The 221,389-nt window shown below is 63.3% G+C and overlaps 24 protein-coding genes, 3 long non-coding RNA genes and 15 other non-coding genes across 57 annotated transcripts; 11 read left to right on the top strand and 31 right to left on the bottom strand.

The window, feature by feature from the left end:
• Positions 1–6,422: 6,422 nt before the first annotated feature.
• Positions 6,423–59,405, bottom strand: LOC135325314 (uncharacterized). Its single transcript, XR_010386393.1, has 24 exons — positions 59,079–59,405; positions 56,941–57,128; positions 12,987–13,158; positions 12,743–12,868; positions 12,426–12,663; positions 12,297–12,341; positions 12,064–12,183; positions 11,085–11,146; positions 10,953–11,005; positions 10,795–10,857; positions 10,652–10,707; positions 10,505–10,559; positions 10,365–10,420; positions 10,165–10,265; positions 9,219–9,284; positions 9,087–9,139; positions 8,928–8,991; positions 8,791–8,845; positions 8,658–8,698; positions 8,518–8,574; positions 7,359–8,418; positions 7,227–7,267; positions 7,099–7,143; positions 6,423–6,999 (listed from the first exon to the last, which is right to left on the bottom strand). It is a non-coding gene; the product is annotated as an uncharacterized LOC135325314 (long non-coding RNA).
• Positions 59,406–60,178: 773 nt separating this feature from the next.
• Positions 60,179–66,988, bottom strand: LOC135325315 (uncharacterized). Its single transcript, XR_010386394.1, has 3 exons — positions 64,790–66,988; positions 64,471–64,662; positions 60,179–64,055 (listed from the first exon to the last, which is right to left on the bottom strand). It is a non-coding gene; the product is annotated as an uncharacterized LOC135325315 (long non-coding RNA).
• A 1,989-nt stretch (positions 66,989–68,977) lies between these two features.
• AHNAK (AHNAK nucleoprotein) lies at positions 68,978–97,990 on the bottom strand. Of its 2 annotated transcripts, none has more exons than XM_064503182.1 (5): positions 97,781–97,990; positions 88,616–88,709; positions 88,345–88,498; positions 87,692–87,879; positions 68,978–87,189 (listed from the first exon to the last, which is right to left on the bottom strand). In XM_064503182.1, exons 3-5 carry the CDS (start codon positions 88,496–88,498, stop codon positions 69,910–69,912), a joined length of 17,622 nt encoding a protein of 5,873 aa, XP_064359252.1. In that variant the 5' UTR covers positions 88,616–88,709; positions 97,781–97,990; the 3' UTR covers positions 68,978–69,909. The 2 variants fall into 2 exon arrangements, with proteins under 2 accessions (XP_064359252.1, XP_064359253.1); XM_064503183.1 differs by lacking the exon at positions 97,781–97,990 and adding an exon at positions 97,214–97,349.
• An 8,636-nt stretch (positions 97,991–106,626) lies between these two features.
• On the bottom strand, positions 106,627–111,751 carry EEF1G (eukaryotic translation elongation factor 1 gamma). The gene is made up of 10 exons (XM_026119499.2): positions 111,592–111,751; positions 111,109–111,267; positions 110,920–110,983; positions 110,432–110,574; positions 109,275–109,418; positions 109,009–109,138; positions 108,297–108,483; positions 107,567–107,739; positions 107,353–107,477; positions 106,627–106,939 (listed from the first exon to the last, which is right to left on the bottom strand). Exons 1-10 carry the CDS (start codon positions 111,604–111,606, stop codon positions 106,781–106,783), a joined length of 1,299 nt encoding a protein of 432 aa, XP_025975284.1. The 5' UTR covers positions 111,607–111,751; the 3' UTR covers positions 106,627–106,780.
• Positions 111,752–112,009: 258 nt separating this feature from the next.
• POLR2G (RNA polymerase II subunit G) lies at positions 112,010–114,283 on the bottom strand. The gene is made up of 8 exons (XM_026119501.2): positions 114,083–114,283; positions 113,713–113,822; positions 113,477–113,636; positions 113,246–113,296; positions 113,044–113,109; positions 112,648–112,719; positions 112,376–112,409; positions 112,010–112,217 (listed from the first exon to the last, which is right to left on the bottom strand). The coding sequence occupies exons 1-8, from the start codon at positions 114,272–114,274 to the stop codon at positions 112,204–112,206; spliced, it is 699 nt and encodes a 232-aa protein (XP_025975286.2). The 5' UTR covers positions 114,275–114,283; the 3' UTR covers positions 112,010–112,203.
• A 252-nt stretch (positions 114,284–114,535) lies between these two features.
• Positions 114,536–118,756, bottom strand: INTS5 (integrator complex subunit 5). The gene is made up of 2 exons (XM_064503200.1): positions 118,594–118,756; positions 114,536–118,181 (listed from the first exon to the last, which is right to left on the bottom strand). The coding sequence occupies exons 1-2, from the start codon at positions 118,647–118,649 to the stop codon at positions 115,373–115,375; spliced, it is 2,865 nt and encodes a 954-aa protein (XP_064359270.1). The 5' UTR covers positions 118,650–118,756; the 3' UTR covers positions 114,536–115,372.
• Positions 118,757–118,987: 231 nt separating this feature from the next.
• C35H11orf98 (chromosome 35 C11orf98 homolog) lies at positions 118,988–120,664 on the bottom strand. Of its 2 annotated transcripts, none has more exons than XM_026119505.2 (4): positions 120,413–120,664; positions 119,692–119,816; positions 119,501–119,598; positions 118,988–119,338 (listed from the first exon to the last, which is right to left on the bottom strand). In XM_026119505.2, exons 1-4 carry the CDS (start codon positions 120,662–120,664, stop codon positions 119,211–119,213), a joined length of 603 nt encoding a protein of 200 aa, XP_025975290.1. In that variant the 3' UTR covers positions 118,988–119,210. The 2 variants fall into 2 exon arrangements, with proteins under 2 accessions (XP_025975290.1, XP_025975291.1); XM_026119506.2 differs by lacking the exon at positions 120,413–120,664 and adding an exon at positions 119,973–120,075.
• CSKMT (citrate synthase lysine methyltransferase) lies at positions 120,007–121,821 on the top strand. Its single transcript, XM_026119500.2, has 3 exons — positions 120,007–120,270; positions 120,635–120,764; positions 121,004–121,821. Exons 1-3 carry the CDS (start codon positions 120,007–120,009, stop codon positions 121,645–121,647), a joined length of 1,038 nt encoding a protein of 345 aa, XP_025975285.2. The 3' UTR covers positions 121,648–121,821.
• Positions 120,432–120,566, top strand: LOC112994892 (small nucleolar RNA SNORA57). The gene has a single exon (XR_003262048.1). It is a non-coding gene; the product is annotated as a small nucleolar RNA SNORA57 (small nucleolar RNA).
• A 2,225-nt stretch (positions 121,822–124,046) lies between the features above and the next one.
• Positions 124,047–126,132, bottom strand: UBXN1 (UBX domain protein 1). Of its 3 annotated transcripts, none has more exons than XM_026119493.2 (10): positions 126,032–126,132; positions 125,765–125,851; positions 125,637–125,690; positions 125,444–125,556; positions 125,297–125,375; positions 124,915–125,106; positions 124,734–124,785; positions 124,530–124,646; positions 124,274–124,454; positions 124,047–124,203 (listed from the first exon to the last, which is right to left on the bottom strand). In XM_026119493.2, exons 2-10 carry the CDS (start codon positions 125,818–125,820, stop codon positions 124,154–124,156), a joined length of 894 nt encoding a protein of 297 aa, XP_025975278.1. In that variant the 5' UTR covers positions 125,821–125,851; positions 126,032–126,132; the 3' UTR covers positions 124,047–124,153. The 3 variants fall into 3 exon arrangements, with proteins under 3 accessions (XP_025975278.1, XP_025975279.1, XP_064359330.1); XM_026119494.2 differs by having other exon boundaries at positions 124,274–124,421; XM_064503260.1 differs by lacking the exon at positions 125,637–125,690.
• Positions 126,133–126,722: 590 nt separating this feature from the next.
• On the bottom strand, positions 126,723–128,680 carry LRRN4CL (LRRN4 C-terminal like). The gene is made up of 2 exons (XM_026119497.2): positions 127,963–128,680; positions 126,723–127,868 (listed from the first exon to the last, which is right to left on the bottom strand). Exons 1-2 carry the CDS (start codon positions 128,534–128,536, stop codon positions 127,150–127,152), a joined length of 1,293 nt encoding a protein of 430 aa, XP_025975282.2. The 5' UTR covers positions 128,537–128,680; the 3' UTR covers positions 126,723–127,149.
• A 122-nt stretch (positions 128,681–128,802) lies between these two features.
• Positions 128,803–131,688, bottom strand: BSCL2 (BSCL2 lipid droplet biogenesis associated, seipin). Of its 2 annotated transcripts, XM_064503248.1 has the most exons (11): positions 131,582–131,688; positions 130,774–131,133; positions 130,619–130,700; positions 130,402–130,545; positions 130,192–130,326; positions 129,902–129,999; positions 129,651–129,792; positions 129,488–129,551; positions 129,374–129,418; positions 129,212–129,295; positions 128,803–129,095 (listed from the first exon to the last, which is right to left on the bottom strand). In XM_064503248.1, the coding sequence occupies exons 2-11, from the start codon at positions 130,980–130,982 to the stop codon at positions 128,929–128,931; spliced, it is 1,170 nt and encodes a 389-aa protein (XP_064359318.1). In that variant the 5' UTR covers positions 130,983–131,133; positions 131,582–131,688; the 3' UTR covers positions 128,803–128,928. The 2 variants fall into 2 exon arrangements, with proteins under 2 accessions (XP_064359318.1, XP_064359319.1); XM_064503249.1 differs by lacking the exon at positions 129,374–129,418.
• A 52-nt stretch (positions 131,689–131,740) lies between these two features.
• GNG3 (G protein subunit gamma 3) lies at positions 131,741–133,776 on the top strand. Of its 2 annotated transcripts, none has more exons than XM_064503270.1 (3): positions 131,741–132,174; positions 133,207–133,312; positions 133,386–133,776. In XM_064503270.1, exons 1-3 carry the CDS (start codon positions 131,933–131,935, stop codon positions 133,512–133,514), a joined length of 477 nt encoding a protein of 158 aa, XP_064359340.1. In that variant the 5' UTR covers positions 131,741–131,932; the 3' UTR covers positions 133,515–133,776. The 2 variants fall into 2 exon arrangements, with proteins under 2 accessions (XP_064359340.1, XP_064359341.1); XM_064503271.1 differs by lacking the exon at positions 131,741–132,174 and adding an exon at positions 132,521–132,560.
• LOC112994877 (adenylosuccinate synthetase isozyme 2-like) lies at positions 133,750–137,343 on the bottom strand. Its single transcript, XM_026119498.2, has 13 exons — positions 137,024–137,343; positions 136,569–136,671; positions 136,322–136,390; positions 136,025–136,075; positions 135,853–135,919; positions 135,539–135,646; positions 135,265–135,346; positions 135,056–135,182; positions 134,830–134,984; positions 134,615–134,739; positions 134,419–134,516; positions 134,107–134,256; positions 133,750–134,000 (listed from the first exon to the last, which is right to left on the bottom strand). Exons 1-13 carry the CDS (start codon positions 137,273–137,275, stop codon positions 133,948–133,950), a joined length of 1,440 nt encoding a protein of 479 aa, XP_025975283.2. The 5' UTR covers positions 137,276–137,343; the 3' UTR covers positions 133,750–133,947.
• Positions 137,344–138,026: 683 nt separating this feature from the next.
• HNRNPUL2 (heterogeneous nuclear ribonucleoprotein U like 2) lies at positions 138,027–149,707 on the bottom strand. Of its 2 annotated transcripts, none has more exons than XM_064503223.1 (14): positions 148,805–149,707; positions 146,285–146,411; positions 145,941–146,017; positions 145,416–145,555; positions 144,674–144,764; positions 144,421–144,533; positions 143,991–144,257; positions 143,650–143,772; positions 143,110–143,238; positions 142,788–142,956; positions 142,431–142,631; positions 141,516–141,592; positions 141,094–141,201; positions 138,027–140,782 (listed from the first exon to the last, which is right to left on the bottom strand). In XM_064503223.1, exons 1-14 carry the CDS (start codon positions 149,421–149,423, stop codon positions 140,714–140,716), a joined length of 2,310 nt encoding a protein of 769 aa, XP_064359293.1. In that variant the 5' UTR covers positions 149,424–149,707; the 3' UTR covers positions 138,027–140,713. The 2 variants fall into 2 exon arrangements, with proteins under 2 accessions (XP_064359293.1, XP_064359292.1); XM_064503222.1 differs by having other exon boundaries at positions 146,285–146,414; positions 148,805–149,706.
• Positions 149,708–150,362: 655 nt separating this feature from the next.
• On the top strand, positions 150,363–152,322 carry LOC135325316 (uncharacterized). Its single transcript, XR_010386395.1, has 3 exons — positions 150,363–151,642; positions 151,744–151,952; positions 152,076–152,322. It is a non-coding gene; the product is annotated as an uncharacterized LOC135325316 (long non-coding RNA).
• Positions 152,323–153,091: 769 nt separating this feature from the next.
• TTC9C (tetratricopeptide repeat domain 9C) lies at positions 153,092–154,523 on the top strand. Of its 2 annotated transcripts, XM_064503267.1 has the most exons (4): positions 153,092–153,247; positions 153,329–153,578; positions 153,642–153,824; positions 153,893–154,523. In XM_064503267.1, exons 1-4 carry the CDS (start codon positions 153,230–153,232, stop codon positions 153,985–153,987), a joined length of 546 nt encoding a protein of 181 aa, XP_064359337.1. In that variant the 5' UTR covers positions 153,092–153,229; the 3' UTR covers positions 153,988–154,523. The 2 variants fall into 2 exon arrangements, with proteins under 2 accessions (XP_064359337.1, XP_064359336.1); XM_064503266.1 differs by having other exon boundaries at positions 153,107–153,578.
• On the bottom strand, positions 154,516–157,039 carry LOC112994890 (dapper homolog 2-like). 2 transcript variants are annotated; one of them, XM_064503239.1, is made up of 4 exons: positions 156,757–157,039; positions 156,180–156,333; positions 155,942–156,106; positions 154,516–155,845 (listed from the first exon to the last, which is right to left on the bottom strand). In XM_064503239.1, the coding sequence occupies exons 2-4, from the start codon at positions 156,238–156,240 to the stop codon at positions 154,725–154,727; spliced, it is 1,347 nt and encodes a 448-aa protein (XP_064359309.1). In that variant the 5' UTR covers positions 156,241–156,333; positions 156,757–157,039; the 3' UTR covers positions 154,516–154,724. The 2 variants fall into 2 exon arrangements, with proteins under 2 accessions (XP_064359309.1, XP_064359308.1); XM_064503238.1 differs by lacking the exon at positions 156,757–157,039 and adding an exon at positions 156,415–156,605.
• LOC135325323 (U2 spliceosomal RNA) lies at positions 156,848–157,038 on the bottom strand. Its single transcript, XR_010386400.1, has one exon. It is a non-coding gene; the product is annotated as a U2 spliceosomal RNA (small nuclear RNA).
• A 1,026-nt stretch (positions 157,040–158,065) lies between the features above and the next one.
• Positions 158,066–158,256, bottom strand: LOC135325322 (U2 spliceosomal RNA). Its single transcript, XR_010386399.1, has one exon. It is a non-coding gene; the product is annotated as a U2 spliceosomal RNA (small nuclear RNA).
• A 457-nt stretch (positions 158,257–158,713) lies between these two features.
• Positions 158,714–165,455, bottom strand: LOC112996198 (alpha-actinin-3). 2 transcript variants are annotated; one of them, XM_064503202.1, is made up of 21 exons: positions 165,066–165,455; positions 163,658–163,772; positions 163,447–163,566; positions 163,262–163,348; positions 163,088–163,175; positions 162,781–162,859; positions 162,605–162,686; positions 162,401–162,486; positions 162,213–162,305; positions 161,901–162,131; positions 161,678–161,825; positions 160,953–161,103; positions 160,773–160,881; positions 160,549–160,689; positions 160,271–160,453; positions 160,066–160,200; positions 159,787–159,966; positions 159,449–159,595; positions 159,289–159,354; positions 159,046–159,204; positions 158,714–158,950 (listed from the first exon to the last, which is right to left on the bottom strand). In XM_064503202.1, the coding sequence occupies exons 1-21, from the start codon at positions 165,189–165,191 to the stop codon at positions 158,792–158,794; spliced, it is 2,685 nt and encodes an 894-aa protein (XP_064359272.1). In that variant the 5' UTR covers positions 165,192–165,455; the 3' UTR covers positions 158,714–158,791. The 2 variants fall into 2 exon arrangements, with proteins under 2 accessions (XP_064359272.1, XP_064359271.1); XM_064503201.1 differs by having other exon boundaries at positions 159,046–159,354.
• A 3,297-nt stretch (positions 165,456–168,752) lies between these two features.
• On the bottom strand, positions 168,753–170,261 carry TMEM223 (transmembrane protein 223). The gene is made up of 2 exons (XM_064503264.1): positions 169,883–170,261; positions 168,753–169,442 (listed from the first exon to the last, which is right to left on the bottom strand). Exons 1-2 carry the CDS (start codon positions 170,244–170,246, stop codon positions 169,144–169,146), a joined length of 663 nt encoding a protein of 220 aa, XP_064359334.1. The 5' UTR covers positions 170,247–170,261; the 3' UTR covers positions 168,753–169,143.
• Positions 170,262–170,320: 59 nt separating this feature from the next.
• On the bottom strand, positions 170,321–176,207 carry NXF1 (nuclear RNA export factor 1). Its single transcript, XM_064503230.1, has 21 exons — positions 176,088–176,207; positions 175,308–175,509; positions 175,093–175,222; positions 174,925–175,008; positions 174,511–174,615; positions 174,291–174,371; positions 174,139–174,208; positions 173,976–174,064; positions 173,789–173,896; positions 173,603–173,712; positions 172,201–172,237; positions 172,026–172,094; positions 171,805–171,860; positions 171,619–171,726; positions 171,482–171,540; positions 171,280–171,395; positions 171,154–171,196; positions 170,979–171,051; positions 170,716–170,898; positions 170,546–170,606; positions 170,321–170,464 (listed from the first exon to the last, which is right to left on the bottom strand). Exons 1-21 carry the CDS (start codon positions 176,116–176,118, stop codon positions 170,426–170,428), a joined length of 1,854 nt encoding a protein of 617 aa, XP_064359300.1. The 5' UTR covers positions 176,119–176,207; the 3' UTR covers positions 170,321–170,425.
• A 193-nt stretch (positions 176,208–176,400) lies between these two features.
• Positions 176,401–179,375, bottom strand: STX5 (syntaxin 5). Of its 2 annotated transcripts, none has more exons than XM_064503256.1 (11): positions 179,265–179,375; positions 178,395–178,602; positions 178,236–178,306; positions 178,094–178,149; positions 177,905–177,975; positions 177,690–177,806; positions 177,528–177,584; positions 177,380–177,461; positions 177,178–177,278; positions 176,974–177,095; positions 176,401–176,893 (listed from the first exon to the last, which is right to left on the bottom strand). In XM_064503256.1, the coding sequence occupies exons 2-11, from the start codon at positions 178,587–178,589 to the stop codon at positions 176,734–176,736; spliced, it is 1,032 nt and encodes a 343-aa protein (XP_064359326.1). In that variant the 5' UTR covers positions 178,590–178,602; positions 179,265–179,375; the 3' UTR covers positions 176,401–176,733. The 2 variants fall into 2 exon arrangements, with proteins under 2 accessions (XP_064359326.1, XP_064359327.1); XM_064503257.1 differs by having other exon boundaries at positions 179,308–179,368.
• Positions 179,376–179,493: 118 nt separating this feature from the next.
• On the bottom strand, positions 179,494–182,380 carry WDR74 (WD repeat domain 74). The gene is made up of 11 exons (XM_064503268.1): positions 182,245–182,380; positions 181,820–181,926; positions 181,622–181,743; positions 181,473–181,536; positions 181,223–181,366; positions 180,890–180,991; positions 180,686–180,786; positions 180,542–180,597; positions 180,313–180,455; positions 180,133–180,189; positions 179,494–179,720 (listed from the first exon to the last, which is right to left on the bottom strand). The coding sequence occupies exons 1-11, from the start codon at positions 182,303–182,305 to the stop codon at positions 179,562–179,564; spliced, it is 1,116 nt and encodes a 371-aa protein (XP_064359338.1). The 5' UTR covers positions 182,306–182,380; the 3' UTR covers positions 179,494–179,561.
• Positions 182,381–182,943: 563 nt separating this feature from the next.
• On the bottom strand, positions 182,944–183,011 carry LOC112996204 (small nucleolar RNA SNORD31). The gene has a single exon (XR_003262378.1). It is a non-coding gene; the product is annotated as a small nucleolar RNA SNORD31 (small nucleolar RNA).
• A 140-nt stretch (positions 183,012–183,151) lies between these two features.
• On the bottom strand, positions 183,152–183,215 carry LOC112996199 (small nucleolar RNA SNORD29). Its single transcript, XR_003262373.1, has one exon. It is a non-coding gene; the product is annotated as a small nucleolar RNA SNORD29 (small nucleolar RNA).
• Positions 183,216–183,464: 249 nt separating this feature from the next.
• Positions 183,465–183,535, bottom strand: LOC112996203 (small nucleolar RNA SNORD30). Its single transcript, XR_003262377.1, has one exon. It is a non-coding gene; the product is annotated as a small nucleolar RNA SNORD30 (small nucleolar RNA).
• Positions 183,536–183,744: 209 nt separating this feature from the next.
• LOC112996200 (small nucleolar RNA SNORD22) lies at positions 183,745–183,869 on the bottom strand. The gene has a single exon (XR_003262374.1). It is a non-coding gene; the product is annotated as a small nucleolar RNA SNORD22 (small nucleolar RNA).
• A 661-nt stretch (positions 183,870–184,530) lies between these two features.
• LOC112996201 (small nucleolar RNA SNORD27) lies at positions 184,531–184,600 on the bottom strand. Its single transcript, XR_003262375.1, has one exon. It is a non-coding gene; the product is annotated as a small nucleolar RNA SNORD27 (small nucleolar RNA).
• Positions 184,601–185,096: 496 nt separating this feature from the next.
• Positions 185,097–185,171, bottom strand: LOC112996202 (small nucleolar RNA SNORD26). Its single transcript, XR_003262376.1, has one exon. It is a non-coding gene; the product is annotated as a small nucleolar RNA SNORD26 (small nucleolar RNA).
• Positions 185,172–186,677: 1,506 nt separating this feature from the next.
• On the top strand, positions 186,678–186,868 carry LOC135325321 (U2 spliceosomal RNA). The gene has a single exon (XR_010386398.1). It is a non-coding gene; the product is annotated as a U2 spliceosomal RNA (small nuclear RNA).
• A 1,027-nt stretch (positions 186,869–187,895) lies between these two features.
• LOC135325326 (U2 spliceosomal RNA) lies at positions 187,896–188,086 on the top strand. The gene has a single exon (XR_010386403.1). It is a non-coding gene; the product is annotated as a U2 spliceosomal RNA (small nuclear RNA).
• Positions 188,087–189,113: 1,027 nt separating this feature from the next.
• LOC112992215 (U2 spliceosomal RNA) lies at positions 189,114–189,304 on the top strand. Its single transcript, XR_003261473.2, has one exon. It is a non-coding gene; the product is annotated as a U2 spliceosomal RNA (small nuclear RNA).
• A 346-nt stretch (positions 189,305–189,650) lies between these two features.
• TMEM179B (transmembrane protein 179B) lies at positions 189,651–191,093 on the bottom strand. The gene is made up of 5 exons (XM_064503265.1): positions 190,968–191,093; positions 190,411–190,598; positions 190,195–190,329; positions 190,038–190,113; positions 189,651–189,955 (listed from the first exon to the last, which is right to left on the bottom strand). The coding sequence occupies exons 1-5, from the start codon at positions 191,061–191,063 to the stop codon at positions 189,797–189,799; spliced, it is 654 nt and encodes a 217-aa protein (XP_064359335.1). The 5' UTR covers positions 191,064–191,093; the 3' UTR covers positions 189,651–189,796.
• A 209-nt stretch (positions 191,094–191,302) lies between these two features.
• TAF6L (TATA-box binding protein associated factor 6 like) lies at positions 191,303–194,566 on the bottom strand. 2 transcript variants are annotated; one of them, XM_064503237.1, is made up of 10 exons: positions 194,419–194,566; positions 194,230–194,316; positions 193,405–193,504; positions 193,271–193,321; positions 193,091–193,185; positions 192,904–192,978; positions 192,602–192,822; positions 192,385–192,517; positions 192,181–192,309; positions 191,303–192,096 (listed from the first exon to the last, which is right to left on the bottom strand). In XM_064503237.1, exons 1-10 carry the CDS (start codon positions 194,563–194,565, stop codon positions 191,374–191,376), a joined length of 1,761 nt encoding a protein of 586 aa, XP_064359307.1. In that variant the 5' UTR covers position 194,566; the 3' UTR covers positions 191,303–191,373. The 2 variants fall into 2 exon arrangements, with proteins under 2 accessions (XP_064359307.1, XP_064359305.1); XM_064503235.1 differs by having other exon boundaries at positions 193,405–193,555; positions 194,419–194,565.
• A 732-nt stretch (positions 194,567–195,298) lies between these two features.
• Positions 195,299–195,489, top strand: LOC135325325 (U2 spliceosomal RNA). Its single transcript, XR_010386402.1, has one exon. It is a non-coding gene; the product is annotated as a U2 spliceosomal RNA (small nuclear RNA).
• Positions 195,490–196,516: 1,027 nt separating this feature from the next.
• Positions 196,517–196,707, top strand: LOC135325324 (U2 spliceosomal RNA). Its single transcript, XR_010386401.1, has one exon. It is a non-coding gene; the product is annotated as a U2 spliceosomal RNA (small nuclear RNA).
• A 1,027-nt stretch (positions 196,708–197,734) lies between these two features.
• Positions 197,735–197,925, top strand: LOC135325320 (U2 spliceosomal RNA). The gene has a single exon (XR_010386397.1). It is a non-coding gene; the product is annotated as a U2 spliceosomal RNA (small nuclear RNA).
• Positions 197,926–198,102: 177 nt separating this feature from the next.
• Positions 198,103–202,833, bottom strand: TUT1 (terminal uridylyl transferase 1, U6 snRNA-specific). Its single transcript, XM_064503196.1, has 9 exons — positions 202,281–202,833; positions 201,824–202,014; positions 201,532–201,735; positions 200,947–201,061; positions 200,478–200,811; positions 200,282–200,391; positions 200,023–200,145; positions 199,844–199,936; positions 198,103–199,771 (listed from the first exon to the last, which is right to left on the bottom strand). The coding sequence occupies exons 1-9, from the start codon at positions 202,684–202,686 to the stop codon at positions 198,219–198,221; spliced, it is 3,129 nt and encodes a 1,042-aa protein (XP_064359266.1). The 5' UTR covers positions 202,687–202,833; the 3' UTR covers positions 198,103–198,218.
• A 46-nt stretch (positions 202,834–202,879) lies between these two features.
• Positions 202,880–209,708, bottom strand: MTA2 (metastasis associated 1 family member 2). The gene is made up of 18 exons (XM_064503226.1): positions 209,539–209,708; positions 208,459–208,526; positions 208,289–208,382; positions 208,094–208,211; positions 207,947–208,010; positions 207,737–207,854; positions 207,556–207,658; positions 207,378–207,477; positions 207,114–207,302; positions 206,957–207,031; positions 206,412–206,470; positions 206,225–206,322; positions 205,592–205,731; positions 205,280–205,508; positions 205,110–205,199; positions 204,501–204,646; positions 203,545–203,693; positions 202,880–203,280 (listed from the first exon to the last, which is right to left on the bottom strand). Exons 1-18 carry the CDS (start codon positions 209,564–209,566, stop codon positions 203,112–203,114), a joined length of 2,037 nt encoding a protein of 678 aa, XP_064359296.1. The 5' UTR covers positions 209,567–209,708; the 3' UTR covers positions 202,880–203,111.
• A 352-nt stretch (positions 209,709–210,060) lies between these two features.
• EML3 (EMAP like 3) lies at positions 210,061–219,874 on the bottom strand. 4 transcript variants are annotated; one of them, XM_064503203.1, is made up of 23 exons: positions 219,725–219,874; positions 218,928–219,077; positions 218,720–218,810; positions 218,409–218,636; positions 217,773–217,886; positions 217,612–217,676; positions 217,416–217,539; positions 216,300–216,449; positions 216,148–216,217; positions 215,199–215,309; positions 215,023–215,118; positions 214,801–214,935; positions 214,499–214,619; positions 213,935–214,086; positions 213,636–213,761; positions 213,409–213,540; positions 213,234–213,301; positions 213,080–213,168; positions 212,880–212,977; positions 212,342–212,429; positions 211,390–211,488; positions 211,035–211,165; positions 210,061–210,364 (listed from the first exon to the last, which is right to left on the bottom strand). In XM_064503203.1, exons 1-23 carry the CDS (start codon positions 219,759–219,761, stop codon positions 210,155–210,157), a joined length of 2,685 nt encoding a protein of 894 aa, XP_064359273.1. In that variant the 5' UTR covers positions 219,762–219,874; the 3' UTR covers positions 210,061–210,154. The 4 variants fall into 4 exon arrangements, with proteins under 4 accessions (XP_064359273.1, XP_064359274.1, XP_064359275.1 ...); XM_064503204.1 differs by having other exon boundaries at positions 218,931–219,077; XM_064503205.1 differs by lacking the exon at positions 218,409–218,636.
• Positions 219,875–221,389: the final 1,515 nt, after the last annotated feature.

The following is a 221,389-nucleotide window of genomic DNA, read 5'->3' as shown; positions in this document are numbered from 1 at the left end:
CCTAACCCTAACCCTAACCCTAACCCTAACCCTAACCCTAACCCTAACCCTAACCCTAACCCTAACCCTAACCCTAACCCTAACCCTAACCCTAACCCTAACCCTAACCCTAACCCTAACCCTAACCCTAACCCTAACCCTAACCCTAACCCTAACCCTAACCCTAACCCTAACCCTAACCCTAACCCTAACCCTAACCCTAACCCTAACCCTAACCCTAACCCTAACCCTAACCCTAACCCTAACCCTAACCCTAACCCTAACCCTAACCCTAACCCTAACCCTAACCCTAACCCTAACCCTAACCCTAACCCTAACCCTAACCCTAACCCTAACCCTAACCCTAACCCTAACCCTAACCCTAACCCTAACCCTAACCCTAACCCTAACCCTAACCCTAACCCTAACCCTAACCCTAACCCTAACCCTAACCCTAACCCTAACCCTAACCCTAACCCTAACCCTAACCCTAACCCTAACCCTAACCCTAACCCTAACCCTAACCCTAACCCTAACCCTAACCCTAACCCTAACCCTAACCCTAACCCTAACCCTAACCCTAACCCTAACCCTAACCCTAACCCTAACCCTAACCCTAACCCTAACCCTAACCCTAACCCTAACCCTAACCCTAACCCTAACCCTAACCCTAACCCTAACCCTAACCCTAACCCTAACCCTAACCCTAACCCTAACCCTAACCCTAACCCTAACCCTAACCCTAACCCTAACCCTAACCCTAACCCTAACCCTAACCCTAACCCTAACCCTAACCCTAACCCTAACCCTAACCCTAACCCTAACCCTAACCCTAACCCTAACCCTAACCCTAACCCTAACCCTAACCCTAACCCTAACCCTAACCCTAACCCTAACCCTAACCCTAACCCTAACCCTAACCCTAACCCTAACCCTAACCCTAACCCTAACCCTAACCCTAACCCTAACCCGAACCCGAACCCTAACCCTAACCCTAACCCCGAACCCTAACCCCGAACCCTAACCCCTAACCCCTAACCTGAACCCTAACCCCAACCCGAACCCGAACCCGAACCCGAACCCGAACCCGAACCCTAACCCGAACCCTAACCCGAACCCTAACCCGAACCCTAACCCGAACCCTAACCCGAACCCTAACCCCGAACCCTAACCCCTAACCCCTAACCTGAACCCTAACCCCAACCCGAACCCGAACCCGAACCCGAACCCGAACCCGAACCCTAAACTGTAACCCTAACCCGAACCTGAACCCTTAACCCTAACCCTTAACCCTTAACCCTAGCCCTAAGTCCTAAGCCCTAAGCCCAGCCCTCAGCCCAACCCCTAAGCCCAACCCCAAGCCTACCCCCCTAGGCCTCCCTACCCCTAGCCCCCCCCAGCCCTGCCAACCCCCCCAGGCCCCCCCCAACCCCCCCAGCCGCCCCCTACCCCCCTCAGCCCCCCCACCCCCCCCCACCCCTGGCTCCGCCCTACCCCTAGTGGCCTGTAGGCCGTAACCCTAAGTCCTAGGTGCTCATGTGTAACCCTAACAGTGTTACTGTGACTGACCACCAGGGGGCAGTCAAAGTCTAATAATAAGGGGTGTGGAATAACCCTATTGCTAACAGCAGGGGGGGCTCCCTAATGGTAATTGTATTTGGTGTCAGATTGGTAACCCTAGTGTATGGGTGAGCTATTGCCCTAGTGTGTGACTCTTGGGGGGGGCGGTGTGGGACCAGGTGGGTGTGTATGCTTTTGGGTGGGTAGCTGACAAGTGTGTGTGGCTCTGGTAAGTGCTTATATGTGGTGAATTCTTTTTGCTGTGACTGTTGTTAGCATGTGCTCCACCCTGTGTTTGTGTGTGGTGTATGTCATGGTGTATGGAGGGTACCTACATTGTGTATATACTATGTATACTATTTGTGTATGTGATGTTTTTGTGCATGTATATATGCACAGACTGTGTAGTATATGTGTATAGTGTGTATGTACAGTGTGTGCATGTGGTATGTATAGTGTATATAGTATATATAAAAAGAAAGAAAAAATAATAAGTATAGAAAGGCTTAATTTGCATATTTAATGAATTCAGTAGCAGGGGTAGGATACTGGCTGGGAGCAAATAATTTTTTTTTTAAATGGTGAAATTGTTATTATTTGCTCCCAGCCAGTATGCTAGAAAAAAGAGGAGGAAGAGAGGAGAGGAGGAAGAGAGGAGAGGAGGAAGAGAGGAGAGGAGGAAGAGAGGAGAGGAGGAAGAGAGGAGAGGAGGAAGAGAGGAGAGGAGGAAGAGAGGAGAGGAGGAAGAGAGGAGAGGAGGAAGAGAGGAGAGGAGGAAGAGGAAACAGAAGACAGAGACAAAGACAAAGACAAAGAGAGACAAAGAGAAAGACAAAGAGAGACAAGACCAAGACCAAGAGAGACAAGACCAAGACCAAGAGAGACAAGACCAAGACCAAGACCAAGAGAGACAAGACCAAGACCAAGACCAAGAGAGACAAGACAAAGAGAAAGAGAGACAAAGACAAGGAGAGACAAAGACAAGGAGAGACAAAGACAAGGAGAGACAAAGACAAGGAGAGACAAGACCAAGACCAAGACAAAGAGAGAGAGACAAAGACAAAGAGAGACAAAGACAAAGACAAAGAGAGACAAAGACAAAGACAAAGACAAAGAGAGACAAAGACAAAGACAAAGAGAGACAAAGACAAAGACAAAGAGAGACAAAGACAAAGACAAAGAGAGACAAAGACAAAGACAAAGAGAGACAAGACAAAGACAAAGAGAGACAAGACAAAGACAAAGAGAGACAAGACAAAGACAAAGAGAGACAAGACAAAGACAAAGAGAGACAAGACAAAGACAAAGAGAGACAAGACAAACAACAAAAGACAAACACAGGACAAAGACAGAACAACAGAGGACAAAGACAACAAACAAAGACAAAGACAACAGAGGACAAACACAGAACAACAGAGACAACAAACAGAAAAAAGACAACAGAGAAGACAACCAGAGAGAACAAAGACAACCACAGAGAAGACAGAAAGCACAGAAAACAACAGAGAAAACAGAGAACAGAGCAAAAAGCACACACAGGAGAGCTGAGAGAGCAGAACAGAGAAAAGAGCAGAACACAGAGAACAGAACAAAGCAAAAAGCACAGCAAAGAGCACAGCAAAACAGAAAATACAGAGCAAAGCAGAACACAGCAGAACACAGAGAGCAAAGCAGAAAACACAAAGCTGAGGGCAGAGCACAGAATACAAAGAAAAGCACAGAGAGCAGAGCACCACAGTGCAGGCAGACTGAAAGAGTAAATAGTAAAGACAGAGAAAGGTAGAGAGAAACCTGGACAAAGTGAACATAGACAATCAGGGAAAAGGAGAAGAAAAAGGCATAAGAGACAGACAAAGAAAAAAAGAATAGGAAACAGAACAGAGGACCAAAAAATTAAAATAAGAACAAGACAAAAACTTCTGCCTTCTTCTTATTTTAAAAGGCCAAAAGAGCAAGAGCAAAGAGGAAAAGGGTAAGAGCAAATGTGTGGCGCATGCAGTTCAAATAAGACAACAGAAACAAACAGCAAAACCATCTTTATTTGAAAGGAGACACACACACCACCATCTTTATTGTTTTATTGCACAAAAAAAAAAACATCATCACAACATACAAAACATAACAAGCCCACACTCTACAAGAGCTGCACACACTCTTCAGCATTCACCTCTACATTCTCACCGCTACTACTCTCATCAGTCAGCAAGCGCCTCCAGTCTTTTGGACGGCTCCCAGTAACAACGTTACTGGACGCCTCCAAAAACTGCCCTGCCTACAAAACCCCCGGTCCCCAGCCACAGCTCCGCACCAACATTGGCGATGATCATCGCCTCACAGAGCGGCCGGGACCGGGGGAAAAAAAACCCAGCCGGGGGAAAAAAAAAAAATCCCCCAGCTGGGGTTTTTTTTAAATATTTTAAAATAAATTCTAACTACAACCTGGAAAAAGAAAAACACATGCATACAAAGTTAGACACACTCACCACCAAGCCCACCCAACAACCACACAGCTGCCCACTCACTCCCACCACAATCATTCTACCTCCCTACAGTAACAGGCAAGCGCCTCCAGTCTTTTGGACAGCTCCCAGTAACAGCGTTACTGGACACCTCCAAAAACTGCCCTGCCTACAAAACCCCCAGTCCCCAGCCACAGCTCCGCACCAACATTGGCGATGATCATCGCCTCGCAGAGCGGCCGGGACCGGGGGAAAAAAAACCCAGCCGGGGGAAAAAAAAAAAATCCCCCAGCTGGGGTTTTTTTTTTAAATTATTTTAAAATAAATTCTAACTACAACCTGGAAAAACAAAAACACATGCATACAAGATTAGAAACACTCACCACCAAGCCCACCCAACTGCCCACACACTCCCACCACAGACAGTCATCACAGCTACTAACAAAACCACATGCTTCCATCCTTATTTAAAGATAACACTATCCTGGCATGAATAGAACCCCCCCCCCCGCCCCCAAAATGGCCATCCCAATAAAAAAAATTAAAGAAAAAAACCTACTTTTATCTCTTACTGACACAACCCCCCCCCCAAAAAAAAAAAAAAGAAAAAACAAAATAAGTGTTTCATAGATACATTATTCTGCTCTGGCAACTACCATTACTACACCCACAGGCAAGGCAGCTCCAAACACACACACAGACACGTACACACAGACACGTACACACAGACACGTACACACAGACACGTACACACACCCTCCATGCAAAAAACAATGCCAGCACAGAAGATGCTGCCAGCCAGAAAGCCCTACAATGCCACGACCGTGCGGCTCTGGTGCTCTCCACGAGACCAGAAAAGAGTCAGATGCCACCATCTGTGATGGAAAGGGGCCGGCAAAGCGAGGAACGGCCATGCGGAAGAGGCCAGCAAGAAAGACCCGAGGCTCTGATGACACAGGGAAGAAAACCCTGAAAGGGCACCAGGAGGATGCAAAACAAGAGAGGCCTCAGAAAACACACAACCAACAAGACCTGAATGATGGCTGCCAAGATGATTGGCCAGAAACAATGCAGAATCACAGTGACAGACTGCTGCTTTCAGCTGCCTGCACAGAACAAGATGATCATTGGAGCAACACAGATGAGTCGGTCAAGACCAGACAAAAGACAGCAGATGCCTGTTGCACTAGCACTACAAAGCATATGCTGTGCTCCTTGAGCACAAAGAGCAAGGGCAACATCAAGACCTGAGCAAAAGACAGCACAGCTACAACACACACCACATACACTACACAACAACACAGACACAGGCTAGAGCTGCCCTGCCTGACACCCACCCTCACTTTCTGCCATGCACACCCCACTGCCTCTGCCTCACACACACACACACACACACACACACACACACACACACACACACACACACCCCGCAACACCCTTTGCCCATGCACTTCGCTTTTGCAGTGCTCTGCATCACTGTTGCTCCTCAAGAGGCATCCTCAACAGCAGACACATCCTCTGCAGCAGCCACACCCTCTGATCTTCTTTTGCTCACCACATTTGCCTTCATCATCTGCCAAACCAGAGCACAAGCAGTCACCCCCTTGCCAGTCAGCTCCATCCCCATCTCCAAGGGCACCCTCCACCAAAGCGCCATCGGCGCTCCACTCACCTGCACCGCAACAACTCCAAACGCCAACATCCTGCCTGGGGGGAAGCCCGTGGCGCCTGGAAAAAAACAAAATAACAAAGTGACTCTTCTGCCAGGCAGCGCTCACCAGCCCTACAACATCCAGCTCCAATCCGCTCACCTGAAAGTCTCAGCCATGCCTGGGAAAGGCCCACAGCAGACCTGAAAAAACAGAGAAAAAGGCATCACTGAGAGGCAGCCCAACACCACCCACACCACAATAAAATCAGACCCAACAGGCTGCCCCACTCACCTGCTCAGGCTCTTCTCAGCACTCAGCTGCTTCTCTCCACAACTTCCCGCAAAACCTGCAAGCACAGAGAGAAGTCACACACTCAGGCGATGCCCGCAACACCACCACTCCAGTCCATCACGGACACACTCCACACACCACCATGGCTAACACCCACAGGCAAGGCAGCTCCAGCCCCAAAAACACACAGACAAACAAACAGCAGACACAAACACAGAGGACAGCCCTACACAAAAAAAACCCTATTCCCACACATAAGACTGCCGGCCAGAAAGAGCCGCACGGTCGTGGCGTCGTAGGGCCGAGGCTCTGGACGAGCCCAGAAAAGAGTCAAACGTCAATGCCCAGGATGGAAAGGGACCGGCAAAGCTCAGAAGAGTGATGCAGAGGAGGCCGGCGAGAAAGACCCGAGGCCATGATGACGCAGGGAAGGAAACCCTGAAAGGGCGCCAGCGAGACGCAAGCCAAGAGCGGCCCCGGAAGAGGTGTGGCCAATGAGGCCTCAACGGTGGCCACGACTATGACGGACCGCAAACGGCCACGATGCACAGTCAGAGTCACAGACCACCCCTTTCAGCTGCCTATGCAGAACAAGACGTAGTCCATTGGAGCAATGCTGATGAGTCTGGCCAGGCAAAAGACAATGGATGCCTGCCACACTACTGCTGCAGAGCATAGGCTGTGCTCCTTGAGCACAAAGAGCAAGAGCAACATCAAGACCTGAGCAAAAGATAGCACAGCTACAACACACACCACATAGACTACACAACAACACAGACACAGGCTGGAGCTGCCCTGCCTGACATCCACCCTCGCTTTCTGCCATGCACACCCCACTGCCTCTGCCTCACACACACCACTCATCCAGAACAACCCTCCACTCTACACTGAACATCACCACGCACACACACATACACAGAAACTGAGGATGCCCCAACACCCTTTGCCCCTCAACTTAACTGTGGCAGTGCTGTAGGTCACCGGTCCTCAAGAGCCATCCTCAGCAGCAGCCACATCCACACTGATCTTCCTTTGCTCACCACATTTGCCTTCATCACCTGCAAAACCAGAGCACAAGCAGTCACTCTCTTGCCAGTCAGCTCCATCCCCATCTGCAAGGGCACCCTCCACCAAAGCGCCATCGGCACTCCACTCACCTGCACCACAACAACTCCAATGCCTGGGGAGGAAGCCCGTGGCACCTGGAAGAAAACAAAATAACAAAGTGACTCTTCTGCCAGGCAGCACTCACCAGCCCTACAACATCCAGCTCCAATCCACTCACCTGAAAGTCTCAGCCACGCCTGGGAAAGGCCCACAGCAGACCTGAAAAAACAGAGCAAAAGGCATCACCAACAGGCAGCCCAACACCACCCACACCACAATAAAATCAGACCCAACAAGCTCCCCCACTCACCTGCTCAGGCTCTTCTCAGCACTCAGCTGCTTCTCTCCACAACTTCCCGCAAAACCTGCAAGCACAGAGAGAAATCACACACTCAGACAATGCCTGCAACACCACCACTCCAGTCCATCACGGACACACTCCACACACCACCATGGCTAACACCCACAGGCAAGGCAGCTCCAGCCCCAAAAACACACAGACAAACAAACAGCAGACACAAACACAGAGGACAGCCCTACACAAAAAAAACCTATTCCCACACATAAGACACTACTGGCCAGGAAGAGCCACACAGTGGTGGCATCGTAGGGCCTAGGCTCTGGACGAGCCCAGAAAAGAGTCAAACATCAATGCCCAGGATGGAAAGGGACCGGCAAAGCCCGGAAGACTGACGCAGAGGAGGCCGGCGAGAAAGACCCGAGGCCATGATGACGCAGGGAAGGAAACCCTGAAAGGGCGCCAGCGAGACGCAAAACAAGAGCGGCCCCGGAAGAGGTGCGGCCGATGAGGCCTCGACGGTGGCCGCGACTATGACTACACTGCAAACGGCCACAATGCAGAGTCACAGTGACAGACTGCCCCTTTCAGCTGCCTGTGCAGAACAAGATGTAGTCCATTGGAGCAATGCTGATGAGTCTGGCCAGGCAAAAGACAATGGATGCCTGCCACGCTACCGCTGCAGAGCATAGGCTGTGCTCTTTGAGCACAAAGAGCAAGAGCAACATCAAGACCTGAGCAAAAGATAGCACAGCTACAACACACACCACATAAACTACACAACAACACAGACACAGGCTGGAGCTGCCCTGCCTGACACCCACCCTCGCTTTCTGCCATGCACACCCCACTGCCTCTGCCTCACACACACCACTCATCCAGAACAACCCTCCACTCTACACTGAACATCAGCACGCACACACACACACACAGAAACTGAGGATGCCCCAACACCCTTTGCCCCTCAACTTAACTTTGGCAGTGCTGTAGGTCACCGATCCTCAAGAGCCATCCTCTGCAGCAGCCGCATCCACACTGATCTTCCTTTGCTCACCACATTTGCCTTCATCACCTGCCAAACCAGAGCGCAAGCAGTCACTCCCTTGCCAGTCAGCTCCATCCCCATCTGTAAGAGCACCCTCCACCAAAGCGCCATCGGCCCTCCACTCACCTGCACCGCAACAACTCCAAACGCCAACATCCTGCCTGGGGAGGAAGCCCGTGGCGCCTGGAAAAAAACAAAATAACAAAGTGACTCTTCTGCCAGGCAGCGCTCACCAGCCCTACAACATCCAGCTCCAATCCGCTCACCTGAAAGTCTCAGCCACGCCTGGGAAAGGCCCACAGCAGACCTGAAAAAACAGAGCAAAAGGCATCACCAACAGGCAGCCCAACACCACCCACCCCACAATAAAAATCACACCCAACAAGCTCCCCCACTCACCTGCTCAGGCTCTTCTCAGCACTCAGCTGCTTCTCTCCACAACTTCCCGCAAAACCTGCAAGCACACAGAGAAATCACACACTCAGGCGATGCCCGCAACACCACAGCCCATCCACATCAGGCATTCGCTCCCACACCTTTTCCTGCTCCGCTCTCCCATCCCAACTGCTATGGCTCCCCACACCGAGGTCCACCATACACCTGTAAAACAGGAACGGCGCTGGGCGACGGGGACGGCGCCGACGAGGTGATGGCCCTACGCCGCGCTCTACGTCCTCACCTGGACTGATGCTCACCTCACCCTGCTCCTCCTGGATGTGAGCGACCTGTTCCCCACAAGGCTCCACGCCTACAAACACAAAGCAAAAATTAACCGGGCAACCCACTGACCGCAACACTCTCCTTCCAACACCAAATCTCTAGCTCACCTTCTTGGGGCATGCCCCTTTCTTCCTTCCAGCTCCCTTGGGCCCACTCGGAACACTGCTCAGCATCTGCAAAAAACAACAAAACAAAACAACATAAAGTGGAGCACACAGACATTGACAAATCACCATTGCACTCCATCACTGACACACTCCGCACACCACCATTCCTAACACCCACAAGCACGGCAGCTCCAAACACACACACACAGACAAAAAAAAAAAAAAAAAACCCATTAGACACAAACATGAAGGAAAGCCCTATGCAAAAAGAACTATTCCAATGCATTCCAGCCCTGCGGCTCTGATGCTCTGGACGAGCCCAGAAAAGACTAAGATGTCAACGCCTGGGATGGAAAGCGGCCGGCAAAGCGAGGAATGGCGATGCGGAAGAGGCCGGCGAGGAAGACCCGAGGCCGTGATGACGCAGGGAAGAAAACCCTGAAAGGGCACCGGTAAGACGCAAAACAAGAGCGGCCTCGGAACGAGAGCGGCCGACGAGGCCTCGACGGTGGCCGCAAAGATCGATGGGCACGATGCAAAGCCGGAGGCACGGACCGCCCCCTTCGGCTGCCTGCATGGGACGAGACACCATCCGTGGGTGCGATGCTGATGAGTCAAGCCAGCAAAAGATGACAGAGGCCTACAACGCTAGCACTCCACAGCGTAGGCCATGCTCCTTGAGCACAAACAGCAAGGGCGACATCAAGACCTGAGCAAAAGATAGCACAGCTACAACACACACACCACATAGACTACACAACAACACAGACACAGGCTGGAGCTGCCCCGCCTACCGCACCCTCCCTTTCTGCCATGCGCACCTCACCACCTCTGCCTCACACATATCCCACTCATCCAGAACAACCCTCCGCTCTACACTGAACATCAGCGTGCACACACACACAGAGTTAAGACACCCCTGATACCCTTTGCCCCTCAACTTAACTGTTCAAATGCTGGGCATCACCATCGGTCCTCAAGAGCCATCCTCAATGGCAGCCGCATCCGTGCTAATCTCCCTTCAGTCAGCGCAGTTGCCTTTATCACCTGCCAAACCAGACCACAAGCAGTGACCCCCTTGCCAGTCAGCTCCAGCCACATCTGCGAGAGCACCCTCCTCCAAACCACCATTGTCATCGCACTCACCTGTACCGTGCCAAAGCCACGCTCCAGCATTGTGGCTGTGAGGCTGCCCGTGGCATCTGGAAAAAGCAAAACAACAAAACTACTCTTCTGCTAGGCACTGCGGACTAGCCCTACAACTACTGCCACACCATTATACGCACCCATTCTACTTCACCTCAAATCCTCAGCCACGCCTGGGAAAGGCCCGCACCGTACCTGAAAAAGCAGAGCAAAACACATCACCGAGAGGCAGCCCAGCAGCACCCTACCGCACAATAAAACTCAGGCAGACAAGCTTCCCTTCTCACCTGCTCGGGCTCCTCGTTGCCGCTCAGCTTCTCCTCTCCAAAACTTCCTGCAATGCCTGCAAAACCAGCGAGAAGATTACACCTTGAGGTCATGCCAAAAACCACACCCCATGCACAACATTACCTCGCTACAATACCTTTACCTGCTCCGCTCTCCCGTCCCGACTGCCGGGCTACGGCTCCCCACGCCGAGGTCCGCCACACACCTGTAAAACAGGAACGGCGCTGGGCGACGGGGACGGCGCCGACGAGGTGACGGCCCTACGCCGCGCTCTACGTCCTCACCCGGACTGATGCTCACCTCACCCTGCTCCTCCTGGATGCGAGCGACCTGCTCCCCGCAAGGCTCCACGCCTACAAGCACAAAGCAAAAATTAACCGCGCAACCAACTGACCGCAACACTCTCCTTCCAACACCAAATCTCTAGCTCACCTTCTTGGGGCATGCCCCTTCCTTCCAGCTCCCTTGGGCCCACTCGGAACACTGCTCTGCATCTGCAAAAAGCAACATAAACTGGAGCACACAGACACTGACCGATCACCATTCCAGGCCATCGCTGCCACGCTCCATACGCTACCATTGCTAATAACCACAGGCAAAGCAGCTCCAGCCCCACACACACAGACAAGCATGAGACACAAAACAAACACACATAGGTACAAGCATCAGACACAAACATGCAGGAAAGCCGTACGCAAAAAGAACTATTCCCACACATAAGATGCTACCAGCCAGAAAGCCCTACAATGCCATGACCGTGCAGCTCTGCTGCTCCGGATGAGCCCAGAAAAGAGTCAAACGCCACTGCCTGGGATGGAAAGCGGCCCGCAAAGCCGGGACGACCGATGCCGAAGCACCCGGCCGGGAAGACCTGAGGCTGCGGTGATACAGGGAAGAACCCTGAAAGCATGCCAAGAACATGAAAAAGAAGAGCAGAACCAGAAGAGGGGCAGGCAAAAAGGCCTCGACAATGGCCCCGAAGATGAGCGGCCGCAAATGGCCATGATGCAAAGCCGGAGCGACGGACCGCCCCTTTCGGCTGCCCGCACGGGACGAGACGCGATCCGCTGGAGCGATGCCGATGACTGAGGCCGGGCAAAAGACGGCAGATGCCTGCCGCGATGGCGCTGTGGAGCGCGGGCTGTGCTCCTTGAGCACAAAGAGCAAGAGCAACATCAAGACCTGAGCAAAAGATAGCACAGCTACAACACACACCACATAGACTACACAACAACACAGACACAGGCTGGAGCTGCCCTACCTACCACACCCTCACTTTCTGCCATGCACACCCCACCACCTCTGCCTCACACACCACTCATCCAGAGCAGCCCTCCCTACTACACTGAATATCAGCACACAGGCACGCATGCACAGAATGAAGACAACCCCAACACCCTTTGCCCCTCACCTTAGCTTTTCCAGGGCTGGGGGCGGGGGGGGGGGGCGGTCAGGTCACTTTTGATCCTTAAGAGGCATCACTCAATGGCAGCCACATCCTCTCTAATCTTCCTTCGCTCATCTTCATCACCTGCCAAACCACAGTGCAAGCAGTCACCCGCCCCGTGCCGGGCACCTCCATGCTCATCTGCAAGAGCGCGCCTCTCCAAACCGCCGTTGTCGCTCCATTCACCCGCACCGTACCAAAGCGATACTCCCACATCCTGACTGAAAGTAATCCCATAGCACCTGCAAAAAACAAAACAACAAAATTACTCTTCTGCTAGGCACTGCGGACTAGCCGTAAAACAACTGACACACCATTATACTCACCCATTCTACCTCATCTCAAATCCTCAGGCATGCCTGGAAAAGGCCCGCACAGTGCCTGAGAAAGCAAAGCGGACGGCCCTAGAAGCCACAGCAGGAGTCGGAAGCAGAGCCACAAAAGAGCAGATGGCAGTGGGTTCGCAGGCACAGACGTAAAAAAAGAGCTGCCGGGCGACACTGCAAATTGGTTCCTGCTGGTCCTGAGAAGTCCAGCAGCTTTTTTCCTCTCTCAGCACTGAGGCTTGCGCAAGAAAAGAGGTGAATTTGTTAGCTTGGGGGAGGTTGCTTTTTGACCCCTTCAGACACATGGACTTACTCACGGTTGCACTGGGTTTCCAAAGACGTGACTTCCTTTCTCATCATACTGCACTTCCAGGCAGGGAGAATGCTCGCTTCTCTCTTCACACTCTTCACATAAAGTCTAGACTCTTCTGTAACTCTGCATACTACAAAAAAAACTTACTCACTTCCTCTTGGAACAGGGCTGACAATATTTCTGAGGAGCAGTAGAACATCCGGCAAGCAAGCCGGAAACCAGAGTAGCTGATGAGAATGACATCTCACATGCATCCACATTACTGGACATAAGGCACACAAGCACCACGTAGAGTGGAAACGTGGATGGAAATGTTTTCCCGAGACCCCTGTTCTGTCCTTTTCTCTACAGTCCAGGTGAGGGACAAACAATTCTTCGAGCGTCACCATCTTCAAAGAGCCGAGCGACGAAGCTGGGTCCCTTCCGCAATAAATGCCAGAAAACAATACTCACTGTTAACAGAAGATACGATTGCAGACTCGGAAGCCCTCTTCCACTCCTGAACTCCCCGTGCCGAGATACTGACGCAAAACTGAAACTGCCTGCTTTAAGCAATTTTCTGGCAGGCTTATGACTCCACCTTCAGCCATCCCGTTGCTCTAACCTTAAGGAAGGGCCTTTGCATCTCCAAATGCAGCAATAACTCTTCCTGGATAGCTTTGCTTCTGCAAATGCTGCTATTCACCGAGACAAGTCCACAGCACTAACCCCAAAGGACAGCAAACGCAGAATGAACTCCCTGCCACCAGGCCCTCGCTTTATGTACCCCTAGCCCCGCCCACTGCCCTACCCACAAGCCCCGGGAAGGGGAGGGGCAAAGCACTGCCAGCCATAAAGACAGAGGGCGGGGCAGGAGCAAGGCTTTTGCTTCCACTCCGTAGCTAGGCTGCAGAGCACAGAAAGGCTAAACAGACCTCTTGGATAAAATGGACCATCTTCTTTGTTACTAAGACTTCGTATACTGTATCCATAATATCAGGAGGTCTGTTATTAAATTCTTTTACCCTAACTAGCACTAGCCTTTACACTGAAAACTAGAAATCAGTTCTGCTTAGGCTTAGAAAGAAAACTACAAGATTCCACATAACCTATAAAGGGAACACTACACCACACTGCTCTAATTGGTTCACACCTGCATTTAGTACAGCTGTTGTAGGAAGACAGCATTTCCTCTAGGGCAAACCAAGATATCCAAATAACCCCCCGGAACAAGGCTGCTTCTGTAATGTGAGTACTTCCAAACAGGGGTATTTCCTGTATAGTACATAGAGCGCTTAGAAAAAGGGGCCAGTGGGCGGAATGGAGAGTTCCCCGGGGGAATACTACCTCTGTATGCCTAAGTGGAGGACTCGCACAAAGAGGGAAGAGGGATGCTAAGAGGGCTGGAGAACCCACGCAGGGCTCTGGGGCGCAACAAAGGTTTCCAGAAGCAGTTATGAATGGATGACAGGGGTCGTACAAGGACTAAAGGGCCAAAACAGAGCTCAGGCACAAAAGGAAGGCTGACAGAGTAGTCCAGAATAAAATAAAGGGGTTCCTCAGGGCTCTACAGGACCAACAGAGGTCTATGCAGCACAACAAAGCTCTAAAGAGGAATCCAGAGCAGATTAGATGTCTCTTATGCAGACTAGAGAGCAACTAAAAGAAGCCAGAAGAGAATAAGTAAAGCCTCCAAAGGGGTTCAGAAGAAAACACGGGTACTCAGGCAGCTGAATGATGAAAAGAGCACTCTAGGGCATAAGAGAGGGCTCAGGAAGAGTTCTGAGACCACTGAAGAACTCCTAAAGGACCTAGAGAGCCAAAAGACAGCGCTAGGGAACAAGGAAGGCCAAAAGAGTAGTCCAGAGGGCACTACAGACGTACTAAGGGGCCCATATGGCCAAGGAATGACTCTAGAGAACAAGGAAGAAAGCTGGAGGGCTTCTGAGGAGACTAGAGAGTTCCAAAGGGGGCTGTGCAGCCACAGGACACCTCTGGTGCACAACAAGCACCCCACCCCAGGAGTGGTTCTGAGCAGACCAGAGGACTTCTAAGGGGACTAAATGGCAAAAAAAACAAAACTGGCTAACATGACTGACCTCAGGAGGTGCTCTGAGGGGACAGGAAGGCTCTTCTGGGATGCATATGACCAAAAGAGGGCTCTGGGGCACAACAAAGACCTCCAGAGGGGTTCTGAGTGCACTACAGGGGTCCTAAGGAAACTCGAGATCCAAAACAAAGCTTTGGAGCATGACAAAGGCCTTCACAAGCCAGCTGAGGGGACTAGAGGGGTGCTGAGGGGTCTGGAGGGCCAAGAAAGCTCTGCAGGGGGAAAATAAAAGGTCAAAAGATGAGGCCAAAGCAGAATAGAAGGCTGATAAGTGTGCTAGAGGGCAAAAAGATGGCTCCATAGCATAAAGAAAGGCTCCACGGAAATTCTGAGGGATCTACCAGGGTCCTAAAGCGCTCTAGAAATCCCAAACACAACTCTCAGGCAAAAAGAAGGCTGATAGAAGAGTCCACACTGCACTAGAGGAGTGCTAAGGTGTCTATATGCTCAAGAAATGCCTCTGGGGAAAAAGGGAGAAATCTGGAAGGGTTCTGAGGAGACAAGAGGGTGTCTAAGGGGCTTGGGGGACCAGAAGAGAGCTAGGGAGCACCATTCGGCGGGAAACAATGGTCCAGAGCGCGCTAGAGGGATGCTAAGATGTCTCCATGGTCAAGAAATGCCTCTGGGGAAGAACGGAGAAATCTGGAGGGGTTGTGAGGAGACTAGAGGGTGTCTGAGGGGTCTGGGGGGCCCCATTCTGTGCAAAAGAGGGCTCCAGAGCACACTAGAGGGGTGCTAAGGCGTCTACACTGTCAAGAAATGCCTCTGGGGAAAAAGCAAGAAATCTGGAAGGGTTGTGAGGAGACTAGAGGGTGTCTAAGGGGTCTGGGGGGCCAGAAGAGAGCTGGGGGGCCCCATTCTGTGGAAAAGAGCAATTCAGAGAGCACTAGAGGGGTGCTAAGGCATCTAAATGGTCCAGAAATGCCCCTGGAGAATAAGGGAGAAATCTGGACGAGTTCGGAGAAGACTACAGGGTGTCTAAGAGTCTGGGGGGCCAGAAGAGAGCTGGAGGGCCCCATTCTGTGCAAAAGAGGGCTCCAGAGCGCACTACAGAGATGTTAAGGAGTCTACATGGTCCAGAAATGCCTCTGGGGAAACACAAATCTGGAGGGGTTGCAAGGAGACTAGAGAGTGTCTAAGGGGTCTGGGGGACCAGACGAGAGCTGCGGGGGCCCCATTCTGTACACAGGACGGGTCCAGAGTGCACTACAGGGGTGCTAAGGCATCTACACTGTCAAGAAATGCCTCTGGGGAAGAAGGGAGAAATCTGGAGGGGTTGCGAGGAGACTACAGGGTGTCTAAGGGGTCTGGGGGGCCAGAAGAGAGCTGGGGGGCCCCATTCTGTGGAAAAGCAGGGTCCAGAGCGCACTAGAGGGGTGCTAAGGCATCTACATGGTCCAGAAATGCCTCTGGGGAAGAAGGGAGAAATCTGGAGGGGTTGCGAGGAGACTACAGGGTGTCTAACAGTCTGGGGGGCCAAAAGAGAGCTGGGGGGCCCCATTCTGTGCAAAAGAGGGCTCCAGAGCACACTACAGAGATGTTAAGGAGTCTACATGCTCCAGAAATGTCCCTGGAGAAGAAGGGAGAAATCTAGAGGGGTTGTGAGGAGACTAGAGGGTGTCTAAGGGGTCTGGGGGTCGGAAAGGGAGCTGGGGAGCCCCATTCTGTGCAAAAGAGGGGTCCAGAGCACACTAGAGGGGTTGCTAAGGCATCTACATGGTCCAGAAATGCCTCAGGGGAAGAAGGGAGAAATCTGGAGGGGTTGCGAGGAGACTAGAGGGTGTCTAAGGGGTCGGGGGGGGCAGCACAGAGCTGGGGGGCCCAAATCTGAACAAAGGAGTGGTCCAGAGTGCAGTAGAGGGGTGCTAAGGCATCTACATGGTCCAGAAATGCCTCTGGGGAAGAAGGGAGAAATCTGGAGGGGTTGCGAGGACACTAGAGGGTGTCTAAGGCGTCTGGGGGGCCAGAAGAGAGCTGGGGGGCCCCATTCTGTGCAAAAGAGGGGTCCAGAGCGCACTAGAGGGGTGCTAAGGCATCTACATGGTCCAAAAATGCCCCTGGGGAAGAAGGGAGAAATCTGGAGGAGTTAGGAGAAGACTAGAGGGTGTCTAAGGGGTCTGGGGGGCCAGAAGAGAGCTGGGGGGCCCCATTCTGTGCAAAAGAGGGCTCCAGAGCACACTACAGAGATGTTAAGGAGTCTACATGGTCCAGAAATGCCCCTGGAGAAGAAGGGAGAAATCTAGAGGGGTTGCGAGGAGCCTAGAAGGAGTCTAAGGGGTCTGGGGGCCCACAAGAGAGCTGGGGGGCCCAATTCTGTGGAAAAGAGGGCTCCAGAGCACACTAGAGGGGTGCTAAGGGGTCTACACAGTCCGGAAATGCCTCTGGGGAAGAAGGGAGCAATCTGCAGGGGTTGCGAGGAGACTAGAAGGAGTCTAAGGGCTCTGGGGGGCCCAATTCTGTGGAGAAGAGGGCTCCAGAGTGCACTAGAGGGGTGTTAAGGGGTCTACATGGTCAAGAAATGCCTCTGGGGAAGAAGGGAGAAATCTGGAAGGGTTGTGAGGAGACTAGCGGGTGTCTGAGGGGTCTGGGGGGGCAGCAGAGAGCTGGGGGGCCCAAATCTACACAAAGGAGTGGTCCAGAGTGCAGTAGAGGGGTGCTAAGGCATCTACATGGTCCAGAAATGCCTCTGGGGAAGAAGGCAATAATCTGGAGGAGTTAGGAAAAGACTAGAGAGTGTCTAAGGGGTCTGGTGGGCCAGAAGAGAGCTAGGGGTGCCCAATTCTGTGGAAAAGAGGGGTCCAGAGCACACTAGAGGGATGCTAAGGCATCTACACTGTCAAGAAATTCCTCTGGGGAAGAAGGGAGAAATCTGGAGGGGTTGTGAGGAAACTGGAGGGTGTCTAAGGGGTCTGGGGGGCCAGCAGAGAGCTGGGGGGCCCCGTTCTGTGGAAAAGAGGGGTCCAGAGCGCACTAGAGGGATGCTAAGGCATCTACATGGTCCAGAAATGCCTCTGGGGAAGAAGGGAGAAATCTGGAGGGGTTGCAAGGAGACTAGAGGGTGTCTAAGGGGTCTGGGGGGCCAGCAGACAGATCGGGGGCCCCATTCTGTACAGAGGAGAGGTCCAGAGTGCACTAGTGGGGTGCTAAGGCGTCTACATGGTCCAGAAATGCCTCTGGGGAAGCAGGAAGAAATCTGGAGGGGATCTGAGGAGACAAAAGGGTGTTTAAGAGTCTGGGGGGCCAGAAGAGAGCTGAGGGGCCCTATTCTGTGGAAAAGAGGGGTCCAGAGCGCACTAGGGGAGCGCTAAGGTGTCTACATGGTCCAGAAATGCCCCTGGGGAAGAAGGGAGAAATCTGGATGAGTTAGGAGAAGACTAGAGGGTGTCTAAGGGGTCTGGGGGGCCCGAAGAGAGCTGGGGGGCCCAATTCTGTGCAAAAGAGGGGTCCAGAGTGCACTAGACGGGTTCTAGGGTGTCTACACATTCAAAAAATGCTTGTGGGGAGGAAGGGAGAAATCTGGAGGGGTTGTGAGGAGACTAGAAGGTGTCTAAGGAGTCTGGGGGCCTTAACAGAGCTGGGGGGCCCCATTCCGTGGAAAAGAGTGGTCCAGAGCGCACTAGAGGGGTGCTAGGGCATCTACACTGTCAAGAAATGCCTCTGGGGAAGAAGGGAGAAATCTGGAGGGGTTGCGAGGAGACTAGAGGGTGTCTAAGGGGTCTGGGGGGCCAGAAGAGAGCTGGGGGGCCCCATTCTGTGCAAAAGAGGGGGCCAGAGCACACTAGAGGCGTGCCAACGCATCTACATGGTCCAGAAATGCCCCTGGAGAAGAAGGGAGAAATCTGGAGGGGTTGCAAGAAGACTAGAGGGTGTCTACGGGGGCTGGGGGGCCAGAAGAGAGCTGGGGGGCCCAGATCTGCACAAAGGAGTGGTCCAGAGTGCTGTAGAGGGGTGCTAAGGCGTCTACATGGTCAAGAAATGCCTCTGGGGAAACAGGGAGAAATCTGGAGGGGTTGCAAGGAGACTAGAGGGTGTCTGAGGGGTCTGGGGGGCCAGGAGAGAGCTGCGGGGGCCCAATTCTGTACACAGGAGGGGTCCAGAGCGTACCAGAGGGGTGCTAAGGCATCTACATGGTCCAGAAATGCCCCTGGAGAAGAAGGGAGAGATCTGGAGGGGTTGCAAGGAGACTAGAGGGTGTCTAAGGGGTCTGGGGGTCCCGAAGAGAGCTGGGGGACCAATTCTGTACACAGGAGGGCTCCAGAGTGCACTACAGGGGTGCTAAGGCATCTACACTGTCAAGAAATGCCTCTGGGGAAGCAGGAAGAAATCTGGAGGGCTTCCAAGGAGACTAGAGGGTGTCTGAGGGGTCTGGGGGGGCAGAAGAGAGCTGGGGGGCCCCATTCTGTGGAAAAGAGGGCTCCAGAGTGCAGTAGAGGGGTGCTAAGGCATCTACATGGTCCAGAAATGCCTCTGGGGAAGAAGGCAATAATCTGGAGGAGTTAGGAAAAGACTAGAGAGTGTCTAAGGGGTCTGGGGGGCCAGAAGAGAGCTGGGGGGCCCCATTCTGTGCAAAAGAGGGCTCCAGAGCGCACTAGAGGGGTGCTAAGGCATCTACATGGTCCAGAAATGCCTCTGAGGAAGAAGGGAGAAATCTGGAGGAGTTGCGAGGAGACTAGAGGGTGTCTAAGGGGTCTGGGGGCCTTAACAGAGCTGGGGGAGGCCCAATTCTGTACAAAGGAGGGCTCCACAGTGCAGTAGAGGGGTGCTAGTGCATCTACAGGGTCCAGAAATGCCCCTGGAGAAGAAGCGAGAAATCTGGAGGGGTTATGAGGAGACGAGAGGGTGTCTGAGGGGTCTGGGGGGCCAAAAGAGAGCTGGGGAGCCAATTCTGTGGAAAAGAGGGCTCCAGAGTGCACTAGAGGGGTGCTAAGGTGTCTACACTGTCAAGAAATGCCTCTGGGGAAGAAGGGAGAAATCTGGAGGGGTTCCAAAGAGACTAGAGAGTGTCTAAGGGGCCTGGGGGGCCAGAAGAGAGCTGGGGGGCCCCATTCTGTGGAAAGGAGTGTTCCAGATTGCAGTAGAGGGTTCCTCAGGCATCTACATGGTCCAGAAATGCCTCTGGGGAAGAAGGGAGCAATCTGGAGGGGTTGCGAGGAGACTAGAAGGAGTCTAAGGGGTCTGGGGGGCCCGAAGAGAGCTGGGGGGCCCCATTCTGTGCAAAAGAGGGCTCCAGAGTGCACTAGAGGGGTGTTAAGGGGTCTACATGGTCAAGAAATGCCTCTGGGGAAGAAGGGAGCAATCTGGAAGGGTTGTGAGGAGACTAGAGGATGTCTAAGGGGTCTGGGGGGCCCGCAGAGAGCTGGGGGAGGCCCAAATCTGCACAAAGGAGTGGTCTAGAGTGCACTAGAGGGGTTCTAGGGCGTCTACAGGGTCCAGAAATGCCCCTGGGGAAGAAGGGAGAAATCTGGAGGGGTTGCAAGGAGACGAGAGAGTGTCTATGGGGTGTGGGGGTCCCAAAGTTCTGTACAAAGGAGTGGTCCAGAGTGCAGCAGAGGGGTGCTAAGGCATCTACACTGTCAAAAAATGCCTCTGGGGAAGCAGGAACAAATCTGGAGGGCTTCCAAGGAGACTAGAGGGTGTCTACAGGGTCTGGGGGGCCTGAAGACAGCTGGGGGTGCCCATTCTGTGGAAAAGAGGGATCCAGAGCACACTAGAGGGATGCTAAGGCATCTACACTGTCAAGAAATGCCTCTGGGGAAGAAGGGAGAAATCTGGAGGGGTTGCGAGGAGACTAGAGGGTGTCTGAGGGGTCTGGGGGGCCAGAAGAGAGCTGGGGGGCCCCATTCTGTGCATTAAACGGTTCCAGAGCGCACTAGAGGGGTGCTAAGGCATCTACACTGTCAAGAAATGCCTCTGGGGAAGAAGGGAGAAATCTGGAGGGGTTGCGAGGAGACTAGAGGGTGTCTAAGGGGTCTGGGGGGCCAGCAGACAGATCGGGGGCCCCATTCTGTACAGAGGAGAGATCCAGAGTGCACTAGTGGGGTGCTAAGGCATCAACATGGTCCAGAAATGCCTCTGGGGAAGCAGGAAGAAATCTGGAGGGGATCTGAGGAGACAAAAGGGTGTTTAAGAGTCTGGGGGGCCAGAAGAGAGCTGGGGGGCCCTATTCTGTGGAAAAGAGGGGTCCAGAGCACACTAGGGGAGCGCTAAGGTGTCTACATGGTCCAGAAATGCCCCTGGGGAAGAAGGGAGAAATCTGGATGAGTTAGGAGAAGACTAGAGGGTGTCTAAGGGGCCTGGGGGGGCCGAAGAGAGCTGGGGGGCCCAATTCTGTGGAGAAGAGGGCTCCAGAGTGCACTAGACGGGTTCTAGGGTGTCTACACATTCAAAAAATGCTTGTGGGGAGGAAGGGAGAAATCTGGAGGGGTTGCGAGGAGACTAGAAGGTGTCTAAGGAGTCTGGGGGCCTTAACAGAGCTGGGGGGCCCCATTCCGTGGAAAAGAGTGGTCCAGAGCGCACTAGAGGGGTGCTAGGGCATCTACACTGTCAAGAAATGCCTCTGGGGAAGAAGGGAGCAATCTGGAGGGGTTGCGAGGAGACTAGAGGGTGTCTAAGGGGTCTGGGGGACCAGAAGAGAGCTGGAGGGCCCCATTCTGTGCAAAAGAGGGGTCCAGAGCGCACTACGGAGATGTTAAGGAGTCTACATGGTCCAGAAATGCCTCTGGGGAAGGAGGAACAAATCTGGAGGGGTTGTGAGGAGACAAGAGGGTGTCTAAGGGGTCGGGGAGGCCAGAAGAGAGCTGGGGGGCCCCATTCTGTGCAAAAGAGGGGGCCAGAGCACACTAGAGGCGTGCCAACGCATCTACATGGTCCAGAAATGCCCCTGGAGAAGAAGGGAGAAATCTGGAGGGGTTGCAAGGAGACTAGAGGGTGTCTAAGGGGTCTGGGGGGCCAGCAGACAGATCGGGGGCCCCATTCTGTACAGAGGAGAGGTCCAGAGTGCACTAGTGGGGTGCTAAGGCGTCTACATGGTCCAGAAATGCCTCTGGGGAAGCAGGAAGAAATCTGGAGGGGATCTGAGGAGACAAAAGGGTGTTGAAGAGTCTGGGGGGCCAGAAGAGAGCTGGGGGGCCCTATTCTGTGGAAAAGAGGGGTCCAGAGCGCACTAGGGGAGCGCTAAGGTGTCTACATGGTCCAGAAATGCCCCTGGGGAAGAAGGGAGAAATCTGGATGAGTTAGGAGAAGACTAGAGGGTGTCTAAGGGGTCTGGGGGGCCCGAACAGAGCTGGGGGGCCCAATTCTGTGCAAAAGAGGGGTCCAGAGTGCACTAGACGGGTTCTAGGGTGTCTACACATTCAAAAAATGCTTGTGGGGAGGAAGGGAGAAATCTGGAGGGGTTGTGAGGAGACTAGAAGGTGTCTAAGGAGTCTGGGGGCCTTAACAGAGCTGGGGGGCCCCATTCCGTGGAAAAGAGTGGTCCAGAGCGCACTAGAGGGGTGCTAGGGCATCTACACTGTCAAGAAATGCCTCTGGGGAAGAAGGGAGAAATCTGGAGGGGTTGCGAGGAGACTAGAGAGTGTCTAAGGGGTCTGGGGGGCCAGAAGAGAGCTGGGGGGCCCCATTCTGTGCAAAAGAGGGGGCCAGAGCACACTAGAGGCGTGCCAACGCATCTACATGGTCCAGAAATGCCCCTGGAGAAGAAGGGAGAAATCTGGAGGGGTTGCAAGAAGACTAGAGGGTGTCTACGGGGGCTGGGGGGCCAGAAGAGAGCTGGGGGGCCCAGATCTGCACAAAGGAGTGGTCCAGAGTGCCGTAGAGGGGTGCTAAGGCGTCTACATGGTCAAGAAATGCCTCTGGGGAAACAGGGAGAAATCTGGAGGGGTTGCAAGGAGACTAGAGGGTGTCTGAGGGGTCTGGGGGGCCAGGAGAGAGCTGCGGGGGCCCAATTCTGTACACAGGAGGGGTCCAGAGCGTACCAGAGGGGTGCTAAGGCATCTACATGGTCCAGAAATGCCCCTGGAGAAGAAGGGAGAGATCTGGAGGGGTTGCAAGGAGACTAGAGGGTGTCTAAGGGGTCTGGGGGTCCCGAAGAGAGCTGGGGGCCCCATTCTGTACACAGGAGGGCTCCAGAGTGCACTACAGGGGTGCTAAGGCATCTACACTGTCAAGAAATGCCTCTGGGGAAGCAGGAACAAATCTGGAGGGGTTGCAAGGAGACTAGAGGGTGTCTGAGGGGTCTGGGGAGCCAGGAGAGAGCTGCGGGGGCCGAATTCTGTACACAGGAGTGGTCCAGAGTGCAGTAGAGGGGTGCTAAGGCATCTACATGGTCCAGAAATGCCCCTGGAGAAGAAGGGAGAAATCTGGAGGGGTTGTGAGGAGACTAGAGGGTGTCTAAGGGGTCTGGGGGGCCAGCAGAGAGCTGGGAGGCCCCATTCTGTACAGAGGAGAGGTCCAGAGTGCACTAGTGGGGTGCTAAGGCATCTACATGGTCCAGAAATGCCTCTGGGGAAGCAGGAAGAAATCTGGAGGGGATCTGAGGAGACAAAAGGGTGTTTAAGAGTCTGGGGGGCCAGAAGAGAGCTGGGGGGCCCTATTCTGTGGAAAAGAGGGGTCCAGAGCGCACTAGGGGAGCGCTAAGGTGTCTCCATGGTCCAGAAATGCCCCTGGGGAAGAAGGGAGAAATCTGGATGAGTTAGGAGAAGACTAGAGGGTGTCTAAGGGGTCTGGGGTGCCAGAAGACAGCTGGGGGGCCCCATTCTGTGGAAAAGAGGGGTCCAGAGCGCACTAGAGGGGTGCTAAGGCGTCTACATGGTCAGGAAACGCCTGTGGGGAAGCAGGAAGAAATCTGGAGGGGATCTGAGGAGACAAAAGGGTGTTTAAGGGGACTGGGGGGCCAGAAGAGAGCTGGGGGGCCCCATTCTGTGGAAAAGAGGGGTCCAGAGCACACTAGGGGGGCGCTAAGGTGTCTACATGGTCCAGAAATGCCTCTGGGGAAGAAGGGAGAAATCTGGAGGGGTTGCGAGGAGACTAGAGGGTGTCTAAGGGGTCTGGGGGCCCACAAGAGAGCTGGGGGAGGCCCAATTCTGTACAAAGGAGGGCTCCAGAGTGCAGTAGAGGGGTGCTAAGGCATCTACATGGTCCAGAAATGCCTCTGGGGAAGAAGGGAGAAATCTGGAGGGGTTGCGAGGAGACTAGAGGGTGTCTAAGGGGTCTGGGGGGCCACAAGAGAGCTGGGGGGCCCCATTCTGTGCAAAAGAGGGCTCCAGAGCGCACTACAGAGATGCTAAGGCATCTACATGGTCCAGAAATGCCTCTGGGGAAGAAGGGAGAAATCTGGAGGGGTTGCGAGGAGACTAGAAGGAGTCTAAGGGGTCTGGGGGCCCACAAGAGAGCTGGGGGAGGCCCAATTCTGTACTAAGGAGGGCTCCAGAGTGCAGTAGAGGGGTGCTAGGGCATCTACAGGGTCCAGAAATGCCCCTGGAGAAGAAGCGAGAAATCTGGAGGGGTTATGAGGAGACGAGAGGGTGTCTAAGGGGTCTGGGGGGCCAAAAGAGAGCTGGGGAGCCAATTCTGTGGAAAAGAGGGGTCCAGAGTGCACTAGAGGGGTGCTAAGGTGTCTACACCGTCAAGAAATGCCTCTGGGGAAGAAGGGAGATATCTGGAAGGGTTCCAAAGAGATTAGAGAGTGTCTAAGGGGCCTGGGGGTCCTGAAGAGAGCTGGGGGGCCCCATTCTGTGGAAAGGAGTGTTCCAGATTGCAGTAGAGGGTTCCTCAGGCATCTACATGGTCCAGAAATGCCTCTGGGGAAGAAGGGAGCAATCTGGAGGGGTTGTGAGGAGACTAGAAGGAGTCTAAGGGGTCTGGGGGGCCAGAAGAGAGCTGGGGGGCCCCATTCTGTGCAAAAGAGGGCTCCAGAGTGCACTAGAGGGGTGTTAAGGGGTCTACATGGTCCAGAAATGCCTCTGGGGAATAAGGGAGAAATCTGGAAGGGTTGTGAGGAGACTAGAGGATGTCTAAGGGGTCTGGGGGGCCAGCAGAGAGCTGGGGGGCCCAAATCTGCACAAAGGAGTGGTCTAGAGTGCACTAGAGGGGTTCTAGGGCGTCTACAGGGTCCAGAAATGCCCCTGGGGAAGAAGGGAGAAATCTGGAGGGGTTGCAAGGAGACGAGAGAGTGTCTATGGGGTGTGGGGGTCCCAAAGTTCTGTACAAAGGAGTGGTCCAGAGTGCAGCAGAGGGGTGCTAAGGCATCTACATGGTCCAGAAATGCCTCTGGGGAAGAAGGCAATAATCTGGAGGAGTTAGGAAAAGACTAGAGAGTGTCTAAGGGGTCTGGGGGGCCAGAAGAGAGCTGGGGGTGCCCAATTCTGTGGAAAAGAGGGGTCCAGAGCACACTAGAGGGGTGCTAAGGCATCTACACTGTCAAGAAATGCCTCTGGGGAAGAAGGGAGAAATCTGGAGGGGTTGCGAGGAGACTAGAGGGTGTCTAAGGGGTCTGGGGGGCCAGAAGAGAGCTGGGGGTGCCCATTCTGTGGAAAAGAGGGATCCAGAGCGCACTAGAGGGATGCTAAGGCATCTACATGGTCCAGAAATGCCTCTGGGGAAGAAGGGAGAAATCTGGAGGGGTTGCAAGGAGACTAGAGGGTGTCTAAGGGGTCTGGGGGGCCAGAAGAGAGCTGGGGGGCCCCATTCTGTGCAAAAGAGGGGTCCAGAGCGCACTAGAGGGGTGCTAAGGCATCTACATGGTCCAAAAATGCCCCTGGGGAAGAAGGGAGAAATCTGGAGGAGTTAGGAGAAGACTAGAGGGTGTCTAAGAGTCTGGGTGGCCAGAAGAGAGCTGGGGGGCCCCATTCTGTGCAAAAGAGGGCTCCAGAGCACACTACAGAGATATTAAGGAGTCTACATGGTCCAGAAATGCCCCTGGAGAAGAAGGGAGAAATCTAGAGGGGTTGTGAGGAGACTAGAAGGAGTCTAAGGGGTCTGGGGGGCCACAAGAGAGCTGGGGGGCCCCATTCTGTGGAAAAGAGGGCTCCAGAGCGCACTAGAGGGGTGCTAAGGCGTCTACACGGTCCGGAAATGCCTCTGGGGAAGAAGGGAGCAATCTGCAGGGGTTGCGAGGAGACTAGAAGGAGTCTAAGGGGTCTGGGGGGCCCGAAGAGAGCTGGGGGGCCCAATTCTGTGGAGAAGAGGGCTCCAGAGTGCACTAGAGGGGTGTTAAGGGGTCTACATGGTCCAGAAATGCCTCTGGGGAAGCAGGAAGAAATCTGGAGGGGTTGCGAGGAGACTAGCGGGTGTCTGAGGGGTCTGGGGGGGCAGCACAGAGCTGGGGGGCCCAAATCTGCACAAAGGAGTGGTCCAGAGTGCAGTAGAGGGGTGCTAGGGCGTCTACATGGTCCAGAAATGCCTCTGGGGAAAAAGGCAATAATCTGGAGGAGTTAGGAAAAGACTAGAGAGTGTCTAAGAGGTCTGGGGGGCCAGAAGAGAGCTGGGGGGCCCCATTCTGTGCAAAAGAGGGCTCCAGAGCGCACTAGAGGGGTGCTAAGGCATCTACATGGTCCAAAAATGCCTCTGGGGAAGAAGGGAGAAATCTGGAGGGGTTGCGAGGAGACTAGAGGGTGTCTAAGGGGTCTGGGGGCCTACAAGAGAGCTGGGGGAGGCCCAATTCTGTACTAAGGAGGGCTCCAGAGTGCAGTAGAGGGGTGCTAGTGCATCTACATGGTCCAGAAATGCCCCTGGAGAAGAAGTGAGAAATCTGGAGGGGTTGTGAGGAGACGAGAGTGTGTCTGAGGGGCCTGGGGGCCCAAAAGAGAGCTGGGGAGCCAATTCTGTGGAAAAGAGGTCTCCAGAGTGCACTAGAGGGGTGCTAAGGTGTCTACACTGTCAAGAAATGCCTCTGGGGAAGAAGGGAGAAATCTGGAGGGGTTCCAAAGAGACTAGAGAGTGTCTAAGGGGCCTGGGGGGCCAGAAGAGAGCTGGGGGGCCCCATTCTGTGGAAAGGAGTGTTCCAGATTGCAGTAGAGGGTTCCTCAGGCATTTGCATGGTCCAGAAATGCCTCTGGGGAAGAAGGGAGCAATCTGGAGGGGTTGCGAGGAGACTAGAGGATTTCTAAGGGGTCTGGGGGGCCAGCAGAGAGCTGGGGGGCCCAAATCTGCACAAAGGAGTGGTCTAGAGTGCACTAGAGGGGTTCTAGGGCGTCTACAGGGTCCAGAAATACCTCTGGGGAAGGAGGAACAAATCTGGAGGGGTTGCAAGGAGACGAGAGAGTGTCTACGGGATGTGGGGGTCCCAAAGTTCTGTACAAAGGAGAAGTCCAGAGTGCACTAGAGGGGTGCTAAGGCATCTACACTGTCAAAAAATGCCTCTGGGGAAGCAGGAACAAATCTGGAGGGCTTCCAAGGAGACTAGAGGGTGTCTGAGGGGTCTGGGGGGCCAGCAGAGAGCTGGGGGGCCCCGTTCTGTGGAAAACAGGGGTCCAGACCGCACTAGATGGGTGCTAAGGCATCTACACTGTCAAGAAATGCCTCTGGGGAAGAAGGGAGAAATCTGGAGGGGTTGCGAGGAGACTAGAGGGTGTCTGAGGGGTCTGGGGGCCAGCAGAGAGCTGGGAGGCCCCATTCTGTACAGAGGAGAGGTCCAGAGTGCACTACAGGGGTGCTAAGGCGTCTACATGGTCCAGAAATGCCTCTGGGGAAGCAGGAAGAAATCTGGAGGGGATCTGAGGAGACAAAAGGGTGTCTAAGGGGTCTGGGGGTCGGAAAGAGAGCTGGGGGGGCCCAATTCTGTGGAAAAGAGTGGTCCAGAGTGCACTAGAGGGGTGCTAGGGCATCTACATGGTCAAGAAATGTCTCTGGGGAAGAAGGGAGAAATCTGGAGGGGTTGCGAGGAGACTAGAGGGTGTCTAAGGAGTCTGGGGGCCTTAACAGAGCTGGGGGGCCCCATTCCATGGAAAAGAGTGGTCCAGAGTGCACTAGAGTGGTGCTAGGGTATCTACACTGTCAAGAAATGCCTCTGGGGAAGAAGGGAGAAACCTGGAGGGGTTGCGAGGAGACTAGAGGGTGTCTAAGGGGTCTGGGGGACCAGAAGAGAGCTGGAGGGCCCCATTCTGTGCAAAAGAGGGGTCCAGAGCGCACTACGGAGATGTTAAGGAGTCTACATGGTCCAGAAATGCCTCTGGGGAAGGAGGAACAAATCTGGAGGGGTTGTGAGGAGACAAGAGGGTGTCTGAGGGGTCTGGGGGGCCAGAAGAGAGCTGGGGGTGCCCATTCTGTGGAAAAGAGGGGGCCAGAGCACACAAGAGGGGTGCTAAGGCATCTAAATAGACCAGAAATGCCTCTGGGGAAGAAGGGAGAAATCTGGAGGGGTTGCGAGGAGACTAGAGGGTGTCTAAGGGGTCTGTGGGTCCCAGAGAGAGCTGGGGGGCCCAATTCTGTACAAAGGAAGGGTCTAGAGTGCACTAGAGGGGTGCTAAGGCGTCTACACGGTCAAGAAATGCCTCTGGGGAAGAAGGGAGCAATCTGCAGGGGTTGTGAGGAGACTAGAGGGTGTCTGAGGAGTCTGGGGGGCCAGCAGAGAGCTGGGGGTCCCGTTCTGTGGAAAACAGGGGTCCAGAGCGCACTAGAGGGGTGCTAAGGCATCTACACTGTCAAGAAATGCCTCTGGGGAAGAAGGGAGAAATCTGGAGGGGTTAGGAGAAGACTAGAGAGTGTCTAAGGGGTCTGGGGGGCCAGCAGAGAGCTGGGGGGCCCCATTCTGTGCAAAAGAGGGCTCCAGAGCGCACTAGAGGGGTGCTAAGGCATCTACATGGTCCAGAAATGCCTCTGAGGAAGAAGGGAGAAATCTGGAGGGGTTGCGAGGAGACTAGAGGGTGTCTAAGGGGTCTGGGGGCCCAAATCTGCACAAAGGAGTGGTCCAGAGTGCAGTAGAGGGGTGCTAAGGCATCTACATGGTCCAGAAATGCCTCTGGGGAAGAAGGCAATAATCTGGAGGAGTTAGGAAAAGACTAGAGAGTGTCTAAGGGGTCTGGGGGGCCAGCAGAGAGCTGGGGGGCCCCATTCTGTGCAAAAGAGGGCTCCAGAGCGCACTAGAGGGGTGCTAAGGCATCTACATGGTCCAGAAATGCCTCTGAGGAAGAAGGGAGAAATCTGGAGGGGTTGCGAGGAGACTAGAGGGTGTCTAAGGGGTCTGGGGGCCCACAAGAGAGCTGGGGGAGGCCCAATTCTGTACAAAGGAGGGCTCCAGAGTGCAGTAGAGGGGTGCTAGTGCATCTACATGGTCCAGAAATGCCCCTGGAGAAGAAGGAAGAAATCTGGAGGGGTTATGAGGAGACTGGAGGGTGTCTGAGGGGTCTGGGGGCCAGCAGAGAGCTGGGGGGCCCCGTTCTGTGGAAAACAGGGGTCCAGACCGCACTAGAGGGGTGCTAAGGCATCTACACGGTCCAGAAATGCCTCTGGGGAAGAAGGGAGAAATCTGGAGGGGTTGCGAGGAGACTAGAGGGTGTCTGAGGGGTCTGGGGGCCAGCAGAGAGCTGGGAGGCCCCATTCTGTACAGAGGAGAGGTCCAGAGTGCACTACAGGGGTGCTAAGGCGTCTACATGGTCCAGAAATGCCTCTGGGGAAGCAGGAAGAAATCTGGAGGGGATCTGAGGAGACAAAAGGGTGTTTAAGAGTCTGGGGGGCCAGAAGAGAGCTGGGGGGCCCTATTCTGTGGAAAAGAGGGGTCCAGAGCGCACTAGGGGGGCGCTAAGGTGTCTACATGGTCCAGAAATGCCCCTGGGGAAGAAGGGAGAAGTCTGGACAAGTTAGGAGAAGACTAGAGGGTGTCTACAGGGTCTGGGGGGCCTAAAGAGAGCTGGGGGGCCCAATTCTGTGGAGAAGAGGGGTCCAGAGCGCACTAGAGGGATGCTAAGGCATCTACACTGTCAAAAAATGCTTGTGGGGAGGAAGTGAGAAATCTGGAGGGGTTGCGAGGAGACTAGAGGGTGTCTAAGGAGTCTGGGGGCCTTAACAGAGCTGGGGGGCCCCATTCTGTGGAAAAGAGGGCTCCAGAGCGCACTAGAGGGGTTCTAGGGCGTCTACATGGTCCAGAAATGCCTCTGGGGAAGAAGGGAGCAATCTGGAGGGGTTGCGAGGAGACTAGAAGGTGTCTAAGGGGTCTGGGGGTCGGAAAGAGAGCTGGGGGGGCCCAATTCTGTGGAAAAGAGTGGTCCAGAGTGCACTAGAGGGGTGCTAGGGCATCTACATGGTCAAGAAATGTCTCTGGGGAAGAAGGGAGAAATCTGGAGGGGTTGCGAGGAGACTAGAGGGTGTCTAAGGAGTCTGGGGGCCTTAACAGAGCTGGGGGGCCCCATTCCATGGAAAAGAGTGGTCCAGAGTGCACTAGAGTGGTGCTAGGGTATCTACACTGTCAAGAAATGCCTCTGGGGAAGAAGGGAGAAACCTGGAGGGGTTGCGAGGAGACTAGAGGGTGTCTAAGGGGTCTGGGGGACCAGAAGAGAGCTGGAGGGCCCCATTCTGTGCAAAAGAGGGGTCCAGAGCGCACTACGGAGATGTTAAGGAGTCTACATGGTCCAGAAATGCCTCTGGGGAAGGAGGAACAAATCTGGAGGGGTTGTGAGGAGACAAGAGGGTGTCTGAGGGGTCTGGGGGGCCAGAAGAGAGCTGGGGGTGCCCATTCTGTGGAAAAGAGGGGGCCAGAGCACACAAGAGGGGTGCTAAGGCGTCTAAATAGACCAGAAATGCCTCTGGGGAAGAAGGGAGAAATCTGGAGGGGTTGCGAGGAGACTAGAAGGTGTCTAAGGGGTCTGGGGGTCGGAAAGAGAGCTGGGGGGCCCCATTCTGTGGAAAAGAGGGGTCCAGAGCGCACTAGAGGGATGCTAAGGCATCTACACTGTCAAGAAATGCCTCTGGGGAAGAAGGGAGAAATCTGGAGGGGTTGCGAGGAGACAAGAGGGTGTCTAAGGGGTCTGGGGGTCAGCAGACAGATCGGGGGCCCCATTCTGTACAGAGGAGAGGTCCAAGGTGCACTAGAGGGGTGCTAAGGCATCTACATGGTCCAGAAATGCCTCTGGGGAAGCAGGAAGAAATCTGGAGGGGTTGCAAGGAGACTAGAGGGTGTCTGAGGGGTCTTGGGGGCCAGAAGAGAGCTGCGGGGGCCCAATTCTGTACACAGGAGGGGTCCAGAGTGCACTACAGGGGTGCTAAGGCATCTACACTGTCAAGAAATGCCTCTGGGGAAGAAGGGAGAAATCTGGAGGGGTTGCGAGGAGAGCAGACGGTGTCTAAGGGGTCTGGGGGACCAGAAGAGAGGTGGGGGGCCCCATTCTGTGGGATAGAGGGGGCCATAGCGTAATAGAGGGGTGCTAAGGCATCTACATGGTCCAGAAATGCCAATGGAGAAGAAGGCAGAAATCTGGAGGGGTTGCGAGGAGACTAGAGGGTGTCTAAGGGGTCTGTGGGTCCCAGAGAGAGCTGGGGGGCCCCATTCTGTACAAAGGAGGGGTCTAGAGTGCACTAGAGGGGTGCTAAGGCGTCTACACGGTCAAGAAATGCCTCTGGGGAAGAAGGGAGCAATCTGCAGGGGTTGTGAGGAGACTAGAGGGTGTCTGAGGAGTCTGGGGGGCCAGCAGAGAGCTGGGGGTCCCGTTCTGTGGAAAACAGGGGTCCAGAGCGCACTAGAGGGGTGCTAAGGCATCTACACTGTCAAGAAATGCCTCTGGGGAAGAAGGGAGAAATCTGGAGGGGTTGCAAGGAGACTAGAGGGTGTCTAAGGGGTCTGGGGGACCAGAAGAGAGCTGGGGGGCCCCATTCTGTACAGAGGAGAGGTCCAGAGTGCACTAGTGGGGTGCTAAGGCGTCTACATGGTCCAGAAATGCCTCTGGGGAAGAAGGGAGAAATCTGGACGAGTTAGGAGAAGACTAGAGGGTGTCTAAGGGGTCTGGGGGGCCACAAGAGAGCTGGGGGGCCCCATTCTGTGGAAAAGAGGGCTCCAGAGTGCACTAGAGGGGTTCTAGGGCGTCCACATGGTCCCGAAATGCCTCTGGGGAAGAAGGGAGAAATCTGGAGGGGTTGCAAGGAGACTAGAAGGTGTCTAAGGGGTCTGGGGGGCCCGAAGAGAGCTGGGGGGCCCAATTCTGTGGAAAAGAGGGCTCCAGAGTGCACTAGAGGGGTGCTAAGGGGTCTACATGGTCCAGAAATGCCTCTGGGGAAGAAGGGAGAAATCTGGAGGGGTTGCGAGGAGACTGGAGGGTGTCTAAGGGGTCTGGGGGGCCAGCAGAGAGCTGGGGGGCCCCATTCTGTACAGAGGAGAGGTCCAGAGTGCACTAGTGGGGTGCTAAGGCGTCTACATGGTCCAGAAATGCCTCTGGGGAAGCAGGAAGAAATCTGGAGGGGATCTGAGGAGACAAAAGGGTGTTTAAGAGTCTGGGGGGCCAGAAGAGAGATCGGGGGCCCCGTTCTGTGGAAAAGAGGGGTCCAGAGCACACTAGGGGAGCGCTAAGGTGTCTACATGGTCCAGAAATGCCCCTGGGGAAGAAGGGAGAAATCTGGATGAGTTAGGAGAAGACTAGAGGGTGTCTAAGGGGTCTGGGGGGCCCGAAGAGAGCTGGGGGGCCCAATTCTGTGCAAAAGAGGGGTCCAGAGTGCACTAGACGGGTTCTAGGGTGTCTACACATTCAAAAAATGCTTGTGGGGAGGAAGGGAGAAATCTGGAGGGGTTGTGAGGAGACTAGAAGGTGTCTAAGGAGTCTGGGGGCCTTAACAGAGCTGGGGGGCTAAGGCATCTACATGGTCCAGAAATGCCCCTGGAGAAGAAGGGAGAGATCTGGAGGGGTTGCAAGGAGACTAGAGGGTGTCTAAGGGGTCTGGGGGTCCCGAAGAGAGCTGGAGGGCCCAATTCTGTACACAGGAGGGCTCCAGAGTGCACTACAGGGGTGCTAAGGCATCTACACTGTCAAGAAATGCCTCTGGGGAAGCAGGAACAAATCTGGAGGGCTTCCAAGGAGACTAGAGGGTGTCTGAGGGGTCTGGGGGGGCAGCACAGAGCTGGGGGGCCCAAATCTGCACCAAGGAGTGGTCCAGAGTGCAGTAGAGGGGTGCTAAGGCATCTACATGGTCCAGAAATGCCTCTGGGGAAGAAGGCAATAATCTGGAGGAGTTAGGAAAAGACTAGAGAGTGTCTAAGGGGTCTGGGGGGCCAGCAGAGAGCTGGGGGGCCCCATTCTGTGCAAAAGAGGGCTCCAGAGCGCACTAGAGGGGTGCTAAGGCATCTACATGGTCCAGAAATGCCTCTGAGGAAGAAGGGAGAAATCTGGAGGGGTTGCGAGGAGACTAGAGGGTGTCTAAGGGGTCTGGGGGCCCAAATCTGCACAAAGGAGTGGTCCAGAGTGCAGTAGAGGGGTGCTAAGGCATCTACATGGTCCAGAAATGCCTCTGGGGAAGAAGGCAATAATCTGGAGGAGTTAGGAAAAGACTAGAGAGTGTCTAAGGGGTCTGGGGGGCCAGCAGAGAGCTGGGGGGCCCCATTCTGTGCAAAAGAGGGCTCCAGAGCGCACTAGAGGGGTGCTAAGGCATCTACATGGTCCAGAAATGCCTCTGAGGAAGAAGGGAGAAATCTGGAGGGGTTGCGAGGAGACTAGAGGGTGTCTAAGGGGTCTGGGGGCCCACAAGAGAGCTGGGGGAGGCCCAATTCTGTACAAAGGAGGGCTCCAGAGTGCAGTAGAGGGGTGCTAGTGCATCTACATGGTCCAGAAATGCCCCTGGAGAAGAAGCGAGAAATCTGGAGGGGTTATGAGGAGACGAGAGGGTGTCTGAGGGGTCTGGGGGGCCAAAAGAGAGCTGGGGAGCCAATTCTGTGGAAAAGAGGGGTCCAGAGTGCACTAGAGGGGTGCTAAGGTGTCTACACTGTCAAGAAATGCCTCTGGGGAAGAAGGGAGAAATCTGGAGGGGTTCCAAAGAGACTAGAGAGTGTCTAAGGGGCCTGGGGGGCCACAAGAGAGCTGGGGGGCCCCATTCTGTGGAAAAGAGGGCTCCAGAGCGCACTAGAGGGGTGCTAAGGCGCCTACACGGTCCGGAAATGCCTCTGGGGAAGAAGGGAGCAATCTGCAGGGGTTGCGAGGAGACTAGAAGGAGTCTAAGGGGTCTGGGGGGCCCGAAGAGAGCTGGGGGGGCCCATTCTGTGCATTAAACGGTTCCAGAGCGCACTAGAGGGGTGCTAAGGCATCTACATGGTCCAGAAATGCCCCTGGGGAAGAAGGGAGAAATCTGAAGGGGTTGCAAGGAGACGAGAGAGTGTCTATGGGGTGTGGGGGTCCCAAAGTTCTGTACAAAGGAGAAGTCCAGAGTGCACTAGAGGGGTGCTAAGACATCTACACTGTCAAAAAATGCCTCTGGGGAAGCAGGAACAAATCTGGAGGGCTTCCAAGGAGACTAGAGGGTGTCTACAGGGTCTGGGGGGCCTGAAGACAGCTGGGGGTGCCCATTCTGTGGAAAAGAGGGATCCAGAGCACACTAGAGGGAGGCTAAGGCATCTACACTGTCAAGAAATGCCTCTGGGGAAGAAGGGAGAAATCTGGAGGGGTTGCGAGGAGACTAGAGGGTGTCTGAGGGGTCTGGGGGGCCAGAAGAGAGCTGGGGGCCCCATTCTGTGGAAAAGAGGGCTCCAGAGCACACTAGAGGGGTGCTAAGGCGTCTACACGGTCAAGAAATGCCTCTGGGGAAACAGGGAGAAATCTGGAGGGGTTGCGAGGAGACTAGAGGGTGTCTGAGGGGTCTGCGGGGCCAGGAGAGAGCTGCGGGGGCCCAATTCTGTACACAGGAGGGGTCCAGAGCGTACCAGAGGGGTGCTAAGGCATCTACATGTTCCAGAAATGCCCCTGGAGAAGAAGGGAGAAATCTGGAGGGGTTGTGAGGAGACTAGAAGGTGTCTAAGGGGTCTGGGGGGCCAGAAGAGAGCTGGGGGGCCCAAATCTGGACAAAGGAGTGGTCTAGAGTGCACTAGAGGGGATCTAGGGCGTCTACATGGTCCAGAAATGCCCCTGGGGAAGGAGGAACGAACCTGGAGGGGTTGCGAGGAGACTAGAGGGTGTCTAAGGGGTCTGGGGGGCCAGAAGACAGCTGGGGGTGCCCATTCTGTGGAAAAGAGGGGTCCAAAGCGCACTAGAGGGGTGCTAAGGCGTCTACATGGTCAGGAAACGCCTGTGGGGAAGCAGGAAGAAATCTGGAGGGGATCTGAGGAGACAAAAGGGTGTTTAAGGGGACTGGGGGGCCAGAAGAGAGCTGGGGGGCCCCATTCTGTGGAAAAGAGGGGTCCAGAGCACACTAGGGGGGCGCTAAGGTGTCTACATGGTCCAGAAATGCCTCTGGGGAAGAAGGGAGAAATCTGGAGGGGTTGCGAGGAGACTAGAGGCTGTCTAAGGGGTCTGGGGGTTCACAAGAGAGCTGGGGGAGGCCCAATTCTGTACAAAGGAGTGGTCCAGAGTGCAGTAGAGGGGTGCTAGTGCATCTACATGGTCCAGAAATGCCTCTGGGGAAGAAGTGAGAAATCTGGAGGGGTTGCGAGGAGACTAGAGGGTGTCTAAGGCGTCTGGGGGCCCACAAGAGAGCTGGGGGGGCCCATTCTGTGCAAAAGAGGGCTCCAGAGCGCACTAGAGGGGTGCTAAGGCATCTACATGGTCCAGAAATGCCTCTGGGGAAGAAGGGAGAAATCTGGAGGGGTTGCGAGGAGATTAGAGGGTGTCTAAGGGGTCTGGGGGCCCACAAGAGAGCTGGGGGGCCCCATTCTGTGCAAAAGAGGGCTCCAGAGCGCACTACAGAGATGTTAAGGAGTCTACATGGTCCAGAAATGCCTCTGGGGAAGAAGAGAGAAATCTGGAGGGGTTATGAGGAGACGAGAGGGTGTCTAAGGGGTCTGGGGGGCCAAAAGAGAGCTGGGGAGCCAATTCTGTGGAAAAGAGGGGTCCAGAGTGCACTAGAGGGGTGCTAAGGTGTCTACACTGTCAAGAAATGCCTCTGGGGAAGAAGGGAGATATCTGGAGGGGTTCCAAAGAGATTAGTGTCTAAGGGGCCTGGAGGTCCTGAAGAGAGCTGGTGGGCCCCATTCTGTGGAAAGGAGTGTTCCAGATTGCAACAGAGGGTTCCTCAGGCATCTACATGGTCCAGAAATGCCTCTGGGGAAGAAGGGAGCAATCTGGAGGGGTTGCGAGGAGACTAGAAGGAGTCTAAGGGGTCTGGGGGTCCAGCAGAGAGCTGGGGGGCCCCATTCTGTGCAAAAGAGGGCTCCAGAGTGCACTAGAGGGGTGTTAAGGGGTCTACATGGTCCAGAAATGCCTCTGGGGAAGAAGGGAGAAATCTGGAAGGGTTGTGAGGAGACTAGAGGATGTCTAAGGGGTCTGGGGGGCCAGCAGAGAGCTGGGGGGCCCAAATCTGCACAAAGGAGTGGTCTAGAGTGCACTAGAGGGGTTCTAGGGCGTCTACAGGGTCCAGAAATGCCCCTGGGGAAGAAGGGAGAAATCTGGAGGGGTTGCAAGGAGACGAGAGAGTGTCTATGGGGTGTGGGGGACCCAAAGTTCTGTACAAAGGAGAAGTCCAGAGTGCACTAGAGGGATGCTAAGGCATCTACACTGTCAAAAAATGCCTCTGGGGAAGCAGGAACAAATCTGGAGGGGTTGCGAGGAGACTAGAGGGTGTCTACAGCGTCTGGGGGGCCTGAAGACAGCTGGGGGTGCCCATTCTGTGGAAAAGAGGGATCCAGAGCACACTAGAGGGATGCTAAGGCATCTACACTGTCAAAAAATGCCTCTGGGGAAGAAGGGAGAAATCTGGAGGGGTTGCGAGGAGACTAGAGGGTGTCTAAGGGGTCTGGGGGGCCAGAAGAGAGCTGGGGGGCCCCATTCTGTGCAAAAGAGGGGTCCAGAGCGCACTACGGAGATGTTAAGGAGTCTACATGGTCCAGAAATGCCTCTGGGGAAGGAGGAACAAATCTGGAGGGGTTGCGAGGAGACTAGAGGGTGTCTAAAGAATCTGTGGGCCTTAACAGAGCTGGGGGGCCCCATTCCATGGAAAAGAGTGGTCCAGAGTGCACTAGAGGGGTGCTAGGGTATCTACACTGTCAAGAAATGCCTCTGGGGAAGAAGGGAGAAACCTGGAGGGGTTGCGAGGAGACTAGAGGGTGTCTAAGGGGTCTGGGGGACCAGAAGAGAGCTGGAGGGCCCCATTCTGTGCAAAAGAGGGGTCCAGAGCGCACTACGGAGATGTTAAGGAGTCTACATGGTCCAGAAATGCCTCTGGGGAAGGAGGAACAAATCTGGAGGGGTTGTGAGGAGACAAGAGGGTGTCTGAGGGGTCTGGGGGGCCAGAAGAGAGCTGGGGGTGCCCATTCTGTGGAAAAGAGGGGGCCAGAGCACACAAGAGGGGTGCTAAGGCGTCTAAATAGACCAGAAATGCCTCTGGGGAAGAGGGGAGAAATCTGGAGGGGTTGCGAGGAGACTAGAAGGTGTCTAAGGGGTCTGGGGGTCGGAAAGAGAGCTGGGGGGCCCCATTCTGTGGAAAAGAGGGGTCCAGAGCGCACTAGAGGGATGCTAAGGCATCTACACTGTCAAGAAATGCCTCTGGGGAAGAAGGGAGAAATCTGGAGGGGTTGCGAGGAGACAAGAGGGTGTCTAAGGGGTCTGGGGGTCAGCAGACAGATCGGGGGCCCCATTCTGTACAGAGGAGAGGTCCAAGGTGCACTAGAGGGGTGCTAAGGCATCTACATGGTCCAGAAATGCCTCTGGGGAAGCAGGAAGAAATCTGGAGGGGTTGCAAGGAGACTAGAGGGTGTCTGAGGGGTCTTGGGGGCCAGAAGAGAGCTGCGGGGGCCCAATTCTGTACACAGGAGGGGTCCAGAGTGCACTACAGGGGTGCTAAGGCATCTACACTGTCAAGAAATGCCTCTGGGGAAGAAGGGAGAAATCTGGAGGGGTTGCGAGGAGAGCAGACGGTGTCTAAGGTGTCTGGGGGACCAGAAGAGAGGTGGGGGGCCCCATTCTGTGGGATAGAGGGGGCCATAGCGTAATAGAGGGGTGCTAAGGCATCTACATGGTCCAGAAATGCCAATGGAGAAGAAGGCAGAAATCTGGAGGGGTTGCGAGGAGACTAGAGGGTGTCTAAGGGGTCTGTGGGTCCCAGAGAGAGCTGGGGGGCCCAATTCTGTACAAAGGAGGGGTCTAGAGTGCACTAGAGGGGTGCTAAGGCGTCTACACGGTCAAGAAATGCCTCTGGGGAAGAAGGGAGCAATCTGCAGGGGTTGTGAGGAGACTAGAGGGTGTCTGAGGAGTCTGGGGGGCCAGCAGAGAGCTGGGGGGGCCCGTTCTGTGGAAAACAGGGGTCCAGAGTGCAGTAGAGGGGTGCTAAGGCATCTACATGGTCCAGAAATGCCTCTGGGGAAGAAGGGAGAAATCTGGAGGGGTTGCGAGGAGACTAGAGGGTGTCTAAGGGGTCTGGGGGACCAGAAGAGAGCTGGGGGGCCCCATTCTGTACAGAGGAGAGGTCCAGAGTGCACTAGTGGGGTGCTAAGGCGTCTACATGGTCCAGAAATGCCTCTGGGGAAGAAGGGAGAAATCTGGACGAGTTAGGAGAAGACTAGAAGGTGTCTAAGGGGTCTGGGGGGCCCGAAGAGAGCTGGGGGGCCCAATTCTGTGGAGAAGAGGGCTCCAGAGTGCACTAGAGGGGTGCTAAGGCATCTACATGGTCCAGAAATGCCTCTGGGGAAGAAGGAAGAAATCTGGAGGGGTTGCAAGGAGACTGGAGGGTGTCTAAGGGGTCTGGGGGGCCAGCAGAGAGCTGGGGGGCCCCATTCTGTACAGAGGAGAGGTCCAGAGTGCACTAGTGGGGTGCTAAGGCGTCTACATGGTCCAGAAATGCCTCTGGGGAAGCAGGAAGAAATCTGGAGGGGATCTGAGGAGACAAAAGGGTGTTTAAGAGTCTGGGGGGCCAGAAGAGAGATCGGGGGCCCCGTTCTGTGGAAAAGAGGGGTCCAGAGCACACTAGGGGAGCGCTAAGGTGTCTACATGGTCCAGAAATGCCCCTGGGGAAGAAGGGAGAAATCTGGATGAGTTAGGAGAAGACTAGAGGGTGTCTAAGGGGTCTGGGGGGCCCGAAGAGAGCTGGGGGGCCCAATTCTGTGCAAAAGAGGGGTCCAGAGTGCACTAGACGGGTTCTAGGGTGTCTACACATTCAAAAAATGCTTGTGGGGAGGAAGGGAGAAATCTGGAGGGGTTGTGAGGAGACTAGAAGGTGTCTAAGGAGTCTGGGGGCCTTAACAGAGCTGGGGGGCTAAGGCATCTACATGGTCCAGAAATGCCCCTGGAGAAGAAGGGAGAGATCTGGAGGGGTTGCAAGGAGACTAGAGGGTGTCTAAGGGGTCTGGGGGTCCCGAAGAGAGTTGTGGGCCCAATTCTGTACACAGGAGGGCTCCAGAGTGCACTACAGGGGTGCTAAGGCATCTACACTGTCAAGAAATGCCTCTGGGGAAGCAGGAACAAATCTGGAGGGCTTCCAAGGAGACTAGAGGGTGTCTGAGGGGTCTGGGGGGGCAGCACAGAGCTGGGGGGCCCAAATCTGCACAAAGGAGTGGTCCAGAGTGCAGTAGAGGGGTGCTAAGGCATCTACATGGTCCAGAAATGCCTCTGGGGAAGAAGGCAATAATCTGGAGGAGTTAGGAAAAGACTAGAGAGTGTCTAAGGGGTCTGGGGGGCCAGCAGAGAGCTGGGGGGCCCCATTCTGTGCAAAAGAGGGCTCCAGAGCGCACTAGAGGGGTGCTAAGGCATCTACATGGTCCAGAAATGCCTCTGAGGAAGAAGGGAGAAATCTGGAGGGGTTGCGAGGAGACTAGAGGGTGTCTAAGGGGTCTGGGGGCCCAAATCTGCACAAAGGAGTGGTCCAGAGTGCAGTAGAGGGGTGCTAAGGCATCTACATGGTCCAGAAATGCCTCTGGGGAAGAAGGCAATAATCTGGAGGAGTTAGGAAAAGACTAGAGAGTGTCTAAGGGGTCTGGGGGGCCAGCAGAGAGCTGGGGGGCCCCATTCTGTGCAAAAGAGGGCTCCAGAGCGCACTAGAGGGGTGCTAAGGCATCTACATGGTCCAGAAATGCCTCTGAGGAAGAAGGGAGAAATCTGGAGGGGTTGCGAGGAGACTAGAGGGTGTCTAAGGGGTCTGGGGGCCCACAAGAGAGCTGGGGGAGGCCCAATTCTGTACAAAGGAGGGCTCCAGAGTGCAGTAGAGGGGTGCTAGTGCATCTACATGGTCCAGAAATGCCCCTGGAGAAGAAGCGAGAAATCTGGAGGGGTTATGAGGAGACTGGAGGGTGTCTGAGGGGTCTGGGGGCCAGCAGAGAGCTGGGGGGCCCCGTTCTGTGGAAAACAGGGGTCCAGACCGCACTAGAGGGGTGCTAAGGCATCTACATGGTCCAGAAATGCCTCTGGGGAAGAAGGGAGAAATCTGGAGGGGTTGCGAGGAGACTAGAGGGTGTCTGAGGGGTCTGGGGGCCAGCAGAGAGCTGGGAGGCCCCATTCTGTACAGAGGAGAGGTCCAGAGTGCACTAGTGGGGTGCTAAGGCGTCTACATGGTCCAGAAATGCCTCTGGGGAAGCAGGAAGAAATCTGGAGGGGATCTGAGGAGACAAAAGGGTGTTTAAGAGTCTGGGGGGCCAGAAGAGAGCTGGGGGGCCCTATTCTGTGGAAAAGAGGGGTCCAGAGCGCACTAGGGGGGCGCTAAGGTGTCTACATGGTCCAGAAATGCCCCTGGGGAAGAAGGGAGAAGTCTGGACAAGTTAGGAGAAGACTAGAGGGTGTCTACAGGGTCTGGGGGGCCTAAAGAGAGCTGGGGGGCCCAATTCTGTGGAGAAGAGGGGTCCAGAGCGCACTAGAGGGATGCTAAGGCATCTACACTGTCAAAAAATGCTTGTGGGGAGGAAGTGAGAAATCTGGAGGGGTTGCGAGGAGACTAGAGGGTGTCTAAGGAGTCTGGGGGCCTTAACAGAGCTGGGGGGCCCCATTCTGTGGAAAAGAGGGGTCCAGAGCGCACTAGAGGGGTTCTAGGGCGTCTACATGGTCCAGAAATGCCTCTGGGGAAGAAGGGAGCAATCTGGAGGGGTTGCGAGGAGACTAGAAGGTGTCTAAGGGGTCTGGGGGTCGGAAAGAGAGCTGGGGGGGCCCAATTCTGTGGAAAAGAGTGGTCCAGAGTGCACTAGAGGGGTGCTAGGGCATCTACATGGTCAAGAAATGTCTCTGGGGAAGAAGGGAGAAATCTGGAGGGGTTGCGAGGAGACTAGAGGGTGTCTAAGGAGTCTGGGGGCCTTAACAGAGCTGGGGGGCCCCATTCCATGGAAAAGAGTGGTCCAGAGTGCACTAGAGTGGTGCTAGGGTATCTACACTGTCAAGAAATGCCTCTGGGGAAGAAGGGAGAAACCTGGAGGGGTTGCGAGGAGACTAGAGGGTGTCTAAGGGGTCTGGGGGACCAGAAGAGAGCTGGAGGGCCCCATTCTGTGCAAAAGAGGGGTCCAGAGCGCACTACGGAGATGTTAAGGAGTCTACATGGTCCAGAAATGCCTCTGGGGAAGGAGGAACAAATCTGGAGGGGTTGTGAGGAGACAAGAGGGTGTCTGAGGGGTCTGGGGGGCCAGAAGAGAGCTGGGGGTGCCCATTCTGTGGAAAAGAGGGGGCCAGAGCACACAAGAGGGGTGCTAAGGCGTCTAAATAGACCAGAAATGCCTCTGGGGAAGAAGGGAGAAATCTGGAGGGGTTGCGAGGAGACTAGAAGGTGTCTAAGGGGTCTGGGGGTCGGAAAGAGAGCTGGGGGGCCCCATTCTGTGGAAAAGAGGGGTCCAGAGCGCACTAGAGGGATGCTAAGGCATCTACACTGTCAAGAAATGCCTCTGGGGAAGAAGGGAGAAATCTGGAGGGGTTGCGAGGAGACAAGAGGGTGTCTAAGGGGTCTGGGGGTCAGCAGACAGATCGGGGGCCCCATTCTGTACAGAGGAGAGGTCCAAGGTGCACTAGAGGGGTGCTAAGGCATCTACATGGTCCAGAAATGCCTCTGGGGAAGCAGGAAGAAATCTGGAGGGCTTGCAAGGAGACTAGAGGGTGTCTGAGGGGTCTTGGGGGCCAGAAGAGAGCTGCGGGGGCCCAATTCTGTACACAGGAGGGGTCCAGAGTGCACTACAGGGGTGCTAAGGCATCTACACTGTCAAGAAATGCCTCTGGGGAAGAAGGGAGAAATCTGGAGGGGTTGCGAGGAGAGCAGACGGTGTCTAAGGGGTCTGGGGGACCAGAAGAGAGGTGGGGGGCCCCATTCTGTGGGATAGAGGGGGCCATAGCGTAATAGAGGGGTGCTAAGGCATCTACATGGTCCAGAAATGCCAATGGAGAAGAAGGCAGAAATCTGGAGGGGTTGCGAGGAGACTAGAGGGTGTCTAAGGGGTCTGTGGGTCCCAGAGAGAGCTGGGGGGCCCAATTCTGTACAAAGGAGGGGTCTAGAGTGCACTAGAGGGGTGCTAAGGCGTCTACACGGTCAAGAAATGCCTCTGGGGAAGAAGGGAGCAATCTGCAGGGGTTGTGAGGAGACTACAGGGTGTCTGAGGAGTCTGGGGGGCCAGCAGAGAGCTGGGGGTCCCGTTCTGTGGAAAACAGGGGTCCAGAGCGCACTAGAGGGGTGCTAAGGCATCTACACTGTCAAGAAATGCCTCTGGGGAAGAAGGGAGAAATCTGGAGGGGTTGCAAGGAGACTAGAGGGTGTCTAAGGGGTCTGGGGGACCAGAAGAGAGCTGGGGGGCCCCATTCTGTACAGAGGAGAGGTCCAGAGTGCACTAGTGGGGTGCTAAGGCGTCTACATGGTCCAGAAATGCCTCTGGGGAAGAAGGGAGAAATCTGGACGAGTTAGGAGAAGACTAGAGGGTGTCTAAGGGGTCTGGGGGGCCACAAGAGAGCTGGGGGGCCCCATTCTGTGGAAAAGAGGGCTCCAGAGTGCACTAGAGGGGTTCTAGGGCGTCCACATGGTCCCGAAATGCCTCTGGGGAAGAAGGGAGAAATCTGGAGGGGTTGCAAGGAGACTAGAAGGTGTCTAAGGGGTCTGGGGGGCCCGAAGAGAGCTGGGGGGCCCAATTCTGTGGAAAAGAGGGCTCCAGAGTGCACTAGAGGGGTGCTAAGGGGTCTACATGGTCCAGAAATGCCTCTGGGGAAGAAGGGAGAAATCTGGAGGGGTTGCGAGGAGACTGGAGGGTGTCTAAGGGGTCTGGGGGGCCAGCAGAGAGCTGGGGGGCCCCATTCTGTACAGAGGAGAGGTCCAGAGTGCACTAGTGGGGTGCTAAGGCGTCTACATGGTCCAGAAATGCCTCTGGGGAAGCAGGAAGAAATCTGGAGGGGATCTGAGGAGACAAAAGGGTGTTTAAGAGTCTGGGGGGCCAGAAGAGAGATCGGGGGCCCCGTTCTGTGGAAAAGAGGGGTCCAGAGCACACTAGGGGAGCGCTAAGGTGTCTACATGGTCCAGAAATGCCCCTGGGGAAGAAGGGAGAAATCTGGATGAGTTAGGAGAAGACTAGAGGGTGTCTAAGGGGTCTGGGGGGCCCGAAGAGAGCTGGGGGGCCCAATTCTGTGCAAAAGAGGGGTCCAGAGTGCACTAGACGGGTTCTAGGGTGTCTACACATTCAAAAAATGCTTGTGGGGAGGAAGGGAGAAATCTGGAGGGGTTGTGAGGAGACTAGAAGGTGTCTAAGGAGTCTGGGGGCCTTAACAGAGCTGGGGGGCTAAGGCATCTACATGGTCCAGAAATGCCCCTGGAGAAGAAGGGAGAGATCTGGAGGGGTTGCAAGGAGACTAGAGGGTGTCTAAGGGGTCTGGGGGTCCCGAAGAGAGCTGGAGGGCCCAATTCTGTACACAGGAGGGCTCCAGAGTGCACTACAGGGGTGCTAAGGCATCTACACTGTCAAGAAATGCCTCTGGGGAAGCAGGAACAAATCTGGAGGGCTTCCAAGGAGACTAGAGGGTGTCTGAGGGGTCTGGGGGGGCAGCACAGAGCTGGGGGGCCCAAATCTGCACAAAGGAGTGGTCCAGAGTGCAGTAGAGGGGTGCTAAGGCATCTACATGGTCCAGAAATGCCTCTGGGGAAGAAGGCAATAATCTGGAGGAGTTAGGAAAAGACTAGAGAGTGTCTAAGGGGTCTGGGGGGCCAGAAGAGAGCTGGGGGGCCCCATTCTGTGCAAAAGAGGGCTCCAGAGCGCACTAGAGGGGTGCTAAGGCATCTACATGGTCCAGAAATGCCTCTGAGGAAGAAGGGAGAAATCTGGAGGGGTTGCGAGGAGACTAGAGGGTGTCTAAGGGGTCTGGGGGCCCAAATCTGCACAAAGGAGTGGTCCAGAGTGCAGTAGAGGGGTGCTAAGGCATCTACATGGTCCAGAAATGCCTCTGGGGAAGAAGGCAATAATCTGGAGGAGTTAGGAAAAGACTAGAGAGTGTCTAAGGGGTCTGGGGGGCCAGCAGAGAGCTGGGGGGCCCCATTCTGTGCAAAAGAGGGCTCCAGAGCGCACTAGAGGGGTGCTAAGGCATCTACATGGTCCAGAAATGCCTCTGAGGAAGAAGGGAGAAATCTGGAGGGGTTGCGAGGAGACTAGAGGGTGTCTAAGGGGTCTGGGGGCCCACAAGAGAGCTGGGGGAGGCCCAATTCTGTACAAAGGAGGGCTCCAGAGTGCAGTAGAGGGGTGCTAGTGCATCTACATGGTCCAGAAATGCCCCTGGAGAAGAAGCGAGAAATCTGGAGGGGTTATGAGGAGACGAGAGGGTGTCTGAGGGGTCTGGGGGGCCAAAAGAGAGCTGGGGAGCCAATTCTGTGGCAAAGAGGGGTCCAGAGTGCACTAGAGGGGTGCTAAGGTGTCTACACTGTCAAGAAATGCCTCTGGGGAAGAAGGGAGAAATCTGGAGGGGTTCCAAAGAGACTAGAGAGTGTCTAAGGGGCCTGGGGGGCCACAAGAGAGCTGGGGGGCCCCATTCTGTGGAAAAGAGGGCTCCAGAGCGCACTAGAGGGGTGCTAAGGCGCCTACACAGTCCGGAAATGCCTCTGGGGAAGAAGGGAGCAATCTGCAGGGGTTGCGAGGAGACTAGAAGGAGTCTAAGGGGTCTGGGGGGCCCGAAGAGAGCTGGGGGGGCCCATTCTGTGCATTAAATGGTTCCAGAGCGCACTAGAGGGGTGCTAAGGCATCTACATGGTCCAGAAATGCCCCTGGGGAAGAAGGGAGAAATCTGAAGGGGTTGCAAGGAGACGAGAGAGTGTCTATGGGGTGTGGGGGTCCCAAAGTTCTGTACAAAGGAGAAGTCCAGAGTGCACTAGAGGGGTGCTAAGACATCTACACTGTCAAAAAATGCCTCTGGGGAAGCAGGAACAAATCTGGAGGGCTTCCAAGGAGACTAGAGGGTGTCTGAGGGGTCTGGGGGGCCTGAAGACAGCTGGGGGTGCCCATTCTGTGGAAAAGAGGGATCCAGAGCACACTAGAGGGAGGCTAAGGCATCTACACTGTCAAGAAATGCCTCTGGGGAAGAAGGGAGAAATCTGGAGGGGTTGCGAGGAGACTAGAGGGTGTCTGAGGGGTCTGGGGGGCCAGAAGAGAGCTGGGGGCCCCATTCTGTGGAAAAGAGGGCTCCAGAGCACACTAGAGGGGTGCTAAGGCGTCTACACGGTCAAGAAATGCCTCTGGGGAAACAGGGAGAAATCTGGAGGGGTTGCGAGGAGACTAGAGGGTGTCTGAGGGGTCTGCGGGGCCAGGAGAGAGCTGCGGGGGCCCAATTCTGTACACAGGAGGGGTCCAGAGCGTACCAGAGGGGTGCTAAGGCATCTACATGTTCCAGAAATGCCCCTGGAGAAGAAGGGAGAAATCTGGAGGGGTTGCAAGGAGACGAGAGAGTGTCTATGGGGTGTGGGGGTCCCAAAGTTCTGTACAAAGGAGAAGTCCAGATTGCACTAGAGGGGTGCTAAGACATCTACACTGTCAAAAAATGCCTCTGGGGAAGCAGGAACAAATCTGGAGGGCTTCCAAGGAGACTAGAGGGTGTCTACAGGGTCTGGGGGGCCTGAAGACAGCTGGGGGTGCCCATTCTGTGGAAAAGAGGGATCCAGAGCACACTAGAGGGAGGCTAAGGCATCTACACTGTCAAGAAATGCCTCTGGGGAAGAAGGGAGAAATCTGGAGGGGTTGCGAGGAGACTAGAGGGTGTCTGAGGGGTCTGGGGGGCCAGAAGAGAGCTGGGGGCCCCATTCTGTGGAAAAGAGGGCTCCAGAGCACACTAGAGGGGTGCTAAGGCGTCTACACGGTCAAGAAATGCCTCTGGGGAAACAGGGAGAAATCTGGAGGGGTTGCGAGGAGACTAGAGGGTGTCTGAGGGGTCTGCGGGGCCAGGAGAGAGCTGCGGGGGCCCAATTCTGTACACAGGAGGGGTCCAGAGCGTACCAGAGGGGTGCTAAGGCATCTACATGTTCCAGAAATGCCCCTGGAGAAGAAGGGAGAAATCTGGAGGGGTTGTGAGGAGACTAGAAGGTGTCTAAGGGGTCTGGGGGGCCAGAAGAGAGCTGGGGGGCCCAAATCTGGACAAAGGAGTGGTCTAGAGTGCACTAGAGGGGATCTAGGGCGTCTACATGGTCCAGAAATGCCCCTGGGGAAGGAGGAACGAATCTGGAGGGGTTGCGAGGAGACTAGAGGGTGTCTAAGGGGTCTGGGGGGCCAGAAGACAGCTGGGGGTGCCCATTCTGTGGAAAAGAGGGGTCCAGAGCGCACTAGAGGGGTGCTAAGGCGTCTACATGGTCAGGAAACGCCTGTGGGGAAGCAGGAAGAAATCTGGAGGGGATCTGAGGAGACAAAAGGGTGTTTAAGGGGACTGGGGGGCCAGAAGAGAGCTGGGGGGCCCCATTCTGTGGAAAAGAGGGGTCCAGAGCACACTAGGGGGGCGCTAAGGTGTCTACATGGTCCAGAAATGCCTCTGGGGAAGAAGGGAGAAATCTGGAGGGGTTGCGAGGAGACTAGAGGGTGTCTAAGGGGTCTGGGGGCCCACAAGAGAGCTGGGGGAGGCCCAATTCTGTACAAAGGAGTGGTCCAGAGTGCAGTAGAGGGGTGCTAGTGCATCTACATGGTCCAGAAATGCCTCTGGGGAAGAAGTGAGAAATCTGGAGGGGTTGCGAGGAGACTAGAGGGTGTCTAAGGCGTCTGGGGGCCCACAAGAGAGCTGGGGGGGCCCATTCTGTGCAAAAGAGGGCTCCAGAGCGCACTAGAGGGGTGCTAAGGCATCTACATGGTCCAGAAATGCCTCTGGGGAAGAAGGGAGAAATCTGGAGGGGTTGCGAGGAGATTAGAGGGTGTCTAAGGGGTCTGGGGGCCCACAAGAGAGCTGGGGGGCCCCATTCTGTGCAAAAGAGGGCTCCAGAGCGCACTACAGAGATGTTAAGGAGTCTACATGGTCCAGAAATGCCTCTGGGGAAGAAGAGAGAAATCTGGAGGGGTTATGAGGAGACGAGAGGGTGTCTAAGGGGTCTGGGGGGCCAAAAGAGAGCTGGGGAGCCAATTCTGTGGAAAAGAGGGGTCCAGAGTGCACTAGAGGGGTGCTAAGGTGTCTACACTGTCAAGAAATGCCTCTGGGGAAGAAGGGAGATATCTGGAGGGGTTCCAAAGAGATTAGTGTCTAAGGGGCCTGGAGGTCCTGAAGAGAGCTGGTGGGCCCCATTCTGTGGAAAGGAGTGTTCCAGATTGCAACAGAGGGTTCCTCAGGCATCTACATGGTCCAGAAATGCCTCTGGGGAAGAAGGGAGCAATCTGGAGGGGTTGCGAGGAGACTAGAAGGAGTCTAAGGGGTCTGGGGGTCCAGCAGAGAGCTGGGGGGCCCCATTCTGTGCAAAAGAGGGCTCCAGAGTGCACTAGAGGGGTGTTAAGGGGTCTACATGGTCCAGAAATGCCTCTGGGGAAGAAGGGAGAAATCTGGAAGGGTTGTGAGGAGACTAGAGGATGTCTAAGGGGTCTGGGGGGCCAGCAGAGAGCTGGGGGGCCCAAATCTGCACAAAGGAGTGGTCTAGAGTGCACTAGAGGGGTTCTAGGGCGTCTACAGGGTCCAGAAATGCCCCTGGGGAAGAAGGGAGAAATCTGGAGGGGTTGCAAGGAGACGAGAGAGTGTCTATGGGGTGTGGGGGACCCAAAGTTCTGTACAAAGGAGAAGTCCAGAGTGCACTAGAGGGATGCTAAGGCATCTACACTGTCAAAAAATGCCTCTGGGGAAGCAGGAACAAATCTGGAGGGGTTGTGAGGAGACTAGAGGGTGTCTACAGCGTCTGGGGGGCCTGAAGACAGCTGGGGGTGCCCATTCTGTGGAAAAGAGGGATCCAGAGCACACTAGAGGGATGCTAAGGCATCTACACTGTCAAAAAATGCCTCTGGGGAAGAAGGGAGAAATCTGGAGGGGTTGCGAGGAGACTAGAGGGTGTCTAAGGGGTCTGGGGGGCCAGAAGAGAGCTGGGGGGCCCCATTCTGTGCAAAAGAGGGCTCCAGAGCGCACTAGAGGGGTGCTAAGGCATCTACATGGTCCAGAAATGCCTCTGGGGAAGAAGGGAGAAATCTGGAGGAGTTAGGAGAAGACTAGAGGGTGTCTAAGAGTCTGGGGGGCCAGAAGAGAGCTGGGGGGCCCCATTCTGTGCAAAAGAGGGCTCCAGAGCACACTACAGAGATGTTAAGGAGTCTACATGGTCCAGAAATGCCCCTGGAGAAGAAGGGAGAAATCTAGAGGGGTTGTGAGGAGACTAGAAGGAGTCTAAGGGGTCTGGGGGGCCAGAAGAGAGCTGGGGGGCCCCATTCTGTGGAAAAGAGGGGTCCAGAGCACACTAGGGGGGCGCTAAGGTGTCTACATGGTCCAGAAATGCCTCTGGGGAAGAAGGGAGAAATCTGGAGGGGTTGCGAGGAGACTAGAGGGTGTCTAAGGGGTCTGGGGGCCCACAAGAGAGCTGGGGGAGGCCCAATTCTGTACAAAGGAGGGCTCCAGAGTGCAGTAGAGGGGTGCTAAGGCATCTACATGGTCCAGAAATGCCTCTGGGGAAGAAGGGAGAAATCTGGAGGGGTTGTGAGGAGACTAGCGGGTGTCTGAGGGGTCTGGGGGGGCAGCACAGAGCTGAGGGGCCCAAATCTACACAAAGGAGTGGTCCAGAGTGCAGCAGAGGGGTGCTAAGGCATCTACATGGTCCAGAAATGCCTCTGGGGAAGAAGGCAATAATCTGGAGGAGTTAGGAAAAGACTAGAGAGTGTCTAAGGGGTCTGGGGGTCCAGAAGAGAGCTGGGGGTGCCCAATTCTGTGGAAAAGAGGGGTCCAGAGCACACTAGAGGGGTGCTAAGGCATCTACACTGTCAAGAAATGCCTCTGGGGAAGAAGGGAGAAATCTGGAGGGGTTGCAAGGAGACTAGAGGGTGTCTAAGGGGTCTGGGGGGCCAGCAGAGAGCTGGGGGTGCCCATTCTGTGGAAAAGAGGGCTCCAGAGTGCAGTAGAGGGGTGCTAAGGCATCTACATGGTCCAGAAATGCCTCTGGGGAAGAAGGGAGAAATCTGGAGGGGTTGCAAGGAGACTAGAGGGTGTCTAAGGGGTCTGGGGGGCCAGAAGAGAGCTGGGGGGCCCCATTCTGTGGAAAGGAGTGTTCCAGATTGCAGTAGAGGGTTCCTCAGGCATTTGCATGGTCCAGAAATGCCTCTGGGGAAGAAGGGAGAAATCTGGAGGAGTTAGGAGAAGACTAGAGGGTGTCTAAGAGTCTGGGGGGCCAGAAGAGAGCTGGGGGGCCCCATTCTGTGCAAAAGAGGGCTCCAGAGCACACTACAGAGATGTTAAGGAGTCTACATGCTCCAGAAATGCCCATGGAGAAGAAGGGAGAAATCTAGAGGGGTTGCGAGGAGACTAGAAGGAGTCTAAGGGGTCTGGGGGGCCACAAGAGAGCTGGGGGGCCCCATTCTGTGGAAAAGAGGGCTCCAGAGCGCACTAGAGGGGTGCTAAGGCGTCTACACGGTCAAGAAATGCCTCTGGGGAAGAAGGGAGCAATCTGCAGGGGTTGCGAGGAGACTAGAAGGAGTCTAAGGGGTCTGGGGGGCCCGAAGAGAGCTGGGGGGCCCAATTCTGTGGAGAAGAGGGCTCCAGAGTGCACTAGAGGGGTGTTAAGGGGTCTACATGGTCAAGAAATGCCTCTGGGGAAGAAGGGAGAAATCTGGAGGGGTTGCGAGGAGACTAGCAGGTGTCTGAGGGGTCTGGGGGGGCAGCACAGAGCTGGGGGGCCCAAATCTGCACCAAGGAGTGGTCCAGAGTGCAGTAGAGGGGTGCTAAGGCATCTACATGGTCCAGAAATGCCTCTGGGGAAGAAGGCAATAATCTGGAGGAGTTAGGAAAAGACTAGAGAGTGTCTAAGGGGTCTGGGGGTCCAGAAGAGAGCTGGGGGTGCCCAATTCTGTGCAAAAGAGGGGTCCAGAGCACACTAGAGGGATGCTAAGGCATCTACACTGTCAAAAAATGCCTCTGGGGAAGAAGAGAGAAATCTGGAGGGGTTGCGAGGAGACTAGAGGGTGTCTACAGCGTCTGGGGGGCCTGAAGACAGCTGGGGGTGCCCATTCTGTGGAAAAGCGGGGTCCAGAGCGCACTACGGAGATGTTAAGGAGTCTACACGGTCAAGAAATGCCTCTGGGGTAGAAGGGAGAAATCTGGAGGGGTTGTGAGGAGACTGGAGGGTGTCTAAGGGGTCTGGGGGGCCAGCAGAGAGCTGGGGGGCCCCGTTCTGTGGAAAAGAGGGGTCCAGAGCGCACTAGAGGGATGCTAAGGCATCTACATGGTCCAGAAATGCCTCTGGGGAAGAAGGGAGAAATCTGGAGGGGTTGCAAGGAGACTAGAGGGTGTCTAAGGGGTCTGGGGGGCCAGCAGACAGATCGGGGGCCCCATTCTGTACAGAGGAGAGGTCCAGAGTGCACTAGTGGGGTGCTAAGGCGTCTACATGGTCCAGAAATGCCTCTGGGGAGGCAGGAAGAAATCTGGAGGGGATCTGAGGAGACAAAAGGGTGTTTAAGAGTCTGGGGGGCCAGAAGAGAGCTGGGGGGCCCCATTCTGTGGAAAAGAGGGGTCCAGAGCACACTAGGGGAGCCCTAAGGTGTCTACATGGTCCAGAAATGCCTCTGGGGAAGAAGGGAGAAATCTGGAGGGGTTGCGAGGAGACTAGAGGGTGTCTAAGGGGTCTGGGGGGCCCGAAGAGAGCTGGGGGGCCCAATTCTGTGCAAAAGAGGGCTCCAAAGTGCACTAGATGGGTTCTAGGGTGTCTACACATTCAAAAAATGCTTGTGGGGAGGAAGGGAGAAATCTGGAGGGGTTGCGAGGAGACTAGAAGGTGTCTAAGGAGTCTGGGGGCCTTAACAGAGCTGGGGGAGGCCCAATTCTGTACAAAGGAGGGCTCCACAGTGCAGTAGAGGGGTGCTAGTGCATCTACATGGTCCAGAAATGCCCCTGGAGAAGAAGCGAGAAATCTGGAGGGGTTGTGAGGAGACGAGAGTGTGCCTGAGGGGCCTGGGGGCCCAAAAGAGAGCTGGGGAGCCAATTCTGTGGAAAAGAGGGCTCCAGAGTGCACTAGAGGGGTGCTAAGGTGTCTACACTGTCAAGAAATGCCTCTGGGGAAGAAGGGAGAAATCTGGAGGGGTTCCAAAGAGACTAGAGAGTGTCTAAGGGGTCTGGGGGGCCACAAGAGAGCTGGGGGGCCCCATTCTGTGGAAAGGAGTGTTCCAGATTGCAGTAGAGGGTTCCTCAGGCATTTGCCTGGTCCAGAAATGCCTCTGGGGAAGAAGGGAGCAATCTGGAGGGGTTGCGAGGAGACTAGAGGATGTCTAAGGGGTCTGGGGGGCCAGCAGAGAGCTGGGGGGCCCAAATCTGCACAAAGGAGTGGTCTAGAGTGCACTAGAGGGGTTCTAGGGCGTCTACAGGGTCCAGAAATACCTCTGGGGAAGGAGGAACAAATCTGGAGGGGTTGCAAGGAGACGAGAGAGTGTCTACGGGATGTGGGGGTCCCAAAGTTCTGTACAAAGGAGAAGTCCAGAGTGCACTAGAGGGGTGCTAAGGCGTCTACACTGTCAAAAAATGCCTCTGGGGAAGAAGGGAGAAATCTGGGGGGGTTGCGAGGAGACTAGAGGGTGTCTGAGGGGTCTGGGGGGCCACAAGAGAGCTGGGGGGCCCCATTCTGTACAGAGGAGAGGTCCAGAGTGCACTACAGGGGTGCTAAGGCGTCTACATGGTCCAGAAATGCCTCTGGGGAAGGAGGAACAAATCTGGAGGGGTTGTGAGGAGACAAGAGGGTGTCTGAGGGGTCTGGGGGGCCAGAAGAGAGCTGGGGGGCCCTATTCTGTGGAAAAGAGGGGTCCAGAGCGCACTAGGGGAGCCCTAAGGTGTCTACATGGTCCAGAAATGCCCCTGGGGAAGAAGGGAGAAGTCTGGACAAGTTAGGAGAAGACTAGAGGGTGTCTAAGGGGTCTGGGGGGCCTAAAGAGAGCTTGGGGGGCCCAATTCTGTGGAGAAGAGGGCTCCAGAGCGCACTAGAGGGGTACTAAGGCGTCTACACATTCAAAAAATGCTTGTGGGGAGGAAGGGAGAAATCTGGAGGGGTTGCGAGGAGACTAGAAGGTGTCTAAGGAGTCTGGGGGCCTTAACAGAGCTGGGGGGCCCCATTCCATGGAAAAGAGTGGTCCAGAGTGCACTAGAGGGGTGCTAGGGTATCTACACTGTCAAGAAATGCCTCTGGGGAAGAAGGGAGAAACCTGGAGGGGTTGCGAGGAGACTAGAGGGTGTCTAAGGGGTCTGGGGGACCAGAAGAGAGCTGGAGGGCCCCATTCTGTGCAAAAGAGGGGTCCAGAGCGCACTACAGAGATGTTAAGGAGTCTACATGGTCCAGAAATGCCTCTGGGGAAGGAGGAACAAATCTGGAGGGGTTGTGAGGAGACAAGAGGGTGTCTGAGGGGTCTGGGGGGCCAGAAGAGAGCTGGGGGTGCCCATTCTGTGGAAAAGAGGGGGCCAGAGCACACTAGAGGGGTGCTAAGGCGTCTACACGGTCAAGAAATGCCTCTGGGGAAGAAGGGAGAAATCTGGAGGGGTTGCGAGGAGACTAGAGGTTTTGTACGGGGTCTGGGGGGCCAGAAGAGAGCTGGGGGGCCCCATTCTGTGGAAAAGAGGGGTCCAGAGCGCACTAGAGGGATGCTAAGGCATCTACACTGTCAAGAAATGCCTCTGGGGAAGAAGGGAGAAATCTGGAGGGGTTGCGAGGAGACAAGAGGGTGTCTAAGGGGTCTGGGGGTCAGCAGACAGATCGGGGGCCCCATTCTGTACAGAGGAGAGGTCCAAGGTGCACTAGAGGGGTGCTAAGGCATCTACATGGTCCAGAAATGCCTCTGGGGAAGCAGGAAGAAATCTGGAGGGGTTGCAAGGAGACTAGAGGGTGTCTGAGGGGTCTTGGGGGCCAGAAGAGAGCTGCGGGGGCCCAATTCTGTACACAGGAGGGGTCCAGAGCGCACTAGAGGGGTGCTAAGGCATCTACACTGTCAAGAAATGCCTCTGGGGAAGAAGGGAGAAATCTGGAGGGGTTGCGAGGAGAGCAGACGGTGTCTAAGGGGTCTGGGGGACCAGAAGAGAGGTGGGGGGCCCCATTCTGTGGGATAGAGGGGGCCATAGTGTAATAGAGGGGTGCTAAGGCATCTACATGGTCCAGAAATGCCAATGGAGAAGAAGGCAGAAATCTGGAGGGGTTGCGAGGACACTAGAGGGTGTCTAAGGGGACTGTGGGTCCCAGAGAGAGCTGGGGGGCCCAATTCTGTACAAAGGAGGGGTCTAGAGTGCACTAGAGGGGTGCTAAGGCGTCTACACGGTCAAGAAATGCCTCTGGGGAAGAAGGGAGACATCTGGAGGGGTTGTGAGGAGACTAGAGGGTGTCTAAGGGGTCTGGGGGGCCTGAAGAGAGCTGGGGGGCCCCGTTCTGTGGAAAAGAGGGCTCCAGAGCGCACTAGAGGGGTGCTAAGGCATCTACATGGTCCAGAAATGCCTCTGGGGAAGAAGGGAGAAATCTGGAGGGGTTGCGAGGAGACAAGAGGGTGTCTAAGGGGTCTGGGGGTCAGCAGACAGATCGGGGGCCCCATTCTGTACAGAGGAGAGGTCCAGAGTGCACTAGTGGGGTGCTAAGGCGTCTACATGGTCCAGAAATGCCTCTGGGGAAGAAGGGAGAAATCTGGAGGGGTTGCGAGGAGACTAGAAGGTGTCCAAGGGGCCTGGGGTCCTTAACAGAGCTGGAGGGCCCCATTCTGTACAGAGGAGAGGTCCAGAGTGCACTAGAGGGGTTCCAGGGCGTCTACATGGTCCAGAAATGCCTCTGGGGAAGAAGGGAGAAATCTGGAGGGGTTGCGAGGAGACTAGAAGGTGTCTAAGGGGTCTGGGGGCCTTAACAGAGCTGGGGGGCCCCATTCTGTGGAAAAGAGGGCTCCAGAGCGCACTAGAGGGGTTCTAGGGCATCTACATGGTCCAGAAATGCCTCTGGGGAAACAGGGAGAAATCTGGAGGGGTTGCGAGGAGACTAGAGGGTGTCTAAGGGGTCTGGGGGGCCAGAAGAGAGCTGGAGGGCCCCATTCTGTGGAAAAGAGGACTCCAGAGCGCACTACAGAGATGTTAAGGAGTCTACATGGTCCAGAAATGCCTCTGGGGAAGAAGGGAGAAATCTGGACGAGTTAGGAGAAGACTAGAGGGTGTCTAAGGGGTCGGGTGTCCACAAGAGAGCTGGGGGGCCCCATTCTGTGGAGAAGAGGCGTCCCGAGTGCACTAGAGGGGTGCTAAGGTGTCTACATGGTCCAGAAATGCCTCTGGGGAAGAAGGGAGAAATCTGGAGGGGTTGCGAGGAGACTAGAAGGTGTCTAAGGGGCCTAAGGGGCCTGGGGTCCTTAACAGAGCTGGGGGGCCCCATTCTGTGGAAAAGAGTGGTCCAGAGCGCACTAGAGGGGTCCTAGGGCGTCTACATGGTCAAGAAATATCTCTGGGGAAGAAGGGAGAAATCTGGAGGGGTTGCGAGGAGACTAGAGGGTGTCTGAGGGGTCTGGGGGGCCAGAAGAGAGCTGGGGGGCCCAATTCTGTGCAAACGGATTGTCCAGAGCACAGACAAGAGGGCCACTTGGATCTCCAGAGGGCCAAAGAAGGGCTCCAGGGCATTACAAAGGCCTCCGGAGGCGTTCTCAAGGGACTAGAGGGGTCTTAAAAGGGCCCAAGGGCCAGAAGTTAGCTCCAGGACAGAAGGGATACCTGAAGGAGTAGTCCAAAGTGCAGTAGAGGAGTCCTAAGAGGTCTACATGGCCGAAAAAGTATCACCTGGGGAGCAAGGATGAGCTCAGGAGGCGGTCTGAGGGGACAAGAGAGATTCTCTAGGGTCTGGAGAGCCCAAAGAGCTCTGGGGCCCAATTTTGTCCAAAAGAGTGTTCGAGAGTGCACTGGAGGGGTGCTAACAGGTCTACAAGGCAAAAAAAGACTCTAGGGAACAAGGACAGCCTGTGGAAGGGTTCTTAGGAGGCATTTGAGGGATCCTAAGGGGTGAGGAGAGCCAGAAGACAGCTCTGGGGCACAACAAAGGCCTCCAGAGGGATTCAGAGGTGACTAGCGGGGTCCTCCTGGTTCTAGAGGGCCAAAAGAAGGCTCTGGGGCACAATTTTGGCCAAAAGAGGCACCTAGAGTAGACTGGGGGAGGGGGGGGGCTGTAAAGGGACTAGAAGGAAGGAAAAAAATGCTATAGGGAACACTGAAGGCAAAAGGAGGGCTCTTGATGGGACTAGAGGGGTCCTTGGAGAGCTAGAAGGACAACAGAAGGCTCCTGCATAATGAAGGCCAAAAGAGGGATATTGAAGGAATTAGAGAAGTCCTATGAGAGCTGGTGGACCAAAAAAGGGCTCTGGGAGCACTACAAAGGCCACAGGAGGGGTTCTGAGGGTACTAGAGGGGTCCTAAGGACTCTACATGCCCAATTGAGCCTCTGGTGCACAATGAAGTCAAACGGAGGGCTTCTGAGAGGACTCGAGCAGTCCTAAGGGGACTAGACATCAAACAGAGGCCTCTAGGTCACAATGAAGACTTTGGGATCAGTTTTAAGTTTACTAGATTGCAAAATGGAAGAGCCTCGAAAAGATTAGAGGGCACACATTGGGTTGTAGGATGGCACATCAGAAGGATGTCTCTGGTGCACACCGAAGGCTCACAGGGTGGGGAGAGGGGTCGTTAGGGAGCCCACGGGCCAAAGGAAGCATTCTGTGGGGATTAGAGGGCAAATGTGGGAGTCCTGAGGGGAACAGATAGCACACAATGGGCACTGGGGCACACCAAAATGGAAAAGGATGGGTGCTGATGGGACTAGGGTACAAACAGAGCCCTGGAGCGCAATAGAACACAGGGTTCTGGGGAGTTTAGGAAAACAAATGCAGGGGTTCTGAAGGGAGTAGAGGGTAATTGAGAGGGTGTGGGGCACACCGAAAGGAAATGGAGGGATACGGTATGCACTAAGAAGCAAACAAAGAGGACAAAGGGATGTGAGAGAAATGGAGAACTCCCAAGCAGGAGCTGTGGTGGGACTTGAGAGCATTTAGGGGGTGCTGGAGCACAAGGTACTCCCAAGGCAAACCCAGGTGTCCTGAGGGGAGTGTGTGGCAATCAGAGGGGTTCTGATGGGGCTAAAGGGCAGTGAGATGGATCCTAAGGGGCTTAGAGGGCAAACAGAGGCATCCCAAGAGGACTAGAGGGAAAAGCAAAGGCTCTGGGATGCACCAATGGCGAACAGAGAGGTTTTGAGGGGACTAGAGGGAAAAGAGAGGGGACTTAATAGGACAAGAGGACAAACATAGGAGTCTGGATGCTACCAAAGGGCCCACAAACACCAAATGTCAGAGTAATCTTGTAGGAACTAGAAAGAGACAGACTTCAGAAGGGAGAAGAGAACAAATGGAGTGCCTTGGAGCACACCTAAAGGCAAATAGATTGGTCCTGAGAGAACTAGTGAGCAAGTGGGTGAGTCCTGGGGGGACAAGGAGGAAAACTGAAGGTTCTGGGGCATTAACTCACCTGCCATAATCCTCCTGCTTGGAGCCTGCCTCTTCCCTCTGAGAAGTTGGCCTTTGCTTTCATTGCACAGGCAGCTGTGAGCTGTCGCGTAGTCTCGGCAGACAAGTTGGGGATCGCTGCCCAGGCAGTCGTGACCTGCAACACTGCATGCTCAGAACAGTTCTCAGGAAGTCATGCCTATTCATAACCTGAAGAGCAAAAAGCAAATCTCTCTTAAGGTCAGTTTTTATTTCATCATAGGAGCAATTTTTCCCCTCTCTCCTCCACTGTACTGCCTCTAACAGCACACCTTCCTCATCACCATTTTCCCCTGCTCCTTTCACTCCTCTCAGTTGCCCCTGCGTCTTAGACCTCTAAAGCAGCTGTTTCTCATCCACGTGTACTTTCATGTCCTGTCCCGATTTGCCCTCCTGTTTGTCCTACAGCAGGCAGCAGGGACACCCTGGCCTAGTTCTTAGGTGCACACGCCTTTTGATCTGGCGAGCAGCTCAGACAGAGCAGAGGGCAGCAAGAAAGGTGGATCTGAACATAGTAGACTTGGGCACCAAGCAACACAGAAGCAGCAGCAAGGCATCAAAGAGATGGCATCTTTGTAAAGAAAATGCATATAGTTCCAGATGCTTAGGGGCAACTGGGGATTCTCTGTATCTGTGGCCAGGGCTCCTGCCTGCAGGCTCTTTCCACACAGTTAAAGGTAGCTGAACGCAGTGCCCTCGGGAGGCAGTGACATGGTGTCCCTGGTGCTGCTGTGGGGTGGCTGTTCCAGGGTGTCTCAGGCTGTGTTAGGGTCCTTGGACAGAAACGGTGCTGTTCACATTTCCTTGAGGACTTTCCCTTGTGCTGCACAGCAGGACAGCTCTGCACTGCGCCCTCCCAGCACCGCCGCTCCTCAGCGGCTGCCTAACTGGCCCCAATCCTGAGCAAAGCTACGACTCCCAGGAGCCCACAGCACCCCTCCTACTCTCCCAGCCCTGCTCATTTCCAAGAGGGACAGCCCCAGCCCCTGGGGACAAGCCTGCCTGGTCACACCAGAGATGGAAAACGCTTCCTGCCCTGTACCAGGAAAAAACAGGGAAATTCCACTGTGCCCAGTGACCTACGGGGACTCTTGCACAAGCGGCACATGTCCAGTAAGGAACAGACCCAGCGGGCCACTGCTGCAGGGCTGAGAAGGCACCGGCACCTGGAACTACAGCTCCTGGCCTGCCACAGAGCAAAACACGGCTGGCTGGTGGGAACCCCGCTGGCAGAGACCTGCCCCCCCCCCCCGCCCACCTCGAGAGGCACAACATGGCTGCCCAGAAGCCCAGTGCCGGAAGACTACCACTCCCGGCATGCCGCGCAAACCAACATGGCCTCCCGGAAGCCCAGTGCCAGAAGACTACCGCTCCCGGCATGCCGCGCAAAACAACATGGCCTCCCGGAAGCCCAGTGCCAGAAGACTACCGCTCCCGGCATGCCGCGCAAACCAACATGGCCTCCCGGAAGCCCAGTGCCGGAAGACTACCGCTCCCGGCATGCCGCACAAAACAACATGGCCGCCCGGAAGCCCAGTGCCGGAAGACTACCGCTCCCGGCATGCCGCACAAAACAACATGGCCGCCCGGAAGCCCAGTGCCGGAAGACTACCGCTCCCGGCATGCTGGGGGCCGCAGCGCTCGGTGAGGTTTGACTCCGTGGAGATGCCGTTCCGTCCCGCCCCCGTTCCCCTTCCCCCCGGAAACCGCCGCAGAGCCCCGAGCGCGGCCCCGCGATCCCCAGCACCGGCCCGGGGCTCCCCCGCCACCCCCGCGACCGGCCCCGGGTCAGCTGCGACACTGCCGCTGCCCCCCCGCGACCCTCCCTGAGGCTTCCGCTGCGATCCCTCCTCCCCCCCCCGCTCCCCGACAAGCTCCCGAGCTGACACAGGAGACCCCCCCCCGCGACCGTGCAGTAAACCGCACCACAGCCCCGGCGCACCCCCTTCCTCCCCCCGCCTCCGTGGCCCCAGGGCACCCCTCTTCCCCACCACGTCCTCAGCCCCCACTGCTTTCCCTGGCCCCGGTTGCGCTGCGCTGCCCGGGACGCTCCCAGCCACCGGGACCCCCGGCACATGCGGGATCCGCAGCCTGCAGCGCGCCTCCCCCGGCCCCGCTCACCTCCTCCGCGGGGCGGCCGCCGGGCCGGTCCCAGTGGGCGGTGCTCCGCGGCAGCTCCATTGTCCAGGTCCGGCCTCAATGCAAGCTTCCCCCAAATGCGGCTGCAGCCCCAGCGCATGCCCGCCCTTGCCCTCAGCCCCACCTGGGGCTCGTCCTGCCACCCAGCTCCCCCTGGCATTCATCCCAGCCCCAGGGCCCGCAGCTGTGGGCCTGCAGGAACTGGGCAGGGGGCCTGGCCATCAGCCCCTTCAGGGACAGCTGGGGCTGCCAGGGCAGCAGAGGCACCCCCACTCTCCTGCCAGCAGCTTCCTGAAAGCTGAAGGGAGAGCCCTGGGCTGTAGAGAGAGGAAAGGGGAGTATGCAGAGGACAAGAGAACAAATCGAGAGCTCTGGGTGCAACACAAGTCAAAAAAAAAAAAAGGCAAAAAAGCAATGACAGAGCAGAGTGACTCTGGGGGCACCAAAAGGAGGGCCCTGGGGCACACCAAGAAGCACCCAGAAAACTCCAGGGCAGGAGAAAAAGCTAAACAGAGACCTCTGCGCCGTGCCGCAAAACACACAGGGGGCCCCGGGGCAGCGTGAAAGGCACGCAGAGGGCTCAGGGGCAACCCAGAATGTGAACTGAGGGGTCCTGAGGGCATCAGAGGGCAAATGCAGGGCTCTGGGACAAACCAAAATACAAATGAAGGGCCTTGGTGCACACCAGAGGGGTCATAAGGCATGTCACAGGGCTCAGTGCAGCTGACAGGATGGTGCCTGCAGGCTTCCTCCATCCCCCCAGAAATTATCTCCCAGCTCCAGGCACATAGGCCCTGGCCCCAGACACACAAGGGACACTGTGGAGTGCTGAAAGCAAATCCAGAAGCAGTCTGGGGACCTCAGGCAGCCCTGCAGGGGCTCTGGCTGCCCCCACGATGATGGGAAACACCCCCAAGAGCCCCAGGGGTCCAGGCAACGCAAGGGAAATTCCCCGCAGCTCTGGGAACAGCACCAGGCTCCCTGGGAAGCACGGGGACTCCAAAGTACAAGGGACGCAGGGACCAGCTCCCAGCCCCAGACACATCTTCAAGCAAACCGACAGCAGGAACCACAGACATGAGTGCAAAGAATAAGGCAACTATTTATTGTTTTACTGCACAGAAACAACACCTGGAAGAGAGTCTGCCATGGAGCTCAGTGTCAGCATGCTTCCCCTTACCTGTGATGCCTGAAGAGTCATCACCACACCAGTGTCCATCCGTCCGTCGGAAAGGGTCAGCTCCTGCTGCTGCCCTTGACGTGGCAGCTGTCCGAGTAGCCGACAGCCTACTCCTCTGCTTTTTCCTTCAGGGCTAGGATTCATCTCAGAGATGAGAGGAAAATGCCTGATCTCGCCTGTCTGCACTTCTGCCCTACCCCAGGCTAGAGCCCTGCAAGACACTTCCACAGCTCTCAGCTCGCCTGTCACATTGCCAGTCTCAGTGTGATCGGCCTGCGCCATATCAAATCCAGAGCTCAGGTCAGCGCACAAAGCTGAATGCTGGGTACAGGGGAACGTTACAAACCCCAAAGGAGGGTTTGCAGCCTGCTGCTTAGGCTTCAGGGCTTACAGTTTATTATCTAAGGATTTAGCCCTTCTCATTGCTCAGCAGGTCATAAGCCCTGAACGCTAAGTGACAAACTGCAAGTCTTGGAACGCCAGTGATTGCCGAGGCTTTAAAATTTATGGATGAGGTTGGATTTTAAATCCTGTGCCCTGATCGCTACATGAGCAAACTGTAAACACTGACTGATAAAGACTGAGCCCCACAAAAGAAAGGAATAAACAATAACTCCCGAGTGAGAGACCCTCAACAACAAACTAAACAATAAACCTTAAGTGAAAAATTCCAAACCCTCAGCTTTAAGCGACAAACACCAAAGCACCCATGCGCATGAAAACAGTAAAGAGAAGCCAAGGAGTTTTGCCCACAGCTTAAGTTTTCCCTTCATTTAGAAGCACAGCAGAACAGGAAGACATGCACCAGAATCACATTACAGTTGCTGTTTAGAGGCTTGGTTTTAGCCACCATTCAAATGTGAGCATGTGCAAGCGTCACTCCACGGGACTGCACTAAGCTGCACTTGCACTGAACCTACCTGAAAGCCTGCAAGCACTAATTCATCTCTGTGTCAGACAATTCATATTTTTGGTCCTCTCAGCTCCGTGGGCAAACATCCACAGCCAGCGACACCAGTAACCACTTAGGGGACAACCACCTTGCACCTTCCAGTGCTGCTCGCATATGATGCAGCAGCCCAGGACTTAGCTGTGTCCCTGCTGCAAGTCAGAGCTCACCCTCCACGGCCAGCCGCGCATCTCCGCAGAGCTCCCGGCTGCGACGAGGCTCCTTTGACTGCCCGACTGGGCTTCAGCACCTGCAGAGGCCAGAACTGAGAGGCCAGGCAACTGCACGGCCCTCCTAGAACTACTCCCTAGTCCAAGGCCCGTAATTGTTCCCACAATTATGACTGACCCTCTGTGCTGCTTCAGTCACCCTCTCTGGCTCAATTTCATCGCAAAGATGTCACAGCAGCTCTCACGGACAGGCAGGCTCGCTCAGGCACCCGGCCACCTCCAGCCTTCCGTAGATGGTCCTCCGCAGGGAAACTCTGCCTCCGACAGACATTCTGAGAAAGCACTGTCCAGCCAAGGCAGGATAAAACTAAGGCCTCCAAAAACTCCAAACTCCAGAGAGACGGAGCTGATGGGAAACTGATTCATGCTACCAGTACTGTAGATTATGGTTTTGCTGTGTACTACGACACTGTTGCTCATACACACGTAACCCCATTTCTCTGCTATAGCAGAGAAGTTACTGTTGTAGCTGGCTCCTGAAAGAAACAGTAACTTGCAAAAACAAAAATCCCAGGTAAGACAGTTGCATACTTAAGACATCAGCTGTGAAGTACCTTTACTCTCAAAGTGCAAACAATACTGGAACTCCTTGAACTCCTGGACTTCAAAGAAGGAAGCTCTGGAAGGTTTACGGCCCAGCATTAATAATACTAGAAGCAGAAATTGTTTGGAGGGACCAGAACAGCAAAGAGCAAGGAGTTCCAAGGAAAGAAACGAGCCAGAAGCTACATAAACGACTGCACTTACTAAGATAAACTCAAAGCATCCTTCATCAGGAAGCGACAGTGGAGGAGGGGGGGTGCTGACAGCACAGCATCACCCCTCAGGAAGCATTAAATCAACAACACGGGTTGAGCTGTAGACATAGGGAAGACACTACTTTGCATAAAGGCAGACCTGACAGAAAAGTGGGCTCGATGCCAGCGTCGCGATCGCGAGTCAAGCTGCACCGTGCAGCAGCCCTGACTGCGCACAGGCAGACAAGAGGCCGTAACTGCAGACCGCGCTGACGAGTAGGACAGACAACAGCAGCAGCTCCAGACCGTCCTACCACGAGCACCTGTCCAAACACCCAAGGACTCGGAGCCTCTGCTGCTCTCTGCCTCCGCAACACCTTTCCCGGGAGCCTCTTCGTTGTCGACTACACACCCCACAGCATCTCTAGCTCACTAGTGCTCCCCCGCTGCACACCCGCAGCCCCGCGCCTCCGCAGGCAGAGCCACCGCAGAGGTGTCCATGACCCGAACCAGGCCGATCGACGGCACCCTCTGGGCGCTGCCGATCACCAGCTCTGCTGAGCGCCAACCGCCTCTCGGCACCCGCCACACCAGCCAAAACACACAGCAATGACAGACCTCCAGCTGGACATGGGGACAGGGAGCAGAACAGGAGAAAAGAGGGGTAGAGAGCTTGGCAGAGGGATGGAGAAAGACAGAGAAGGATAGAGACCTGGCCCCAGGGTCAGGACGCTGGACAAAGGAATAGAAAGAGAGGGAGAGAGGGCCACACAGATGGAGGGAGGGCTGCACAGAGGACCAGGGAGCAGAAGAGAGAAAAAGAGGGAAGGGGAGGTGGGCAGAGGGACAGGAAGCAAAAGAGAAGGGGGGAGAACCAGGCAGAGGAATGGGGATGGGAAGACAGCGACAGGGAGCTGGTTGGAGCAATGGGAAGAGAATGGGAATGATGAAGAGCTGGCCAGAAAGGTAGGGAGAGAAAAAGAGGGAGGGGAATTCAGATAGAGAGATGGGATAGAACAGGGGAAAAGAGGGAGAGGGAGGCAAATAGATGGGTGAGGAGCTGAACAGAGGGATGGAAATAGAAAGAGAAGGCTGGAGGGGTGGACAGAGAGCTGGGAAGGCAAAGAGAAGTATGGAGAGGCAGACGAGCGGCAGAGGGACGAGGAGCAGCACGGAAGGACAGTGGGCAGGTAGTGGGATAGGGAGAGGAAGAGGACGATGAAGAGCTGGATAGAGCAATAGGGAGCCAGTTAGAGGGATGGAGACACTGACAGAGGGATGAAAAGAGTAAAAGCGGGATGGGGAGCCAGGCAGAGGAAGGAGTGGCTAAACGAAGGGATGGGGCACTGGATGGAGCCATGGGGAAAGAAAGGAAAGGATGGAGCGCTGGACAGAGGGACAGGGAGCGGAACCAGATGGATCCAGATCCAGACAGCCCGCAACAGCCCTCGCCACGCTCCGACCCCACTCATCTGCCGAGCACGCAGAGCTCACTGCACACCACTGTGCCCAAAGCCCGCTCGTGGGCCTGCTTGCCCGTTTCCCTGTGGCTCCAGGGCGTCTGCAAGAGCAAGGGCGTGGGCACAGGCCGGGGAGGAACCCTGCGTTCGGTCATGGTATTTTACTATTCCGTGCGCATTAGCCCCTTTCAGACGCTTAACCTCAAATGCCCTTAACAACTTCAGCACCTGTGGCACCTAGTTTTTCCACACCCTCAAATCTTCCTTGCTCTTTCCCATCTTGTTTGAAAAACCCTCCCAGACCCCTTCTGTACTTACATGCTTCCTCAAAACAGCATCACCAAAACCAACAAAAACGGGCTGAGCTGCTCCTCTTCAAGCTGCCAGCCCTCAGGACAGTATCCTGCAAATGAATCAAACCACCAAGGTCACTGGGAGACTCTCATTTTAGAGCTCTTGCCCCCCCCCCCCCCCCAAGCTTTAATGATGGCTCCCTAACCTGGGCAAACGTAGCTCCTCCCTGAAGCGCTGTAGCAGTTTTTATTCTGCAGTCCCAAGTTGCCGTTATGACATTAAGCAGCAAAGCAAAGCAAAGACAGGTGGGTTCACGGCTTACCCATCTAGCCACGAAAACTCCTATTTTAGGCCTCACTGGTTATTCCAGGTAAACAGACCAAAACAGAGCTCCAAACAGGCAGGTGAGGCTTCACACGGACCTCGTGGCCCTGCTAGCAACAGCAACGCCATAGTGACCGGGCTACCAGTCGCTATTCCCCCCCCCTCCTTTGCCGGTCCCTGAATTGCGGCTTATTACTCACAAGTCTGGTAGGGACGCGGCCAACCTTCCTACGGCCAAAGGCTCCTCATCAGGACCAGGCGGAGAACCTTCCCGCTGACATTTGGATTCTCCCGGCCACTCTTGACATGTGACAACTTACAAAGGTCTGAGGGCGGTGGTAGCCTGTAGCTCTTCACAGCAGCATACAGCTGTTCCCCGAGGTTCCGAACGCCTAGGATTAACGCAATCTATAAATACAAAAAAATACTACCGCTACAGGTGTAAAGCCAAACTAAAATTTCTTCAACCAAAAAAAAAAAAAAAACCTCTTCACGTCTGACAGAACGAGCCGTACGCACCAGCGCCTAGAGCTCAAGCGACCCCTCCCGGGCGACGCTCTTCTGGCAGGCTGCGGATCCAAACTCCTCCCGTCCTGCCTAAGAGTCTCCGCTGGGACACGACGACTTTGCCAGCCAGCGCCTGTTGATGGAGGCAGAGTAAAATCCATCGCCCTGCAAAAGTACAGAGCAAAGAAAGAAGAAAAAAAAAAAATCAAAGCTCTGCAGAAAATTGTAAGAATCCAAAGTTGTCTGTAAGCACAAAAGTGGATCTAATATGCAAACAAGCAAGGTAAATGAGAATACGCGAGCCACGAATATCGCTTCCCCCAGCCCCTGGTTTGGAAGCTACGGCGACAGTCGGGCTTGCCGTGACAGGGAAGTTAGACTAAGCAGCCAACTCACCAAGAGCCCCATATCCCAGAAGAGCTGTGAAGGACCCCATGCCCCAGACAAGAGGAGGCATCAGGCTGCTGTGCCACTGCTGGAGACATCCAGACCCCTGTGTAGCGTACGAGTGCCTGGGGAAACGTCAGAGGCGATGGAGGACCCATCGACACATGCTGCACCGGGGAAGCCCATGGCTTTGGGGCAGCTGTACAGGAGGGAGCAGAACTCAGTGAGGCTCAGTGGAGGTTTCAGTCAGTTGGTGCCCAGGTTGGCTGGTGCCCACAGTCTGTGCCTGGGGGTGGGGGAAGCCTCAGGGCACCTGGGAGTGTCTTTCTTCTATCCAACTTCTAGCTCACCTAGTGACAATTCTCAAGTAAATAACTTGGGGCTGTGCTAATTGTACCTGACTCAAATGGACCTTAATCCTGTTTGGTCCGGAGGTTTTAAACTTCCTTGTGACTTAGCAGCACTCTCGGGCACGCCTGCTGCAACAGGAGCCGTCCCCCCGCGGACGCCGTGCCCCGATCCTGCTCCGGGGCCCGCCTGCCCTCCCCCGCTCCTCCAGGCTGTGTCCGCAGGGGCGAGCGCATAGCCCGGCCCACGCTGGGGAGGAACCGGGACCCTACAGGCGACGACACATGGAAAAGGGAGAGTCAGACCCACGCTCAGGCAGACCCTGCCTCGCGCAGACCCTGCCCCGTGCTCCCGGCGCGGCGCGGTGCGGAGCTGGGCCCGAGCCCCCCGTCCCCTCGCCCCGCACCGCCGCCTCCACGCAGCGACGGCCTCAGCGGGCAGGACACAGTCCAACCCCCGCGACCACCCAACTATACGCGCTCTCCTCACCGGAGCCCCCCACATGCTCGACTCCAGGTGGTCCTCAGCCCTCACCCGCCGCTGCCCAGCGAAAACTCCGTCCCTGCTTGCCGCCATGCTGCTCCCCGCCGCCGCGCATGCGCTGGCGGCGAAAGGAGCGCAGCCGCAGCAGGGCCCTGGCACTCGAGCACCGCGCATGCGCCGACGAAGGACCCCGCGGGAGGGGCCTGGCGGGGGGAGCAGGAGGGCGGCGAGACCCGCAAGGGCGGCCTCACGCGCTCGCAGCACGGCGCTGCAGCCGGCCGGCTCCCGCGGGGGAACCGCAGCCCCGCGGGGCTCACAGCGAGTGCCCCGAGGCTGCTCTGCCCGCGCCCGGGAGCAGCGAGCAGGCGCTGGGGCTGCCCCGAGGAGAGAGCGCCGCGGAGCAGCTCCGAGACGGCACTGCCCGTCCCCGCGCCCCCAGGACGCACAGATAACGAAAAGCCCTCTGCGCGACCGTCCATGAGCACTGGGAGGGGGCGACGAGCACGGCCAATCCCCTCACCCGTTACCGAAACGCCGGAGAGCCGCACGGAAGCCAGCGAGCAGCACTGCGCATGTGCACGCCGACCGGCTGCAGTCCTGGGTTGTGATCATGCGAGGGCAGCGGGGAGCACGATGGCGGCATTGCGCATGCGTTTCCTCGGCGGGCTGCAGTACTGGCGTGCGATCAAGCGAGGGCAGCAGAGAGCAGCTTGACGCAACTACGCATGCGCGGAATGATTTCCTCCCCCCACCCCGTACGGGTTTGTAATCGTGCGCCGGCAGCACGAAGTACGCCGGCGCCACTGCGCATGCGCCTGGGCAGCACGTTGGTTGCATTAGTAATGGCTGGAGTTGTGGAACGGGGGGTGGGGGGGGGGGCGGGGGGAATGGAGTATTTGTCACCCCTCAGCTACAGCAAGGCAGTTTCATGGTGATGAAAGCAGGGGCAGCAGGTAAACGGGATTAAAGTCCAACTGGATTGGCCTCATTTTAAGCCCCCCCCCCCCCAGTGCTATTTCAGTGCCCAAATCTCTCCACAACGTTTTGGGGCAGGCCTGCCTGTAAAATTGCCAGAATCAACAACACTGCCAAAACTTGAGGTCTTACTCCCAAAAATAGCCAAGAACAAAGGGGCCACAGAGAGAGAAAGAGAACTAAAAACTCACCTAGATCGTGCAGGATTTGGTTGCAAAAGATAAAAATGGGGGGGGGGGGGAGGGGACATCAAAAAGGCCAGAGGAGAGTTTGGGAAGATGAAAAGCAAAATGGTTTGGGTGAAAAACTGAGGATTGAAAGGCAAACTTACCTGTTGGTAAGAAGGGGGCACGACCCAATCTGCAGCCAGAAAACAAAACCCCAAGTCCCATGAGATAGAGTCCGATCAGGATTGGGGCATAATCCCTCCCATGCAGCAGAAGTCTCAGCCTGGTTTGAGGGGGGGGCTTCAGAAAATTACCGTGACCCACTCCATGCAAGTTGGCTGAATTATAGCAGTCTGAGTGTTACCTGCTTCTAGCTCCCATGAGGCAGGCTGAATTACATAAAGGAAATGACAGATGGATACTTACCTTGGACCACGCAAATTGGGCTGTGAGGACATCTGGGAGAGATGTAGGGTAGGGAAGAAAAAAAATAAAAAAAAGCCATTAGCTCAATCACCCCTAATAATAAAGATGCTTAATTACACACTGTTGCATTTAAACCAGCCCCCGATGTCCTCCAGGGCACTCAGGCATCCAGGTAGCTCCTGCTCTACCCCACTGCCCACCTCAGAGGGCACCCCAAAAGCCAGATGGAGGGCTTTGGGGCCCATGAAAAGGCGCACAGAGCAGTCTGGGAGGTCATTTGTCTCTATCCCAACCATAACCCTAGATCAGGGTCATTGGCTGAGCCAGACCCTCAAAAAGGTGGTGGTGGTGGGGGGGGGACCTTCTTGCAGCCTCTCAATCCCTTTGGCAGCCCCTTTGAGGCCCACAGCAACAGGAGCACTGGGCTTCAACGCTCTCCTAATACCAACCCTAACCTTAGATCCAACAGCAAACAGGAATCTGGGAGGCACCGCAAGGCTAACAGAGGGGGTCCTGTGGGGAACAGAGGGTGACCTGCAGGTCCTAGGGCACTCCGAATGGAAAACAGAAGGCTCTAGGGAGCACCAACCAGCAAATGGAAGGGTTGTGAAGGGAACAGAGTGTAAATGGCGTATGCTAGGGCATACCAAAAGGCAAGCAGGGAGGTCTTGAGCAGATTAGAGGTCAAAAAAGGCTTCTAGGGTGCACCAAAAGACAAACAGAGGGATCTTGGAGGGACCTAAGGGCAAACAGAGGGGTCATGAGAAGAGCGGGCAAAAGGAGGACACTTGTGGTACACCAAAAGACAGTGGTCAGCCACGCCAGGCCTGGCCACGTGGCTGGCCAGGAAAAGAACATGCCATCTTCCAGGGGAGCATACTGCTGGCCACAAGTTGAGTGCCAGCACGCCACAAGGACAGGTGACAGTGGGGCTTCTGCATGCAGGATCTTTTCATGGTGTTGATTCACAGCTCAGTGATAAGCTAGGTGCTCCAGAGCTCCCAAGAATCCCAGCACAACAGGCCTGGCAGACCAGAGCAGCCGCCATGTTCTGGAAGAGGCCCCAGAGACAACGGGAGTAGCTCTGGAAACCCTACAGGTGACCCAAAGTTGAGGGAATCACCACCATGAAAAACAGAGTAGCCCCCAAAGTGATGGGAATGGAGGTACCAAGGCCAGCCCCAGAGCAGCCCTCAGGTCATTGCTCTGGCCTCAGGAAGACGCGCAGAGTACCCTGACAGCCACAGTGCCATAAGGGAAGGCCCAGCGACAGGGTGTCGGGACGCTGGGCTCCGCAACCCGGGGGGAGGCCGGTGAACGAGCATGGGCAGCTGCCACAGCCGACAGAGCGCCCCGGGGACCCTTTAGCCACCAAACTATGACCGTGAAAAAGGAAGCAAGTTGTTTTGGTGAGTCACGGTTAATAAACTTTTTATTTGCATTTTACAAGACCATTCTTCTTACATTCTCAATTAATTTGCCATTAAAGTGCTGAAAAGTTGTTTTTTTTTTTAATTTGAGATACACTTGTTAACAGAAATTATAACAAATATCAGAAGAGTGGCCATTGCAAGTTTTTATGCCACAACTGAGACGAGTTTTCTCTTATAATACAAATAATAAAACAAACGTATAGAGGCAACAAAGAACACATCAATAAAATCATGCCCAGTCATCTAGTGGCAATTTGCAATAATCTTTGAGACATACTCCCTGCACAAACTGGGTCAGCTACTTGCTCATTTAACTGTCCTTTCAATCTCACTGCACAACTCCTGAGGTTATTTGATATCATGCCCTTAAGCAACAAAACCATGGGAAATACTTGGATTATTTTTTTTCTACCCCATAATAGGAATTAAATTGACAATCTCAGTTGCAGCTATATTTTACAGTGTTTTCAATATACCCATTTTTGTGACAGAAATTTAAGCCCCACAAATAAAAGCCAAAAAGATCATTAAAATGGAAAAAAGATTTCCATGAACCAAACACTGAAAATATTCAGTAAAATGAAAAATATCAAAACAGCTTGCTAGTAAACTTAAGCTCTCAGCGTTTCATGCACAAACCAAAGTTTCAAGCACAGAGAAGCTTCCAAATGCATTAGATGGACTATGCATCCATCTCACCTCTCTTCCCAATCCCCACCGCCCTTCTGACCCCTCAATTTCTCTGTCACTCACCCATAAGCACTCCTCTGCCACACGGGCAGTGCAGGATATGATGTTTCCTGCCAGACCTTGCTCATTCTGTTGCTGAGGTTGAAAGTATCCCAAGCTACAAAATGTATATACAAACCCAGGAAGGGCCATCTATATACACAGGCACTTATGTACAGACACACTATTCTTTCTTTTTCGCAACCGTCAGCTCCACTGCAGGCATGCGAAAGCCACCCTTCGTGCCACTGTCATTGCTTGAGGAGGATGACAGGCGCGATTTTTTGGATGCTAATGAGACCCCACTACCCTGCATCTTTCCCGTCTCATCATCACTTCCCGTTACCTCGTAAGAGCCTTTAGTTTTTGACCCTATTCCCCCAAACGTTCCAAATTTCATTTTGGCCTGCTTCCCTTTGTCAGCGTCTGCGCTGACATCAAGCTCCAGGGTTCCTGTGGGTGTTGAATGGGAAGAATGGTCATCACTGAAGGACGATGACCGATGACGTGTTTTCCTACTTTTAAAGAGGGAAAATTTCCCTTTGGCCGATGAGCCCTCTCCTACATCTAGGTCACCCTCTGCAGACCCCAGGCTCACCTTGGAACTCTTCAGATCTCCTTTCGATCCTGAAATGGACCCAGAAGCCTCTGAGGAGCCTGTGGCACTGCCGCTCTTTCCCTTCTGTTTTGAAAAATTGAACTTCGGCATTTTGATTTTGGATTTCTTTAGTCTGATGTCTGGGTCTTCGAGCTCTATGGCACCAGCATGAAGGCTAGCGTTTGCCCGAGGGAACTCTACGTCAACCCCTACCTCTCTGCCCTTCACCTCAGGGTCTGAAAATACAAATTTAGGCATTCTCAGCTTGGGGAACGATACTTTTCCTAGGCTACTTTCCAGGCTACCTTGTGGGACACTCGCACTGATGCTGGGACCTCCGATTCCTACCTTTGGTCCAGTAACATGAAAAGCACCCCCACCAGCGTTCACAGTAGGTGCCGACATGTCTCCAGAAAGGGTGGCACTACCTTTGATCTTAGGCCCTTTTAAATTTACATTAAAATCAGACGTGGAAAGTTTTGGCGCAGACACATCAAAGACGGGAGCGTCAAGGTGGACGCCCACTCCAGACTTCTTAACATCGATGTCAGACACTTCCATTCCGATTTTTGGACCTTTGATTTCACTGGCAGCATCTATGTCAGCCCGTATGTTTGGTCCTTTCAACTTCAAATCAACATCATGCAAGGAAACACCAGGCGATTGCATTTGAAATTTAGGCCCTTTCAATTCCACATCAGGTCCTCCCAACCCAACATCAACCCCTGAGCCCTTAAGGCCTCCTTTAGCTTGCGGTCCTTCAAGACTGATGCCCATATCAGATCCCTCAATGCAAGGGCTGGAAATGCCAAACTGGGGGATTTTGAGGGAAGGGAGCTTAATTGTGCCACCCAGGCCTTCAAAGCCAACATCTGGTGCGTCCACAGATACTTTGGGAGATTTAATGCCAGAAGAAACATCAAGATCTCCTTTCAACTTTGGTCCTTTCAGGTTTACATCAAAGTCCGGAGCAGAAATGTCTGCCGAGGGCCCTTTGATATCAACACTTGGGATGCCGAGATCGACATTCGCACCTGGGGCTTTTATGTCTACCTCCATTTGTGGGATGGAGCATCCGACACCTCCTTTCATACTCAGATCAGGTCCCTCCACAGTGGGGGATTTAAACTTTGGCATTTTAAGCTTTCCTTCACAACCTCCAATGTCAACATCTGGTGCGTCCAGGCAGACCTTTGGCCCTTCAATGGAGCTTGAAACATCCAGATCTCCCTTTATTTTTGGTCCTTTCAGGTTTACATCAAAATCGGGTAGAGAGACTTTGGGTCCTCTTAGTTTTGTATCAACACCTCCGAGGCTCACATCAGCTGAAGGGAGGCTCACGCTTCCTTCCACTGTTGTGGCTGAGACGTCCAAGCTCGCATCAGGCCTTTCCATACTGAGACCTGGTTTCCCCATCTTGGGCAATGAGACCTTGGGCAATTTCAGCTTTCCTTCTGGACCTTCCAGTTCTACTGCAGGAACACTGACTTCACCTTTTAGTTTTGGTCCTTTCACACTTAGGTCAAGGTTTGGCACTGGGACCGAAGGAACAGAAGTGTCAATGGTAGATCCTTTTAGGTCACCCTCGATTTTTGAGTCACCTACAACCACCTGCCCACTGGGAAGTTTGAGTTTCGGTTTCTTCAGACTCATGTCAGGAGCTTCAGCATCCATATTGAGACTCAGGCCTTTAACCTCACCTTTGACAGTTGACACAGCGACTTCTGGATCAGGTACTTTAAGTTCCCCTTCTATTTTTGGGACTGCCACAGAAGCATCCCCTCTGAATCTGTGTGATTTAAGATCAAATTCAACATCTGGGAAAGAGATCTTCCCAAACATGGGTTTCTTTCCTTTGGGGGACTTCACACTAACATCACCTTTTATTGTCACATCTGGACCAGCTACATTCATATCCAGATCTGGAGATTTCAAATTTGCATCGAGCTCTCCACCGGCGACATTCACATCGAACGCACCTTTCTTTCCTTTAACTTTGGGACCACTCATATGAAGTTTAGGCATCTTGAATTTGCTCTTCTTACCTTTTCCAGAAATGCTGACATCAGGAGAGTCCACATTCAGTTCAGCCTCCGGGAAATCCACCTCTGCACCTGGAATCTTGATTTCTGCCTTTGGGCTTTTCACACCAAACCCAAACTTTGGTTTCTTAAGCTTGGGAAGTTTGACATTCGCCTCCAGGCCCTCAGCGTTCATGTCGGGACCCTCAGCATCAACTTCAGGACATTTGACTCCAAATTCCGGGACTTTCATATCGACTTCAGGACCCTTCAGATTACCCTCAGTCTTCAGGGACGTAATGTCAAAGCCTCCCTTTGTTTTATGGCCTTTCAAATTCAAGTCTATATCAGGCATTGAGATTTTAGGAACGGTTACATGCATTTCTGGCATCTTAAGTTTAGGCCCTTTCAGTTTTCCTTCAGGACCTTCGATGCTTACATCTGGGACACTGATATCTACCTCGGGACCTGAAAGGTCGACCTCTGTCTTTGGCAGGTTCACGTCCACCTCAGCGCCTTCCCCTTTAAAGCCAGGCATGCCGAACTGTGGCAGCTTCATTTTAGGTATTTTCAGTTTTCCCTCCGGACCATGAACATCAACCTCCGGGCACTCAATATCGATTTTGGGGCCCTTAACATCAATTTCAGGAGCTTTCAAATCCGTCTCGAGCTTTGGACATGGAACATCAACATTGCCTTTCAGCCTCGGTCCCTTTAGGTTCAGGTCTATGTCTGGCATAGAGATCTGGGGAGTCTTGACATGCATGTCTGGCATCTTGATTCTGGGCCCTTTCAGTTTTCCATCTGGCCCTTCAATGTTAATGTCAGGTGCCTCAACATCCAATTTTGTGCCTTTGATGTCAACTTCCGGACACTGCAAATCCCCTTCCAACTTTGTTGCAGAGATATCCATGTCTCCCTTCAGCATGGGGCCTTTCAGATTAAAGTCAACATCAGGCATGGAGATCTTGGGTGTCTTGATATGCATTTCTGGCATCTTGAATTTGGGGCCTTTCAGCTTCCCCTCTGGCCCTTCAATGTTCATAGCAGGCGCATCAATGTCTAGTTTGGGGGCTTTCACATCAATTTTGGGTGTTTTCAAATCTCCTTCAAAGGTGGGTCCAGAAACATCTACATCTCCTTTCAGTTGAGGCCCCTTCACACTGAGGTCAACATCAGGGACAGAGATCTTAGGAGACTTAATGTGCATTTCAGGCATCTTAAATTTGGGACCTTTCAATTTTCCTTCCATATTCAAATCGGGAGCCTCTATATCTATGTTAGGGCCAAAAATTTCAGCGTCTCCCTTGGGCAGGTTCACATTCACATCTGCCCCCTCTCCTTTGAAGCCAGACATTGCAAACTTGGGCATTTTGAATTTAGGCAGCTTGAATTTACCCTCTGGGCTGTCTATATCTACATCAGGGGCACCTATGTCTAACTTAGGCCCTCCAATGTCAACTTCCGGGCCTTTCAGTTCACATTCCATTTGTGACACCGACATGTCCAAGTCTCCTTTCACACTGGGGCCCTTCAGGTTCAGATCAAAGGCTGGCATGGAGATCTTGGGTGCCTTGATGTGCATGTCCGGCATCTTAAACTTGGGGCCCTTCAGCTTCCCCTCCGGCCCTTCAATGTCCAGCTCTGGACCCTCAACGTCCACCTTTGGACCAGAGACATCCAGGTCTCCTTTCGGTAGGCTCACGTCCACCTCCGGGCCTTCTCCTTTCAGCCCCGGCATCCCAAACTTGGGCATCTTGAACTTGGGCATCTTGAATTTCCCTTCTGGGCCGTGAATATCCACGTCGGGTGCCTCAATGTCCACTTTGGGGCCCTTGATGTCCACCTCAGGACCTTTCAGATTGCCCTCAAGCTTAGGGACGGACACGTCCACATCGCCCTTCAGCTTGGGGCCCTTCAGGTTAAAGTCAACATCGGGCATGGAGATCTTGGGTGCCTTGATGTGCATGTCCGGCATCTTAAACTTGGGGCCCTTCAGCTTCCCCTCCGGCCCTTCAGTGTCCAGCTCTGGACCCTCAATGTCCACCTTGGGGCCTTTGATATCAATCTCAGGGCCTTCCAGTTTTGACACAGAAACTTCTGTGTCTCCCTTCAGCTTTGGACCTCTCAGGTTCAGATCAATGTCTGGCATGGAGATCTTTGGTGTCTTGAAGTGCATTTCAGGCATCTTGAATTTGGGGCCCTTCAGTTTGCCTTCTGGGCCTTCCATGTCAACATCAGGAACATCGAGATCCAGTTTAGGGCCTTTGATGTCAACTTCTGGGCCTTTCAACTCACCCTCGATTTTTGGAACAGAAACGTCCACATCCCCCTTCACTTTGGGGCCTTTCAGGTTCAGATCAAAGTCTGGCATGGAGATTTGGGGAGCTTTAAAATGCATCTCCGGCATCTTAAATTTGGGACCCTTTAACTTTCCTTCCGGGCCCTCAATATTAACATCTGGGGCGCTGACATCCAATCCAGGGCCCTTAACATCAACTTTTGGCACTTTCACCTCACCTTCCACAGCTGGCACAGACACATCCACATCCCCCTTCACTTTCGGGCCTTTTAGGTTCATATCAAAGTCCGGCACTGAAATTTTAGGAGCTTTAAAATGCATCTCTGGCATCTTCAATTTGGGGCCTTTCCATTTTCCTTCTGGTCCTTCGATATCCACATTAGGAACATCTATGTCTACTTCAGGTCCTTTTATTTCCAGTTCAGGACCTTTCAAATCACCTTCCAGTTTTGGCACATCTGCTGCTCCTTTCAACTTTGGACCTTTCAGATTCAAATCAATGTCAGGCATGGATATTTTAGGTGCCTTGAAGTGCATCTCAGGCATCTTGAATTTAGGGCCCTTCAGTTTGCCTTCTGGCCCTTCAATGTCCAGATCTGGAGCATCAACGTCCACCTTGGGAACGGAAATATCGAGTTCCCCCTTTGGAAGATTGACATCCATCTCCGGGCCATCCCCTTTGAAGCCAGGCATTCCAAATTTGGGCATTTTGAATTTGGGCACTTTGATTTTACCCTCTGGGCCATGAATGTCCACATCTGGCACATCAATGTCAACCTTGGGGCCTCCAATATTGATGTCAGGAGCCTTAAAATCCCCTTCCACCTTTGGGGCAGAAACATCTATGTCTCCTTTCAGCTTAGGACCTTTAAGATTTAAGTCAATATCAGGCATTGAAATTTTGGGAGCCTTTATGTGCATCTCTGGCATTTTAAACTTGGGACCTTTCCATTTTCCTTCTGGCCCTTCAACATCCAGTTCAGGCGCATCGATGTCAACTTTTGGTCCTTTGATATTAATTTCTGACCCACTCAAGTCACTTTCTGGTTTGGGCACTGAAAGATCAACATCCACACCTCCTTTCAGCTTAGGGCCTTTCAAATTCAAATCAAAGTCTGGCATGGAAATATTGGGAGCATTGATATTCACTTCAGGCATTTTAAATTTGGGTCCTTTCAGTTTTCCTTCGGGGCCTTCAATGTCAAAGTCAGGGACCTGTACATCTGCTTTTGGTCCTTTTATATCTAATTCGGATCCCTTCAGCGCCCCTTCCAGACGAGAGACATCCACATTCCCCTTTGCTTTGGGGCCTTTCAGATTCAGGTCAATGTCAGGCATAGAGATCTTGGGTGCCGTTATGTGCATTTCTGGCATCTTGACTTGGGGGCCCTTGAGCTTCCCCTCTGGCCCTTCAATTTCCAATTCGGAACCTTCCACACCCAGCTTGGGACCTGAAACATCAAGGTCCCCTTTTGGAATGCTAATATCCAACTCTGGCCCCTCAGCTTTAAATCCAGACATGCCAAATTTCGGCATTTTGAATTTGGGCATTTTGAGTTTACCCTCTGGCCCGTGAATATCCATCTCAGGTGCCTCAATGTTGACTCTGGGGCCTTTGATATCAATGTCAGGTCCTTTAATTTCCCCTTCCAACTTAGGACTGGAAACATCTAAATCTCCTTTCAGTTTATGCCCTTTCAGATTTAGCTCCACATCCGGCATTGAAACTTTAGGGGAAGAAATACTCAGGAAAGGCATTTTAAACTTCGATCCTTTTGTCTTTGCCTGCACGTCCACATCCGGAGCATGAACATCAACTTTTGGACCAGATATTTCAATGTCAGGTTTTTTAAGTTTCACATCCACATCAGAGTTGGGCACTTTAGGACCAGAAAAGCCAAACTTTGGAAGTTTAAACCTGGATTTTTTAGGTTTTCCTTCTATATCAAGCTTTGGTGTCTCAACCTCAATTTCTGGCCCCTTGATGTCTAGCTTAGGACTTTTCAGTTCACCTTCTATTTTTGGAACAGAAGCATCGACATCAGCCTTTACTTTTGGGCCTTTCAAATTTAAATCAATATCTGGCATAGAGATTTTCGGAACACTGAAATGCACGTCAGGCTTCTTGTATTTAGGGCCTTTTAGGTTTCCTTCTGCAACGTCGATGTCCAGCTCAGGACCGCTAACATCCAACTTTGGACCTGAAATAGCAACCTCAGCTTCAGGTAGATTTACATCAACCTCCGGGCCTTCTCCTTTCAGCCCTGGCATCCCAAACTTGGGCATCTTGAACTTGGGCATCTTGAATTTCCCTTCTGGGCCGTGAATATCCACGTCGGGTGCCTCAATGTCCACTTTGGGGCCCTTGATGTCCACCTCGGCACCTTTCAGATCGCCTTCAAGCTTAGGGACGGACACGTCCACATCGCCCTTCAGCTTGGGGCCCTTCAGGTTAAAGTCAACATCGGGCATGGAGATCTTGGGTGCCTTGATGTGCATGTCCGGCATCTTAAACTTGGGGCCCTTCAGCTTCCCCTCCGGCCCTTCAATGTCCAGCTCTGGACCCTCAATGTCCACCTTTGGACCAGAGATATCCAGGTCTCCTTTCGGTAGGCTCACGTCCACCTCCGGGCCTTCTCCTTTCAGCCCCGGCATCCCAAACTTGGGCATCTTGAACTTGGGCATCTTGAATTTCCCTTCTGGGCCGTGAATATCCACGTCGGGTGCCTCAATGTCCACTTTGGGGCCCTTGATGTCCACCTCAGGACCTTTCAGATCGCCCTCAAGCTTAGGGACGGACACGTCCACATCGCCCTTCAGCTTGGGGCCCTTCAGGTTAAAGTCAACATCGGGCATGGAGATCTTGGGTGCCTTGATGTGCATGTCCGGCATCTTAAACTTGGGGCCCTTCAGCTTCCCCTCCGGCCCTTCAATGTCCAGCTCTGGACCCTCAATGTCCACCTTTGGACCAGAGATATCCAGGTCTCCTTTCGGTAGGCTCACGTCCACCTCCGGGCCTTCTCCTTTCAGCCCCGGCATCCCAAACTTGGGCATCTTGAACTTGGGCATCTTGAATTTCCCTTCTGGGCCGTGAATATCCACGTCGGGTGCCTCAATGTCCACTTTGGGGCCCTTGATGTCCACCTCAGGACCTTTCAGATCGCCCTCAAGCTTAGGGACAGACACGTCCACATCGCCCTTCAGCTTAGGGCCCTTCAGGTTAAAGTCAACATCGGGCATGGAGATCTTGGGTGCCTTGATGTGCATGTCCGGCATCTTAAACTTGGGGCCCTTCAGCTTCCCCTCCGGCCCTTCAATGTCCAGCTCTGGACCCTCAATGTCCACCTTTGGACCAGAGACATCCAGGTCTCCTTTCGGTAGGCTCACGTCCACCTCCGGGCCTTCTCCTTTCAGCCCCGGCATCCCAAACTTGGGCATCTTGAACTTGGGCATCTTGAATTTCCCTTCTGGGCCGTGAATATCCACGTCGGGTGCCTCAATGTCCACTTTGGGGCCCTTGATGTCCACCTCGGCACCTTTCAGATCGCCCTCAAGCTTAGGGACGGACACGTCCACATCGCCCTTCAGCTTGGGGCCCTTCAGGTTAAAGTCAACATCGGGCATGGAGATTTTGGGTGCCTTGATGTGCATGTCCGGCATCTTAAACTTGGGGCCCTTCAGCTTCCCCTCCGGCCCTTCAATGTCCAGCTCTGGACCCTCAATGTCCACCTTTGGACCAGAGATATCCAGGTCTCCTTTCGGTAGGCTCACGTCCACCTCCGGGCCTTCTCCTTTAAAGCCAGGCATCCCAAACTTGGGCATCTTGAACTTGGGCATCTTGAATTTCCCTTCTGGGCCGTGAATATCCACGTCGGGTGCCTCAATGTCCACTTTGGGGCCCTTGATGTCCATCTCGGCACCTTTCAGATCGCCCTCAAGCTTAGGGACGGACACGTCCACATCGCCCTTCAGCTTGGGGCCCTTCAGGTTAAAGTCAACATCGGGCATGGAGATCTTGGGTGCCTTGATGTGCATGTCCGGCATCTTAAACTTGGGGCCCTTCAGCTTCCCCTCCGGCCCTTCAATGTCCAGCTCTGGACCCTCAATGTCCACCTTCGGACCAGAGACATCCAGGTCTCCTTTCGGTAGGCTCACGTCCACCTCCGGGCCTTCTCCTTTAAAGCCAGGCATCCCAAACTTGGGCATCTTGAACTTGGGCATCTTGAATTTCCCTTCTGGGCCGTGAATATCCACGTCGGGTGCCTCAATGTCCACTTTGGGGCCCTTGATGTCCACCTCAGGACCTTTCAGATCGCCCTCAAGCTTAGGGACAGACACGTCCACATCGCCCTTCAGCTTGGGGCCCTTCAGATTTAGGTCGATGTCTGGCATGGAGATCTTGGGTGCCTTGATGTGCATGTCCGGCATCTTAAACTTGGGGCCCTTCAGCTTCCCCTCCGGCCCTTCAATGTCCAGCTCTGGACCCTCAATGTCCACCTTTGGACCAGAGACATCCAGGTCTCCTTTCGGTAGGCTCACGTCCACCTCCGGGCCTTCTCCTTTCAGCCCCGGCATCCCAAACTTGGGCATCTTGAACTTGGGCATCTTGAATTTCCCTTCCGGGCCGTGAATATCCACGTCGGGTGCCTCAATGTCCACTTTGGGGCCCTTGATGTCTACCTCAGGACCTTTCAGATCGCCCTCAAGCTTAGGGACAGACACGTCCACATCGCCCTTCAGCTTAGGGCCCTTCAGGTTAAAGTCAACATCGGGCATGGAGATCTTGGGTGCCTTGATGTGCATGTCCGGCATCTTAAACTTGGGGCCCTTCAGCTTCCCCTCCGGCCCTTCAATGTCCAGCTCTGGACCCTCAATGTCCACCTTTGGACCAGAGACATCCAGGTCTCCTTTCGGTAGGCTCACGTCCACCTCCGGGCCTTCTCCTTTAAAGCCAGGCATCCCAAACTTGGGCATCTTGAACTTGGGCATCTTGAATTTCCCTTCTGGGCCGTGAATATCCACGTCGGGTGCCTCAATGTCCACTTTGGGGCCCTTGATGTCCACCTCGGCACCTTTCAGATCGCCCTCAAGCTTAGGGACGGACACGTCCACATCGCCCTTCAGCTTGGGGCCCTTCATGTTAAAGTCAACATCGGGCATGGAGATCTTGGGTGCCTTGATGTGCATGTCCGGCATCTTAAACTTGGGGCCCTTCAGCTTCCCCTCCGGCCCTTCAATGTCCAGCTCTGGACCCTCAATGTCCACCTTTGGACCAGAGATATCCAGGTCTCCTTTCGGTAGGCTCACGTCCACCTCCGGGCCTTCTCCTTTAAAGCCAGGCATCCCAAACTTGGGCATCTTGAACTTGGGCATCTTGAATTTCCCTTCTGGGCCGTGAATATCCACGTCGGGTGCCTCAATGTCCACTTTGGGGCCCTTGATGTCCATCTCGGCACCTTTCAGATCGCCCTCAAGCTTAGGGACGGACACGTCCACATCGCCCTTCAGCTTGGGGCCCTTCAGGTTAAAGTCAACATCGGGCATGGAGATCTTGGGTGCCTTGATGTGCATGTCCGGCATCTTAAACTTGGGGCCCTTCAGCTTCCCCTCCGGCCCTTCAATGTCCAGCTCTGGACCCTCAATGTCCACCTTTGGACCAGAGATATCCAGGTCTCCTTTCGGTAGGCTCACGTCCACCTCCGGGCCTTCTCCTTTAAAGCCAGGCATCCCAAACTTGGGCATCTTGAACTTGGGCATCTTGAATTTCCCTTCTGGGCCGTGAATATCCACGTCGGGTGCCTCAATGTCCACTTTGGGGCCCTTGATGTCCACCTCGGCACCTTTCAGATCGCCCTCAAGCTTAGGGATGGACACGTCCACATCGCCCTTCAGCTTGGGGCCCTTCAGGTTAAAGTCAACATCGGGCATGGAGATCTTGGGTGCCTTGATGTGCATGTCCGGCATCTTAAACTTGGGGCCCTTCAGCTTCCCCTCCGGCCCTTCAATGTCCAGCTCTGGACCCTCAATGTCCACCTTTGGACCAGAGACATCCAGGTCTCCTTTCGGTAGGCTCACGTCCACCTCCGGGCCTTCTCCTTTCAGCCCCGGCATCCCAAACTTGGGCATCTTGAACTTGGGCATCTTGAATTTCCCTTCTGGGCCGTGAATATCCACATCGGGTGCCTCAATGTCCACTTTGGGGCCCTTGATGTCCACCTCGGCACCTTTCAGATCGCCCTCAAGCTTAGGGACGGACACGTCCACATCGCCCTTCAGCTTGGGGCCCTTCAGGTTAAAGTCAACATCGGGCATGGAGATCTTGGGTGCCTTGATGTGCATGTCCGGCATCTTAAACTTGGGGCCCTTCAGTTTCCCTTCAGGGCCTTCTAGCTCAGCGTCAGGAATGTCAACATTTAGTTTTGGACCTTTGATGTCAATTTCCGAGCCCTTTAAGTCCCCTTCTAATTTGGGAAGAGAAACGTCAACATCCCCCTTCATTTTGGGGCCCTTCAGATTTAGGTCAATGTCCGGCATGGAGATCTTGGGTGCCTTGATGTGCATGTCCGGCATCTTAAACTTGGGACCCTTTACCTTTCCTTCTGGACATTCCAGCTCAATATCAGGGGCCTCCACATCCAATTTTGGACCTTTTACATTTACCTCAGGCCCCTTCAGGTTGCCCTCTAACCCAGGAATGGAAACCTCCATGTCTCCCTTCACTTTTGGACCTTTCAGGTTGAGATCAAAGTCCGGCATGGAGATCTTGGGAGCCTTAAAATGCATGTCAGGCATCTTAAATTTGGGACCTCTCAGCTTCCCCTCTGGGACCTCAATATCCACATCAGGAGCTTCTATGTCCAGTTTAGGACCTCCGATATCCACTTCTGGACCTTTCAAGTCACCCTCTAGTTTGGGAGCAGAAACATCCAAATCCCCCTTCAGCTTAGGGCCTCTTAGGTTCAGATCAATGTCTGGCATGGAGATCTTTGGTGTCTTGAAGTGCATTTCAGGCATCTTGAATTTGGGGCCCTTCAGTTTGCCTTCTGGGCCTTCCATGTCAACATCAGGAACATCGAGATCCAGTTTAGGGCCTTTGATGTCGACTTCTGGGCCCTTCAACTCGCCCTCGATTTTTGGAACAGAAACGTCCACATCCCCCTTCACTTTGGGGCCTTTCAGGTTCAGATCAAAGTCTGGCATGGAGATTTTGGGGGCTTTAAAATGCATCTCTGGCATCTTAAATTTGGGACCCTTTAACTTTCCTTCTGGGCCCTCAATGTCCATGTCAGGAACTTCTATGTCCATTTTGGGCTCTTTAAGGTGCAAATCTGCCTCCTTCAAATCACCCTCTGTTTTTGGTACAGACACATCCATTTCTCCCTTTACTTTGGGACCTTTCAAATTGAGGTCTACATCAGGCATTGAAAATTTAGGTGCCTTAATATGCATTTCAGGCATTTTAATCTTGGATCTTTTCCCTTTTCCCTCAGGACCTTCGATATCAAGATCAGAAATGTCTACATCTAGTTTTGGACCTTTAATATTCAAATCGGGTCCTTTCAAATCACCTTCTAATGTTGGAACAGAAACATCAACAGCCCCCTTCACTTTGGGCCCTTTCAGGTTCAGATCAATGTCAGGCATGGAGATCTTGGGAACATTGAAATGCATTTCTGGCATCTTAAACTTGGGACCTTTCAAATTTCCTGCAGGACCCTCACCGTCTACATCAGGCAACTCAATATCCACCTTCGGACCAGAGACATCCAGGTCTCCTTTCGGTAGGCTCACGTCCACCTCCGGGCCTTCTCCTTTCAGCCCCGGCATCCCAAACTTGGGCATCTTGAACTTGGGCATCTTGAATTTCCCTTCTGGGCCGTGAATATCCACGTCGGGTGCCTCAATGTCCACTTTGGGGCCCTTGATGTCCACCTCGGGACCTTTCAGGTCACTCTCAAGCTTGGGAGTTGAGACATCCATATCCCCTTTTATTCTGGGGCCCTTCAGATTTAAGTCAACATCGGGCATGGAGATCTTGGGTGCCTTGATGTGCATGTCTGGCATCTTGAATTTGGGACCTTTCAGTTTTCCTTCAGGGCACTCCAAGTCAATATCAGGTGCCTCAACATCAAGTTTGGGCCCTTTGATATTTATTTCTGGCCCTTTCAAATTACCTTCTATCTTAGGAACTGTAATATCCATTTCTCCTTTACTTTTAGGTCCTTTTATGTTCAAATCTACATCCGGCATGGATATTTTAGGTGTTCTAATGTTCAGCTTTGGCATCCTGAACTTAGGTCCTTTCCATTTTCCTTCTGGTCCTTCAGTGTCTAGGTCTGCCTCTGGTCCGGAAATATCCATTTCGCCTTTTGGCAGATTTACATCTATGTCAGCCCCCTCAAACTTGGGGCCAGACACATTGAAATGAGGCAACTTTACTTTAGGCGTTTTTAGTTTGGCTTCTGGACATTCCAGGTCAACATCTGGAACTTCAACATCTATTTTTGGACCCTTAATAGTAACACCAGGCTCTTTGAAGTCACCTTCTATCGTCGAAGCAGAAACATCCATCTCTCCTCTCACCTTATGCCCCTTTAGGTTCAGATCGACATCAGGCATGGATATTTTAGGTGCTTTGATGTTAAGCTTAGGCATTTTAAATTTGGGGCCTTTTATTTTCGCTTCTGGGCATTCCAAGTCTACATCAGACACACCAACATCCACTTTGGGACCTTCCACATCCATTTTGGGCCCCTTGAGGTCTCCATGGGTCTTCGGACCAGAAATATCTACATCTCCTTTCAGTTTGGGGGCCTTCAAACTGAGATCTACATCTGGCATGGAGATTTTAGGTGTCTGAATATTTAGTTCAGGCATTTTAAATTTGAGACTTTTTACTTTTCCTTCTGGCCCTTCAATGTCCAAGCTTGGCACATCTACATCTACCTTGGGAGCAGAAACATCCACCTCACCCTTTGGCAGCGCCACATCAACATCAGGGCCCTCTCCCTTCAGGCCGGGCACCCCAAACTTGGGCATTTTCAGCTTAGGCATCTTCAGTTTACCTTCTGGGCCATGAATGCCCACATCTGGTGCTTCAAGGTCAACTTTGGGGCCTTTGATGTCAAGTCCAGGTGCCTTCAGCTCCCCTTCCAGTTTGGGGCCAGAAACATCTAGGTCTCCTCTCACTTTGGGGCCTTTCAGATTCAAGTCGATGTCAGGCATGGAGATTTGCGGGGCCTTGACATGCATCTCTGGCATCGTAACTTTGGGGCCTTTGAGTTTTCCTTCAGGGCCTTTGATGTCTAAGCTAGCAATGTCAGCATCTACCTTTGGACCAGAGACTTCTATACCTCCCTTAGGAAGTTTCGCTTCCACTTCTGGCCCCTCTCCTTTGAGGCCAGGCCCCCCAAACTTGGGCATTTTCAGTTTAGGCATCTTCAGTCTACCCTCTGGGCCATGAAGGTCCACGTCTGGTGCTTCAAGGTCAACTCCAGGGCCTTTGAGCTCTAATTTGGGACCCTTCAAATCAGCACCTACCGTGGGAATGGAGACATCCACGTCACCCTTCACTTTGGGGCCTTTCAAATTCAGATCAACATCTGGCACAGAGACCTTCGGTGCACCAATGTGCATCTCGGGCATTTTCAGCTTGGGGCCTTTCAGTTTTCCTTCTGGCCCTTTAATGTCCAAGCTTGGCACATCTACGCCTACACTGGGACCACAAACATCCACCTCACCCTTTGGCAGCGCCACATCAACATCAGGGCCCTCTCCCTTCAGGCCAGGCACCCCAAACTTGGGCATTTTCAGCTTAGGCATCTTCAGTTTACCTTCTGGGCCATGAATGCCCACATCTGGTGCTTCAAGGTCAACTTTGGGGCCTTTGATGTCAAGTCCAGGTGCCTTCAGCTCCCCTTCCAGTTTGGGGCCAGAAACATCTAGGTCTCCTCTCACTTTGGGGCCTTTCAGATTCAAGTCGATGTCAGGCATGGAGATTTGCGGGGCCTTGACATGCATCTCTGGCATCGTAACTTTGGGGCCTTTGAGTTTTCCTTCAGGGCCTTTGATGTCTAAGCTAGCAATGTCAGCATCTACCTTTGGACCAGAGACTTCTATACCTCCCTTAGGAAGTTTCGCTTCCACTTCTGGCCCCTCTCCTTTGAGGCCAGGCCCCCCAAACTTGGGCATTTTCAGTTTAGGCATCTTCAGTCTACCCTCTGGGCCATGAAGGTCCACGTCTGGTGCTTCAAGGTCAACTCCAGGGCCTTTGAGCTCTAATTTGGGACCCTTCAAATCAGCACCTACCGTGGGAATGGAGACATCCACGTCACCCTTCACTTTGGGGCCTTTCAAATTCAGATCAACATCTGGCACAGAGACCTTCGGTGCACCAATGTGCATCTCGGGCATTTTCAGCTTGGGGCCTTTCAGTTTTCCTTCTGGCCCTTTAATGTCCAAGCTTGGCACATCTACGCCTACACTGGGACCACAAACATCCACCTCACCCTTTGGCAGCGCCACATCAACATCAGGGCCCTCTCCCTTCAGGCCGGGCACCCCAAACTTGGGCATTTTCAGCTTAGGCATCTTCAGTTTACCTTCTGGGCCATGAATGCCCACATCTGGTGCTTCAAGGTCAACTTTGGGGCCTTTGATGTCAAGTCCAGGTGCCTTCAGCTCCCCTTCCAGTTTGGGGCCAGAAACATCTAGGTCTCCTCTCACTTTGGGGCCTTTCAGATTCAAGTCGATGTCAGGCATGGAGATTTGCGGGGCCTTGACATGCATCTCTGGCATTGTAACTTTGGGGCCTTTGATGTCTGTGTCAGGCATGTCCATTCCCAATTTCGGGCCTTTAATATCCATCCGAGGTCCTTTCAAGTTGCCACCCATCTTTGGGATAGAAAGATCCACCTCTCCCTTCATCTGAGGTCCCTTCACATTAATGTCCACATCTGGCATGGATACTTTGGAAGGCACTGAAATACCAGGCCCTTTCAAGTAACCTTCTGGACATTCAAATTCAACATCAGGAGCCTTAACATCGATCTTGGGACCTTCTGAGTCAAAGCCAAGTCCTTTGATATCCCCTTCCATTCTTGGGACTGTGACACTTGCATCTCCCTTCAGGTGAGTGCCTTTCAGATTCAGGTTTACATCAGACACAGATATTTTAGGCATTTCAGTCTTCCTGAATTTGGGAGCTTTCCATTCTCCTTTGATGGCCACATCAGGAGCGTCAACATGTACCTCGGATGCTGCCGGTCCCATCTCCCCCTTTGGAAGCACCACTTCCACAGTAGAACCTTCCCCTTTGGAGTCCAATTCAGTAAATTTTGGAAATGTCATATGGGGTATTTTTAGTTTTCCTCTGCCACCTTGGATGTCTATGTCAGGAGCTAGGAGCTCTGTGCTGGGTCCTTTGATATCCACTCCAGGGACTTCCAGTGCTGGAGAAGGGAGTTTCACAGCACCCTTCAGCCCCATATCCACCTGTGGCTTTGTGACTTTAACCCCTTCCCCTGAAGTAGATGAAACTTTGGAGCCCATGATATGGACAGATTGGGCAGGAACATCCATGTGAGGAGTTTGGACCTTTGGCATGGGAATGTCCACACCTCCATGCGTAGCTTGAGCATCGATGCCAGAATCCCCAGTGGAGAACCCAAATTTGGGCATTTTCATAGCAGGAATCTTTATTTTTCCAACATCAACATCTGGACTTTCAACCACTGGTAAAGTAACATCTGCTCCAGGGGTTTTGATATCTCCCTGAACACTAGGGCCAGAAATATCAGCTTGTGACCATTTGCCCCCTGGCAGTTCTCTTTGGATATCCATGCCAGAAACATGCATTTTACCATCCAGTCTGGGGCCCTTAGCATGAAAATCTGCATCCAGGTTTCCCATCTGTCCATTTGCATGAGTTCTGGGAAAGCTGCCCTCTGGGCCATGGAACCCAGTGCCAGAAACATTAAGTCCCGGCACCTCCATTGTAACCGATTTTCCGATTTGCCCACCCGGAACTTGGATCTCTGACAGTTTAGAGTCCATCTGAGTCCTCAGGTGAACACCTGTGACTTGCGTTCCCGAAACAGTTATCTCAGGCTTTCCAACCTCAGCCTTGCCCACGTGGGCATCCACCTTCCTGGCTGAGGATTCAGTTGTCGGTCCAGTGTATGAAATGCCAGGAGAGGCCCCCCTGATGTCCGTACTCAAGTCTGTTGTTTGGATGTTTTTCCCAGACAAATCTCCTGATGCAATTTTGATCACAGTTTTCCCAGGCTCTGTTTCAACATCAGTCTTTGTGACATGGGTGATTTCCTGTTTTGGGATCCTGATTTTAAAGTCCGGGCTGGTGACGTCAATATCTTTTGCTCCTTCATGCCTACTAACATCGACAGTGTATGCTGTTACCTTTCTGGTGACCGTAATGGTCCTGCTCTGCGTTCCGCCAGACTCTATTTCTACTGCATCATCTGACTTCAGTCGTGGTTTAATTTTCTTCGTGTAAATCCTCCTGTACTCTTCATCATCTCCACTCTGAAAATAGAGAGACTTTTTTACCTTTGCTGCATGGGAAGTTCACACCTGGAAGGAGAGAACATGTACATCCTAGCTAGGCACAGCACGTAAGCTTACTCTGGGATCATGGCATGGCAGGGGGGAGGGTGCCGACTGCATTCTCACCCTTAAAAGCTGCTGTTTTTGCCCACGGCAGACAAGCTCTAGGGCTAGGACCATGCTCTTCCCTGCTGTCACCAGCAAAGAGCCTTTTTTTTTTTTTTTCGGTTGGAGCTACAGGCTAAGGTTAGCAGAACAGCTAGTGAACTCTGCTCCTCCCCATTTTTGTAGGGCGCTCTAGATCTCTGCAGGTGGCCCATGCCATGCCGCAGTGCTCCTCTATGACAAGTAGTTTCCTGGCACCAGGATTCTTGCCATGGAGCAGTGCAGACCTGACCTCCCGGAGGGAGAGTCTGCAGGAACTCCAGGCTGCTTCCTCCACCTTGTTCCCTCCCGCTTCCCAGCGCCAGGTGACACTCACCAGAACAACTTCTGGGCTGCTGGCCGCAAACACATCGTGTGACCATGACTGTCCCGGCAGTGGAGACTTGTCCCCCTTTCGCTGCAAACGCAGACCCACGGTGTGGTGGCCCATGCTGTTGAGCAGCTGCGTGACTTCCCCAGACTGCAAGTTGTCAAAATAGATTGTAGCACTCACAATCTGATCCCCTGTAAGTGCAAACAGAGAGGCAAAAGGTGAGCAGGGTCCGTGCCCTCAGAACTGCACATGGCAGAGCACCAAGCAAAACGGGAGCACTTGTCCGAGAAAGGCAGCTGACCTGAAAGGCGATTACTTCGGAGTCTCTCTCTCTGTGCTACCCAGAGATCAAATGTACAGACCCACCATGAGGGAAAGTGGCCTGCTGGAAGGGTGGGCAAGAATTAAATTGAAAGGGGAGGCAGGGCAGGGAGCGGCCTCAGAGATGGGAGCCCCATCTCTACCACAAGCGAAGCTGGGAGCAAAGACGCCGAAGCAGCAGGGTCATTTCCCAGGAAACATGCAAGGGAAGCGACCAAGGCACCGCAAAGAGAGAAAATGGACGCAGAGCACCCAGGCTTCCCAAAAGACCCCCTCCCTTCCCTGTGACAGCCTCCCGCTTCCCCATGAACTGCCCCCACAGTACAGGCTCACACCTTCCTTCACAACTCCCATTTTGGCAGCGGGGGAGTTCTGCTGCACTTGCTTCACGAAGACTCCATCGTCAGTCTGGTCAATGGTGATCCCATGGGAGCCGCTGCCTTGCCAGTTGGGGAGCAGGATCTCCCGGGTCTCCTCTTCCTTCTCCATCTGGAAGACAAAAGACACAGGATAAAATGGAAACGGAGGAGTTTCAGGCACAGGGCACTGAGAAAGCAAGCCTCTTTTTATGGGCAGGAGACTTTAAAGCAGCTCAGTTACACTGACCTTGCTGGGACTCTGGTCCTGGCTGGAACCGCCCCAGGAATTCCTCTGCCTTCACTTGTGGACCTTTCAGCAATCGTCGTTTCACCTTCCCAGCCTGGCAGAGAAATCAGAGAGGTCCGCGTGAAACACCTGCTTTTCCTCCATTTCTTCCCTGTGCCACCTTTGATACACAGGCAGGGAAGCCCTTTAAGGGAAGGCCGGAACCCAGTGAACAAAAGCAAAAGCGTGCCCAAGCCGCTCATGCTGTGGCAATACTGCAAATCTGGCGTTTTCAGTTGCTTAGGTGGCAGGGAAAAAGCTGTCTGTGCGTGAGAGCTAAACATCACTGCAGCTGACAGCAGCCACCACGGGGACTTCAGGTCCAGGGGAGACACGCTGTCCCCAGCCACAGGCTGCTGCAGGTTTGCCTTGGACTGCAGCCTTCCCTGCAGAAAAGTTCCTATCGCTGCTAATGAGGCACTCCTAACAATAATGGTATACATTTCCATCATCATATTGAACTGCAATTAAGTTCAAACTCTGGACAGGCAGGAAAATATAAAAGCAACAGTCACCTAGCAACATTAGTTTTTCCTATTTCATTCACATCTCTTTGCCCTCTGAACCACCCCCTCTGCACCCCCATGGTAAACTTTTGCCTTCCAGAAAAAGGCTCGAGCTTGCTGTAGCGCAGCCTACATTGCGTTTTTGAGCTACGCAGCACAGAGCAGGAGCGACAGCGTCCCAGACAGCAGGATGCACCAACAGTTTTGAACCAGCATCAGAACTTCAGAACCTCATGGTTAAAGGAAAGGTGTCGGGGGGGGGGGGTGGTTACGCCCAGCCCTGGCAGAGCAGGATGTGTTCACTCCCACCTACAAAACAAAAGGAAGCTAACAGCAAGGGGACACATCAACAGAGCCAGTCTCCTTTTGTTCTGCTTCTTTCTTGCCTCAGCTGCCTTTGCAAAGTGCCAGCTCCAGCGGCCGAGATCTGGTAGCACTGCCTGGCTCCTGCCAGCAACACCCACGCAAGCTGCCCCACCTTTCCTCTTCCCCTAGCAAACAAGGCAAAGAAACTTTTCCATTTCCAGCAAACTTCAGGCATGCACAAGCCAAAAAAATATATCTCCTTCTTCAAATGCAACTGGATAGGTTACAAAGGGCACAGCCGGGACATGCCAGCTCCTTACAATGTCTGGACTCTGCAGCCAATGCTTTAACCAGGAGCACAGCATAGGGCAGGAGGATGTCATCCCAAATAGGCCACCGCTGCCTGTCCCAGCCCACCTGTCCCCTTGATTTGTCCCACTGCCCCTGCAGCAAAGCAGCGGAAACCACTAAGCCCAGTCTCGCCTATAAAACAGGGACTTTTGGACCCCCTTCTCTACAGCTTTGGGTTCAGCTCAGCTTATCTCCATCTTGAGCCTTTTCCAAAGACCAAAAAGCAGACACAAGCAGAGGGCTGGCGGGGGGGGGGCAGGGATGCAGAGCCCACAGGGGGACACGACAGTCACAGTTTGGCCCTTGACGCTCTGCGGCCTGGGAGATTAGACCAGCCGCTCCCTCCTCACTCACAATATCAACCACAAACATGAAGAGCTCAGAAACCACAGTGAGCAGAGACACCTGTAAGACAAAGAGCTGCTAAGAGGTGCTAAGTGACCAAGCCAGGTTACAGCAAAGCCATCCATGCCCAGAACCAAGCAGAGGGCGTAGCTGAAGCTTTTTGTTTTGCACTAAAGGAAAAGAAAGAACCCAAACCAAAGAGGGGTTTCCAAAGGTGCAGGACTATCTGTAGCATCCAAGATGACCTGAGCCCTGGGTACCTCATACAGCTGCAGCTGTTGGGTGCCCGGCTTGGGCCTGGCTGCAGGTAACCCTCATCATTGCCAGAAGAAAAGCAACAAGTAGGATCGGCTCCACTGGGTTCTGCAGAGCAACGTGTCAAGTTCCCTTTGTGCGTGGGAACAGTGCACACGTGTTGACACCCGCACACTCCCTGTCCAGCAGGCAGCAACATGCTAACATGCAGCTGTACCTGCGAACAGCTGCCAACCATGCAGGGCCCCTCCACGGGCGCTGCTGTCCCGCGACCCCCTCTCCCTCAAACCTCCTTGTAAGCATGACTGGCCCCTCTGGGATTTTTCTTCGATAGCAAAGCAAGAACTGGCACAGCTCAGCAGAGCTCGTCAGCATGCAACCCTTTCTGCGGGAGCCCAGCAGAGCCACACAGCAAGACCCCAGCTAGGGCCTGAGCCAGGCTGCCACAGAGGCACAGACTCCTTGCAGGCTGCACAGCCATTCAAGCATCGCCCACGGTATGCCACGTCACCTCCCCGCAAAACCCCAGGAAACCTCAGAGCAGCCTAGAGGGCATTTGCTGCCAGACATCCGCGAGACTGGGTGCAGGTATGCAGCAAGACGCTCCTCTCTGCCTCATGTGCATTGCTCCCCCTCCCCTCCCCCACCATTTGGGAGGGGAGGGAGGAGTCCCACTAATGCCCAAAACACCCCTTTCCAAAGATGGCCCGGGACACATCACAGAAGCACCGCAGAGCTCCAGCCACGCTGCTGATCAGCCAAGCCCCAGCCTTTAGGCTGCAACAGAAGCTCAGAAGAGGACTCTGCTGTTGCACAGAGCATGGGAACTATCCCCCGCCTTGGGTAAGGATTGATCTGGCAAGCCCAGTAACCACGGGGTGTCACCAGCTGAACTGTTTGGTCACTGAACGATCTGGAGAACTTAAAGTGGAGAACAAACTGGTTTGTCACTCAGGTAGCTTGGGAGAGTCCTGCAGGCTGGGTGTGGAGGTGACTCAGAGCTCGCCAGGGCTGCATGTGAACAGAGGGAGAGGCACTCCAGGTGGACCAGCACCTCTAATCAACACTCAGCTAACTAACCAGCTTGGATTCAACCACAAGACAGCAGGAGAAGGCATCCAGCAGAGACAGCCTGTGATCAAACAAGGCAAAGAAAGAAGACAGACAGGTAGCTCCTCCTGTTCGCAAGAGGGCCATTGCATAGGTGCACAAAGCTCTACCCAAACCCTCCGCTGCTCCCGCTACCCCCGTATCTGCCAAAGCATCCTTGGGGAGACCTGCCACTCATCCAGGTAAACAAGAGCAGCTTCTCCACCGCCATGCTGCAATCTGGCCAGGGACAGCCTAGAAGGCACGGCAGGGGAGCGCAACGAAGACCACAGGGAGCAGCAACGACGGATGGCGAGCTCTTTCCTCTTGGCTGCTCCCCAGAGCTCGCATGCTGCGCTTGGCAGTGGGGCCAGGAGGCCCCAGGGAAGCCAGGCTTTGTGCTGACAGCAGCACAGGGGAGGTGCCGGGAGGTGAAGGATTCCAGGGAGCACAGTGGCTGGAAAAGGGAGACCTTCGCAGACGTCCTCTGGAGCAATGTGAGCCATGCGGCCACAGACCAGCTGGTGCTATTCTCAGGTTAACCACGTGCTGCCTCTTCCCTGTATTTTTAGTTGCTGCTCCTCCGCGCCCAGGCCACATTGCATGTCATGCCAAGGGGGCAGCCGCGAACAAAGTCTCCCCCAAGGAGCTGTGCCACGACTTCCCAGAAGCATCACGTTGGGCTGGAGGTCCCCTCCCCTCCTCCAGAGGCTGGCCATAACGACGGGTCCTGAAGCCCTCACTGCACTGGAGCATGTCAGACATCTCAGCACAAGCGCCAGCCCCTTCAGCAAATCCAAAACCCATCATTGCTTCTCACACGAGGCCATGACATTTCAGGTGCCCAGGAGCCTCCCGGGCCTCCCACAGAAGGAGGTGGCCCCAAGCATGCACATCCCTGCACAGGGCAGCAACAGTTCAGCAGCTCAGGAACCAGGACCATCCGCTCCAGGCACAAACTCAGGTTTCCTTATGCTCCCCGGCTGCCTTCTCCTGTCCCACATACCAACAGTCAGCTCTTCGCACTCTGTGCCGGCACAGCACCAAGCGCTGCGATTACGGGTAGCAAAGGAGAGAGCAGCAGTTCAGACAGCAGGGAGCAAAGCTTTTTGGCAAGGTATTGATTTCTGCCCCCAACTTTAAAAGAAGCACAGGTTGGGGGGGGGGGGGGGGGGGAATCTAACGTCCGGATCCCTTCTGGCTTGTTGCCTCCTGGGAACATTCCCCAGCACCCAGATGACACTGAGGGGGAAGGCACAGGAGACGCGCGCGCGCACACACAAAGGGTGTTGTTTGCACCCTGAGGGCTGGGGCTTGGCAGGTTGAGAGGGCAGAGCCCACCTGCCCCTTCTCAGGTCACAGCCACTCCTGGATTAGCACCGCTCAGCTCCAGACCACATGCAAATCCCACCCTGGGTCACGGTGCGCCTCCTCCCCAGCTGCCAGGAAGAGGGGGGGGCCACACACCGACACAGCCGCCGTCCCAGAGAACCAAGTCGTCTTCTCCCCTAAACCCATCGCCTCCAGCTGGCATTGAGGACGCCTGGACTCCATCCACAGCACAGCGGGATGGCCTCACTGGGGCAGGCGAGTTGCTGGTGGGACTTGAGCGGTCTCTGGCTCATCCCCCTGCCCCAAGGCAGGATCAGCCCTGCCCGAATTAGCCCAGGCAGGTGTTTGCTTAACCTGTTCTTAGAACCCTCCAGGAACAGAGTCCACAAGGGGCAGAGAAAACCCAACCCCCAGGACACCCACCCGCCCCTCCAACACCCAGACCAATCTCCCAGTTCAACATGCAGCAGACGCAACCCAGGGCTGGAAGGGCATTGCCACCCTGCTCCCAAACAGCCTGCCCTCACGTCTCCTCTGTGCCAGGGCACCCTGCATCTGCTCTCCTCTAGCTCCCTGCTCAGTCTCCTCACTCCTCTCTCAAAGGGCTCACGTGTTTTTGGCAGCTCCAGCACCCAGTGTCCAAGAGCTCCATGTCACTGCTCCCCCCCCGCGAGGCCGGCACCGCCGCAGCGGTGAGACCAGGCAGGATGAGCGCAGTCACAGCAGGATTCCCTGCTGCCCCCACCACCTGCAGCGTCTCCAGGAAAGAGATCCCCAACGCACGAAGCAGCACCCAAAGCTTTTGCAATCGCTGCTGTGACACAGGCAGCTGGGAGGCTGCACCTCCCCTGTCACCCACCAGAAGCCACCCGAGGAAGCTGCCAGCCATGAAGCCAGGTGAGGACAGCAGGGAGGAGAAGGCTGGCAGAGCTCGAAGGAATCCAGATGGCCAGCGGCCTGCACACAGCAGGGAGCAGCTCTCAGCAGTAATCCCTTCAGGACGACTGGGCATCACTCATTGTTTTTATATAGACAGGGACCAACGCCTGACGCAATCCCAAACCTCCGCTCTAGCGGGGACAGGACACAAAAGGGACGATCTGCTGAGCGAAGCTGGGGCTGCGGCTCTGCATAATCTCCAAAAATCCCTGACCAGCACCCGGCTCCCCATCAGGCCGCATGTGCTGGTTCGGCAGCGAAGGAGCTGCCTGCTACAAGGGGACCCAAAGACCTTCAGCGCCCAGCAGCAGCTCCCTGCTCTACCTGACCCCGCACGTCCCCAGGGCTTGGGACGGCTGCCCTCCCTCGAAGGAGACCCCCCGCCCCCCATCCTGGGGACCGGCACCAGGACCCCAGCGAAGCACGGCGCCACAGGTCACCCCCATGAGGGCACACGTGGCTCACACCTCAGCAACATCGTCGCAGTGCGCAGCACCCAGCGTGCAGCTCCCAAGGCGCTGAGCCCCTTCAGCTGCTCGTCCCCACTGCGCTCCCCTGCCGGCTGCTGGCGCCGGCTAACGTGAAGCCCCGCGGAGCAGAAGCGGGGAACGCACCGTGCGAGGAGGAGCGAGCCCCAGGCTGCCAGCAGAGAGCAGAGTCCTGCTGCAAGGAACAGCTCTGCTCCCCACGCGCCCTGTGTCTGCCAAGGGCAGCTGGTGGCTGTCCCCAAGCAGCAGTCCAGCGCCTCGCCCCAGCCCGGCCGGCGCCTTCCTCCACACACCGTAGCCGTGCTCAGGCTGCAGGCGTCAGCCCACAGCAGCAGTGCCGCTCCCTCCGCCGCAGAGCTGCTCTGCTTCTTACCAGCTTAATTGCACATGGCAGCAAGCACAGCTAAACGACACCTGCGGCCTCTGCCAAGGAGCTCACATCCCTCTCTGCACCCCGGGAAGCTGCTGTGGCTCATCCTGCACCACCGCAGCACAGGGCAAAGAGGGGCAGGATCTCACCTCCTCAAACAGAGGGAAAGGCTAGGCGGGAGCGGGAGAAGAGTGCTTGCTCTGCCGGGGAGAGGTCAGGAAACAAACGGGTCAACGTGGCACCACAGGGAAGTCCCCGCTGTATGGCGTGGAGGGAGGCCCCCCTCCAACTCCCCAGCAGTGGCGGCTGTGGCTGTGACGCTTGTGATGGCACTTGGCAAAGTCGGACTCCCCTGCCCTTTGCCAGGAGCTCTGGAGAGCCGCGCACGCTGCGGAGCTGGGAACGACATGCCATTCTGCTTTGGTCTCGGGGCAATTTTCACTGAACAAGAAGGAGCCTGTGCTCCCCAGGGGAGGCAGCAGCCGCTCCTCCCCATTAGCAGCGGGAGCGAGCAAGGGCTTTGGAAGCAGAGGGAGAGGCTGGACATCTGCCCCTACCCGAGCCTCGGGCAAGCCCCACGTTGCCAGCAAGTTCAGAGACACTGAACATGAGAGTCACATCCACAGCCTTGAAATCCAATGACAGGCGCAGCAGAGAAGGGCTTCCTGGCTTCAGTCTCCCCAAGACCTGGCGTGCAAGGCTGGCAGGAGGGGAGCCAGCGCGGGCTCTAGGGAGCCGCTTCCTCCGCAGCCCCATCCGAGCAGCTCTCCAGGACCTCAGCCTGTCTGGAGGGAGGAGCGGTAGCGAGCAGGAGCCTGGGCACGTCGCTCCGGGGCAGGCATCCCGCCTGACTCAGGGCACATTGGTCACCTCCTGCTCACATCGGAGGAGGAAGAGCCTGGCCCCATCACAAGGCAGGGGCTGGCTCATACACAGACTGCGTGCTGATGCACCAGGGAGGGAACGTGACATTCTGCTGAGGATCCTCCCAGGAAAGCCCTCTGCCCAAGCCTGGCTTGCATGCAGCCAAAGGCAAAAAAAAACAGAGAAAAAGGGGAAGCGAGGGCAGCAAGACCATGGGGAGACTGGCAGCAGCTCGGAGAGCACGGGAGCGGCCCCAACCTGGGTGCCTACACCCCAGCTCCTACCAGTTCGACCAGCTCCCTTCCTCCAGCGAGAGTCCCTGGGGCAAACTGAGAACAACTCCTCCGCTGCAGCTCCGGCTCCTGGACCTGTTGGGCCAGCTGCAGCGGCCTGCCCGGGATGCCTGCTCAGGGGGGATGTGGGCACAGCCAGATCACGGCAGCTCGGAGTCGCCACTTCCCCCTCCGCGGCTGCCTGCCCAGATGCGAAAGGGAAGCGCGAGGGGACCTGCGGCAGCAAGGGAGTTTTCGCGCCGGCAAACACACCCGACACGCCGGGGCAGTGCCACGAACGCCTCCTGCCCCAGCAGCACACGCGCCCCTCAGCCGCACGGGGCAGCGGAACAAGAGCTGCTCCCTGGGGCAGGGGGCAACGTCGCCCTGCTTCTGGCCACCCCCTTTGGGAAGCTCCCCAGCTACCGTCCCCCCGCACGGCGCAAACCACAGCACCTCTCTCCTGAGCTGGCATTTATCACAGCACGCAGCTATTTGCCCAGCAGTGTTACCAAATCAGGGCAGGCCCAAGCAGAGATGGGGACGATAAGAGCAGAGAAGCAAGAGGAGCGCGGCGGCAGCAGCCACACCCCAGCGCGCTGGCCCAGAGCGAACATCGGCGCTGCCAGGAGACAGCACCCACTCCTGCCCCACTGCCCGGATGGGACCCCGTGCCCCTCACCACACCGCCCAGTTTGCTCGGCAGGGCCTGGGGCCCCCCCTTCCCTGGGCTGCCAGCAGAGCCTGAGGACAGTCCGTTCCCCCCCCCCCCCCCAGCATACATGGCCAGAAAGCAGCGTGCACCTGCGCAGGGCACCCCATCACCACAGCCGGGGGCGAGGCAGGGACAGAGACCATGTGCAGCCCCCCCGGGCCCAAGAACCCCGGCAGGGAAGGCCGCGAGCCATGCCCCACGACCAGGACGGGAACCGGGGTTCCTCTCGCACGAGCAGGGGAGCCGCCCCAGCCCCTGCCGAGCCCGGGAGGGCGGGGGGGGGGGGGGGGGGGCGGGTAGCGATGCAGCGGGAGGCTCCAGGCCTCGGGCACAGGCCGCTGCAGAGCAAGCGGGGGACGCTCAGCCCTGCGAGAAAAGCGGGTCGCGGTTACCCGCAACCCCCCCATCACTCGGTGGCTCCCGCAAGACTTTCTTTTCCCCGCTCCCGTCCCTGCCCGCGCCGAGCGCTGCGGCACGGGGCTCGCAGGAAGAGGCCCACGCAGAGGAGGCGCCGGCGCTCCCCAGAGCACCCCCGTCCCCCGGGGCCGGGGCGAGCGGCCCTCGGCGGACACCCCGCCCCGGAGCCCCGCAGCGCCGGTACCTACGCGGGACCCCGCTCCGGAGCAAAACTCCAGCCTGAGACAACTGCTGAAACGCAGCCAGAGCCGGCACAAGCGACCTCTCTCCTCTCCCCCTCCCTCCTTCTCCACCCACAGGCTGAACCCACCTGATGAACATTCATTAACCGAGCCGCGCCCGCCCGGCTGCTCCTGCTCGGGACCGAGCGGCCGCGGCGGCAGCGGGGCAGACGCGGGCGCGGGGCCGCCGCCCCGCTGCGGAGCGCGGCCTCGGACGGGGCGGGGGGCGCGGAGCCCGGGGCCGCCCCCCGCCGCGCCCCGCCCCGCCCCAGCGGAGCTCCCCGTGCCCGGGCGGGGCGCGGCGGCGCCAGCGGGACGGAGGCGGCGGCGGGGCGCCACGCCCTGAGCGCGCCCGGCCGGGAGAAGCGGCGCGGCCCCGGGACGGGGACCCCCCCCCCCGCCGGGCCCCCCCCGCCGCCGCCGCCGCCGCCGCACCGCCACGAGCACTTTCCACTCGCCCCATTCCAGCGGCGGCACCGTCCGCGGCGGCGGCGCCCCGCCGAGCGCCGCCCGCCCCGGGGCAGCCCGAGGCTCGCCCGGCGGCCAGGGGATCCGCTCCGGCCCCCGCTCCCGCTCCCGGTTCAGCCCCGGGTCCCACTCCCGGTCCCGCTCCCGGTCCGCCCCTCCCAGCAGCCGAGTTTCAGCGGCGGCGGTACCTGCGGGTCCGCGGCTCTCAGCTCCCCGGCGCGGCCATGCCCGGCGCGGCGCCGGTCCTGCCCGACCCGACCCGGCGGCGGATTCCTGGCGGCGGCGGGTCCCGACCGAGCCGTCCGGTGCGGCGCGGGCGGCGGAGCGCTGCGAGTGGCCGCGCCCCGCGCAGGGCTGCGCTCTTGTACCGCGGCCGCCGGGGAGCCTCGCCCCTTCCCGGGACGGGGTGGGACCAGCGGCGGGCGGTGGCCCCCGCCCCGGCGGAACCGCGGCGGGACCCCGGCGCGGCCGCGGCCGCCGACGGGGACGCCGCTCCCGCAGCGGATCCCCCCGGTCCCGCCTGGCCGCTCGCCTTGGGGCAGGACCCCACTCCCACTCCAGATCCCCCTGGAAGGGGACCCCATTCCCACACCAGATCCCCCCCGTCCTGTCCCGGGACAGGACATCACTCCCACGCCGGATCCCCCCCGCTCCCGCCCTGGGACCTTGTTCCACAGCAGATTGCCCCGGTCCTGCCCGCTCCCACAACGGGACCCCACTCCCACAGCGGATCCCCCTGGGACGGGACCTCACTCTACAGCAGATCCCCCCAGGACAGGACCCTACTCCTACACTGAATCCCCCTGCCCAGGGATGGGACCATGCTCCCACGCCAGATCCCCCCACTCCCACCCTGGGACCTCGCTCTGCAGTGGACCGACCGCCCCAGTCCTGCCCGTCCCTGTGACGGGACCCAGCTCCCACTCCAGATCCCCCTGGAGCAGGATCCCATTCCCACACCGGATCCCCCCGGTCCCAGCCCCCTGCCCAGGACGGGACCCCCATCCTGCCCCCTCCAGGCAGAGCCACTCCACCCCCCCAATGGGACCCCTGTCCTGGATGGCACCTTGGTGCTACCCCCTGCCCCAAAAGGACTCCGGACACTGGCACCTACTTTGCCTGCCCCCCACCCCCCGGATGGGGCCAGGACCCCATCGCTGCCTGGATGAGACCCCCTCCATCACCAGATGGGACTTCAAGGCCCTGCTGGAGCCCCCAACCACAACCCCCAGGGCTCTGCCACAGGGTAGAGACCCCCCCGGGCCAGGCAGGCTGTCCTGTCCCAGCCCTGGGGGGCACAGAGCGATCCCCCACACAGGGAATAGCTCGGACCAGCACCCTGGCCCAGCCGGGGCCGTGGGCCACTGGAGGTGTGGGGCAGAGCGCGGTGCAGGCCAGCGAGCGACGGGAGCCTGGTGCCCCTCCACTGGGAAGGGTGCCCAAGCCCATCCTGCAGCTGGGCCCGGCCCCGCCGGCCGGGAGCAGCGGGACTGCACGGCCACCCCGACGCTTGCCGTGGGGCAGGAGCGCTGCAGCAGGTTATAGCAGGGCATGGGCACCCGCCAGCAGGCACCGCATGCCCGGCCAGGCCCAGAGCGATGCTGTGCTGCACTGCCGGCCCCGCCACGCGCCGGGACCCTACGGAGCTTTTCTGCCCTGAAAACCTCTGTGCTCCTGGGTCAGGCCTGGCTTTTAATAGCACTTTCCCACGACTGCCTTTTTTTCTCTTTTTTTTATTTTTTTTAACACATCACTTTCTATGTTAAATCCCCAATTATGGCCTTGCCAGTGCCCAGTAAAACTCCTGGAGGGAGGAATGTGCAAGGAGAAACATCCCTGCACCACAGCTCACCCCCCCCCCCCCCCGGCCAGCCCCATCCTCACCTGCTCGCCTCCCTGCCAGCGCTGGGCAGGGCTCCGACCTCTCCTGGTGCTTCGGAGCAGGGACGTCCCCCACCGCGAACGCCGGCCCTTCCCGAGCCCCTGGCCACCACCCTGCAGGCACGGGCACAGCTGGGCGCCGGCACCCCCAGGCCGCGGGGGCCTAGCTGCCTCCTGCAGCGGGGAAGAGACCCCCCCCCCCCCGGCAGCCCCTCCGCTGCCTTCGGACAAGGCAACCTGTGCCTGCCGCCGGATACTCTCAGAGCGTCTGTTTACGAGCTGTGGCCACCACGCGCTTAGCTGTTATAAATAGCTGCCGAGGCCCACTCTGCCCGCGTTATAAATACCCGGGACCAGCAGCCTCCGTCCGCGAGCAGCAGTGCCCGGGGGCCCCGCCGGAGCGCCGGCAGCGGGTCGCTCCAGGGAGGGCTGGCAGCGCAGCACCCCGCTGCTCCCGCGGGGACGAGCCGGGGTCCCCCCACACGCCCACGTAGCGGCACGGCTGGGACTGTGCCTGGCTGCAGGCCAGACCCCTCGGCGCGGCAGCACACGGGCACGACCGTTGCGCTTTACTGCGGCCGGGGGCTGGCGGTCGCTCCAGCGAGGCAGCGTTTCCTCGCCACTGCCGGCAGTTTGCGCGAGGGCTCGGGGGCTGCTTATCTGCCTGGGTGCACGTGTCCTCCGCAGGATGCTCATGCCCCTGTCACCCCCTTTAAAGCTGCCCCCCCCCCCCCATTGCCATCCTTCCGGCATGGTCCCAAGCGTGTGGTACCCGGCTAAGAGCTTGATCCCTGCCACAGCTGTCCCCGCTCCCTGTCCCCGCAAAGGGAGCTGGGGCCTTCGCACGCCGGCGCCGGAAGAAGGGGGGGAATCCAGCAGAGCGGAGCAGCAGGGCTCTGCCTTTTTGCCATCCCTGAGCCTTCCCTTTGCCTCAGTTTACTCTGATGCAAGAGGGTTTCTTGGTTTTGTTTTTTTAATGACAATTTTAAGCCTTTCCAGCCTCTCGGAGGAGGGGGCATGTGAAGCTAATTAACGGCTGTTTGCAGAGCAGCCCCAGCTCCTCCAAAAGGAGGAGTTGCAATGTAATTACTACCTGCACCTCACCGCACTGAACTTGCTTGCAGCTGGGCACCTCTGCTCCCAGCGTGAGGGTCGGCTGCCGGCTGCTTCACCCTCACAGGGCGCTGGGAGCCCCCCGCGAAGAGGGGAGGCGTTTGCAACCAGGCAGTGCCGTCGGGAGCTCGGCCGGGCCTCAGGCAGCTCCACGGGGCCGGACCCACGTGGCGCCGGCAGCGGGCATCTCGGCTGCGGTGTGGGTGCCCGCAGCTGCCCAGCCCCCGGTGGGGAGGGGAGGGAAGGGGTTTCCCTGGCTGCGGCATCGTGTCTCCACTGCTGTCATCGGAGTTTCCTGGCAATGCCGGCTGCCCCCATTATTTGCATTTATTATGGTTTGGTCTCCATGACAACCAGGATGACAACGCCTCGCCAGCAGCCAGTGAGCCAGAGGGGAGCAGAGCGCAAGGGCCGGGCTTCCCCGGAGCCGCTGGAGACCCCGGAGCTGCGGGAGCCCCCTGCCAAGGCTGGGCATCCCCGGAGCTGCTGGAGCCCCTGGAGCCGCCGGAGCCCCGTGCCGAGGCTGCGCACCCCCGGCTGCCGGGCTTCCCTGGCTACGCAGGAGGCTGGAGACCCCACAGCACGCAGGGCTTCACGCGGCCCCGCCAGGAGCGCCCCCCTGCCCCCACCCCCCCCCAGCCCCGCCAGGCAGCGGCGGCTCGGCATGGAGCAAGTCATGGCCTGCCAGCACGCAGAGGGCAGAGACGGCCCGGCAGGTTTTCGGATCAAAGCGGGAGCGTGCCCAGGCCTCTCCCGCCCGCCGCCTCCGAAGGGTGACACGAGCGGCACCGCCGCCGCCGCGCCAGCCGCCAGCCTGGGCACCCGCCACACAGGAAGGGGCTGCGGCGGGGGCGCGAGCCCGGCCCTCCCGGGCAGTCCCATGGAGGATGTGCAAATGGCTGCAGCCAGTGGCAGCGGTGGGGATGCGGCAGCCCCGGCAGGTGCCGGGAGGGGCCCCGAGAGCCCGGTGGCACCGTGCGGGGCTGGCGAGGGGGCGGCCAGGGGCCGCGTGCGCCTGCGATCCTGGCCGAGATAGAGACAGGGAGGAGGTGGCGAGAGCCAGGCACTGCGGTCTGCATGCATGACTCACTGCTGGTTTCTTTTCTCCTCTTTAATATCTGTAATTCAGTCGCGAATTCAAGGCCTGGTTTTATATCAGGACTTTTCCGGCTGCCGCCGGCTCCCTGACCTGCGCGGCCTGGCAACGGGCGTGTGTACATGCAAACACACGCAAACAAGCCCACATGCGCACACGCATGCACACGCGTGCACGCGCCCTGCCTTCCTGCCCGGAGAGGCAGCCGGACCTTGCGCACAGCAAGGCCGCCAGGGCAGCGGGACAGGACAGTTTTTTTTTTGGGGGGGGTGGGGGGGTAGTTTCATGCGGACAAGGGCTGGGGCCGCCCCAGCCCCGCTGCCCTGGCGGCTCAAAGGGTGCATTGAGGTGGCCCTGGCAGCACAAGGGCTCTCTGTGCTCCGGCGCCCACGGGGTCCCCAGGAGCGGCGGCAGGACCCAGCCTCCCCCGGAACCTGCCGCGAGGCCCCAGCAGCCAGCTCCCCGGCGGGGAGGATGGCGGCGGAGCCAGGCAGCGCATACCTGAGGAATGGCTCATTGCGCGGACATGCTGCACGCCTCCCTGCTGCCCCGCAGCGCCCTGGGACCCCATGGGGCTGCAAAGCTGCAGCCAGCGGTGCAGCCGGACCCCCCCCCCCCCCCGCCCCGCCCGGCTGCATCGCCCCAGCAGGGATCCTCCCCGCTGGAGCAGGAAGCAAACAGGCTCTCGCGGTGGGAAGAAAACGCCCCAGCCGGACACGGTCCCGCGGGTCTGCCCAGAGCCGGCAGCGCTGCTGTTGCCTCACTGCGGCAGCAGCTGTATTTACTCCAGCTGTGGCGCTCGGAGGAGCAGGAAATGCCTCGGCCGGCTGGGTCCTCGCGGCGGGGACCAGCTCCGTCCCCCTCCCCGAGGTGGAGGGAAAACTGGCACAGGGTGGCTGCCGGCAGGGCTGGGAAAAACCCGCCGCTGGGGCACAGAGGCGGCTGGGAAGGGGTGCATCAGGGCGGGCTCCCCTGCAGCAGGATGCATGGGGAAGGGGCCGGGGGGGGGGGGCATAGGAGCCCCAGCCCCGGGTGCAGCCCCTGCCACAAGTACAGCGCTGCAGCCTGGGTGCAACCCCAGCCCTGGGTGCAGCCCCTGCCATGGGCGCAACGCTGCAGCCCGGACACAGCCGGGGCCCACGGCCATGGGGCCAGTCCTTGCCGGGGCGGGCGGGCAGCGTGCGGCTGCACAGAGGGATTTTTTGGATTCCGAGCTGGCGCCCGGCCACAGCCTTTCCCAAGTGCTGCGCCAAGCGCAGCGGCAGATCTCAGCTGCTGGCACACGGAAGGAGCAAGGCCGAGAGCCAGTCAGGAAAGCGCAACGCAGCCCGAGCCCCAGTGGAGCGCTGCGGGCCCCGCCGGGACGCTGGGACCGCCGGCTCCTTCATCTCTCGGATGCACGGTCCAGGGATGCCGTGTGGGGCTGGGCTAGGTGGCCACAGGGCCCAAACTCGGGAAAGCCCCAGGAGGGACAGGAGCGAAGCTGGAAGTGCTGCGTCCCTCTTCAGCCTCGTCCCACCTCCACGCCACGTTTTTTTCTAGGCTGCGCTCGTGATTTTGGGGTGGGAGGATGGAGCAGCAATCCTGCGAGCAGGTCCTGAGCAGGACGCGGCAGGGTGACTGCCCCCGCTCCGCGCCTTGCCGCAGGCAGCAGCCACCCTGGCATGAGTCACCCACTGGCCACGGGAAAGGGGAACCGCTCCCCAAGCGCAGGGCAGCGGCGTGCGCCAAACCAGCCCCTGCGGAGGGTCGCAAGCCCCCGGCACAGAGCCGCCCGCGAGGGCGAGCGCCGGCTGGCAGCGTTGCCCTTCCGGGGAGCTGCGATTCCCTCAGCACTGAGGCGGCTCCGCATCGCCGCCCTCCCTGGTGCGGGATTCCTCGAGAGCTGTGGGGAGCTGGGCGCCTGGGCCGGGAGCCAGCCCCGGTGCCCGGCTCGGCCCCGGACACGCCATGCAAACCAGCCCTTGGTAGCGGCTCGCGAGCCGGCCGCCAGCCCTTTGCGGCTCCGGCCGCCGGCCTTTTGCAAGCCGCGGGGCGCCGTGCTCCCCGGCGGCCGGAGCCCCCTCCCAGGGCACCTCGGCAGGGCCCGGCGGCTGGTGGCGGGCAGCTGCTCCGGTTCCTGCCTCCCTGCCGCGGGGGCTTGGGCTGGGCTGGGCTGGGCTGAGCAACCCTTCGTCGCATTCCTGCCGCCGCCAGTAAACAAACAGGAATTTGGCCGCGGCACCAGGGCTGCTCTCGCGCCTCCCTCCCACGCCGGGCTGCGCGCGGAGCCGGGAAGAGGCCGAGGCGGGGAAACACCCCGGTGCAGGGGCCGTGGGGGTGCACTGAGCTCCGGCTCTCCAGGGCAGGGGCCGCTGGGACCCTGCCAGGGACACGTCCCTGCTTGCACGGGGGCAGGAGAGCCGGGGCTGCGGGTGTTGCTGTGCTGGCAGCTCCTGGGGCAGGAGGTGGCCTTGCACTTGGCAGAGACTGGGCTGGGGGGGGGGGGGGGGCTTGTCACCAGCACGATAAACCCAGCTCCTGCACCCACGCGCCCCGGCCACTGCTGCGTTTCCCAGTCCTCTCCAGGGCCGTTTTCCTGGCACATGGGGATGTGCCCAAAGCAGGCACACACCCCCCCCCGATGGCCCCTGGGGCTCTGCAGCGCAGGAATGAAAGGCGTCCCGGCCCCTCCCCAGCGGAAAACAGCTCTGCAGGACGGCATTCCCGCTTTCCCAGGACGGCCCCGGCCTCCCCGCTGGCGCTCGTGGGAAGCGGCCCCGGGAGCCGCCAGCGGGGCAGGGGGCTCGGCGCAGCTGGGGGGGGGGGGCGCAGCCGGGGGGAGCACAGCCATGAGTCAGAGCTGGGAGCTGCCCGGCCGGCCTGGGCGCGGCCCTGTTTGAGCAAGAGTAAAACCGAATCCAGATGTGCGCTGGGGGTGGGCAAGGCGCCAGCCAGGGCTGCGCCCGCTCCCCCACCTCGGGGGCCGTCACGCGCCGCGCATGGACAGACAGACAGACGCGGCATGGGCAGGGGCGGCTGCTGCAGCCCATTGAGCCGGGGGGGGGGATCGCAGCGCCATTGCAGTGCAGGAGCTGGGCGAGGGGTGATCCCAGCACCCCCGCCCACGGAAGTGACTGTGGGACAAGCAGGAACTGCTGGGCAAAGCATGTGGCTTCGTGGTTGCTGCTGGTTTAAACTGGGGTTTGTGCAGCAAAGCCTGTGGCAGGGCGGGGGGGGTCATCATCATCAGGGACCCTGCTAGCCTCAGTGCAAACGGGGCGGGGGGGGCACGCACAGGGGACATCCCATCCCTGCAGCTCGGGGTGGGGGTCCGCAGCGGGATTGCACCACGGTTTGCACCACCGTTGCTGCGCAAGGCCGGGGGATCACGGGCTGCGCTGGTGCCTGCGGGCGCCCAGCATCGCCCCGCCGCAGCGGGATGCAGCCAGCACGTGGCGGGGGGCTGCACGTCCGGCTCCCCCAGGGGCGACCTGCAGCGCCGGGCGGCACCGCCGGAGCTGGCGCCGTCCCCATGCCCGTCCGCACCCATCACCCCCACCCCCACCCTCCCCTGCAGCTCCGTGCTGCTCTAGCCCCCAAACAGGGAGTCCCAGGGCTGCTGCCACCCCCAAGGAGCTGGGGGGGCGAGGTGCACAGGGGCAGGGGCCAGGCCAGCCGCAAGCCCCATCTCTGCACGTGGGAACAGGGGGCTGCCCCCGGCCGGGAGGGCAGTGTCCCCCAGGGCCGCCGCCGCTGCACGGCACGGAGCAGGGTCTCCCCCGCCCTGCCAACACGCTGGCACCATCCCGGCTCCGCTGCGCGGCTGCTGCCGGCCCCGGCCCCACCCGCCAGCGCAGCGGCAGGATGCAAGAGCGTGACTCACGCTTCCTCAGGGCCCCCAAAAGCGCCAGATGGAGATGATTAGCCTGGCCCTGCCTCCCCGGCCCCCCGCCAGCCAACGGCGGGGCGCAGGGACCGGCCAGCTCGGCCCCGCGTGCGCAGGGCTGCGCGGGCCCGGGGGGGAGCCCAGGCGCAGCTCTGCCACAGGAGCTGCTGCCAAGCCCCGGGGCCGCCCAGCCACGGAGCAGGAGCCCTGCGCGAGCCCCAGGCCCAGGGCTGCAGTCCCCGTGCAGTGCCCAGCCCGGCCCAGCACCCCCCAGCCTGGGCAGGGCGTTTCCCGAGGCAGAGCCGCCAGCCCAGGTTGCACAACTCCCGGGGGGGGGGGGGGCGCAGGCGCTGCCCTGAGTCACCGCTCAAGCACGGCGTGCCGGGCACCAGTCCAGCCCAGCCTGACTCACCTTGGAGGCTCCCCCAGGAAAGCCCAGCGAGACAGGTGTGAGGCCAGGGACGAGCCGGACCGGCCGTGCTGCACCCCGCAGCCCCACGCATCAAAGCCTTATCAGCACGAAGGGGCAGAGGCTAGAGCACAAACATCCTCCCCCTTTAAGTGCTGATCTGGCCCCTGTCACCATGGAGGTGGCTCTCGGAGACGCAGCCCTTCCCCACCCCAGCTCCCTCCAGGCCGGGCCTCACCCATGGGCGCTGCTAGGGAGGGAAGGGCCGAGGCAGCAGGTTTTGCTGTAGGCGGCAAGAGCTGCTCTCGCTGCAGCTGGAAGGCCAAAGTGCCATCTGTGCCGCCCTCCATGCATGAGGGACGTGGCGCGGTGCCAACGGCCGCAGTCTCAGTGGAAACGAGCACCAGGTCCCCACAGGGGTGAGCCCCACTGGGGCACGGGGCAGAGTGCTGGCACAAGCCTCGACTCCTGGAAGAAGAGTGCCAGAACCCACCCCGCCCTGCGCTCACCACCCCAGGGAGCGCGGCCCAGCCAGCACAAGCCTCCCACCCCCGGGAGGGGTCTTGGCTCAGTCGCTTCTCCGCCTGGGAAAAGATTCGGCACGAGCAGGGACGCCAGGGTCTTCCAGTGCCATCCACCCACCTGCTCACGCACAACAGAGCCTGGATACTAGCACATCTGGGGTTTTATTTTTGTTTGGGTCACAGATGTTTGTCCCAGTCCCCACCTCAAAGACCAGCTCCCAGCAGCCTGGGAGCGCTCTAGCCACCAGGCCTTACCCTCCGCGGTCAGTCCGTGCAGTGCTGCACACAGCAGCAGCCTCATTTGAAGATCTTGCCCTGGTTGAAGGATTTGCCAACATGTTTGAAATCTCCCTCCCACATGAAATACTCCTTGACCAGGATCTTGCACTCCTCACTGTCGCTGTCCAGCTTCCTCCAGGTGTAGGACTCGTAATCCACCTGCCAGTCCGGACTCAGCTGGAACAGAGGTTGCAGGAGAGGTCAGCACCACAAAAAGGCAGGCTTAAGCCACAGCCCTCCAGCCCCCTCTCTCTCCCTGGGAGGAGGGATGCGCTCCTTGCATCGCCTGGCTCCCCAGTTTCTGCCTATCCCCAGGCCCAGCTGCTCCCAGAAGCGAGAGGCAGAAACCAGATTGCAAAGACCTGATCCTTCTCTTTTTGGCAGGACAAGGAAAGACAGATCCCAAAGGCAACAGAGGGCTGAGAACAGCCCAAATACAAGCCAACCACCATCTCCCAGCACAGCCAGGGGACTCACGAACCAGCTCCAGGTCACACGTGGGACGAAGGTGACCCTCCAGGGTAAGCAGACACCTCACAGGGCTAGGACTGCTCCCCTGGCACCATGCAGGCGGAGGCTCGGATGCTCACCGGAAAGGCCAGCTCCTGGCCCCGGAAGACCCAGACACCGGAGATGCTGCTGTCGTTGTTGGTACCAAAGAGGATGACACTGGCAAAGGCGTTTTTACGCAGCTTGTCCAGACGCTGGAACATGCCTGGAAAAGAGGAGCAGTAGTCAGTCGGGATGCGTCTGGCAGTGCCCGAGGCAACGAGCCCTGGGAAAGGAGCAGTGCAGCAGTCTCACCTGTGATGAGGTTACAGCTCATGAAAGTCTGGGTCAGCTCCTCAGGGAAGCGGTACTCTGCATACCAAATCGACCAGCCCTCCTTGTCAAAGTGCTCCCAGAAGTGGGGCAGGGCCACGGTCAGCGTGTCTTCGTTAGAATATTTCCGCTTGAACTCGTCCATGACGAAGGGACTGTGGCAGAGCACAGCTCTCAGGCAGGGACTTCCCAGCCCCGAGCGCGGAGCGCCGTGCTCGCCCGCACGCCCTCTCCCGGCGCCTTGCCGCGCTCGGCGGGGTGAGAGACGCAGCCCAGGCCCGCACCCGGCGGCTGCTCTCTGGTGGCCGGAGGAGACGGGACAGCCGGGGCTGCCAGCAGCTCGGGTTTCAGGCAGGGGCTGCCAGAGCGGAGGGACTCCAGCCTTGCTGGAAGCGGAGACGGGGAGCGCCCAGCCCTGCTCCGCCTCCGCCTCCCCCTCCCCCTCGCTGTTCTGGAAAAGCAGCTTTGCCCTTTTCCATGCGGCCCGTCGCAGGGAGGGGGCTGGCTGCATCCCCACTGTCTCTGGCACAAACAAGTGCTGGTGGCGGCCAGCCCAAAGAGGCCAGCCGCAGCAGAGGGGGAAGCGGAGACGCAGGCGGCTCTATGGCCTGCGTGGTGGGGGGACGTTGGGGAGCCCCCCTGGGCTCCACCCGCGCCATGACGGAGCCTTCACTTCCCCCTGCAGCAGCAGTACCCCATGCAGGGCCCTCACCTCTTGGGCAGGTGTGCAAAAGGATCCTTGGATTTGGGCTCAGCAGCCAGGGCCTGGTCACACTCATCCAGCTCTTCCTCGGGTGCTGGCTTCTTCTCTTCCTTCTTCTCCTGCTTCTTCTCCTCCTTAGCCGGCTTTTCCTTCTTCGGAGTGTCTTTCTTGGGCTGGTTCTCAGCGAATTTCTTGGCTGCGGCCAGGACAAGGGCAGTCAGTTCCCCTCTCCCCCTGAATCTGACCCTAAGGAAGAGGGGGAGTTCCCACAGAGAACAGAACCACCAGTCCCCTACCGGTACCAGACCTCAGCCCTCCACTCCCACCAGCAAGGCCTGGGACCGTCCTGCTTCCAGGGCAGGAGCTGCTGGGCCCAAGAGATGGGACTGAAGCCAGGACTCCTCTTCAGCGCCTCAGGCAGTAGCTGCCACAACCTCTGGGATGAAGAGGCGTCCTCTCCACCCCCTCTCCAGCCCTGGCCGCTCCGACACGGAGCGCTGTCATCCCAGAGACGGACAGAGCAAACAGAGGGCACGGGCCCAGCAGGGCTGCCCTTGGTAGGGGGGCTGGGACTGCCTAGCCACCAGTGGGAAGCAGGGCCCTGCCTTCCGCATGCCACAGCCATCTCCAGGCCGTCTCCCCAGTACCCACGGATCAGGCAGGGACCCACCAGCACCAGGACACAGATCCCCACACGCGAGGCCAAGAGCCACCCCCTCACCATCAAACTGAGCCATCTTCTCGCAGAGCTTCACGTCACCCAGCACAGCTTTGAACTGCGGCTGGTTGAGGCAGGTCACGAACCAGCGGTTGACGTTCACGTAGGGTTGCCGGAAAGCCGGTTCCAGCACCTGCAGCGTGGGGAGCCGGGTTAGGACTGCGGAGGCGGAACTGACGCAGCCCCTCAGCACTGAGGGGCCTCCGACGCACAGCGCTGGCCACAGCCCGACTGAGCCCCAGCCAGGCCCCCCGCGCCAGGCTTCCCACCTGCTTGTAGAGCCACAGGAGGGTGCACACCACCGTGATGTCAGCCAGCGAGATGCGCTCTCCCACCAGAAACGTCTGGGTTTTCAGGTGGGAATCCAGGATCCCCAGGACCCGCTTCACCTCCTCCTTCGCGAACTCCGTGGCCTGGGGAGGCACAGAGACAGTCAGCCCCCGTCAGGGGCACGGGCAGACACCTGCTCCCGCTGCACGCAGAGCGGATGCGACCTGCTCCTTCCAAACCCTTCTCTCCCAGGGCGGATCAGCGCAGAGCCCCAGCGCTGGAAGAGGCATCACTGGCTGCTGCTGGGCCAGCTGTAAACAAGTCATCTTAAAGCACTGTCAGCAAGGGAACAGCTCCCCACAAACAGGGGACTCTTGCCCCTCTCCTTTTTCCAGGTCACGAATGACAAGTCTTGCAACCTTTCTGGAGATCCTGTTGTGTTTCCTGCAGGACCCGTGAAGCCCAGCTGCTGCCCCAGCATGCAGCAGCCCAGCAAAGCCAGGATGCTGCATCCGCAGACCGTGAGCCTCAGCATTTAGAGTCCCACCGGATACCACAGCTCCTCTTCCTCCCTCCCACGACGCCAGCAACTGCGTCCAGCCTTAATATACAAAGAGCCTTGGGAGTTAGTGAGGAGCCGGCAGCACCTCTTGGGTGGTCTCCTCCAAAGCTGGGCTGGAGAAGGGATCCCCTTGAGCCCAGCTCTGGTCCCTCCCCTGGGAGGAACAGGTCAAGCACACCCGCCCTGGCAGACAGTGCAGTGTGTGCTGCCCCGGGGATACGAGCGCTCCACGGACCCCTGGGTCAGCCGGAGGAACCTGACAGCCCCCCAGCCCCAACAGCCATTGCAACGGAAAAAAATGACGTTTTTTAACAAGCAGCACACGAGGGAGAGGGACAGGGGTGCAGAGACACCACACAGCCAGCTGCCACCTCTCCTCGGGCCAGATTTCCGTCAAGAGTTCCGCCCCTACCCCAGACCTGCCTCCCTGCAGACGCGGCAGGTTCAGGGAGCGACAATTCCCGAAGAAGGGAGGCTTCCGCGCCCGGCAGCAGAAGCCGCAAGCCTGCAGTCTCCTCAGTGCCCTTGGGGAAGCAGGGCTGCCTCCCGGCCTCCCAAGCGGAGGGCAGCAAAGGCTCCCCGCTGCACACCGACCTGCTTGTTGTAGTGCATGATGCCCAGCGTGGGGAACACCCAGGTGCTGGCGGGGGGAACGATGTCGCTGTCGGCGAAGTTCACCCACTGGACAATCTCGGCAGCCGTCTCCTTGGTGGCGCCTCGCAGCTCGTCGTTACTGACTGAAAACAAAAACCCGCAGCCCATCAGGGCCCAGCGTCCGCAAGGACCCCCCCACCCCCAGCACCAAGGGCAGAACTGCGCTATGCGTCCCCCCAGGGAACCTGCAGCACCACGCCCCACCAAAGAGCAGTTCCTGTTCCTGGCCTCATCAGGACACCACTTCCCCATCCAAACCAGAAGAGAGAAGACAGAAAGAACCGACCCTGGAAAGACAGCAGCTGCAGCAGGATGCGCAGAGGGGGCTTAACACCGGCAAGGAGACCGGAGGAGCCCACAAGAGGCTCCACACCCCGACCGCCCCCCGGCTGTGCCCCCAAGCCCAAGACAAAGAAGCCGGCGATTACCATAATACGCAATGGCGTTACTCTCAAACACACAGAAACCGTCATCGCCCTCAAAGGCCGGAACCTAGGGAGAGAGACCGCACCGTTGGCAGCGGAGCGGCCGAAGTGTGGGCCCCCCCGGGGCGTCCCTGGCTCCCCGCAGCCGCCCCAGGGGCACGGGGCAGGCTGACCCGTGCCACAGGCACTCACCTTCCCCACGGGGAACTTCTTCAGGAATTCGGGGGTCTTGTTGGTCTGGCCGAAGTGGAAGTGGGGTGGGCTGGAGAGGACCTTGATCTTGGCCCCGCTGTACTGGGCAGCGATGAGGGCTTTGAAGGCCCGCCAGTTCTCAGGATAGGTGTAGAGAGTCTGCGGGGGAGCGGCGGGCCGTGACGGGCCGGAGCCAGCCGCCCCCGCCCCGGCCCCACCGCCCCGGCCCGGCGCAGCACGGAGCCCCCCCGGACACCGCTGCCCGCCCGGCCCGGTCCCCCCCACCGGGACCCCCCGGCCTGCACCCGCCCCCCCAGGCCCGCTCCGGTCCCCCGGGCCGCCTCCCCGGCGCAGCCCCCGAGCCCCGCGCCCGACTCCAGCCCCGCCCGCGCCGCGCCCCCACCCGCAGCCCGTCGCGGCGGTGCCGCGGCTCCCGGGCGGCAGCGGATGGCGGCGGATACAGCACGGAGCTGCCGCGCTCACCCCGGCCACGGCCATCTTGGCGAGCGGAGAGACAGAGGGAGCTGCGCGCAGCCGTAAAGCCCCGAAGTGCTGGCAGACGAGCCAACGTACAGCACTTGAGGCACACGAGCCGTAAAGCGAAACTGAGAAACGACCGGGAAGGGACCGTGCCGTGCAACGTCACGGGGGAGGGAGGAACGTCGTCGTGGATACGCCCCGCACCTCACGCAGGCGCAGTACGCTCACAGCATTAAAACGGGCAAGGTGTCTTAAAGCGGCGACGCTTCTGGTGAGCCCCTCTCCTCGCCCCCCTTCCGTTACCGTTACCCCCCGGTGCCCCGGGCCGCTCCCTTGCCGGGGGCCTCAGCACAGGCTCCAGTGGGCCATCCCCAACCACGCGCTCCTCCAGCAGAAGCTGGCCGTTAAGACACAAGGCTGCTTATTAAAAAATAAAGAATCGTTTATTGGGAAACGGTTAAAGAGCAGAGGGAAGCCAGGCTGGTAATCGGGTGCCCTCTGCTCTGCTCCCCATGTCCGCTGGGCACCACCGCGCGTGTCCCGCCACCACGGCGCGGGAGGCAGCAGAGGCCCATCGCCTCGGGGCCCAGCCGCCACTCAGAGAACAGTCACACTTCAGCTCACAAGACCTGAAGGGAACGCAGGGAGAAGGAGGTGAAGCCTGGAGCAGCTGGCACCCTGCAGCCCAGCCCGCTCCCTCCCACGAGCCGTTCCCCAGGACCCAGACGGCTGCCCGCAGGAACCGCGCTCCCCCCGGGCGACGTGGCGCAGTGGCCGTGGGACTCACCTAGGTAATCATCCATGAGGGAGCCGATGGCAAACTGGGAGAGAAACAGACCTGTGGATGCTGCAGCAAGGAGAGGATGCTCCGCCGGCCACCCTGCGCCCCTCGGAGCCCAGCGGCACCAGCACACCGGCCAGTTTCCAGGTGGAGGAAACCAGGAGCTGTCTCGCTGCAGTCGTGGGAAGCCCCCGCACGCATGCAAAGCCAGAGGCCCCACCCGTTCCCGGCCCCCCACCGTGGCGGGGAGCCCCGCCAGTGCTGCCTGCGGCACTCACGATGTCGTTCTTATCCACCCGCGTCCCCACGATCTTCAGGCGGATCTCGTCGTCCTGCTGGATCACGATGTCCTGAGGACACGCAGGGCTGGGATCAGAGCCCATCAGGAGGGGGAGCACCCTCCGCCCCGTCCCAGCTCTCTCGCGAGCGCGGGAGGAGGCTGAGCGGAGACGAGTACCGAACACCAGTGATGGGTGCTCCCACCCCAGAGCCCAAAGGGCTTTTCAGGAGGGGGCAGAACAGACGAGGAGTTGCCCCAGGGGGCCCCAGCCCTGAGGAGCTGCTGAGAGCGGGGCAGCAGCCCTCTGTACCCCGTGACTTCCCCAGAGTCTGAGCCAGGGCTCCCCCACAACCGTGCCTGGGGCTCCGTGTCCCCACTGCAGCCAAGCACGCACCTCATCTACCGTCTTGTAGCAAGGAGGGTTGGAGTTGGGGTCGAACTCCATCTCAGAGGGGATGGACTGAGAAGAGACGAGGAGTCAGGAAGGACTCGTGAGCCCCCAGATCCGCATCGCCCCTGCTGCAGACGGGTGCTCCCATCCTCCTTCCGCTCAGACCCGGGGCAGCGAGGGGATCATGCCTCGCCCTGGCACTTACGTGGCGGGAGATGAAGCAGGACATGGGGCCGATCTCCGTGAAGAGCCCAACCTGGAGAGGGGAGACAGCTCCCTCAGCAGCAGGACAGAGGCAAGGGGAGCTGACGATGTCTCGCCTGGAGACAACGCCAAATTCAGCGGTTCCTCCCAGCCCAGCCTGGTGCTGGGGGTCTGCCCCCCTGCCCCCCCCCCCCAGGGGACTCCATCCATGCCAGGACAGAGCCTCTGTCACCTTGTTCACTTGCGTCACCACAGCGTCCACCACCTCCCCCTTGAAGGGGCGGAAGACGATGGCCTTGTACTTGACAGGGTAAAGGACGAAGCCGCGTCCTGGCTGGATGACGCCAGCGCCGATGTTGTCGATGGTGGTGACGGCAATGACGAAGCCGTACCTGCAAGGAGAGGGGCGCGCAGGGGGTCAGAGCACCCCGGGGGCAGGCGGGACCCCCACCCCCTCCCCGCACTCACTTGCCCGTGCACGTCCCCTCCACCTCAGTGAAGAGCTTCTGCTTGACGGTGTTGAGCAGGTTGGGCCCGAAGTACCGCGGGTGCAGGAGGATCTCGTGCTCCAGGGAGATCTGCGAGGGGAGGGGGACGACACGGGGACCGGGAACAGCTCCTCCCGGACCAGCGGGACCCCGAGATAACCCCCACGCCACGACCCCCCGCAAGGGACCCAGCCCCGGACGCCCCGGGGAGGCCGCCCCTCAACCGGGACCCCCGGAGCCTGCCACAACCCCCCCGAAACTGGCCGGTGTCCGTCCCCCGGTTCCCCCCCGCCCCGCTCCTGGTCCCGGTCCCGGTCCCGGTCCCGGTCCCAGCCGCCCCCGCCACCCACATGATAGAACATCCTCCCGCTCCCGCCGCCGGACCGGAACGAACGCTCGGGCCGCGAGCTCGCCCCTGATTGGCCGCCGCCCGCCGGGAACCCCGCCCCTTTACGGAGGCCGGCCCCTGCTGCTCGGGCGCATGCGCTGAAGACTGACGTTGGGGCAGGGGGCCGCGCCCCCCTCCTCTTGCGCATGCGCATATGCCACCCCGCCGGGGCATGTCCGGGAGCCCTGATGGACAGCGGGGGGCGTGCCTGCAGAGTAGGCGCGCACCGTGATTGGCCCGGCTGGGAGTGATTGACGGGAGGGGAGGCCGCGCGAGTTGATTGACGGGGGGGGCGATGATTGACAGGGCGGGGAGCGGGCCGGGGGGGGGCTAGGGTAACTACTACCGGCCGAGGCGGCGATGGGAAGGCTCACAGCAATGGACAGGTTGACGTCTGGCTTGACGGGCCACAAAATGACGCAAAACTGGGCTTTATTGGTGCAAAAACAAACTGGGCAAAGCAGTGGGACCCGGCCCATGCCGGTCGTCCCGTCCCCCCTCCCCTAGGCCCTGCAGCCCGCTGGAGCCTGCAGGAGAGCGGGGGGGGGGGGGGGGGCAGCACTGGGAATCACCAACCCCTGGGAAGCACCATGACCTCCCTGGCTCCCCTGGGAAGCACCATGACCCCCCCCCCCGGCTCCCTCCCGGCCCAGCCCCTCGGCCACCTCCCACTGCAGCGGGGCCAGGGCCCGGGGCAGCTCCGCTCCAGCTCCGCTTCCCCACGGGGCAAGTGGGGGTGGCCAGGGCCCCGCCAGCCCGGCTGCACAGACGCCACGGCTCGCCGCTCCCTTCTGCTCTTTGTTTAGAAAAGGGTTGGCGGAACCAGGCCCCCTTGGTGGCCGCATCCCTGGGACCCCCGAGCGACGCGGTCCCGGGGCAGGACCACCTCACCTCCGCCTCGGCTGCACCAGGGCCAGCGCAGAAAGGGGAGAGGTGCCGGAGAGCGTCCTTGCCCCTGGCGGCCTGGGGCCTTCCAGCCTCCAGGCAGCACCACGCCGCCTCCACGTCTGCGGCCCTCGCCAGCGACTGCTCCCGACGCAGAGGCACGGAAAAGCCCACGGCTCTCAGTAGCCCCGCGAGGGAAGCGAAGCCCTGGGTGGTGCTGCCCCACAGCAGCCCACAGGCTGGGGAGGAGCACCGGGTCCACCCGCGCTGCTGCTCCACGCAGAGTCCAACGTTCGGTCCATAGAAAAGGCCACAGAAAAGGCCAGGGGACGGGAGGGACAGGGCACGGGCAGCCGCGGGGCAGGGGCTAGGTGCGGAAGCGGCCGGCCAGCAGGCCAAGGCGGTCGATGTTCTTGTGCAGGACGCTGTGCAGCACGGCCAGGTACTTCCCCACGTCGCTGTCCCGGGAGAAGTCCCGGAAGAAGAGGCCACGGTCGGCCTGGAAGGTGAACTTCTGCGGCAGGGGGCTGTTGTCGCGCATGTAGTCCCAGACGCTGAGGAGCAGCAGGTGGACCTCGAAGGGGGCCAGCTGGTGGAAGATCTCGTGCATGTTGCCCAGCACGGGCGGCAGCAGGGAGCCCTCGGCCATGCAGGCCACCAGGGCACAGGAGGCCTGGAGGTGCCAGGGGGAGCTGGCGGTGTCGCTCTCGCGGGAGGCCTCCCAGTGAGCCATGAGGGTGGCCAGCAGCCCCCGGAGCAGCACAGAGCAGTAGCAGAGGGCTGGCCGCCCGGCCGCCACCAGCCGCAGCAGCGGGAAGAGCAGGGGGTTGTCGCGGAAGCGGCGACAGATCTGCAGGTCGCGCTCCACGGTGCTGCGGGTGTGCTCCTCGGGCGGCCAGCACAGCTCGCTGCCCGTCACGTCCGGGCACACGCTCTCCACCAGCACCACCGCCACCGCCTTGGCCGCCTCAGGGCTGACGCCCGCCGCTGGCGGGACGGGGGTCTCGGCGAGGCCGTAGCGCCCGCCTCGGCAGCACCGCAGCAGCAGGCTGAGGAAGCTCTGGGCGTTGTGCGCCAGCTCCTCCGGCGCCCGCCCACCCGCTGCCACCGGTGGCTTGAGCCCCCGCCCGATCACCCCGGCGTGGAACACCGACCACACGCTGCCCGAAAAGTTGACGGCGGCCGTGAAGCGGCGGTTGGTGTCCAGCAGGGAGACCCGGGCCCCCTCCAGCCCAGCCTCGTCCCCGCTGGAGGCCTCCCCCAGGCCTCCAAAGAGCTCAGCGTTGCCCCGGTGCAGGGCTCCCTCCACCAGCTGCTGCAGCACGGCCTTCGTGGCAGCGGGCGAGGTGCCGCTGAGGCGCGCCAGCAGCCGGCTGCTGTAGCTGAGGCTGGTGGGGCTCTGTCGGCGCAGCACGAGGAAGAACTGGTGCACGGCGGAGCGGACGATGACGAGGAGGTGAGCTGGGCGGACAGCACGGGGCATGGGGCAGACGGAGAGCAGCAGCGAGGCGGCCTCCGCCACCTCGGGGCTGCGGTGCAGCAGCAGCTGCCCCAGGTCGTGGAGGTGGTGGGAGAGGACGGCCCCCAGCTGCGTGCTCATGGAGGCTGGGCCCTCGCCCTCCCACTGCACGATGAGGGCCAGGTTGTGGAAGAGCTGCACCACGTGCTGCTCTGGCAGGCCACCGGCGTGGATCTGGCACACGCACTTCTTCACCGTGGCCGGGAGCAGGTCGGTCATGCAGGAGCTGAGGACGGCGTAGAGCTGCGTGGCCAAGCCCAGCTCCTCCTGGCTGCGGGCCAGCGTCAGGAGGTAGAAGAGGGCATCGGTGGCGCAGTTGGGCGCGCAGTAGACGGCCAGGAGGCCCAGCAGCTGGTGCTGCCACAGGAAGCGCTTGCGCTCCAGCCGCAGCGTCTCCACGCACAGCTCCCGCACGTGGCCCTTGAGCTCGTCCAGGAAGGGCACGGGGCGCGGTGGGGCGTCTCCCAGGCTGGGGGCACCCCGGTTGTACACCAGCTTCTGCAGGTTGAGCAGCAGCAGCTGGATGATACGGTCGCAGGCCTCGCGAACGCTGTCGTGCACGGCCAGCCCCGGCGTGGTGATGACGGAGGCTGGCATGGCCGTGTTCACCAGGAACTGGAGGATGCGGTAGGCCCCGGCTGAGGTCTGGCAGATGAGGTGCACCACGATGCTCACCATGTTCTCCAGGTCCTCGCGGGGCAGCGAGGCGAAGTGCTGGTGCAGCTGGTTGAGGACGCTGGGCTTGAGGGAGTCCACGAGCTCGGAGGAGATGGTGCCCAGCAGCATGGGTGACATCACGGCCAGCTGGAGCAGGAACGGCACCGTGGCCTTCTGGTGCTGGTCCCGCACGGGGCCCAGGCTCTCGTGGAACATGCGCAGCAGCTCCTGCTTGATGCTGCCCGAGTGGCGTGAGGCCAAGTGGCCCAGGATGCCCACAACGGACGCGATCTTGGGCACCCGCTTGTCGGCAGCGGTGGGGAAGAGCAGGTCCACGGGGGCTGCCCCGTGAACGCAGAAGTCCTTGAGGCCGCAGGAGAGGACACGGCTGATGATGGTGTTGGGGAAGGAGGAGCCAATGTGGGCCACCACCCAGTCAAAGTGGGGGGAGTGCTGCACTGAGGTGTCCAGCAAGGCGTCCACGCAGGCGTCGGGGCAGGTGCTGATCATGGAGGAGAGGCACTGGGTGTAGATGTCCATGAGGGTGCGCGTGGCCTTGCAGGACATCCACAGCTGCAGCAGCTCATTGAGGCTGGAGGCATGGGGCACGCCGTGGCGCCCGGCGTACTTGCTGCTCAGCTGCCCCATGAGGTCGATGGACCAGGCGGAGACGACGGGCGCCCAGGCCTTGGGGTTGGCCCGCACAAAGTCCGAGAGCACGTGCTGCACCTCCTGCACCACGTCGTCCAGGCTGGGCCCCGGGGCTCGCCCGGCGGCCACCCCCAGCCCCGCCTCGCCGTTCTCCCGCTCCAGGAGGTGGGTGCAGACGTGCTCGTCGAAGACGGCGCGGAGGTGCTCCAGCACGGCATGCCGGGCAGGCGGCAGGCTCCGCAGGAGCAGGATGGCGCAGCGGGCATGCTCCTTCAGCGTCAGCTTGGTGCCGTGCACGGGGTCCACGCCGCTCAGGAACGCCTTGATCTCCTGCGCCAGCTCCTGGGAGCTGCCGGGCAGGGAGAGGCCGTCAGGGCCCAGCCGGGGGGGCCCATAGGCCTCCAGGCTGTGATGGGGACTCGGGACAGCCCCTACCCAGGGCAGGGGGGCCCAAGGGTCCTAGGGGGCCCGGGGGCGGGGTCATGGGGGGGGGCTGCGCTGACGGAGTCCCGGAAGGGTCGTGGGAGGGTCCGACGGGAGAGACCCGGCCGGGGGGGGCTGAGGAAAGCGGGGAGGGTCCCGGGGCGGGGGCGCGAAGGGAGGGACCGTGGGGGAGTCCCGGAGGCGGCAGATCTCGGGGCCGGGGGGCCCTGGGGGAGGCGGGTTCCGGGGAGGCAGCGCAGGGGGGGTCCCGAGGAAGGCGGGTGCCGGAGGGGGGGGCGCGGGGAAGGGTCGCGTCCCGGCCCGGGGCCCCGCAGTACCTGAGCGGCGGCCGGGGCGGGCTGGTGGCGCCGGGGGGGTCGCACAGGGCGGACATGGCGGGGCGGGAACGGGCTGCGGCTGGGGGGGAAGCCGCCGCCGCCGCGCGCAGCCACTGCCTCCGCGCATGCGCGCTGGCTCCTCGCGCCGCCGCCGCGCACCTCCCCGCACGAAGGTTCCGCGGCAGCAACGTTCCGGCCCCCCCATGTCCCCGCCCCCCCCCCCCCCCCCCCCGCCGGCCGCGCACCAAGGTTCCGGGGCAGTATCGTTCTGCTCCCCCCAGGTGCCCCTCCCAAGGCCACACGCCCCCCCCTCCCAGGGATCCACCCAGCCCCGCAGCTCCTCACCCCCCAGCGGCCCCACTGCTCCCCCCAGCAGATGAGCCAGACACCAAGAGCCTCCCCCACATCTTTTATTTCACAGCCCATTCCCCGTCCCGGGGGGCTGCCAGTTGCATCAGCCCGCAGACAACCAGCAGGAGCCCGTTCGCTCTGCACCCGGCACAGTGACCCCAGCACCGGCTGGGTCGCAAACACACTGCCCTCCTTCCCCCCACCACAGCACAGCAGAGGGTGGTGGAGAAGCAGCCAGTGGCGCACGTCCAGGCGTCGGAGAGGATTCAGCTCCTCGCTTCAGAAATAGCCTCTACGTCCGTCATCTCCACGTCCTCAGAGACTCTCAATTTCCATCTCTTCCGGCCAGACCTGGCAACTTTATTCACCTCTGCCGGCTTCGGGGCAACATCAACTGAGACGGAAAAAAGGTGACAAGTTAGAGACCCCCGTCGTAGGCATACCACAGCCCCAGGTGGCCACGATCCGATCCGAGCTGGGAAGTAAACGAATCGACATGCAGCAGGAAAAAACGCAACAGAACAAAACGGTCCCGGCAGCAGAGGCAGTGGGTTACCTTGCATGGCTGCCTTCTCCTTCGCGTTGTGCTGGAGCTGCTTCAGCAGCTTCCGCCGCTTCTTCCCCGAGAGGGTGATGTTTGCCCGGGGGCTCGACCTGCCACGAGGAGAGGGGTCACCCCGCGCTGCTCCTTGCGGGGCCCGGGACACCCCATCCCACCGCCCCCGTCCCGCCACACCGTTCGCTCACAGGCGCTTCCGCAGGTGGTGGATGGTGATAAGTCCCTCGTCCACCACCGCCCCCACGATCCGCCGCCGCCTCCGCTTCTCCCTGCCCAGGACGCGGCGCCGCTTGAAGAGCTTCTTCTTCAGCTCCTGGGAGAGGACGAGACACCGTCAGCACGCGGGCAGCCCCGGCCCCACGGACACCGCCCCTCAGGCCAGCGCCGGGCCCGGGCGCGGGACGGGGCAGCCCCAGGGCCAGGAGACTCCCCCCGCCCCCCACCCCGGGCCGGGCCCCGCCCCAGTCACCGTCCGAGGCCGGTTGATCTTCCCTCCGGTCCCCATGGCGCCCCGCGCGCGCACACGTGCGCACAAAGAACCACTTCCGGCCGGGTCAACACACCCTCCACTTCCGGGCGGCAACAGCAGCACCACCCCCCGCCTCGTGGCGCACGCGGCCTTTCGAATTCCAGCCTGGAGCTGCCATTGGCTGCCGCGCGCGCGCAGCTGCCCCGGATTGGCCGCCCCTCGGCGAATCGCCACGCGCCTGCCGCCTCTCCCTATAAAAGTCGCCGCGCGGCCATCGCGCCGCCATCGCGGGCTGGAGGTGAGGGGTGCTGCATTGCCGCGCTGGGGGATGGGGGGCGGGCGGCGGCGGCGGCGGCATCTGGGCCTGTACTGGGGGAGGAGGCGGTACCGGGAGCCCGCGCAGGGGAACGGCCCGTAGCCGGGCGGGGGCTCCGCAGTACCGGACGGGATCCTGGGGCGCCTCCCGTTCTTGGCGGGCCCGGGCGGTGCGGTGCCCGGGCCCGTGATGTGCGGAGGCAGAGCAACGCCCGGCGCGAAGTCTTCGGTGCCTGCGGCCTCCCTCCGCCGGTCCTATCCTCGCGCGCTGGGACACGCGGCCGAGGCCGCCGCCGGGCCGCCCCTGTCGCCGCCGCGGTCTCACCGCTGCCTCCTTCCTTCTGCAGGAGCCGCCCGAGGACGCCGCTGCTGCCCATAAATGCGCTGCGCCCCGGCCCGGTGCCCCGGATCCTGTCGCGGGGGAGAGGGCAATGATTCCCCGGGGCGGGGCAGCCCGGCGGCTCTGCTCCGCGGCAGGTGGGTGGTCCCGGGCCTGCACGGGAGGGGGATGGGCCCTACGGCTCCTGGGCTGCCTGTGGGGCAGCTCCTTGCCCCAGAGCGGGCACCGGCCCCAGCCCCACACGGGGCATTGCCCTGCTCTGCTCCCCCTGTGGTGGGGCACCCAGTCCCTCTGCCTCGCCCTGGCCCCTTTTCAGTGCTCTACAAGACCCTGAGATGGGGCCACTGCCCTCCAGGCTCCCCTCTACTCCCCGCAGGTGACCTGCTGGGGGCCATGGAGCAGCCCAGCGCCTGGGACCGTTTCTACGCCTGCCGGGAGCGCGCCGGAGCCACCGGCCACTTCGAATGGTTCTTCGGGTACGAGGTGGTGGCAGGGCTGCTGCTGCCCCTGCTGCAGGGCCCCAGGGCCGCCCGGGTGCTGGACGTGGGCTGTGGAACCTCGGCGCTGGGCCTGGGGCTCTACCAGGACTGCCCGCACCCCGTGCATGTGTGCTGCCTGGACGCGGCACCCACGGCCCTGGCGGCCCTGCAGCGCCTGCTCCGTGCGGCACCCCTACCCCGGCACCCCGGGTCCCGCATCCACCTGTGCCTGGGAGATGCCACTGACCTGGCTGGGGGGGGCTTTGCCCCGGCCTCGCTCCGCCTGGTCCTGGACAAGGGCACCTGCGACGCGCTGCTGCGGTGCCCGGCCGGGCCCAGCCGCGCGGGGCAGCTGGTGGCTGAGTGCCTCTGGGCCCTGCAGCCCAGCGGGCAGCTCCTGCAGTTCTCAGATGAGGACCCGGATGCCAGGGTGCCCTTCCTGGAGTGGGCGGGGGCAGCTGGGGTGAGTGTGCGGGAACTGGGCATCCCTGGGGGGATCCCCTACTACATCTACACAGTGGAGAAACCGGCCAGAGACTGAGTAGGGAAAAACGCAGTGCCCTGGGCTGCAGGGGAGCAGCTGGCAGTGCTGCGAGATGCTCCAGTGTCACTCGTGGGGACAAGGACACACTCCAGGGACAGCTGCTGCTGGGGGGGTGGGGACGGGTCCCCAAGCAGCTGCAGGTCAGTAAATAAAGCTGCTGAGCACCCCCCAGCCTGGTCTGGTCGCTCTGTTCTCACCCCTGTGGGCTCCTGCTGCTTGTCTGGGGAGGGGGCGGGGGGCAGCTTGGCCTGAGCAGCCAGGAACGGGGCTGGGCTGGGCTGGATGCACACAAGACACGGACCCACGCACCCAGGCTCCCAGCGGCGAGGGGACCCTGCCTCCTCTCGCCCCCCCGGCAGCTCTCTACGGTGCGGCCGGTACTGAGGAGCCCAGCGCGCCAACTCTATGGTTAAGGACCGCGACAGAGCGGCACGCGCAGCGCGCCCTCCCTAGCAGGCGCGGTGGCCTCGCCCCTCCCTTTCCGCGGCGGGGAGCGGCGCTCTAGCCGCGCCGCGCCATGGAGACGCTGCGGCTGTGGGGCCGGGCGCTGGCGCGGGGCGCCGTGCCCGTGGGGCTCGGCCTCCTGCTCTGGCTCGCCGTGGGCGCGGGCGAGCAGCGCCGGCAGGACAAGCTCAAGGTAGGGAGCGGCCGGTACCGCGGCGGGGGGCCGGGGCTCGGCGGCTGCCCTCACCCGGCCCCGGCCCCCAGGCCCTGCCCGAAGGGAGCCCGCAGGTCCTGGCCCAGCGGCGGCTCCACAACGAGCTGGTGATGGCGGCGCTGCGGGAGGCAGCGGAGACCGACGAGAACGTGGCGCGGCGGCCGGTGCCCTGGAGGAAGTGAGGGCGGCGCCGGGCGCCCCGTGACCGGTCCGCAATAAACTCACCGGGTCCCGCGGGCACCTCCGGCCGGGTCTGCGCCCCCCCTCCCCCCGGACAGGGCGATGGGGCAAAATCAGGGGGTTTTGGGGCCGCTCCACCTCCGGGGCGGCCTCAGCGCCAGTCGCGGACCTCCCGCCGACGGCGCCGGTTGCGCACGGGCGGGTGACGGGGCGGACCGGCGCCCCTGCGCTTCCGGCACGCCACTTCCGCCGGGAGCGCCGCGATGACTCCGGGCGCCGAGGCGGGCGCGGCGCCGCCGAAGCCGCTGTTCGGCGGCTGCTGGAGCTGCCGCGTCCTCAGCGGCGTCGGGCTGCTTCTCGCCGGGCTCTGGATCTACCAGGGCCCGCGGCAGGTCATGAAGCGCGGCATCCCCCCCTCCATGGGTGCCATCGCCCAGATCACCTTCGCCCTCGGTGAGCGCCGCAGCGGGGGACCGGGACGGGGGCAGGGGGCAGTGCCATGGCACCGGGGCTCCGGGACCAGGAGGCACCGCCAGGGCAAGGGGACGGGGGGAGGGGTATTGCCATGGCACTGGGACAGGAGGGGGGACTTGCCGTGGCAACGGGGCCATGGGGGGGGGGGTCCCTCACCATGGCAACCAGACAGTAGGATGGGGGCATTGCCACGGCAGTGGGGCTGCTGGGATGGGGGAAATCACCATAGCAACAGCCCCCAGGGTGGGGGCAGCCACAGGGGGGTCTCACCTCCGCCGGGTGCCCCGGCCCCCACCCAGGCGTCGCTGGCTGGGGCGTCGTCATCCTCGTGGACCCCGTGGGCAAGCAGCAGCGCAAGCTCCCCTGAGGGCCGCCAGAGCTGGACCGACACCCCCAGAGCCGGAACGCTGCCGGAGCCACCGCTGCTGCCCCAGCGCCGCAGGCAGGCGCCAACAGCGAAGGCTCTGCACCAGGAGCCTCCACTGTGACTGTCGCCGCCCGGCTGCCTTGTCCCTGCACCCGCCACCGCTCCAGAGCGGCCAAATAAAGCGTTTCTGTATCTACCATGTCCGTGTGCTTCTATCCCACGGGACCAGCTTGGCCTGGGGGGAGAAGGGGCAGGAACCAGCTGTTTAAGCTGGAGGGTCCCGGCCAGTGAACAGGGAGGAGATGGGAGCCGCAGGAGCGTCTTGGGCACCGGATTGCTTCCCTGGACGGAACCAGCCCCCCGGCTGCTCACCGTGCTGCTGGGACAGTTAGCGCAGAACACAGCGTTCAGCCAAAACCAAACAACGGCCAGTGGGAAGAGGGCAGGAGTTCCCATGGGAACAGCCCAGCCCCGGAGCACCGGGGCAGGGGGCTCCAGCCTGATCCCTCCCAGGGCTGGGGGGGGGGGCCGCGCTCCTGCGCTGTGGGGGGAGGCAGCTCTGGGTCTCCCTGTATCCCACCCCACCCTGGTCTCCTCGTGCCGCAACCCTCGGGCTGCACGGCCAGAGCTTCCTGGCGACACTCGGGCATTAAAGAGCACCAGCAATGCTGGCCGGGGAGCCCCATGGCGCGAGGGGCCAGTGAGGGGCAGCAGCCGTGGGGAACAGGGACCGTTTATTTCCTGGCGGAGCCAGGGGAGCTGCGCGCAGCACCTTGGGGCCGCGGGACGGGCTCCGGGGCTGGTGCGGGCTCCGGTTGCTGCCTTCAGCTGTTGCACTTCTTGGCCACGATGAGCACAGCGGAAGGCACCAGACCTGCGGGGACAGAGCAGGGCTGAGCCAACGCCGGCCCCCGCAGCTCCCGCCCCGGCTCTGCGCCCCATACCGAGCTCCTGCAGGGGTTTCTCCATGTCCTCCTCGGTGAAGACGCGGCGGGGGAAGGTGGTGAGCAGGCTGAAGGGCTCCTCGCTGTCCTTGCGGTTCAGCTCCACGTAGAGCCGCACGGCTGCCAGCTGCTCCTTCGCCTTGAAGGTCTGCATCAGCGAGGTCCCGTCCAGCAGCCGCACCTGCGGCCCCGGGGCGTGAGCAGGCAGCGGCCCCCCCCAGCACCGAGAACACCCCCTGCGCGGACGCTCCCCTACCTGGATCCGGCACTGGTCATACTCCCGCTTGGTAGGGGGCTCCTGGCTGGGGGACGAGGGCACAACGGGGGCTGGCGGCGGCTCGGCAGAGCCCTGCGCACCGCTGCCTGCACCGAACTGCGGAGGGAAGAGCTGGAGCTTGGGCCGGGCGTGGGACGGGGGCGACCTTGCCCGCCGCCACCCCGGCTCCCGGCCTCCGCTCACCTTCTTGGCGCGCTCTGCCTTGTCCCGCTCGATTTTCTCGCGGACCCGCTGCCTGCAGCAGAACAGGGCCAGGATGGAGAGTGAGCTGGGGCTCGCTGCACCGCCCCGCAGCCGCCGGGAGGGGCCCAGCCGCACAGGCGCCCCCCCCCATCGTCACCCCCTCCCTCTGCCGCTCCCTTACTTGGCCAGCTTCTCCTCCATCTTCTCGCGGCGCCGCTGCTCCGCCAGCTTCTTCATCTCCTCCTCCTGCAACCGCTGCCGGATGAGGGACAGCTCCTGGCCCTGCTTCCGCCGCTGCTTCTCCCGCTCGATTGTCTCCCGCTTCTCCCGCTCCTCACGCTCCCGCTGCTTCTGGGCGATCAGCTCCATCATCCTGCAGGTGCCAGGCAGGGCTGGACACCCTGGAGGCAGCGAGCCCGGGGGGCCAGGCTGGCCCTAGCTGCCCCCCACCGCGGGTCGACCCTCCCAGGGAGGGGGGCTGTGGCATGGCTCGGGGCAGGACCCCCATCCTGCCCCGCATGGGGGGCACCCAGACAGGAGGGGGGCACTGGGGCCTCTCCGACCTCTTAGTCTGCTCCTTCCTCTCCTCCTCGGACAGCGGCTGCTTGCTGTCCTCCTCGGGCGTGCCATCTCCGCCGGTACCTGCCGGGGCCAGGCACCGTCAGCAGGTGCCGCGAGTGGACTCACCCCGCACCGCCACCGCCACCCACCTTCTCTGCCAGTGCCACCAGCGGCCGCGGGCTCCACGGCCGGGACGGAGCCCCGTGGCAGCGGCTCCTCGTAGGGCTCGTCCAGGTCGGGGTCGTTCTCATGGGCCACGAGCCTGCGGGGAGGGAGGACGGGAGGGAGCAGCGTCACGGGGGGCCGCGGGGGCCGCGGGGCCGGGGCCGCGGGGCCACGCACCAGTCCATGGCCGGCTCGATGCCCTGGTTCCCGGTGAGCGCCAAGGCCTTCTCCCTGCGAGAGCACAGCGGGCCGTGAGCGGCGCCCGCGCCACCGGGGGCACCGGGGGCACCGGGGCCGCGCCTTACGCTCGGTGCTGCGGGAAGCCCATCTCGACGAGAGTCTCCAGCGCCGTGCACTCCATGGCGGGCTCCACTCCGTCCCGCTCCGCTGCGCTGCGGGGAGGCGAGGCGAGGCGCCGCCGTTACCGGGCACCTCCGCGACCGAGCGCCGCCGCGACCGGGAACCCCCCCACCCCGCCGGGACGCCCTGGCCCGCCCCGGGATCCCGCCTCCAGGTCCTGGTCCTGGTCCCGGTCCTGGTCCCGGTCCCGGCGCCGGCCCGGCCGCGGTTACCGGCGGCCCCGCGTCCGTCTCCCTCCGCCCTGCGGCGTCCGCCCGGCGCCGGAAGCGACGGGGCTCGCGCGGACGCTCTGTTTGGATCACGTGGCCGCGCTGCCTACGGCGGCCGCCCAGGGACAGACAACAGCGGCGGCCGCTTCGCCTTAAAGGCGCCGCAGAGGTTAGGGGGCAGCCCCGCGGCCGTGGGGACCCCCGGGAGGCACCGGGGACCCTCCACACACGACCCCATTGACCCCAAACTCTCCCGATCCCTCCCCAGTCACCCCAAATACCCCCCCAGGCCCGACGGGGTGGGACATTGCAAGGGGGATGTGGAGTCTCAGGTGAAGGGCGTGTAGCTGGGGGATATGAGGAGGAGGTGTGGGGTGTCAGGGGGGATGTGGGATATCGGGGGCAGTAACAGGGGAGACGCGCGGTATATGGTGGATATGGAGTACCTGGGGAGGTATCTGGGGGGCACATGGGGTACCTGGGGGGAGATGGGAGGGAGGATGTGGGGTAACTGGGGGGGAACAGAGGGAGAATGTGGAATGTGGGGTACCTGGGGGAGATACAGGGCACCTGGAGGGGGGACACATGGGGCATCAGGCAGGATGTGGGGTATCAGGCAGACGCGGGCACTCGCCCCGCACGTGCCCAGGCCACCACGTCCCCGCGCGACCCTGCAGAGACGACGACGACGCTGCCAGTTTGCCTTCCAGTTTATTCCCAGCAGTTCATTCCCATCTCGGACAAGAAACACCAAGGGGGGGGGGTGGCCTCACACAGCCCCCCCACCGCCTGCACAGGGGCCCCGCTTCCTTCCCCCAGATACAGTGGGGCACAAGCAAATAAATAGGGATGGGGGGAGGCCCAGGCCAGCTGGGCTGGGGGCTGAGCAGGGGGGGTCCCATGGGGCGGGGGGGGAGCCACAGCAGCAGGGCTGGGAGGCCGGGGGCCAAGAGGGCAGGGGGATGCCCATGGGGTGGGTGGGGGGGCCAGGGTGTCCCTATAGGTCAGGGCAGTGGAGGGGACCGGGGGTCCCCATGTGGATTCAGCATGTCCCCATGGGGCAGCAGGACTGGAGGGGACGAGGGTGCCCATGGCCGGGGGGGGGGGGGGTCAGGCCCCTCTCACAGCTGCTGCTCCCCCCAGGGCGCACTGGGGGGGTCCTGGTCCCCAGCCCCCCCCGCGGGGGGCACAGGGAGCCCCTGCCGTCCCCACCGCCGCCGCAAGCAGTGCCAGGCCAGGGCCAGGCCCCCGGCAGCCCCCAGTGCCCCGGCCACGGCAGCGGCGGCAGGGAGGAGGTGTCGGGGGTCCGGGGGGGTGTGGACAGCACGGCAGGGCCCCCCCGGCACCCCGGGTGGGGGGGTAGGGCTGGCGCCGGCCCCGTTGTGAGCCACAACGCAGAGCACGTAGGGGGTGTCGGGGCGCAGCCCCCCCAGGGCAGCCGCCCGGAAGGAGGGTGGCAGGGCTGGGCCCGGGGCTGGCGGCTGCCCGGGGGCCCCCACCAGCACCCGGTACTCGAGCACCACCGAGGCAGGGGCGCACCAGCGGAGGCTGGCACCCGCCGCCGTCAGCACCACGGCCGCCAGCTCGGGGGGCTCGGGGGGGACCCCCGGCCCCGAGAGCCCGGGGCAGAGGCAGCTGCCGTCGCTGCTGCGCAGCTCGGCGCAGGGGGGCTGCAGGTGCCGGCAGCGCTGGTAGTCGCAGAGCAGGGGCCCGGCCGCGCTGCCCTCGGCGGCAGGGGGTGACAGTGGCGGGGACCCTCCTCGGCTGGCCGGGGTCCCCCCCGGCACCAGGAGCAGCAGGAGGCCGATGGACGACAGCGGCAGGGACGGCATGGCTGGGTCTGCGGAGAAAGAGAGTGTTGGGGGGGGGACAGACAGACACCCCCCTCCCTGCCCCGGTGCTGACGGAACCCCAGCATGCGGTCTGCTGCTCACCGCTGTCCGTCGGGGCGCGTGAACTGCGACGGTGTCCGGTTGTCAGTCTCGCTGCCGGCACAGCTCCGGGCTCTCGGCTCCCTCCTGGCGCCACTCCGGCCCCCACAGCTGCCGCTGCACACTTTATCCCCGGCTGCGCTGATCTCATCCCCAGCAGGGAGGAGCGGGGGGCCGCAGCCGGACCCGCCACAGGTGGTTGCAATAAACCATCCTCCTTATAAGGGCAATTTCCATCCCGCCTGGAAGCGTCCCGGCCCAGCCCTTGGCGGCCGAGGGGCTGACACATCTGGCGCGGCTGCCCCTGTGCGGCAGGAGCAGGGCGGGAGCCCCCCGTCTCTGCCCCATCCATCCCCCCCGACCCGGCACCCTTGAGCGGGAGGGAGAGCAGCCCCGCGGCCAGGATCACAACGGGCGCCGGCTCGGCCTCTCGCGGGGCCCCGCTCCCCAGGGCGCCACAGAGAGGTTTCCCTGAGCAGGAGCCGAGGCCAAGCGTGGGAGGATGAGCGGAAGCCGCAGAACGGTGCTGGCCGGCAGCCGCTGGCGCCGGAGCCGGGCCCAGTGGGAGCGATGGCATGCACCGCGCTCATGCGCGCCCGGGCCGCAGCAGCGTGTTGGGGTGTGGGGCCCCCGCCGCCCCCACCCTCCAGCTCCCCTTTCCCCGAGAGGGGGCTGCTGCCAACAGCCGCCTCTGCGGCCCCGTCCAGCGCCTGCCCCTGCAGTGCCCCGACCTGCTCCAGCTTCCCGGAAAGGGGAACCGTGGGGCCGGCCTCAGAGCGCAGCGGCGGGGACGGGGCCACCCCATGGAGTGGAACCCCGGCGCAGCCGCACACGGCGCCGTGCTCACCAGCAGGGTTCTTTTTATTGTACAACAAGCGGATCGGGGGGAGGAATGTAAACGTGGGGCCGGGGGGAGCGGGGGGCGCATCCCCCCGGCAGTGCAAGGCCGGTACGGGGTCCCCGAGCCTCTCAGGAGCTGGAGCACGCGTGGCGCTGCCGGGGGCCTGGGGCGGGCACAGGCACAGGTACCGTGCCGTCCTCGGTGGGGGGCGGCAGCGGGGTCCCCCCCTCCTCCACAGGGGGGAAGTTGGCTTCGGTGAGCAGGGAAGACTCGTCCACTGACTCGAACTCGGTGTCTGTGGGGAGAGAGGGGAACGCTGCGGGCAGGCGCCCCGGGACAGGCTGCACAGCCAGCGCCCTGGGCGTTGCGGGGGGCCAGGGACCCCTCCCCACCGGAGGAAGCGTCACAAACCTTCGCTGATCTCCGACTCCTTGGACGGGGCGGTGTCCGCCACGGGCCCGATAACCTCCGCGTCCTCTCCCGGCGGCGAGGCACCTGCGGGGAAAGCAGAGCTCAGGCAGCGCTCACCCCCTCGCCCTCCGGAGAAGCCGGCCCGGCCCTAGCCCACGGCACCCGAGCTCGAGGCCGTCCCCTTGGCGTCTGGCTCCTCCACAGGCCCTGCAGGCGAGACGGCAGCATCAGGGCCAGGGCGGGGGCCACGCTGGCGGCCCCAGCCCGGCCCCTCACCTCTCCCGGGCGCCATCGGCTCCTCCCGTCGCTGCCGGGGGCTGGTCCCATCCCGCGGGCTGGTCTGAGGGGCAGAGTGGGGGTGAGCAAGGGCCTGGCGGGGGGGGCCTGGCCCCCCCGTGCCCCTCGTACGCCGGCCCTGGGGAACGGGGTCTGCGCCCACCTGCACGGCGAGGGGCTCCCGGGGCCAGACGCTGCCCCAGACCCACTGCAGGTAGCTGAAGAGGACGATGACACTGAGGAAGGCGAAGTTGCTGGCTACGCCAAGCAGGGCGGAGGTGACGGGGAAGTTGTAGAGCAGGTACCTGGGTGGGAGAGCCACGGTGAGAGGCCCCGAGGGCTGGGCACCCGCCCCCGCAGGCGGGACGCGGCCCACTCGCCCCATCCTGCCCCATCCCGTCCCGCCGTGCTCACCGCAGGCCGGTGAAGTGAGCGTGGATGCGGAGCTGGGCCCCGTAGAGCTGGATCCGCTTGCTCTGGATCTCCAGCACCGCACCGACTGTCGGGGCGTACTGAGGGCGAGACCGGGTCAGCAGGGACGGCTGCCCCGTCGCCGCTCCCCCCAGCCAGGCCCCGGACAAAGCCGCCCCAGACACGGAGACCCAGCTCCGGCTGGGGACGGAGCGCGGTTACACGTAGCAGGAGGCAGCAGTCCCAGGGCCGGGGTGCCGCGTCCCTCGCCTCCCCACGAAGCCGGCTCTCACCGAGTCCTCGCGGTAGTCCGAATACAACTCCACCTCCACCGTCTGCTTCTGCTCGGCAAAGCCTGAGAGGAAGAGGCCAGCAAAGGCCAGCGTGTCGAGCGTCCGCAGCAGCCCGGAGCGATAGTGCAGCATGGCCTAGGAGCAGAGCACAGCGGGAGCAGGGTGGATGGAGCCAGGGCAGGCTCCCCCCCACGGCCCCGCAGGACTCACTGCCCGGGCAGAGGAGGCCACGGCTCGGCCCCCCTTGGTGTAGCACGTCATCACCACCATGAACATGCCCAGCTCCTGGTTCACTGGAGACTCCGGCAGCTCCAGCTCCAGGGAGATGCGGTACAGCTGCCCGTACATCATCACCTGGGGACAGCGGGCAGGGCTCAGCCTCGGCCCCGCAGCCGCCCCGGCACACCCCACAGCGGCCCACGCTCACCTTGTCCCGGTTCCCCTTCACCAGGGAGACGTTAGCGGTGGGGAAAGAGCAGAGCTCAGGCCCGGGCGAGCCGCAATCCGTCCTGGCGAGGAGAGGGGGTGAGCCCGGGGGTGCCCAGCCCGGGTGCCCGTCCCCGTCCCCGGCACTGCACTCACCGGAAGCTGTAGTGCACGGGGCTGACGAAGCTGACGGTGGGCATGTAGGAGTAGTAGAAACTGCCGTAGAGGAAGATGGAGACCCAGAGGAGCAGCAAGGCCACGCAGAGGAGGATGGCGGTCTGCAGCACCGTGCGCCGGACCCACAGCAGCAGCATGGAGCCCACCTCCTGGGCCCACTGCAGCAGGGGCCCCGGGCCGCCCGCCATGGCCCCGCGGGGCCTCGGGCCCCAGGCCGCCACACGGGAGCGGAGCGCGGCCCCGTCGGCCTCTGGCTGCCGGCTGGCCGCGGGCGATCCCCATGGGACAGGGGCCGCGGCACGGCGTCAGCGCGACGGGGGCATGGCGGGCCGCCACGCGCTGCGATGGGGGGCAGGGGTCAGAGCGGAGGCTGGGCGGGTGCCCAGGCCCTGGGTCCCACCCCACTGCAGCACGGGGCGGGGGGGGGGGACACGCACAGAGAGCAGCAGGGCTGGGGGGGCCCATAGGGAGTGAGGGAGCCGGGGGGGCCATAGGGAGAGATGCAGGGGGCATAGGGAGTGACGGGGCCGGGGGGGCGCCATAGGGAGAGATGGGGGGGCCATAGGGAGCGACGGGGCCGGGGGGGAACATAGGGAGAGACGGGGGGCCCATAGGGAGCGACGGGGCCGGGGGGGGCCATAGGGAGAGACGGGGGGGCCCATAGGGAGCGACAGGGCTGGGGGGGGCATAGGGAGTCGTGGAGCTGGGGGATCCCCATAGGGACCGATGGGGCCGGGGCCACCCCGGGGACCCGGTCCGGTCCAGCCCCCCCGGCACGGTGCTTTACCCGACAGCAGCGCTCGGACGCCGGGGTCCCGCACCCGCGCCCGGCGCCGCTCGGAAGCCTGGGCCCCGCCCGCCGCCCCGCCCCTTCCGGGCCCGGGGCCGCCCACTGCGGCCACCCGCGACGGCGGCCCCGCCCCCGCCCCGTCCCCATGGCAACGAGGAGGGGCGGGGGGCTACAAGGAGCGATGGGGCCGGGGGGGCCATAGGGAGTAATGGGGCCTGGGGGGGGCTATAGGGAGCGATGGGGCCGGAGGGGCCATAGGGAGTAATGGGGCCTGGGGGGGGCTATAGGGAGCGATGGGGCCGGAGGGGCCATGGGGAGCGATGGGGCCTGGGTGAGCCATAGGGAGCGATGGGGCCGGAGGGGCCATGGGGAGCGATGGGTCTGCCCCCCCTCCCAGTGCCCCCGCTTCCCCCCGCCCCGGTTCCCCGCTCTGTCCTGGCCCCGCCCGGGGGGGACACGTCGGGGCGGGGCCGGTTCCCCCCCCGCGCCGCGGCGGTGCCGCCCGCCGGCTCCGAGCATCCTCGGCAGCGCGACACCGGCACCGGCACCGGCACCGGCAGCGACACCGGCAGCGACACCGGCACCCCAAGGTCAGCGGGGAGCGAGGGGGCGCAGGGAAGTGCAATGCGGGGTGCAGGTGGGGGGGGGCTCCAAGGGGCAGGTTTGGGGGGGCAGGGAGATGGGCGGCTCCAGGGGGGCAGGTTTGGGGGGGCAGGTTTGGGGGTGCAGGCGGCTCTGGGGGGGCAGGTTTGGGGGGCGGGGGATGGGCGGCTCTGGGGGGCAGGTTTGGGGGGGGCAGGCACATTTGGAGGTGCAATGTGGAGCCTGGAAACGGGGGTGCAGGGGGGCAACGCAGGCAGGGTGGAGCCTGCAGGTTTGGGGTGTGCGAGGTGGGGCCTAGAAACGCGGCGCAACGCGGAGGCAGCGACCGCGGGGGCACGAGGTGGGGCTGGGAAACGCAGCGCCTGCGACGCAGGTGGGGTGCGGGGCGTGCACTGCGGAGCCCCGAGTGCGGGGGGCCGCGGATGCGGCGGGGGGGCGATGTGGGGCTGGCAAACGGGGGGCGCGTGAGGCGGGGCGGCACGGCGCAGCCCGGCAGTGCAGCGGGTGCGCGAGGTGGGGCGCGCGATGCAGGCGGGCTGGAGCCTGCAGCTTCGGGGGGTGCAGAGCCCGGAACCGCGGGGGGGGGGGCGAGGGGGGGCCTGGAAACGCGGGGTGCAGCGTGGGGCGTGCGACGCGGGCGGGGCAGAGCTGCACCCATGGGGAGGGTGAGGTGGGGCAGGCAAGGGGGGACTTGCAAGGATGGGGCGTGCGCGGCGCAGGGACCCCAAGCACAGGCTGCGAGGTGGGTTGTGCAGCGCAGAGCCTGCAGCTGTGGGTCGCACGCAGTGGGGCGCGCAGCACCAAGCTGGCACGTGCAGAGCGTGCAGCGGGGGGGACATGCAGCACTGCAGGCGTGGGCTGTGCAAGGGGGGACACACGCAGTGCAGGGCTTGCACGCCCACGGCATGTGACGGGGCGCAGCGCAGCACTCGCACAAACGTGGGGCGTGCGAGTGGGGGCCCTGCGGGGGGGCAAAGCCAGGGCCCGGCCCCAGTGCTTCCCCCCCGCCTGCCCCCCAGGGCCCCCATGAAGGGCGAGACCCCTGTGAACAGCACCATGAGCATCGGGCAGGCCCGCAAAATGGTGGAGCAGCTGAAGATCGAGGCCAGCATGTGCCGGATCAAGGTGAGCTGCGGGGGGGGGGGCGGCTTGGGGGGCGCCCCACGGCGGGGCCGGTGCTCACGGCCCCGCGCCCCAGGTCTCCAAGGCTGCCGCCGACCTGATGACGTACTGCGATGCGCACGCCTGCGAGGACCCGCTCATCACGCCCGTCCCCACCTCCGAAAACCCCTTCAGGGAGAAGAAGTTCTTCTGCGCCCTGCTCTGAGCTCCGCGGGGGCCCCCTGCACCCCACGGCGGGGGCCGGGGGCACGGCCGGGGGCTGCCCCACCTCCCGGGGGTCTTGCCCCACAGCCAGGGCCTGGCTGCCCCCATCCCCTTATCAAGCACAGGAGCAAAACAGTGGGAGATGCTGCTGGGGGCCGGCGTCAGCGCTCCTGGGGGGCGGCATGGGGCCCAGCCCCCCCCTTTGTCCCCCCCACAGCAGCAGGAGGCTCCACAGAGAAAATAAACCCTTGCTTTTATCACAAGATCTGTACAGTGAAAATGTGAGACGCAGAAATGCCCAGAGAGGAGGGTGCGGGGGGAGCAGGGGGCCCCATGGGGCGCGGGGCCGAGGCCCAGCCCTGGAGTGTGGGGCAGCCAGCAGCGGCAGGGGGGACGGGAGCGGCTCCTGGCGCCGTCCGGTCCCGTGGGACCCCTCAGAAGACCTTGATGATGGACTCGCGGAACTTGCCCACGCCGACCCACTTCACTGCGTGGGACACAGGGGTGAGAGGCGGCCAGGCTCGCCCCCAAAACCCAGCCCCAACCCCGCCCAGGGCGGCCCAGCCCCGGTGCTGCCCCTCTCCTGGACCCACCTGGCACCCCGAGGTGCTGCTCGACGAAGCGCACGTAGCCCTGGGCCTGGGGGGGCAGGTCTGCGAAGCCCCGGGCCTGCTCGGTGCTGCACTGCCAGCCGGGCAGCGTCTCGTAGCGCACCGACACGCGGTTCAGCAGCTCCTGGTTGGCTGCGGGGGGGGAGCGGGGCGGTGGGGGGCAGCCTGGGGGGCAGCCCCCCAGCCAGGCCCCCCCCCCCCACTGTGGGGAACGATCCCCGGCATCCAGAATCCCCCCCACCCCGTCCTCTCCCTGCTGCAGAGTGAAATGGGTGCCCCCTGCAGCCCCCTCACCTGGGAAGTAGGGAATGGGCTTCCCGTCCAGGCAGTACTCGACTCCGACTTTGATCTCAGGAAAGGTGTCCAGGATGTCGAGCTTGGTGAGGGCCAGGCTGCAGAGAGAGTCAGGGCGCGTCACCCGGCCGGAGCGGGCCGGGCACGCAGGGGCTGGGGGAGCAGGGAGGCCGGAGCAGGCACGGGGGGCTCTTACGCGCTGAAGCCATTGATCATGTGGGCGTATCGGACCAGCACCAGGTCCAGCCACCCGCAGCGGCGCTTCCGGCCCGTCGTCACCCCGAACTCCCGGCCCCGCGACTGGAGCAGCTCCCCAATCTCCTGCGGGGCCAGAGCCGAGCGTCACCCGCCGGCTCCCAGCGGGGCCCAGAACCCGGCGCCTCCGCCAGAGCCGCCGCCCGCCCCACTCACGTTGTCCTGCTCCGTGGGGAAGGTCCCCACGCCCACGCGGGTGGTGTAGGCCTTCACCACGCCGTAGACCTTCCCGATGTAGCGCGGCGGGACGCCCAGGCCAGTGCACACCCCTCCCACCGTGCAGTTGGAGGACGTCACAAACGGGTACGTTCCTGGGCGGACAGAGGGGACGTGGTGAGCGAGAGCAGGGCGGCACCCCAGCCCCGGGAGGCCCTGCACATACCGAAGTCGATGTCCAGCAAAGCAGCATTTGCCCCTTCCACCAGGATCTTCTTGGGGGGGCCGTGAAGCGCTTGGTGCATGAAATAAACCCCATCTTTCACCAGGGGACGGATCTTCTCAGCATAGACCTGGGATGGGGTGGGACAAGAGTCAGGCAGACACAGGGAGACCTGGGTCAAGGAGCAGAAGAGCTGTGGACCCCCAAGCCACCTTCAGCTGCTGCAGCTCAGCTTCTGTGTCGATGGTCAGGGCAGGGTATGTCGCCTTGTACTGCTGGGCCAGAGCCTCGAACCTGGAAGGGGCGTTCACGCGCAGTGAGGGCTGGAGGAAGCGCAGGCCGAACCTCACGCCCACCTTGCTCTGCAAGGGGACAGAAGGGTCCTCCCCACCCTGTTCTCCTCCCCACATAACCCCCAAATCCTCAGCACCAAAAGGGGAGCAGGGGCTGGTCTTACCCCTGGCAGGGCCCCCGATCCTCACTCACTTCTTGGAGAACTGCCCAAAGTCAGCCAGCAGGTCACAGATGCGCAGCCCCGTGCGGGAAGCCTTGGAGGCGTAGACAGGACCAATCCCCTTCTTGGTAGTGCCCAAGCTGTCAAGATATGCTAGGTTGGGGCAGCAGCATCTTTTCTCCTCCTACCACCACCAGGCCGGCCCCTGCTGCCGGGGGAAACACCGAAGAGGCGATCCCGGACACGCAGAGCCCGGACCACCCCTCTCCTGGCCGCTCCACGCACTCCCCTGAGCAGAGACACCCACCGACGCAGCACCACGTGCAGCCACAACCCCCTCGCTCACTTTTTACCATCCTGCTGCTGCCGTTGCTGCTCCTGGATCCCGTCCACGGCCTGGTGGAAGTCAAACACTGAGGGGAAGAGGAGAGAGCAGCGATTGGGGTGAGTGTGGGAGATCCCTAAACCCACCCCAGCCCTGCCAGCCCCTTCCCGCAGCCCCCAGCCCCCGCGCTCACCGATGTGGGCTCTGTCAGAGATCACGGTACGGGACTCCCAGCCCTCCAGGCCTGTGGGGAGAAAGGATGAGCGCACCACAGGGGCAGCGCATGCAGCTCCTGCACCCTCGCCCCGGGAGGGAGCGACCCACAGCGCGGCCCCCCACCTCTCTCCTGCAAGAGGAGACGCAAGAGGCTAGGCTCCCGCTGTCTCCTGGCTCGAGCCCACCACCTGCCTCTGCAGCGTCCCCCATGGCCCCCACAGGGCACAAGAGCCCCTGGCCTTGCCCCGCTGCGGAGAAGGGGCCTGTCACTCACCAGGTCCCTTCTTCAGGTTCTTCTCGGCCTCCTCAAAGAGTCCTGGTAAGTGGATGACAACTCCATTCCCTGCAGAGATGCAGGCAGCAGGTCACGGGGCAATGTGGGAGGCAGCAGGGGCCGCGGGCACGGCAGAGCCGGGGCTGGACCCCGAGGGATGTGGGGGGCCGTGGTACTGGACCCTGAGGTGCATAGGGGGCCAGACCCCGAGGGGCACGGGGGATGAGGGGCACGGGGGGCTGCTCACCGATGAAGGAGGTGGCGCGGCGGTTGAGGACGCCGCTGGGCAGCAGGTGGAAGTCATACTCGATGGCGTCCACCACCACGGTGTGCCCCGCGTTGTTCCCGCCCTGTAGGGTGGCAAGAGATGGGTAGGGGACTGGGGGGCTAGCCTGCCCCACAGCACCCTCCCCTGCCCAGCCTCACCACCACCTCCGGCCCCTGCACCCCACGCCGCAGCCCCATGGCTCCCCCGGCCGCACCCCAGACCTCGGCTCCCCGGGACGCCAAACACACCGGGCTGCCCCACAGCCCGTCCCACCAGGCGGGGAGACAGCAGGTCCTCCAGCCCCACACCCACCCCACCGGGCAGGGAGGCAGCAGGTCCTCCAGCCCCACCGGGCAGGGAGACACTAGCTCTTCCAGCCCCACACCCGCCCCACCGGGCAGGGAGGACCCACACGCGCCCGGCCCCCGCCCCACCTGGCAGCGGCACACGAGGTCGGCGTCCATGGCCAGCAGATCCACCACCTTGCCCTTGCCCTCGTCGCCCCACTGCGCGCCCAGAACCACAGTCAGGCGGTTCCCGGCCTCGGGCTCCACCGCCGCCCGCGCCCGCTTCGCCCCGGGCCTGTCCCCGTCGCGGTCCCCGTCGTGGTCCCGGTCCCCATCGCCCTCCCCGCCGCCACCGTTCCGCAGCCCCCGGCGCGGCCCCGCGCCCGCCGGCCCGGCCATGTGCGCCCGCCGCCCCGCGCGCTCGCGCCCAACATGGCGGCGCCCGCGCCGGCTTCGTCCCGCGCCCTGCCCACTACCGCCATGGCGCCCGCCCCGCGCCTGCGCGCCGCGCCAACTGCCCCAAGATGGCGCCCCCTGGGCCGCCCCCCCAAAATGGCCGCGCGCCGGGCGGCCTCCCCGCCAGCCTCCAAAATGGCGGTGCCCGGCGGGCGCTTCCCTGCCAGGAGACAAAATGGCGGCGCTGGGGGTTGGGGGGAAACAAGGGCTGAGACCCGACAGCCGCTATGTCACCTCCCGGGTCTCCACGGCCACGCTGACCCCTCCCCCATGGCACTGCCGCCATGGCAACGGCCACCACATCACCTCCCCAGGCAGGGGACCACCGCACTGGGACGAGGCCCCACAGGCACCAACATGGCAGCACCACCACCACCCCACCCATCTCACCATGGCAACAGCCCATGCCACGGGCCACCCCGGCCCCGCAGCCATCACAGGCCCTCGTGGGCATCGCCAGGCCCCGGGACCTGTCCCCACGGCCATCACCAGCCCCTGCAGCCATCATTGGCCTCCGCGACCTGTCCCTGCAGCCATCACCGGTCCCTGTGGCCATTGCCAGCCCTCGTGGCCACTGCCGGGCCCCAGGCCCCGTCCCCACAGCCATCGCTGGCCCCTGTGGCCATCGCCGGCCCCCTCGGCGCCCCCAGAGAGACACACAGAGCCAGGGAGGCAGCGCGGCAAGCGCGGGAGGTGAAGTCAAGCGAATGGTTATTTATTCTAAAAATGGAAGCTATCGCCTACATTTGCCAGAGCCCGAAGGGAAGGTACAGGTGTAAACAACCACACAGTTACATGTTCAATGGCAAAACCCTTTTACTGGCCACTGCGAAACGCTTACAGTTCGTAAAAACACGGACAGCCTCCGCGGGGCTCCCCCACGCTCGCCCTCTACAGCAACTAAGACATACAATCATGAAACACTAAACAGGTCTAGAACAGGCTGCAGTTCCTCAGTTACCATTTAATAAGTTTTTTTTTTTTAAGTTTTTTTTTTATTTAACAAAAAAAATGTGCAGAAAAAAGACACCTACCGAAGTCGCTAAGATCTCTTGGTCTGACAGACAACGCTGTGGCAGTTCTAGTTTATCCCCAGAAAAAAATTTTTTTATTTCATTTTTGTTTTATTTAAAAAGGACTATATAGCTTCAAAAGTTATTTCTGTTAACTGTGACAGCCCCCCTTCCCCTCCCTTCCCACCGCCTCCCGAAGTGGTTCCCGCGCTCGGCGCCGGCCCTCGGCTGCCCACCCACCCCGGCGCCCAGGGCCGGGGCAGCGGCAGAGGGGCCGGGGCCGCTCCCGGCCGACAGCGCGGCCCCACCGCCGGTTAAAAAACCCACCGAGCATCGGACACCCCGGCAACTGCGCAGCTCCCGCTCTGCCTCTCCCCCGCCCCGGGGGCCCCCGCAGTCCCCACCTCAAGAGTCATTTGTCACTAGTGGCCTGAAGCGTTGAAAATAGCGGTTTGCTTTGTTATAAAAACGGTCACACACTCGCACACGTCCAGATACACGCAGCGGCCGGAGGCAGGCGAGCCCCGGCATGCCCCGTGACAGTGCCCGGGTGGGAGGTGGGGGCATGGGGGCACTAGAGCCAGGGGATGATTAAAAAAAAAAAGATCCAATTTAAAAGCGAAAATTAAAAGTGTTTGAATTTCAAACAATGAATCACACGAGGAGCAGGTGGAGAAGGTGGGGTATCCGGGCCCTGAGGGAGCGGGACCGGTGCCCAGCCGAGCCCCGGGAACAACACGCTTCCGCTTCCCGCAGGCGGCCGCCGCTTCCTGGGAAACGGTCCGCGCTACGTGGGGAGCGGGAGGAAAAGCAAATCGAAGCTAAAGAGACCGACACCAAGGATCCTCGCTGGAGGAGAGGTGCCTCCCTCCTGCCCCGGTTAACCCCCTGCCCGTCACTGCCATGCTGGTGCACGTGGATGCCCTGCGAAGCGGCTGCCCTCCCGCCCGACCCACAGAGCCCCCCAACAGCTTTCTAGCACCGGAGCACCCGAAGCCGAGGGGTCAGTCTCCTTCGGCTCCCCACGTAGGCCCCCTCTGCCCCAGGATCAGTGTCAGAAACTCAACACTACACCCACCCACCCACCCACCCCCCCGCAGCAACGGGGAGGGCACAATGCACACACACACTCGCCCGCTTCAGGCCGGTTCACTACCACACTCAGTCGCCTTCCTGTGTTTCCTATATACACGCCCTAGCGGTTTATCAAAACCCCGGGGCACATGGAGAAGCATGCCCGCTTCGTACGGTATAAAATTGTCGCTATTCTCAGCACTATCTCCTCACAGGTGAAGGTTACACACTGCACGGGTCGCCTATATACACATGACGCTCTAATGAAGAAAAGATCCTGCAGAAACCCTGAGAAATGTTCCTTCTCTTCCACTAAAGAGGACAGACAACTATACAGAGATGATTCAGCACCCGGCCTAGCCAGCCAGCCTTGGAGGGACCCACTGTCTCACCAACGCGGTCAGCTTCGGCCAGGGAAGAACGAGAATTTAGGGACTGGCAAACCAAATTCCTGCGCTTCCTTCTGCCAAAAAAAGAAACAAACAACAAAAAGACGAGGTCCCAATTCCACTTACAAGCTTTCAGGGAAATTTAATAGCGAGTGGGAGGGTGAAGCAAGCTGTGCGGCTTAAACTGCAGCTTCTGGCCCAGCACATTACATCCTGCAACCTCTCCAGGACAAGCCAAACACAGGGACATCCAATCCTTGGATTCTGCTGAGGCGGAAACAATCTCTTCTCCACCCACGTCTGATCAGAGCCCCCCAAAAACACACATGCACACACACGCGCACGCCACCCCTCACCCCAAAGACAGATCGGCAAAGGATTACCTGGAAGGAAATTAGATGTTGCAAGTGAAGGATTAGAGTCAACAGTTAATATCGCCTGCCCACCCCAGCGCAGCCCACCCCCCCAGGACGCCGGCCCCTCCATCCTCGCTTGTCTGCACCTCCCCGGTTCTTACATGTTCAGTTCCCATCATTGAGCGCGTCTTGCAAACCCTGCTCCTCCCTGTCCGGCTGCCAGTCCAGCTGCTCTAGGATGTTGTTAAAGGGTACGTAGTTCTCCTGCCCAATCACAGGGTACAGGACACGCAGCGCTAAGTGCTGCTCTCTCTGCGCAAACATTTTGATTACAAATATCTAACTAGGTTTGAAATGTTTTATAGAATAAGACAATATTCTTTTCAACAAACTTTAAAAAAAAATTTACAGTTTCTTTTTTTTCCTCCCCCCTCCCCCCGCCGCTGCTCTCCCCCCAACAGCCCTGTTTCCATTGGTTGTGTTTTGGGAAGTGGCAGACACCTCCACAAGATTCAGCTGCTTGGCTGAAGGGTGCAGACGGCTGGGATTTCACCGGTACCCTTGGTATCCGTAGTAGTTCCTGTAGTATCGGTCTCTGTCTTGGTAGTAGTTCTGCCACTGGAAGGAGAGAGAAGCAGGTTATGATTAACAGGGTGCTCTGCTGGAAGGAAAAAAACAAAACGACACGCAGTCCTAGCACTGCGCACCCACCACCTCTCCCCCCAGCATCCTAGAGCCAGAAGTCCTGCCCTGGCCCTCCTACTAGCAGCTGCTAGCGCAAGGAGAAGTGCAGCAAGCAGTCAGGCTCACTGCTGACACGGGACATGGCGCAGGAACCACACAGCGCCCAGGAAGGAACAACCACGGTACAAGGCGGTGGCAAGGCATGCTGACGAACTAGGCAAGGGGCTGCACTTGAGAGCCGTTACCTCCCGGTTGTACTGCCTGTAGTAATCTCGGTATCTGTTGTACTCATAGTCGCGTCCATAGAATCTGTCGTAGTCCCCTCTGTATCGGTCGTAGAAGTTGCGGTAACCCTGCAAAGACGGGAGCGGTCACTCCGGCGCACAGAGAACATATGCCGCCTAAGAGCTGGGCCCAGGGCACGCAGAGCCGGAGGGGACATTGCACTGCGCAGTGGTTTGCTTTGAGTGACAAAGTCCCTCACGCGCTGACCTAAGAACCAGACCTGACATGAGCCAGGCATCCCGAGAGCTGGCTCTTCCCTGTAGAGCAGAGTTCATGGGCATTTAGGGACCCATATTCCCCTTCCCAGCCCCCCCTCCACTTTAGCGCGAAGTTGGCCAAGGGAACCACACGCTTGGCATAAAAAACAGGGCTTTGCACTCACTCCTCGGTTTCCAGGCTGTCCCCAGTACTGCTGCTGTCCGTAGACTCGATTGTCGTAACCTCGGCGCTGCCCACCAACTGCAAAAGAAAACAGGCCGAGTGTCAGAGCGCTGCCCAGCACAAACGCCAGCCAGTGCTGGCACAGCTTCCGAGCGGTCTGGTGACCCTGCAGTCCCCCAGAGGCAGATGCTGGCAAGCACGCAGCAAGGGCAGAGATCGGAAGAGCAGACTCTTCTGCAGCTGGACCAAGGCCGCATCCCGCCTGCAACGTGACGAAATGCAGGGAACCCCAGCATCAAGTAATTTACTTCAACGGCTCCCTAGGGAAAGGAGAGAGCAGGCCTGCAAAGGAGGAGCACAGCATGGGAGCACCAGCCGGCACAAAGGGAAGGAGCATATTAATGGAACAGCTCCATATGGGAAAGAGGTGGTGAGCACAACTGATGCTACAACTAGACACTACTTTGTGTGGGTACAGACCTAAAGGAAGTAAAAGACAGCTAAGTCGGCTTGTCAGGGAGAATTATCAATGAAGTACAAAAGAACCACGGGGTGATCCTTAAGCATGAAAGGGAAGGGACACTGGGACAGGACTTGAATCCAACCAATGCAGTGGGCAAAGCCATCTCCAAGCAGCAAGACACAGAACAGAGGCAAGCGTTTGCATCGGGTGGCAGCAGCTGAAAAGACTAACCCACACACAAGCCACGGAGGACATAAGGGCCTGAGAGAAAGGGAAAACTGGAGTGGGAGGAGGGAGAGTGCTGCCAGCTGGTGGCACTGAGCCCACACCTAGAGACTCAGTCCTCCTCCCCAGTGCCAGCAAGGAGGAAGATCCCAATATGGGACTGTGCCAAAAGCAGCCACGGTAACCCCAAACCAGGCAGCCGCCCTCCCCAGTGCCACAGAGCCTCACCATAGCCCTGACCGCGGTTGCGGTTCTGGCGGTTACGCTTGTTGCGGTTATTGCGACGGTTTGCCCGTTTCTCAGAAGGGGGGAGCAATTTTCTGGCTTCCTCCTTGTATTTGGTGACCAGAGGCTGGGCCTCCTCCTTCGTGAGCTCTCCGTAGATGACTTCGTCCAAGTAGTCGTTCTTCTCTGGCAGAGAGTAGTTAGCTGCAGCGAAATTGAAAAGAGAAAGTCCTTGATGCAACAGCTGCTTTTCTCCGTTTCCCACACAAAGCCCGTGCCCGTGCCCAACCGCCTTTGCTGCTGCTGAGCCTGAGGGCAGAGCCAGCCAGTTTCACAGGCAGGCAGTGCCTGCAAGCCCACCTTTCATTTCCAGCATCACTGACTCAGGGACATCCTCCCCTTCAGCCTCTTTCCTCAACTCCAGCCTCTTCTTCCAGTCTTCTTCGTTGGGAACAATCACAACCACCTTGCGGGAGAAACCCTTGAAGGCAAGCAGCTTCCGTCGCTGCCCAGAGTTGTACACGTTACACTGACAGAAGGAAAGAAACGGGTTTTAGCGATACAAGGCCTGGTGATGGACCCAGGCAGGGGCTGCCTCTGCATGTCCCCACACACAAAGACCGTGTCCGTGGCTGGCCTCTGGCAGGGCTGGTCACACAGTCCCCGGGGGCTGTGAGAATACCTGGTCGAGAATGAAGTTTCTTTTGGCTCTGGGAGCAATCTGAACCAGCTTGCTAAGGCACTGAGCAGCTTGCTGGATTAACAGGTCTCTGCTCTTGGCATCCATCTCTTCAACCTCTGGGCCTTTCGTCTGCCACAAAGAAAAGCAGAGATGAATCGGTGAGAGATGCTTCAAAAAAACCACAAAACAAAATACCGCACGCTCACCCTTCGCTAGCTCCAGAACCCCTAGGAAGGTCTGTCTAGCACTGTTCCTGCAGGGAGGCCGTTCAGAGCAGAACTGCTGCTTTGCCTCCTGCTTTCTCCCTTCCCAGCTTAGAGGGTGAAACCTGCAGCTTGAGGTCCCTGACAACTTTAAAAGCAGAAGGAAATCCCCCCCTTCTGGTTCTCGAAGCCAAGGAGCCCAGCCTGGTGCCTTCGCTACAGCACCAGGCAGTCAGCTGCACTTCCAAACAGAGCTTGGTTAGGCAGCCACTGCTTTTTCGATGCCCAGCCAGGCTGCCCCATTCTGGGGGGGTCCCTGGGGGTAGTGAGCACTTACTCTCATTTGGTGTAGAACAGTCTCTGTTCCCAAGATGTTGTATCGCTTCTCTCGGTTCTCCTCAGTGTGTTTTTGTGCCCACTGGGTCTTCCCCGACCCTGGCAGCCCAACCATCAGCAGCACCTTAGGGAAAGTAACAGACAGAGGTGAGATGAGAGGCAGAGCAGCTCCGTGGAGCGCAGCAGCCAGCCCGCGAGACCATGAAGCGTGGCCACAGGCCGGCAGGTCAGGCACGCTGCTCGGCAGACGCGCGGCACCACAGCTCAACCCGGGCCGCGGAACCTGCTGAGGGGCTCTCCAAGCATTCCCACCAGGCAGCGGGGCAGAAAGCAGCATCTTACCTCACACTCCTCTGTGGTTTTGGGGGGAAGCGGGGTGCGCACTCGGTCCTCGACTGGGACAGCATGAATGAACACGTAATCTTCAGGAACGGGAAAGAAGGGCTCTTCCTTCTGACCGAAGTTCAGTTCGACCACGCAGTTTTTGCACAGCACATGAGGCAGGAGGGCTCTGTCAGCGAGGGATTCCTTGCTGATCTGAAAGGCCACCCCCATGTCCTCCCCGTTCTTGGAGAAGGACAGCTCCACCATCTCTTCGTTCTCAAAGTTCTACATAGCAAAGAACATAAGGCATTTGTTGCTGGAGAGCCCTTGCAGTCTCCTCCTGCACCCTCTCTCCATTGGGGTTTTCCATCAGCTATTTCCTTGTTACATTCCCTTTCCTTTCCCTCTCCCCTAGATATCCACCCCAGTTTTCGTCTACTGCACTTACAGCAAAGCAGCCAATCACATCATTCTCCCCAAAGGGTTGGCCAAACTCCTCAAACTGCCCATTTTCGGCCTTCAGCCCTCGTCCATCGTAGCCATAAGAAAACTCATCCTCCCCTATGAGAGGACAGCAGGCGTTAGACACAGGTCTCCACACGCTACAAGAGCAGTACAGAGCTATTCACGGACCTGCACTTTGCAGCTTTGTCACGTCTCTGAGCTCACAAGTGACGTGACAAGAAAGAGAGCTCCATTACCTAGCTGTGAGTGAGAGAAATCCACAGACCATCCAACACGAAAGAGGGGGACCTCCGTACTGCCCTCCTTCACAGGGAGATACTGTGTCACCTGTAGAGACCAGAAAGTGGTTGGTCAGTTGATCAGCTGCAGACGGGAAAGTCAGGATACAGCCAACAGTTCAGCTGTTACTATCAGACACCAATGCAGCTTTCTAAACCTGTTCCATAGGAAATCAGCTGGGTGGACAGTTTAGCACAGACCACATAAGGATGATAAGCATCCAAACTGCAATAAAACAGTCATATATTCTCGCAAAGTACCAGAAGGGAGCAGTTGCATGTCATTTTCCCCCTAGATTTAGGGCAGGACTCCTGTGACCCCCTCCAAGATACAGGGAGAACCTGTGTCAACAACCCCAATACTTTACACCTGTAATTTGTTCTCCTCACATATGCGCAGACTCAAAGAATAGCACAATCCAGGCCACTTAGGCCATATTAAGTCTGGCTCTTGACTTCCGCAGAAACAGACCCAATGCTACCCCTGATTGCAAGCAAATTGGTTGTTTCCGGGAGTCTCCTTTCACCCTGTATTTCCACTCTTCCCTCATCTCCGTGCTGCCAATACCAAGTATTCTTGTTTCCCGATCTGCAGCAGCTTCAAACACACCACCTCACAGACTGAAACCCCATCAGGCGCCAGAGATACAAGAGAACTTCTATCCCGGTGACCAACCCCTACCACAGGCAGTCACCCCACCTTCGCCTCGAAGCAGACTTTCCCCTTGGTGACTCCATGAGTGCTCCTTGCTCCAGACCAAAGGGAAGGGAATTTCTCAAAGAAGAGAGGCTGCCCCCCGTAGCGATCTTTGCTGGCTTTAAAGTGGAGGTCAGAAGTATCTGTCAATGAAGAGATCAGTTTAGACTAAACCTACATACACCCAGAGGGAAGCCAAACAGTCCATTTTTTGAACTTTCCTAATCAGTTAATATTGTTCTCTGTTACAGCTATTGGCTGGCTTTGAGGACAACACAACTTTATTCTACAGACACTACATTTGCCCATACACCCCAAAGCATGCCTTGGGTTACCCCAAAGAACACTAGCAATTTAACACAGAGCAGCAGAACAGTTTCACACAAACTCAGTCCTCTGGTGGCTTGTAGCAACAGAAGAACTGTACGCGCTCAGCCACCGTGACAACTGTTTCCTCCGAGCTACGCCATTTATAAACACATCCCAACTTTACATGAGTAAATTCAGGTCTATATTCCGCATACACACATGTGTCCAGGATGACAACAGTTTCATCATCCTCTCCTTCTCTCGGTTCTTCTTCTGGTGGTGGGGGAGACTTGGACCTATACAATTAGGAAAAGGAAAAACAAAATGTGAGGCAATGCATGCAGAACTGAGAGCACTGAGAATACAGTCAACAGCAGACTGTAAAAAAATAATAAAAAAAAGACCTGCTGCCTTCAAACAGCAAACCCACCTCTGTTACATCCCCATATTTCTGGCAGGTTTATTTAACCAAGCCATCAGATCAAATGAGCTGATTATCTATCATCTGGAACAGAATCTGGACTTACAAAGAGAAAAGGGCAAAGGATTTGCCTTCTACTCACCGACTGTTGTAAGCCTCCTCTCGGAATTCATAATAAGCACGTCCATGCTCATCTTTTTCATCGCGTTGTCTCTTAACTCCTCTTCGCTCTCCGTCGGAGCCTGCTGGTTTTGACTTGTCATCTTCATCTGCTGAGAGAGGCAAAAAAAGCATCAGCATCTTTTACTGACTCAAAGTGGCAAGATCTACAGAATTCATCATCAAAGTCCTGTAACTTCCACCTGCCTCACATACCCCCTTCTTGGAGTGAAACACATCCACAGAGCACCAGCACCTTGCAGCTTCCATAAAGATCAATTATTCCACTTTAAAAAGTAAGGTCTTCAACTTAAGTGACCGATATGCTAAGATCGGCACAGCCAAGAGTTTGTAACACAGACTCTTCCCTTTTCAGACTCTTCACTGTGCACACACGACACTTCAGTTGAATTGTCTTTGCCATTCTCCTCTCTACAATCGTTTTCCCTTTTGTTCATGAGGATCTTCCACAACACAACTTGGAAGAACTCCACATTTCAAAAGTAGAATGTAATGCTATATAAACTAACACTGCCAGGGGTATCCAGGAGCAGATGAACCTGAAACCCTCTGCAACTTTATTTTAAAGCTGGTTAGCCTTGAAGGCAACAGCTGTTCCAGTATCTCTGATCAATAATGCAGATACATACTAGAAACCATTAATATTTTTTGAAGAAAAGAATTTTACATTTAGATTTTCACCAAACACAACAAAACTTGAGTTCAATGTCCACTAGTTAAAAAATAACAGTGAAGCCAAAAGCACTAGCAGGGCAAAGAATTAATTAAGCACTCAACAGCAATATCCCATGCTTCTCTTGTAAGCCCTGAGCCAGCAGAGAAAAGCAAAATCTCTCAATTTTTGCATTATTTGACAAATACAAGAGAATATCATCATCCAACTTTTCAATTGTTATGTGCAGGTTCTATATTTTCCTTCTTTTCCAAGGCTCGGAAGCAGGAAACTTTTAGTCCTGGAACTAGTGGTATTCCAGCAAGTACTTTCGCTTTAGCCTCAGTTAAATCAATGGGCACGTAGCAGCAAAAGAAATCATGCCTGCAAGTCAGCTTTGCAGCCACACGTGCATGTTTTCTAAAAACAAAAACAAAAGCCCCAAAGCCTCCAAAATAAAAAGAAATACTGTTGTAACAATACTAGGTATCTTCTCGAAAGGGAGTTTGTTATTTTAGTAAGTCATAAAAACAAAACAGTCATAAAAAGAAGACAGATTATGTCACACTTTCTGAGCAAGTACTTTCATTTACCATTTGTATTTGACATTGCATGACTTCCTAAAGACCAAAACAGAGGGAACCAATGATAATAAATTATTTTTTTGTAAACAAGCATCTGCAGCAAACTTCACGCTGAACTTTTTACTGCTTGTTGTTAGAAGCAATTTCTTTTCCAAACAGCAACGACCTGTTCGCTGCAGATATCCAAGAACAATTTATGAGTGTTTTCCCTTGTAATACTTCTCAACTCGGCATCACGTAAGGCGAACTGTTTCCTATTTTCGTTCTGACTCACTGAAACGAGCAACTCACTCAGAGGGAGCTGCACTGGCACCTAGAAGTGTTTTCAATTTCAACACCGATCTCTGTTTCACAGTTTCTAAGGGACACAATAAAGAGCAAAGCCACAAAGCCTTGGGAATCACCTGGGGCCATGGCACGTTTAATGGATTCTCAGCGACCACCCCCCAAATCAGCCTGCGTAGGGGGAAGGGAAAGGGCTCTGGACACTCTGGGAGACGTCCATGGGGGAAAAGGACTCAGGCTGGAAACAACCCCCACACACCAGGGGCAGACGCAAGCTTTGTGGGGCAAGGCTGCCTTAGTGGGCACCCCTATACGAGACATAAAGATAAAACTAGTTGGACTCGCAACATATATGGGTACGTGAGCAGAACAAAGCAGACCCCGACCACATATGGGGAACTTGCAGACTAGAAACAAGTTAGGCCTCCAAAACGCTCAGGGCATCTAGGCTAGACTGAGGGACACGTGCAGACCTAGGTATGTGTAGGAGACGGGGGCTTATGCAGGCAACGCAAGAGATTTAGCGTGAAGCCCAGAGAAAGGCATGGAGGAAGAGATTAGAAACATAACGTGCGAGAAGGTGCAAGGCTGTGCTAACGCGGTGCAAGGATGCAGAGCGTGTGGAAGTCAGACTTAGTACGAGGGTCATGCAAGAGGTCCTCCATGCACAGGGCTCTGGAAAACAAGGCGGAGAGACGTGACAAAGACAACCCACGGATCAGAGAGAGGCCCTAGACACCCAGGCCAGGCAGCAGGTTAGTGCGGGCAGGAGGAGTCCCAGCCATGCGGGCACAGGGGAGGCAGAGATCAGACGGAGCAGTGCAGGCAAGGGGGGCCCTGGGATGAAAAAGGCAGAACTCGGATAAAGCGGTGCAGAAAGGAGGGTCCCGGGCTGGGGGGGGGGGGGGGGGGAGGCGGGCGGGCGGGGGTCCCACCCGGGGGCGCGGAGGAGGATCCTCACCAGCCTGCGCGCCTTCCTCCTTGGCCTCGGCAGCTGCGGCCTCATCGCCGCTGGGCCCTTCCTCCTGCGGCCTCTCGGCGCCGTTCACGCCGCTGCCCTCGGGGCCTTCGGGCTCCGGCTCGGGCTCCGGCTCCGCCTCGGGCTGCTCCTGGGGCTGCGGCTGCGGCTGCTCTGCCGCCACAGCCGCCGCCGCCGCCGCCTCCTCCTCCTCCTCCTCTTCCTCCTCCTCTGGGGGGCCGGACTGGGCCGCCTCCGCCTCGTCGGGGGCCGCCGCCGCCGCTCCCGCCGCCGCCGCCGCCTCCTCCTCGTCAGCCAGCAGTGCTTCCTCGTCCTCTTCCTCCTCCTCCTCCTCCTCCTCTTCCTCCTCCTCCTCCTCCTCTTCGTCGTCGCCGCCGCCGGGGTGGTGGTGGTGCGCGGCGGGGCCGCCGGCCGGGCCCGCTTCGCCGGCGCAGGCCCCAGGCCCGGCCGCGCCGCCTTCCTCAGGCCCGGCCGCCAGCATCTCGGCGTCCAGGGCCTCCTGGAGCCGCTGCGCCAGCTCCACCTTGAGGCCGCGCGAATCCAGGCCGCGGCGGCCCAGCTCGGCCCGCAGCTCGGTCACCTTCAGCCGCTTCACGTCCATGGCGACGGCGGGGCGGGGGAGGGGAAGCGGAAGCGACGGCGCGCGTGAGGCGGCGGCGCCGAGGCCGAGCGGCGCGGCGCGGCGCGGGGGGGGGTCGGGCGGAGGGAGAAGGGGGGGGAAGCGAGGGGGCGGGAGGGAAGGGGCGGCGCCTGCGGGACGGGCCCGCGGACGGAGCGCGGAGCCGGGAGCGCGGCGAGCCGAGCGCCGTGGGCCCTGCCCTCCCCTCAGCCTGCCTCTCCGCCTGCCGCCCTCCCGCGCCGCTACTGCGCCTGCGCCGCCGCCCCGCCGCGCCGAGCCGCCGCCTCGCGACGCCCCCGGCCGCCGCCTGCGCCTGCGCACTGCGCGCCGCGCAGCCGCACTGCGCCTGCGCGCGCCCGCCCGCCTGCCGCCGCGCACGCGCGCGCCAACGGCCGCCTCCCCCCCTCCCGCGCCGCTACTTCCGAGGGCGGCTGGCGGGCCGGGGGCAGGGCCCGGCCGCGGCAGGGGGCGGCTCCGCCCGCCGCAAGGCACCGTTATTTTGTGGATTTGTTTATTTCTCGGCTCCCACTTTCCCCCCTGCGCAACCCCCCCCGCCCCCGGACTCCCGCCAGTGCGCACGCGCACCCCTGGCGCGTCGCGCTCGGCGCTACGGCGCGTGCGCTGAGCGGCAGCGCGCCTGCGCCGTCGCCACCGCCCCATTACGTCGCCCCGTTGTGCCCCCAGCGCATGCGTAATGCCCGTTTCCCCTCCCCCCGCCCAACGCGCGGACGCCGTCAGCTCCACCGACGTGCGCAACGGCCCGCTCGCGCGGCTCGTCAGCCCCCGCCCGCCCGGGCTCGCCGCGCCGATTTTCCCATTGGCCTCGCTCCGCCCTATCTCAAGGCAGCGAGGGCACGGCCGGCTCTATTCCGCCTAGCGACCAGGAAAAGCTGCCTTCTTATTGGGTGGGCGGTGCGTGAAGCACGCCGTGCTCCTTTCCCCCTCGCTTCCCGCCTGAGGGGGCGCGGCGGCCATTTTGTCGCGGCTGCTGGGGCGAGAGCGGCGCGTGAGGGGCCGAGGCCGCCGCGCTTCTGCCGTCCCGGGCAGGGGCCCTCGGTAGCTGGGCTGGTGGAGGGCTGGGAGCGAAGTGACCCTGCCAGAGTAATGCCCGGAGCCCTGCGCGAATCGGGCTCAAACCTTGTCTGTGATGCACTCCAGTTTAAATACAAATGGCCATTTTACTTGGAATTGACTAAAACTGTGGACGCTGTCGTATTTAGGAGCAGGACCCTTATTATTGTGAGCTTTAGATGTGGCTGTTGATGGACATTTGTATATTAAAATTAGGGAGAACTCAAACGCATTTTATTAGCTTGGTTTCAATCCAGTTTAGGTCAAACCAGGACAGTTTCCTTGTGGAGGGAAAGGCATACTCTTTTTAGTCCCAAAACTTAAAAGTGGCTTAATGACAGAAAATCCGTCGATGTCGCAGCTGGGTGCACTCAGGCTGGAAATAACATTAACTGTTGGGAGTTACCATCACCCAGGGACACAGTTGGCCTTTTGCCCCGGCTGCAAGAGTGAAGCAAGATGCCGATCCCGTCTCCCGAATTGCAGGAGAAAGCCCCTGGGGATGGTATTTTAATTGGTCAATGGCAACGTGTCTTTTGCATCTGTTTTGCTTTTTATGTCAACCAAGGTGACACAAAGCATTTAAGCAACTCAGATTTATTGATTTCCTATCCCAAGAGAAGCAAACAAGCTGCACTAAGAGCAAGAAATACTGCTCGAGGACTGAGTAACAGCAGACACCGGCAGACGGACATGGGGAAAAGCAGGACCAGATGGCTGGTGTCACTGGCAAGCTGCTGCCTGGCTGGACGCAGCGAGGTGGTGCTTCCTTTTGGCCATTCCTGGCCAAAAAACAGGCAGAAAGACACTAACTCTCAGCGTGAAGCCACAACACGTGGCACCACCACTTACGGCAGTGGTTATTCACCTCCCTTGTAAAACACCTTTTGAGTTCAGTTATCAGTTTCGGCCACCAAGCCTCACTTAGCTTTTTTCCGCAAGATTATACAGCCCTAGCATTTTCTGCCTGGGAAGGTACTAGTGCCACGTAATCAATTTACCTCTTGCCCTTGCTCTGATAAGATAAGTAACTTTAAGTTTTCCAGGCTCTGGCTGCTAGCCCTTCCCTCCTCCAGTCACTCCAAGGCTCTTCCATGTGCTTTCCTGCAGCCCTTTGGAGGTGCGGGATGGTATGCACTAAGCCCCTATTGCTCTCCTGCTTTTTAAACTAGTGTTATATTGGGGATGGAGCAGGAGAAAATAAGCTCCTATTTTATTTATTTATTTTAAGGTGGAAGCCTGTGAAATTGATTAACTCCGAGACGTGAGATTACACAGAGCAAAGATAACCCAGGAACAAAGAAAGGAAAGGAGCAGAGGAAAATACAAGCCAGGTATCAGGGCAGTATGCGAGGAAGGGAAAGAGAGCCCTCGTTCCCAGAAGCTAGACCAAGCACCAGTGCAGGTGACAAATGAGCCGCTCATCTCTGTGGGGATCCCGTAAGTTGTCTTCCACAGCCTTTCAAATCAGCAGTGTTGCAGCAGATTAATCCTGTTATTTATATGTTTTTTGGGGGGGTTGCCTTTATTTTACAATGCCACAATCACCTTTCTGCCTCCCAGGATTTGGCTTCCACCACCTCTGTTGGCACAAACAAAGCAGAAAACAGATTGCAAGAAATGGACCGAGCACAATACGAGCCCACACCTGGCAGCACCGTGCCCGGTGGCCTCGGGCCTGCACGCACGGACACCGGCATGCTGGACCCGCTCAGCAGCGCCTCAACACACGCTCGCCACTGGCAACAGCCTCTCGCCAATAAAAGAACGTTCACAAAAAAAGTCACGTGTCTCACATAGGTGTTTAGTTGTATACAGAATGTGGCTCTCTCTTATACTTTAATATTTTTTCAAAGAACAAAAATATAAGCACTGATAGGGATGTTTAATTTATGATGTTGCTGCATGATGGAAAACACTTTAAGTGGGTTTTCCTGGCCCTTCAGCTGAAGGTCACCATCCTGAGGCATTCACCAATGTTTTGTGCATTGGAGAAACCTGAGGGATGCTGAGAAGTGGGAGATACCATCTTTATGTCACTTAGAGCAGGGACAGCAGTGTCAGCTGCTGAACATCCTTTTTGTAGCAGTGCAACACAGAAAGATACATATCGGGGGGGGGTAAAAAAAACAGGCTATTCACCTGCTTGATATAAGTGGCCAGCTACTTGTTTTTTTTATTATTATTTTTAATCAGCAAATCTAAAGCTGTTACGATTTTGTTGGTTGTTTGTTTTTTGAGATGTTACCCCCCCCCCCCCCGGTGCCCTGGGGCACAGAATTAGTGGGAAGAGAAAAAAAATACTAAAGTACATTAGGACTAATAGCAAACCTTCTGCCACAGGTTTTCAAGTCCAGCTCTTAGAGGCTGGGCTGAGCCCTGGCATAAAAGCAGATTAGCAAACATCTGCCGCTGGCAGCTTTTGGCACCTTTCTGCAAAACAGGGTGCGAGGGCCGGAAGGGGACAAGCTGGGGGCTCCCGGGGGGCCGGGACGCACCGGACACCCCCGGCCCGCGGCGGGGGGGGGCTCCCGGGGGGCCGGGACGCACCGGACACCCCCGGCCCGCGGCGGGGGGGCGGGCTCCCAGGCCCCAGCGCAAGCGGCTGCTGCTCCCGGTCACATGGTGCCTGTTCCCCGCCTGCATTTCCAGGTCAGGCCGCGCAGGAAGCAGCATGAAACCCGGCAGCTGCTGAGCGGCAGCGGCGCCGCTGCCCCATGGCCACAGCGGCGCAGGTACCGGCCGGGGAGGGGGGCGCTGGGGCCTCTCCCGGGAGGTCGCTCCCGGGCACAGCCCCACTCCAGGCCCCTCCGCAGCCGGAGCCGCTGGAGCAGCGCCTGCAGCAGGCCCAGCGCTACAAGGAGGAGGGCAACGGCTGCTACCAGGCGGGGCGGCCGCGGGAGGCGGCCGGGCGCTACCACCGGGCGCTGCTGCAGCTCCGCGGGCTGGAGCCCCGGCTGCCGCCGCCGCTGCGGGCCCTTGGCGCCCGGCCGCGGCCCCCCGCAACGCCCCAGCAAGAGGCGGCACTGCGCCGCATCCAGACCGACTGCTACAACAACCTGGCGGGTGAGCGGGGACGGGGCGGCGGGAGCGGGGCGCGCGGAAGCCCTCGCTGACGCCTGCCCGCAGCCTGCCTGCTGCGCATGGAGCCCGTCAACTACGAGCGGGTGAAGGAGTACAGCCTGAAGGTGCTGGAGCAGCAGCCCCGCAACGCCAAGGCCCTGTACCGCGCCGGCGTCGCCGCCTACCACCTGCGCGACTACGAGCAGGCGCAGCGCTGCCTGGCCCAGGCGGCCCTGCTGCAGCCACGAGGTGAGCGGCGGCACGGAGGGAGGCAGTGGCGGGGGGCCCCGGCTCACCCCCTGCCCTCCCCTCCGCAGACGCCGGCGTGAAGCGCTACCTGGAGCTGGCGGAGTCGCAGCTGAGCGCCCACCGCCAGAAGGAGAAGCAGCTCTACGCCAGCATGTTCGGGTAGAGGCGGCCGGGACGCCGCCGCGGTTCTCCGGGACAGGGCTGCGCCTCCCGCCATGCCCATTCCCACGGCGGCTCAGCATCCCAGCCCTGCCCGGCCTCCCGAGCGCGTGCTCCCGTCCCGGCCCCGCGCCCCCGGGAAGACACGGGCAGCCCCTGCCGCCGGCTCGGCACGGAGGCCCGTTTTTCCCCACCGCTGTCCCAGCGGTTGCTGGATGCACGAGCGAGCGTCCCTCGGTCCCATCGTCAGCCGCTGCCTCCTCCTCCTGCTTTAAGCAAACAGATCCCCGGAGAGCAGCCAGGCTGTTTGCTCTCCCCCATCCCTGCCCCTTGGCCGCGGGCAGGTATTGCGCCCGTGCACCGTCCCCTCCTCCAGCCGCACGCTGCCCTGGGGCCCGGCGGAAGCCCGGGCAAGCCGCAGCCACGAGCCTGGCTCTGCTTCGCCGAGTGCCTGCGCCAAAGGGCAGCGGCCGAGGCCTCCACGCTCAGCGCACGGACTCAAGGTTTCCTGTAAATAAACGGAGCCAGAGCCTCCTGTCACGGCGTTTAATGCTTGCCTCGCCGAGAGCGGTCAGGACCCGCCGGGGGCACCGTGGAGCCTGACAGCTCCCCGGGCTCGTCCCACGCCACTGCGGGGACGTTCGAACCCCCAGCACCACGTGCGGAGGATGAGGCGCCCAGCGCAGGAGAGCGGAGGCCGGGACGGCAGCCCGTGCCACGAGCGGAGCCCAAGGGGCAACGTCACCTTGCGCCGCCACCGCCTCGGAGCCCCAGGGGCCGGAAGGAGCGGCTCACCATCCGCTTCAGCTCCTTGAAGGAGCAGGCCCGGCGCAGCCGCAAGCCAGCAGGGCCCGGCACGGCCGCACCACGGGGTGGGAGGACGCAGCCGGGGAGCTGGCGCCCGGCGTCCACCTCGCCGCGGAAGCAGGAGTCCGTGGAGAAGGCGAGGTGGCAGCCGAGCCGGGCAGGGCAGGGCTTGGCGCCCTCCCACCAGCCAGAGATCTCCAGCACCGAGGCCCATTTGTGCCGCCCGGGGGCCTCAGGTCCTGGCGCTGCCACGCAGACGTTCACCTCGGAGCTGCAGCGGGCGCCCTGCTCATGGGGCTGGCGGCGGAGGGTGATCCGGCGCAGGAGCCCCCGGGGACCGAGCCAGCTCTTCTCCGCACCCTCCGACGCCTTCACCAGCTCCCGGGAAGCGTGCTTCCCGCAGTACAGCCTCTCCCGGTCAGCGTGGTCCCCTCCCCGGGGGGGAGCCAGGAGCCCCAGCGCCCTGGCCGGCCCTTCCGGCAAGAGCGGCTCTGGGAGGGAGCCTGCTGCAAGCTCCCCGGACTGGACGGAGCCCACGGAGGAGGCGGCAGAGCTGCACCTGCCTGGCAGCTCCAGGCTGGTGGGGTCGCGCACGCCCTCGGGATACTCTGCGGAGCGGAGATAGGAGCAGGTGGAGATGCGCCTGCGGATCTTCCAGCCCGCCAGTGGCCCCACGCCTGGTGGGGAGCTGCAGACAGAGGAGAGCGACTGGCTCTTCTGCTGGCCCGAGAGGCGCCCGGGCTCGGGGCGGCCGCTGGCCGCGCGGCACTTGTGCTGCAGCACCAGCGCAGAGATATAGCGGTCCAGCCGGGCCCGGCACTGCTCCGCCGAGAGCGCCGGGGCGCGCCGGGGCACGCTGGCCGGCAGGGCGGCCGGTGGTGAGGCTGGCCGCTCCCGGTGGGGCGGGCCAGTGAAGAGGGGGCTCTGCAGGGCCACGGCGTGCAAGGGGCTGGGGTAGCGGTAGATCTCGCTGGTGCTGCGGGACACGAGGTCGCGCTCGTAGGGTGGCCGCTGCGGGCAGGCGTCCCCCAGGCTCCGGACCAACTCCAGGTCACCTGTGGGGAGAAGGGGAGCGGGTGACGCCGAGCCACCGGTGGCATCATGGATGGGGGCACCAGCCCCCCCCAGCTTGGACACCGCCCCCGACTCACCAGTGGAGCCGGGGCGCCGGGCGCCCGCCAGGGACCGCAGCCGCAGGTGGAGGAGGCACGCGGCGGCCTCGTCAGCCGAGCGCGGGCGGGAGCGGGCCGGGGAGCCGGGGCCCTCGCTGCGCACCGAGGGGCATGAGTCCGACAGCGAGCCCAGCTCGTAGAAGCCTGTTCGGGCAAGCAGAGGGTGAGCGCAGGCCACCAGCCCCGGGCGGGTGCTGGGGGCGGGCGCTGGGCCTACCTGAACTGGGCCGGGAGTCGGTGTCGGCCAGCGTAGCCGTCTCGGGGGTGACGGTCTCCATGGCCCCGGGGGGCGGCAGCTCTGGCTTGGCGGGGTCCCCCAGCAGGTCCTCAGAGCGGCTCCGGTGCAGCTTCCGCGGGGGCAGCTCCCCGTCCTGCGGGGAAACACAGCCCGCGGTCACCGCGGCAGCAGCTCCCGGCCCCCAGCTGCCGCGGGACCCAGCGCGGCGCCTCACCGGGCGGCCGAGGGCGCCGCGCACCGCGCCGCGCTGCGCCGCCCGCAGCAGCTCCAGCTCGCGCAGCCCCGCCAGCCCGGCCCGCAGCCGCTCGCCCAGGCGGCCGCGCTCGGGGCCGCTGCACCGGGACATGGCGACGGCAGCGCCGAGCCGCGCACAAAGGGGCCGCTTTTACACGGGTCTCAGGGGGGCGGGCCGCCGCGGGCCGCCGCGGGATTGGCTGCCGGGCGTGGGCCACGCCCCGCGGGGCGGGGCGAGCGGTGACCCAGGGCCGAGCCCCCGCGGACCCGCGGATGCCCCGGCGAGAGCGGCAGCGCCCGGGGGCCGCGGCCCGGGACCCACCGCGCTCCGGCCAGTGGAGCCCGAACTCTCGGCAGTCGTGCATGTGCGCCACTCGGCTCTGTCTTTGACCAGCAGCAGGATCCTCCCGGCTGGGAGGGGCACCGTTCCCGGAGGCACTGCAATACCGGGACGATGCGCGGAGCGGAGGGAGCAAGCTCCGGGTCCAACTCCCGCGACCAAAAATCCGTTTAATATAAAGTCCTCTCATCGAGGACGTATCAGATATTAAACTGATAAGAACAGATACTACACTTGATCTTAGCCAAAAGGCCGAGAAGCGATGCACCACCCACCCCGCCGCGCGCCCCGCACCGCGCGCCCGGCACTCCCAACCCACGCGCACCCGACACCGCCTCCCGCCGACACCGCCCGCCGCCCCGGCGCCGAGCCCCGCGCGCCCCGACCCGAGCCACCCGCGGCCGCGCCCGGTACCGGCCGGCGCGGCGCCGCTGCGGGCCCGGTGGGGCCTCCCGGCAGCCCCTTCGGCTGTGTAGGTGGCTAATCTGCATGCCCCGCCCTCCCCGCTGCCCACGCCCCGCCCCCTGTCCCTGCCGCGCCGCTGCTATTTGCATACGCCCCGCCCCTCGCTTCGCAGACGCCCCGCCCCGCCCGTCCCGCTCCCGGCGGTGTTTCCCATGCCCCGCCCTCATCTGCATATCCCCGCCCAGCGTTCTACATTCGCCCCGCCCCCTGCCCTCGCTGTGGGCCGTCCCGATTGGCGCCCCGACCTCGATTTGCATACGACCCGCCCCCGATTTGCTGCCGGCCCCGGCTCGGCCGCACCGAGCCCGGGCGCAGGCTGCATCCGCCCGGCGCCAGCGGGGAGGGAGGGAGGGACACGGCAGAGCCGGCGCTGCCGCCCCAGCGACACGGGGCAGGAGGCGCCTGGCGGAGAGTTAAGGCACGGACTCCCGATGCGGGCGAGTCAGGAGACCCTTTATCGAGGCCCCACACGTACACTTCTACCCCTGTAGATTCTTCAGGCGCAGCCTTCGCACTTGCGATTCGCTGATGACCGCTGGCCATGCGTCTAGCTCTAGCCTGCAGTTGGGTGAAGCTACAGGGACACGCGGCACACGGGCTGCATGAGTGGGACGCTGACTTTGGTTTTCTCTGCTTCTTACGTCCCCATTTTCGCCTTGCGCAGACACCCTTCTGCCTCCTTCCTCATCGTCCAAAGTCCTCCAAGGACTCTCCAGCAGCTCTACCCAACTGCCCGCCAGCTCCTCCGCAGGCGCCCAGCACCGCCCCACTAAAGGCCCCCAGGGCCCCAGCTCTGTCTTTGACCAGCAGCAGGATCCTCCCGGCTGGGAGGGGCACCGTTCCCGGAGGCACTGCAATACCGGGACGATGCGCGGAGCGGAGGGAGCAAGCTCCGGGTCCAACTCCCGCGACCAAAAATCCGTTTAATATAAAGTCCTCTCATCGAGGACGTATCAGATATTAAACTGATAAGAACAGATACTACACTTGATCTTAGCCAAAAGGCCGAGAAGCGATGCACCACCCACCCCGCCGCGCGCCCCGCACCGCGCGCCCGGCACTCCCAACCCACGCACACCCGACACCGCCTCCCGCCGACACCGCCCGCCGCCCCGGCGCCGAGCCCCGCGCGCCCCGACCCGAGCCACCCGCGGCCGCGCCCGGTACCGGCCGGCGCGGCGCCGCTGCGGGCCCGGTGGGGCCTCCCGGCAGCCCCTTCGGCTGTGTAGATTTGCATGGCTCCGCCTCGGGGCGGAGTCTGTTACCGGCGCCTCCCGGCAGCCCCCGCGGCCTGTGATTTGCATGGCTCCGCCCCGGGGCGGGGTCTTTCAGTGGCGCCTCCCGGCAGCCCCTTCTGCTCTGCAGGCGCCTGATTTGCATGATCCAGCCTCTTATTTGCAGACGCCCCGCCCCTCGGCGCGCCAGATCCCGCCCCTCCCGCGGACAGAGCTGAGCAGAGGGGCGGGGCTGCGGGAGCGGCTTTATTGAGCGCGATGCGGGGCCCGGACCGGATCGAACCGGACCGAGCCGGGTCGGAGCGGGCGGGGCCGGGTCACAGGTCGCTCTCGCCGTAGAGCGCGTTGGAGAAGGAGACGTAGTCGAGGGCGCCGGGCACGGCGTCGGACCCCACGTACTTCACCATGCGGCTGATGCAGTACTCGGCCTGCTCGGCCGGCAGCTCCCGCCGCAGCTCCTCCACCGTGATGTAGTTCTGCAAGGAGCCCGGCGTGACGGGCGTCCCCACGGCGGGGGCACGCCACCATCCTGTCCCCCCCGCTGCTGCCGTCCCCTCCCTGCCCGACTGACCTTGTCCCCTGCCAGGATCTTGAAGGAGGCCATGACCTGCTCAGCCGTGTCCGTCTCAGCCGTCTCCCGGGTCATGAAGTCGATGAAGGCCTGGAAGGTGACGACCCCCGTGTTGTTGGGGTCCACGAGCATCATGATCCGGGCAAACTCCACCTCACCCTGGGGAGAGACGCAAGGGGGGGGATCAACAGTGCTGGGGACGTTGGGGGTCACCCCCACGAGGGGGTCACGCTGGGCCCCTACCAGGTCATAGCCCATGGAGATGAGGCAGGCGCGGAAGTCGTCCGGGTCCATCATGCCGTTCCTCTTCTGTGGGAGGCGAGAGTGGGCATCACAGCACGGGGTCCCTCGCTCCGTCCCCCTGTCCCCTGCCCCGGCTGTATCCCCGTCCCCACAAGCCCACCCTATCAAAGTGGTTGAAGGACGCCCGGAACTCATTCATCTGCTCCTGGCTGATGCCCTTGGCGTCGCGTGTCAGGATCTGGTTCTCCACCTCGTTGATGGTCCGCGCCACCGTGGTCAGCAGCTGCTCCCAGCCCACGCGGATGTGCTGTGGGCGATGGGACCATCAGAGCCGGCACCCCCCCTCCGTGTCTCCCCATGGCCCACCAGCCCCCCCAGGGCTCCCTCCAGCACCCCAACGCATGTCCTGGATCCCCACCTCTCCCCGGTCCCCTCGGGACCCCCTTCACGCTCCCAGGCATCACCGTTGCCCTCCCAGCCCCCTGCCCCGGCACCCACCTCCATGGTGTAGTTCGTGTGCCGGTTGTCAAAGACCAGGGCCTCCTGGATGAGCTGGTGGTCGCCCTCCAGCTTGTCAATGTTGGACTTGTAGTTGATGATGTTCTGCTCATGCTGCTTCAGGCGGCTCATCTGGTCCTCCAGGGAGCTGCTGGCATCCACTGAGACGCGGCTGAGCTCCTGCCGCGGCCACGGGCGCCGTCAGAGGGGCCCGGGCGTCCGGCCAGCCCCACCGCCCCCTGCTCCAACCCAAGGGACCCGGGCGTCCGGGCTGCCCACCTCCATCTTGGTCTGGATCCAAGGCCCAATGATGTTGGCCTGGGCGGCGAACTGCCGCCGAAGCCGCTCGTTGCTCTGCTGGCGGGAGAGCTCCTCCTGCAGCGTCTGGTCACGGTGGGGGACCAGCTTCTTCACCTGCGGGGAGAGGAGGGGGTGAGGCGCTGCGCTCAGGCCCCCCGCCCCCCCCACCCTGCTCCCCGCTCACCGTGTCCCACTTGCCGGCGATGTCCAGGTGGGTGAGGGCTGTGTAGGGGTTGCCCCCGCTCAGCTTGATGCCGTACGTCTGCGCGATCTTCTGGATCTCCCCGTGGATGCCCACGATGGCCATCCGCTCCCGGTCAGCCTCCGGCAGCGTCGCCTTGAACTGCTCGTGGGCCGCGATCAGGCTCTGCGGCGACAGGGCGGGAGACCCCAGCCCAGTGGGCTCAGGCGTCTGGGGGCCCTGCTCCAGCCCCCCCCCCCGGGGCCCCAGCGTCCCAGCACCTGTATCTCCTCGATGCTGTGCACGATGAACATGTCCTGCAGGTCCTCCACGGCCCCGTCCATCCAGTTGTTGAAGGGGGCCGCTCGCTTGGCGAACTCCAGGTACAGCTGGTCGATGGTCTCCAGCAGCTTTTCCGTGCGCTGCAGATGGAGACGGGTCAGGGGGCCGGAGCAGGGATCCCGGCTCCGGCGCGGCAATCCTGGCCCGCCCCGGCCCCACGCACCTCCAGGGCATCCCGTCGTTTCTGCGTGAGGGTCCCCAGCGTGTCCCACTGGTCGCAGATGGCCTGGCACCGCGCGTTCACCGTCGCCGCGTCATGGTAGTCCAGCTCGCTGCGGGGCGGGGAGAGGGGGTGAGGGCCGGGGGCTCCGCCAGCGGCGGGGAAGGGGCCGGGACCCCGTACTTGAGCTCCTGGGCGATGGCAGCGATCTGCTCCACGCGGTCCTGGTGGGCGGCCAGGTCGCTCTCGAAGGCCTCGTGCCGGCGCAGCAGGGCCCGCACCTCGGTGAGCGAGGCCGCCTCGTAGTCGCGCTGCGAGAGCAGCTCCTCCTTGCCTGGGGACGGGAGGAGGCCGTGAGGACCTCGTGGGGGTCCCCGGGGGTGCCGGGGGGCGGTGAGGACCTCGCGGGGGTCCCCGGGCGGTGGTGGGACCTCGTGGGGGTCCCTGGGGGTGCCGGGGGGCGGTGAGGACTTTGCGGGGGTCCCCGGGGGCTGGTGGGACCTCGTGGGGGTCCCCGGGGGTGGTGAGGACCTCACCACGGTCCCCAGGAGGTGGCGGGACCTCGTGGGGGTCCCCGGGGGTGCCGGGGGGCGGTGAGGACCTTGCGGGGGTCCCCGGGGGTGGTGGGACCTCGTGGGGGTCCCCGGGGGTGCCGGGGGGTGGTGAGGACCTCGTGGGGGTCCCCAGGAGGTGGCAGGACCTCATGGGGGTCCCCGGGGGTGCCGGGGGGCGGTGAGGACCTCGTGGGGGTCCCCGGAGGTGGCGGGACCTCGTGGGGGTCCCCGGGGGTGCCAGGGGGTGGTGAGGACCTCGTGGGGGTCCCCGGGGGTGCCGGGGGGCAGTCAGGCCCTCGCCACGGTCCCTGGGGGTGGCAGGACCTCGCGGGGGTCCCAGGGCCCCGTGCTCACCCCGCGTCCAGCCCTCGTGCAGCGTCGCCTTGTGCTTGAACTTCTCGGCCAGGTGGTCGAGGCGCTGCAGGCGCCGGATCTCGGTGAGCAGCCACTCCTCGTAGCCCTTCTCCACCTGCTCCAGCCCTTTCCAGGCGTTGGCGATGTCCTGCCGCCGGGAGGGGCCATGAGTCGCCGCCGCCGCCGCCCCGCCCCGCCGCCCCCCCGCCGCCGCCCGGCTCACCGACACCATCTTGCCCTCGGAGGGCATGAAGGCGGGGCGGTTGCTGAGCCGCAGCTTGGTCTGCAGCGTGTTGAAGTTGATCTCCAGCTGGCACTTCTCCTGCACGCGCGGTGGCTTGTGCACGCGCCGGTAGTCGCGGAAGTCCTCCAGCTTGCGCTGCATGGCCGCCATGCTGGTCTCGGGCGCGCGGTTCTCCAGCCAGGGCACCGTGCGGCGGATCCACTCCAGGAGCTGCAGAGACAGCGGGTGGGGTGGGGGGACGCCGGGGGGGCCCGGGCAGCCGGGCAGCCGAGCAGCGGCGGGGGGACGTACCTCGCTGGCCAGCTTCTCGTACTCCTCCATGAGCTTCTCGTTCTCCTGGTTGACGGCCAGCACTTTGCAGATCCTGTTGGCGGCCGTCTCGGCCTGGGGGAGAGGCCGTCAGGGCGGGCGGGGGCAGCGCTGCCCCCCCGCCACCCCCCTGCCACCGCCCCCCCGCCGCCGCCCCCCCCCGGCCTCACCTGCTCAGCGCCGGCGAAGGCGTGGTAGAAGCAGGACACGTAGGTCATGATGGCCTTCTCGTCCGGCTTGGGGGTGTTGACGATGTCTGTGGGCAGGGGAGAAGAGGGGCTGGGCAGGGCCCTCCAGAGCCCCCCGGGGGCCCAGGTGTCCGGGCGTCCCTCTGCCGCCGCCAGGGCCGAGGCGCGTCCCTCCCCGCCCCGCACCTTCGGCGTCCAGCATCTTGGGGATGTCCAGGTACTTCTCGGCCACCTCGAAGGCCGTGTTGAGGTTGCCGATGGGATCGTCCTGGGGGCAGAGGGGGTCAGGGCGGGCGGGGGCCAAGCTGGGGGCCCCCTGGGCCCCCCAGATCCTGCCAGAGCCCCCCCAGAGCCCCCGGTACCTTGCGGAGCTTCGCGTAGTCAATGAGGTCGGGGCGGTGGCGGTGGATGAGGGCGCAGAGGGCCAGGCCGTCCTTCCAGCTGCAGGAGGCGGGGTGAGACGCGGCCCGTGCGCCGAGGCCCCCCGGCATCCCCGTCCCCCCTCCCCGGCATCCCCGTGTCCCCCCCGGCATCCCCGTGTCCCCCGGCATCCCCGTCCCCCCTCCCCGGCATCCCCATGTCCCCCAGCATCCCCGCGTCCCCCCGGCATCCCCGCGTCCCCCCCAGCATCCCCGTGTCCCCCGGCATCCCGTCCCCCGAGACCCCCACCTGATGTGGAAGTTTTGCACGTTGACGTTGCGGTATGGGGCCGTCTTCCGCTGGCACCAGAGCAGCAGCCCCTCCTTGGCCGAGGTCTCTGCGGGGGGATGTGTGGGTCAGGGCAGCCCCGGGGGACACGTGGGACGTGGGGAAGGGCGCGGGACAGGGCGTCTCGCCCCTCACCCTCCACGGAGATGTCCTGGATGGCAAAGCGCAGGATGATGGTCCAGATCATGCCCAGCGTCATCTTGAGGTTCCCGTCGACGATTTCTGGGGGCGGAGCGCGGCGTCGAGCAGGGACGGATGGAGAGACGGACCCTGGGGTCCCCTGCGTCCCCGAGCCACCACATCCCCGTCCCCGTCCCTACCCTCGGCCCCGATGGAGACCAGCTTCACCCCCTTGCTGGCGATGAAGTCCAGGGCCTTGTTGACGTTGGCGATCTTGTGGAAACGCATCTTGCCCTTGTCCGGCTTCGGCAGCCGCTCACCTGCAGGGGGGGCGAGGGGCTGGTGAGGGGGGGCGGGGGGCCGCCCCATGGGGCCGCCCCGGCCCTGCCACCCCGGGACGTCCCTGCTCACCCGAGATGACCTCCAGCAGCAGCATGAGCTTCAGCCCGTTGCGGAAGTCTTCCTCGATGTTCTCGATCTGGGTCCCGGCCTTGCGCAGGTGGGAGTTGCACCAGGCCGTGAAGGTCTGCGGGAGGGAAGGTGGCGGGGGGGGACGGGGACGCTCAGGGGGATGCTCTTGTCCCCGCGCGCCACGCACGCCGCCTGCTCCCCTGGAGGGCACGCGGCCCCGTGCACGCGTGTGCACATGCCCTCTGTCCCTGTGCACGCATGTGCAAACAGGCGCCATCCCTGGGCATGTGTGTGAATGACCTCCGTCCCTGTGCACACGTGTGCAAATACCCTCTGCCCCATGTGCGCGTGTGCAAGCAGGCGCCATCCCTGGGCATGTGTGTGCAAATGCCCTCTGTCCCTGCGCACGCGTGTGCAAATGCCCGCCGTCGGCGGGCCGTGCACCCCCGAGGACGCCTGTTTCACCGAGACGATCCAGCGACACGTGTGAGAAACAGGCGTCGTGCGTCAACCCCCCCCCAAACAGTCCCCGGGGGGCCCAGGAGTCCAGGATGGGAGCCGCTCACCGGATCCTCTAAAAATACCCCGTGGTGGCACCGGGGAGGCATCACCCCCACCACGCCACCGCTATTTTTAGGGGTGTTCCTGCAATTTTGCTGCATCATCGGATTGCGGGAGAGCCGCATCCCCCCCCCCCCGGCTCCCTGGGAACACGGCGCCTGGCCAGCGCAACTCGATCCCCCAGCGGGGGGGCCCGGACGCCTGGGCCCCTCCTCGGGCGGCTGCTCTGCAGCACGTCCCCGAGAGCCGCGGGGGCTCCCGGCCCTGCCGAACCCATGACAGGGAGGGGGCCCCGGTGCCTGGGTGCCCCCGCTCCTCCGCCCGGGAGCCCAGGCGTCCGGGTGTCCGGCAGGCGGCAGGGCCGGGCGCCAGGCTGGAAAACCCCGTCGGGGCCGGGATCCCCCAGCTTAACCCCGGGCGGCCCCAGGCATCCGAGTCTGGCCGGCACCTCGATGGCAGCTTAGAGGGATTTGGCCGGGGCCCTGCGCGGCGCACGCGTGTGCGGGGGGGGAGCATGCGTGTGCAGGGACCTCGCACAGCGAACATGTGTGTGTGGGACCCTGGCATGGTGGACACACGTGCACGGGGGCCTCGCGTGGCCCACGCGTGCGCACGGGGCTGCGAGCGGCTGCCCCGGCGATATATTTCGCCTGGTCCCCCCCATTGCTGCCCTGCTCCGGCGGCTCCCGGCTCGCGGCAATCCCAGCTGGGAACCACAGCCCTGCGCTGGCACCTGCCACTGCCTCCCCGGGGCGCTCCCGGCTCCCCCCGCACCCCCAGGGGCCGGGGCCCCCACGGCCCCCCCCATGGCCCCCCGCGGCCCCCCATGGCCCCCCGCGGCCCTCACCTTCCGCTGCTGCTTCTCCCAGGCCGGGTCGAGCAGCAGGTCGCGGTCCCAGTCCTCCTCCTGCTGCATGTAGTCGTCGGCCACGTAGGCCAGCCCGAAGGGCGCCTGGCTCTCGAGGGCGGTCATGGCCGCGGCGTCCCCGTCCCCGTGCCGGTGCCCGTCCGCTGCCTGCCCCGCGCTGCCCAGCTGCCACGTGACCGGGCCCCACGGCAGATATACGCCTGGGAAGGGGGGGCTGGGGGCAGATCGGGTTCCCACTCCCAAAGGCCACGGCGTGGCGGGGGCGGGGGGACACGGACCCGGGACAGCTGTGGGGACCCCGCCGCCGCCACCAGGGCAGGCACCGGGCCAGGACGCCTGGGCCCCCCGGCTGCCCAGGATGGGGCGTGGGGTGAGGACACCCGGGCCCCCTGCCCCAGCCCCAGCTTTGCCCCCCCCATCCCACTGCCCCCCAGAGTCGTGGCAGAGCAGCCCCCGGCACCTGCTCCCGGCCCGCCCCGCCCCCGGCTCCGGTTTCCCCCCAGCTATTCTGGGCTTGGCTCCCCCAGCGCCGCCCCGCGGCTCTGGCACCGGGGGGCCCGGACGCCTGGGCCCCCGGGGGGGGGGGTTGCACCTGTCTCTCCCCTCCCCATTCCTGCCGGGGGAGTGGTGACGGGGGGGGGGGGTCACTGCACGTTGCAGCCTGCAGAGTCGCTCCGCGGCGTCGACATCCCCACGAGCCCGACCCCAGGGTGGCCCAAGACTGACCGCAGAACACCTGACCCCCCCGATCCCCGGGGGCCCAGGCGTCCGGGGCCCCTCCTTCCCCCCACTGTCCCCCCGGGGACCCAGGCGTCTGGGGCCCCCCCAGGTCCATGGCACTCGCACGACTCCTCCAGGCAGCCTTTAATCTGGGGCAGAGCCGTGGGCGCCAGGCGCTGCTCAGGGCCGGGCCGGGTCCTGCTCCGGGGCCTGGGGAGAGCGGAGGGGCTGGAGCAGGCCGGGCCGCTGCCCCCCCAGTGCTGCAGGACCCAGCCCTGCCGCCCCCCAACCGCCCGGCCCCGATGTGCCCGGCCCCCAGCCGCTGCCGCCCCCAGGCACCCTGGAGCCCGGAGCCCGGACCGCCCCGATGCACCTCGCCGCGCCGCGGGCTCCTCACCTCGAAGAAGGCGTCGACGATGCGCTCGCTGGTGGCGGCGCGGGAGCAGAACTGCTGCTCCGCGCGCTCGATGGCGGCCAGGAGCCGCAGGTAGGAGAAGAGGAGCCGCTTCTCCCTGGGGACAGGGCCGCGGTGGGCGCCGGGGGGGGGGGACGGGCGGCGTCGCCCCCCCTCCGCCGCTCACCTCTCGGTGCCCTCCACGCCACGGGCCAAGCGGGACGCGAGGGCCTCCTGCTCGGCGGCCGGGGCGGCTGCGGGGGGACGCGGCCGCGGGGGCGTCAGGCCGTCGACGGCGTGCCCCCCCCAGGCCTCACCGCTGCCGTCGCCCTTCCCCGACACCAGCTTCTCCACGCTCTGCTCCTGCAGGCGCAGCTTCTCCTGGTGTGGGGACGGGGGGGGGGGCGCGGCATCACGGGAGGGGGCCCAGGCGTCCGGGCACCCCCCCCCGCCAGGGACCCACCAGCTGCTGCTTCTCCTCCCGCTCCTTGAGCAGCGACATCTGGAAGTTGTCGATGAGGACGGCGATGACGAGGCTGCGGAGGACGGGGTGAGCGGCGGCGGCGGCCCCGCGGCCCCGGCATGGCCCTGGCACGGCCCCGCTCACTTGAGGAAGGTGAAGTACTGGATGAGGATGTAGACCATGAGGAAGACGATGATGTAGGAGTAGCCTGCGGCGGGCGAGAGGGGAGCGTCCGCGGGGCCGGGCGGGAGCCGGCGCCTGGGGGGCCCTGCTCCGAGCCCCCGCCCGCCCCGGGCCGCACCAGCCTGGGCGCTCTGGAGGTAGATGAGCGACCAGTCGTCGAGCGTGAAGAGCTGGAAGAGGGTGAAGACGGTGTTGAAGAGATCCCCAAAGCGCTGCGGGTCCGAGCGCCGGAACAGGTCACGCAGCAGCACGGAGAAGATGACCAGGGGTGGTCAGGGAAGAGCAGAGCGGGGTGGCCATGGGAGGGTCTGCAAATTATCCCCAACAGCCCCAAAACTGCCACTGAACATGCCCCCAAACGGCCCTGCACGGTGCTCCGAAGTGGACCCGAAACATCCCGAAAATGACCCAGAAACTGGCCCCTGAAACAACGCTGAACCAGCCCCAAATCGGGCTCCTCACAAACCCCAACGCAGACCCGAAACTGCTCCAAACTCCTCCAAGCCGCCCCCCAAGCGCCCCGGCCTGGCCCCGGATCGGCCCCCGAAGGATACAGAGGATGGTGAACATCATGAGCAGGATGGCGCCGAGCGAGCGCCCCGACAGCGCGAAGGTGCCCGTCACCTCCTTGAGGTTCTCCAGGATCCTGAGGGGGACCGGGACCGGAATGAGGATAACGGGGACGGAGCAAGGATAACGGGACTGGGACAAGGATAGCAGGGATGGGATGAGGTAACGGCATCAGGGTGAGGATAAGGGGAAGGGACGAGGATAACGGGGCGCTGCCCGGGCGGACCGCAGCGTGAGGAGCCGGTTGAGGATCTGGAGGGCGCGGATGCCCTTGAAGATGAGCAGGATGCGGATGATGGTGCTGGTCTTCAGATAGCTCCAGACCCAGGGCTTCGCCACGACGAAAAGGAAGTCCACCGTCATCACGGCCACCACGACCAAGTCTGGAGGAGGAGGAGGAGGTGGCGGCTGGGTGACCGCGCGCCTGGCCTGGCCCTGGCGAGGGAACATGGGGACAGGGACTCACCCACGTAGTTCCAGAAGTCCCGGAAATAGTCGGTGCCCAGAGCCACCAGCTTGAGCACCGCCTCGAAGAGGTACACGCAGAAGATGACCGTGTCCAGCACCGCGAAGAACCACTCTGCGGGGCCGCGGGGCAGAGCCGTGGGGCGGAGCCGTGGGGCAGGACCGTGGGGACCCCCCGCCCCGCCCTGGGGCGCGCAGCGGGGACGTTACCTCCGCGGATGCGCACGGAGATGAAGGACTGCGCCACGAGGGCAGCGGTGTGGGCGAGGATGATGGCGAGCACAGCCACCTCGAAGGGCAGGGCCCGCACCAGCGCGCGCAGCGGCACCCGGGCGCTCCAGAGCCGGGTGGCTGCCTTGGTGCCCAGGCGGCCCAGCAGCAGCGCGGTGCCACGGCGGAGCTGCGCCGCCCGGCCGGGCCCTGCGCCGGGATGGGGCTCAGCGGGGCCCGGCACCGCCGGCCCGGCCCCCGCCCAGCCCCCCGCTACCTCTGCGCCGCCGGCCCCGGTGATGGCGGGGGGACGAATCCGGAGCCGCCCCCTTCTCCGTTGGCACCGTCAGGAAGTCCATGGCTGAGCCACTGCCATCACCAGCCAGGCTCTAGAACCAGGGTCAGCGCCGTGGTGATGCCAAACAGCGCCGTGTCGTTATCTCCCGGGGCCGTGGCGATGCCCCAACAGCGCTGTGTTGTCCCCCGGGGCCATGGCGACACCCCAACAGCACCACATCATCCCCCTCCCGGGGCCGCGGCAATGCCAAACAGCACCGTGTCATCCCCCCCCCGCCCGCCCCCGGCTGCTGAGACAGCTCAGAGACGCCCCAGGGCTGCAGCAATGCCCCCTCCCGCTCCACTAAAACACCAGGACTCGGGGGAGGTTCAAGGGTTTATTTCAGCCCACGCGGACATCGAACGCGACCCGATTCCCGCTGCGAGGCCGCAGGGATGGCGACTGCGGCCTGATGCCCACCAGGAGACCGCGCGGCCTTGACCCGACCCCCCCGCGAGGCCGCACGGACGGCAAACGCCACCCGGTTCCCACCGGGGACGGCGACCGCGACGCGATTTCCCCTGCGAAACCACGTGAACAGCAAATGCGACCCGATCGCCCCTGCGAGGCTGCACGGGTGCGACTTGGCTCTCCCTGCGAAGCCGCCCCAGTTCCCCCGCATCAGTTCCCGCAGTTCCCTCGTGTCCGTTCCCGCAGTTCCCCTCTGTGAGGCCGCCCCGGTTCCCCCATGTCTGTTCCTGCGGCTCCCGGCGGCCTAGAGCTTGCGGTAGGCGCCGACGGTGAGGTCGAAGAGCCGGGGATGGCAGACGTGGCCCTGCTTGTCCAGCAGGAAGTAGAAGGGGCGCCCCTTCACCTTGAGCGGCAGCGCGGCCCGCACCTCGGCCCGGTGGGCGCCGCAGGACACGTGCTGCAGTGGCACCGTGAAGCTGCCGCCGCGGCCCAGCCCCAGCGGCGCGTGGGTGCCGATGGACACGTGGCGGCCGCCCCGCAGCAGCGTCACCTGCCGCACCGCGCGCCGGGGGAACAGGCAGCCCGCCGCCACGATCAGCGACCCTGCGGGGCCGGCGGGGGGTCAGCGCCGGCCCCGCGTCGAGCCCCCCCGGCCCCACATCAGCCCCCTCCATCCCCGAATCCTCCCCCCCGGACTCGTGTTGGCCCCCGCCAGCCCCAAACCCTCCCCCTGGACCTGCACAGGCCCCCCCAGCCCCAAACCCTTTGCCCAGACCCACATCACCCCCCCAAATCCTCCTCCCAGACCCACATCACCCCCCCACCCCAGACCCTGTCAGCCCCCAGCGAGACTCCCTGAACAACCCCCCCGTGGCCCAGTGTGACCCCTCCTGTCACTCCCAGGGTGACCCGAGACCCCCACTGCGACCTCCGTGACCCTTCCAGTGACTCCCCCGGCCCCCCTACAACAACCCCCCGACCTCTGAGGTGACCCCTGACTCCTGGATGACCCCCCATGACCCCCCCCGCGACCCCCGCGGTACCGAGCGTGAGGCAGGAGGCGGTGAAGCCGAGGCGCCACTTGTTGTCGCGGGGCCGCAGCGGGTCGTCGCCGGCGGCGGCGGCGGGGGCGGGCGCGGGGCGCAGCGCCGTGAAGGCGAAGTGCGCCAGGTAGCCCCAGAAGAGCCCCTGCCCGGCGCAGAAGAGCCCCACGAGCCGGAAGAAGCGGTCGCGCTCGTGGCGGAAGAGCACCACGTCCCGCGGCACCGCCGTGTCCAGCGCCGCCGCCGCCGCCGCCGCCCGCGCCCGGCCCGCCGCCGCCATCGCTGCGCCGCCGCGGCGCCGCTTCCGGGGCAGCGCAGGGGCACTGGAAGCGCCGGGAACAGCCACTTCCGCCCGCACCGCCATCTTGGGGCCGGGCGCGAAGCCAGCTGCCCGTTCCCCCCCCCCCCCTTAAAGGCGCAGCGCACCACGAAAGCGGCGGCGTTTAGACGGTATTCATTTATTTACAAAACGGTTGGGGGGAGGGAATAAAACCCCGGGAACGGGGAGAGAAGAAGGGAGCCGGGGGAGGGAAGGGGCACAGCTCACTTCAGAAATGCTACCTCTGGGATTTTCCCCTCCAGCTGCAAGACACAGAGAGGGGGGTTAAGGGGAGATCGTGGCAGGGGACCCAGGCGTCCGGGCCCCCCCTGCTCCAGGCTTACCTTGAGCTGGGTGAAGACCTGCCCAGCCCGGCCGTAGTCCCAGTCGTTGTCCTGCAGGCACCTGGGGCGTAAACACGGGGTGAGTGGCCACGCGGGAGGAGAGGAAGGGCCCCGGGGCAGGAGGGGGCGAGGCCAGGGGGTCCCGCCGCCCCCCAGGGCCGAGGACTCACTTCTGGGACCACTCGAGGTTCATGCCCGACTGCATGGAGAAGGCAGCGAGCATCTCCTGCTGCTCGGCGGAGAGGGTGGGCACGGGGCTGGAGGAGGGCGTGGGCGCCGGCATGACGAAGGCCTTGCGGATCTCCTCCGTGGTGGCGTTGCGCACGAAGAGCTCGTCGTTGACGATGCAGAGCCTGGCGGGCGCGCGGCCATGAAGGGGGGCTGGGCGGGGGGCTGCGCCGCCCCCCCGGCCACCCGCCGCCGCCCTGCTTACCCCGTGTTGCCGGCCGGCACGGCGATGAACATGCGGGTGAAGGCACGCACGGAATCGCGGGACTTGCCGTCCACTGCGGGGGAAGGAAACGGGGTGGCGGGTGAGCAGGAGGCGGTGGGACGGGTGCCGAGGGGCCGCGGAGGGGGCCGGGGGGCCGCGGCTGGGCGGAACCCACCTTCCTTGAAGATCCCGTGCACGGCGAAGCAGAGCAGCGTGTTCTGCGGGGGAGAGAGGCCGGGGGTGAGCGGGGCATGCCGCCCCCAGGGGCTGCTGGCAGCACCCGCCGCGGCCCCGTGCTCACCGTCTGGGCGCAGATGTCCACCACGAAGGAGTTGACGTCGTGCTGGGTCTTGGGCAGCTCGTTGAGGAACGCCACCACATTGAGCCGCGTGTGCTTGAGCAGCTTGAAGCGCATGGCTGGGGAGGGAGGAGCGGCGGTGAGGGCCAGCGCGGCGCAGCATGGCACAGCCAGCACGGGGCTGGGACGCCGCGGGGGCACTCACTGGGGTCCTTGAGCTTCTTCACGTTCCTGCTGTCCTTGAAGTACTCGTTCAGGCTGTTCCTGCGGGAACGGCGGCACTGTGAAGCCGCGGGCAGTGCGCGGCGGCCCCGCTCCCGGCGCCGGCGGGGACGGACCTACCTGGGCGGGTTTTGGGGCCCGAAGGGGATGCTGAGGGAGCAGCAGGCGCCGTCGTGGTAGGCGTCCAGCAGCCCCTGCCGGTCGCTGGAGTCGTAGATGGAGTAGTACCTGCGGCGGGGCAGGGGCAGCTGAGCGGGGAGCGGGCGAGAGCCCAGGCGCGGGGGCACGCGCAGCCGCCGCACTTACTGCTGCAGGAACCGCAGCACCAGCACCTTCAGGTCGTCTGAGCCGAAGTAGCTGCCCTGGGGAGAGCGGATGGACGGTCGGGGCCCGCGGACGCTGGCTCCGGCCATGTGCGGGGTCGGGGCCCCCACGGACGCCGGCTCCGGCTGTGTGCGGGGTCAGGGCCCCCACGGATGCCGGCTCTGGCCGTGTGCGGGGTCGGGGCCCCCCCGGTGCGTCCCTACCTTGCAGGGGGGCAGCGTCGTGGGCGCCTCCACGTCGAAGGCGATGGGCGGGGGGAGCTCGTGGCCGTCCTGGGGGAGAGCAGGAGGGGAGGGTGAGGGGGAGGGTGAGGGGGAGGGTGAGGGGGAGGGCAGGGGGGCCCCACCTCGCCCCCCCGCCGTGGCCCCCCTCACTCACCAGGCGCAGCAGCTTCGGGAAGCGCTCTCTGACGGAGCTGTCGGGACAGAGAGGAGTCAGCACGGCAGCCAGGCTGCCTGTGGGCGGGGGGGGCCGGGCCTCGCCCCCGCGGGGAACGTCCGCCCCCAGCCCCCCCAGCATGCGCGCACCCCCCCCGGGGGCCCCCCCTCGCCCGCCCCGCTGGGCCGCCCTCCCCGGAGCCGTGGGCATGCGACGGGGCCGCTCTGCACGGCGGCAGCCTCCCCCCACTTCGCGACGGCCGCCCCAGCTGCCCCCCCGGGGCCGGGCCGGGCCTGCCCCTGTCCCAGGCGGGGGCCGGGGGCTGCGGCGCCCCAGGAGCTGGTGGCCCCGCGGGGCCCTGCTGTGGGCTCAGGACTTACCTGGCTCGTACTCACCTGCGCTCGGGTGCCCAGCGAGGAAGGGGGAGGGAGGGGAGGGGAGGGGGACAAACTCCCCTTGGTCGCGGAGCAGCCGCCGGCACGAGCCGCCTATTTACAGCTGGGGAGGCCCCTGCGCCGGGGAGGCCCGGATGTCGTTAGCGGCAGGAGGGGGACAGCAGGGGACAGAGGGGGACAGCGGGGTCGGGGTGCTCAGGGCAGAGCCTCTTCTCCTTGATGCCGCTCCCTCCCGGCTCCAGGAGCGCGCCGGCCTCCAGGCACGGCCGCCTGCGGAGCCGAGGCCCCTGCCCGCCTCGGGGGCCGGCGCCGGTGCAGCCAGGCGCCGTGGGGCCCGCCCGGAGCTGCCGGAGCGGGCTGGAGGCCTGCGCCAGGCCTGGGATCGCGGGCAGCCTCCTTGCGCTGGCCGCGCCGGGCGGCGGAGTTTGGCCACTGCACGGCTGTGCCTGTCTTAGGTTGTTCCTCCCGTGAGGAATCTTACCCGTCTCTGGCTAGCCAGCCATCGTCGAGGGCCAAACGGAGGCGCGAAAGGGGCGGCAGCTCCGGCGTGGGGGGCCGGGGGCAGCGAGCGGCACCCCCGTCGTGCGCGGCGGCCCCCAGGTGCCCGCGGACGGGTGAGTGGCACGGAGAGCCCCATCCGGGCGGCGGGGGTGGGAGCGGCGGGCAGGGAGCGGGGCGCTGGGGAGAAGAGGCTGCGTCTCCCGGGCCCAGGGGACGGGGAGGGCGGCAGGGGGAAAGCCGGGAGAGAGCAGAGCTGGGGGCAGCAGGAGGGTGAGCAGAGGAAAGCAGGGCTCCGACCAGCTGTAAGAGACGCGCCGTCCGCGGGCTCCGGGGCTGCGGCCCGTCCGGGCCCGGCGCCGTGACCAGGGGCCGGAGGGGAGCCGGGGGTCCGGACGGCGGCGAGCGGAAGGCGCGGGGGGGGCGGCCTCTCTTCGTCCTGTCGTGCTGCCCCCGCGGAGCAGGGGCGGCCCACGGGCCCCAAGGGCCGCCCCAAGGCTGCCACTGACCTGATGTAGGTGGACTGGTCGCGGAAGGCGTCGCACAGCGGGTTTCCGTCCAGCCAGAGCTCCTCCAGCTTGAGCCCTTTCACCTTGTCCAGCTCCCGGTCCGACTTGAGCTGCACGGGGCAGAGAGGGGCCGTGAGGGCGGCGGCGGGGTGGGCGGCAGCGGCGGGGCAGCGGGGCGGCACCCACCTCGTTGCGAGAGAGGTCGAGGATCTTGAGGCCGGCGGCCTTCTGCGCCAGCTCGCCCAGGTCATCTAGGCGGTAGAGTTTGTTGCTGCTCAGGTTCAGCGACAGCAGCTGCGGAGGCAAAGCTGGGGCTGAGCGAGGCGGCGGCGGCAGCGGCGCGGGAGCCCGCGCGGACGCGGCCCGGCCTCACCTCGGGGATGTTCTCCTCGATGATGCGCAGCACCACCAGCATGCAGCTGCGCTGGTTCAGCACCACGTCGATGCTCTGCGACACCAGGTCTGCGGCGGGAGAAGGCAGTAAGCGCCCGCTGCCGCGGCCTCCCCCGCTCCCCGCGCCCCGCGCCAGCGCTCACCCGGGTCCGTGCGGAGGCTCTTGAGGTCCAAGGCCTTCTGTGAGCCGTCGTACCTCTTGCTCATGCACAGCTGGAAGAGCGCGAGCGGCGGTCAGGGTGGGTGGGCAGCCGCGGCAGCCCTAAGCCACGATGCAGCCCCCAGCCCGGCTCACCTTCACCTGCTCAATCTCCTCCGGCTTCAGCTCGTTCTGCAGTGACTGCGGCGGAGCCGAGGAGTTGATGATTATCACCACCTAGGAGGGAACACCACGGCCCGTAAGATGCTGGCGCCCGGCCGGGAGCGCGCCCGCCCCACGGAGCCGCTCCCACGTGGGCCGGTGTGAGGGGCACCGCGCACCGGCCTCCGCCACGGCCGGGCAGCAGCCACCGCACCTTGTAGTTGTCCCTGTCGGTGATCTTGCGGGAGACCTGCTTGAGCGCGCTGGCGGTGGTGGCGTCCTCCACGTAGAACTGCGCCCGGTTGTGGTCGTAGTGGAACTGGGAGGCGGCGGGTCGGGCGCTCAGCGCCGGCTCGGCCCGCTGACACAGCTGCCGGGGCGCGAACCCGCCGGCCGGGCCACGCCGGAGGACAGCGGACAGCGGCTCCGCCGGTCCCGGGCTGGGGACGCCCCCGCCCGGCCCCTCTCCCGCCAGCCCCAGCAGGAACTTGGCCACCGCCAGAGCCCGCCGCAGCCAGCGAGTCCAACTTCCCCTTTTGGGGCCGGTGCGGGCCTTGGCGTTCCCCGAAACAGGAAGCGAAAGGGGAAAGCCGGACACCTGGCCGCGCTCCCCGCGGCCCCCGCTCACCTCGACGGGAGTGAAGGGGACGCTGCAGAGGTTCTGGATCGAGCTCAGCAGCCATGACTTGTCGTACTTCTTCCCGTAGGGGATCTGGGGGCGAAAGCGCCCGGCGTCAGGCAGCCGCCCGGCCGGGCGGGCGCGAGGCGCCGTGGCAGAGGCACCCGCCCCACTCACCGTGATCTTGAACCAGTTGCGCCGGCCGCCGTCGCGGCTGCTGCCGCCGCTGCGCTCCTGGGCGGGCAGGTCTCGCCTCACCGTGATGTGGATGTTGGCGGCGCGGTTGGGCCGCGGCCCGTAGGGCAAACTGCGGGGGGAAACGGGAGAAAGGCCGGGGTCCCGGGGCCGCCCCGAGCGCCGCCCCGTCCCCATCCCCGTCCCGCCGCACTCACTATCGGCTCCGGGGGCTGTCGTGGGCGTCGCTCATGGGCACGTCGCCGTCGTCCTCCTCCAGGCGGGCGCGGAGGCCGGAGCCAGCGCTGCCGCGGCTGCGCGCCCGGCTGCTCGCCTCGCTGTAGAGCTTGGTGCGGAACGGGCCCCGGCCCCTCTTCCGCCGCCCCGAGAAGCCGCGGCCGCCGACGCGGTCATCATGCTCTGCTCCGGGGGTGCCACCGTCAGCTGCCGCCGCCTGGGAGGCCGTGGCGACCCCCCCTTGCGCCCCGCACGGACCCGCTCCCCGTCCCCGGGGCGAGCTGCCCCCCAGCGCCGGTACCGACCGGGCCCGGGGCTCCCCATGGCTGCCGGTACCGGCAGGGCCCAGAGCTCTTCCCCGGTACCCACCGGGCCCAACACTGCCCCGGGCTGGGGCACCAGCAGGGCCCGGAGCCCTCCCTTCCCCCCGGCACCGATCGGGCCCGGAGCTTCCCCCTCCTCCCGCTACCGATCGGGCCCGCCCCCCCCCCCCCCCCGGTACCGATCGGGACCAGAGTCCCCCCTGCTTCCCGGTACCGATCGGGCCCGGAGCTCCCAACGCAATACCCACCGGGCCCAGCGCTCCCCTGGCCCGCGGCACCGGCAGGGCCCGGAGCCCCCCCTCACCCCGCCCGGTACCGGAGTCTCCCCCCGCCCCCGGTCACGCCCAGACCTAGCGCTCCCCTCATCCCCGGTCCCGATCAGGCCCGGAATCCTCCCCCCGCCGCTCCCGGTCCCGCCCGGCCCGCGGCCCCGCTCACCGCTGTACCCCCCCTTGCCCTCCTCCGCCATCGCCGCCGCGCGCTCCCGGCAACCGACCGCGGCCCCGCCGCCACCGCGCACGCGCGCCACGCCCCCCTCGCGTCACTTCCGCCCGGCGCCGCCGCCAGCACGCCTGCCCCTCTGCGCATACGCCCCCCGCTTCCGCCTCCTCCCTGCTCCGCGCTCCGGCGCCCCCTGCGGGGCCGGGGGAGGCAGCGCGCCCGTAGCACCGCGGGTTCGGGTCCCGCCGCCGGCCGGACCGAGGAGCCGCGGGTTCGGGTCCCGCCCGGGGCAGGAATAAGGCGGCGCCACCGGGGACTGAAAGCTTTAATGGGGGGTGGGGGGCGCCGCGGGCGAGGGTACGGGCACGGCAGCCACCATGACCGGGCAGCACCGGCCACGGCATAGGCTGCGGGGAGCCGTGCCGGGGAGAGCAGAGCCCGAGGAGGCGCCGCCGCGGCCCTGGAGCCGGGCGCGCGGCCAGGGGTGCTGCCGCCACGGCAGGGCCCGGGGGCGTCAGTCCGGGCAGCCAGCACGTCCCTGCCCCGCTCCTTGGGTGTGAGTCCGAGCCCTGGGGCCGCCGCAAGGCTCTGAGCCCCAACAGTCAGAGCGGGGCCGAGTCTGTCGCGGGGCTGGGGAGGGGGCTCAGGCCAGAAACACGACGAAGATGATGAAGAAGACGATGAGGATGAGGAAGATCTTGACCATCAGCCAGCGGTTGGAGGTGACGGACTGGAAGTACTTGAGGATCTCCCCGTGGGCGGCCTCCACGTTCAGCTGCGCGTCCTCCACGCTGGCGTCGATCCTGCGGGCAGAGGCGGGCGCTGAGGGGGGCGGGGCCGGGGGCGGCCGGGGCCGGGGCTGGGGCCGGGGCGGGGACGCTACCTCTGGATGGTCTCCTCCTGCTCCTTCACCATGTGTGCCAGCTGCTGGAAGATGGAGCCCAGCTCCACGATGGTGGACTCGATGTTCTGCATGGTGTCAGCCCGGCTCTGGATGTACGAATCCTGCGGGGCGAGAGAGGGCCGGCGTCTCCGAGCCGCCACGCGGTGCCGCCCCGTCCCGCCGGACGCCCGCTCCCCTCCCCACCTGCTCGTTGATCAGCTGCAGCTGCTGGCTCGTCCGCGCGTCCATGTCGATGGCGACGTCCCCGGCGCGCGGCGCCTCGTCCTGCAGCACCGCGGAGCCGCCTGCGACAGAGCGGGGCCTGAGCGCGGGGCTGAGACCCCCCCGGCCGCCCCCGGGACCGAGACCGCCGCCCCCGGGACCCCACCGCCCCATGGGCACTCACCCAGGTTGCCGGCGGCGAGGGGCAGGGCGGAGACGGGGGCGCGGGAGAAGTGTTCTCGGCGGCTGCGCTGCTGCTTCAGGTTCTGGGGGAGGCAACGGTGGGGTCAGGGCGGGCAGGGCGGCGGCGCGGGGCGGGGGCAGGCGCTTACCTCCGTCCTCACTTCCAGCACGGACTTGAAGTCGTTGGACATGGAGGCCAGCTTGGACTGGGGGCGGGAAGCGGGCGGTGAGCGTCGGCGGGGACGGAGCGGCGTCCCCGTCCCCCCCGCGGCCGCCCCGTCCCCCCCGCGGCCGCCCCGTCCCCGTCCCACCTGCAGCGACACCACCACGGTGTTGGAGTGGGTCTGGACGTGCCGCCCGCTCTGGCTGCCCTTGGCCCGCACCACGTCCTGCAGCTGGGCGATCTGCTTGTTGAGGCTGTTGATGTCCTGGGGGGGGGTGGGAGGCGTCAGCCAGGCCCCGACGCACCCCCCCGTGTCCCCCGTCCCCCCCAGCCCCCTCCCGTGCCCTCCCGGCCCCACGGCACCTGCTTGATGATGTAGGTCAGCTCCTCGATCTCCACTGCCTTGTCGTCGAAGAGCGACTTCCGCTTGGCCACTGCGAGCGAGCGGCAGCCGGAGGGGGCAGAGAAGGGGGGAGACGGGGGGTGAGGGTCCTCGCCGCCCCCCCGCCCGGCCCCCGCCCGGCCCCGCGCCCCCCCCGCCGCCACACTCACGGATCGTCAGCTTCTCCAGCTTGGCGAAGGTGTTGCTGAGGTCCTTCCCGATGCGCCTGGGGCGGGAGAGGGGCCCGTGAGCGCCGGGGAGGGCCGCGCCCCCCCAAATGCCGCCCCCCCCCGCGAACCCCCCCCCACTCACTTGGCCATGATGGCGAACTCGCTCCGCTGCCGCGCGGCGCTCAGGGCCGGTCTGCTCGGCTGCAGCCCGTTCTGGGGTGGGGTGGAGGGGACGCACAGTGGGGGTGAGACCGGGGCATCCCCCGCGTTCCCCCCCGCGTCCCCCCCCCCCGTGACTCACCTGCCGGCCCTGCAGCGACTTGCAGGCGGAGAGGAACTCCTGGGTGCGGTCGCGGCAGGACATGTTGGCGGCGGCCGGGGGGGCAGCGGCGGCAGCGGGGGGGGGGCTGGCGGGGGGCAGCACCTGCGTCTGGGGGGGGCCCCGGTAGACGCCCTGCTCCGCGTTCCTAGAGCCGTGGCGGCGCCGCGCGTGCATCGGGGCTCATCACCTGCGCCGGCAGGGCGTCAGCGGCGGCACGCGCCGACCCCGACCCCGGGGGCCCAGGCGTCCGGGGCCTCCGTGTGTGCTCGGTGGGGACCCAGGCGTCCGGGGCCTCTGCGCACCCCCACGGGGATCCAGGCGTCCGGGGCCTCCCCGTGCCCCCGGGGGGACCCAGGTGTCCGAGAAACCGGTTTCCCCACGCAGCAGGGACCCAGGCGTCCGGGCCCCCCCACTCACCGGGGACCCAGGCGTCCCGGCATCCTAACCCCCCCCACCAGGGACCCAGGCGTCCGGAAGCCACCGCGCCCCCCAAACCGCCATTACCCCCCGGGGGCCCAGGCGTCCGGGACCCCCCACCCCCTAGTGACCTCCGGGGACCCAGGAGTCCGGCGCCCCCTTTCCCACCGCCCCCGCGGGGCCCGGGGGCCGCCGATCCCCCCCCTCCAGCACACCCGGGGGTCCGGGGCCGCCGATCCCCCCCTCCTTCCGGGACACCCGGGGCCGCCGATCCCCCCCCCCTTCCGGGACACCCGGGCGTCCGGGCACTCCGGTCCCCCGCGGGGCACGCGGCGGCTCGGGGCCCCGTCGGGCGGGGCGGGGGGGCCTGCGCGGCGCCCCCGCCCCACCCCGGAAGTGCTCGCGGCCCCGCCCCGCCCCCGCCGCGCTCACCGGGCCGCGGCTCGGGCGCGCGGCGCTGCTGCCCGGGACCCACCGGCCGGGCCCGACGTCACTGCCACGTCTCCCCCCGCCCCGCGCGCCGCGCCGCGTCACGCGCCCCGCGCCGCGTCACCGGCCGCGCCTTAAAGGGGCAACGGCGCCCGGCCGGCTCCCCCTGGCGGCGCCGCGGTGGGGCCCCCCCCGCCCCCCCCGGCGACGGGACAAGGGGCGACACTCGCGCTCGGGTCACAGAGTCCTTTATGGGGCCGCGGCCGGGGGGGCCCCGCCGCCGGCGCCCCCCCGCCGCCCTCACAGCCCCGAGCTCTTCCGCTTGGTGGGCCGGCGGCCGGGGGGGGCCGGGGGCGGCACCGGCTCCATGGCGGCCCAGAGCGCGTCGGCGTCGTCCTCCTCCTTGTCCCCGTCCTTGTCCTTGTCCCCGTCCGCCGCGGGGGACGGCGCCTCCGGGGCCTGTGGAAGCAGGGTGACGGGGGGCAGCTCCACGGCCTCACGTGTCCAACGAGGCCCCCAACGTCCCCCGATGTCCCCCAGCGCATCCTGACGTGTCCCCTTGTGTCCCCAACACGTCCCCCAACACATCCTAGTGTGTCCCCCAGCACGTCCTGATGTGTCCCCCGTGTCCCAGTGTCCCCCCAGTCCATCCTCCGTGTCCCCGGTGCATCCCTGTGTCCCCCCGTGTCCCCTGCCACGTCCCCCAACTTGCCCTCAATGTACCCAGCTTGTCCTCCAACATGTCCACCATGTCCAGTGTGTCCCCCACACACCCCCCAGCACGTCCCCGTCCCCCCATGTCCAGCGTGTCCCCCCATGTCCAGCGTGTCCCCCCACGGCCCCCCAGCGTTTCCCCCCGTCCGGCGCTCACCTCCCAGTCCTGGCGGCTGCTCAGCAGCAGGCAGTTGAGCCGGGACTTCAGGTAGACCTGGGGGGGCCGGGGGGGATGCAGGCTCAGGGCCGGGGACACGGCCGGGGGGTGACGCAGCCAGAGGGGGATGTGGCCAGGGGGGTCCGTGGCCGGGGGGACTCGGCGGGGGTCCCGCCTCACCTTGTGCTGCGGCCGCTTGTCTCCCAGCCCGTGGACGCGGAGGAAGCGATCGAGGCCACAGGAGGCCACGAGGGGCCGGTGGGGGTGGCACTGGAGCCCCCGCACGCCGCCCGCGACGCCCTTCAGGCACCGCAGCAGCCGCCCTGGCGGGGGCAGGGGGCAGCTGGGGGGGGGCTGTGGGAGGGGGGCACCTGGGCCCCGTCCCTGTCCCCCCCCGGCGGCCCCTCACCTTGGCGCAGGTCGATCACAGCCAGGTCCCCGCGGGCGCTGCCCACCACCACTGAGCTGCAGGCAGAGGCGTCAGGGCGGGCCCAGGTGTCCGGGTGCCCCCCTCCCCCCGCCAGCCCCTAACTCCCCCCCAGGCCGGACTCACTTGGCCCCCGGTGCGAGGGAGAGCGTGGTCAGCGGGTGCTCACCGAAGGTCGTCTCCAGCACTGGCCGCCGCTGCGGGGAGCTGGGGTCGTAGAGGCGCACCTGGGGAGCCAGCGGGGTCAGGGGGGGCTGAGACCCGCCCCCGCCCCAAACTGCCCCCCAAAGCGCCCCGAAGCCCCCCAGAGTGTCCCCGAAAGCGCCGGACCTGGTGGTGCCCAGTGCACGTCACGATCTTGTCAGAGCCGGGCAGGAACTGGAGGTCGCGGTCCCAGATGGGGACGTGGAGGTTGAGCCAGTCGTTCCTCACCTGTGGGGGGGGGGGAAGGGGGACATGCAGGGACGCTCACAGGGACATGGTGGACACAGGGGTCACTTGCAGGGACACCGGGGGCAGGGGGACGTGGGGAAACACAGGGACACGGGGGGACACAGGGGATGCTGGCAGGGACACGTGGGGACGCTGGCAGGGATGCAGGGGAAACTCGTGGGGGGATGTGACACCGGCACGGGGACGTGACACGGGTGCGGGGACACTCACGTTCTTGGCGCGGAAGAGGGGCTCCTGGGGCCGCTGCAGGTCCCACACCTTGAGGCCGTTGTCCCGGCCGCCGGTGGCGACACGCTGGGGCCGTGCTGGGTCCTGGCGCATGCGGCAGAGCCCGGCGCCCGCCTGCAGCTCCAGCTGCGCCCGCGCGGGGACAGACGGACGGACGGACGTCACCGGGCGGCGGGGACGGCCTGAGCCACCATCCCCGCCATCCCCGCGCCGCCCCGGCCGCCACACTCACGTTCTCAGCGTCATCCTCGCGCCACACCTTGAGCAGCCCCGACTCCACGCAGGTGATGAGGGCGCTGCCGGGACGGGAGAGACGCCGCCGTCGGGGACGGGGGGTGCGGGGGGGTGCCGGCCCCGGCCCCTCCCGTCCCTGGCTCCTACCTGCCGTGAACCGCCAGGCCGCAGAAGGGGCCCTGGCCGCCGGGGCAGAGCCGCGTTGCCGTGAACTTCCCTTTCTCGGTGCTGAAGAGCTTCACGGCCCGGTCCAGGCAGCCCACCAGCACCTGGGGGGGCAGCGGGGTCAGGGCCCAGGCGCCCCCCTCCCCGCGGGCCCAGGCGTCCGGCCCCCCCATCCCTCACCTCGGACTCGGCGACGTCCCCCCAGCACAGCGTGCAGACGCCCTGGGCCCGGCTCAGCGACCCGGCGCTCGTGTAATTCGTGGCCTGTTTCCGCTGCAGGTTCACGCCTGGGGGGGGAGAGTCGCGGAGTAGGGGGGGGCAGGATGGGGGGGTCTCGCACCCCCTCTCCGACCCACACACAGGATCGGATCCGGCCCGCGTTTGGGGAACAAGAGATGGGGAACCCCCCGGGACAGGGGACCTCCCGGGACAGGGGATCCCCCAGGACAGGGGACCTCCCGGGACAGCGACCCACCGCGGCCGCGGCAGCCGCCGCTGCCCGCCCCAGCCTGAGCCCCCCTCGTGCTGGTGCCCCCCCGGGGCTCCCCCATCGCGTCCCCCCCTCTTCCCCCCCCCCAGTCACCGGCTCTCTCCCCCGTTCCTACCTTTGAGGGCGCCGGTTTCGGCCCCGACCCACACGTGGCTCCAGCGCGCGGGGGATGCCATCTTGCCCGGTCCGTCCCTCCCCGCGCTCCGGCTCGCCCCGCCGCCGCGGTTCCGGCGCCCGGCCGGACCACTAAGAGCGACGGACCGTCCGGAAGCGCCTGGGCGGGGGGGGGGGGTACGTCAGGGAACACGCTCCGCGGCGCCGCGCAGCAACGTTCCGGGGCTCAAACGGCCCCACCCCTTTTCCCAGCGGTTCCTCCCCGTCCCCGGCTCCGCCTCAGGGGCGGCGCCCCCGGCTCACGCTGAGGGAGCCTCCGCCAGGCCCTCCCCATCCCCCGGACACAGCAGCCGGAGCTGTTACCCTGCCAGGATCCCACCCTCACCCCCCCGGCAGGGCCTCAGCCCCCGAGGTGCTATAAGCTGCCCCCCCCCCCCCCCCAGCAGTGAGTCAGAGGAGACAGAGGTGTTGCAGAAAGTGCTTTTATTCACACAAAAAGGGAGGGCACACGCAGGCAGCAGCTCTTCTCCAGCAGCACACAGCAGCCATCCTGGGAAGGGCGAAGGACAGCAGGGCCCAGCGGGCTCCAGGGACTCCCAGGCAGCGCAGCGACAACTCCCGCGGACTCAGCCCTGCAGGCAGGACAAGGCAGCCGTTACCCCCTGTGGAAGAAACCCCCCGCCACAGAAGCCCCCCGCCACCAGCCTCAGGGGGAACCACTCAGTCACGGGCATCAGACTGGGGCGGTATCGTCTCATCCTCGGCCAGGGCAGCAGCAGGACCCAGCCCCATCCCGCGCCCGCACTCACCAGCTGCTGCCGCCCACTGCCTCCAGCCACCTGTGGAGAGAGCAGGAGCTCAGAGCCGCCCAGCCCCGCCGCTCCCCCCGCGCTCCCCCCAGAAAAGCAGTTTTTCAGCTGTTCAGATGTTTTCACACAGGTCAAAGTGAGCTAGTTTGCCTCATCACTAAAACTGCAGGAACCAGCTTGAGCCAGGGAGTCGCCCACAGCGCTCCCCCCGCACCCCCTTCCCTCAGCACTGCCAGCACCCGCAGCGCCTACCTCAGTCAGACGCCATTCGCTCGGGCTGCTCAGAGCTTTGCCGGGTGCCCCCGGCCCCCAGCCTTCATCCTGCAGGGAGAGAACAGCAGGGATGGAGTCACCCCGACCGTGGATGCGCCCCAAGAGCGGCAGCAGCTAAAGCGAAGCCTGTTCCCCAGCGGGGCGTCAGAGTCCGAGTCCTCAACACCAGCCTTCAGCCGAACGAGATTCCAGAGTTGACTCATCACAGGCCCCGGACCCCCACGGCACAGCGACCATCCAGCCCCACCGCTGCGCACGGGCTGGGGAGACTCACCCATGCGGCAGGACTCGGGCAGGCGGCAGGCCAAGCGCAGCTTCAGGCTCCTAGAAGGAAGAGTGCGCGTTACCGTCCGCAGTGCCCCGGCTCCTGAGGGGCCACTCGGAGCCAGAAACAGGCCGGCGCCCGCCCCGCGCCCGCGTCCCCTCAGACGGTTCCCGCAGAACCAGCCGTCCTCCTCTCCGGCTGCCGGCACCAGTGGGTTCAACCTTTGCAGGTTCTGGCGCCAAACAGGCAGTAAGACGCGTGAGGTTTTCCTCATCAGGACGCAGGCTGGGACATTTTATGAAATTAAAGGAACACTAGTTTGGGAAACTCACCATTTCCTAGCGCCGTCAGCAACGGGGCTGCGAAGGGAAGGAAGAGGTCAGCGAGGGCAGCAACTGAGTGCAGCTGCAGGGCTGGGCCACCGCGGTCCGATCAGGGCTTTGGTAACTCAGACCTGCCATTAGACTCGCGTCGTCCAGCTCGCGGTGTCATCCCTTCGGACCGCTCCACACCCGCCCGCCGCCCCCTCCACCCCCCGTGGCAGCTCCCTTACCTGGGGCAGCGCCGCCTGCTCCGGAGGCATCAACCTGAGGAGAGAGCCAGTGAGACGGGCCTGAGAGCAGGACGCACCCAGGCTGAGCGCCTGCCACCACCAAAGCTCTGAAACGCTCTTTGAGCACTCTAAAATATTCTTTAAATAGCTTTCCTCAGAGCTCTGGTTTCAGGAAGACATAATGAGGTCACATGGGACAACGAGGACCAGCGGGGACCCCAGGACTGAGCACAGACCAGCCCTTCCCCTCTACCCACCTGCAGACAGAGATGCCCAGGCCGCTCCCCGAGACCTGCAGCGCAGCGCTGAAAGAGACAGTGGGTGTTATTTGCGATCCTCCGCCCCAAGCCCTACATGACCCGCTCCCTAGACCACCTCTGCTCCATGGTTCTCAGGAGAAAAGCTGGCATCACAGACGCTCAGCCATATGCTTGTCTGTTTTCATTCGTCACTGAACAGCAAGGGAGCAGCCGTGACCTGAAAGCCTGCAGCAAGGCCGTGCTCCTCCACTGCCAAGCCAGCGGGCAGCTTTCAAGAGCATCACTACGAGACCACCCCAGCCACCTTCCCCACGAGGACGTGGGCTTGTGCAAGCTCTCCTCCCACAAGATCCTCAAGCTCTCCTCCAGCCCAAGCTTGCTCCGCCTCCTCTACCTGCAGATAAGGCTGCAACAACAGTGCTTGCTCCTACTTGGAGAAAAATCCTATTGCCCCACCCTCAAAGGCTGCATCTGTTTTGTCATGACATGGAAGAAAAGCTTAGGTGCTCACCTGCAAAGGAACCATGGAGGCGCATGGCTGACTGCTTCCACACCTGGAAAGACAGAGTCAGGCGCTCAGCTGTACTTGGTGCTTCACATGAGCAACATACTCAACACCCCAGCCCGAGGTTGCACCCTACACACATGCTCTTTGCCTGAGGGCACAGCTTGGACCTGGGCCTGGAACTCAGTGCCACTCAGAATCTCACACAGGCTTTCTCCACTCAACCATCAGAAAGAGAGAGTTCAGTGGTTTCATCTTTGCAGCACTTCAGCCTCTGCCCTAGCAGCATGACAGCTATCCCACCCATGCTGGGAACACAAGGACTCCACAGCCACAGAGAGCACCAACGGCATGTTTAGTTCACAACTCTACCACCAGGAGAAACTGCACCCAGGCTCTCTAAAGCAGAGAAACAACTCACCTCCGGCAGAGCTTCCCCTCAGAGGTCCGAAAACCTGCAGAGCAGAGAAAGACGACGTTAGAGACACAGAATAAATACACACAGCACCCCTTCTGCAAGCCATGGGTAAGAACAACAGCCCATCCCCAACAAGGGAACAAGGCTGGGGCAGGCCTGCTCTTCTCAGAGACGCTAAGGAGCTTCACACAGCAGTCAGTTCAGGTCTGTGAGCAGACTCATCACAGAACAGCCCCCCACACCACAGCCCTGCACTCCCCCCCCAGAGCGGGGGCCGTGGGCCCCTGCCCCGCGGGGCTGCACAACGCAAAGGCACGTGGCCCCACAAGGGCCGCTCCCCCCCCAACAGCCAAAAGGTACCTCCTTAACGGAAAGCGCAGCACGAGGCACACACTGGGGCACAAAATGGCCGCCGCGAGCCCCGGCTGCTGCCCCCGCCGCCACGAGACCCGGAGCGCGCCAAGACCACGCCAGGAAAGAAAGGAACGGCCGTCCGGAACGGGGGAGTCCGCGCAGAGCGACGGCCGACCAGCCCAGGCGCCGAGCGACGCCCAGACGGACTCACCCCGCTCCCACAGCGGTGACGAGGAAATGGCCGAAGAGGCCCCGCCCGCGCCCTTAAATAGGTCGCGGCCCGGGGCATGCTGGGAGACAGGGGAGCGCGTGCGCCCTGCGGGCCTTCCCCTGTGCGCATGCGCCGTCCTGGGGACGACCGCTAGGGAGCAGCGAGCGAAGGGGCGGTAACGGCGACGCGCAGGCGCAGTGCGGCGCGAGGCACCGCCCCCTCCCCCGCCGCGACCGTTGGGAAATTGGCGGGAAGAGCGGTCGCGTAGACGCGAGGCTTTCCCCCCCTCCCCCCCCCCGGCTGGCGACCGTTGGGAAGTCACCCGTTTTCTGCCGGGATCAGGGAAATCTCTCAGTCCGTCCCGCGTAGCTGCCCCAAGACTCCCGCGTTTCCCTCAGTTACGCGGTGTTTTCAGCCTATCTGGTCATTCCGCGGTGTAAAAACGGCAGTTAGAAGCCGAAAAGGAGCGAACGTAAAACTGGACAAAGCCGCCGAGCTGGGAGGGGGCGGAGCGACGACCGCAAGGGGCGGGACCGCCGAGGAGAGCCCCTCTCTGGGGCGGAGCCATGCAAATCTACACAGCCGAAGGGGCTGCCGGGAGGCCCCACCGGGCCCGCAGCGGCGCCGCGCCGGCCGGTACCGGGCGCGGCCGCGGGTGGCTCGGGTCGGGGCGCGCGGGGCTCGGCGCCGGGGCGGCGGGCGGTGTCGGCGGGAGGCGGTGTCGGGTGCGCGTGGGTTGGGAGTGCCGGGCGCGCGGTGCGGGGCGCGCGGCGGGGTGGGTGGGGCATCGCTTCTCGGCCTTTTGGCTAAGATCAAGTGTAGTATCTGTTCTTATCAGTTTAATATCTGATACGTCCTCGATGAGAGGACTTTATATTAAACGGATTTTTGGTCGCGGGAGTTGGACCCGGAGCTTGCTCCCTCCGCTCCGCGCATCGTCCCGGTATTGCAGTGCCTCCGGGAACGGTGCCCCTCCCAGCCGGGAGGATCCTGCTGCTGGTCAAAGACAGAGCTGGGGCCCTGGGGGCCTTTAGTGGCGCGGTGCTGGGCGCCTGCGGAGGAGCTGGCGGGCAGTTGGGTAGAGCTGCTGGAGAGTCCTTGGAGGACTTTGGACGATGAGGAAGGAGGCAGAAGGGTGTCTGCGCAAGGCGAAAATGGGGACGTAAGAAGCAGAGAAAACCAAAGTCAGCGTCCCACTCATGCAGCCCGTGTGCCGCGTGTCCCTGTAGCTTCACCCAACTGCAGGCTAGAGCTAGACGCGTGGCCAGCGGTCATCAGCGAATCGCAAGTGCGAAGGCTGCGCCTGAAGAATCTACAGGGGTAGAAGTGTACGTGTGGGGCCTCGATAAAGGGTCTCCTGACTCGCCCGCATCGGGAGTCCGTGCCTTAACTCTCCGCCAGGCGCCTCCTGCCCCGTGTCGCTGGGGCGGCAGCGCCGGCTCTGCCGTGTCCCTCCCTCCCTCCCCGCTGGCGCCGGGCGGATGCAGCCTGCGCCCGGGTTCGGTGCGGCCGAGCCGGGGCCGGCAGCAAATCGGGGGCGGGTCGTATGCAAATCGAGGTCGGGGCGCCAATCGGGACGGCCCACAGCGAGGGCCTGGGGCGGGGCGAACGTAGAACGCTGGGCGGGGATATGCAGATGAGGGCGGGGCATGGGAAACACCGCCGGGAGCGGGACGGGCGGGGCGGGGCGTCTGCGAACCGAGGGGCGGGGCGTATGCAAATAGCAGCGGCGCGGCAGGGACAGGGGGCGGGGCGTGGGCAGCGGGGAGGGCGGGGCATGCAGATTAGCCACCTACACAGCCGAAGGGGCTGCCGGGAGGCCCCACCGGGCCCGCAGCGGCGCCGCGCCGGCCGGTACCGGGCGCGGCCGCGGGTGGCTCGGGTCGGGGCGCGCGGGGCTCGGCGCCGGGGCGGCGGGCGGTGTCGGCGGGAGGCGGTGTCGGGTGCGCGTGGGTTGGGAGTGCCGGGCGCGCGGTGCGGGGCGCGCGGCGGGGTGGGTGGGGCATCGCTTCTCGGCCTTTTGGCTAAGATCAAGTGTAGTATCTGTTCTTATCAGTTTAATATCTGATACGTCCTCGATGAGAGGACTTTATATTAAACGGATTTTTGGTCGCGGGAGTTGGACCCGGAGCTTGCTCCCTCCGCTCCGCGCATCGTCCCGGTATTGCAGTGCCTCCGGGAACGGTGCCCCTCCCAGCCGGGAGGATCCTGCTGCTGGTCAAAGACAGAGCTGGGGCCCTGGGGGCCTTTAGTAGCGCGGTGCTGGGCGCCTGCGGAGGAGCTGGCGGGCAGTTGGGTAGAGCTGCTGGAGAGTCCTTGGAGGACTTTGGACGATGAGGAAGGAGGCAGAAGGGTGTCTGCGCAAGGCGAAAATGGGGACGTAAGAAGCAGAGAAAACCAAAGTCAGCGTCCCACTCATGCAGCCCGTGTGCCGCGTGTCCCTGTAGCTTCACCCAACTGCAGGCTAGAGCTAGACGCGTGGCCAGCGGTCATCAGCGAATCGCAAGTGCGAAGGCTGCGCCTGAAGAATCTACAGGGGTAGAAGTGTACGTGTGGGGCCTCGATAAAGGGTCTCCTGACTCGCCCGCATCGGGAGTCCGTGCCTTAACTCTCCGCCAGGCGCCTCCTGCCCCGTGTCGCTGGGGCGGCAGCGCCGGCTCTGCCGTGTCCCTCCCTCCCTCCCCGCTGGCGCCGGGCGGATGCAGCCTGCGCCCGGGTTCGGTGCGGCCGAGCCGGGGCCGGCAGCAAATCGGGGGCGGGTCGTATGCAAATCGAGGTCGGGGCGCCAATCGGGACGGCCCACAGCGAGGGCCTGGGGCGGGGCGAACGTAGAACGCTGGGCGGGGATATGCAGATGAGGGCGGGGCATGGGAAACACCGCCGGGAGCGGGACGGGCGGGGCGGGGCGTCTGCGAAGCGAGGGGCGGGGCGTATGCAAATAGCAGCGGCGCGGCAGGGACAGGGGGCGGGGCGTGGGCAGCGGGGAGGGCGGGGCATGCAGATTAGCCACCTACACAGCCGAAGGGGCTGCCGGGAGGCCCCACCGGGCCCGCAGCGGCGCCGCGCCGGCCGGTACCGGGCGCGGCCGCGGGTGGCTCGGGTCGGGGCGCGCGGGGCTCGGCGCCGGGGCGGCGGGCGGTGTCGGCGGGAGGCGGTGTCGGGTGCGCGTGGGTTGGGAGTGCCGGGCGCGCGGTGCGGGGCGCGCGGCGGGGTGGGTGGGGCATCGCTTCTCGGCCTTTTGGCTAAGATCAAGTGTAGTATCTGTTCTTATCAGTTTAATATCTGATACGTCCTCGATGAGAGGACTTTATATTAAACGGATTTTTGGTCGCGGGAGTTGGACCCGGAGCTTGCTCCCTCCGCTCCGCGCATCGTCCCGGTATTGCAGTGCCTCCGGGAACGGTGCCCCTCCCAGCCGGGAGGATCCTGCTGCTGGTCAAAGACAGAGCTGGGGGCCTTTAGTGGGGCTGCGCTCGGTGCCCTCTGCCCCGTCCCGTCCCCTCCGCCCCTGCTGCCCGGCGCGGCCCGGTCCCTCTCGCTCCCTCCCTCGGCCTCGGCCCCGGCCTCAGCTCGCTGCTGCGGCCGCGCGGCTCAGCCCGGACGCGGCGGCACCGACGAAGGGGGCGACGGGGCAAGACGCAGGCGGCTCCTTGTCTTTAATAACGAAGCTCAGTCCAAATAGACTGAGGCTACCGGCCCCGCGGAGAGGCAGCGCCAGGCGCCCGTTCAGCGCGGGGAAGCAGGCGGCGCGGTGCCGGTACCGGTACCGGCAGGTGACAGAGGCAGAGCGGGGGGAGAGCAACCGAGAGCGAGCGCCAGAGACGGGGTCCCATCCTCGGCGGTTCTACCCCGCCGCTGGCGGCCCCGGCTCCCCGGCCCGCACGTCCTCGCCGCCGGCCCCGCCGTCACGGCCTCGCCGGGCGTCCCCCGAAGATGGCCTCCGTCTCGGCGCTCCACTCGGGGTCCCCGCGCCGCAGCAGCGCGAACGGGGCCTCCCGCCGCCGCCGCAGCGCCAGCAGCGCCAGCAGCCCGCCCCACGCGGCCACGCTCACCCAGGCCGCCGCCTGCGGGGGGCGGGGGGGGCGTGAGCCGGCGGCCCCCCGGGAGCCGGAGCACGGCCCCCCCCCCCGGCCCGCCGCCGCTCACCTGGGCGCTGTAGAGGTTGCTGTAGAAGCGGCCGGCGTCGCGGGACGGCCACGGCCTCCGCTGCGCCTCCCGGCAGCTGCGGGCGAGAGCGGCGCGGCGTGAGCCCCGGGCGCGGGGGGGACCACGGCCGGAGCGGCACCTCCGCCGGGAGCTCTACCTGCTCAGGCCGGCGGCCCGCACCGCCGAGGCGCACAGCGCATCCATCCCGGCGCGCAGCACGCCGGCGGCGACGAGCAGGAGGAAGAGGATGGCGGCGGTGACGGCCAGGGCGACGCCGAGCCCGGCGCGGCCCCTGCGAGCGGAGGGGAGGGCCGGGTGAGCGGGGCCGCCGTGCCAGGGAGCCCGGTGCCGCCCCCGCCCCGCGGCCGCTCACCCCCGGCCCTCGTCCAGGCAGCAGCGGTAGATGCCGTGGAGCAGCGCCGCGAAGCAGTAGAGAGCCGCCAGGACGGAGACGCCCGAGACGAAGTAGCAGAGGGACGCGGGGCCGGAGGACTCCAGCGCCAGCGCGGTGCCGTTCCGCGCCGCGGCCCCGTAGAGGACGCAGCGGCCGCCGAAGGCGCCCTGGGGGGCACAAGCGGTGGCGGCGAGGCCGGGCCCCACGGAGCCGCCTGCTCCCCGCGCGGGGCAGGAGCTGCGGAGCCCAGCGCTGCGGGGAGGCGGAGCGCGCCGGGACGGGCAGGAAGCCCCAAACCGCCGGAGCTCTCCTGCTTTTCCTGCTTTTTCGGCCCGACCCCGCGCTCCCGTGACGCCGCCGGGGCCGGGAGGAAGGGGCTCCGCCGCCCCGGGGCTGCCACCGCTGCCCCCCCCCCCCCCCCCGGCCGGGGCCCTGCTCCCCGCAGCGGAGCCGGTCCCGGCCCCGGTGCCGCCCCGGGAGCCCCGAGCGGGGCCGGAGCTGCCGGCGCCCCTCGCTGCCCCCCCGGCGCCGTGTACCTGCGTGACGGTCAGGGCCGCCGCGCTGATGATCCCGCAGAGGAAGGCGGTGCCGTGCAGGGCCAGCTCGGACAGCTGCAGCGCCGACACCGCCATCTTCCCGCCCGCCCCGCGCCCCACCCCGCCCCGCCGGCCGGGCCCCCTCCAGCACCGCCCCCCCCCCCCCCCGGGCTCCCAGCCGCTGGGCAGCACCGTGCACGCTCCCCCCCGACCGCGGCCCACGCCCGGCCTCGCCCCCTGCCCCGGCTCCCCCCGGCACGCGCCCGGCCCCACGGATGCCCCCTGCTCGGCCCCTTCCCCACCACGACCCCCCCCTCAAGCCACCGTCTCGGCCGTGCCGCAGCGCCGTTTTTATTAACGCCGGGTCCGTGGGGCAGCGGGGCCCGTCCGCCCGCGCGGCCCCGGCTCAGAGCAGCAGGGCCAGCGAGTACTCGGAGCGGGGCCAGCGCCGCAGCGGCCGGGCCGTGCGGCCGATCATGGGCAGCTTCTGGGCGTAGCGGGAGACGTGGCCGGGCCCGTGGTGCTGGGGGAAGCTGGTCTGGAAGAGGCGGCCCTGGCAGCGGCGGCCCGCCTGGCGCCCGGCGATGACGAAGCTGAAGCGGGGGGCGCCGCGGGGGGCGAAGCGGCACTTCTGGAAGACGTCGCGGGCGCCGGGCCGGTGGCCGGGCTGCCGGGGGGTGCCGCGGGCGCGGGCCAGTCCGGCGGGGCGGTGCAGGGCCGGGCGCCCGCCCGGCGGCTCGGCCCGGGGGCTCTCCTCCTCCCGCGGGCTCACCGTGCCGCTGGCCGTCAGCTGCGGCATCTTGCGGGCGGCGGCGGCGTCGCCCGGCGCCCCGAAGGCCGGCGGCTCCCTCCGGGCGCCCTCGGGGCTGCCGGGGCCGGGGGGCGGCGGGGCGGCGGGCCGGGGCCCCGCGCCGGTGCCGAAGCGCGGCGCCAGGCTGTCGCCGAAGAAGTCGTAGAGCTCGCGGTACATGTCGCGCAGGGGCACGGCCGGGGCCGCCCCGGGGCTGCTGCCCGCCTCCACCGGGGCGCCGGGCGCCGGGCCGCACCGCGGGGAGCCCTCCCGCCGCGGCCCCCCCGCCGCCGCCGCTGCCGGCTGCGCCTTCATCTTGAGCAGCCGCTCCACCGCCACCTGCGCGGGATGGGACGGGACGGGACGGGGCTGGGTGGCACCGGGCCACGCGCCCCCCCCCGCGCCCCCCCGGCCCCCGCTCACCAGGATGGCGCCGTAGACCTTGTGCCCGTCGGCCTTCACCTGGGCGTTGGACACGGAGTAGTCGTCCAGCACGGCCTGCAGCCCGGCCCAGTACGTGGAGAGCTGGGGGTAGAGGACCCGCTCCACGGCCTGCGGGGAGACGAGGCGCCCGCACCCGCCGCCCCGCCACCGCGGCCCCCGCCCCGCCACCGCGCGCCCCGTTACCTTCCAGCCCAGCGCGTGCAGCCCCACCACCGCCCCGTAGTGGGAGCAGAGCGGGCGCACGGGGTCGGCCAGCACCTTCTGCAGCGACAGCAGGATCTGCTGGTAGAGGCCGCTCACCAGGTCGCCGTGGGTCCTGGGGGCGGCAGGGCGAGCGCTGCAGGCCTCCGCGCCGCGCCGGCACCCCGCGCCGGGGCCGCCGGCCGCCCCGCGCCCTCACCAGAAGATGCGGCTCAGCAGCATGGCGGCGGCGTCGCGCAGCGTCCAGTGGTCGTTGAGAGGGTTGATGGAGGCGGCCAGGGGCTCCAGGACGCAGTAGGTGACGCTGGCGACGAGGCTGCGCACGTAGGAGCCCAGGCACAGGTAGGGGTTCTGCACCAGGCTGCGGGCGATGTGCAGCAGCCGGTGCAGCTGCTCCAGGTCGTGGCTCACCGACTTCACCTGCCGCGGCGGAGGGAGGACGTGGGCCGGGCCCCGGCACCCCGGCGCCCCACGCGCGCCCCGCCGGTGCCCCGCGCTCACCCCGCTGACCACGTAGACGAAGTACGGCAGCAGCGCGGCGATCTTGGAGTTGCTCTGCAGGTCCTGGAGGGCCACCTGCGGCACCAAGCAGCGGCGGGGTCCGCGGGAGCCTCGCCGGGGGGGCCGCGCGGCGGGGGGGGGGGGGGGGCGGCGGCCGAGGCCCTGGGGCCGCCCTGCCCGCACCCACCTTCATCAGCTGGGGGTCGTCCCCCAGCACCGCCCGCGTCACGTGCTGGTAGTACTTGAGCAGGTCGTCCGTCAGCGTGGACACGGCGCTGGGCACTGCCGGGACAGCGGGGTCACAGCGCCCGCGGGGAGGCACGGACACGGGCACGGACACGGCCGCCCCCCCGGCCCGCGGCCTTACCGGCCCCCTGCGGCTCCAGGCTGCCCTTCCCATCCAGGTAGGAGACGTGCACTGCGGGCAGCGAGCGGCGCTGAGCCCCGGCCCGGAGCCGCCCCGGCGCCACGACGGCGGGCACGGCGCGGCCGGGCGCCCACCTCGCACGGCGGTCTCGGCGCAGCCCTTGGGGATGTTGGTGGCCAGCGCCAGCTCCACCAGGTTCACCTCGCGGTCCTCCGGGAAGTACAGCTCGCCCTCCTTGAGCGCCCGGAAGGGCAGCGCGTCCTGCGCCCCGTAGCCACACACCGCCTGCGCGGACGGCGCCCTGACCCCCGCGCCCACCCCCACGCGAGTCCCCGGCCCCACACGTGTCCCCAGCCCCACGCAAGACCCCGGCCCCACGCATGTGTCCCCAAGTCCATGCGTGTCCCCGGCCCCACGCAAGACCCCAGCCCCACACCCAGCCCCACACGTGTCCCCAGCCCCATGCATGTGTCCCCAGCCCCACACAAGCCCCCAGCCCCACAGCTGGCCCCAGTCCCCTGCATGTCCCCAACCCCCCATGTGTCCCTCATCCCCCGCGAGCCCTTAGCCCACCCGTGTGTCCCCGGCCCCCCTTGAGCCCCCGGCCCCACACCCAGCCCCAGCCCCACATGTGTCCCCAGCCCCACACTCAGCCCCAGTCCCCTGCATGTCCCCAACCCCCCATGTGTCCCTCATCCCCCGCGAGCCCTTAGCCCACCCGTGTGTCCCCGGCCCCCCTTGAGCCCCCGGCCCCAAACCCAGCCCCAGCCCCACATGTGTCCCCAGCCCCACACTCAGCCCCAGTCCCCTGCATGTCCCCAGCCCCCCATGTGTCCCTGGTCCCCCGCGAACCCTTGCCCCCCCGCGTGTCCTTGACCCACACCCAGCCCCGGCCCCACATGTGTCCCCAGCCCCCGCGATCCCCCGGCCCCCCGGGCCCCGGCCGCGTCCCCGCTCACCTCGACGTTGCTCCAGCGCAGCGCCCGGTTGAAGTCCTCCGCCGTCAGCCGCCGCCGCCGCGTGTGCTTGAGGAACTGCGAGCTGTTCTGCGGGCGGCGGCGCTCGGCTCGGCTCGGCTCGGCTCGGACACCGGCAGCCGCCGCCACACCGGGGCAGCGGGGAGGGGGCCGGGCACCGGCGGGCCCTACCTGCGTGGCCTCCCGCAGGCGGTAGCAGACGTCCTCGGCCAGCAGCGCCGCCACCTCGTCCGAGAGCTCCAGCCCGGCGCTCTCCGCCATCAGCCGCACCGACTCCCGCGGCAGCTCCACGAACCGCCGCTCCTCCCGCTCCGACATGGCGGCGCGCGGCCCCGGCGGCGCGGCCCCGCCCCGGGGCGGAGCCATGCGAATCACAGGCCGCGGGGGCTGCCGGGAGGAGCCGCTGACCGCCCCGCCCCGGGGCGGAGCCATGCGAATCACAGGCCGCGGGGGCTGCCGGGAGGAGCCACTGAAAGACCCCGCCCCGGGGCGGAGCCATGCGAATCACAGGCCGCGGGGGCTGCCGGGAGGAGCCGCTGAAAGACCCCGCCCCGGGGCGGAGCCATGCGAATCACAGGCCGCGGGGGCTGCCGGGAGGAGCCGCTGAAAGACCCCGCCCCGGGGCGGAGCCATGCGAATCACAGGCCGCGGGGGCTGCCGGGAGGAGCCGCTGAAAGACCCCGCCCCGGGGCGGAGCCATGCAAATCACAGGCCGCGGGGGCTGTCGGGAGGAGCCGATGAAAGACCCCGCCCCGGGGCGGAGCCATGCAAATCACAGGCCGCGGGGGCTGCCGGGAGGCGCCGCTGACCGCCCCGCCCCGGGGCGGAGCCATGCAAATCTACACAGCCGAAGGGGCTGCCGGGAGGCCCCACCGGGCCCGCAGCGGCGCCGCGCCGGCCGGTACCGGGCGCGGCCGCGGGTGGCTCGGGTCGGGGCGCGCGGGGCTCGGCGCCGGGGCGGCGGGCGGTGTCGGCGGGAGGCGGTGTCGGGTGCGCGTGGGTTGGGAGTGCCGGGCGCGCGGTGCGGGGCGCGCGGCGGGGTGGGTGGGGCATCGCTTCTCGGCCTTTTGGCTAAGATCAAGTGTAGTATCTGTTCTTATCAGTTTAATATCTGATACGTCCTCGATGAGAGGACTTTATATTAAACGGATTTTTGGTCGCGGGAGTTGGACCCGGAGCTTGCTCCCTCCGCTCCGCGCATCGTCCCGGTATTGCAGTGCCTCCGGGAACGGTGCCCCTCCCAGCCGGGAGGATCCTGCTGCTGGTCAAAGACAGAGCTGGGGCCCTGGGGGCCTTTAGTGGGGCGGTGCTGGGCGCCTGCGGAGGAGCTGGCGGGCAGTTGGGTAGAGCTGCTGGAGAGTCCTTGGAGGACTTTGGACGATGAGGAAGGAGGCAGAAGGGTGTCTGCGCAAGGCGAAAATGGGGACGTAAGAAGCAGAGAAAACCAAAGTCAGCGTCCCACTCATGCAGCCCGTGTGCCGCGTGTCCCTGTAGCTTCACCCAACTGCAGGCTAGAGCTAGACGCATGGCCAGCGGTCATCAGCGAATCGCAAGTGCGAAGGCTGCGCCTGAAGAATCTGCAGGGGTAGAAGTGTACGTGTGGGGCCTCGATAAAGGGTCTCCTGACTCGCCCGCATCGGGAGTCCGTGCCTTAACTCTCCGCCAGGCGCCTCCTGCCCCGTGTCGCTGGGGCGGCAGCGCCGGCTCTGCCGTGTCCCTCCCTCCCTCCCCGCTGGCGCCGGGCGGATGCAGCCTGCGCCCGGGTTCGGTGCGGCCGAGCCGGGGCCGGCAGCAAATCGGGGGCGGGTCGTATGCAAATCGAGGTCGGGGCGCCAATCGGGACGGCCCACAGCGAGGGCAGGGGGCGGGGCGAATGTAGAACGCTGGGCGGGGATATGCAGATGAGGGCGGGGCATGGGAAACACCGCCGGGAGCGGGACGGGCGGGGCGGGGCGTCTGCGAAGCGAGGGGCGGGGCGTATGCAAATAGCAGCGGCGCGGCAGGGACAGGGGGCGGGGCGTGGGCAGCGGGGAGGGCGGGGCATGCAGATTAGCCACCTACACAGCCGAAGGGGCTGCCGGGAGGCCCCACCGGGCCCGCAGCGGCGCCGCGCCGGCCGGTACCGGGCGCGGCCGCGGGTGGCTCGGGTCGGGGCGCGCGGGGCTCGGCGCCGGGGCGGCGGGCGGTGTCGGCGGGAGGCGGTGTCGGGTGCGCGTGGGTTGGGAGTGCCGGGCGCGCGGTGCGGGGCGCGCGGCGGGGTGGGTGGGGCATCGCTTCTCGGCCTTTTGGCTAAGATCAAGTGTAGTATCTGTTCTTATCAGTTTAATATCTGATACGTCCTCGATGAGAGGACTTTATATTAAACGGATTTTTGGTCGCGGGAGTTGGACCCGGAGCTTGCTCCCTCCGCTCCGCGCATCGTCCCGGTATTGCAGTGCCTCCGGGAACGGTGCCCCTCCCAGCCGGGAGGATCCTGCTGCTGGTCAAAGACAGAGCTGGGGCCCTGGGGGCCTTTAGTGGCGCGGTGCTGGGCGCCTGCGGAGGAGCTGGCGGGCAGTTGGGTAGAGCTGCTGGAGAGTCCTTGGAGGACTTTGGACGATGAGGAAGGAGGCAGAAGGGTGTCTGCGCAAGGCGAAAATGGGGACGTAAGAAGCAGAGAAAACCAAAGTCAGCGTCCCACTCATGCAGCCCGTGTGCCGCGTGTCCCTGTAGCTTCACCCAACTGCAGGCTAGAGCTAGACGCATGGCCAGCGGTCATCAGCGAATCGCAAGTGCGAAGGCTGCGCCTGAAGAATCTACAGGGGTAGAAGTGTACGTGTGGGGCCTCGATAAAGGGTCTCCTGACTCGCCCGCATCGGGAGTCCGTGCCTTAACTCTCCGCCAGGCGCCTCCTGCCCCGTGTCGCTGGGGCGGCAGCGCCGGCTCTGCCGTGTCCCTCCCTCCCTCCCCGCTGGCGCCGGGCGGATGCAGCCTGCGCCCGGGTTCGGTGCGGCCGAGCCGGGGCCGGCAGCAAATCGGGGGCGGGTCGTATGCAAATCGAGGTCGGGGCGCCAATCGGGACGGCCCACAGCGAGGGCAGGGGGCGGGGCGAATGTAGAACGCTGGGCGGGGATATGCAGATGAGGGCGGGGCATGGGAAACACCGCCGGGAGCGGGACGGGCGGGGCGGGGCGTCTGCGAAGCGAGGGGCGGGGCGTATGCAAATAGCAGCGGCGCGGCAGGGACAGGGGGCGGGGCGTGGGCAGCGGGGAGGGCGGGGCATGCAGATTAGCCACCTACACAGCCGAAGGGGCTGCCGGGAGGCTCCACCGGGCCCGCAGCGGCGCCGCGCCGGCCGGTACCGGGCGCGGCCGCGGGTGGCTCGGGTCGGGGCGCGCGGGGCTCGGCGCCGGGGCGGCGGGCGGTGTCGGCGGGAGGCGGTGTCGGGTGCGCGTGGGTTGGGAGTGCCGGGCGCGCGGTGCGGGGCGCGCGGCGGGGTGGGTGGGGCATCGCTTCTCGGCCTTTTGGCTAAGATCAAGTGTAGTATCTGTTCTTATCAGTTTAATATCTGATACGTCCTCGATGAGAGGACTTTATATTAAACGGATTTTTGGTCGCGGGAGTTGGACCCGGAGCTTGCTCCCTCCGCTCCGCGCATCGTCCCGGTATTGCAGTGCCTCCGGGAACGGTGCCCCTCCTAGCCGGGAGGATCCTGCTGCTGGTCAAAGACAGAGCTCGACTTGCTTCCAAGAGCCCAGAAGCGGCTTTCCCCGGTCGCCGCTCCCTGCTTTTTCTTTCCCCTCCCACAGTCCCCAGCCCCCCCCCCCACCCCCCCGCTGCTGGTCGACGCACAGCAAAACGGATCCGGGCCACGACTCCAAACTAGAGCTTTTATTACCAAACGCGCTCCAAACGCCCAAACACGCTCCAAAACGTAGAAAAAACAGTGGACAAACAGCAAACCCCCCTCCCCCCCCCAGCGCCGCGGGGCCTCAGTCGGCGGGGGCGGCGCTCGCCCCCCAGCCCAGGCGGCCCAGGCGCCGCTCCACCATGGCCGGCAGGAAGCTGCGCAGGAAGTGGAAGAAGTCGTGGAAGAGCTGCCCGGCGCCGGGGGCCGGGGCCAAGCGCAGCAGCACCCACAGCTCCGGCGCGGCGCCGCCCGCCCGGGCCCCGGCCTCGAACCGCAGCAGCGGCTCCGGCGGCCGCCGCGCCCCCGCCTGCTCGGCGATGGCCTCCGACACCCTCGCCTCCAGCTCCAGGCCCCCGCCGTCCCGCTGCGGCCCCGCGGCGCCGGTACCGGGCTGCCGCAGCTGCCGCCGCACGCGCCGCCGGCCGGCCCACACGCGGTGCCACACGGCGCAGCTCCAGCTCACGGCGTCCCCGGCCCGGTGCCGCTTCCCGCCCGGCCCCGCGGCGCCCTCCGGGCCCTCGGGACGGGGACGCTTGGACCCCGCTGCCGGCTGCGCGGGTGGAGGCGGCTCCGGAGGGTCGCTGGGGTCCATTGGCTGCGCGGTCGGAGGCGGCTCATCCGGAAGCATCTCCGGAGCGTTGCTGGGGGTTGGTGGCTTCTTGGCCGGAGGCGGCTCCGGAGGGTCGCTTGGGGCTGCTGGCTGCTCGGCCGGAGGTGGCTCATCCGCCAGCATCTCCGGGGGGTCGCTGGGGGCCGTTGGCTGCACAGTTGGAGGCAGCTGATCTGCTGGAGGCTCCGGAGGGTCACCGGAGGCCACCGGCTGCATGGCTGGAGGCTGCTCATCCGCAAGCATCTCCGGAGGGTCCCTGGGGGCTGCCAGCAGTTTATCTGAAGGTGACTCTAGAGGCTCGCTAGGGGCTGTTGGCAGTGCAGCCGGAGGCGGCTCATCCACTGGCATCTCTGGAAGGTCGCCGGGGGCTGTCGGCAGTGCAGTCGGAGGCGGCTCATCCGCCCGCGGCTCCGGAGAGTCGCCAGGGGCTGCCGGCAGCTCCCCGCTCCCCGGCTCCTGGGGCGCCGACCCCCCTGGCCCAGACGCGGCTCCGGGGGCTCCCCGCTGCTCTGGGATCTCCACGCAGCTGCACTTGAGCACGTGGCCGAACACAAAGGCGACGGCCGCGCAGGCCTCCCGGAACCAGCGGCGCCGGAAGCCGGGCGCCTGGCAGAGCTGCTGCCGGCGGGCGGGCGGGAGCGCGGCCGCGCCGAAGGGGATGGTGATGAGGAAGGCGCCGGCTCCGGGCCCCGCCGGCTCCAGCGCGCCGGGCCGGAAGAGCCGCACGAGCCCCCAGGCCTTGCCCTTGGCAGACTTGCGGCGGTACTGCAGGCTGCGGCAGTACTTGGCGGCGTCGCGGCAGCAGCGCCCGAAGCGCGCCGCCGTCTTCTCGGTGACGTTGGCGGCCACGTTGTGGCTCAGCTCGAAGGGGTCCTGCAGGTTGAAGGGCCCCAGCTTCAGCCGCCCGCCGGCCTCGGCGAGCAGGGCGCTGGGCAGCGGCAGCGCCCGGCCCTCGCGCAGCGAAATCACCCGCCCGGCGAAGTCGTAGTCCCCGAAGACGCGGAAGAACTCGGCCAGGAGGGAGCCTGGGGGAGGCGGCGGGGTGAGCGCGGCTCCGGAGCGTCGCCCCCGCCACCGCCCCCCGCCCCGGCGCTCACCTGGGCTCTCGGCGTTGGCGCTGCTGCCCAGCGCCGAAGCGTCCCGGGGGAAGCTGCAGTCCCAGCCCTCCACGACGCTGCGGTCCTCGTCCCCTGCACGGAGCGAGGGGGCTCAGCGGGGGCCGGGCCGGCGGGGGGGCCGGGCCGGCGGGGGGGCCGGCATGCGGGCAGCCGCTTACCTGCCAGCTCCCGGAGCCGGGCCAGCGCGGGCAGCACCGGGGGGCTGCGCGTCTGCAGGAAGAAGAGCGCCAGCAGCGTCAGCGCGTAGTTGGTGAGCAGGGGGCCGCCGCCGGAGGGGCTTCCTGCGGAGAGATGGAGTCAGCGCCAGCCCCGTGTCCTGCATCCTGGCATCCCAGCGTCCCAGCCCTGCGTCCCGGCCCCGCGTCCTGCATCCCAGCATCCCAGCGTCCCGGCCCCGCGTCCCCCACGGCGTCCCACCTGCCAGGCCCTGCTGCTTGGCCCAGTAGCGCAGCGCATAGACCAGCGGCCGCACGCGCCCGTCCGCCTCGGCGCAGAGCCGCAGGAAGGCCGTGTTGCGGAGCGCCAGCCTGCAGGGAGGGGAGGGGAGGGCAGGGGATGGAAGCGTCACCGGGCGCCCCGCGGCCCCGCGGCCCCCCCCGCGGCCCCCCCGGACCTGTTGTCGATGGAGACGTCGCCCAGCAGCCCCGATTCCTTGTGGCAGAACTTGACGACGGGGCGGCGGGCGGAGGGCACGGCCCGCACGCGCCGCACGCCCGGGACGCAGCGCCGCAGCACCGCCGCCACCAGCTCCAGCACCGCCGGCGCCGCCGGCTCCGTGTCGCCCAGCAGGGAGTCGTCCGAGTCCGAGGAGCCACCGGCGGCCGCCAGGGCCCCGCGCGCTGCCGCCCGGATGCTCTTGGCGCGCTCCAGGTCCAGGAAGAGATCCAGGTCGCAGCCGTGGGCGTCGAAGCCGTTGACGGAGGAGCCGAAGGGCAGGACGGTGCAGCCTGGAGGGGCGGGACGGCGCGGGGTGGCACGTGCGCGAGCGGGAGCCGCGCCGTCGCGCGGGGGTATTGCGTGCGGGGCGGTGTACGTGCACGGGGGGGTGTCGCGCAGGGCGGGGTGTCGCACGCGGGACTCACCGGGGAAGAACTCGGAGAAAACCTCCTGGAAGAGGGTGACCAGGAGCTGCCGCAGGCGCCGCTCTCCCTCGCTCAGCTCAAACAGCTCCACCAGCCGCGACATCTGTGCGTCCACCTGCCGCGGCCCCGCGTCACCGGGGGCTGCGACCCCCCGGGACCCCCCGCCCAGGGCTGCCAGCACCCCCCAGAACCCCCCCAAGGGCCACTGGTGGCCCCCCTAGCACCCCTCAGCCACAGTCCTGGGACCACCAGCAGCCTAAAAGCCTCCCCATCCCCCTGCCAGAGCCCTGGGGCCAGTGGTGGCCCTGGCATCCCCCCAAGGGACATTGGTGGCCCCTAGGACCCCTGGGACCCCCCACCCAGAGCCCATAGACCACCAGCACCCCCCTGGGCCCCCCCAAGAGCCACTAATGGCTCTCAACCCTCCCTCAGCACCCCATAAGACCTACCAGTGGCCCCCAGCCACCCCCTGGGACCCCCTATTTGGAGGCCAGGGCCACTGGCACCCCCTGTCCCGCCCCTCAAGGGCCACCGGAGCCCTGGGGACCGCAGCACCCCCATCCCCCTGTCCCGGGCCCCACTCACGTCCGCAGCCTGGCAGAGGGCTCGCGCCAGCGTCGCCGGGCCGAGCTGCTCGCGGCGGGCGCCGGGCCCCGGGGAGCCGCCGGCGAAGGGCTCCTGGCGGCGGGGCCGCACGCGGAGGCGGCGGCCGCCCAGGCTGTGCCAGGGCCGCGCCAGAGCCCGGGCCCGCGCCGCTGCCTCCCGCAGCTCCACGATGGCGTAGGCGCCCTGCGGGCCGGGCCGGGCAGTCAGAGCCGGTCAGAGCCGCCCCGCGGGCCCGGCCCCCGCCGCCCCCGGCCCCTGCCGCCCCGCTCACCTTCTCCTTGTCCATCACGACGGCGGCCACGTCCCCGAAGGCGCCGAAGTAGCGGGCGAGCGCGGGGGCCGCGGTGCCGCGGGGGAAGCCGCTGACGAAGAGGCTGCGCCGCGCCTGGGCCGAGCGCTCGGCGCGGAGCCCCCGGAGCCGCCGGTGCTTCCGCCCGCGCAAGTGCTCGGCCAGGCTCGGCCCTGCGCGGGGCGGCGGCGGCCTCAGCGTGCCCGAACCGGCCCCACCGACTCCAGCCCGGCCCGAACCGGCCCCCCCGACCTCCACCGGCCCCGGCCCGGCCCCCGCAGCCCCAGCCCGACCCTCCCCCGACCCCCCCGGCCCCCGTAGCCCCGGCCCGGCCCGGCTGCCCCAGGCCCGGCCCCAGCCCGACCCCTGCGGCTCCCCCCGGCCCGGCCCCGGCCCCAGCCCCCCCCGGTCCCCCGGCCCCAGCCCGGTCCCCACTCACGGTTCGCCGCCACCACGCGGCAGAGGCGGCAGCGGAAGCCGCCGCGCGGCAGCGCCTCCACGTCCGGGGCCGCATCCGCCTCGGGGTCCGCATCCGAGTCCAGGTCCAGGCCCAGCTCCCGGTCCAGTTCCGGGTCCCGGTCCGGGTCCGTCCCCGGTTCCTGATCCATGTCCGCGTCCGGGCCGGTCTCCGGTCCCTCGTCCATGTCCGGGTCCGGGTCCAGCTCCGGGCTGGCGTCCGGTTCCCGGTCCAGGTCGGGTTCCCGGTCCGGGTCCAGATCCAGGTCCAGGTCCGAGTCTGGATCCGTCTCTGCTCCCAGGTCCGGGTCCGAGTCTGGATCCGACTCCAAGCCCGGTCCCGGTTCCGCCTCCCGCTCCGGTTCCGTCTCCTCCGCCTCCCGCTCCATTCCGGCCCTCCCGCCCCGCGCCGCCAGCAGCGGCCGCCGAGTCCGCCCGCCCTTGGCTTCCCCCGGGGAACTTTCGGCGGAAGCTGGTCCTCCGCGAACATCGCCCCCCCGGCACTTCCGGCAGAGGCAGCCGCGCGCCGCCGACGCCCCGGGAGCGGCGCCCCCCGCCCCCCCCGGTGCCAGTGCGGCGCGGTGAAGAAAAGGCGTCCGTTTATTTCCTGTCGCTACAGACCCGGCAACAGCTCGAGATAAAAAACCGGCGGTCGCGCTTGCTCCATGTACAAAAGGGGCCCGCGGGGGGGGGGCGGGGGGAGGGGAGGGGCCGCTCGGGCCCCCCCGCCCCCCCCCCGCACCGCCGCGGTCGCTATGGAAATAAAAAAAATACAAAAGGGGGCGGGGCCCTGGGGGGGCGGGGCGCGGCGGCCTCAGTCCTCCAGGACGATGGGCTCGGAGGTGCTGGCGGGGTGGGGGGGGGCGGGGGGCGGCAAGGCCCCCCCCGGCCGCAGCGGCAGCCCCGGCTTCACCTTGAGGGGCAGGTTGGGGCGCCGGGCGGCGCGGCGCATCTCCAGGTGCGTCAGGGCCTTGCGCAGCGCCCTGGGGGGGGACAGACACGGGGTGGGGGGGGTCAGTGCCCGGAGCCCCACGGCAGGACCCCCCGGGGGGGACACACATGCACGGGGGGGGGTTCAGCACCCAGCACCCCACAGCAGAGCCCGCCGGGGGACACACACACATACTGGGGGGGACACACATGCCCGAGGGTTGGGGGGTCAGCGCCCGGCACCCCACAGCGGACCCCCCTGGGACACACACGCACACACGGGGGGGGTTCAGTGCCCCCCCGGGGCGGGGCCCCACCTGGTGTCCTTGGTGGCCACGAAGACGACGGGGTTGGGGGCGTCGGCGGGGTTCAGCTTCTGGCGCTTGGCGGCCGGCTGGGAGCCGGGCCGCAGCCCCGCGGCCGCCGGGCGCCCGTTGGCCGAGAAGGGCAGCCCCGCCCCCGCCACCTGCCGCGGCATGTCAGGCCCCGCCCCCACAAGGCCCCGCCCCCACAAGGCCCCACCCCCAACCTGTCAGTCACGGCCAGCTCCACGCCCCATAGGGCCCAAGTTCCCCCCACCCCTCAGAGCCCACCCTCTTTCACACAGGCCCCTCCCCTTGCCAATCACCCAGGCCCCACCCACACCAGAGCCCACCCCTTCCCCTCCTTGTCAATCACTTCAGGCCCCACCCCCTCATCACCCTCACCAATCACAGCCCACCCCCAGGCCCTACCCCATCACAGCTCCACCCCTTCCCACAGGCCCCTCCCCCGTCAATCACACCACCCCCACCCCTGTCAATCACACCAGCCCAGCCCCTTCCCATGTCAGTCACCCCAAACCCCGCCCCCTTGCAGGCCCCGCCCCCTCCATCACTCCAACCCCACCCCCAGGCCCAGGCTCCACCCCTTCCCCTGCACCCCCCTCCCCAGCCCCCCCCCCGGTACCCGGGCAGCGCGGTGGCCCTCGCCGGCGCTCTCATAGCCCCACTTGCCCACGAGCCCAGCCCCTGTCACTCACCCAGGCCCCGCCCCCTGCAGGCCCCCCCCCTTCTCCAGGCCCCCCTCCCCGCAGACCCCGCCCCTTCCCCAGCCCCCCCCCCCCCGGTACCCGGGCAGCGCGGTGGCCCTCGCCGGCGCTCTCGTAGCCGCGCTTGCCCACGAGCCCGGCCCCTGTCACTCACCCAGGCCCCGCCCCCTGCAGGCCCCCCCCCTTCTCCAGGCCCCCCTCCCCGCAGACCCCGCCCCTTCCCCAGCCCCCCCCCCCCGGTACCCGGGCAGCGCGGTGGCCCTCGCCGGCGCTCTCGTAGCCGCGCTTGCCCACGAGCCCGGCCAGGCCCCGGCTCTGGCTCAGCTGGTTGCGGTTAATGGGCGTCTTGGAGCCCCGCGGCGTCTTCGGCTTCAGGGGGGCCTGCGCCGCTGGGGGGCGGGTGTGAGCGGGGCCGGTGCCCCCCGGCGCTCACGGGGGGAGCTGGGCCCTGCCCCACGGCGCTTGTGGGGGGAGCCCGGCCCCTGCCCCATGGTGCTCATGAGGGGAGCAGGACTGGTGCCCATTGGTGTGGGGGAGGCAGGCCCCTGCCCCATGGCACTTATGGGGGGAGCGGTGCTGGCACCCCATGGCAGGGGGGAGCCAGGCCCCTGCCCCCAGCACTGGCGGGGTCCGTGGGGCTGGTGACCCGGGGTGCCCACAGGGAGGGGGGAGCAGGGCCAGCGACCCACAGTGGGGAGAGCGACCCACTGGGGGGGGGGGGGGGCCATGACCCCGCTGCCTCTGCCCCACAGCACCCAAGGGGCACAACCCCCCCGCCCCCCAGCTCCAAGCACAAGGGGGGGTGTGGCAGGGCGCCCCCCCTCCCCGCCCACACGCGGGGGCCCGGCTCACCCAGCTCCTTGACGATGGCGGCCAGCGGCAGCCGCGCCAGCGGGTGGATCTTGAGCGGCGCCTTGGCGGCCTTGGGGAGCCGGATGGAGCCTGGGGGGAGCAGCGGAGGGGGTGAGGCGGGGCGAGACGCTGCCGCCCCCCCGCCCCCCATCCCCGTCCCCCCCGCGTACACTCGGCCTTGATGGCGTTGGCGTTGATGGGGGCGTAGGGGCGGCGGGCGGCGCGGCGCGGCTGCAGGATGTCGCGGCAGACGCGGCGCGCCAGGCGCGTCAGCTTGGTGGTCTGCAGCAGGAAGGTCTGGCGGTTCTTGGCCAGCAGCTTGGCGCGGCTGGCGCTGCTGGCGTAGGGCGAGAGGCTCTGCGCCTCGGGCCGCGAGAGGTGGCCCCGCGAGTGCGGCTCCTGCGGGGGGGCGGGGGGGGTCAGCGGGGCGGGCGGGCGGGTGGGGGGTGGCCCCCCCCCCGCGCCCCAGCCCCCCCCGTCACCGTGGGGCCGCGGGCGGCTCCCTCGAGCTGTGTCGGCGTCTTCAGCCCCCCGTACTTCTTCCAGTAGATCCAGCAGGACGCGCAGAGGCGGCACTGCATGTTGGGGGGGCCCCAGGCGTACCACTGCGCCGACTGCGTGGCTGCGGGCACAGGCGTTGGGGGGGGCACCCGCCCGCCCCACGGGATCCTGCCCCACGGCACCCTGTGGCCCCCCGCCCACCCACCCGCCCCACAGCCCCTACGTACCCCCCACATACGCCCCTTCCTGTCCCACTGCCCCCCACAGCCCCCTTCCCTGCCCCTAAAGAGCCCTGATTTGCCCCAGGGTCCTGCCCCATTGCCCCATGAACCCCCCTCCCCCATGAACCCCCCTCCCTGCCCCACACAGCCCCCCTCCCCGCCCCACTGCCCCTAAATGTTCCCCATTTGCCCCAGGCCTCTGCCCCATGGCCCCTATGTACCCCTCTCCCTGCCCCACTGCCCCACACAGACTCCTTCCCTGCCCCACTGCCCTTAAATGTCCCCCCTTTGCCCCTGGGCCCTGCCCCGCTGCCCCTACGCGCCCCCCACCCCAGGCCCCCCGTCCCCCCCCACCCCAGGCCCCCCCGCCCCCCCGCCCGCCGCCCCACTGACTGTGGCAGCTCTCGCAGGTGAGGCCCTTCTGGAAGCCGGCGCCGTTCATGCCGGGCTTGGAGCCCACCGAGATGATCTGGTTGGGGTTGGGCTTGGTGCTGGGGGGCAGAGCGGGGCGGGGGGGGCAGGGGGGGTCAGGGGGGCGCAGAGGGGGCCGCCCCCCCCCCAGCGCCCCGGCCCCACTCACTACGTGGGGATGTAGACTTGCTTCAGCTTGCTGTCGGCCTCCGCCGCCTTCAGCCGCTTCTGCCGGCGGAGACGGGGTTGAGCCGCCGTGCGCCGGCCCCACGAGCCCCACGCGCCGGCCCCACAGGCCAGCCCCACGGCAGCCCCCCACGAGCCCCCCACACTGCTGCCAGCAAGCCCCATGCCAGCTTGCCAGCCCCCTATATGAGCCCCCCCAAGTCCCCCACTCTGCCACTGCCAGCGAGCCCCACACCAGCCCCACGTGTGAGCCCCTCACAAGCCCCCGATGCTGCCACCCGTGAGCCCCACGGCAGCCCCACATGTGAGCCCCTCGCGAGCCCTCCACGCCGCCACCAGTGAGGCCCACATGAGCCCTATGGCAGCCCCCCACGTGAGGCCGCCGTGGCCCCCCACACCGCCACTCGTGAGCCCCACGGCAGCCCCACAGCAGCCCCACATGGGCCCCTCAAGAGCCCCCCACGCTGCCACCAGGGAGCCCCACGGCAGCCCCCCACGTGACCCCCCACGCTGCCGGCCCCCCCTCACCTGCTGGATGTAGCGGTCGGTGGTTTTCCACATGTAGTAGAACTGCACGATGCTGGCCAGGGACTTCCAGGGCAGCTGGGGGGGAGCGGGGGTGAGGCCGGGCCCCGGGGCCGCCCCCCCGGCCCCCCCGGCGCCCCCACGGCCCGGCCCCGCTCACAAAGTCCTGCCGGATGTCGTTGAAGTCCTTGCCGTACTTCTCCAGCGCCTCCTCGAAGAGCATGGCCTCCGAGGCCGACCACTCCTCCATCTCGTCGCGGCACAGCACCGGCCCCCCCTGCGGCACCAGCGTCGACATGGCCTTGGCCAGGTCGTAGCCGTTGCGCTGCAGCGTGTCCATGGCGTGGAACTGGGGGGGGGGGAGGGTGAGAGGGGGCTGCGGGTGCCCCCCACGCCCCCCCTGCGCCCCCCCCGGCCCCCTCACCAGCGTGATGTCGCGCGAGGCGGCGGCCGCGCTCATGTGCAGGCTGGGCTGCCGGATGGAGCTGCTGCAGTCGAGGGCGCGCGCGAAGGTGCCCACGGCCCTGGGGACGAGCGGGGGACGGTGTCAGCAGCGCCCGGCCCCCCCGCCGTGCCCCCCGGCCCCCCCCGGCCCCACTCACCGTGCCACCACCAGGAACTGGTCGATCTGCCGGTCCGTGAGCGGGTTGTCGGGGTCCCAGACCTTCATCTCCATCTTCTGCTGGTTCCGGTTGTCCGACTCGCCTGCGGGACGGGACGGGGTGGGTGGGGGCGGCGGAGCACGGCCCCCCCCGGCCCCCGGCGCCCCCGCGGCCCCCTCACCCTCCGCCAGCCGGTCCGGGATCTCCGCCTGGTACTTGCAGCCCACCCGGATCTCGCCCTGGTCGGCCAGGAGGGTTTTCTGGACGGGGTCGAACACCAGCGAGTAGAAGAAGCAGTCCTGGGGGGGGGAGGAAAGGGGTCAGGGGGCTGCGGGCCCCCCCTCGCCCCACGGGCCCCCCCTCGCCCCACGGGGCCCCCGGCAGCGCTCACCTCCTTCTCCAGGTACTGGCCCAGGATGTCGGTCTCGTTGAGCAGCGTCACGCTGCACTTCCCCCTGCAGGCGGGCGCAGCGGCGTCACGGCCCCGCCGTGGGGCACAGACCCCCCCGAGCCCCCCCCGAGCCCCCCCGGGACGCACCGTATGTGAGTGGCCGGCAGTGACTCGAACTGCCGGGAGAGGAAGAGCTCGCGGTGCTTGAGCTGGTGCCGCTGCTGCTCCGTCATGGCCGGCTGCTTGGACTCCTCCTCGAACTCACCTGGCGCGGCGCAGCGTGAGCCCCGCCGCCCCCCCCCGCGCCCCCCCCTCCCCGGGGGCCGCCCGCCCCCCACTCACGGGCGTTGCTGTCGGCCAGGCTGTTGAGGCTGCTGGAGATGTCGCGCCGGCGGAAGAGGCAGACGACCTTGGCCTCCACGTTGCCATTGGCGGTCTGGGGGGCAGAGCGGGCGCTGAGGGGGTGCCGGGGCCCGGGGGGGGTGGGGGGGGTGGCGGGGGCGGCTCCTCACCTTGTTGAGCTCCTCGATGCGGCGCACGAGGTAGGGGTTGCTGGAGGAGTTCTCGAAGTAGACGTAGTCTGGGGGGAGCAGGCTCAGGGGGGGCGGGGGGGGGCTCCCCCCGCACGTCCCCTCCGCCGGGGGGGCACCGGGGTGCAGCCGCCTCCCCCCTTGGGCTGCCGGGGGGGGGCACGGGGGTCCCGGCGCAGCCCCCGCCCCACAGGAGACCTCCAAACGGGAGCGTCCCTGGAGACCCCCCCAGCCCCACTGCTGCCGGAGCCCCCCCCGGGCAGGGGAGACTCCCCCATAGCCGCATGGACGTGGGGGGACCCTGCCCCCCCCCAGAGACCCCCTGCCCACCATGGCCCCTTCGGGGACCCCCCCACAGATGTAGGGCCTCCTCCCCCCACACACACCTCACCCCCCCCTTCATGGCCCCTTTTTCTGCCCCCCCCCAACAGGAAACTGCTCTCTTCGCACTCTGAGGCAAACGGGGCCCCTTCTCCTGACTGTGCTGGGGGGGGGGGGCCGGGGGGGGCCTCTCTGCCCCGGGCCGGGGGGCTCCTCCTCGCCCCACAGCGAACTCCAGCACAGGAACCGGCCCCCTTCCCCCAGCCCCCCCCTTCCCCTCCCAGACACGGCAGCTTCCCCTCGGGGGGCCCTTTGCGGCTCCCCCCCATCACGGACGCCGGCTCCTCTCCCCCGAGGCGGGGAGCAGGGGCTGTGCCCCCCCCACCGCCGTGGGGCCCCCTTCTCCCCCCGGGACCCCCCTGCTTCTCCCCACAAACGTGGGGGCCCCTCTCCCACCGTGGGGGCCCCCTTCCCCATGGACCCCCCCTTCGCCGCGGACACCCCCCGTCCCCTCAGGGGCCCCCCCTTCCCGTCATGGGCCTCCTCCCCCTCGTGGACCCCCCCGTCCCCTCGGAGTCCCCTCAGGGCCCCCCCCGTCCCCTCGTGGACCCCCCCAGACGTGGCCCCCCGGCCCCCTTCCCTCCCGGGATCCCCCTTTACTCCCCCTCCCGCTCCCCCCTCCGGGATCCCCCGTTTCCCCTCGGGGATCCCGCTCCCCCCGCGGGCCCGGACCCCGCTCACCGCCGACGCGGTACATGTTGGCCGCCATGGCCGCTCGCTCGGCCGCGCTACCCCCGGGCCCGGCCCGGCCCGCGCTTCATCGCCTCCCGCTCCCGCCGCCTCCGCACCGGCACGACCCGCTCGGGCGCCTCCGGAGCGGCCTCGGCGCCGCCTCGGGCCCTTCCGGAGCGCGTTCGGGACCCGCCGGAGCGCGCTCGGCCCTTTCCGGAAGCGGCTCGGGTCCTTCCGGAGCGGCCTCGGGACCCCTCGGAGCGCGCTCGGCCCTTTCCGGAAGCGGCTCGGGGCCTTCCGGAGCGGCCTCGGGTCCCCTCGGAGCGCGCTCGGGTCTTTCCGGAAGCGGCTCGGGACCCTTCGGAGCGCGCTCGGGCCTTTCCGGAAGCGGCTCGGGAAGCTTCGCCACGGCCTCGAGCACTTCCGGGAGCGGCTCGGGAACCGGCGGCGGCGGCGCGGGCGCTTCCGGCGGCGGCGGGGCCGGCAGCGGGGCGGGGGCGGGGGCGGGGGCGGCGCAGGGAGCAGACGGCGCCCGGTCCCAAGGCTTTATTGGTGCCTGTCACAGTGCGTGCGGCGCCTTCACGGGGGGCCGCGGCCCTTGGTCCCTGGCGGGGCGGCGGCGGCACTAGCGGGGCTCGTCGCCGTCCCCGGAGCCGTCGCCGGTGCCGTTGGCGTCGCCGGGGCAGGAGAGGGAGCGGCGGCGCGGGCCGCCCAGCACCCGCCACTGGAAGACGCTGGTGTCCTTCCCGCCCAGCGACACCAGGTGCGCGTCGTCGTGGCTGAACCGCACGTTGGTCACGTGGCTCCCGTGGCCGCCGTACACGTGGCTCGGCGCCTGCGGGCGGCCCGGCGGCGTCGGCACCGGCACCGGCACTGGCACCGCCGACGGCACCGACCGGGCCCGACCGGGATGGCCATGGCACCCCCGGTCCCCTGGGACGGCCCGGCGCCCGCCTGCGCCCCGCGCACACGCGTGTGGCTGCGTGTCCATGGGCGTTAGGCCGTGGCGTGCCGCCCGTGTGCGTGCACACGCGTGTGGGTGTGTGTACACGGGCACCGGGACGGTGTGCACCGTGTCCCGGGTTCCCCGGTGCACGCAAACGTGAACACACACGTACACCCCCCCAGCTCCCCTGTGCACGCACACACACACACGTGAACGCACACACACACGTGAACACGCACACACACGCGTGAACACGCACACACACGCGTACACCCGCACCCCCGTGCTCGTGCGCGCCTCCGCCCCGCGCGTCCCTCCCAGCGCCCCTCCTCGCACGAGCGTGCACCAAACCCACCGTCCCCCCTGCACACGCACACGCGTGCGCTCCCCGTGCACACGCCCTCCCTGTGCACGCACGCGTGTGTGGTCCCCCCCGCCTCCATGCCCAGCCTGTGTCCCCCCCGGTCCCCATGCCCCCCCATCCCCGTCTCCCCTCCATGTCCCCCCATCCCTGTGTCCCTCCGTCCCCGTGCCCCCCGTGCCCCCGTGCCCCGCTGACCTTGGCGCGGGCGCAGGGGTAGCGGAAGAGGTGCACCTTGCAGAAGTCGTCGGCCACGGCCACCACGCGCTCGTCGTGCGAGCGGCACAGCGAGTTGATGTCGGTGCCGTCCGAGCCGTCGGGCCAGACGCCTGCGCGGGCCGCTGAGCCGGGGGGGGGACACGGGGGGGGACACGGGGACGGGGGGGACGCAGAGGGGACCAGGGGGATGGGGGGGACGGGGGACGGGGGGGGACATGGAGGGGATGGGGGGGTGCGGAGGGGACGGGGGGACGGGGGGGGACATGGAGGGGCTGGGGGGGGCGCAGAGGGGATGCCGTGGGGCCGGGGGGGCGCGGGGGGGCCGGGGGCTCACCGAAGACGTGGAAGCCCAGCACGCAGGTGTAGGTGGCCCACTCGCGGTCGCGGCTCTCGAAGCGGTTGCGCAGCAGCTTGCAGCCCCCGGCGACGTCCCCTGCGCGGCGGGGAGGGATGGAGGGATGCGGGGATGGAGGGATGGAGGGATGCGGGGATGGAGGGATGCGGGGATGGAGGGATGGAGGGATGCGGGGATGGAGGGATGCAGGGATGGAAGGATGCAGGGATGGAGGGATGGAGGGATGCGGGGATGGAGGGATGCGGGGATGGAGGGATGCAGGGATGCGGGGATGGAGGGATGGAGGGATGCGGGGATGGAGGGATGGAGGGATGCGGGGATGGAGGGATGCGGGGATGGAGGGATGCGGGGATGCGGGGATGGAGGGATGCAGGGATGCGGGGATGGAGGGATGCGGGGATGGAGGGATGGAGGGATGCAGGGATGCGGGGATGGAGGGATGGAGGGATGGAGGGATGCGGGGATGGAGGGATGGAGGGATGCGGGGATGGAGGGATGGAGGGATGGAGGGATGCGGGGATGGAGGGATGCGGGGATGGAGGGATGGAGGGATGCGGGGATGGAGGGATGCGGGGATGCGGGGATGGAGGGATGGAGGGATGCGGGGATGGAAGGATGCAGGGATGGAGGGATGCGGGGATGGAGGGATGCGGGGATGGAAGGAAGGTGGCAGGGATGCGGGGATGGAGGGATGGAGGGAAGGTGGCAGGGATGGAGGGATGGCGGGATGGAGGGATGCCGGGATGGAGAGATGGAGGGAAGGCGGCAGGGATGGAGGGATGCGGGGATGGAGGGATGCCGGGATGGAGAGATGGAGGGAAGGTGGCAGGGATGGAGGGATGGCAGGATGGAGGGATGCAGGGAAGGCAGCAGGGATGGAGGGATGCAGGGATGGAGGGATGGCGGGAGGCGCCGCCCCCCGAGCGCTCACAGTAGAGGATCTCGTAGTCGCCCGAGTTGGACATGATGAAGCGACTGTCCTTGGACCAGTCCAGGTGCGTGATGAAGCTGGAGTGTCCCTGCGGGGAGACCGGCCTCAGCGCCGGACGCGGCGCCCGGACGTCGGAGCGAGCCGGGACGTCGGAGCGAGCCGGGATGCCGCAGCGGACGTGAGAGCAAGCCGGGATGTGGGAGCAAGTGGGGATGTGGGAGCAGGGACATCGGAGCCGAACAGGGATGCGGGGATGTGGAATTGCCGGCTGGAGTGGGATGGGGGGATGCGGGAGCATCAGCCAGAGCTGGAGAGGGGACACGGGATCACTGGCCGGAGCGGGATGGGGGACATGGGGATGCGGGATTGCTGGCCGGGGTGGGATGAGGGATGCAGGAACGCTGGCTGGAGCAGGACGGGGGATGCAGGATCGCCATCCAGCGTGGGACAGGGGACGCAGGGATGCGGGATCACCGTCCGGAGCAGGACGGGAGGACGCAACGACGCGGGATCGCCGTCGGGGCCGAGCGCCGCTCACCGTGCAGCGCCCGAAGCGGCTGTACTTGCGCCCGCGCTCGCCCACGCCGTAGATGTAGATGAAGTTGTCGTGGGAGCCCACGGCCAGGAACTCGCCGTCTGCGGCGGGAGAGGCGGGCGGTGAGGCGGGGGCCCGGCCCGGCCGCGGTGACGGGCACCGGGACGGACGTGGGGACACCGGGACGCGGGGCCGGGCCCCACCTGGCGAGTACCGCACCACCGAGAGCTGCTCGTTGCCGTCGGAGCCGGACGCCAGCACCCGCCGCGTCTCCGCGTCCAGCACCAGCCACCTGCGGGGGGGCGGTGAGGGGGCCGCCCTGGACCCCCCCGGGCCCCCCCGGACCCCCGGACCTACCGCCCCGTCTGCAGCCCCACGGCCACCACGTGTCCCCCGGGGTGGAAGTCGGCGCAGAGGCCGGTGTCCTGCGAGCGGGGCGAGACGGTGCCGTCAGGGCCGGACCCGGGGCCTGGCCCCGCTCCCGCTCCCGCTCCGGCCCCGCTCCGGCCCCGCTCCGGCCCCGCTCGGGCACCTCCAGCGCGAGGCTCCAGGCCAGCGCGTGCTCCCGGCTGTCCCAGACGCAGAGCTGCCGGTCGTGGCCGCAGGTGAGGAAGAGGCTCCGCGACGGGTGCGTGGCCAAGCCCCAGAGCTCGTCCGTGTGGCCCTGCGGGGCAGAGCCCGGGTCCGCGCTCGCTCCGGCCGGGAATGGCGCCCCGCTCCCGCTCCCGCTCCGGCGGCGGCTGCCGTCCCGCCCGGCACCTGGACGATGGGGGCGAAGCCGGCATCCAGGCTGCCCCGCAGCAGCGCGTTGCGCGTGGTCCCCACCAGCAGCTCGTCCCCGTCGCCCTCCGCGATGGTCCGCACGGCGCCGAACCGCTCCGGGATCTGCGCGGGACGGGACGGGACGGGATGGGACGGGGACGGGATGGGGATGGGGACGGGGACGGGATGGGGATGGGGACAGGGATGGGGCAGTCATGGGGTGCCGGGGCTGCCGGGGGTCCCCGGCTCCCAGCTCCTGGTTCCCGGCTGGAGCGCCGCCGGCCGCAGCCCCTCACCTCGGCCTCGCGCAGCAGGGCCAGCGCCGGGCTCCAGAGCCGCAGGCGCCGGTCCTTGCCGCCGCCGCTGAGCACCGAGCCGTCGCCGCGCAGCCGCAGGGCGAAGACGCTGCCCTCGTGCGCCCGCGTCTGCTGCCCGATGCGGTACGTCTCTGCGGGCGGCGCGGACGCGTCGGCGGGTGCCCGGAGCAGGGGGCGGCCACCCCGTCTGTCCGTCCGTCCGTCCCGCTCCGGAGCCGGATACATGGACGCGTCGGCACCCATGCAGCCACCCCCCCCCGTGAGCCACCCCGTCCATCTTCCATCCATCCATCCCGCTCCGGAGCCGGAGGACGCACGGACACATCGGCGTCCCCGTGAGCCGCCCCATCCCTCCATCCCGCTCCGGAGCCGGGGGACACACGGACACGGCCACCCCCCACAAGCCGCCCCGTCTGTCTGTGCCGGGACCGGCACGGTGCCCCGCCCCGGGGGCGGCTCGCAGGGGTGTCCGTGCTCGTGTCCGTGTCCGCATCCGCTCCCGCTCCCGCTCCGGCTCCGGCTCCCGCCCGGCCCCGCCGGCACCTTTGGGGCCCTGGCCGGCCGCGCGGCTCCAGGTGAGGATGTTGCCCTCGGAGTCGCCCGTCAGCACGTCGCCGGCCGCGTCGAAGATGAAGCATTGGATGAACTTGGGCTTCTTGTACTTCTGCGGAGGGAGGGAGCGAGGGAGCGAGGGGAGGCGGCGGAGCGGCGGCCCGGGGCGCTCCCGTCCCGGCGTTCCCATCCCCGCAGGTCCCATCCCGGCTCCCGTCCCGGCTCCCATCCCAGCTCCCATCCCAGCGGTTCCCATCCCGGCAGCTCCCGTCCCGGCTCCCGCGGCGGCTCACCCCGAAGACGCCCTGCTTCTTGGTGAGCGCCGTCCCGCTCCAGGTCCAGAAGTAGACGTGGGATTTGCCGCCGGTGACGATGCTGCCGCTGTCCTGGGGGTTGAACTCCACCGTCAGCACTGACTCGTTCGTGCTCTGCGGGGGGGGAAGCGTGAGCGGACGGGGCCCAGGCGTCCGGGGGGGCCCAGGCGTCCGGGGGGGCCGCGGCGTGCGGGCGCGCACCTTGACCTCGGCCTGCTTGGTGCCGCGGGCGCAGTCCCACACCGACATCATGTGCTCGTTGGAGTCGTCGACCACGCAGAGGAAAGCGCCCTGGTCCTGGGGGCGGGCGGTGAGCGGGGCCGGGGAGGGGCCGGGGGGGAGCGGGGGGGGGGGCGGGGGGGGGACGCGGCACTCACAGCGGCGGAGAAGGCCAGGGAGCCCACCCCTCGCTCGAAGCTGCCCAGGCCGATCTGCTGCAGCGTGAGCAGCGTGGACGAGTCCCAGATGTGAACCACCGGCTGCAGCGGCTGCGGGGACGCGGCCACGACGTCGGCGGTGGGGAGGCGTGTGCGGCCCCCCCGTGCGTCCCGCCGCGCAGCCACGTGCACGTGCATCCCGCTGTATCCCCTGCGTCCTGCCGCGCAGCCACGTGCACGTGCATCCCGCATCCCGCTGCGTCTGCATGCTGCATCCCACCACACTGGGACACACGTGCATCCCACATCCCTCTGCACGCGTCCTGCCTCCCGCCACGTGGGCATGTGCATGCATCCCGCATCCCGCCGTGCATCCCGCATCCCGCAGTGCATCCCGCCACGCAGGGACACGTGTGCATCCCGCATCCCGCTGTGCAGGGACACGCAGGCATCCTGCATCCTGCCATGCATCCCGCATCCCACTGTGCATCCTGCTGTGCAGGGACACGCAGGCATCCCGCATCCCGCCGTGCATCCCGCATCCCGCAGTGCATCCCGCCACGCAGGGACACGTGTGCATCCCACATCCCGCTGTGCACGGACATGCAGGCATCCCGCATCCCGCCATGCATCCCGCATCCCGCAGTGCATCCCGCCACGCAGGGACACGTGTGCATCCCGCATCCCGCAGTGCATCCCGCCACGCAGGGACACGTGTGCATCCTGCATCCTGCTGTGCAGGGACACGCAGGCATCCTGCATCCTGCCATGCATCCCGCATCCCGCTGTGCATCCTGCTGTGCAGGGACATGCAGGCATCCCGCATCCCGCCGTGCATCCCGCATCCCGCAGTGCATCCCGCCACGCAGGGACACGTGTGCATCCCGCATCCCGCCGCACATCCCGCGGCACCTCCCGCATCCCGCGGCGCATCCCGCGGCCCCGGCACCTTGCCGTCCTTGTCGACGCCGGCCGCCTGCCCGGTGGCCACGCGGACCCTGTCGGGATGCACGGCGAGGCTGCGGGGAGCGGCGGCGGTGAGGGCGGCCCCCCCCCTGCGCCCCCGGCCCCCCCACGCCCCCCGGCCCGCGGCGGCCTCACCAGCGCACGCAGTCGCTGTGGCGCAGGTAGTGGCGCTGGCGGCGGGCGGCCACGTGGTAGAGCACCACGGCGCAGGCGATGAAGTAGACCAGCTCGCCCGAGGCCAGCACGAAGAGGTTGGAGCGGCTGTCGCGGCCCCGGTAGCCGTAGCTGCGGCGCCGTCAAGGAGGGGACGGCGGCGGGGAGGCGCGCGGCACCGGGGACGGGACGCCTCGGGGAGGGGGACGTCTCCGGGACAGGGATGCTTCAGGGACCGGGACGCCTCAGGGATGGGGACATCTCCGGGATGGGGACGCCTCGGGTACGGGGACACCTCGGGGTCAGGGATATTTCGGGGATGGGGACGCCTTGGGAACAGGGACGCCTCAGGGACGGGGACGTCTTGGGGACGGGGAGACCTCGGGGAGGGGGATGTCTCGGGGATGGGGACATCTCGGGGACAGGGACGTCTTGGGGACGGGGACATCTCGGGGACGGGGAGACCTCGGGTACGGGGACGTCTCGGGGACAGGGATGCTTCAGGGACGGGGATGTCTTGGGGATGGGGACACCTCGGGGACGGGGACGCCTCGGGGATGGGGATGCCTTGGGGGCAGGGATGCTTCGGGGACGGGGACACCTCAGGGATGGGGATATTTCAGGGATGGGGAAGTTTTGGCCCTGGGGACATCTCAGCCCTGGGGACATCTCAGCCCAAGGGACAGGGACGTCTTGGACGTCTTGGCCCTGGGGATGGGGATATTTTGGGGATGGGGATGTTTTGGCCATGGGGACGCCTTGGCCATGGGGACATCTTGGCCATGGGGACATCTCAGCCCAGGGGACGGGGACGTCTTGGACATCTTGGTCCCAGAGATGGGGACGCCTCGGGGACGGGGAGGCCTCGGGGACGGGGAGGCCTCGGGGACGGGGATACTTTGGCCCTGGGGACGCCTTGGTCATAGGGACATCTCGGCCCTGAGAACAGGGACGTCTTGGGGATAGAAATGTCTTGGGGATGGGGACACCTTGGCCATGGGGACATCTCGGCCCCGGAGACTTCCCTGCTCCAGGGATGGGGCCGTCTCGGGGACGGGGCCGTTTCGGGGCCGTTTCGGGGCGTTTCGGGCAGGATACACCCAGTCGAGCTGCAGGCGCTGGGCGGGCAGCTCCGCACGCAGCTCCTCGTAGTTGCAGACGCCGGAGGGGATGTACATGGTGATGGGCCGCCCGCGCAGGAACATGCGCACGGAGGTGCCCTCTGCGGGGATGGCGTCAGCGGGGGGGGGGACGCCGCCCCCCGGCCCCCCCGGCCCCCCGCTGCGCCCCTCACCCAGGTTGTAGGCGCTGCGGCGTGTCCCCGACGGCCCCGGGCTGGCGGTGGGGTCCCGCAGGCGGCTGCGAGGGGAGAGCGGGGCTCAGGGGTGCCGCCGTGGGGCAGCGCCGTGGGGCAGCGCCGTGGGGCGGAGGGGGGGGCGCGCAGGGGGGTCCCACCTCTCGGAGCCGCCCGCCGGCAGCAGCAGGTTGGCGGCCGACGCCGCTTTCTTGCTGAGGCGCTGCCGGGCCTTGGCCTTGTCGGGTTTGTCGGAGGAGCTGTTCCTGCGCAGCCTGCGCCGCCCGGCCACGGGACGGGACGGGATGGGGACAGGGACGGGGACGGGACGGGACGGGGACGCGGTCGGGCATGGGGACGCCCCGGCACCCACAGCCCCGCGGGCCCCCAGAGGGCCCAGGCGTCCGGGCAGCACCCCTTCCCCCCCGGGAGACCCCTCCCAGGGGCCCAGGCGTCCGGGCAGCACCCCTTCTCCCCAGGAGACCCCCTCCAGTGGGCCCAGGTGTCCGGGACAGCATCCTTCCATCCCTGCCCCGGCCCGGAGATCCCCTCCCAGGGGCCCAGGCGTCCAGGCTGCACCCTCCCCTCCCCAGACACCCCCCCCCCGGCTCTCCCAGGGGCCCAGGCGTCCGGGCAACACACCTTCCCCCCCAGGAGACCCCTCCCATGGGCCCAGGCGTCCGGGCAGCACCCCTTCCCCCCCCTCAGGAGACCCCTCCCATGGGCCCAGGCGTCCAGGCAGCACCCTCTGCCCCCCAGACCCCCCCCCGCCCCCCCAGGGGCCCAGGCGTCCTCACAGCTCCTTGCGGGGGCCCCGCAGGGCCGGGCTGGGGGTCACGGCGGCGCCGGCGCTTCCCGCCTCGGCCGGGGGCTCCGGGGGGGGCTCCGGGGAGGCCGGGGGGGGGCAGGGGGGGGACCCCGGCGGCTCGGGCTCCGCGGGGGCCCCCCGGCACCCGCCGCCCCCCCGCGCCTCCGGGTCCGTCTGCGTCGCCACGCTGACGGCGGGGCCGCGGGGGGGCCCGGCGCTGCCGGCCAAGGGGACGTGAGCGGGGCTGGGGGGCCGGGGGATCGGGGGGCCGGGGGGGGTCACAGCGGGGGGGGGCCGTACCTGGGGCTGCTGTGGAGGGGCGGCGGGGGCGGCGCGTGCCCCATGGCGGGGTCCGGGTCTGCGTCCGCGGGGGGCTCCGGGGCGGCGGCGGCTGCAGACGAGGAGGGACGTCAAACCCGAGAGGCAGCGGCACCCCCCGCCCCGGGGCCCCGGCGTCCGGGCGCCCCCTCACCCCCAGGGGCCCCGGCGTCCGGGCGTCCGGCCTCACCGGGGGGCGGCGGCGGCAGGTGCCGCTCGCAGAGGCCGAGTCTCCGCAGGGCGTCCGCCAGCGCCGCCTTCACCAGCGTCAGCTCCTGCTCCTGCGCCTGCAGCCGCCGCTCCAGGGTCGCCAGGGGCTCGGGGGCCGCCGCGCCGTCACCTGCGCCGCGGGGACGGGACGGGACGGGAGGGGACGGGACGGGACGGGACAGAGACGGGACAGCACGGAGACGGCTCAGCGACGGCCCACGGCGAGCTCACGCGCTGCTCCCGGGGCCCAGGCGTCCGGGGTGCCCCTGCTCCACCCCACGGACCCCCCCCAGCCCCCCGGGGGCCCAGGTGTCCGTGCGCTGCCCCTGCCCCGTGGGGGGGCCCAGGCGTCCGGGTGGGTGCTCATGGCCCTGGCAGGAAGCCGCCCCCCCCCCCCAACCTGCAGGGCCCAGGTGCTCGGGGTGGGGGGGGCAGCCTGGGGCTCGGGGGGTGCAGCAGGACCCCCCCCCCCAGCAGCACGCCCGGGACGCCTGGGCCCCTGAGGGACCCGTGGGGTGGCACGAGGGGGCTCCCGGACGCCTCCCCCCCCCGAGGGGAGGGCGCTGGCGGGGGAAGAGGCTCCCGAACGCCGGGGCTTGCCGGGGAGGTGGGGGGCGCCCGGACGCCTGGGCCCCCCCACTGGGCTCGGACTCCTGGGCCCCCCCCGGCTCCGGCGCCTGGGCCCTCCCCAGGCTCGGACGCCTGGCCCCTCCCCCCGGGCCCGGACGCCTGGGCCCCCCGGCGGCCCGGACGCCTGGGCCCCCGGCCGGGTCTCACCGCGGGGGCCGCGCTGGGGCTCCGGCTGCGGCTGCATCGCGCGCGGGCGGCCGCGGCCATGCGAGGCCTCGGCCCCGGCCTCGGGCTCCGCCGCCCCAGGAAGCGCCGCGGCGCCGAGTCATTTCCCCTCCGCGGCCCCGGGCCGCTCCCGCCGCCCCCGGCCTCGCCCCGCCGCCCCCGCCGCCGCCGCTCCCGCCGCCCGGGGGGCCCAGGCGTCCGGCCCCGACCACCCCCGCTGCCCCCGGTGCACACGGCGCTCCCCACCACAGGGGCCCAGGCGTCCGGGTGCCCCCGGCTGTGGGGCACGGGCCCTGTGGGGCAGGTCCCCATGGGGCAGGTCCCCGCGGGGCAGGTCCCCACGGGGCAGGTTCCTACGGGGCAGGTTCCTATGGGGCAGGTCCCCTATGGGGCAGGATCCCTTGGGGGCAGGTCCCTCTGGGGCAGGTCCCTATGGGGCCGGGGGGGGGGCTGCCCGGCACCGCCGCCTTCCCGCCCGCGGGCCCCGGCGCCCACGTGCCGTTTCGGGATGAATCGGGCGCCGCGTCCCGGCGCCCCGGACCCACAACAAAGGGCGCCGGCGGCCCCGAATCATCCCGAGAGCGAAACGCCGCCCCGCGCCCCCGGCCCCGCGCCGCAGCGCCCAACGGCTGCCGGGCCCAGGCGACGGGGGCCCAGGCGTCCTGCCGCCCCGGTGCAGAGGGGGGCCCAGGCGTCCGGGCGCTGCAAGCTGTGACAGGGATCTGGGCGTCGACACCAAATGCAGCCCCGTTACCCCGTGGGGGACTCGGGTGTCCAGGCACGGCTCACCCCCCCCCAGGCCAGGACACGGGCCCAGGCGTCCGGGCCCCGTGCACCCCCAAGGGCTGGGATCGGGGGCCCAGGCGTCCGGGCACCCCTGGCCGCCCCCGCTGCGCCCTCCCCCAGGGGGGCCGGGGCGAGCGGGAGCCGTGCGGGCCGCATCCTGCACAGTCATAGCGCGAGTGGGGCCGGGGCTGCGGCGCCGGGGAACCTCCTCCTGTGCCAGCGCCGGCTGCCGCCCGGGCGAGAGGCGACGGCGACGGGCGCGAGGGGAGGCCGGGCTGCAGGTACCGCAGGCGCCCGGACGCCTGGGCCCCTGGGGCAGCGGGGCTGAGCGGGGGCGCCCGGACGCCTGGGCCCTGCGCGGGTGGCGGCGCCGAGCAAGGGTCCCCGGACGCCTGGGCCCTGTGCGGGTGGCGGGAGGGTCTCGCGGCGCTGGCAGCGCCGATCCCGGCAAGCGGTGAGGCCGGAGCGCCGGCAGCGTCCGAAGCCGGATCCCCCGCGGCGCCGGGGTGGGAGTGGAGCCGCCCCCGACCCCCCCGGGGCAGGAGCCGACGTCCTCCAGGGGCAGGTAACGCCCACAAGGGGCCGGGGCAGGAGCAAAGGGCCGCCCGGACGCCTGGGCCCCTGGGGGGCCGCCCGGACGCCTGGGCCCCGGGGGGGCCAATGAGCTCTATGGGATGGAGAAGGGCAGCCTGGATGCCTGGATCTCCGGGGGGGGGGCTGTCCCGGACGCCTGGGCCCTGGGGGGTGTGACGAGGTCTATGGGATGGAGAAGGGCAGCCTGGATCTCCCAGGGGGGGTGGGGGTGGGGCTGTCCCGGACACCTGGGCCCCAGGGGGGTGAGGTCTATGGGACAGGGAAGGG

This window comes from Dromaius novaehollandiae, chromosome 35, assembly GCF_036370855.1.
Source record: "Dromaius novaehollandiae isolate bDroNov1 chromosome 35, bDroNov1.hap1, whole genome shotgun sequence".
Classification (NCBI taxonomy): Eukaryota; Metazoa; Chordata; class Aves; order Casuariiformes; family Dromaiidae; genus Dromaius; species Dromaius novaehollandiae.
The sequence above is the reverse complement of the archived record's forward strand: the minus strand, read 5'-3'. Positions and strand labels throughout refer to the sequence as shown.

Coding starts and splice junctions, on each gene's coding strand:
- AHNAK (XM_064503182.1), bottom strand. CDS start 88,498: ATGGAGAAGGAAGAGGAGACCCGGGAGATCCTGCTCCCCAACTGGCAA. Junction 87,880..88,344: donor AATGGGAGTTGTGAAGGAAG/GTGTGAGCCTGT, acceptor TTGCACTTACAG/GGGATCAGATTGTGAGTGCT. Junction 87,190..87,691: donor GCAGCCCAGAAGTTGTTCTG/GTGAGTGTCACC, acceptor CTCTATTTTCAG/AGTGGAGATGATGAAGAGTA.
- EEF1G (XM_026119499.2), bottom strand. Junction 108,484..109,008: donor GAAGATGGCTCAGTTTGATG/GTGAGGGGGTGG, acceptor TCCTGGCCGCAG/CCAAGAAATTCGCTGAGAAC. Junction 107,478..107,566: donor GAGCTGTAACCTCATCACAG/GTGAGACTGCTG, acceptor CCTCTTTTCCAG/GCATGTTCCAGCGTCTGGAC.
- POLR2G (XM_026119501.2), bottom strand. CDS start 114,274: ATGCGCATGCGCAAGAGGAGGGGGGCGCGGCCCCCTGCCCCAACGTCA. Junction 112,720..113,043: donor GCTACAAGACGGTAGATGAG/GTGCGTGCTTGG, acceptor GCGTGTCCTCAG/GACATCGTGATCCAGCAGGA. Junction 112,410..112,647: donor GGGTGGATAAGAACGACATC/GTGAGTGCCGCA, acceptor TTTCTCTCCCAG/TTTGCCATCGGCTCCCTCAT.
- INTS5 (XM_064503200.1), bottom strand. CDS start 118,649: ATGTCCGCCCTGTGCGACCCCCCCGGCGCCACCAGCCCGCCCCGGCCG. Junction 118,182..118,593: donor CCGCCCCGGCCGCCGCTCAG/GTACTGCGGGGC, acceptor CCTGCCCGGCAG/CTCCCAGGAGCTGGCGCAGG.
- CSKMT (XM_026119500.2), top strand. CDS start 120,007: ATGGCGCCCCGCGCGCGCACACGTGCGCACAAAGAACCACTTCCGGCC. Junction 120,271..120,634: donor GCCGCCATCGCGGGCTGGAG/GTGAGGGGTGCT, acceptor TTCCTTCTGCAG/GAGCCGCCCGAGGACGCCGC. Junction 120,765..121,003: donor GCGGCTCTGCTCCGCGGCAG/GTGGGTGGTCCC, acceptor TACTCCCCGCAG/GTGACCTGCTGGGGGCCATG.
- C35H11orf98 (XM_026119505.2), bottom strand. CDS start 120,664: ATGGGCAGCAGCGGCGTCCTCGGGCGGCTCCTGCAGAAGGAAGGAGGC. Junction 119,817..120,412: donor GCGCCCCAGGATCCCGTCCG/GTACTGCGGAGC, acceptor GTCCTCTCCCAG/GAGCTGAAGAAGAAGCTCTT. Junction 119,599..119,691: donor CACCACCTGCGGAAGCGCCT/GTGAGCGAACGG, acceptor TCCTCGTGGCAG/GTCGAGCCCCCGGGCAAACA.
- UBXN1 (XM_026119493.2), bottom strand. CDS start 125,820: ATGGAGTGCACGGCGCTGGAGACTCTCGTCGAGATGGGCTTCCCGCAG. Junction 125,376..125,443: donor TGGTGGCACTGGCAGAGAAG/GTGGGTGGCGGT, acceptor TGGCCCCGGCAG/GTACCGGCGGAGATGGCACG. Junction 125,107..125,296: donor AGGAAGGAGCAGACTAAGAG/GTCGGAGAGGCC, acceptor TGGCACCTGCAG/GATGATGGAGCTGATCGCCC.
- LRRN4CL (XM_026119497.2), bottom strand. CDS start 128,536: ATGCCATCGCTCCCACTGGGCCCGGCTCCGGCGCCAGCGGCTGCCGGC. Junction 127,869..127,962: donor ACGCGCCCCGACGGACAGCG/GTGAGCAGCAGA, acceptor CTTTCTCCGCAG/ACCCAGCCATGCCGTCCCTG.
- BSCL2 (XM_064503248.1), bottom strand. CDS start 130,982: ATGGCGGGCGGCCCGGGGCCCCTGCTGCAGTGGGCCCAGGAGGTGGGC. Junction 130,546..130,618: donor TGAAGGGGAACCGGGACAAG/GTGAGCGTGGGC, acceptor CGCTGTCCCCAG/GTGATGATGTACGGGCAGCT. Junction 129,793..129,901: donor GCTCACTTCACCGGCCTGCG/GTGAGCACGGCG, acceptor TCTCCCACCCAG/GTACCTGCTCTACAACTTCC.
- GNG3 (XM_064503270.1), top strand. CDS start 131,933: ATGGGGCCGGAGGGGCCATGGGGAGCGATGGGTCTGCCCCCCCTCCCA. Junction 132,175..133,206: donor AGCGACACCGGCACCCCAAG/GTCAGCGGGGAG, acceptor CCTGCCCCCCAG/GGCCCCCATGAAGGGCGAGA. Junction 133,313..133,385: donor CCAGCATGTGCCGGATCAAG/GTGAGCTGCGGG, acceptor CCCGCGCCCCAG/GTCTCCAAGGCTGCCGCCGA.
- LOC112994877 (XM_026119498.2), bottom strand. CDS start 137,275: ATGGCCGGGCCGGCGGGCGCGGGGCCGCGCCGGGGGCTGCGGAACGGT. Junction 135,647..135,852: donor CAGCAGCAGGATGGTAAAAA/GTGAGCGAGGGG, acceptor ATATCTTGACAG/CTTGGGCACTACCAAGAAGG. Junction 134,740..134,829: donor TCCCCACGGAGCAGGACAAC/GTGAGTGGGGCG, acceptor CTGGCCCCGCAG/GAGATTGGGGAGCTGCTCCA.
- HNRNPUL2 (XM_064503222.1), bottom strand. CDS start 149,423: ATGGACGTGAAGCGGCTGAAGGTGACCGAGCTGCGGGCCGAGCTGGGC. Junction 146,018..146,284: donor GAGGAGGCTTACAACAGTCG/GTGAGTAGAAGG, acceptor CTAATTGTATAG/GTCCAAGTCTCCCCCACCAC. Junction 142,957..143,109: donor GAAACTTCATTCTCGACCAG/GTATTCTCACAG, acceptor TCCTTCTGTCAG/TGTAACGTGTACAACTCTGG.
- TTC9C (XM_064503266.1), top strand. CDS start 153,230: ATGGCCACAGCGGCGCAGGTACCGGCCGGGGAGGGGGGCGCTGGGGCC. Junction 153,579..153,641: donor CTGCTACAACAACCTGGCGG/GTGAGCGGGGAC, acceptor GCCTGCCCGCAG/CCTGCCTGCTGCGCATGGAG. Junction 153,825..153,892: donor GGCCCTGCTGCAGCCACGAG/GTGAGCGGCGGC, acceptor TCCCCTCCGCAG/ACGCCGGCGTGAAGCGCTAC.
- LOC112994890 (XM_064503238.1), bottom strand. CDS start 156,546: ATGTCCCGGTGCAGCGGCCCCGAGCGCGGCCGCCTGGGCGAGCGGCTG. Junction 156,107..156,179: donor CGACTCCCGGCCCAGTTCAG/GTAGGCCCAGCG, acceptor TTGCCCGAACAG/GCTTCTACGAGCTGGGCTCG. Junction 155,846..155,941: donor CCGGCGCCCCGGCTCCACTG/GTGAGTCGGGGG, acceptor TTCTCCCCACAG/GTGACCTGGAGTTGGTCCGG.
- LOC112996198 (XM_064503201.1), bottom strand. CDS start 165,191: ATGACCGCCCTCGAGAGCCAGGCGCCCTTCGGGCTGGCCTACGTGGCC. Junction 160,690..160,772: donor AACGACGGGATGCCCTGGAG/GTGCGTGGGGCC, acceptor CTCCATCTGCAG/CGCACGGAAAAGCTGCTGGA. Junction 159,355..159,448: donor CCTTCAACCACTTTGATAGG/GTGGGCTTGTGG, acceptor CGCCTCCCACAG/AAGAGGAACGGCATGATGGA.
- TMEM223 (XM_064503264.1), bottom strand. CDS start 170,246: ATGGCGGTGCGGGCGGAAGTGGCTGTTCCCGGCGCTTCCAGTGCCCCT. Junction 169,443..169,882: donor CGCCTCCTGCCTCACGCTCG/GTACCGCGGGGG, acceptor CCGGCCCCGCAG/GGTCGCTGATCGTGGCGGCG.
- NXF1 (XM_064503230.1), bottom strand. CDS start 176,118: ATGGCGGAGGAGGGCAAGGGGGGGTACAGCG. Junction 171,197..171,279: donor TGGACATCTGCGCCCAGACG/GTGAGCACGGGG, acceptor TCTCCCCCGCAG/AACACGCTGCTCTGCTTCGC. Junction 170,465..170,545: donor AGGTCTTCACCCAGCTCAAG/GTAAGCCTGGAG, acceptor TGTGTCTTGCAG/CTGGAGGGGAAAATCCCAGA.
- STX5 (XM_064503256.1), bottom strand. CDS start 178,589: ATGCACGCGCGGCGCCGCCACGGCTCTAGGAACGCGGAGCAGGGCGTC. Junction 177,279..177,379: donor CCTCGCCGCCGGCAACCTGG/GTGAGTGCCCAT, acceptor GCTCTGTCGCAG/GCGGCTCCGCGGTGCTGCAG. Junction 177,096..177,177: donor TGCAGCTGATCAACGAGCAG/GTGGGGAGGGGA, acceptor CTCGCCCCGCAG/GATTCGTACATCCAGAGCCG.
- WDR74 (XM_064503268.1), bottom strand. CDS start 182,305: ATGGCATCCCCCGCGCGCTGGAGCCACGTGTGGGTCGGGGCCGAAACC. Junction 180,787..180,889: donor CGTGCACTGGGCACCACCAG/GTCCGGCGCTTT, acceptor CTGGCTCCCCAG/GTGCGCCTCTACGACCCCAG. Junction 180,598..180,685: donor TCCCTCGCACCGGGGGCCAA/GTGAGTCCGGCC, acceptor CTCTGCCTGCAG/CTCAGTGGTGGTGGGCAGCG.
- TMEM179B (XM_064503265.1), bottom strand. CDS start 191,063: ATGGCGGTGTCGGCGCTGCAGCTGTCCGAGCTGGCCCTGCACGGCACC. Junction 190,599..190,967: donor CGGCCCTGACCGTCACGCAG/GTACACGGCGCC, acceptor TGTGCCCCCCAG/GGCGCCTTCGGCGGCCGCTG. Junction 190,114..190,194: donor CGGGCCGCCGGCCTGAGCAG/GTAGAGCTCCCG, acceptor TCTCGCCCGCAG/CTGCCGGGAGGCGCAGCGGA.
- TAF6L (XM_064503235.1), bottom strand. CDS start 194,565: ATGTCGGAGCGGGAGGAGCGGCGGTTCGTGGAGCTGCCGCGGGAGTCG. Junction 192,979..193,090: donor ACGACCCCCAGCTGATGAAG/GTGGGTGCGGGC, acceptor TTGGTGCCGCAG/GTGGCCCTCCAGGACCTGCA. Junction 192,518..192,601: donor CTGCTGAGCCGCATCTTCTG/GTGAGGGCGCGG, acceptor TGCCGCCCCCAG/GACCCACGGCGACCTGGTGA.
- TUT1 (XM_064503196.1), bottom strand. CDS start 202,686: ATGGAGCGGGAGGCGGAGGAGACGGAACCGGAGCGGGAGGCGGAACCG. Junction 201,062..201,531: donor CCCTCTGCCAGGCTGCGGAC/GTGAGTGGGGCC, acceptor GGGCCGCGGCAG/GTGGACGCACAGATGTCGCG. Junction 200,392..200,477: donor GACGTCTCCATCGACAACAG/GTCCGGGGGGGC, acceptor CCCTCCCTGCAG/GCTGGCGCTCCGCAACACGG.
- MTA2 (XM_064503226.1), bottom strand. CDS start 209,566: ATGGCGGCCAACATGTACCGCGTCGGCG. Junction 208,212..208,288: donor CCTGGCCGACAGCAACGCCC/GTGAGTGGGGGG, acceptor GCGCCGCGCCAG/GTGAGTTCGAGGAGGAGTCC. Junction 203,281..203,544: donor GTGGCCACCAAGGACACCAG/GTGGGGCCCCGC, acceptor GTCCCCCCCCAG/GGCGCTGCGCAAGGCCCTGA.
- EML3 (XM_064503203.1), bottom strand. CDS start 219,761: ATGCAGCCGCAGCCGGAGCCCCAGCGCGGCCCCCGCG. Junction 213,762..213,934: donor CCCTGCTGCGCGAGGCCGAG/GTGAGGGGCTGC, acceptor CGTCCCGCGCAG/ATCCCGGAGCGGTTCGGCGC. Junction 210,365..211,034: donor ACCCCTGCGCCCGCGCCAAG/GTCAGCGGGGCA, acceptor GGCCGCCCGCAG/GCGCCGAGCCACGTGTACGG.